Source organism: Chelonia mydas, chromosome 8 (assembly GCF_015237465.2).
Source record: "Chelonia mydas isolate rCheMyd1 chromosome 8, rCheMyd1.pri.v2, whole genome shotgun sequence".
NCBI lineage: Eukaryota > Metazoa > Chordata > Testudines > Cheloniidae > Chelonia > Chelonia mydas.
This window is the reverse complement of record NC_057854.1, coordinates 33,004,811-33,268,636: the sequence shown is the minus strand read 5'-3', so window position 1 is coordinate 33,268,636 and position 263,826 is coordinate 33,004,811. Positions and strand designations below refer to the sequence as shown.

The 263,826-nt window shown below is 42.4% G+C and overlaps 1 protein-coding gene and 1 long non-coding RNA gene across 8 annotated transcripts; both read left to right on the top strand.

Moving 5' to 3' along the window:
* Positions 1–26,942: 26,942 nt before the first annotated feature.
* FBXW11 (F-box and WD repeat domain containing 11) lies at positions 26,943–149,425 on the top strand. Of its 6 annotated transcripts, XM_037905987.2 has the most exons (15): positions 27,042–27,183; positions 37,219–37,298; positions 47,536–47,637; positions 87,372–87,434; positions 90,104–90,329; positions 112,605–112,791; positions 114,275–114,365; positions 129,795–129,932; positions 130,572–130,690; positions 131,733–131,982; positions 133,240–133,358; positions 134,064–134,174; positions 135,213–135,291; positions 136,880–137,068; positions 146,887–149,425. In XM_037905987.2, the coding sequence occupies exons 3-14, from the start codon at positions 47,587–47,589 to the stop codon at positions 137,039–137,041; spliced, it is 1,596 nt and encodes a 531-aa protein (XP_037761915.1). In that variant the 5' UTR covers positions 27,042–27,183; positions 37,219–37,298; positions 47,536–47,586; the 3' UTR covers positions 137,042–137,068; positions 146,887–149,425. The 6 variants fall into 6 exon arrangements, with proteins under 6 accessions (XP_037761916.1, XP_037761912.1, XP_037761915.1 ...); XM_037905984.2 differs by lacking the exon at positions 37,219–37,298 and having other exon boundaries at positions 27,026–27,183; XM_037905989.2 differs by lacking the exon at positions 47,536–47,637.
* A 70,618-nt stretch (positions 149,426–220,043) lies between these two features.
* Positions 220,044–250,700, top strand: LOC122461376. Of its 2 annotated transcripts, XR_006283223.1 has the most exons (5): positions 220,044–220,125; positions 229,028–229,189; positions 248,136–248,169; positions 249,596–249,645; positions 249,898–250,700. It is a non-coding gene; the product is annotated as an uncharacterized LOC122461376 (long non-coding RNA). The 2 variants fall into 2 exon arrangements; XR_006283222.1 differs by lacking the exon at positions 220,044–220,125 and having other exon boundaries at positions 227,508–229,189.
* The last annotated feature ends 13,126 nt before the right edge of the window (positions 250,701–263,826 follow it).

Genomic DNA, 263,826 nt, shown 5'->3' with positions numbered 1-263,826 from the left:
ACAGGTTTGGTTACACACTTGTTTGAAACCCAGCAGAGGAGGGTTTTCATACCCAACCCTATGCCAAAGCAGGTCTGCCCCTTGGGCCAGCAGTAATCAACCTATTGCAGTGCCAGTCTCTACTGCCTTTATTTCACTCAGAAGCTGTGTCTTGCCCTGTACAAGAACAGGTGCCAGAAGAGAAATTGGGAATATTAAGAGGGAGACATAAGGGGCAAAGCTCTGAGTCTGACCTGCTTTGGGGCAGCCTCATTCCGGGATGAAGTTCAGTCCAGTCCATCTCTGAAACTATCTCCTGCTGGGAAACTGTCTAGGACAGAGGTGGGCAAACTACAGCCCACAGGCTGCATCTGGCCCATCAGACCTTTTAATCCAGCTCTCAAGCTCCAGCTGGGGAGCAAGATCGGGGGCTTGCCTCGCGTTGTATGTGCCATGGCTCCGTGCAGCTCCCGGAAGCAGTGGCATGTGTCCCCTCTGGCTCCTACACATCAAGGCAGCTAGGGGGATCCACATGCTGCCCCCACCCCAAGCGTCGGTTCTGGAGCTCCCATTGGCTGGGAACTGCAGCCAATGAGAGCTGCAGAGCGGCACCTGCGGATGAGGAAGCATGCAGAGCTGCCTGGCTGTACCTCTGCATAGGAGCCAGAGTGGGGACATGCCGCTGCTTCCGGGAGCCGCTTGAGGTAAGCGCTGCCCAGAGTCTGCACCCTGACCTTCTCCTGCCCTTCTTTGGGTCCCAGCCTGGAGTTCCCTCCTGCACCCCACCCCACCCCACCCCTGTCCCAGCCCAGAGCCCCCTCCCACACCTCAACCGCCCAATTTTAAGAGCATTAATGACTTGCCATGCAATCTCCATACCCAGATGTGATCCTTGGCCTGGAAAGTTTACCCACCCCTGGTCTAGGAGCTAGATGGCAGAGGTGGAATGGAGCAGCACTGTACTGAGCAGAGGCAGCTGGGAGCGCAGGTAGAAGGGTAAGATTAAGCAGCCTGAGGGAGGAGAAGAGAACATTTCTTCGTGGCTGAGACAGCTGGCAGGCCTCTGTCTAGCCAAGGGCATTGTTGTTCCCCCTCCAGTCCCAGCCTGTGTTGAGTTTTCCCGTGTTTGTGAGGCTGCGTGAGTTGCATGCAGCTGCCATAAAGCAATCTCCCTTTGACATTCCTGATCCCCACCCAATGGCAATTCTCCAGCCTGAATACCAGCCAACTTCAATATTTTCTCCTCAAAATACTGAGTAGGTAAGTAGGGCAACGCTGCCCGGTTAGGTCCGGTATCCTCTGCTAGCTGAGCAGAGGGGAACTCCCGCAAGTCATCCAGGTGGAGTCCTGGACAGAGACTCCCCTTTGCGGCAGCTGGGAAATACTGTCATAAGAGTCAACGCCTCAGGAAGCTGCGCAGGCGAATACCAGCTGCTGTATGCTCCTCTGCTAATCACTTTCTGGCCGCACACAGGAGACCGAGTGCTCCAGCTCCTGCCTGATACCAGTCGTCCTCTCCTGTGTGCGAACGCCCTGCTGCTGGTTTGACCTGGTTGTCCGATTAAGTGGGAGGTGAGGCGCAATGGCTGGGAATGCAGGGCAGCACCTACTCTACATAAGAGTCTCAACCCATCCCAGCAGCAGTCCTCTTTGACCCAGATTCGTGCTCCATAAACACCCTTGGAACACCCAGTTTCCCCCATGCCTTTTGCATGGAAACTTCAGTGTTCTTGGGCTTTTGCTCCTGTTAATTGTATTTCTGAGATATCCACAACGTCACAGAGGGGGGGCCGTGAAATGACTTATGGACCTGCAGCCGTAGAATGCTGCTCTGCAGATTTCATAGGTGAGAGAGAGAGTGTGTATTTCTAAGTCACAGAACTGAGTGGCTGCTATGCGCCACTCATCCTCCCAGCGTGGCTTTGTTCTTGTCTGAGTTACAAAGTCTTCAGTAAATCCACGTGCAATCACACTGGAAACAATGCGTGGGGGAGACCCAGGTGGGAGACTGCATGATCCTGCGCCGCAGTGAGGGGCATCTACAGCAAAACAAAATGGTGGTGAGAAGGGATGTTCCCCCTCCCCCACCTTGTGGTTGCACCTCCTGTGATACACAATCTGTGGCAACCGAATGTCACAGTGCTGGGCCTGATGTAGACAGCTCTCCTTGGCCCAAGCCTAATCCTGAAACTAGGGTCTCTGACCTCCATCCCCTGGGAGCAGATGGCATGTGGGAGCCGTGCTGCTGGCTTCACTTCCCCCTAACACAGCTTAATCGTAAAATATCAGGGTTGGCAGGGCCCTCAGGAGGTCAGCAAGTCCAACCCCCAATGTGGAATGTTAATGTGGAATCTCCCTGCATTTCACAGGAATCACTTCCTCTGTCTTGATTCAGGCCCCTAGAATGAAACTGAACTCGCGCTGGCCCTTGAAAATGTGTTCTGGTCATCACATGCCTTCCGCGGGTGTAATGATCTGACCAGCTGAGGGGTCTTGTGAGCACCAAGGAAAGCAGAGATTCTGAATCACAATTCAGTATGTTATCAGCAGTAATTACTTGTACTGCAGGAGCAGCCAGAGGCCCCTATTTTGCAAGGTACAGTACAAAGCCAGATGAAAATATGGTTGGGCCCCAGAAGAGCTTAACTGTTTGCGTTGTCCTTTATCAAATCAGTCTGCTCCTTGTTAGTCAACTTCTGGATTTTCATGTTAGCTCAGATTGTTGCCAGTGCATTTATATTGTAAGTTAATGTGGGATCCATTGGATTTAAGCATTATGCAGAACTGCCAGCATGCTTTGGTCACTGGACAATGCTTGAAATACCCTGAAGGGCACCGGAGAGGGTACTTTTTTTTAGGGACATTCAGAGCTAAAATGTTCCCTGCAATACACTGGAACAGGATATTGAAATGCCTGATTTTATTTTCTACATTCTCTTTTCACGGCCGGTGTTCCTGTTAAACCAATCCCTTTAAAGCTCCACCTCCCTTTTCCATGTCCCCTGCTCATTGATGAGCTGGGAGTAGGTGGTGTTCAATGGGGTTTGGCCTGAGGCTCGGTTTTTAAATGATCTAGAGCAGTTTAGTGAACCTGCACATGAGCGTATACATGCTAAGCAAAGCAATGGGCAGAAGCAATAACCTGGCTGGCCTGCTCTCTAATCCCTTCTGGGACCATGGGGTAAAGGGAAAGGCAGATTCCATCCTCTCTGTTGCTAAAGCCTCTTCTGGTCAGGGACATGAATGACTGGATCTCAGATATAGACAAAGTAGCAATTTACGTATCAGCCAAGCCTTACCATCCCAGCTCCCCCCTGCCACAGGCCTTGGCATCCTCTCAATCCACTCTGTTCTTGCTGCCCCCGACTGAACAGCACGTCCTCATGACACTCAGGGGCTCAGTTAAGTCCAGAACTGCTGGAGGGAGCTTCTGTTGGGTTGGTTGTTAAATAGAAATATAAGTTTTATCTCTACTTTGTTGGTAAGACTCTCTGGATAACAGCTGAACTGGCGGGGTTGTGCCGGCAGAGCTGCCATGCAATGAAACCTCTCTAATACAGAGACCTTAATTTGTCATGAGACTATTTAAAACTTTTGGTCTGATTCCCATTTACACTAAGGCCCCTTTACACCACGGCAGCAGTGTTGAGGGGCCTAGGGTAACTGAGAATCAAGCCCTTTGTCTTTGGTTTGGCTAGCCCTGACTGACTCAAATGCCTGATAAATTGTTCTCCTTTGGCCCTGCAAGGGAGGCTGTAGGCCAGGGGTGGGCAAACTTTTTGGCCTGAGGGCCACATCCAAAACTGTATGGAGGGCCGGGTCGGGAAGGTTGTGCCTCCCCAAAAAAGCCTGGCCTCCGCCCCCTCCCACTTCCCACCCTCTGACTGCCCCCCTCAGAACCTCCAACCCATCCAGACCTCCCTGCTCCTTGTCCCCTGACTGCCCCATCCCCCCCTGCCCCTAGCTGCCCCCCTGGAGCCCCATCCCCTATCCAACCCCCCCTGCTCCCTGTCCCCTGACTGCCCCACCCCCTGTCCACACCCCTGCCCTCTGACAGGCCCCCAGGACTCCCACACCTATCCAACCATCCCTGTACCCCCCAGAACCTCCACCCTATCCAACTGCTCCCTGTCCCCTGACTGCCCCCCAGTACCTCCTGCCATTATCCAACCCCACCCCCTTACCATGCTGCTCAGAGCACCAGGACTGGCAGCCGTGCTGCCTGGCCAGAGCCAGCCATGTTGCCACGCAGTCTAAAGCAGTGGGGCAGGCCGATAGCTCTTGCAGCCACGCTGTCCGGCAGGAGCTCACAGCCCAGCCACCCAGAGCACTGGTGGCACAGAGAGCTGCGGCTGCAGGAGATGGGGGACAGCAGGGGAAGGACCGGGGGCTGGGCTAGCCTCCGCGGCCGGGAGCTCAAGGATCAGGCAGGATGGGCTGCAGTTTGCCCACCTCTGCTGTAGGCTCTGCCACACAAGTAGTGTTGAAGAAATTGCATTTGGGCAAGTCAGTCTCTAATTTAGGAGGCTCTTAGGTTCCTTATTAGGGTGACCAGATAGCAAGGGCGAAAAATCAGGACAAGAAGTGGGGGGTAATTGGTGCCTATAGAAAACAAAGCTGCGAATATCGGGACTGTCCCTATAAAATTGGGACAGCTGGTCACCCTATTCTTTACTGACAGTTTAAACTGACATTTGACTGACTTGAATTCAGTTTTTTGAAAAGAGTAAATAATTGTGAAGTGGGATGAGTGCATGGAGTGAGGGTTTTGTCTTCAGTTGTTGTGTACCTGTTTTTAATATAGTGCTGAGGGTTTGGACATGATTTGTTGTTTTATCATTCAATTTCTTGATGTCTGTGGTTTGTGATTTGAGAGTTGGATGTTGTTGAAGCTCCATTGGGCAACTACAGAGCAGGGGTATTATGACCAAAGACCAATCAAAAGGTGGGAACAAGGAGACGGGTAAGCATCCAGTGCAGCCAGCTCTCTGCAAACCACACCAGCAAGTGCTTGGCAGAGCCCCAGTTGGACATGGGCTACAGTTTGGAAGCTTATAGTAGGGTGTGAGCTGATCACTTGCCAGGCTCAAGAAGCTGTTTCCCCACAATGTAGATAATTGCCCCCATTGACTAGCTGTAATGTGGGTTAATGCTGGTTTTACAATCCCCTGAAACAACAGATGCTGGAAACAGGAGCACCGCCTAGACGACCGGACCTGGTGTGGTAAGTCCAAGGATCCTATGTAAATAATAACCATGACATAAAAACAGATTTGTTTCTAGACTGAATGGTTCCAATTAGCTGCTCTCATAGAGGAAGTGCCTCTCTCTTTTCGCACAAGTAGGCAATTTTTGAGCACTTAATTTGTTTTGCTGCATTCCCAAGGGCTGCTAAATTGGTCCTGGTCTCTTCACTGAGATGTAACATTAGTAGATATGACTTTGATAGATTTTGATGGATTAAGCCACTTTGGAAAGGCTCCATGAAAAGCAGCATCCAGGATACAATTAAACAAAGGGATATAGAGGTGGATGGGGCCAAAGACACGGTTCTAAAAACAAGGTGTTTCAATGTGTGGACACCCACAAGAAAAGTGTCTCCTTTCCAGGAAGCAGGTGTCTGTCCCACAAAGCTCTTTTGTTGCTCTGTAGCAGTGGTTCTCAAAGCTGGTCCACCGCTTGTTCAGGGAAAGCCCCTGGCGGGCCAGAGTGGTTTGTTTACCTGCCGCGTCAGCAGGTTCGGCCGATCGTGGTTCCCACTGCCTGCGGTTCGCCGCTCCAGGCCAATGGGGGCTGCGGGAAGTGGCGCGGGCCAAGGGACATGCTGGCCACCCTTCCCGCAGCCCCCATTGGCCTGGACCAGCGAACCGCAGGCAGTGGGAGCCGCGATCGGCCGAACCTGCTGACGCGGCAGGTAAACAAACCAGTCTGGCCCGCCAGGGGCTTTCCCTGAACAAGCGGCGGACCGGCTTTGAGAACCACTGCTCTATAGCACTCAAGGTTTGCAAATGTTGCAAGATACAAGCCGAACAGGGCAGGGGCAGCTTCGCTGAAATCAGTCAAAAGAATTGGGCCTGCTGTCTCCAAGCCAATTTGGCCCACAGCCTTGTGTTACTATTATAAATGATGGGACCCCCTTGCTGGCCAGCCAGTGCCTGGGATTTTTCAGACCTCTGATGTTCTTTGCTTTTGCTAACTCTTCTTGTGTGCAGCTTTCAGACTGCCGGGATTCCTGCTTTGCTGGTGAGGAGACGAGTCCCTCACTTGGTGGAATGAATGGTCACTAATAGGGGTGTTCTTGCTCTTTAGATGGTCTCACTGGGGCCCCTTTGAGCTGCTCCTGTGGTGTAACTGGGCCCCGTAACTAGTTTGTCAGAAGAGGGAGGGAGTGGCTCGGGAGCACGCTGCAGTGTGGCTCTTCTTGGCTTGCTCAACAGCCCCAAGCTGGAGCAATTATGAGTAGGGTTGCCAACCCTCCAGGATTGTCCTGGAATCTCCAGGGATTAAAGATTAATCTTTAATTAAAGATGGTCATATGATGAAATCTCCAGGAATTTGTCCAACCAAAGTTGGCAGCCCTAACTATGAGCAGCCCTGACTCATACATTCACAGCTCCTGACTCGTGCTGATATCATATAATTGTATATTCTTCCAGTGTATTTTAAGCCTGAATCTCTGCCTGGACTAGGTGGTAATGACCAGTCCTTCTGCAATGAGGATAAGTTAAGCTTTGTGAAATCCTGCTCAGTTGATGCTTCCCCAGGTGAGCAGAACCAGTCACAGCAGCTCCTGCAAAATCTCCGTTTCCTTTGAGTTTCTGCCATTTCCAGCTGCAAATTTAAAAAAATAAAAATAAAAAAATGGAGTACAACGAATGCAGCAGGTGCTGCGGTTATGCGGCTCAGCCTATAGGGGGAGTTTCACTGTCTCCACTCCCCAGCAGCAGGGAGGTGCATCTGCCATTACTTTAGCTGCATCCTCCTGGCTCCATGAACCTTAGACTGACCTAAGGGGCTGGACTCCTCTGCACTCCCCTCCCTTGGGCCAGGCCTCTTTCCTGCCCCCAGCCAGATGAAGGTAAACCCCAGAAAGCTGCTGCTTTGCCATGCTACAGCCTGCATGCCCAGCTCCAGCATTGCCCACTCAGGCACAGGGAAAGGAAGAAAAGAGATCCCCGCAACTCCCGTGGCCCCCTCCTGAAGCAAGAAAGGCTAGAGCAGCAGAGCCCTGGGCTTCTCCACAGCAACTGCGGCTGCAGTGCTGCCTGGGGCTTCGATGGAACACAGAGGCGCTTGGCACAGGGGAAGAGACGAGGCCTGGCTGGGGAAAAGGAGGCAGCTGCGAAGAGCTGCTGCTGGTCAGAGAGGAGAGCAGAGGAATTTGGTGGGGGGTGACTGGTGACTCAGTTAGGGTCTGGCTGAGCCAGGGGATTGAGTAGAGTGTGCATGGCAATGGGGTGTGTGTGTGTGTGTTATACAGGGTCAGATTTAGCTGTGCCCTCTCCCTTTAAGGATTGAAGGTCTGAGGGGGCCAAAATGGGCAGCTCTGGTTGCAGCAGCAGAATTGGGTGTGCTCCAAGGGTACGTCTACCCTGCAATTAGACACCCGCAGCTGGTGCGTGCCAGCTGACGGGCTCATGGGGCTCAGGCCAAGGGGCTGTTTAATTGTGGTGTAGACATCCGGGCTCGCCTTGGGGCCTGGGCTCTAGGACCCTGTGAGATGGGAGGGTCCCAGAGGTCTCCCAAGCATTATATTGCAATTAAACAGCTCCTTAGCTGGAGCCTGAGTCAGCTGGCGTGGGCCAGCCGCGGGTGTCTAATTGCAGGGTAGATGTACCCTGAAAGACCTGAGAAGCAATGGGGCTTATGCAATCTAGGTGTGTTTTCATACTAAGTTAAATAAAACTACAAATTTCAAACTGCCCCTGGTCTGGGAGTGTAAAGTGCATTTTAACTTCTATTGAATTGTGTGCATGTGTGTGCACATGCTTGTGAGAAAGTCAATGTCTGGATGTGCGTGCAGTGTGTGTGGGGGCCAGTTGTGTGTCTTGATGTTTGGAATGGGCTAGCAGATTTTTGCCCTGGCTGGTACATTTTCTTGCCAATTTTGCAAGACTATACATACAAATAAAATATAAACATTGGATGCTGATAAGGTGACCAGATGTCCCGATATTAGTCTTATATATGTCAACTATACTTCCGCCACCCCTCCCCCTGAAATAAAGTGTCTAGATTTTTCACACTTGCTATCTGGTCACCCTATATGCCGAAGTTGATCTTCGGTGACGAGCAAAAGTTGGGTTTTTACTTGAGGCTGGCTGTTAAAAGTCAAACACGTGTACAGGAATCCTTGGGGATACTTTAAAATAGCTGCTGAAGATTATTTCCTATTGTAGCTGATTGTTACTGCAGATTTTACTTTTATATAAGCATCCTCTGGCGATGTGGCACACAGAATTCACTTGGCTGGAAGGGAGGTAATTTGGGGGGGCGCTAGCCAGGTTGGTTTGGGGTCTCTTCAAGGTCAGGGATCTGCAAGACAATTTAGCAATTGCCAGTTGCGTTCCTTGCTCCCCAAGTATTTTTTGTGCTTCCTTCAAATGTTCAGCTAAAACACGGTTTCCAGCAGGTGCTCGCTTTTTAGATTTGGTTTTCCTCCCAAGCCCGCCCTTGGACAAATGGCATTTCCCAAGCAGACCGAGAGGGGATCATTCATCTGAGTTGGAATTGGTCAGCAGCTGCCTCTAGATCGCCTCTTTTTTTTTTTAACGTACACAGCAGCATTTTTTTTTTTTTAATTCCAGAAGTTCAACAAGCTGCGCTGTTCGTTCACTTCCAAAACCAGGATGTATAGCACTAGATGACGTCTCCGTGCTGCTCTTGCCCTTTGTTTTTATCTCATTTCGAGGAGGAACAAGCCCCCGCTGCATCTGTTTTGAAAGTGTTGGCCACAATTTATTTTACAAGCAGTTCTTTCATTATTCATTTTAACAATTGTATATTTATGCCTTTTGTGATCTTCTGCCTGGGGATTTAACCATCTCAAGAACCAGCCCAACAGGTGAACTATCCAGTTTCTCAGCAACTCAAGAAAAACTAAAGGTCATACATTTCCATGGCTTACATGCCAGTAAGCTTACTACAAAGCCTGCCTCAGTTCTGTGCATGAGTTAAAACCCGTGACGAGATGTGGATGCTATAACAATAGTCCCACACAAGACAGGCAGTGGTATAAAAGCGGTCTCTGTGTAGAACGGTGTTGCCCAAACTCCCAAAAGCTGAGCTGCCCTTCAGGAAGATGAAACCAAGAGCACTCTGCTTCAGCCTGCCACGTGTTGGTAAAGGCCCTGTCTTAAATAAGCAGTCACTTACAGCAGATTGTGTCCATCTTCCTAATTCATCAATTATAAAGCCAGAAGTGACCACTGTTGTCATAAATATAAAGGGAAGGGATTAAGAAGCTCTGATACAGTACTATTAAATCTTCTTACCTGTAAAGGGTTAAGAAGCTCAGGTAACCTGGCTGGCACCTGACCAAAATGACCAATAAGGGGACAAGATACTTTCAAATCTGGGGGTGGGGGAAGGCTTTGTCTGTCTGTGTGATGCCTCAGCTGGAGACAGATCAAGAAAGCAAGCAAGCAATCCAGCTCCTATAGAGTTAGTAAGTAATCTAACTAGAAAATGCATTAGATTTTCTTTTGTTTTTTGGCTTGTGAAATTCACTGTGCTGTGTATTTTTTTTGGTATCTTTTTGTAACTTAAGGTTTTGCCTAGAGGGATTCTCTATGTTTTGAATCTGACTGCTTGTGAGATTATCTTCCATTCTAATCTTAGAGTGTTTCTTTTATCTTTTTTTGTTCTTCTAATAAAGTTCTGTTTTTTAAGAATCTGATTGGGTTTTAGGGTCCTAAAAACCCAAGCCTGGTCTGTGCTCATCTTGTTTATTCTCAAGCCTCCCCAGGAAAGGGGGTGTAAGGCTTGGGGGGATATTTTGGGGGAATAGGAACTCCAAGTGGTCCTTTACCTGATTCTTTGTTAAATCACTTGGTGGTGGCAGCGTACCCTCCAAGGGCAAAGAGTTTGTGCCTTAGGGAAGTTTTACCCTAAGCTGGTGGAAATAAGCTTAGGGGGTCTTTCATGCGAGTCCCCACATCTGTACCCTAGAGTTCAGAGTCGGGAGGGAACCCTGACAACTGTGATCACTTAGTCTGACCTGCCCCTATATGGCCCAGACAGCTGTGGTACCCACTTCTAACACGGATGTCCACTTGTCCACTAATCTCCCATCCCCCTGCTTCTGAACTTATTGTCCCAATGCAGGGGCCATCTATGCCACCCAAACATAGGAATGCTCCACCGCAAATCATGGCTTCTCAAAGAACTAGGCTGCTCCGAGCAGGTGCAAACTGTACTATTACACAGCAGGACACAATCTACACGCAGCACCTATATCCATAAATGGTCTACGTTCATGGCATGCTGTTCTGCCAGGCAATCCGCTCCTACTTCCGCACCTCTTCCAGTCATACTGGACTACCTTCTGGAGCTCAAACAATCTGGGCTCTCCTTCAGCTCCATAAAGGTACATCCGGCAGCAATCACAGCATTTCACCAGAAGATCGGTGACACCACTATCTTCGCCCACCCTATCACAAAAAGATTCCTCAAAGGCATCCAGACCTTGTACCCAGACATCAGACCACCCACTCAACCATGGGACCTCCACTTGGTCCTCACATGTTTGACACAAAAGCCATCTGAACTACTAGCATCCTGCTGTCAACTACACCTATCTATGAAAGCTGCATTCTTAGTGGCAATTACATCTGCCAGATGTGTAGGAGAACTTGGAACTCTCATGGCTGACCCACCCTACACTATCTTTTTTAAGGCTAAAGTCATGCTCCAAACGCATCCCAAATTTCTCCCAAAGGTACATTCATCCTTCCACCTTAATGAACCTATCCATCTACCAAACGTCTTTCCTAAACTGCATGCAAACTCTTTTGAAACAGCAATGCACACACTTGATGTGCACAGAGCAGTGTCATTTTATTTGGATAGGACTAGGCCATTCAGGGCTTCACCTAAACTTTTTATCTCAATCGCAGAGAGATCTAAGGGCAAATCGATATCCACCCAGAGAATATCCAACTGAATATCAGACTGCATTTGTTTATGCTACCAACTAAAGAAGATACATCCTCCAACTTCTATTAAGGCACACTCTACCTGTTCTGTGTCAACGTCTGTTGCATTCCTATGTAACATTCCCCTCATAGACATCTACCAGGCTGCCACCTGGGCTTTGGAGCACCCCTTTCCCAAACACTGCATCCTTCCTCAGGGACCCTTGACTAACATTCGAATGGCCAGAGCTGTGCTGTCCACAGCTTTCTCACCAGATCTGAAGTCCCTATCATCCTAGAGATACTACTTTTCAGTCACCTGGAGTGGAGCACCCACAGGGACATCTCTCTCTCGAAAAGGAGGTTACTTACCTGTCCACTAACCACCCTCCTCCCCTCTACTTCAGAGTTTGGAGTGGTCTCCATTGTAGAGAACGAGCTGAGGAGTCACGGCCGCGCACGCACTGTTAAGGCACCAGCAGCACACGAGGCAGGCACTGCACGTGCACAGCCCATGTGGGTACTGCTGTACAAATCTCCGAGCAAAGGCGCAGGGACGCCCCAGCACCTGGAGTGGAGCATCCTCAGGGACACTCCTCTCAAAGAACGTCAGTTACTGCACAGGTGAGTAACCTCCTCTTCTACTTCCATCTCTACTACTGACTTGCTGTGTTGACTTGGGAAAGTTATTTAACCACTCTGTGCCTCAGAGTTTCCATCTGCACAAGGTTAAGGCTCATCTCCGTCTCAGGGTATTGTGAGGCTTAATTGTTTGTTCAGCACTTTCACATCCTTGGGTGAAAACTGCTATGGAAGGGCCAAGTATTATTATTCTCTGAGGGCATTGCAGGCTCCTAGGCTGGGAGTTGTAGTGAGAAGCCATGGATTGTGGTGCCTTCCGTATGCCCATGACATCCATGCCTGTCTTATCTGAACCAGATGTGCTCTACATGGGGCTACACCTTAAGACTTCAGAGACTTGGACTAACATGGCTGCTTGCTTGTGAAGTGTGGCATCTCCATGAACACTGTCTGCCAGTTGATTTCGTGGTGAAGTTCTGTTTGAGTCTTAAATGCTTTGTGTCCTATCTACTTGGGAGGTCCCCTCTCCCTCTGTTTGATATTGGCCTCAGCAGAGGTTCCTCTAACAGGGAGGTGGCTGCTGCTAGGTATTTTCTACATAGATCCCAGGACTTTGGAACTCATTTTTAGCTTAGTTCCAAATAAACCTGAAACTCTTGCTGTTCAGGACGCACTGCAAAGCCCATCTGTTTCCTCCGGCTTTTGAGGAAAAGGGAGAGGACTTGGTGTTGAGATGTAGAGGGAGAAGAGCGTTAATTGTTTCCTATATTGTGTGGTTTAGCTGATTAGCTCAGTGGGTCGGGGTTGAGGCTTTTTACATTTTTATGCCCTTTGGGCCAGATTTTCAAGGACATCTAGGTGCCTAAAGATGCAGATAGGCATCTTAGGTGCTTTTGAGTGTGATACTCAAAAGCACCTAAGCAGGTTAGGCGCTTTACTCCCATTGACATCTATGGGACTCGGACACTTCTCTAAATCTCACTAGGTGCCTTGCTTCATCTTCAGGCACCTAAATCCCTCTATAAATCTGACCCTTTTGTGACTATATATTTTCTAAATTGTGCAAATGCCTAGAGCTCTGAGAAATAAATGAAAATGGGAAACACTCAGACAAGAGCTTGTTTAACATTAAGGGCTAAATTCATTCCTGGCATGACTCCATTAAAATCCATACAGTTGCACTGGGGTGAATTGGGTTTAATGTATTTCCTCAATTGTTTGGATATCGTGATGTCTCTTTTTTGTAACTCGCCCAGCTTCATCATATGTTGAAATGCCCTCTGTCTCTTCCATGCTGTTCTTTACCTTCCTACTTGGCCACATAAGCCTCTAGTCCCTTGTTAGGTTTTTGTTTTATTTGACTGGGTTGGATTTTGATTTCGTCTTCCCCAGCTGGATCATAAACACTTCTCTTTTCTGCACTTCATGTTTCTCGCAGGCATGAAATTCCATCCAATTTTCTCTAGCTCACTTTGCATTCCTTAAACATCTGCTTTCTTTAAGACCAATGTGTGTGACTGACCATTCTGCAGACCCTCCTTTACATTTCAATCTTGATATGATCTGATCCTTGCTGATCTTCAGCTTCTGCCTTGTTTATTATACCTGGCTCATCTCCATTTAGTGAACCAAATTCAGAGGCGATGTGTAAGGTGATGTTTCTGAAACTCACCAGGGCTGTGTCTACGCTTACGGGGGCATGTAGAGTACAGGCACTACACATGTAACTACATGCTACAGTGAAAGGCAGGCTGTGTCCACACTGGTAGCTGCATACGGCAGTGACACCCACCAGTGAAAGGCTCCAGCACCAGTGAAAGGCTTCGGCAGCCCCCTTTGCTGTCATGAAGAAAGGCTGTGGCAATAGGGAGGCAGCAAGATGCCACATTGCTATTTTTTAGCAGTATAGATATGGGAGGCACCGCTTGGGAGTGTAGAGAGCCATGTAGGGCATTACACTCCCAGCTAGAAGTGCAGTCATACCCAGTGTAACAAAGATTCTCTGTTGTGACAGTTTGGTGCAGCAGAGGGGTGTGTGTGTGTGGGGGGGGCATTAGCCAGTTACAGCTACCTGACATTCTGGCCATTTCTGCACCAGCCTCAGCAACATTTGGAGCAGCATGGGGGCTGCTCTAAATTCTTTTAACTGGCAATGATCCTCCACAACCATCCTCCAGCTGGGAAACACAATGCTGTGGCCGCAGCTCCACTTCATCCCCTATGTCGGGACCAAAAGGAGGGCTAAGTAGCATAGGAGCTGACTACCAGCTCTACACCTGCTGGGAACTCCCGGTTCCTACCCCACCCTAGGGAAATCCTGAACGGGGGAGATAGAAACAGTCTCTGACTCTTTCCATCTCCAAAGTAACACAAAGGGGACAGAGCAGGGCAGAGAATGTGGCCCAATCTGTTAATTAGGAGATCAGTACCTCTCCAGTTCAAGTGCAGATCATGTAATCCAAACAGGCACTGAGCACTGAATCCATTCCAGTGATCTGGGAATCCAAACCCCTCCTCCCTACCCCAGCCAGTACAGTATTTAATCTCCTCCTTCATAATACAGGTTATTATGGAAATTAAAGAAATGCTATAAATATGTAAAAGTACACCCAAGTCTGCTAAAAGAGCTGGCATTCATTTCCAAAGTTTCCGTCTGTTTGAAGGCGAAACCTGTGGTTGCATGCCAAAAGGGGCAGTGGCGATCTTACATCTCAAACTGCCTTGGATTTATTTTACTCCGTGGGCATTGGAAAAAGACTTGATGCAATCCAGCTTGCATTTGTTGCCACAGAAGAGATGTTTGATAGTCTTGGTTGAACACTGCCGGTGTCTGAGAGCAAGCATGTGAGCAAATCCAGGGCAATAATCCATTGCAAAGTTTAATAGATGAAAATAATAACCTGAAAAAAATAGCTCAGACAAAGGAAAAAAAATACGCTGGTGGTTTTTCTTTCTCTTACCAAGATCCACAGGTGGTTTAATCCATCATTCTCCTGGTGCTCTAACTAAAGACTTCACATGCTAAATTGCATTTGTTTTTCTTGTGTCCTTTTTCACCTGTCATCTGAGCTACTCCCATGAACTGTTACTGTTTTGCTTTGTAAGGTGGATATGCCTAGTGGGGGGAAAATTGGCATATATTCTTCCAATCCATCAGTGGAGTCTCTCTCAAGAGGTGGGTCACATAAACATCTTATTACATCTGGCAAGATGTCTTGTCCACCAGCTACACAGATGTTAAGTGGTAGCATGTGGAGTTGGAGGGATGAATTGCCAGTGCTGCAATATGAAGGATTTAGTACCATTCAACATTTTGACGTTCATTGGCTTCACTGGCCAGCTGAAGATTGGCCTGTTTGCACAGCAAGACCATACAAACTGCACTAGAGGAACAGTGTTTTGAGGAGGGGCCTGCTCATTTTTGGCAACAGTAAGACATACAAATCCACATACTCAGGGTCATTTAATTTCTAGCTTCCAACAAATCTTTCCCAGACCCTTTCCAGGTATGTCATGCCCAAATCTTGGTCAAATGAGCAAAGCAAGGGTAAAAGGACTTTGTGTCCAGGACCTACACAGGGGCTGGGGAGATACTCCTTTCTCCTAACATGCAGGCAGAATCCTGAGTGAGGTAGCATCATCTACATGCTGACTACACACATAATTAGGACCCTACCAAACTCATGGTCTGTTTTGGTCAATTTCAGTTATAGGATTTTTAAAATAGTCAATTTCACCGGTTGAGATATTTACATTTGAAATGTAATGGTGTGGGGGTCCTGACCCAAAAGGGAGTCATGGGATTGCCACCCTTACTTTTGCCCTGCCTGGGGACTGTAGCGGCTGCTGGCCTGGCGCCCAGCTCTGAAGCCAGCGATGCAGCCAGCAGCAGCAAAGAAGTGAGGGTTGCAGGGTAGGGGAGGGGTCATCAATTTTGGGGGAGGGGCAGGGCTGGCCTTATGCCTAGGTGACCACCCAGGGCCCCATGATCAGGAGTGCTGTGGTTCCTTCCCCCACTCCCCCTCCAGCCAACCAAAGGCCCCTTTAACTCACAAGCACTGGGGCCAGACCTGGGCATGGGCAGAGCTGGGCGCATCCCAGCCAGGGTCTTCTACCATGTGCCGGGCAACAGCTGCTAGTCCCAGCGGGGCTGGGGAACGATGGGATTTCCTCTTACCCTGCATGGCCGCTCCTGTGTTGAGTCATACCTAACTCCAGGAACCTCCCCCAGGTGCAGGAAGCTCTACGGGTGCACTGCCTTCTGAAGTAGGTCTGACCCAGCTACAGCAGTGGCCCCTGCAGGGGAAGAGGAAGTCCCATCCCGGCCAAGACTAGCAGCTGGAGCCCAGCGCACGGTACAAGCTCCCCTTCCCTACAAAAGCCAGATTTCATAGTCTGTGACGTGTTTTTCTCAGCTGTAAATTGTGTAGATCTCTACACATAATGTGACCAGTGGATTCCACACAGTCATAAACTCATTGGCTATATCCTTGCATTTTCCCTACTTCCCAAATCCCCCTATGCATTTGTTGAGAGACCCCACCGTGGCCTGCAAGGGGGACGTTATACTCATGTATGCTCTCTTGATGGCTGGAGCTACCTCACAGAGCACAACGGCACTGGTTCCACTTATCCAGGCCTTCTGCGACCCTTATTCAAGCTGAAGCAGCAAGCACTTTATCACAAAAGAGCTTTTGTTTTGCACATTTCACCAACACACTCCTCTCCACTCCAGAAATCCTGGCTCTGTGCTGTAAATTCTTCTGTGTGGAGATTCCTTGTCAGAGAGGGATTAGTTAACCTGCAGGAGTTCCATTAGACATCAGATAATGTGACACAGTTGGAACTAACAAGCACTGTTGCTTTGGCTATTGTGTGCATTATCCTGTCTTTTATATAATTTCAGTTCTGTCTTGTAAAGATAAGAAAAATGTCAAACAACTGGTCACGATTCATTTTCTGCCAGGCTTGTGCTTTGCAGATTTATCCAAGTAAAGTCCAGTGTTCTTTTGATTCCTCCTCACTCGCAGTAATCTGTCTCCTAATCTAGTTACCTTATGTCATATGAGATCTGTATGAGGAACAGTTGTTTATCCCTTAGTGTCTGGCTGGAGTTACTGTGTCTATTATTAGGCACTAGTAAGAAGTTATTAAAAATCTGTTCATTTTTTCAGTGCTTTAAAAATCCATCAGCACCCCCATCACATTTCAGATAAAATATATTTTCCCCTAAGGTGGAAATAAACATTTTGATCCTCAGAATGCACTTGTCTCTGCCATTATAACAACATTTATGATATCATCCTTTCACCAGCTATATGTTTAAACAATTATTTTTCTAAACAGGCTCATTTGCTACGTAGCTGCCCTTGTATTCTAGTGTGGTAACTTGTTACTGCCCATTTTGTGACCTCTGATCCTTATCCAATCAGCAATGCATGCAATACAAATAGCATGGGCAGAATTCAGTGTTTATTTTTGTATAATTTTGAGTGATAATATCTATATTTTAACTATTTTTTTCTGATTTTTATCAATTTAAATTTTCACAGTGGGGGAAATTCTGAGGGTAGAGTGAATCAATAATTATTTCATGGCAGGCGACATTGAGATTCAAAAAGATCAGGTTTATACCTGTGAAAATACAAATTCTCAACATCACGTGAAAATATACAAAGTAAATATCCTTAAATCAAACTCTAAGTTCTCAAGCCACATTTTTCTTTCTTTGCCTATCTGTAAATTTTTATTTTTATTGATGGAAATATTTTTTCATTGGTTTGCGTGTGTACAGTCATCAATGTTTATTGCTATTTACCAATAAAGATCTAATCCTTCCAAGCCGAAATACAAATCATAGGGCCTGTATTTTAGAGGGTGAAATAATTAGGCTGGGATTTTCAAAGGAACCAAAGGAAGTTACATATCAGCCAGTGCCCACTGAATTAAGCCTAACTGCATTTCTATTCTCTGTAAAAGAGTTTTAGATCCTTCTGGAATCCTAAATTTCCTGCACCAAGAAAGCTACTTAAAATTCCATGGACAAACTATTTAGTATCAGAGTCCACATACACTGATGAGGATTAATATGACAAAACAGAGGTGAATTGGCAGATAAAGTAGCTGTGTCACTTAGGAATGACAAGTCCCCGTTCTCTAGCCATGAGTTCCATTCTCTCCCAAGTACCTGCATGGAGTTTCACCATCATTTTGGTCACTTTGCCACACTATGTAGAGGGAGGTAAAACCATAGAAATATGTGGTGGGCCATGCACTGGCCAAAAATAGCTAAGCCGGGTGCTCACCATTTCGCACAACTGTCTTTCACCCATTTAATACAATCTGCATAGTCCTTTGACTGGCCTGGTGGTGGAGAGTGATGGAGGCAAGGCCTGTGTTGAGGGAGGAGACTCCTAGCCACTAGTATGCTGTGCCCAGGACAAGTCCAGTAAAAGTTATGCAAAGTTGACAGGGCTTTGAAACTGCATTTCCTTCCTTAAACGGTTTGCGATTTCAGTCAATGGCAGTATGATTAGTAGGCCAGACTAGCTATTGTGGGGAGATGAACATAGTGAGTCCTTCTGTGTGGTTAGCTGGGGATCCCTTGCTTTCACTAGTTTTGCTGGTCCCCCCAACACACACTGCTTGCCCTGTTTCTGATTGTCCTCTCTGCATGTCTTTGTGTATGAGAGAAACACAAGGCCTTTATACTTATGCAGGGAGAAGGCACAAATGATGATGATGGATAACTGAGCTGGTTGAAAAATTTCTGCTGCATCAGTTTTCCTCAAAAAATGATGATTTGACAAAATCAGTGTTTTGTGGGAACATATTGATTTTGTCCAAATTTTTGACAGTTACCTTAACATTTTGTTTCGATAACGTCAAAGCACTGTGTTGTGACAATAGTGTTTCAACTTTACTCTGATACAGTCACAACACAGCTCTTTGACTTTCTTTGTGAATGCCCCACAGCTTTGGAATTCGCTTCCAACTTGGTTTGAAATAGCTCAAATCTGATGACCTTCAGGGTACATTGCTAGGCTCATCTCTTTTCCCAGGCAGTTGAAAATAGGAGTGGGTGTGTGAATGTGTGTGTGAGATTATAATTTTAAGGGTGGGAATTGTTTGAAGGAAGGGGATTTTTTTGCGGCATTTAGGATGAATTTTTGTTGTGCATGGCTAGGTACTTTTAGTAGCATTTTTATGCATCTAAATAAATAAAATAAATTGCTCTTGGAACCTCCTGTGGACTTGAAGCAGGCACTTACATTACATCACTAAGGAAAAGAGTCTGCACATGCTATTTTCACTTGTTCATACTCTAACCATTTTTAAAGAAACATTAATATAGTAAAGCACATATTCCTCACTGAGGATTCTGCACTGGCCAAGAGTTAGATCAAATCTCTTTAGGGGTGTTAGTCAAACAAAACTAGGAGGGTATAAAAGCATCTGAAAAGAACTGTTGACCAAAAACCGCTTTCCCCCCACACCAATAACTCAAAGAACATGGAACAGTTTTTGTTTAGCCTTTTTTCACACACACCACAGCACCAAAAACGACTTTCAGAATTAAAGAGAAATATAAAAAAATTCAGGCCCAAAGATAATTGTTAGGAAAGTACTTAGAATGAAAGTTACTAAGTCAGTTGTCATTGCCATGGCTACAGTGTCATTAATGGTACACTGTTATAGCAGATTGCTATTTGTGACTTTTTTGCCCCTAATTTCCAATGCTTACAGCTGCACTGTGTCCCTGCTGCATCATCAGATCTGAACCTGTGTGACCTTGGTAACCCAAAGCACCTGAGATTTAATCACCACTGCTTTGTCTCCAGACTTATTAACATACTGTCCCTCCAACCGCCTTTTCTCAGCCAAAGTCTGCAGATGCTTGAGCTGAATCTGTCACTCTGCATCACCATGATGGAGCTGGTAGAGGATGATCCTGGCTCTTTGCTAGCAGGCTGGGTGCCTGGAAATGGAATGCAGACACTAAAGAGTTTGGCAAATGTTTGAAAAAGCAGCTCACTGCTAAGAATGCAGATTGCAGTTATTTCGATGGAGCTGTCTGGGACACCATCCTGTGGTCAAGCAATTTAATCGTTCCTTGTAAGTGTGGTTTGTGTAAGGGCACTGCACCTCCTCTTTTCTGAGCTGTTGTGTTCGTCCCATTGTCTGTCTGTCTGCAACTAACCTAGATTGAAAGTTTCTCAGGGCAAGGATCAGCCATTGGCTTTTAGAAGCTGAGTACTCTCAGTACTCAGTCAATAATAATATTGTAACAAATCTTTGGCCACCTAGATCTTTATAGTTGACCCTATGCTGCATACCAGGGTCACTCAGAACTTAAGAGCAGCAATGGGAATAGAATTTAGATACACCTGCTCCGAAAGTACAGGCTGCTACCACTTGAGCTAAAGGAGAATCTCCATTGGATGTTAGCAATATAAGGTCTAAGACACATATTTAAGCATGCCTCATTTCATACAATAGAGGGCACTGGTACACACACAACAATCAATGCATTATGTACTGCCCTAATCGGACAGTTGGTCTTCAAGAACAGGCATTGCACAGGAGTTCAGTTCTCAATTCTAACATAAGTGTAATAAATTCTTGTAATCTAGGATTCTGACAACCATGGCAACTTGGAATTTCATGGCAAGAGCAGGGATCTAATTCAGAATTTCCTCCTCCAAAAGCACAGGTTTCTACCATTTGAACTAAGGAGCAATCTATCAGCTTTTAGCAGTATAAAGTTTGACAGAAGCGAGCATTTCTAACTCCATCCAGTAGAAGGCAGTGCTGCACATACATACTAGCCTGTATGTTACTATATGTAAAACTTGGGCTTTACACTGTAAGTTGTTCAGTTTATGGGGAATCATCTTTCAAATCTATATTTGGTTGTGGTAGCAAGAACTGTTTTATTTAAACGAGACAAGTTTTAGGGGTTTTTTTTGTTTTTGTTTTTGTTTTGACTTCTGAATTACAGAGTGAATTGAAATGGAAAGCATTATTACTAAGGAAGCAATAAGGATGACAATGAAAAGGTTAAAAGAATGTTGGGAATTTAAACATGAACCCCAGTTATGTTTGGTTAAAATAAAAAATAATTATGGTAAAATAGTTATGGTAAAATAATAGTTATGGTAAAAATAAACTTTTATTAAAACCTCATATCAATAGATTTCTAGGTCCAGGTTCAAAACTCTGTATAGAAATGACAGATATCTCAATCACTTTCACTGCAGCCCTGTGGAGGAAATTCATCCCTCGGCAGAGGCCAGCAAAACATCTAAGTTAAGGCTGATTTTGAGGGCTTTAGTGGTATTTATGTGATCCATAGTGTGGTGAGAAATTTTGCCTCAGTTGCCTGAAATGCAATGGTAAATTCCACTTCCTAGGGAGAATGAGTGAGCATACTCCATAGAAATACATTGGAGCCCATAGGAATACATAGCGGTCATCCATAGGTCAGTTAAGAGAGAGGAATATATTGTAGTCCATAGAAATACATGAGGCTTCCAGACAGGAAGTAGCTAGGATTCATCTAAAGGTCAGCTAAGAAAACTCCCATAGGAATGAATAGGGATGATAGGATTGCATCATTTCTGGGTGATGCAATCAAGGCATAGGATAACATCACTTCCTGTGGAGGATGACTCATCCCAATCTCATAGAGATACATTGTAGCCCCATAGAAGTCTATGGAGTGGGCTGAGCTACGGAAAGCTGAAAGCTGATTGGCTGAGCTTGGGAGAGCAAATCGTATAGAAGGACGACAGCCAGCAGGCTAAAGTTCTGTAGGGAATGGACCGGCAAGAGAGTGGAACGCTGCCAGACACCTGTAAGAAGATGCCTATATAGAAGAAGCTAGCTAAGAAGAAACATTGGAACTCTGCAAAGAAGGAGCTGCCTGCAAAGTAGCACCTGCCCACCTAAGGTTCCAGGGTTGTCCCTGGCAATGGCTGCTTCTGCCACCTGGCTAGCAGAGGCCACTGCAGCAGCTATCACAGCCACCCAACAGGCTCCTGCTGTTTCTGCCTGAGGAGCCACTTCTACCTCAGGAGCAGGAAGCCTCATCAGACTGCAGCCGTTGCAGGAGATTGCTACTGGCGCCCCCTAAACATCGCACTCAAAACATAGACTGAGCAGAAGGACCTCTAAGACAGTTCAGAGGGATTGTTAAAAAAGCCCTTGTAAGTCCAATCTTTTTTATTTACCATCCTAGCATGTATGGGTTTCGCTTTTAAATAAAGCTGGGTGCCTGTGGTCTGAGATCTCTCCCTACTCATTTAGTAACTGCCAGGCCAGTGCTTACTGGATGTTTAGTTTTACATGTTTACTATTGAACGTTAGTTAATATATTGTTATATGTTTAATTGCTATATTGTTATAAGGTATAGTGTATTAATTGAATGATTATATTGTTATATGCAGTAGAGATAATTGAAAATGTAGTGTTGTCATTTGCTGTGCTGCTTCATTCCTTTAATTGTAACTCTATTATCTCTGTCTCTACTCTTTTACTGTACCCACTCACTTCTAAATAAATATTTTTGTTTTCGAAGAATTTACTGCTTGTTTACCTATTCTTGATCAGAGGGCTGTATCCATGTCCTTTCAAGGGAAAGTTAGCCAACTGCGGCTTTTCCTGGAAATTCCTTTAGGCGGGCTACAACCTTAATTACCAGAATAGATTAATTAAAAATAAAAGATTTTGAATTAAAAGCAGCATTTGTATACAAACCTCATTGGCTTAATATAATTGAATAGAAATCTTCCGGTAACAATAGACCCTGTGCTAGGCCTCTGCACGCACATGAATTTCACCCACTGTTGGTGGGATGCCAATAATGATTATACTGCAATGGGTATGAAAATGATGCTAGCAACAAGTTTGCAATCATGGTGAAAAAACTTATCCTAAGTTTCTGAGTGGATTTCTAATGCAAGCCCATATGGGACATCTGGAAACCTACTACTTGCAAGGGTAACACATTTTATGCAGACTGGCTCCATCCTGAGGACTAAACTCAATGATCACTCGCCCTGTAGAACCAGGACCATGCAAAACTCAAATGCATACACAGGGGATGAATATAAAAATACTCACAGAATGGGACATACCTATACACTCTCACAGAATGGCCATGGGACATACCTACCATAGATTTAGGGGACAGTTTCTTTCACAGTGTGGATGTATAAGGTAGACTGAGTTAACTATTCATAGCTTTTAGCCCTTCATTCCTGACTCATAAATATTTCTGTATACCTTTAATTGATTGTCACTGGTAAAAGGTTGCAAAGCTCAGCCAGTAGCAACTACAGTGTAGTAGTATTTTTTCTTACTTATATATTCTGTCACTGCTTTTTCTCTCACCATGGGCTTTAGTTGTTTTACATGGTAAAAAATCAATAAAAAGAATATATATGTCAATGAAAACAATTGCCTTTAAACAAACAAATATTACAATTAAGAAACTGAAAGTGAAACTCACTATAAACAAGAAGTGAAATTGATTTTTTAAGGGGTATAAATGACAAATAACATCCCATTACCCTATGTACAGATGGAGCTAGCAGTAACCTCAATTTCTTAATCTCATATCTTAATACTTTCCAGCTGTACTGGTGTGTGCTTAAGTCTTTAAGGAATCTGGACGTAAAGCTCCGTTGTATTCTTTCAACTGTCATTTTGGATAGAAGAGAAAACATTCAACTGTACCATTAAGATGAATATCAGTCAAAACCCTTACCTGAAAGTTAGGGTTGCTAGAAAGATAGTGCAAGAGTTACAAAAAAGAAATGCCAGGAGTGTTACAATTAATAAACCGTACGTTGTGAAAAGGTATGGAAATGGTAATTGAATTCAGCAACTAAGGATAATGGGCACTAATTCTCAGTTACACTAAGGCAGCTTTTCATCCCTCTGGCAGTGGAAAGGGGGCAGAAATGGCATCTAAAACCACTCCTTTGTTTAGGGGCTTCCCTGGCTGGCATAAAGCTGCTCTCAGACCGCAATAATGGGGGCTTATAGTCATCTTTGTGTTCTCCACTGCTGCCCCAAATGCAGAAAAAGGGAAATTGGGACTCAGGCCAAACATACCACAATTCTGAATTAAATACTAGAATATTAAACTGTGTGAAATTATAAATGTGACAGGATCCTCCTGGGATGCACCCTAGGACTGTGGGACTGCTGTGCCCTCTGAACTCTCTCCAGCCTGGGCTGTCTCTCACAATGCCTTACTAGTGACCAGCAGCAACTCCTCCAGGTGCTGTTATCACTCAGCACAACCACATGTGGAGACCCCACACCCAACTAGATTGCATGAATGCTCCCAGAGCCACTCATGAATCACACAGAGATGGATTTTAAAAGATGGATTTTAAGTGATATTAAGTAGTAGGCAAAAAGTGAGACTTGGTTACCAAAATAAAATAAAATAAAACCATACAGTCTAAACTCTCAACCCTATTAGACTGGGCAACATCTAGATAAAGCAGTTTTTCTCCCCCCACTGGATATTGCAGTTCACAGTATACTGATTTCACCTTTGAAATCTGTGCCAGTCCCCTCCATTGGAGTCTCAAGTCTTCAGCATCCTTGTTGCTTACAGTGTAGGTGGGTGAAGGAGAAAGGCCAAACATGGGGTCCCTGTGGTCTCTTTTGTGCTTGGAGAATGCAAGTCCAGGAATGTCTGGGGGCATTGCTGAGTCTCCAGGAAAAGTTGAGCAATTCCCCTGATGTGGCCTCATGCAGGTGAGTCATTGAATTGTAGCTCACTTGCTGGACAATGGCTATTGACACCCCACCTGGGTATTGGTTACTCTCCTTGTTGTTGTCTCTGGGAACTTAATATCTGGCAGATTCCCCAACTTACAGTATGTTTTAGCGACAACCATACAACACATTCACATAACTTCATATGCATTGATGATATACATATATGGATAGAGAAATGACTTTCAGCAGGTCATAACCTTTTCCTTGGTACCTTACAAGGCATGCTTTATATGTTAGATCACGATTATATAAAAATGAGGAATATGGGGGTTACAGGGGGCTCCCCCAACGTATAGAATGTCACAATAAGGGCCTTATATCTTTGAATGACCTGGATGATCTTTTCTCTGTTCATTTTATCCAACTGCCAAAAAAGGGGCTAAGCTTGGGAGAACCAAGGTAGTTAGTGCAGAGCAGGATACTGGAGGGACTTGGGACAACCTGGGGCAGGAAGGAGAGTGGAAGGCAGCCAGATGGGGTGGTGGTTGGAGGGGGTGGGAGAGCTTTAAGGCATTGAGTAGGAGGCAAATGAGAGCAGCCTCATCCATTTTATTTCCCATTATACCCCTTCAATCTATTCCCCTCTGAGACTCTGCTTCCCTCATTCTTTTCCCCCTTCAGTAGAGGTTAAAGTAAGGGGGGCAGTGGAGGGAGCATAGATCCCTCTCTCCTCGATGCCTGGTGCTGCTGAAAGTCTAAGGAGAGTTCTTGCTCCTGTTTCAACCTACTTTAACCACTGCCCCTTTTTAAGCACTTTTCCTGTTCTGTTCCTACCCCTTAAGTTCCTATTTCTCTTTAGCTTCTGCCCCTACAATGGTGTCCCCTTCTGGCAAGGGTTGGAGTGGCAGTTGGATGTTGCCAACTCCTTTCTATATACTTGTTGGCAGATCCATACTAGCCGGGCACCAATACTAGGAGCACTGAGAGCGATGGAGAGGTGCTACAATAGCCCTGACACTCAGGAGGAGTCAGTAAATTGCAATCCTGCTCAGTTCCTGAAGCCCTGCTGGGTGCATGAAAGACACTGCACTTGAAACTGGAGTGAGCACACAGGGACTATAACATCAAACCTTATGTAATAATTTGAATGTTCTCAAATGGAAGAGCATACAACTACACTAATACAGGAATTTCAGGTCCCACCCAGAAACTGTTCAGGCCCAAGTTTGAGAAAGTCTGATGTAATTTTCACTTAATCTGCCTATGACCCCCTTGAGGCTATATTCAGCTGAGAAAAGCCAGAGCACAACAGTGCTCTGGACCAACCCGGTTCCTGCTCCCTATGCCAGGTGGCTGCATGGAGGTAGTTTCTGAAAGGATCAAAGTGAGGGAGATCTACTGCGTTTAAGTTGGTGTCAAGGAGATTTGAGGCATCAGAAAATAGGCCTATGTGAGGATAAAATACTATTATTTCTTATTACTTATATAGTAATGTAGAATTGTATATTGCTTTTTAACACAGTTAAAGATATAGATCCTGCTATTCAGAGGTATTGAGCACTTCAACTGCTAGCCAGGTGCCAAGGTCCAAAATGCTTGCAAAATAGACTGATTTGAGTACCATGTGACGAGGTGATACACGTAGGGAGGGCAAGAGTAATGGAACTGATTCTATGACAGTGCAATCATGTGGCAAGCTAACAAGTTTTAGGGAGCTTGATATTAGGGTTGCCAACAGGCCCTTATGACAAGGGACATCCCTTATTTTTTCATCTCTGTACAAGAAGATCCGGAGTTGCTGAGTGTTGCAAAAAGCAGCAAGAAATGAAAATATAGGTGAGTACTGCTTATTATTAATACTAATACTATCAGGAGAAGTTAAGAGAAGCTAAGAAAACAGTCCCTTATTTTTAAAATATGTTTGCAACCTTACTTGGTATGGCCACAAGTTGCTAACCCTGACCCAGAAACAGTCAGGGATCCTGCAGCACCTAATAGCCTTGTCCTGGGGGGTCTCTGTTCCACACGCCATGTTATGGAGTGCCCTGCAGCTGTCTCTCACCCAGGTGCTGGGTAGGCGGGTTTGTCTGTGTGACAGACCTGCCCAGGGGATTGAGAACGCAAAGGGGGCATTTCTGGTGTGTCTCAGGGAAGCATGCACAGGTGGGTGAGAGGTGCCCTCAGGCCCCAAGCATATCCCCTGTCACCCCCACTCAGGCTAGGGAGTGCCCTGCAGGCCTGGCAGCCTGGACGGAGTGAAGGCACGTGAGGCTGTGACCCCACCCCATTCTCCACAATAGCCTCTGGCCCAACTTTCAAAAGACTCCAACTCCCAGCATGCACTACGACGGCCTCCTGGCCCAGCTTCCCCGGATTGCCTCTGGGCCCGATACCTGCTGGGCATTGTAGTCCTTTCCTCGCTGTGTGGGGAAGGGGCCGCGGAGCTTGCCGGGAGTTGTAGGCTCTGTGGGCGTTCCGGTTCGAGGGGTAGGGGGCGTTGGTGCGGCGCTTCCTGTTCCGGGAACGCGGCGCGGGTACGCCGCGGCGGCTACAGCGTGCGTCCGTCCGTCCGTCCGGCGGGCGGGGGGAGGGAGCAGCTGGCGGTGCGGCGGCGGCGGCCCGAGGAGCCAGTGGGGTTTCGGTTCCGCGCTGCGGGAGGCAGGCGCGGGGGGGGGAGGGGACGAGGAGCCGCCCGTCGCTATGGAGCCCGACTCAGTGATTGAGGACAAGACTATCGAGCTGATGGTGAGTGACCCCCCCTTCCTCCCCCCGAGCGCCTGCTCACCGGAACAGCCCCCCCCCCCCGGGGGCTGTCGCCGCTTCCCCAGGTTCTCCTGTAGGCCGGGGCTCCCCTTCGTCCCGCCGGCAGCAGAGCGGCGGGGCGGAGAGGGCCTGTAGGTTCCGCGCTGAGCCAGGAGTAGGCCCCGCCGTGGGGGGAGCGGGCCTAGGCCTTGGGAGCTGGGGGCGCTGGGACTAAAGCCCGCCGCGGGGGGGCTCCCTCCTACCCGCCTCGAGCGAAGGTGACATTTGAATTCGCCCGGGCCTTGTGGAAGGTGCGAGATTGGGATCATCCCTCTGCTCCCCCCCCCCCCCCCCAATGGCGGCTTGGTGAGCAGGGCTGGGCTTTGAGAGCCCCCTGCCTTTCCTAAGGTCAACAAACGGGCCTCCCGCACCCTTCCTGGCATCCCACTCTAGTCCCACTCCTGTCCTCTGGCCCCCACATTCCCCCCACTCCCATTCATTGTTCCCCAGAATAACCTCGTCTTGTCAGTCAACAAATAAGCCACTCCCCTCCCAAAAATATAGACACCCCCCCCAACCAGGCTCTCAAAGCCTTCGTTATGAGAGCTATTGAAAAGGGCCTGTGATTGGTTTTATTTTTTTAGGATTTGACAAGTAGTTTAAAAGATTTACTGAATTCTACAAATAATTGCTGATCTGCATGGATTTTGTGGGCATATGTTAAAAAAATGCTAACTAAATGTTTTTTTAAACAAGATGACATTCAGAATTTAGTCATTGTCCTTTTTTGTTCGTGGAGATCCTCCTGAGATGCAGCATCTTGTTTTTTAACTTTCTCTTGAGTGTAGATTATAATGAAACAGTCTTTGCTACCCGGTATTTTTGAATCACTTGGTTAAATTGATTACCAAGTATGTAAAGGGGTTTGTCTTAGAATGTAAAGAATTTATACCTTAGCATTCAGGTCTGTTTCAACCAAATATATTTATAATTAATACTGTATTTTTACAGTGATTAGTTTATATAAAATCTTTTTGGAGTTATTTTTACTCCTTAAGTCTGAAGTTTTTAGTTTGTTTGAATAGAGATTTTTTTTATTTCAGTGAGCAAGCATTTACTGAGTTAATTTATATTTTACAGTAGCAGCAGTAAACCTTTTGTGAATTGTTCAATGCAGTAAATAATTCTCCAAACTGTGTAACTTAACAAAACCTGGGTACTACATTTGATGTACCACAAGACTAAATGTTAATGCCGATAAATTTAGGTTGCCAGAAAGTTGGCTGTGGGGAAGATGGAGGGAGATTTTTTTTTTATAGAAATAGTAAGAGCAGTCACAAAACATTAGAGGAATTACAATAAGTTCATTTTAGGGGGGGAAAATGTGTTTTTAAATTACTGGCTGGGGAAGATTAGAATGAGTGATCAAGATTAATATTTTCTGTGTACAAGTTTGCCTGCACTAAACATTACCTATTAATTAGACATTTAAATGTGATGGTGCATAGCTGTCTTGTTCTGTTTTTGTACATTGCCTAGCACAATGGGGTCTTGTCCATGACTGGGGCTCCTAGGCGCTACACTTGATAATTGCCTTGTTCTGTTCATTCCATCTGAAGCATCTGCACTGTCCACTTTTGGAAGACAGGATGCTGGACTAGAAGGACTATTGGTCTGAGCCAGTATGGCTAATCTTCTTTCAGAGATACAAATAATGTAGATAATAAGATCTCTCGTGCATGCTTTGACTGACCATTGGAATTGTGCTAGGTGCTGTATAGGCATAAGATGACACAAATTGGCATTTTTTAGGCACTTCCACATGCTGTTAGTAATCTAGTTGGAGCAAACTGCCTGGTTTGGGAAGCCTGTGAACTCCCTTTATAAAATTTCACAACATGGCTGAGCATTGTTATATCTTGTTCTTTTTACTAAGTAGCAGAAATTCAGGAGCTCTGAAAGTCATTTTACTGTCATGTTTTCTGCATTTCATTAACTCATTGTTGCTGATCATGGAGGTCTGTAGCTAAATAGCTGTTCTTAATGAACTTCCTTGATCCTTACTGATTTAGTGGTGCCACATTTTAATGTTGATGACATCAGAATTGCCTTCATGTTAATGGCTTGTAATGTTACAAACAATAGCTGGTGCTACCAGTCAAGGCATCAGTTGGAGGAAAAATCTAGTTGTTCAGGAATGAGTTTTATGTAGATACAAGTAACAAACAGCATTGCATATAAAATATGCAAGCTGAATTCTAGTGCCCATTTTATGTCATATAATGGGTGGTTACTCATGGTGGTTGTGTGCTAAAATTTAACGGGTCTTTAAGCCAAGTAGGTAGAGTTCTTTTACTTAGCTTTCTTGGCGGTCTTTTGACTTCCTCATCTGCATTTTAATAATTTCTGTTTTTGCTGTGTTGCTAACAGAAGCAAATAAAATTTTTGAATGATTTAATTGTGGCAAACCTAGTTATGATGACTTCTGGGAAATGGGGGGGGAAAAGCAATGATGGGATTTTTAAAAAATACTTTAAAGAACAAAAATCAAAGCTTCTTTGTGTTATGCAATAGGAATCCAATAAAATGTACAGATACTTTGGCTAATGTATGTATAGACTTGCAGTGCTCGTAAAGAGTGAATGTGTGGGGCTAAAAGCCAGAGCTGCTGTTTTCTATAAAATTAATAAAAATAAAGTTTAACAAGATGAAGAGAAAAATTATTATATAGAAAACAGTTTGTAAATATGGCTGTATTTTTACACTTACTTTCAATGCAAATAAAGGCAGTATTAAAACATACTTTTGTTCCTGAGCTAAAAATTATACTGAATCTACACAGTCTCATAAACATTTTTTTCACAACTTGATAATGTCTTGCCTTGTTTCTCAAAAGAGATATTAGACTTAGGAACCTGTGGAAAACCGGGAACTGTAAAGTAAGCACAAATGGAAAGCACTATGTAGAAAAAGAAGAATAGCCAAGGCCATTTGAATAGAATATGCAAGCTTTTTTTTTTGTCAACTGTTCTTAATGTTAGCCAGCATCTCTAAAATGGAGACCATTTTAAAACACAAGCTTTATTTCAGCACTTTTGCATTTTAGAATGTTTCTTGTAAGTGAAATAAGATACAAGCATTAAGATTATAAAGGCAAGCTTTTTTGTGCCTCCCTGTTTGGTATAGCAATTAGCATTCTGGTTACTGCATCAAAGGCTGGGAATGAATATGTGTTTGATTATATGTGTGACTTTTTTTTTTTTTTTTTTTTGCAAATGTCTGGTGAGTGTTCTCAGTAGCAACTGGAATGTAATTCTGAGTGAATTCAGGGATAAACAAAAGATAATGTATCAATATTTTAATAGCACGAGAGTTTCAGAACATGATGTTCTAGCTTTCAGTTGTTCCTTAGCTTGATTGCATTTATTAAAAAAAAATCTGAACACTAGTGTGACGATGGTTCTGTTTGTAAAGCTAAGTGTGAAATATTTTAAGGTTTCTAAGTTGCATCTGTTATGCTCCAAATAAGCTTTAGTGAGTGTGCTGCCTATGCTCATTTATTTAAACATTCTATAGGGCAGCTTGTATTTTAGATAATATTTTACTGTTGCAAATCTTTCCACCTTGACTTTTTAACTTTACTAGTACTTAACCTCTGGTGAAGATGGTTGATCATCTGGCAATGTTACTTTGGGGCTTTTATGTGGTAGTAGTAGCTAAGGTTGAATAGCCTCTTTTGCAGGCATGGAGTACGTTGCTTGGAGAACATACTCTGGAAATATGAAACCTGGAAGTCTAACTTGTTTCTAGACTCTAGCAGATGTGCCATCTGGACTATGAAAATTAATCTGACACAATTGCTATGACTATAATATCAAATATCATAGTAAAGTAGTAGTTACCCAGTTTTGGTGAAATGCATTGTATAGACTGGACAAATCACTAGAAAATACACAGTGAGGAAGTAAGCAGCACAGATAATTGACTAGAGTGGTCCAAAAGGCTTTTTTTCTATCCCTAACTTTCCATGAGCACATAAAAATAACACTTTTGAATTACACTTTGTAAAGTTAGATAAACTTAACCTTCCTGCCGCTCTCAGGAAATCAGATTATTTTCTGCACTTAATCCTAAGAAGATATGAAAACGAGCAAAATTTTCACCCATCCGTTTTGATAAGTGGTATTTTTGGCTCCAAGTTCTGAATGGAATTTAAACTCTGAATATAATGTAACATTCAGTTTCATTATCCTTTCAGTAAAATCCATTCTGTGGTATTTAACACTACTAGAAATATATATTTATCAAAGATGATTGATGACAACTTGTGTATTTTGTTTTCTGTTTAAAAGTGTCCTTTCCATTCTGCTACACTGTTTGTTTTATCACCATGTTTTTTAATTGGTAGCAGAAAATTTATTGGCGACTTGTGATTTCCAAGGAGGCACTAGAGGGGAAAATATTGTATATCTAATATAAAACAAAATACATATTTGTAAGATTAATGGTGCACCATAAGATCTGGTTACAGGTGGAAACACAAATTCTTATTCTCAGGCCTTAGGTGTCTTGGTGGATCCATAAGACTTGTTTATCAAGGTAGGCAGCCAAGCATGTTCAAAGATTTTTCAAGTGCTGATCTTGCTGTCTTCAGTATTTCTACAACACTCTTGGTGTGCATGTCACTTTACAAACACAGATCCCTGCCCTGAAGAGCTTACAGTCTAAATTTAACATAATAATGGAGTGGGAGGGTTATAGAAGGACAAGGACTTGAAGTAAGATTAATTTAAGATTTGAAAAGCACCTGTTTATACCCTTCTTAAACATGTGTTTTGAAAATGCATCTATGAAACGCATACTCCTTAACAAATTACTTTTATTGCCTGGAGCTTCTGCCCATCTAATACAAACAGCCCAGCATTTAAGTGCCTCAGTGTAAATAATAAGTGAACTACAATTGAAGCGCCTGCCAAAAACTCTTCTCCTGCTCCTGGAAAAGCCATGCAATGTGTGCTGAAGGTCTTCAATCCAGAAGGCAATTGAATTCCAGAATCAAGTGTTTCACATGAGCACACCTCATCAGCAGCTTCTTCCCAACCAGGTGGGTGCTAGCTTAAGCTACCTGGATGATCACATTTGGAGGAGGTAGCTGTGACCCAAACAATGTAGGACTTAAAAAATAAAAACCCTTCAAGATTCCACTTGGAAGCTAATCTGCAACTCCGGCAGCTCTCAGAGCAGCACTGTAATGTACTGTCTGTATAAAACACTGCTAAGCAAGTGGGCAGTTGCATTCTTCACCAGCTTAAGTTTCTAAATGGTTTTAAGGTGCAGTCCAGTGGCACGGGCCGAGGGATGTGCAGGCTGCTGCTTCCCGCAGCCCCCATTGGCCTGGAGCGGCGAACCGCGGCCAGTGGGAGCTGCGATCGGCCGAACCTGTGGACACGGCAGGTAAACAAACTGGCCCCGCCTGTCAGGGGGCTTCCCCGGCGGGCCACGTGCCAAAGGTTGCCAATCCCTGATCTAAAATATTGGTTGTAGACCTGATGGACACCACCACAGTGTTGGTAGAACTATGGAGTTACATGCCAATGCAGTCGTATGATCATCTTGCACTTGTATTATCTGAAAATTTCAGTTGGACCTCTCCTGTTTCTAAAACTGATTGGAAGTGCATGGTATATCCCTGGGTACCTTGCATATTTCACAGACAATGTTGATTGTATCAGCATCCTTAAGCAGGATTATTCTAAGCATTACTGCAGACTTGAACTTCTGGTATTCATTGCATGATCTTTCCTGGTTACTTCAGTGCAGGTTGTACCATGGATGGGGCTTGTGGATATGTTTTGAAGGTTGAATGCAGTACCCTGTTTTCTTTCCTCCTTTCCTTCCCTGTCCTCTGAAACACTCTTGCTACCTGATGTGTCAATGCGGCATTTGTTCTTTGATGCATATTGTTTACTGCAGTAATGTTATCGACTTCAGAAGTCACTGTTGCACTGGCATCTTGACCTTTTAATCTTAGACCTTTTTCCTACAGTGGTACATTTCTTACTGCTTTTAAGCATTGTGTCATGGTGTGCAAAGTGAAACTGCTATTGCTTCTTACTTTGCAGCTCAGAGGTTCTAAATGAAGTAGATAGTATAGTAAGGATGCCAACAGGAAAGGAAAAGATTGGGGAGAATAAGGAAGCATAGAGGTAAGGGAGTGCTGCTCTAACATGATTTTTTTTCAAAGAAGGGAGTGAGGAAACAAATGGAAAGAGAGAAGTAGGAATATATACGGAGTAATTTTAAATGAGTGTTTATTAACATACTTCATTATGTTCCTGCTTTTTCCTATAGTGACATTCTTTTATACTGATGTTACTATCTATGTTTTATTGTTATATTCTCTAAGTTCTCAGTGTGACATTTGCAGCCGAGTATTGTTAGTGGCTCATTACTTGTAGAAAATATCTACTTCTCTGAACTTTTCAAATTTGAATGGAGAAAAGATTGTGTCAGTGGGCACGACCATACATTTCCACTTCGTTCTTTCTCTGATTGGGGGGACACACTTTCCATATGCACCCATGTTAGCATTAAGGACATTTTATTAAACTATGGTAGATCATAAACATTTTGCAAGCCTGTGGCATAACAAAATCCTTCCTCCCAATTTGTGATCTCCCTGATGTGACTACTCTGGTTAACCTGCTTTGCTATACTGTACAGCCTATCATGTTCCATGTAGTGTTTTCCACAAGTTATCTCCCAGTGTTTTAGTAGTAGATGACCAATACCTTCTGGTGCTAAAATACTTGAATGCATGTCATACTTAAAAATTGGTTTGAGAAAGGAGTAACTTCATAAAAATCAAGTAAATTTGCTTCCAGTAAAAAGAAGCTGGGGAAATCAAAGACACCTGTTTATTCACACACAGCTATAGCCCTGGCAGTAGTAATCCAAGCTTTTCCACCCAGTTGCACTTGTGCTTTAACCTTCATCATTAGGGGTTAGAAGGTATTTCAGCTACCAAGGCCCATTTTTTACAAATAAGGGTGAAAATTGTCGTGGTCTTTTTGATGTAGGCACCTGTTCACTAGGAACTGAGAACAAGGGTCTTTTTATATAAGCTGCTAAATTGCTGTTAAGGATCAATTTTAAGAAACTGATTTTTTTTTTTTTTTTTGAATCAGTGACCTAGAGGTGAAAGGCTCATGATATTGTGTCAATTCTGTGAGCCATACAGCTGCATCAGTAATTCTAGTTTTGATAAATTCTGTCCTTGAATATTAAATTCTAATCTCTATGGATCTTTACAACTTGTATGTCATTTGTGGATGTACACTTTTCTGCGGTGACGGCTGAAATGACTTCATTTTATTAACAACTTACTGAGCTTTTAAAAACATGTAGTAATGCCAATTGAACATAACATTTTTAGTCTGTGGCAGCAATTCGTACAACATGTTAATTTTAATCTTCAAGCTTTGTGTATGGCAAAAAGTTTGTTTGGTTCATTGAGAGTTGATTAGAATTGTTAAACAAGAAGATTTCTTTGCCCAGACAACCAAAATTAACAAGGAAAATTTGACATTCAAGTTGGGTCTCTATGAAGCAGGTTTTCACTTGCAAAGTAATTGAGACCTACGCTGCAACATATTTACACAGAACTTTTTGGAGATGCTTTCATGGTGACTTGGTCATTCCTTCTCATGACCTTCTGACTCTATTGTTGCTTGGAGAAATGGTTCATTTAGGTATTTCGGGTGGTTTTCTTTCTACCTGAGAAGCTATGTTGTGCTCTTCATGTTTGAGAGTCATATGCCTAGATATCTTGTGGCTTGCTTAGTTGTGATGTACATGGCAACTAATGAGGTCCTTTTGAAATCATAGATTGGACGTAATGTCAAACTCTCAAGTCCATTTGTCATCTTGAAGTGTTATTTTGCAGCAGACTTATTGATATGTCTGCAGTATGTAACAAATGAACACAAAGGTGCAGAAGATCCTTTCTCCGGTTGGTTCTAGGCAGTATCAGATTTGATAAATTAGTGGTACACACAACTAATGTGAATGATGGCAGTTTTTCTCCCATCTTTCTCTAAAGTCCCTTTGTTTTGATGTATGTGGCACTTCCTGAGGAGATACTAGAACAATGAATGCACTGGTGTGTGGGAGGGGTTGATGAGGAAAGCAGAAATATTGGAACATATGGCCCTTCTTTGGCCCTGACAGTATCTTCCCAAGTTCTGGAAAAAGTTTTCTTTTCCTAATGTGGGGATACATAGATACTCTAAAAAAAAAATTATCTTTGAAGCTTTACTTTTTTGAGCAATATCTGGACCAAGGGAGTTCAGTCTCTTTAGGGTACAGATCCACAGTCAGTGGTGCAAGAGGCTCAATAAGATCTGCAGAATTCATCTTCTAGTGGTTGTTCTTGAAGGCTTCCTCTAATATAAAAAGAAAAGGAGTACTTGTGGCACCTTAGAGACTAACGTGCCACAAGTACTCCTTTTCTTTTTGCGAATACAGACTAACATGGCTGCTACTCTGAATCCTCTAATACAGTGGTTCTCGCACTTTTGTGTGTGTGTGGACCACTTGAAAATTGCTGAGGGTCTCGGCGGACCACTTAGTGATCTTTCCAAATGTTTGTACTGTTAGCTAACTATTATAAAGTGCTTTGGATAAAAGCACATTATATATAAAAAAAACCGCTTAATAATTAACTTTTTTTTTGTTCTACAAATAAAAGCACACAACTCATATTTTAATATCAGTAGTCTTACCTTTCTAATGTGATGTGCCCTCTCTCCCCTGCTGTGGCAGCCACTGAGCTGGGGCTGGGAAAGAGGGCGGTCTCTCTCCCGCCACAGAGATGAGGCTGGGAAGGAGGGCCATCTCTCCCTAGCAGCCGCAGCCCTGGAGCTGGGGAAAGTCGCCTCTTTCTCTGCACATCCCAAATTCCCCCCACGCCTTTTCTAACCCCACTGCCCCCTCCCACCTACCCCCTATTTCCCCCCCAAGGCCAGCACCTCACCTTACATGTGTGTCTTCTCCAGGGTCCAGGCACCTAATTAGTGGAGCTACGCCTGCACAGCTCCACTAATTAGGTGGGTGGCCCTTCATTCTCTCGTGTGTGACTGCCCAGGTGTGCACCTCAGAGGGAAGTACCTGAATGGAGCTCACGGACCACTGAGCTTCACAGACCACAGTTTGAAAACCTCTTCTCTAATAGGTTTGCCACTTAAACCCACTTTATAACCTGAATATACACCTAAAGGTAGCATATGAACTGCCTTTGATTTTAGGCTTTGTCATTTGATTTTGGCAGTATAAAGGACAAATTTTTCTAATAATTATCTTGATTAAGAGAATTGTTTATCTTACCGTACAGTCTTCTATGACTAGTTTTTCAGAAAGACAGTGATACTACAAATACACTGAACTCTGGCATGATTCAGATAAGAGAAGCTGTTAAGGTTACCTGTTTCTAGGGGCACTCAGGAAAAATTGAATTTGTTTTGGGACTCAGAAAAAGGCCAAGAATCATTATAGTAAAATGGTTCAAAACGTGTGTGGAGGCAGTTTAGTAGAAAAACATTTTGAGAGAGAACCAGCATCATGGGTTAATAAGCGATGTCTGTTTTGGAAACCTGTAAATTAACCTTCTATTAATTAATGAAACATATTCCCTGGGTGTAAATGGTAGTTGAGGCTTTAGCACATGCTTCATTCTCTGAGTTATAGTTTGTTCTCATCCCTCTTAATCTTGGTAAAGAGATTTTTTTGACCTAAAAGCACTTGTTCTGGATTGGTTGATTCAGGGCATGGGAAAGAGCAATTTCTTCTCTGTAAATTAGTTTCTTTGTCTTAGATCCACCAATCCGGTGACCCCTCTAAATTTAGTTGCTACTGGAGTCATGGTAAGCTGTATAGGTTGCCTTGTCTTTCTAACAGCATTAGGAGTACGTAATTGGGATTTCGTTCAAGAAAGAAGTAGGTACACCAAGCTGAAGATGATTGGCTGCTCTCTTTTGACAGACAAGTCTGAGAAGGAAACCCCATTCGAATCCCCATTCATTCTGGATTGGTGGATCTGGAGCTCAGAAACAAAGTTTCAGGTAAGAAATTACCCTGTACTATATCTTACTGCTTCTGCTTAGTTGCATTTGTCTGAAAGTTCAACACTTTGCTTTTTCTGCATTATCTCCCTGAAAATATTAGAGGATGAAAAAAATGTTAGCTATTTACCGTGTGTGTTTTAGTTTAAAAACAATAAATACGTTTGGTATATACATGTATAACTTTTTAGCAAGTTACTTTTACTCATGGATACATTTTTAGAACAGACTACAATCCATAAACTTTGTATCTCCTGGTGAAATAGAAAACCATATTTAGGCATGCATGGATGTTCAAAGTAGGTAGTATACATGATAACAGCTGGAGTAAAAAAATACTCTGGCTTTTTTGGAGGGGCTAAAAAAGTTAAGACTTTCAGGGCCATTTTTGTTAGGCTCAGCAATGTAACAATTAAGGCTTATCTAGCCTATGATTTTTTTTAACCATGTACTATCATGTTCTCTACAATTTACAAGTGTTAATTTATACAAGGAAAAAATGTTTTTCTTTGTCTGCAATACAGTTTCTAATTGTGCATGTATTGACGAGCTAAAACACAATTAGAAATTCTAGTGTAGATAGCATTTGTTGTATGACATTTTTAAACTCTTAATAAAAGTTACATTTAGAATGTAGTTAGTTTATAAAACGCAAATGAGTCAGTTTGAATGATTGGCTTTCATGAGCAATTTTTGTTGATTTTACAGTAGATTGGTATAAACAAATTGCTTTTGCTCAGTTGTAGTTTGTGACCTACAATAGATTTCTCTCTCAGAGAGAGATTGAAATATCTCTAAAATACTACAGTGTTACTTTTTTTTTAAACAGCCCTCAAAGGTATTGTGTGTAGGGAGGTGGGAATCTATTTTAAGTACACAGGAGATTGCTGGACAGAAAAAGGGTACTTGTTTTAAGTTAGCAGAGGGCTATCTAGGCCTTTTACTTGTGCTGCCATCCAGCTTTACTCTCACTTAAATTACTTTATAGACTTCTCTTGACAAGGTATTCCATATATTTCCAGTGCTCTTCATCCTCTGTCCTCTCATTAGTGTATAATTCCTAATGGTAGTAACACTAAACTCAGCGTGTTGAGGACAACACGCCCCTTGTTAGCTTTTCAGGAGTCTCCCATTTCCTGTATTTTTAGATTTACATCTGATTTAACCTTAACTACCATCCAAGTTTGATACTTCTGGGGCATCTCTGTATGTTCTCTTCTGAAGAGAATCATTACTTGTATTTAAAACAGTTCTTAAGTTAATCAGTTTTTAATATAGAAGTAACTTTTGTGGTTAGGTGTTGTGCTCTTGTGTGACGTTTCTTGTTTTGCTGAATTATACACTCATTTCCTTGGTCTGTAGTCTTTTATTTATATATGAAAAATTGTAGTGAGGTTTAACAGATTAAAATATAAATTAATGATTTTCCTTACTGGAGTCTGCAGCTTTTGGGTTTCATTTTATTTTGGCTGACTTGGATCTTATTTGGTTAGGATGAGGGAAGTCCTGGGTATGTTTCTTTCTGTTGTATCATCAATTTCTGAACTATGGAGGACAAATTGAAACTTTCAGGCTAACCTGAATTTAAGAAATATTTGCTGCTGTTTGAAATTGGAGAAGATCATATGTTGTGGATTTTTTGGGTCCTATGTACGTCTGTGGCTGAACCTAATTCTGGAATTACAGTGGGAAATATTTCAGAGTAGCAGCCGTGTTAGTCTGTATCCGCGAAAAGAAAAGGAGTACTTGTGGCACCTTAGAGACTAACCAATTTATTTGAGCATAAGCTTTCATGAGCTACAGCTCACTTCATCGGATGCTTATGCTGAAATAAATTTGTTAGTCTCTAAGGTGCCACAAGTACTCCTTTTCTTTTTAGTGGGGAATATGCTACTGATGGCATATTTGGTAGTTATCTGTTCTTTTTTTAAAACCATGAAAATTCAGCAGTGAACCTGATGTGGTTTTTGAAAAATGAAGAAATCAAAATAGAGAAACTACATTTCTGGTTGCCTTATGCAAACCATTTAAAATAAAAATTTAAAAATTGAATCAGAAAATGAGCTACTCTTGCAAATCAGGAATACTTTAGTCACTTGAATTTATGGGATTTTAATACACATTTATTTGTATGAAATTATATTCAATTTTTGAAAGATAAAAAAGGACTATTCATATTGAAGTGAGTGGCACTACTTGCTTTGTAAAGTTAACCACATATACAGGTGTTGAGGGTTCAGGGCCTAAGTTTTTTGTCCAGTATTTAAATCTTTAAAAATAAGTGTTTATAAAACACAACACCACCAGTGGAAATGCTTTCACAACTTTTTAAAATTACAATGTGTTTAAACTTTTTTCTGCAATATTTGAAACCTGAAAGTGAAACCCTACTTTATAATGTGCTAAACTTAGGCTTTAATTTGACCAATTTTGCAAATGTTAAATGCACTCTACCTTGTCTGCAAGACTGTTAGAACATGTTAGTTATCAAATCTTAGCACACCTTTAAATCCTAACATAGACAAGCCCATTGATGAGAGATCCTGAGCCTGCTCTTTAACTCTACCATAACTTTTAAGACCATTTTCACACACAATTTTCTAATTGCCTAACTGCTATGCAGTAAGCCGTTGCTAGGTCATCTGACAACTCCACACTTCCACTTTCCACCTTTCATCTTATCTTCAGATCTGATACACTGTTAGGATGATCTGCTACTGTTTCCAGACAGGTAGGTGACACTACTCTTTCTGGTGTGAGAGAGAGTAAGGTACTGCTGTTCATTTTGTCCTTCCAAAAAGACTATTTTAATGTAACACAACTGATTTGCCAGTCTAGAAGGGAACATAACTTTTTTGAATTTTCAGAACACTATTAGAGTTGGGGGTGCACGTGTGTGAGGGAAAGTAAGTTTAATTTAGATGTAATATATGTTGGAAAATACAGCTTTGTCTCAAGATTCAGTTAATACCACTTAGTGACATTGATGTAATTGTATTAGTGTTTTCTCTGGTAGTCCTCTTGGGTCTTTATGAAAACAAGATATTGCATCTCATGAGTCTTTTCCTGATGAACAAATTAAAATGGAGTAAGATTTTTTTTACGCTCAAGGAAAAGCACTTAAATCTCTTCCCCCACTGAAATTATATTCCTTTTGTAGCAAATATGTACTTTGGTCTTCAGGAACAAAGTGGGACTGCAGTTTTGATCACCCGTCTGTGAATTCGTATTGTCCTTTGTTGAAGAACTGTTTGGTAATAGGGAGAACTTGTCTAATAGATCAAATTACTTTCTACTTATAGCTTACTTTAAACTAACTTATTAATGTTTTTGTAAGAATCTTCACAAAGTTCAAGGAAATTATACACAGATCTTGAATGACAATTGGAAAGCTGTATCACTGAGTTGATTTTTGAATGCTTGTCATTTGGTTTAACTGGGCTATTATCTGATGGATGAGAGACTCAGTGATCAGTTTCTTAAATCTTTTTAGCACTTTAAACAATAAAGAAATGACAAACTTTCACAAAGTCTTTAAGATGAATTTGGTTGATTGCAACAGAGTAGGTATGCGCTGACTTCTGAGAAACTCAGTCTTAAAGTATTTTAGTTAATCTCAAGTACTAAAATGGCAAAGTAAATTGACTCTGTTGTACAAAGAGAGTTTTCTTGACTTGTGAATAAAATGAGATGGTAACTAAGTGCCCTTCCTGAGTTGAACTAGAACTTTGATTTCATAACCACTGTTCCCTCTAAGCTGTGCGCATGTGGACGTGCACACAGATCCTAAACCCAGTGCAGAAGGCGAAATGCCGCGTGCACAAAAATTTGCACAGAAGAAATTTTTTCCGCACATGGCCTGTCAAAAATTAGAGGGAACATTGTTCATAACATGCATTTGGTACCTCACATGTTTTTGGAAATATTGCCTGAATACCATGTTTACTACAATCGATTTAGAATGTAGACACTTAGGACTGGATACACCAGTTGCATTTTGTTTAGGAGTAGGTGGTAATTTGATGCCACTATTCCAAAAAATACTTTCTGGGGACTATGTGCTTACATTGCATGTGCACATGTGGCTTTGATATTAAAGGGGGAAGAGGTACTGTTGGTCTGACATAAATTGTCATGGATTTTAGAACATTTTAATAGAAATAGGTTGCACAAGACATCCTGAACTTTGTGTATTTCAGTGCACAGCATAAAAAAATGCATCATTATCAAGCCAAGCTGCTACTTGTGAAAACACAGTTTATAAGCCTACTTTTCTAATAGAATTTGCACTCTCCCACCACATGCAAATCTTCAAAATACTTCTCAATACCTATTAGTTCTGCTTATGACTATATTGGGTGAGTCATGTAAGTAAGGTAAAAATGCGAGATAAGGTCTGTGTGATGCCTCAGCTAGCTGAAGGGGATTGACTGCAGCTGGTGACTACTCCCTGCTGGGTATAAAATACTGAAGGCCCTTGAATAGCATTATCACTTTACAGTTTGTTCTGTGATTTATTCTGCTTTTTTGAGAGGGGGTGGAGAGGGGTCTAAACCTAAATTAAAATGCGACTTGTGATCATGGAATTTCTTTCAGAAATGGCCATGTCTTGTTTTCATTCACTAGGACGAAGCTTTCTTTTTAGTGTTCTTTGTTAAGAGGACTAGGTGTAGACTACCAGTGAAGATGTCTTCTCTCTATCCCAGACCTAGAACAGTATTTTAAGTAGCAGCCGTTAACCCATGAGTCTTAATTTTCCAGCGTTGAGTGCTAATGCACATATATGCATTAAAGATTAGCCGAGGCAGCTCCAGTTCCACTAGTGTTGAGGTTAAACCAAAGCAAATTAAACCTCACCAAGTTACAGAAGACTGTGATAACATGCATCTCTTTTGCATCCACAAATCAAGGGAAAGCGAAGGCTTAACTTTTTCCTACTGTAGCTTAATGTTGCAAATATGGATCTCTCTATGGGGAAATCCAGAATACTAACTATTGATTGACTAATTCATTGGCACAAGAGAGTGGGCTAGGGATGGCATTTCAGACTCTGGTTTTAAATGTGACTCTTAACATAACTGAATGGACTTTTGGTTTAATTTTCTTAAACTGTAAATGAAATTGACAGCTCTAGAATGTGGATAGATTATGTATAGACTGTTCATGTACCTATAGCTTAAAAAACCCAAACCTCTAAAAATGAGGTAGTGTGCTTTACCTACTATTTAAACCTCATTTGATTTGTTGTGTCTTTATCTTTGTCATTCTAAAATACCAAAAGATCATGTCCATATTGGACTAAGTCAGCAAATTCTCATTTTTAAAGACAGAGCTGTTCTTTTTGGCATAGAAACAAATGTCCAAAACCTTAAATATTTTTCTGCACTCCGGTACCTTGAGAGCTTAATTGATTAAAGTGTGTGTACTTTAAAAGAATCATCCCCAGGTTGGGACCTTCAATGCCAAGTTTATAATACTTATAAAATCTTAAACAAAAAGGAATTATAATAAAAATGTTGATACCCTTAACTATAGCAGTGTAATGTTACCACAGTTGGATACAGAATGAGTATTGGTTCCACTTTGGGGGACACTTTTTTTAATATAGCATTTTCCTTGAGCTATCCCTGGGGGATGTTAATCAACAGTCTGATAGTTACGAATGATTGTAAAAGTTTCAGAAACATTTTGATCTTCCACTTCTAGATGAATTTTAATTTTTGATTTTTGAATCCAAAGGTTTCTTGACTTGGAGAGTTCTTTAATAAAAATAGCTGAAATCAAAATAGTAACACTGTTTGCATATAACTGCTCTAGAACTGTTGGTGCCCTAAACAACAAAGCTAACAAGGGAAGCAGTTTTCATCCTCCCCCTTAAGGACGCCACAGACAAATTCTGGTATATATGGAATGAGAGAAAATTTCCACATCATGAATCCTCACCTGAGAAGTCCTAACTCCCCACCTTTCAAGACATCACAAGATGTTCCAATCCTATTGTTTGCTGTGATGGGTCGTAGGGCAGCAAACACTTCTACAGGTAGCCTAATTTTATATTAAAAAAAATTAAATATTAAGATCTTAAAGTGCCCCTTCTGGTGTCAGACAGCCAAATTAGTTGGTTATTGTTTATAGGAGGTTAACTGATTTTAGTCAGAGTGAACTGAATGTAGATCATTTTAGGAACATGGGACTTCTGAAAGATCAGAACAATGGGTGAGCAATGTATTTTTCTGTCTGATACTGATCTATATCTGATGCTTGAAGAATAATATTGAGGAAAAGGGAACAATCTTTAAGCCCTATTACCCCCAAATAAAATAATTCACCTGGAAAATTGTGTGACACTGTACTTAGAAGTGTGTGACTTCCAGACCAACCACCACACACAAAGGTAATCATTTTATGCCTGGAAGCATGAGATTTGATTAGCCTTATCTTAGCCTACTTAACTCCAAATGTTGGTCATCACATGAATTTCACTTATAAATGCATTTACAATTTGATTGTGACCATCTGTCAGTGAATTATGCAGAGGACCTATACGCTGTCAAGTACTGACTTGAATATTACATTTTTCAGCCATTAACTCTGAGTGACTTCCAAGCATAAAAGTGTCTGACCAATTTGTGGCATTGCTTTGTAATAAATTATTCTATGAAAACCTATCAAACTGTTCTCCTTTCAGTCTAGTATCCCTAGTTTTTTCAATCTCTTCTCTTGTAAGTCTTGTCATACTTTTAACCCATTTTGTTGCTCTCTCTGGAGCTTTGGAATTGCTGTGCTAGTAGCTAGGAGTATGAAACTGTTTTCTGCAGTAAGAAACCTGAGTTGACTCAGCTGTGGAAATTTTCCCCCACACTCTGGCCAATGCTCCTGTTTTAAAGTGCTGTACCCGTCCTATTGTGTTTAGTGTGTCTCATGTAGAGATGGCTCATTGCTGCAGATTTTGGGGTGCATTTAACTGTTAGGTGTTTTTAATAAATACAGAGCTGTATTATCTGGGCACCAAATAGAAAATTAATAGTTGGCATTAAGTACGTCTAAGATGAACTCTGCTCCTGACCCCAGAAAGAAATGTTTACTTTCCTTTTTTCCTGTGGTGGACAAATCTGACATGGTCTGAGATAAAGCCACCAAATTCACTTTTACTGTCCGTTATGCATCTTCCTCTTCAGTCCTCCCTTTCTCCATCTCGGTTTGAGATCATCAGTTTTAGATCATCACAGTTTTAGATCATCATCTAAGGTCCTGTTGGGCTAAAATGTGGAAACTACCAGCTTAGATCCAAATTCTTACTAGAAAGGAAAAGGTAAAACAACTTCATGTTCATTACATTGACTGTGATAGGTCTTCTGTGCCTCCAGTTGTAGGTAGTGGGTCGTTACACCAGATCAAAAAAACAACACTTTTTTGTTCTTTGTACTGAAGTGCATAAATATTTCACTTGTATTTTCCTGTTTTATTGTGAAATCTTATGTGCGCTATTTGAAGCTGTCTCATGTTTAGTAAAGCATAATAGTGATATAGCTAAGAGTCTTTGTTTTTCCTTTATAAATCCGTTTATTCTGGAGTTTGGAAGAAAAGGTTCCCATGTGGCTTAAACTTGGCATGAAAATAAACAATGTTTCTGCCGAATGGTTTAACTAACTTGAAAGTTTATGAATTGCATATGGCTCTCCAAAACTTCATAGTCTTTCAGTCATTTAATTAGAGCATTTTGCAAACACAAATGTAGTAAATGATCTAGAAACTGGACTGACTTTCTTTAAATTAATTGAGACTAAAGTGACCAAAATATTTTAAAACTTTGTACTATACCTGAAATGTTTATGAACTTGCTTCAATCACTAACATACAGTGACATGCTTCATGACATTGAAGTATATATGGGTATATATGCCAAAAATCAGTTTTCGAATTAAATTTTTTCCCTCATATAGGCTCAGATATATAAACCACTAAATATACCCACACTGTGATTAAAAAACCTATGGCACTGAGTCTCAGGGCTCAGATCAGCTAACTCAGGTTCATGGGGTTTGCCCTGAGGGACTATAAAATTGCAGTGTAGATTCTCAGGCTCTGAGACTCCCAAGAGTGGAGAGGGCCTGAGCTCCAGACCGAACCTGAATGTCTACATTGCACTTACATAGTCCCGCAGCCTGAGCCAGCTGACATGGGCCAGCTGCGGTTGTGGGCAGTTCACCAAGCTACCTGAGAATTTTTTGAGAAGCCACTAAACCACAGAGTGGAGTTTCAGGTGAGCTGCAAACTTTGTGTTAAGTTTAATACCCTACATCTTTATTAGAATGAATGTTTAGATTTAAAGATTGCACATTTTTATTCTAAATTATTTTTGAAAATTTTAACTCACTTGCCAATATTTTCTGAGATTAGGATTTTGAGCTTCCCCTACTATAGCCAATGAATCGCTTAAAACAGTTTGGGAAGTGAAGCTTTAGGTGGGGGTACATCAGCTACTGTGGGGCAAAGATAGGCTTCTAGACTTGAAATTTGGTAGGTAAGTAAGTGAAAATCACTTTTTTTTTCTTTTCAAATTTTAAATATGAACTTTCCAAAAACTAATACAAGTTTATATGATTATGCTTGAGTATTGGAGGCAAAATTATTTTACCTTCTTTGGAGTGGTAACATTTGTAGTTTTACATCTGTAAATTAGATGTATGCATCTACTCAGTCATATCTTTTCAGGCACAGCTCAAACACATTCAGGCTCACAGAGTAGAAGAGAAAATTTGAATAAGTTCTGAGGTTGGCCATAAAAATCATTGTATTTTTGGCCTTTATAGTTTTTATTTTTTAGCACAGTGTAACGAATTTTAATTTTGAACTGAAAAACATAAGGGAACTTATAAGAAAATATGGTTTTAACCTCTCTCGCTCTGGGTACCCCTTCTAAATATTGGCACAATAACTGCTTTTCAAAGGTTTTCATCTGTGGCCTCATAATGGGCTGCTTTAACTTCGATGTCCAAACTAATTTGGCAAGTTTTTAAATGAATGTGACTTGGTGTTTATAACAAAAGCTAAATAGGGCACCTGTGAATGTGAAAAGCCATTGAAAATTAGGACTGTGCCAATCGTAGAGTTGGGTTTACCTGCTGCTCAGTAGTGAATAACTGAATCCTTTTGATTACTTTTTCTGTATCTTAAGTGTACTGGTAAATCCTGAAAATTAACTCTCTGAAATATGGCATAATGAGATTCCAAAGTTTTGTGTGACTTCCACATCACGTTGCCCCAGTTTGCAAGTAAAAACTCTTTTCTAACCACCAGTGCCAACAACTTGGAATCTGGTAGTTGAGCTCGTTCTTTCTGCCTTGTCATTACCAGTAATCTTCCCTCACTTATGCCTATGGTGGAATACTATTTTTTCTCAGTAACTCATTCAATGAGTAGCAGCACATGTATAACTGAGAGCAGAATTTTGCCCTGCAGTTTATACTTTTGTTTAAAAAAAAAAAAAAATTTGAGGAAGAATAAAATTCAGCTCTTTTCTTGGGCTTCTTTTTATTAGAAAATGCGGTCAAATTAGACAATGACCTTGAGTGGTTGTATTTGCTAACATGAAGTTTAAAGGAGACTTTGCAGTCCAGTCTAAACAGGGGCAAGTCGTGTTTGACATAATCAATGGGTGGACCTAAAGTCTGACTTAAGTCTTGTGTAATACCATGTTAGTTTAATCCAGTGCCTCAGGTTTGTATTCTGATGACTCCACCTTTTCTATTGAAGACAAGCCCATAGTTCTGTGTCCTAGGACAACGCAAAATTTAAAAAGAATTCATAAAAATTTATACTAAATCAAGTATGACTGAGTACACACATGAAGCAGATTGATTAAGAAGGTGCCACTTTTATGTAGTCACTTTTCTGACCATAACAATGCTCGAATGCAAGATTCTGAACTAATTCAAGAGCAGAATATGTTGAAAATGAATTGACAATTCTGGTACTGTGTTTTGTAGGCTATAATATTCGAGTAGGTGCTAGGAGCGAGCAGTTGTGTAAATCAACTCGTTAGGCTTTATGTGACAGAAGAATAACATATTTTAAAAGAATCTTCCGTAGTTGTTTTGCTGTTGGCCCCTAATCGTTGATTAACATATAAGTAAACAAATACGTATCCACTTTAACATACTAATGAGTTGCCTGCATTAAGTGATTTGTGGCATCTAACTGCTTCTTCTCTTCCTTCCTTTTTGTCACCCTGCAGTGTTCTGTGCCAAGGTCTTTGTGGCTAGGCTGCTCCAACCTGGTAGAGAGCATGTGCGCACTGAGATGCCTGCAGAGCATGCCCAGTGTCAGATGTCTCCAGGTGCCTTTCTTCTTTCTTGTTGTAAATGTGTTATGCGTATACTGTGAACGTTGTTAAACTCTCTCGGGGCTCTGTTTAATCAAATTAAGTCTGCTAAACGTTTTTTGTGCATCCTTCTCTGAAATCTTCTACCTAACTTTTTGTAGGAATCATTAAGAGAGCTCTGTGTGAACTTGATTATTTTTTCAGTGGGGGGTGGTGAGCTTTTGTATTTGTTGCTTGAAGTTGTGATACAAATAGTATAGTTGTGCATGTTGCCTGTTACATTTTGCTTTTTCATTTTTGGTTTAAAAACTTGTTTTAATGAGCTTTGCCAATTATTTTAAAAACTACTTGCAATGTCCTAAATGGCCTATAATACAATTTTTGATTTTTCATATAGAGGAAGAGATTTTTATTAGTGTGGTCCTGGTTATATCATTGTTACCATCATTGTGCATGTTTGAATACAGAACAGTTTTGTTAGCAGACAGTCTTAGAGCTGTTTTGACTTATTTATTTATATAGTTCTTGATTTAAAAAAAGATAATATGGTAAAGATGGGAGCTCCTATAAATGCAAGACCAATAAATCTTAAATTCCTTTGCTCTTCATTTGTAGTAAATTGTGTAAATCAATCCTGCCTAATTTATAGGCAGTGACTGGATGGGGAGGGGGGGAGAATTTCTCTTTACGATTGTTTGGGCAGAGCAAGTTTACAAAATAGCAAATTAAAAAAAAAGTAGTTTGTGTATTTGGTATGAGTGAAATGTTTTGAATCCACAAGAAACATAACTTTGAAAAGAAATACAGAGCATATGTAGTAATTTCTATGATATTTTCTTAAGTACTATACACTAATTCATAAAATGTTTAATAGCGCAAATATATACTGTCAGTATCTCTCCTCTATCTGTATTGTTAAAATATTAAACAAGAGCAGAGTTCAGTGGTGCAACCTGTTTCATGTGCACAGGAATTTAAGAACAGAAGGAATTGCTTTTGTGAATAGAAGTCCTAGCAGTTCAGATTCTGTTTGAATTTAAGTGAACACCCTTCAGTGAAATAAATCTTTCTGAAAATGACCTCTTATTTCAAGAAACCATCTTTTTTTAGTTCTGGTAGATTTGAGGTTCTCATTTTAAAGTTTCAGAATGCTTCTATCTCAATACAAATGTAAACAATAATAGGAAAACTCAAGTATTACTTTTTCAGAAGACTTGTGTTTGAAAGCATTGCTAATAAACCAAATGTAAAAGTAAGAGAATTTTCTTCCCTGCTATGTGTCTAGGGTTGGATAGCATAATCCAAGATGGATTAACATTGTAAAATCTAACCATAGGTTGACTGAAATGGAAATTCCAGTCCGTAGTGTTACAGTGCTTGCGTTATTGTATTCATGATTTGGGTTTAATACAAGCCAGTCTCCACCTTATCCCATACCCATGACACATCCTGAAGTAGGAGGAAATATTTTTTGTACTGTTAACAGCAGGGGTTCTCAGTTTTTCCATGTGGGACTCCAAAATCAGCTGCAGGTTTTTGTCATGACCATAGTCCTTTAGTTACACCCACAATCCATTGTGGCTGTGAAGTATTGTGGAATTTGGTTCACAGAAAGAAATCATGGTTAGTTTTTTGAAGGGGCTGGTAGGCAATGGTGAGGGAGATGAAATCTGCTGGGTGGTATAAAGTAGTGGTGGGTTCGGTGGCCTAGTACTGTTGTTTTAAGGCTTGTTAGAAGGTGGTAGTGAATAGGTTTAGGAAGTGGTTGACTGCTGTGAGCAGTGGGGCTGAGGCAGCTGCCTGTGTACCACCTTTAAATAGTATTCCTCATAGTTGGTAGAGCTGCTCCTCTTCCCTTAGTTCACCAGCTTCTGAGAGGCCTTTGATATCACAACCCTCAGCCACTCTCGTGACCCACTTTGAGAAGTTTGGGTTTCAGAATGGGAAGGTTGTCTAAAGCAACACTTACCCTACTGGACTCTTTAAGATATCAGTTTGCTGGGCTGCAGATCTCAAGAAGAAACTATTGCAGGATCCCCACATGGTGCGGAAGTAAACTTTCAGAAATACAGCCCAACCTAGCTGATAAGTTCAAATTCCATGTTATTTCACACAGGGTTTATACCCATTCACTCGTAGCAGACTTAAGGTTCAGATACTGCGAGGCATCCTTTACCATTGAATCTCAAATAGCTTCAAAACTATCACAAACTCTTTTGTAATCAGCTCTTCAGACACTTCAGTCATTAGTCAGTATGTTCAAAAAATCAACTTAGCCAAGTGGTGTTCCCCATAATTTAATTTTTATTAAAACAATTCACAATATTAATACAAGAATACATATGAGATGTCCAGTGGATATCATTACTAGAAAATATACAAAAGAGATACAAAATCAGAGCTATTACTAGATAACCTTTCATAGTGTCATCTGACATCTAGATGGTATGGTGCTCTATAAATTCCATAGATAGAAATTTAGACTAGAGGAGAATGTATATTAGCTTGTGTGCAGTATATTCATTGTATTGGACACTCACTTTGGCCATGTTTCTTTTTATGCTATAGTTTACCATTAAAGGAGCACGTTAAGAAATATACTATATATTGATTGCCACATTGGAATCTGGAAATCTGTGCGATATCATTGATGTGACATGTTATAATTATGCAAGATACTAGCTAGTGAATCTGTGATGTCTGGACATACATCATGAAACCCTTAAACATTTTCTCAATTTGTGATACTTAGTATTTGTGAGCTCTCATCTGAGTTTGTTTTAATTTTAGCTGCCATGTCAAATAGTCATTACATGTAACTGCAGTGAAATGTTAGTGTCAGAGCACAACATGCACAGGGTGTAGTATCCGTTAGTCTTAGCAGATGGCACTAATAAGATCCAATAATGTCTGAATGTTCAGATTCCATCTCCACTGATGAGATTATTGTGAAGTTGGCCAGAGTGGGTTCAGTATTGTATGCAGGGATAGAAATGGTTTTTACAGTGTCTGATTCCTGTTTCAACTCTGGAGATCTACTCTGTAGAAATTCCTCCCTGGCATTAGTCCTGTATGTTGCAACTTCTGAGCTTGAGCATTCTCTCGGTATCTTTCTGTTTTGGATAAACTCTTTTGACAGATTGTGTAGAAAGTGTGTGGTATAATTTAGTGGGAGCTGTAAATGGCAAAAGATTTGGAAGGGTCCTGTTTAAGGATCACTGACCATTCATATTTGACCCAAAACATAAATTTCTGGAAAAGCCAGCTTTTACAAAATCACGACAAGTGGTATGCATCCAAAAAAAAAAAAAAAAAAGACATTTGTTTTTAAGGAAGTAATTTCCCTCTGATGTCTGCAACCCAAATACTGCCACACTGGGAATCTGAAAGTGAAACTGACTTTTTCTTCATTCTTATGATAGCAGACACATTGATTGTCCTTCACTTTTTCTAGGCTAGATGTCTGAGTTGTTTTAAAAATCAGTGTTCAGGTAAAAAGAATTAGAGTATATACACTAGCTGTGCTTCATGTTCCCACAGGACAAAAGTAGGGCAGTGACTAATGCAGTTTCAGAAGGAGAATTAAAAGTTACACAGGTAACTCCTATTTGCATTATGTGCACAAAAACCTCCTGCACAGATGAGAGAATAGACCAGAATGAGGAAGAAGTGAATACTCAGTGGCTTGTGAGTGAAGAATGACTTCAGTGAGCCCTCGTTGAATCTTTGACCTTTTCAAATTGTGTAATGCTTCAAGAGTAAAGTATGATGAGCTTAAAAGATGAATCCTGAGATTAGATTTACTCTGACTTAGTTTGCATAACGAGAAATGTCATTAGCATTCATAAAATTAACCAAACCCTCTTCAAACCCAGCCATAGGATTTGACCAAAAGTCCTCTGAAGCCAGGGAACTGGATATTATTCTCCAAATGAGAGCTGACCATTGTTCATCTATTTGCTATGCTTCTTTCATGCAAGCAAATTTATTGTTTTTCATTGCTGTGGCATGCTAGTCAGGCATCTTCAGTCTCTTGTGGATTTTCCAAGTTGACTCAATCAGTGTATATGGAAAAAAAATATTTTTTGCCAACATGCATTATTTTGCATTTCTGCAAGCTGAATTCTGTACCATGCTACTCTATTGCTCAATACATTTAAAATCATCTGGAGATTCTCAGTCACATTTACTAAGTGAAATATTGTCATCTGGCGCTTATTATTAAGATGGGTATATTAGAAATGCCTTATGTAAGTACTTGCTTGTTCGTTATAAATATTGGGGCCCCATTTTCTTGGCCACTTTACAAGCTTAAAATAGACTGTCCGTGCACCCAAATGTTTACCATCTAGAGGTGTTATCCTGGAATTAAATCCACACAGGTGGACCCTTGCACCTGTGCAAAAAAAACATGGATTTCAGTTGTTTCTCTGGCATGGATCTGATTGCAGTATCCAGGACCTAAATGAGAGATCAGTAAACTTAACCTACTTGTGTTGAGCCACTAGTTCTGTTTCTGGTTTTATAACATAGTAGTTAATGTAAGAACATCCAGAATTTTGGGAGTTTATCTTAGTCTTGAAATTTTTACCTGATGCCTCCCAGACAGGGAGAGAAAAAGCTGATGCCATGCTTCTCCAAAGCCATGCTCCTGCATTGTAAAGGGTAAAATATTGTGTACTGTATTTAATTGTAACTCAGTTTTCTGTTTCATTATTTTAAAATAATCTGACTTTACAAGGGCTATTACAACAGCAGCAAGACATCACAAATATTCAAATTTCAAGAAATATATTTGTAGATTAGCAAGAGCTCGTCAAATAACACAAAAAGTACTTAACTATTCAATCAGTATTCCTTCCCACTCCTGTGCTCACTGTGCAGCCACACACAAGGTTTGGAAACTTAAACAGATGTTTCAGAGGGCTAAACTTACTAGCCATGAACAGATAAAGAATCCAAGGAGGGCCAGTGCCCATGTGAAAAGCCGGCTTGCCTCTCCAATATCCCAGAAAGGGGAGGGTGGTAGGATCTTCTCTGGGGACTCGGTGTGGATCCTGCTCAGGTGCTCCAACTTTTATATCAGCCTCCAGTGTCTCCAGTATTTTATCCCTTCCAACAGGGGATCTTCAGTACAGTACCCCTCTCCATACCTTAATTTTTGGGTTTTCCCCCCTGACAGTGGGTTAATTCTTCCTCACCATTAATTGCCTCACAATCTGGGACTCATTACCATGGGATGTTGTGATGGTCAAAATTATAGTTGGGTTCAAAAAAGAACTATAGTTCATGGAGGATAGGTCTATCAATGGCATATAGTGTATTTTGTAAAGCAAATGAAAACTTAATAGTGTGAAGATTCAGCACCATCACTCTTAAAAACAAAGTAGAGAGAGTCCGCTTTTTTGTTAAACAACAAAGTGAAATTTAGTATTCACTTGCCTAAGCTCCCTTTTGGTATTCTTTCATAACAAAAATAGCTTCCCAAAATAGTAATGTGGTATTTGGGTCTATTATTCAAACACCAAATGTCAGTACAAATAATGGAACTTTTCATATATTAACAAATATTCTTTCAGTTAAAAATGAAATACTGAGCCTTTCATTTGTGGCTGACAAAGTTGTATGAACATTAACTCTCACAACATACCTTTGAGCTAGAGATGTTATCAAACCAATTTTAGGCAGACCAGCTGAGGCACAGAGAGGTTACGTGGCTTGCCTAAAGATACACAGTGAGTTAGTGGTAGGTGGGGAACAGAAACCAGTCCTCTTGACTCAGTCCCTTACTGTGTCATTAGACAGGCTGCTTCCCTACAAACCCTCCCTCCATGCTTAATATCACAACTTAGAAAGTGGTAATTGGTGGTCTGTCACAGCTCAGTTTGTGCGCCTTTTCCAAAGTGTTATTTTAGTGGTTGTGCAGTTTTAAGAAATAGGTTTCTCTGAACATCCAGACAACTGAAGGAAAACTTATCATGAAACTGCCAGAGGCAGTTTCATGATTAGATATTGAATTAGGACATAAAGTTCAGTCCATGTCATCACTCAGTATTACATATCCTGGCATCATCTTCTGATCCTAGTTGATAAAGAACCAGTCTTGTAGCAGTAACAAACCAAATCTAAAAAAAAAACTTATTCAGGTGGATTGAATATGTGGTTAGAAGCCAAGCACTAGTGAGTAGTAATTTTGACTCTGCTAATGATTTCCTCCGTGGCCTCGAGCAGATCATAAAATATTTGTTTTTCATTCTGATAGGTAAGAATTATCATTCATTTTACACATCTTTAGGGGTTTGTGAGAATTAATATTGAAATGCTAATTATCATTGTTTAATATTGATAGCAAGAAGATGTAATCAAATCTGACTAGAATGTTCAAATATAAATCTTAATTAGAAGGCCAAAAACTAAACCAAAGCTGCATGACCCTCCTAAAGTTGATGTAGCTGTTGCCTCGGTAGAGGCAGTTATTTCTTCAAAAGGCAGATTATTAGATTTTGTGACAATAGCGCCTGTCTTGCATCTACCTGCTTTCCATCTGAGCATAGATGGAAAGTATTTAAACACCTACCTATCAGTAAGAATCAGACCTGAAGGCACTGCTGCTTTAGATTTTTTTTTTTTTTTAGCTGCTGCTTCTGTATCCAACTTATTCCTAGACTCTGTTTCATTTCCAGACCAAGAGCAGTTAATGAAGCAGCCAGAAGACAGCTCTGAGATTAGGACGTGATAGGCATGCATCCAGGTAGAATATCTGTGGTTTTGTTTTGTTTTGTTTTTTTAAATAGGCTGAGGATAGGATTACCAGGGAACTCCTTGACAAAGTAGTATTTTAAGGTGGCAGATGAAGGTCTGTCACATTTTCCAGGCAACGGGAGAATTTAGATCTTACAGAAGTAAGCAGCCCTTCTAAGCTACGTTTTAAAATTCCACAGATCATAGGTGCTGTTCCTGAGGACAGTAGACCAGGACAGGTGGCAGACCCAGCTTCAACAGATGACCATTTTGCAACAAGAACAGTGGGTAATGCCCTCCATCTTTTAGAGGACTTGGGGCCTTTCTGGAACAGATTCTTCTGGTATTCAGAAACTGTGCCTTCACCTTTTTGGTAAGATGGGAGATGTACAGCCTTTGCTGGCCATTTCCCATAAAATTTCAAAGATCTACAAAACAAACATGTTCCGTTTCCCATCTTCCCAGATAAATACTTCCAAATGGGTTTAAATTCATCAGCCTTGAAAAGGGAATGCTACCAAGAGACCTATTCATCTTTCTTTTGGTTCCCAGGCAGTCTGGCAGAATTGAGCAGTTGTGGTCCTGAAGTCAGTGAACAAATATTGCAGGAAACTAAAATTTAGAATGGAGAGACTGAAGTTCTGGAATGCATGCTGTCTCTCAAGACATATATCTAACACCTCTCAATATAAGGGAAATTATCAGAGGGGTAGCCGTGTTAGTCTGTACCCCCAAAAACAACGAGGAGTCCGGTGGCACCTTAAAGACTAACAGATTTATTTTGGCATAAGCTTTCATGGGTAAAAAACCCACTTCTTCAGATGCATGGAGTGAAAATTACAGATGCAAGCATAAATATACTGACACATGAAGAGAAGGGAGTTACCTTACAAGTGGAGAACCAGTGTTGACAGGGCCAATTCAATCAGGGTGGATGTGGTCCGCTCCCAATAATTGATGAGGTGTATAGACAACGTTAGCATAGATCAAAGTCCACAGATGATCTTTACTATAGTGGGCAGTAGAAATCTTTACAGACACCTCTTCACATTCACAAAGCAAGATTTGATTTGACCTGCAGTTATTTCCTGAGATCTTCGAAGGACCTTTTCAAGTCAGGACTTTTAACTCTAATCTGGTCACACCTGGCCTGCACGTTTGAATGGGGAGCTCATTTGTCTTAATTTATGCTGCAGGGCTGCTGGCTTTAGCAAGAGGCGTCCTGGAATATAGATCACTGGAGCTTGGGGCCATCTGTCTGGCATTCACTAAAAGATCACTTGAAACATCACCATCTTTTGGTGATAATGGGCAATCCTTCCTTATGGCCTTTGAATGAATGAGGGCATCAAATCCTCTTGTCCGCACAAGAAAGCAGTTTTCCTGCTCAAATGAGCTAAAAGATTTTTCTTACACATGGAAGAAAAGCTCAGTTCTATAGATGATTAAGTAGGCAGGAGGTAGAACCACTAAGCCTTCCCTAGTGACATTTTAAATTGCTAACCTAGGAATTCTGAGCTCCCAGTTATGCACCTGTTCACATCCAAGCAGTCCATCATGATTCACAGGTTCTACTCCATGAACAAGAGGTAGTAGCTCCGTATATCCTCTCACAGTGCTGGCCCAATAGCAGTGCTTTATGCTTTATTTCATTTGCTGTCCTGTCCAGAACAGTGTGGAAAAAGTTAAGGTCTTGGTGATTATAGTGGTTATACTGGGCTTGGATTTCAGATATATTGCCCTTCCAGCCAATCTTTGAAACGCTGCTTTTGACGGTCTTCCACAAGGAAGCAGAGACTACTGTTATAGTAGCTGTCAGTCCATTAGGTGAAATAAGGAGCAAATTAGTGTATATAGGCTACAGTTTTCTCAGAAGTTGTAACTGATTTTAATCACAGGTCTTCCTATGAGAACCATTTTATGATTGTAGTTGTTAAACTGTAGGAACAGCATGTGGAATTAGATGATACATGCGTCTTTAGTATGTTTTCTAGTGCTTTGCCCAATAGTGCATCCACCATTTCTCTTGAGAGAGTGTTCAACAGTCTAATATCTCACTATAAGGATATCTATTTATGTTCAGTTGAAATTCAGAATTTCTTCTAGTTTCTCCCTTGTTCTGACTTAAATCTTCCTTCTTGGAGTATACACCCTTCAAATAAATTGGCTCTATCCCAATCCCATAATAATTGTTTAGCCAAGATCTAAGTAGTTCTCTTAATCTTTCTGCCTCTGTTCTTTTTAGTCCTTTGTTTTGAACTCCATCTAATTTGTCTGCCTTAGTTCTGGATATCTCTGTCCCAGAAAGAATGTAATGAAGATGCAGTATCACCAGAGTTGTGTATAGAGACTATTTACTTCCATGCCCTGTGACATGCCTTTGTTTATATGGCCCCAAATTGCTTTGGCCTATTTTTGGATAGATCAGGTTGCAAAATCATGTCTAATTAGTCCAGAGTTTCCCAGTCCTTCAGCATTATTACTTCCCAGTTCTCTTACTCCCAGCTGTACTTGTCTGTTGATTCTCCCCCCCTCCCCCCCCATCAAAATCTGGATTTTCTTACCTTATTCTGAGCAGAATCTCCTTTTTTGGGGGGGGGGGGGGTACCTGTATTTCTGATCTCAGTAGGCCTCTGTTGTCCTCATGCTTTTAATACAGATTTCATTAACATGCATTCAATCTTTTAAATTGTTGCTGAAGATGTTAAATAAGTTTGGATCTCTCAATGATCTCTGATAAAATACTAGACAACTCCCCTGGATTTGGTATATTGCCATTTACTACTGTTCTCTGTTTACGGACCTTCAGTCAGTTTACAGTTCATGAGTATATTTGTGCCAGTCAACTCCAAACTAATTTTGCATGTAAGATTTAATGAGCTAATATCAAATGCTTTATGAAAATCTAAAAATATGCTAGGAGTCTGGTGGCACCTTAAAGACTAACAGATTTATTTGGGCATAAGCTCTTGTGGCCAGTCCTTGCTTACAGACAGCCCCTCAACCTGAAGCAAATACTCACCAGCAACTACACACCACACCACAGAAACACTAACCCAGGAACCAATCCCTGTAGCAAACCTCGTTGTCTACTCTGTCCCTGTATCTACTCTAGTGACACCATCAGAGCACCCAACCACATCAGCAACACCATCAGAGGCTCATTCACCTGCACGTCTACTAATGTTATATATGCCATCATGTGCCAGTAATGCCCCGCTGCCATGTACATTGGCCAAACCGGACAGTCCCTACGTAAAAGAATAAATGGACACAAATCGGACATCAGGAATGATAATTTACAAACACCAGTAGGAGAACACTTCAATCTTCCTGGACATTCTATACCAGATTTAAAAGTAGCTATACTTCAACAAAAAAAACTTCAGAAACAGACTTCAATGAGAAACAGCAGAACTAAAATTCATTTGCAAATTTAACACCATTAATTTGGGCTTGAATAGGGACTGGCTGGCTCATTATAAAAGCAGCTTTGCCTCTCCTGGAATTGATACCTCCTCATCTATTATTGGGCGAGGACTACATCCACCCTGATTGAATTGGCCCTGACAACACTGGTTCTCCACTTGTGAGGTAACTTCCTTCTCTCCATGTGTCAGTAAATAATGCCTGCATCTGTAATTGTCACTCCATGTGTCTGAAGAAGTGGTTTTTTACCCGCGAAGGCTTATGCCCAAATAAATCTGTTAGTCTTTAAGGTGCCACCGGACTCCTTGTTGTTTTGGGGGATACAGACTAACACGGCTACCCCCTGCTACTTAGAAATATGCTGTATCTTTGGCAATCACTTGTCTAATTACTTTGGAATTTTCAAAAGCAGTCAAGTTTGAAGTTTAAGAATATCTGTGTATATTATTTATCCAGAAACTCTATTTATAATATACACAGTGCTGACTCCATTTTCTTGTAGTTGGACAATTCACTTTTCGTGATTTTGTGTGTGTGTGGAGGAGTTGGAAAAACTACAAGTGACTAAACATCAGATTATTCTAAGGCTAGGGTTTCTGTAATAGAATATATGTTGTAATTTTGCATCTTCTGACACCAGCTTTTTTTACTATAAAAATGTTGAAGTAGTCTAATTGCAGCCCTTGCAATTTTCAGTTACTTTTGCAACCTCTTGGGCGGGGTGGGGTGGGGTGGGAGGGAAAGTACTTCTTGATGTGTCGTGTAATTGTCTCTTGAGCCTAATCTGTTACTGTGTGTTTATACTCATTTAATAAACAAACGTATAATGTAGGATTAACAAGCTCATACTCTTCCTTTGCCCTTGGTTTCAGACAGTAGATCGTACTAAGTGCTGTCAAAGCACTTCCTTCAGTGATTCTTTAAACATTTTGTGATTCTTTTCACTTAGGACTTTAATTAAATAAATCTGTTTATTTTTAAGTAGAGGAGAGTGGTTATTTGCTCTACTTGTCTTACCATGTACCTAGTGTGTCCTCCTGCCCTAGCATCTTACTGTGAACTAAAGCATCCTCGTCAGTATATTTCCTGACCAAAAGAGCAGAGATGCTGTTCTGTGACTTTTGTTTTAAAGTTAGGAAGCCTTTTGTATTAACACTTGTATAAATTTTATATCTCAGTGTTCTCCCCAATGCTCGTTAAGTTTACAAATATCCTTACTGGGACAGTGGCCAAATTTTGACCATTTGAGGGGACTGTGTCAGTAACTCGTTAGGCAGCTGAAAATCCCACCTAATTTGTAACAAATGGAGCAGATTGCATTCATCACCCTCTATGGTATGCAGATGGAGCAGGTAGAGACAGCACACTGGGATATAAGATGTGGCTAGGTTGCTCATATATAAATATGAGCATTTCCAGATCATGTGTAGTCTTCACTGTACAGCCATTTTACAGGTGGTAGTAATTACAATTGCCTTTGTTAGGGGGTGGGGTTTTGGTTGCCTGGCAAACTGCTAATTTGTAAATTTCTGGACAAAGTCTACCTATGTCACCTGATGTAAGTAGTTGTAAATTTATGAAGAGTAACACTTGCACAGGCAGAACCAAGGGCCTTTCAGTGGATCTTCATCCTGCTTGCAGCTTTGAGAGCCAAACCAGTCCTGGCAAGGACTTAGCTGTCTCCCTCTAAACAGCCTTCCAGTTTGCGCTGCCTTTGCAGCTGTTAGTGTGCAGACATAGACCTCTTTGCTGCCTTTGAATTCTTTAAAATTTTTAGTAAATTCATTTACCAATTCAGTAGCTGTTTTGTCATATATTTGCGTGTAGGGCTGTTTTGTGTAGAATTGTGTGCCTAGGGCAAGACTGTTTCTTTGACTCCCTACTGAGAAACTTCACTGAACTTCTCCTTTTTGCACCAGCCATTTTTCAATGTTCCAGGCCAAACAGAAGAATAAAAATAAACCAAAGATCTGCTCCAGCTTATCCCCTTTCATAGAATGAGGTTCTGTCCATTTTCTTGCTACTAAGACCCAGGGCTTTTACCTTCTCTCAGCCTGGAAAGGGCATGCCACTGAATCTGAAGAAGGAAGCCTCTACAGAAAAATGTACCCCAGTTACTTTCACAAGCACAGATCAGTGATCCATGGGTATTTCTTCAAAAGCAACACAAACTACCATAACCAGTTCCGCTCCCATTGATTGCAGCTCCAGCTGATCGGTGTCCTCAGTTCCAGCAAAAACCTATCCCATCCCCCAAAAGAAGAAGAAATTACAAAGCAAAACTAGCCCAATAGACTTAACAGCTAGTGGGGAAGAGGCCTTTCAGGCCTGTCAACTCTCAACCAGTAGTGTGCCAGTCACTGTATTGCTTAGGATCCTCTCAGCCAGACACTCAAATTCACACCCTCCCCAGCCTGAATCAAGATTTACTGGAAGAAGGAGGTTCTTACCATCTGGTCTAGCCTCATATTCAGTGGTGGTATCATGAGATTTTCTCTCCTAGGTAAAGCGCCTTGTTTTTGAGATCCTCCCCAGTAATCCAGAGGCATCTTTTTCTCTGGTGTATGAAGAAGTCAGATCACCAGAGATTTAAAGGACCACCCACCTAAATCTTTTGACTCCATTGAGGAAAAATTAGTATATTTTGCATTTCTCTTCCTTTATAAATCCAGAAAAAGAATCTTCAGGCACCCCAAAATAGCAGAAATAATTACAGGGCCAGTTGCCAGAGAAAACTGGTATAATGCTGTTTCAACTGGCATTCCACAGTGTGACTGGGATAACTAAAACTGAGGCATTAGCCAAAGGGGAGAGTGCAATTTATAAAATCCGAAGTAGGTTATCATTGTCCTTTTGGGGCCTTCTTGTGACAAACTGCTGTGCAGGTCACAGAAAGGAAAACCAAAAGTAAAAGCACTAGGAAAAATGTGCATACTTATCCTGAGAGGAAGTACAACTCTGTCATGAGAGAAGGAAGAAATGCAGAACAGACTGTTTGCAGGTGTATTTTTAGACTGCTCTGCCCGGGAGGGTTATTGCTGGTCTGTCACTTCCACAGGAGAAATGAAGAAGGAGCAGGAAGATAAGGCAGTGAAACAATGAAAGAAGAAATTTCCTTAGGATTTGAAATTGGACTCATACATTACCCTGCATACACACTGGCCGATGTCTTACCAAAAGAACCCATGACAGAAGGATGGAATGCTCATTTGGGAGAAGGTAGGAAGCAGCCTTGATGGCCCTACAAGCATTAATAGTGTCAGCTTGCTTTTCTGGGGCCATTCGTGGATGGACAGATGCTCTTTTGGAAGCCCTACATTGTAAAGCTAAGAAAACTCAAAGGACTTAAAAGGTAGTCTGTTCCAAAGTTTCTCTCAACTCACTGGATACACTGCAGTTCTTGCCATGTAGAGCTATCCTGTATGAGTGATTTAAGATCCTGGGAAGGAGGCAACTGCACTCAACTCCGAGCTGTATCAAGTGTATTAAAGCGGAGAGGTCTTTGGGGAGCTGCTTTACTAACTGGTGGTAAAATCCTTTAAGTTCAGAGATCTTTCTCAACCTAATAGAATATAACAGAGACAACTGAACAAACGTTTGTCGAAACCAATCAGCCAAGTATGGTAAAACTGATACAGCAGAGGAAGGTTGCTCCAGATGTGAATTTTCTGGACAGAGTACTTGCATGACTAAACAGTCTGACTCCCAAAGTTTTCACTACAAAGTGGGAGAACAACCTGTTCCTCATGGAAAAGAAATGGCTTCTCACCACATCAGGCAAGTGAGTTTTAGAAACTATCCGAAAAGATTTAATAGAATTGGTCAGGATCCTTAACATAAATTCGTTCCTGTCTCCAGCCTAAAAAAATAAAACCTCACAGAAGTGATCAGATGTGCATCAGCTTCCTTCACACCACCTTCAGATTCTTCATCGATGAGTTTCCTCAGCACAAGATAGGCTGTAGTCTGTATCACGTCCTGTTTTAGTGCCCTAGTGATCAGTAGAGCAGTTCATTACCTCACATTTCTGAACAAGCATGTCCCAAAACCTTGAAATCCAAGATGGAAACACTCCAGACTATCCTCGTGGCCATTGGATAGGAATCTATAGTTTCTGTGCATGCCCATCTTAGCTTCCATGGATTTCTGCCATATGCCTTCAGGAAAAAGCATTTCAGGGCAGGGCTGTATCTTTTGGGTTATTTCTTATCCCAAAATGTCTATATAAAAGACCTCACTGCCCTAGCGGTCTTCCTAAGAAGTGTTTAGATGTTAAACCTCCCCTGGCTGAGGAAAGGGAAAGTGTGTAAATGGGGATATGATCCACACTTTGGAAAATAGTTGCTTTCTAATAAAAGCCAACTCAGACCCTTGCAATTATCCACCTGGAAGCCTGGACAGACATGATCATTCAGTCTTAATGCAAGCACATATGTTTCTCGGTGCAAGAGAGGCCGTGATCTGCATCTCATCCTGTTTCTAGTGACTGTCTAGGAATTCTCCATTGGGCCAGCTTGTATCTTCCTGGCCTTTACAGGCGCTCCTTCTATTACCATCCCAGTGTATGCTTCCTTAGTCCATAGCAAGGATTAAAATTCCTGCAGAGGTAACTAGATCCCTCTGCTAGTTGACATGATTTGGCCAGTCACTGTGATATCAAAGTCTGGAGGGCTGGGGAGCTTGTTTTTTTTTTATGGGGCAGGGCAAGGGACATGCCTCCGTGAAAGAGGAAAAAGATGATATTGTACACTGTTAATAAAATCCCATTGTAGAACGTGTTGAAGAATTTTTAATTTTCAATAGATATTCGGGAGGAGTGGAAATGATTGAGTTTCTACATGTATATCCTTTCTTCAGTTACTTTGAAAGCAATACATTCCATTACTGTTTGATGCTGTCATGATAGGCATCTTAGAAATACTTTGTATAAATTCATGTTTTTTCCTTTTGATTTCTTAAGTGTTTTTCTAGCTGTAAGTTTGCAAGTTTTGGAAAAACATGTTAATGCAGTTAGACCTACTTCTAAAAATAATAGAAGAACATGTCTGCCGAGAAATGCCCTTTAAAGAATTCCTTATCTAGTCAGGTGCTTGTAGAGGAGGAAACAGTGAGTAAAAATTAAGTCAATAAGGGGGAAAAAAACATTTCTACTCTTTAAAATCAAGGCCTTTGTATTTAGTTAATAAATAAGGAGATAATTTAACAAGTGTCTGTAGGGAATATGAATGTGTTGAGGGGAAAAAATTATGTTTTGCACTTGGGTTAGGCTACTGAACACACAGATTTATTAATGATGACTAATACGTAAAGTTTAAAGAAATGGACCTGATCTTCCCTACTTTTGACATGGCTGTGGAATCTTTAATTGTAGGATTGTGTCATGGTAGTGGGATTAAAGTTGGAGGTTAATGCATTTATATAGATCATCTAGAATTAGTGTACTAATTGACAACTTTAGAATATCAGAACACTATGTGGGGTGGCCTAGGGGCCCTGTTTTTAAACTGAAATTTTAGTTGGACAGAAAAGTTAAATTCTAAATATTGCTTGTATCAAAGAAAATTAAGGTTTAATTATTTTTAAGTGGTTTCCTTTGAGAATATTTCATGGAACTCATTGCAGAAAATATTTGTTACTGAATAACAGTGGATTTATTTTCTCTGGTTTTATAAGATGTTCAGCAGCTATTGCTTAAAGGCCTCTTCTAGTTGAAGAACAAAACTAGTGAGACAATGAGCCAAATCCAAATAGCTTGTCATTTGTGTATGACTGTGGTAATTGCATGCGCAGTTGTGCACAAAACTGGGAAAATCATACCCTCTGTCTCCAGCATATAACAATCTGTTGAAGAGATGAGTAACAACAGGAGTGAAAAATGCATAAAATCCCAGAAGGATATTTCTGTAACATCACCAGAATCCAAAGAACCATGCAGGACATTAAGCTCAAGTGAATGCATCAAAAATTCGGTCTGATATTTGAACACAGTTTCTCCATACCTTTGTCATGGCTGTAAAAGTGCCATAGAGACGACAAAGCCATGTCCCACAGAACTTTTCCAAACTGAAAATCACTCTGTAAACCCAAGCTGCATATATTCAGTCCCAGAGCACAGCACCATTTACTGAAAGGAATAACCCTATTTCACAGAAGATCATCCCACAGATCAGGAATGATCTCCTGGTCCATCAAGAATAAGTTAAGAGCAGGACTGTCAATCCTTCCAAGAAGCTGCTCTGTTCACAAACGTAGCAGTTGTAGAAACAATGACACAATTGGGACAGCCACCTGTTACTTCTGGCCCTGTCATCCCTGGATGGTAAGAGTATAGATAATACCTGGAACTCCTAACAGGTAGTCAGTACATCCTATGAAAGTTGCCATTCACTCTTAAATATACAGTCCAGCCATTCAACATGAGACTTTTGCATACCAGCCTGCAGTCACTACTCTCCCTTTTCTAAGTTAGTTAATGAAGAAGCTGGCAAAAATGCTCGATTGCAACCTATTAGCAGCTGTTATTTTGGATCTCTGTCAGACTCCAGATCAGGACATGGCACAGACAGCAGTTGTTGATCTAAATAACATCCTCCTGTTCATAGACAAGAGAACTGTATCCCTCTTCATCTTGTTGGACCTCTGTGGCATTTGATTCCATTGTGTCCAAAAAGCTCTCTGATAAACATAAGCTCCTTGAAATGATTCAGACTGAACCCAGAGATAGGCTAACTGTTCATCGACCTCCAGAGCCTCTCAGTGCTTACTTTTACCCGTATAATTCAACATCTTTCTGAAACTGATGGGAGACTTGGTGAGCTGACTAGGGCTGAAGAGCCTGCAGTATGTGGGCCCCCTTCATCTAGTTTGTATTAAATCTAGAGAGTCCAGTTACCCAGCTTTAAAACCTAGCAAAAATCTTCACTTGAGTGAAGAAAAACCAGCTAAAGCTGAACCCAAGGAAGATTGAAAAAAGGGCTCTGAAGAACTAGGAGCCTCTGTAACATCGCCCACTGTTGGCATCTGTCCTTAAATTGTCAGTCCACGGCTTTAAAGTCCTTTAGGAATTTTCTGTGTTTTTGGATGCCCAACTAGCCATGACTACAAAAGTATACTTACATTGGTGACTGGCCAGACTGCTGTGGCTGAGAGGAATATCAAGGACGGGTACAACTCAATGAGTGAGCTGTCAAATCTATAATAGACTAACATAAAAAGGCATAACACTGAAAGAATATTTGCTCTAACCTTATTACAAGAATCCAAAGAACCATGCTGGACATGAAGCTTAAGTCTAAACATGTCTTTAGAGAAAAATGGGATTTATAGGAGACATGGCCCTATTTTTGGAACAGCCAACTGTTTCTAGTTTTTTTATTGTGCATTATTCATATTTCACTCTTGATACTGTTGCATCTTTATATAGACTTTCCTGTCCGCTTCTATTCCCACACTTGTTTACTCCTAACAAAAGAAATTTTTAAAATGAACAAATTAAAATGAGGGCTAGCAAAAAGGATTTGCATTCTGGAATTTGGTGGATTGTATTGGTTTCTCCAGTTTCCACAGTACATCCCAAAGGTTGGATAAAGTAATTATAGATTCTTATCTCTTTACATTACCAATTTAAACTTCCAGTCACTGGGAGGAGGGGGAAGGAACAAGAACAAATATCAGCGGATGCAATTTTGCTTCATAGGGAGACGGAGAGGGATTGTGGAGGAAAGGAGTGCAAATATCTGAGCCTGAAAACTGGGAAGAACAATTGGGGTGTCTGTAAAGAAAACAGTCTTGAATATATAGTTAAAACTGTCGCTGCTTTGACTTTTCAATCCAGGAGTATACAGTGAAATTTTGACACTGCATACATGTGGTAGTTTTGATGTGACTGTGAATCACTTAAATTATCTTTGTTCACCTGCTTTTTTTCAGAATGCAGTGTATGTACTTGTCACTCAATTCATTTTCTTAGTTATATGCTTGTACTCCTCTTTTATTTGTATTTTTCTCCCCTACAGCACCATTTTGTTCATGGGCATAATAAAAAAAACTGCTTCAGAGATCCTGGTTTTTTGTAAGTTTTATAAAATGGAAGAATATGATCAAAAGTATTTTGATAGTAGGTATACAGAAATTAAGAGAATCATAAATTGGGAAAAGAACTGTTTAATAATCTGGAATAAATTATATATATGTATATATTTTTACTTTGGTGAATTTTGTGCCTGTTTAATTGGGGAATTTATAGCACCACCTTAATACAGGCAACCACTGTTCAATCTTCCTTATACAGCATTCCTAAGCACACACATGTTCTATCCTGGGCCATTCTTGATTGTGTGTTTTCTGCCAGTTGGGAGACTGGTGGTTTTGTGGACAAGTGGGGTTTAAAATGAGATCACTAAGCTCATTTTCACATATAAAGCTGAACCAGGGATTCAGCCTACATCCCTCAAGAGGACCTTGGAAACGCTGCTCACATCTTCAGCTAAGGCCCATTAGCTTGCAAATATATTTACCCCTGATCCTGACCAATATATTTCCTAAATTCGAGGACTTAGTTACTTGCCTTTCTGCCTCCAAGAGAGTATTAGGAGGATGTTGAACTGCACTCTGCTTCAACAGATTTATGTATTGCGTAGGAGGGACTGCCTGTTCTTTCTGCCTCCTTGGTTTAGATATGCCTTAGTATGGAAGTTCTAATAGAATTTAGACTTAAAATATGGAGGACTTTTGAAAAGCAAAATAATCTCTAATAGATGCATCTGAAGAAGTGGTTTTTTACCCACGAAAGCTTATGCCCAAATAAATCTGTTAGTCTTTAAGATGCCACTGGACTCCTTGTTGTTTCTCTGTAATAGAGTATATCTATAAATCCATGTGAACCTCCTCCAAAGGTTGATGTTACTTTTGTCACCTTTAATTTAAAAGCTGATTATACTTATTGGTTGTTTACCAATAATCTAGTACTTCCCCATCAGATTTCTACTCTGCTCTTTGTTTGTTTATAGGGAAATTAAAAGGTTGCTGAAAACTGTTAAACACACTTCCTTTTGCTATTCAGAAAGCATTTATTATAAAATACTAGTTTTAAAAACTTACGTTTAATTTTTAAATCCTTTTTTGACAGATAAATCTTACTCTCATCCTACAGAATGCATTTTAATTTCAAGCCAATATTTTAAATAGGTGTATATAAACGGGCCTGAAACTAGGAGGAGGAAAAGTGTGCTTATGGAAAGGCGGCATAATTGGCAATCCACAACTCAAGTCCCATTTACTACACTAGTTTGAATTCATCCTTTATGCAGCTGATGGATTTAAAGTCTTTCCTGAAACTAAATTGCCACATGCATCTAATGGAAAGATTGTTTTCCGCTATAGTGCTTTGCTTAATACTTAAAAGGCCTGTATTTTCTGTTTCTAAAGTTTATTGGAAATTATATGGAAAAATTAATTAGGTGAACCACAGGGAGCCAGGTTATCAGATTTGTTTCACACAGGAGAACTGGGAATGGTATGTTGAATTCAATAAAAATAATTCAGGGAACTAAATCTTGAAATAACTTTGATTTTTGTAAATTGCCATGTCCTATCCTCTCCCCTTCTGAAATGTAGTTGGGTGATGTGTGAAGGTAGAAAATCATTTCATAACTAAATATTCCATTAATCTTCGATACCATTGGTATTTACTCTCAATTGTGAAGCTAATGCTTTGCTTTAAAACATTTTATTTTATGTGGAGTATGATACATTTTTCCATTCTAGGCAACAATGGAGTATTATTATTATTATTTATTATTAAGTTGTACATCCTTTTACGGAAACCTTTCTAGATAATTTTATGGTGTCCATATATCTAAGGAATTTAATTCCAGAGAGAGCTTGACTGTCAATCATTAGACAATAGTAGCAAAGCTTTCACAGGGTGAGTTTATGATTAAATGTCTTGTTTGGATAGCTGATTAGAAAATAATCTTTATCTTTTCTTGGAAGTATGCATGTCGTGTGTGTGACAGGCTTTAGTCACATAAGAAACGATGGGTGTCTATGAATTTGATAACAGAGAATTATTGCTTAGAGTTGTGCTGGAGAGAAACTGCTGTGGTAGCTGCTGATGCGAAGCAAATGTGACCTGCTGAGATTCTGGTGCAGTATTGTTAGTGAGTATCATAGGCTGGCCATTTACATCTGGATGCCATTAGTATTTAAGAGTTTTCTGTGTTGAGTCAACTCTTTTTTAACCTTCAGTTTGAGCTGGGCAGCAGGCACTATGAAAAATGTTAGAACTAAGCTTAAAAAAATTGATCTTAGGTGTCTGGTAGATTTTAAAATTTTCCCTTTGGGAATAAGGTGATTCTGCATGAGACTGTAATGCTTTGTTTTGAGAGGTAGGGATGGAAAAATATATTTTAAAAGGTAAATTTGTGGTCACATGTGGGCAGTATACCAAAGTGTATGTAGTCTACAAGTTTTGCAGGTCTTCATGGTTCAGTAATCAATTGTGCAGGGATGACTCAACTGCTACAGTTATATAGTACAGTACTGATTGTCCTTGTGCAAGATAACACCATATTAATGTGATAGAAACAAGCAGTTTGAGCCCTGATCTCTCTACTCCAGCCACTCTGAATATCACGTGTGTTAAACCACAGTTCTTGAATATCTGAAATACCGTTATGTATTGAATGTGTTAGGCTTGATCCTGCAGTTCTTACTCAGACATATCTCTTTTGGGAAGTAATTAGGAGATCATTTTTAATCTGATAAGGGACAGTGTCAACTTGAACTCTGATTTTTTTTTTTTAATGAAAAAATAATTTCAGGAACTATACCTGCTTTTGGAACCAGCTGCTGTGGTTTTAATACCCATGTTTCCCTATCTTTTTAAATGCTCTCTCTCCCCCTCGTTACTGAGTGAAAAATGCTAGCAAGCTAGAAACTAACTGAATATGTAGGGAAACTGACTATATAAAGTGCTGTAAAAAGCGCAATGTTAAACAAAATTCTCTAATGTTAAAGTAATCATAGAATTGTAGAAATGTGGGACTGGAAAGGACCTCGATTGGTCATCTTGTCCAGTCTCCGTCTTAACACTTGAAACAATAGTAAACAAAAATTTTCTTTCAAGTTGATCTTGCCCCTGTTTAAAGCCATTTACCTACTCTATTACTCTAGTCCAGGGGTCGGCAACCTTCGGCACGCGGCCCATCAGCAGTAAAGTGCATCTTATTAAAAATGTTACTTTACAGGTTAGCATGTTTTTTAGCTTTTAAAATTCATACTCCAAAATCTAGAGGTTACTTCTGTTGTGGCTTTAAGTGGGACACAGAGAGTGAGGTATCTGTAATCTTTTGTGTGAAAGTTTCCAGTCCAGAAATGGAATGAACACCGTTACTGAGAATTTCTTAGTTTAAGTGAACGCAGCAATAGAGGTTCATGACTAGCCTATGGATACATCTTTAAAAATCAAGTAAAACAAAACAAACACAGTTGCGCCCTTTTTACCACCGTAAATTTCTGCACTAATCATCTAAGGGGATCTCTTGCTCCAGTATATCTGAAACTAACTGGGGGCAATATTTGAAAGCTTTCCACTCAGATTTTTAAAGCACTAAATTTACCTGTTGCTTAGTACAGTACCTTAAACTTACACGTGGCAAGAAATGATCAAGTATGTTTTAAAAGGTTTTTAATAAATTATATTTGGCATTTTTTGAGTCTATTGCTGGCAGCAACAATTCTTCTAAAAAGGGACAATGGTGAAAAAATGCAGTGACCTGTTTACAGGACTTCTGAAATGGACAGTGAGGCATCAGGCTTACTAAATATTGAATCAGATCTGCAAATTCAAATGTTTACAGAAAATACGAATATTAAATTGTTAGTGACATATGGCAAGAGCTGGTATTCTAGAAACAAAGTTAAAACATACAGTGCTAATTACCAGACATCAAATCACAGTGAAATTAAACAGATAACTTGTTAACATTTAAAAATGTGTAAAATACCTGCCCGCATCCCTTTGACTTTGGGTATGTTAGGATGAAGAGAGGGCTTGCAGATACCAGACTCAGCTGAGCTCAGTTCAGAAAGATAAATGACTTTTTCAAAGCAGAGACACATAATGGCCAATATTTTGAAGTCCCTGTTGATTCTGAGTCAATGTATGGGTGCCCAACTTTTGAGACTCCCTAAAAAGGTCTAATTTTTGGAGGGTGACTTCCCAGCAGAACTTCCTGAAAAGCAGGACCTGTTAAGATGTCTCAAGTTGGGCACCCCAAATCACTAATCATTTCTGAAAATCTTAAGCAGTGTTGTCAGATTTTAAACAACTTCATTAGCATTGATAGTTAAGACCAGAAGGGACTGTTATGATCATTTAGTTTGACCTGCATCACATGGACTGTAGAACGATCACCTAATATGTCGTGCACTGAGCCCACAGCTTGTGGTTGAATTAGAGCCATGGTTTTCAGTCTGTGGTCTGGGGGGCCGTGGACTATGACTAAGATTTCCAAAGGGGTCTGCACTTCTGTGATGGGTTCCATGTGGAACTGGGGTACCACTGAGCCCCCCCTTGACCCACCAGCCTGGGCTCCCTTTCCACTGTACTGCTGTGACCAGCCTGCCAAGCCCTTTTCCAGGCTCCAGCCTGCACTTTCAACAGCACACATTCAGGTAGGGATATACCCAGCTGCAGTTACATGCAGATGCTGTGATCAGCTCTGCATGGGGAGGCTCCAGCTAAGGAACTTCCCAGCTACTCAGGCACATCCCCGTCTTCAGAGTGTAAACCCAAAATTATACTGTCTTGCTCTGCACAGGGAACTGTACAGCGTAAGCTCATGAAATTTGCCTCCTCCCTCAATGTGGGGGGAGAGAGAGAGATAACTTTCTGCGCTGAGTTATGATTTCCACCCACACTGGTTTTCTTCATCATCATCATGTTCCTATTACGCCTCTGGCATTTAGGGCAGTGACGAAGCTCCTACACTCCTCTCTTTCTAGCAAGTCTTTCAGTGGTTCCCCCGCTGTGCCCCAGGTTTTTCAGCTCGGCTTCCACAGCTCTTCGCCATGTTTTTGGGTGGGCTCGTTTTCGCTTGCCTTCAGGTGTCCATCTTATTGCTACTATGGTGATGGAATCAATTTCCATCCAAAGCACATGACCGATCCATCTCCTGCGCCTCCTGGCAATGATGGTACTCAGATTCTCTTGGCTGCACTGTGTCAATAGATCTTGGTTGAGATTGTTCTGTGCCAAAAGATACGGAGGATTTTTCTGAGGTAGGTTGTATGGAATGAAGACAGTTCGGACATGTCATACTTTCTCATTCCCCAGTATTCTGCACTATAAAGTAGTGTTGAAAGTATGCAGCTCTGATAAATCTTGAGTTTGGTTTTGGTGTTGTATTTGGATGATTTCCAGACTGTATTTAAGCTCCTGAAGGTGTTCCTGGCTTTATTGATTTTGTTCAGGATGTCCTGGCTTGTTCCACGGTCCTGGCTGATAGTGCTGCCCAAGTATGTTTCTACATTGGTGAGAACATAATCCTCTATCCGTACTGGTGATGGTGAGGCAATATTAAAGGTCATATCATCTGTCTTATTGCAGTTGATTTTCAGACCAATTTGCTGGCTGAATGCATTGAGTCGAGTTGTTTTTCTTGTATATGGTGTTGGGTATGTGATAGGAGAGCGACATCATCTGTGAAGTCCAGGTCTTCAAGGGATGAGAAGAGTGTCCATTTAATACCTCTTGGCATGTCTTCTATTGTACGCCACATTACACAGTCGATGGCAATGTTGAAGAGGATTGTAGACATGACACACCCCTGACGTACTCCTGTTTTGACTTCAAAACTGTGCTCGCTGTGGTCCATACTGCATGTAAAGTTGAAATAGAAGCTTTTGATGTTGATTATATGGAAAGGAATTCCATGCACCATAGGCTGGTCCAGTGAATGCTGTCAAAAGCCTTCTCAAAGCCTATGAAATTTATGTAGAGTTGCCGTTGCCATTCTAAGCACTGTTCTGTTATGTTTCGTAGAGTGAAGACTTCGTTTGCATCCACGCCCTTTCTGAGAACCAGTTTGCTCTTTTCTGAGAATGCTATCAACTGCCTCTGCTATATGCTGGACTATGATCTTACACAATACTTTGCTTGGCACAGATAAAAGTGTGATACCACACCAGTTAATACAATCACTGAAAGTTCCTTTCTTTGGTATCTCTCACTGTAACCCCATTGGTCCACTCATCTGGCACTTTTTCCCTTTCCTAGACTGATGTAAATAGGGGGGCCAGGATAGATACTGCTAATTTAGGATTTAGCTTGAACAATTCTGCATTCAAGTTATCCTTGCAGGAGCATTCCCATTTTTAAAGGATTTGATGGCTTGAATGATGTCTTCCTTAGTTGGGGTTTCAATGTTGATATCGAGATCATCTTCTGCCTCCTGGATGTTTGCTTTCTTTTTAGGTGGCTCCCTGTTCAGCAATTCTTTGAAATGCTCTGTCTAGCACATTTCTTGTTTTTTCGGTTGTTAGTAGGTGTCCTTGTGTGTTCCTCATGAGTTTTGTTGGCGTCTGCCTTTTACCACTGATAAGCTGCGTCATTTTGTAGATGGTTCCTTATTCACCACGAGCAGTTGCATTCTCTGCTTGTGTTGCCAGATTATCAATATAATGCTGTTTGTCCGCTCTCACAAGGCATTTGACCTCCCAGTGTGCCTTGCGATACTGCTCGTGGTATTTGTCTTTTAGCTTCTGGGATTTTGTGTCCAAAACTTTTTTCTTCAGGGCTTATCTGGTTTCTGTGGTGTTCCATGTGCTGGGTGTAATCGGCTCCTTCCTTCTCTTCTGCCTGTAGCCTAGACAACCTTCACTGCTCTGTTTATAAATTGCTGTTACTTTGTCCCACTTCTTGTTGATCTCCTCATCTGCATTCCCCTCCTCTTCATCAAGGTCTGCAAGTGCTTGAAACCTGTTCTTTAACTGCAGAACCGAAGGCTTTCTGTACTACAAGGGACTTTAGCTTGTCAATATCATAATGTCTATGTCCCTTGTTTGGTGGACTCATACTTCTCAGTTTTAGCTTGATGGAGGCTGTCACAAGGTGTTGGTCGCTGCCAACATCTGCACCTCTTCTCACTTTTACATCTGTCAGTGAGCGTTGCCATTTGTCATTGATCATGATATGGTCAATCTGGTTCTTATCTCTGCCATTTGGAGAACACCATGTCAGCTTTGTGAATTTCATGATGTTCAAATAGGGTTCCACCAATGACTGGGTCATTGTTGTTACAGAAATCAACAAGCCTTTCTCTGTTTTCATTCATAGTGCCACACCTGTGTCTTCCCATTGCTCTGTTGTTTGTGTTGTGCTTACCGACCTTGGCATTCAGGTCTCACATGACGATAGGTTGTGGCGTGGTACTCTCTCTAACTTGGCCTGTAGCGCAGGGTAGAATTTGTCCTTTACATCTTCATCACTATCATTTGTCGGAGCATAACACTGAATCAGGGTGATATTCTGTTTCCCTTTCAGTCAGGCTCTATAAGTCTGCTGTTGATGGATTTCCATTCAAGCAGGGATTGCTCCGCTCCCTTCTTCAAAAGGATGGCAACATCCTGCTAGTGTTGTCCATCATCCCGTCCAGAAAACAGCAACTCGGGGACTGTTTGTAGCCTCCTCAGGAAGCCTTTCTCTCTCCTCCGCTCCTCCCCCCTTCCCGGCCCGGGAGATAAGCTTCTTCTAAGGCCTATTGTTTTGTCTAGACGGAGTGCATTCTGCCTAGTGGGTGTTCCCTATGTGTAAACACAATTGTAATAGATACATAGACAATATTCTTAACTTCAGATGCAAAAATGATACATGCATACAAGTATGATAATCATATTCAGTAAATCATAACCTTTTCAATATCTCACATGACCTATCTTGCATAAAATACATAATCATGTCATCATAATATCATTATGAAGAATATGGGGTGCAGTGTCACAACCTCCATTTGAAATATTTTAGGGGTGGTCCACAAATGAAAAAGGGTTGAAAACCAACCACTGAACTAGAGACTTGCTTTCAGAAAGACATCCAGTTCTGATTTAAAATGTCATGTGACAGAGAATCTATCCCATACCTTGGTAAGCTGTTTCAGTGGCCAATTATTCTGTAAAAAACATAAAATAAGATTAAAATTGTGCCTTATTTTCAGTTTGTTTTTCTAGCTTTCACTTCCAGCCATTGGATCTTGTCCTTGTGTGTTAGATTAAAGAGCCCTGTAGTGTCACACATCTTCTCCTTTGTGGTATGAAAGACAAATTGCTAGTCTGAAGTATAACTTTTCTATAGCCTGCCTTTGGGACAAATTGTATGGTTGCTGAAAGTTAAGGAGCTGATAACTATACTGAAATAGAATAGATTGCGAACCAGTGCTACGGGATGGCATTCACTCCTGAGGAAATTCTTTGCAAAACATTAAAAATTCTGCGCCAAAAAACTAAAAACTCTGCACACAATATTTTAAAATTCCGCAAATTGTATTTGTCAACGAATAAATGTGGAGGCTCCAGCATGGAGAGGGAGGGAGGGATAGCTCAGTGGTTTGAGTATTGGCCTGCTAAACTCAGGGTTGTGAGTTCAATCCTTGTAGGGGGCCATTGAGGGATCTGGGGCAAAAATTGGGGATTGGTCCTGCTTTGAGCAGGGGGTTGGACTAGATAGCCTCCTGGGGTCCCTTCCAACCCTGATATTCTATGGCAGTGGGGAGCACAAGCTACTGGCTGCCCGGTGGTGGGAGATCACCCTGCAGTCACCCCTCTGTGTCAGTCGTCCCCCTCCCCCGGGACACACTCAGCAGTGAGGCGGCACCTGATCCTGACACGGCGCAAGGGCCAGGCTTTCCCCAGAAACACCCAGGGCCCTGCCCCTCTGCACCAGGCACACCAAGTGTGGGCAGGCAGGCTCAGCCCAGCAGAATCCAAATGTGGGGGGGATCCAGGTGTGGGATGAGAGGGTTCTATGTGCGGACAGCTCAGTGGGGAGCCATGTGTGGGAGGGATCTGGATGCACAGAGGCTTGTTGAGGGGTTCCAGGTGCAGGGGCAATGGGACTCTGCAGGGGAGTCCAGGTGAAGGTGGCTGGGGCTCAGTGGGGGAGTCTGGGTGTGGGGGGCTCAGGCTGCTGGGGCAGTGGGCTGTGGTGGGGTGGGTGGCTCAGTGCAGCTGATTGAGCCTCAGTGGGGTGGGAGTTTGGGTGTGGGAGGGTTCATTGGGGTGGTCCAGGTGCAGCGAGGGTGGAGCTCGTCAGAGTGGGGGTTTGTGTGTGGATGTGGGGGGGGGCAGACCTTGGTGGGTGGGTCCGAGTGCGGGGGGTGGGGCTTGGCAGGGGTGTCTGTGTGAAGGGGGGGGTCTCCAGATGTAGGGGTAAAGCTCAGTGGAGTGGACGTTCGGGTGCAGGGGGCTTGGTGGAGAGGGTTATGGGGGAGAGGGGGAGGAAGGAAAGCTCGGCAACGTGGATTCCAGATGTGCGGGATTAGGTGGAGGGGGGAGCATCTCACTGCATGGTGATCCTTTTCCCTGCAGCTGAGGAGCGATGATGGGGAGGGCACGGAGCTTCCTGCAGCTGCGGGAGGTTTCTGGGCGTGGATGTGACCTGATCCTGGCTGCTCCTTTTAGGGGAAGAGCAAGTCCTGTCCTCCCCTAGCCCAGCCAGGACTAATAGCTGAGCCTGGCGCAGAGTTGGAGCCACCGGTGGGGGCGTCCCCCACTCCCCTGCAGTGATTTACCTCTCTGCTGGCTGCTCTGGGTCCCTGAAAAGATGCCCACGCTGCTGGGGAGAGTCATTTTTCTGCGGGGAAGTAAAGAAATCTGTGGGGGATGTGAGTTCTGCGCGCACACAGTGGCACAGAATTCCCCCACGAGTATAAACTTCTCGCATTCTTGCTGCTCATATCTTCCTCTATCACCCAGTATAACTTTAAAAAGAATGATTTTTCAGCTCTCCCACTTCCTAATTTGGTTTCATTAGCCCTGATAGAGAGAGGTTTAAAATAACTTTGATTTGGTGATGAGTTGGCAGGGTGGGGTGGGTGGTGAGGAGGGGAGAGAAAAGGGAAAAAGTGGAGGGAAAGATTTTAAAATATAATGTAAACTATAAGGACTGATTGTAGCACTGAGACTAAATATTGCTATGCAGCATTAGAGTGAGAGAGAAGAGGTGTGGGAAGAGGGGCCATTCCTCAGAGGGTTGGGAGATATAGGGGCAAGGGAGAAAGAGCTCAGCCTGTATTTCAGTACAACTTGATAATGATCTTTAACTCTGACTGTATCCTTTATTTAGCCCAGGACTTGGAACTCAACTGTGAGAGAAAAACTAACCAATTAAACAAGAAATTCAAAAATTTGATCCAGTGAAACCATCTTGATGATCACTTTAGATAAGCTATTACCAGCAGGAGAGTGGGGTGGGAGGAGGTATTGTTTCATGGTGTCTGTGTATATAATAATGTCTTCTGCAATTTCCACAGTATGCATCCGATGAAGTGAGCTGTAGCTCACGAAAGCTCATGCTCAAATAAATTGGTTAGTCTCTAAGGTGCCACAAGTACTCCTTTTCTTTTTGTGAATACAGACTAACACGGCTGTTACTCTGAAACCTGAATGAAACCAGTGTAAACCCCTAATGCACACTTAAAGCCATTTAGCATTTGCTTGTCTCAGTTTAGGATAAATTGGCAACTAACTTAAGTGGAAGATATTAACCAGGGTGGATAGAAATCAATGATTTTAAAAAAAAAATCTGATTATTTTGATCAGATTTTTTTGATAAAATGTTTTTTGGGGAAAAAACCCACCTACAGATAGTTTTAATTAAGATAAATTATAGCTCAAAGATATCTCATCATGGAATAGGGATTATAAATTCTAATTCTGTAGTATGAGACAATATATTCATGTAATGTTTAAGAAAAGTTTTGTAAAGGAGTTCCAATAGTTCATGGATTAGGGACCCAATCTTATTGGGTTCCAGGGTCTTCTGTATAGATTATTTAGGTTAATCTTTTTATCTACCCAATGGGATTCAGTACTCAGTGAAGAAGATACCATCAGAGATGCTTAGTTTTGCAGTTCTCAAACTGTGGATTTGTGTCTCCAGAGATAACATGCTTGTTAACAGCAAAAATGTTTTAAATAAATGATACATAGAGGTGAGAAATAACAGACCTCCACCCTATTGTCCCTCTGCAAATTTGTGTACATCTCTCTCTCAAAGTTCAATGTATAGAAGATTGTTGGGGGGTGGAATAGATCTGGACAAGGAGAAGAAGTCTGGAGATAAATGTGAGAAGGGAGGGACAGGCAGTAGAAACAAAAGTGAAACTATTTGAGCAGCATATTCCAGAAGTCTTGAGGTCTTTGAGTGTAGCCTTCATTGATTTGAGATCTACCATACCATTCTCTCACTAGAAGGAAAAACCTATAATGGCAGCAGGCCCTAAAAGAGACCCAGTTTGGGAATATTTTAATGAAGTTCCCCTACCTGTGAAGAATATGTATGAAGGTTTAACAACCAACAAGAATGCACTTTTGTGTCAAAATCCATGATTAAATTGAGTCTTCCTGATTATTGATTTAAATCAAATCCACCCTGATATTAACCCAATGAAGCTTAGTACTTTTGTCTTCAAAGTGTCCTATAAACAGTAACTACAAACAAATGAATGGATAGAAGCAAAATTTTAAAAACAATTGTCATTGACTTATTTTACACCGTATATTTTCCCCTTCTCAACGAGGGAGTCTTATCTTAGTCTTTACTGTCCAAAAAGGGTGGGGTTTTTTTACAACAAGATAAGTAACCCGTGTTAATTATCGCTCTGAAAAAAAGTAGTGGAGAGACAGGCTCAGGGAGTTTTTACTGCTGCATGGCCTAGGAGAGGTCAGCACCCCACTTCCGCCCCCCGCATTTGACCTAACCAAGCTATGTTGCTGTAAAAACTGTCTGCCCCTCATCTCCTCTAGGATTTTACAGCAAGATAGCTAGTGTGCATTAGTTATTTTGCTTTAAAAACACCTTTTTTGGCATTGAAGATATAGCCTTACTTCATTACTGATTATTGCTAATTGGATAATTCCTTGTCTTTTTCCCCCCTCCAGCTGTAACTAAGATAGAATCTCTGCCCACTTCTTTCCACTGTAGCCTGCCATTAAATGCAGGAGTAAAATTCTTTCTGCCAAGACAGCAAGTGAATCACTTCATTGATTGGTATAAACAAATACTGGCAGATCTCCATTCGTGCCAATAGTTACCTATTTCTAACCTTGAGGTTGGAACTACTGCAATAGTAGAATTTCTCTGCAAGGTGGCATCTGTGGACTTTGAACATAAGAACGGCCATACTGTGTTAGACCAAAGGTCCATCGAGCCCGGTATCCTGTCTGCCGACAGTGGTCAATGCCAGGTGCCCTAAAGGGAGTGAACCTAACAGGTAATGATCAAGTGATCTCTCTCATGCCATCCAGCTCCACCCTCTGAGAAACAGAGGCTAGGGACACCATTCCTTACCCATCCTGGCTAATAGCCATTAATGGACTTAACCTCCATGAATTTATCTAGTTCTTTTTTAAACCCTGTTATAGTCCTAGCTTTCACAACCTCCTCAGGCAAGGAGTTGCACAGGTTGACACAGTGCTGTGTGAAGAACTTCCTTTTATTTGTGTTAAACCTGCTGCCCATTAATTTCATTTGGTGGCCCCTAGTTCTTAAATTATGGGAACAAGTAAATAACTTTTCCTTATTCACTTTCTCCATACCTCTCATGATTTTATATACCTCTAACCTATCCCCCCTTAGTCTCCTCTTTTCCAAGCTGAAAAGTCCTAGCCTCTTTAATCTCTCCTCATATGGGACCTGTTCCAAATCCCTAATCATTTTAGTTGCCTTCCTCTGAACCTTTTCTAATGCCAGTATATCTTTTCTGAGATGAGGAGACCACATCTGTATGCAGTATTCAAGATGTGGGCATACCATGGATGTATATAAGGGCAATAAGATATTCTCCGTCTTATTCTCTATCCCTTTTTTAATGATTCCTAACATCCTGTTTGCTTTTTTGACTGCTGCTGCACATTGCGTGGATGTCTTCAGAGAACTATCCATGATGACTCCAAGATCTCTTTCCTGATTAGTTGTAGCAAAATTAGCCCCCATCATATTGTATGTATAGTTGGGCTTATTTTTTCCGTTATGCCTTACTTCACATTTATCCACATTAAATTTCATTTTCCATTTTGTTGCCCAGTCACTTAGTTTTGTGAGATCTTTTTGAAGTTCTTTACGGTCTGCTTTGGTCTTAACCCATTTACTCTAGCCCATCCACAGCAAAAAGAAAAGGAGGACTTGTGGCACCTTAGAGACTAACAAATTTATTTGAGCATAAGCTTAAGGAAATATAGTAACAAAAAATATGGCATTTCCTCTTCCCTTGTTTTCATACACTTGAATTAAGACCAGTGCTTCAGTGATCTAAACAAATGTATAGGGCCTTTTGGGCCTATTTTCCTGTGCCTGAGGGAGTTCATTTCTGTGATCTTAGATGAGTTGGGGTTACTCACCAAACACTCCTAAAGAGCTTGATTTTTTTTTTTTTAACTGAAAGGAAAAGACCATACTAAATCAGCAAGTGAATTTATAAAGGCAAAACATCTTGTAGAAATAAACTTTTCACGTGGCATAGGTATTTAGTGTCTTCTAAATAAATATTTGAATCAGCCTACTGTTGGTGGTTTGCACAACTGTCAGTCCACTAGGCTATTTGAACAGGTTCTCCTATACTTAAAGCAACAGCAGAAGCTATGAGTATGCAGAACTGTAGTGATGGGCTCTGCATCTCTGGCTTGAAAAAAATATTTTGCCCTTGTGTTCTTTCCTAGAAAAAGCCAACATTAAAGTTGCCAAGTCAAGCGCTCAGAAGTTAGGAAATGCCAGAAGAAAGGTGACCTTTGAAGTAAGGTGGGATAATCCCCATTTTACAGATGGAGACCTGAGGCACAGAGGCTAAGGTTAAATTAGAACCTGTGAAATGTTTTATTGATAACTTTTCCAGCATCTTACAGAAGTGCTGTGGCACAAGCAGGGTTACAATCTAGTTCTCAGAGTAGCATTTAACTGCCTTAACCAGAAGACTATCCTTTCTTTTCCAGCATTCCCCCGTTCTTTTCACATTACACCTTCTAACTTCTGCAGCAAATGACACAGGATTCCTACAGGCAACAGTCCAATACAGTACACAGTCCCGTGTCCGTCCTTTGTACTAACATTGCAATCTTACTGCTCTTTTAACACAATGGTTTAAATGTAATTTCTTCGTTTTCAAAAAACAAAGTAAATTGAAAAAAAAAACCACATTCCCATTTTCTGGAACCATATTGACTCTCATATAGTTCACACCTTGTTCTGATCTTTAAATTGACAACCCAGACCTCGGGCCAGTGGAGTTACTGGTAGCAGTAACAGTTCTTTTCCACTATGGGGACCAGCCACTGGGGGAGATGGGACATTTTGCTAGTGGGATTTACAGCTCTTTGTGGACAACAGAGGAACGGTAAGACTAAAGCTTTAGAACCTTTTGCTCCTTCTAGCCCCAGATGTCACTGCTTTTATCTCTCCCAAATTACCTCTTGTCCCCACACACATGGCACCTTCCACCCTCCCTCCCTGCCCATCCCTTTGCGCTTGAGTCAGGCTGCTTCCTTCTTCCATGCTTCCTGAGTCTAGTGAGTCCACTTTCTGCCTGGTCAGGCCTGGTGCTGCAGCAGCCCCTGGCGGACAGGAGGTTCAACTGAAGGGAAAATTGTGTTCAGTCCACGTAGCTCAGGGATAGAGCATGCTCAGTCACGACCTGAGGAGGAATCATATGCAATCCAGTTGGCATGTAGAGGCTGAGTGGGGATGGAGCATGCTCAGTGCAGATGGAATCTTTGGTGCCTGTATGCCTCTGCTGATCATGTTAAAAACTGCAATTTTTCAGGGTCTCATAATGGCTAAATTTCAGAGGATTTTCATGACTGCAGAAAGCATGTCTAGGACACCAGGGTGGCCCCCTGCGAAATTTCAGATCCGTGCTCTAAAGCATGGAGGTGTTAGAGCTACTCAGTTTAAACTGTTGTGAGTGTTTTTTAACAGGGACAAATCATCTTCTTTCGTAACCTCATGCTAGGAAATAGCTGAACCTTTTTTTATGAGACTTTCCATAAAACTTCAGACAAAGACACCTGACATAAAAATCTTTTTAGCCAGAACAATTATTTTGGCAAAATTACAAACAATTGAAAACAGGATTTTGTGATGGAAAGTATTAGGCAACCTTAAATTTAGGCATTGCTATCAGCAAAATCTGTAATTACATACACGAAGCTAGGTTAAGAGTGTTTAAGATTGCAAAGTCACACACAGTAGTTAGGAAATGCCAAAATTATGTTTTGGGATACCTTTTTTCTGTCCCCTTGTGTATGTTATCATAGTCTTTAATTACATGATTGCATTCTAGGTTTTTTTCTGCAGGTCCCCCGTCTCTATCTGTGCATGGGATGGATGGTGCTTAAGAAATACGGTGACTGTACAATATTTCTTATCTATTTTATTCCTTGTGTGACACCATGCACTCTTTATTGTACACCGTCGAAGAAGCCTTGCAACATACACAATGATTAATTTCCTCATGAGCTTTTCTGTGGTGCTCCTCTCTGGAGTATCTGAATGCTGATCCTTGTTTTAGGGATAGGGACAGTTGAGTTCCAGCACTTCTGAAAATCAGATCCCAGGTATGTCAAGTTCAGTGCACAGAAAATGAAGAAACAGTGGCCACCTGAGAAAATGTTGATTTGTGTGTCTTGCTTAGCATCACATAAGAAGTCTGACAGAGTAAGGATCATTTCTGGATGGCATCTGACTGCCTTAATCACAAGACTATCTTTTCTATTCTTGTAGTCTCCTTCCCAATTCTCTTCTCTCCTTCCAACTTCCAGACCGTTTGAGGCTGGTGTCCTATGGACATTAGCCAGGTTCGCCCCACAAACCTGATTCATTTGCTGAGCACATGCAGCTTATGTAATGAATGAGGCAGGGAACTGGTGGGGGAAAAAAAAACCAAATAACACATTATTTTCATAATGCATACATACAAACGAGCTGAATTAAGGTTTCATGACCGACCTTAATTCTGATATTTCTGAACTTCCAGGTATGAAACTTGCTAAGTGTCTTAAAAAGGAAAAGGCATAAATTTGATTATGTTCAGCTGCTATACACATCATGTGTCAGCATGATTTGAAATAAAACAGTGGATCGCCTATGCGTGAGCAGCCCTATTTTACAGGCAACAAAGCTGGTGATGGGGAGAGAGAGCAGTTTGTTTGAGAGGCAGTGTGGATAGGTGAGTTGGACTTGGGTCTGTCATATTGGAGATTTGGGTTCTAGTTCTGTCTTGCATAACTTCTCAGTGGGGTATGAGGCCTTCCTCAAAAAGGATTGTGAGGGTTCAGAATTATTAGTTCTAATCAAAAGAAGTGAGACTAGAACTCATGGTCGTCTGGTTTTCAGTGCAGGCAAAAGAAGACTTTGAGGGGTGTAGCAACATTAGGATCTGTTTTGTCTGTGTCCTGCATGCGGTGAGTGGTATCTGAAATGCTGAAGTGAGGTACACCAGCAGTGCTATAGAATGTGGGTGTGGCATGTTGCCCAAAATGGCACTTCCTTTACCCCAGGTGTATCCTTCTGTACATTTCAGAGTTCTGGGGGTGGTGGAGCTCTTCAAAAATGTCACAAGTATGTCTGTAATATAAAGTGTCAGGAATCCTTAATACAGGGGTTTCTGCCATCCCTCTTACAATAAAGTGGACTAATACTAACCACGTGGTTAGATGAACAGAAAAAGCAATGGTTAAACATAATCAAGATTTTGGAACACTTTCATTTCTAATTATTTTTAAAAAATTAGTCTTAGTGTGTTAATCTCGGGGAAAACAGGTTGGAAATCTATATGCAACTTTGACATATGTTGTACAATATACACTAGAATAATAGTATTTTCTTATGTAATTGGTACTTACGTTATGCCTACTCATATAATTACTTTTGTCATCAACAATTACTGATTATGGTTGGGAAGATTTATATACGCAGGGCATATAAAAGAAAATGGAAGATGTTCTGAAATCCTGATTACGTTTAATGATTGCTTTTCCTGTTAATTTATGCAACATGGTTACTATTAGTCCAGTTGATTGTAAGGGGGATGGCAGAAACCCCCTGTATTAAGATTTCCTAACACATTGTTACAGACATTCTTGTGAAGTTTTTCCAAATGTACCCGGGAAGTGAATTGGCTTTAAAATTTTGGCATGTTCAAAAAGTTCTATATTTAACTAAAATTCAGTTTTATGCTATACTAGGTTTATAATATAATTCATTACTGTGCTTTTCATCTGCATTGGTTTTTCTTTGTTTCCCCTTTTTCTGTTTTATTCCCCTTTTTTCTCTCTCGTCTATAAACAACTCCAGTTGGTTAACTTTGTAATTTTATGGCATCCTCTTGTAGTTGTACCAAGCGCACTCAGTTGCATGTTTCAGGGCATAAATTAATTGATGCATGGGGCTAATAATGACTCTTGTATCCACCTATACTCAAAACATTGTTCAGTTGGTTACATGATTATGGGGATTTCAGCAGTTTGTGAAGCACCTGCTATTCCCACAGTTGGAATTTCTGGCTTGATGGGCAATGGTCTAACCCACTTGTACAAAATTCTTGCCACTTATCTAGGAGTTGTAGATTTTATTGATAACCTAAATAGAATTAATAAAAACTTATCAACTTTGTGGGAAGGGATGTATGTAAAATATTCATGGTAAATTTTATAGAATTTGTCACAATTTTCTAAAGCATGTTCATTTCAATATGTTTCCCGTGTCCTTTTTTCTCATTATTTATGTTCCTCCTCTTCCTTTCCATACAATATTCTGTGGAGTTCCCACACCCATGAGACATCAAAGTTTTGCCTTCCAGCTCAATAACTCTTCCATGTCACCTGTCTCTGTTGTTCATTTGTACAGTTTGATCCTTATTGCTTAGCTGTGTGGAGCTCAGAACCTAAACAGTCAAAATGTGCCCTAGGATACTTGCATGCTGTTGCAGTTTCTGCATTAGGGGCCTAGGGATCCATCTAAGGGTCTCAAGGCTCCACAAAGTTTCTGTAAGCATTGAAGACCATAGGAATTAAAGGGATAGATTGGAAAACTAGGAGTCAGAACAGGGCAAGGAAGATCAGGATTATGAGAGAGGATGTAAGTATATGCTTTAACTCCCTATTGTGGCAATTCCACACGGATTCTAGTAATTTAACTAAAAGATTCATAGACAATATTATGCATATATTAATACTGGGATAGTCTCTAGATTCCAGAGGAACTCAGTTGTATCGTTACCACTGCCTATTAGTCCAATTAGTTAACACATTCCAATAGCAGACTTCTATGGATATAACGTATTAGCCAGTGCATTCTAAACCTCTATCCTAATAAACCAGGCACTGTTTATTTTTAACACATGCTAGCTGATTGAGTTGAATCCTAGAAATTTCCATGTAATCAGCTATCATATATTAAAATATACTCTCCCTGGGCTCTACTAAAGTTTATTATTACATGTTAGCTAACATTCCCATAACATAGCATTGAAGTGGGGAAAGGCTAAATGTTAGCCAAGTGCAAATACAAAGCCAGGGAGAGAAACACAACTTTATATTTCTTTGATTGTATTACAAACTAATTGTTTTGAAGATGGCAGTGTCCTTGAAAAGGATCTGCAAATTAAATACATCATTTACAGCGTGCTCCACACTATACAAGAGACAGGTGTCAAGACAGTCTCTGCTCTGGGGAGTGTACAGTCGAAAATTTATTATAACTATAATTTTTTTATTTCTTGAATAAATGGGGCTGTGGAGTTACTGGTTCATTTTATGGAAGACAAGGTGTAAGTGAGCAGAACAACCTTTTAGTCACTGCTCATTTTTCTTGGTGGTAAGGGGAGTGAGGAAAAATGACCTCTGAGCCATTTGTGTTGAGATGGGGAGGGAGCAAGAAGCAGGGAAGTAGTAGGAGTCGAGTCCAGGTGGGATGGCAGCTCAAATTGAATTATTTGGGGAAACAAGACGGATTCAAATATGCTGGACTTTTTGAGGGGAGTGGCAACATTTTATCTTTCACCTGGGCTGGTCTGCTGAATACACCAACCCCAAGTCATCAGATTAAAAGAGCATTCAATCTACTTTTCATTTCAGTTGTTTGTGGTCCGTTACCAGTGAGTTTTTTTTATACTATGCTAGCATGTAAAACTAACCGTTCTTTTTTTACATTTATATTTCACCTTTAAAGGGAGATGATCTATACTCTTCTTTTAACAGATGCAGCTAATTTATTCCTTTGTTAGTAGTTCTTAGGCATTTGCACCTGTACTTCCTGCAAAATTTCCACTTCATGAATATTTTTGGCTTTGTGTTATCCTTGACAACTCACTGGGCTTTTGTTAGTCTTCCAGTATCACTTATTGGTATGGATGGCAGAGTACCAGTAATTATTGTCAATTAATTTGTGCTCCTTCTGGATGGTTGTGCAGTAGCAAATAGAATCATGCATAAAAAGAGGTGTTTACATCGGTGACAGTACTGCTGCATTTAAAAACCAGAGAACACAATCCCAAAGAGATGATAATTTTAAAACATGAGGCAAAGGTGTGTAGCTTTTTCAGGTGTAATTGTGCGTAACATATGTATGTCACCTCGAAGTGTATGAAAATTTTAAACAAATATAAATAGTACTGCCTTTGTCTATATTTGGACTCCTTCTCCTCCACTTTTTGCTGTATTTGTCTCTGCTGCTTACATCATAAGCAGATGAGTTTGCTTTTTTTCTTCCAGGCATATTCCTCTTGCTGGCAATTCACAATGTAATTCTTCAAAAGTGGGATACGCCATTTCTCTGTAACAGGAAGCCAGGCAGGAGGGACTCAAATAAGTTTGAGGGAAGCTTACAGTTAAAAGGGGGGTCAGTGAGTGTAGCTTTATGGGTGATGCTGTTTTATTTTTCTAGTAAGCTTCCTCCTTTGGTGTTGAAATAAAGCTGCATTCTGTGATTCGCTATTATCACACGACAAAAACTGTGTGGAGGAAGAGGGAAGGGTGGTAAATGTGTTCAGAACATAGCTAGTACCCAGGAAGGGGGGGTGGCTCCTAAGCAGTTGTGTGTACAGTTTCTATCAGAGAGAGTTCATAATGGAAGAAGACCCCCTCCCCCCCCGGCCAAAAAAAAGAAAGGCAGGGAAGCAGGATAAAATATACACTTGGAAGTAGGTATAAAACTCATCTTAATTCCACGTTTTTCCCCAGAACAAGTGATATATAAAGGAGAAGGGAAGAGAGATAACATCAAAATATACACATCTGTAGAAATATGTATAGTTTTCATTTTTAAAAAAATACACAGCTTTCCCTGACAGCCCCTTTACCAATCCGTTATCGACTGGCCAATTTCTTGTAGGTATGAGTGATGGAGGGGAGTAGAGGGAATGGGTGTGTAGGGTGAGTCCAGTGAATAGTGATTGCAGAGGTATGAGGGGAAGCAGTGAGTAAGTTGGGATTCATGAGTGTGATTTGTGGAGAGAATGCATGACTGTTTCAGTTTTAGTGGCAGAATCGAGTGAGTGAATGTGGGCAGGTAGTGGAGAAAAGAAGATATGAACTGAGGGAAAAGGAAAATTTGAGGGGAGGATGGATGTTGAGGGAGGCGGACGTCAGGTTTTCCATTTAAAAAAAAAAAGGGAAGAAAACAGGAGAAAGTGGAGAAAGGTAAAGAGGGAGAAGAGAAGTTTGAAGTGAGATACATACTGGTAAAGATGGAAGGGAAAAAGATATTAGAATTCTTGAAAGGAAAATAGAAGTAAAGGGAAATGGCAGCTGCCAAATCTCTTGGGACATTAAAAACTGTAAATGGCAATCGGCTACAAAATAGTCTGTAGAGAACAATCTTGCACTCCTGATAGGTCTTTTATGTCCAATATATGATCGTATTACATGAGTGAGAGGGTGTACTGACTGGATTTTTTTCACCCTAGACGTATGTATTTTGACTTCACATCAGAAGCTGCTTGTTTAATCACTTCAGCAATTTTCCTGATCACCTGATGGAGTTTAATTCTAATTCATAAATGGACTTATTCCCCATTGAGATAATTAAAAAGGATAGATGAGAGCCTGTTGATGGAAACTGAAGAGAGGTCAGAAGTGGAATTATCTTTACTGTAAATGGAATCCGTGAACATACTCTAGTTCTTTGGAAATCTTAACATTTATGGTTTCTAGATTTTATGTGACTAGAAATCTCTTGTAATGTTTGATAGGAAAATAAGGTTTTATCTTTTTTAGATGTGCTTTTCAAAAAGTTTGCACAGGCATGGAATTGCCACAAAATTTAAACACATGCAGAGGAAAATTCAAATAATATTTCTGTTTTTTCCTAGAACACATCAGTAATGGAGGATCAGAATGAAGATGAATCTCCAAAGAAAAATACCCTATGGCAGGTATGACTGAGGTTCCCAAGGGAAGGCAGTAAATGATATATAGATAGTTGGCATTATTTTCAATATGTCTGCCTTTGAGAAAGCTTACTCCTGCTAGTTGAATGTCCCTCTTATACATAGTAGACTTGATGCCATCGTATATTTAGCTCAGAGTGGAGTCCTCAGGTAGAAGATGACAGTGATGGACAATTTATACATGACTTGTTCTTTCCAGATTTTTAAAACTTTCTTCACTCTACCTTGAAATGAGATAATTTCAGCATCAAAACACACGTTTCAGTACAGATTCATAAAATAGAGAGAGACAGTGCAATGGCCATAAATGGAAGGAAAAAGGTCTAGCATTGTCCTACCACTGCAGGAAAACTGACTGTGGTGAAATAGGCATAACAGATATTGTTCTCTAGAGGAAGGTGTGTGTATTCCAAGCTTGCTGCCTTTATGCTCTGAAACACAGTACCAGGAAACCTCTGGATTTAATTTGATCAATTATTGCCAGATAGTAATCGGTCATCTTCTCCTGAGAAGTTCAGCCTGCTATATGGAATGCGGCTTTGACTAGAGTTGACTCTAAAACAGTCACATGGTCTCGGCCTGAGAGACCAGCAATCCATAAATCTATGGATTTATTTCCCAGTAAAATAAACAGTCAAAATTGCCTGTCCATAAAACCTTGTCCTTTTAAAAAAAAACAGATTATAGGGCAACTTCTCCTTGTGTGCTGATGTTTTTATATTTAAACAGTCATCTCCCTACCTATGAACTTTACTCCCTATACAAGAGGAATAATCCAAAGGATGGTGTGGTGTGTGTGTAACTATTGTCATGTATAAAGAAGAGGTAGATGAATAAAATGTAGAATGTCAGTGACAAATGCTTTTTGAGATATCACTGCTCAAACGGTAACCTTTCAGACCTTGTCACACACCACATGTGCAGAACGTTATGCTTTTTTTTCTGTGAAAAAGTAAAGGGAAGAGGAAGACTGTGATATGTGTGGCTGCTTGGTTACATGCTCCTCTTCAATTCTATTCTCTTTATTTTCCCTTTCTGGGTGGTGGTTGTAGCCATGTTTGTATCAAATCTTCCCTGAAAACAGTTGAGGTTACAAGCAATCCCTTACTTGTTTAGTTCTGTCCTCCCTTATATTTACTACCCGTGCAATTTTAGGGTCTTGCAAATTTGAGGTTTGCTCAACTTGTACACCAGAGAAACACCCAGCAAAGAAAGGCATGAAACAACCACTCTGCTGGTTTAAGTGGTATTTATCCTTTAGTTTCAAGAGGCTTTTGAAAACTTAAGGAATCCTATAGCAAACTGAAATTAGCAGTATCACTGCTTTTCCTACAAACTCTGCAGACATACCCTGAAATGCTCTGTGGATCAATTTGCACATCTAAGGGTATGTCTACACAGTTGGCATTGAAGCGCAGCTGTGGCAGTGCTTTAATGTGGCTGTGTAGTCGCGGCTCCAGCTCTCCCAGCACTGTAATAAAACCACCTCGGTGAGGGGACTAGCTACCAATGCTGGGAGCATGGCTTCCAGCACTGTAGCACTATCTACACTGCCACTTTACAGCACTGGAACTTGCATCGCTAAGGGGGGGTTTTTTCACACCCCTGAGCAAAGAAAGTTTCAGTGTTGTAAGTAGCAGTGTAGATAAGGCCTAAGTGTCTGCATATAGCATAGTGGATTAATGCGTAACACTTTTAAATCTGGAAGCTCTAGTTTCACATTTTCAGGGTACTAGTGAAGCTTAGCCTGCTGTCAATATACTATAGATCTTAGTGGAGCTGTCCTGTTTCTTGCTATCACTCTTTCTGCCTAAACTGCACGATGTCTTGTCATCCTATAATAGTGCTTATTATGTGATTCAAACACTAGGTGGTGGTGTATGCACAGTGATGGTTAGAAATTCTTACCAAATATTGAGAATGTTTGGTACCAAAAAGTATCATGGAAGTAGGCAGTATGGCCTTGAACTTTCTTCTATTCTTGAGTGAAAAATTTAACATCTGTATTGTATAGTGGTGTGGCATCCATGGCAATATCTGTTATGGCACCCAACTGGAAAATTAAAAACCAAGGTCCCATTTAATGGTCTTAGGTGTTGGCATTTGCACACACTCAGGTGGCAGGAATGGACTGTCATAAGGAAAGGATATATAATTTACAAATTCCTTTCAGTTTTAAATGATGGGGCAAGAAATGGGCGGTGCAATTTTTAATTTCTAATTATTATCGGCACTTCATATCTTTTTCCTGATTTGTGTTGTATAATTACATCCATTGAAACCAGTGGAAGTTGTGGAAGGAATACAGCAGTAGAAAGTTGTGGTGTGGATAGGAGAGCCTTTCCCCTATGTTGAATGAGCACTTCAGTGTTTCTTTAAATAATTGTAAATGGGAAGAGATTTTTAGTTTTTCAGTGTAATTGATAATTTATAATTATATAAGAAAAAAACAATTTCAGTAATCTCATCTATGAAAGCAGAATGTCCAAGTTAATCTTTTTGCATAAATGGCTTTTATTATAGACTTTAAAATTTCATTCTGTTCAGATGCACTTCCTTGCATTCTCAGCCCCTTTTTCAGAGTTCAGATTACTCTTACCTGACTATACATGCTGATATATAAGTATTAACTTTTATATCTTTTTTAAAAATAGATAAGTAATGGAACTTCATCCGTGATAGTCTCAAGGAAACGACCATCGGAAGGAAACTACGAAAAGGAAAAAGACTTGTGTATTAAATATTTTGACCAGTGGTCTGAATCAGATCAGGTTGAATTTGTGGAACACCTTATTTCACGAATGTGTCACTATCAGCATGGACATATTAACTCTTATTTGAAGCCCATGTTACAACGGGACTTCATCACTGCTTTACCAGGTAACAAATGTATCTATAAGAATTGGGAGATAAGTGTGTATTTTGCTATAGATAAATGTAGATTATAAATCGTGTACATTTTTCTGGACAGACACCATATTTTTATTTTTGCCTGTTGAGTAAATACATACGAGAATAACTTGTCAGCCATTTCTGTGATTAATTGAACTGGCCACTGGATGCCAGTATTGTTCCACATAAATACAGTTTAACTAGTATGTTTTAAAGAACAGTCTGTGTTTTACTTGGATCTGAATTGTTGTAAAAGTTGCTTTTCAAATGCAAACTTTATCCTAGATTTCTTTTCCATAGCAAACCCTTTAAAGTAGAAAATACCATTAGCCTGCATGGCTTTGATTTGTGAAGCCTATACTGCATTTTTTGTTTTGTCCTAGGTTTCTCAGATATTTTTTAAAAGTGAACTTAAATCTGTCTACTTTGATAAACTAGTCTAGACATTTGGGCTTTCTTGCTACTGACTCTTAATCAAAAAGGTTAATTGTAAAATTTTTATACAGTTCAAGTTTGGTTCCTTTCCTCAGTATCTTGTATGTTAACAGACTGTTCATACCCATGCATACTCTATGCAAGTCCACAAAGAGGATGGAGCCTTATTGTTCCAGGTGCATATAATCCCTGTAGCTTTAGACTTTTTTTGTGCTTGGCAGGCAACTTATATTTCAGTCTCCTGAGCAGGAGCAACAAGGAGTTGGTTCCCTGGATTTTGTTCTGATTTCTGATAGTGAGAGGCAGCTACCTTTTAATTAAAAAAAAAAAAAAAAAAAAAAGAGAGCGAATTCAGCATGTGGTGTTTTATGATGATTAAAAAAAGTAGATACAATAGAATCACTGCAGGATATGTTGGATATGAGAGAAACCAGTTGTCTTTTAGGAATTCAAGAAACCACCTGATGGAGGGGTCCATAATAGTTGATGTAGTTTAACCAGTAACTAATGAAACATTGAGACATTATCCAGAACCTGGTCTACACAGCCATTGGAAAAGCCTGCTAATTTAAATCCAGGCAGTCATGATGAAAGTGACGCAAGTCAGTCAGAGAAATTTGCTTCAAATGCTCTGTTAGTATAACATTAGGAGCTGCTCTACCTAACAGCTGTCAGCTTTCTTTCTTTGTAATCTTGCGCCTCTCCTAGCCTTTCACGTTCTCCTGTTTTCCTGTATTTGTATGTTCTCTCTCCCTTGTTTGCTTTGACTATCTCTTGTTCTGTCCTCTGCACTGAGCAGTCATAGAAACAAGAGCTAGAATACCAGATTGTTACGCACATCATTGTACTTACTATTTGTAGGATGACACCACCACAACATACCATGATTTCTGATGTTTGAATCAAACAGGCTTGAGCTACTGAGAAACTCTGATAGTGACAGGCAGCTGATTGAATTGATGGAGTGCTGAAAGGGCAAATCTGTCAGAGCTGGATGACTATAAGAACGCAAGCAGCGCTATTCTTGTTTTCCTTCTGTCTATCCTTTTCCCAACTAAAATTGTAACTGCTTCCCTCTAGGCATGCAGAATATTGTTAAGACCTCAGCACCTCTGGGAAACCTGAAAACCTAGTAAGGGACACCATAGAAACTGAGAGGAGAGGAGAAGAGAAAAGACGCTAGGAGCCAATGATGTATTATGAGATGGAATCTAGTTTTGATTATAAACATTCATGTTGGTATTTTACTTAGTTACATATACATAATTCACGTACTTCAAATCTTCATATAAAGGTTCACGCCCGAAGTGGTGGTGTTTTATGACAGTAGTGGCTAACAGTGCCATTTGAGATTGGTGCCTCATTGTACATACACAACAGTAAGAAACAGTCCCTATCCTAAATCATTTGCAGTCTTGAGACAAGACAAACAAAGGGATGAAAAAGCAGGTATTATGCCCATTTTACAAATGGGGAGCAAAGTAGTGAAACCAACCAGGTACACATCCGTTTCACACTGCTGTTGCCTGCATTTTTTTCCACGGGGCAGAGAGAATTTTCTACTTGTCCCAGAGGTGCCAGCTCATATTTAAAGTGGACACCATTCCAACAGGCAAGGTGGGGGTCTGGGCTTCAGCAGTTGCGGACAAAGTGGGAGCGAAGAAAAAAGGGAAATTAAAAAACTGGACAAGAAAAAAATACAGAAGGAAAAAAGGTAGAATATGAAGGGAAGGGGGAAAGATGAGATCAATATTATGAGATTTTAGCTTTATACAAGATTTTTCAATCTGATTTAATTTTGGGTTGCTTCTTTCTAGTGAATTTCCTAGCTTTTTCTGCGGAAATGACACCACTCGGCTTTTAGATACTGTAGATCTCCTGCCCCAGTATCCTTTTTTTAAAGTGGGTATCTGCTTTATATTTTCCTTGGAGATATTTAAAAAGTGTGCAACTTAAAAATCAGGCCTGCCTGGTCAAGGCATTTATGCAGAGTGGTCTTCAGTTAAGAAAGTGGATTTTTGAACACAAGTTTGAGTTTGCAGCTGCTTTACTTTGAACTTCAGTGTGAAATCTAGATACCTGTTACCTGGATTTGTAATGATCCAGATCACTTATTCATATAACAGTCATATAAGTCCTCTTATTTACATATACACATTTATATTTATTGTATATATTATATTAAATACATTAAAATATGTCCTTCAATGTTTGACTTTCTATTTCTCATTTTCCCCATCCTTTCCAAAAATGCCATAACAATGCTTATATTTTCTGGTCAGTTGCAGCCAAAGTTATCCTGTCAGTTAGTTTGTTGGATTGTATTAAGACGATTTAAAATGTTTGCTGCCAAGGCTTTTACTATCCATAAAACAATGTACGTAAAAAAAATCTTCCTATCAGGCAAATATTGACCTTGTGAACATGAAAATTAATGTACATTTTGAATTCAGACTTCTGTTGGAAAATGCATGACATTTTCAGAAAATAAAGGTGGCAGTTACATTTAGAAATGTTAATAAAATGCTAACTTCAAGTCCTGTTCGTTTTAAGATAACATTCCTCTAAGGAGTTCAGTGTTTCCACACACACAGTGATCAGCTTTGCATAGTTGCTCTTTTTTTCAAAAAATGATTGTTGATGTTTCTGACAGCTGTAATGCAGACGTGATGTTGAATGAAGCAGCTTTATGGTATAAATTGCGCTTGTCCTAGGTTTTAGCTTTTTTTAGTGTGATTGGAGAAAATCTCATTGTTTTACGTATTCATTTTTAGATACAGCATAAACAGTGAAAGCTTCATTGGGAAAAAACAGGGTTGTTTTCCTTCTTGACCTTGAATTTGGCCTTCCTTTCATCCTGTCAAATCATTTTTGTATATTGCATTTACTATAAGCTTCTTATACAAAGTTTGTTTTGTCATGCACAGGAAAACTCTATCTTTTAAATCTAGCAAGCTTTCCTTTTTGAAAGTATATCAGAATATATATTGGGGAATACTAGAAGAAGTGTTTTTATACTAAATATATATGGCGGGGGGGGGGGGCGGGGCGGGATCTACACTTAAAGAAATCTAATGGAGGTGGCATAGATGATAGAGAATACCCATCCCAGATATATTGACACAAATGTTGGAATCCTCTAGCTTTGTAAAAGGCAGGTTTGACAAAATCCACACCATTGGTTATTATAGATATTTAGGCACCATACCTAAATACCTTTAAAAAACTGGTCCGAAATTTTTAGGACTGTTTTAACTTTGTCATGTAGAATTGTATTCTCTATATGTAAAGGGTTTTTACTAGCCAATTGAAGACAGGTTTCAGAGTAGCAGCCGTGTTAAATTAGTAGCAGCTAATTAAAGTGTCTAAAAAAAAAAAAAAAAAATTCATGACTTAAACTCAGTTTATTTTACTGTTATGTATTGTGAAAATGCCTAGCATTGTGATGTTTGTTTTACCCAGCTCTTCTGGAGATATTTTAAAAATTGTGTACTAGGTGTATAGGGTATTTGTCTTGGATCTGTGCAAACATCCTTTTTTATTGTCATATCACTGTGTGAAGGTTCTTATCCAATCATTCATTCAGAACAACTTGCCATTTTAAAATTGGTTAGTTTTTGCTTATTAGAGCCCCAGTCCTGCAGATTTCAATGTGTGAGCAGATCCCTACATCCACAAAGATTCCTACTGAGTTTTGTGGAACACATGGAGCACAAGCCTTCATTTTATGCATTGTAACTTGCAGGATCAGGGCGTATATGCGAATTAGTCTTTGTATGTTAAAATATAGATTCTTCTTGATGCAGTGTTCCAGCTGTAACATTTTACATTGCTATTCCTTATGCTTTATAGTTAGAGGTAAGGATGTCGGCTTAGAGAGCTGCAATTATGTGCCGTGCCTGAACCTGTGGTATGTGAAAGCTATTGATTCAAACCATTTTAACACTTTCTGCAAGATATAAACTGTACGGCATTGTTCACTGTTAGGGCATATATTGTATGATGTTTCTTTTTCTTTTAGACACATTTTATTTTTATCCTCATTCTTGGAGACAGATTAATTCCGTAAGAATTTAAGGTTAATTCCTTTATTTCTGTAATTATTTTAAAATAGGAAGTTGTTATACTGAATACTTGTCATTTAAGACATTAAAGTCTTTAACTTTTTGCAATTTGTAGTAGATTAACAATCAGAAATAACAAATACAAAATATTTGTTTTTATCTTGTTTAATTTATCCAAACAAGTCAAACTAAGTGCAAACCTCTTTGAAACTTTTAGTCTTTCTAATCACTTACATAATCGAAGTTAATCAGATCAATTGCAAACATTGCCATTTTGGTTTCAGTTGTACAGGAAATAGATTAAAAATGGCAGAATTGCATAAGGGATTTAGAGAAATTACTTGAAATTTATTACAGTTTGTCTTGTGCCTCGATACCAGAGTACAAGGAGTGAATGGCTTGAAATAAGTATTAAAATTATTCTGGATCTGTGATGTGCATGTTCAATCTTCAGAACGTAGTTTGCAGTGCACAGCATCTTTTGTGAACCTTTGATCTCTGAGAAGAGCTGTAGCAAAAGGCTCACTGAAAATTAAGCATATCAAAAAGGGCAAGTGTGCACCCTTGTCTCATCCATGTTTGCAAGGGAAGGTTTTCTTGCACTAGGGTTGGATTAAAATGAATATATTTAACAAAATTAGAGCCTAAGATGGAACTGACGGTTCATCTTGAGTGAATGGCCTGCTTTATAGAAACATTCTTTGCATCCAGAAAAACTGTTGCTGCTGTGGAGAGATGAGAATAAGCTAAACAAAGATGCGCAATAATTTAACATCTGTGCCAGATGCTTTTGGGCTCTGATTTAATCATTTGAAAAACATATCTATACTAGAACACTTACCAGACATATTATAAATAAGCTGTGGGACCCTTAGGGTAAGGAACATTTGGTTAATCATGTTACATATGGATACATTTTCAGAGTCCGCCAAAGGGTTTTTACCTCTTACTTGTCACTCCATATTTGTTTTCTATAAAGATACCCATCATAACCTATCCCAGCTCTTGGATGTGATCAAGTTAGAAATTCTCCAGGTTCAAAATTCTAAAGCTGTTGGCTCAAGGAGACGTCTTGCATCAGTCCAGCAATAGAATGTAGAAATGCATTGTGCTCCAACTGCCATTAGAAATCACTAGGCATATACATTTAGCTGGAAAAGAGAAGACAGAGGGGATAAAACAGTTTTCAAGTACATAAAAGATTGTTACAAGGAGGAGGGAGAAAAATTGTTCTTCCTAACCTCTGAGGATAGAACAAAAAGCAATGGGCTTAAGTTGCGGCAAGGGAGGTTTAGGTTGAATGTTAGGAAAAACTTCCCAACTGTCAGGATGGTTAATCACTGGAACAAACTGCCTAGGGAGGTTGTGGAATCTCCGTCATTGAAGATTTTTAAGAGCAGGTTAGACAAACACCTGTCAGGGATGGTCTAGAAAATACTTAGTCCTACCACTAGTGCAGGGGACTGGACTAGAAGACCTCTAGAGGTCCCTTCCAGTCCTCTGATTCTATAATTTCAGTTGGCTGTTTGAAATCTGAGCCATGCTGCAGGTACAGTTGGACCTTGTTGCTCATATATCACTATATCCATTATATTTAATAGGCAAATGCCAAAATGGTAGACTTCTCCCCACTTCAGTTTTTACGAAGTCCCGTTAAAAATCCTACAGCTGCTAACTGCAGAGGCTACCTAAACCTGTGATCAGTCTCAATTTTTTATCTGCAACTTTTTTTCCTCCCTTTTCTGCTCAGGTATTCTTCAACTGAAACACTGTATAAGCCCTTACAGTTCAGTATAACTTTTTTGTGATGTTGGTAGGGTTAACAAAACGCTTATTGTAAAAACTAAGTTTTAGTAATCTGGAACTGAATGTTATTAAATGGGAAGTAGGTGCCAATTGCGAAAAGTAGAACTGGTAGGAAAGCTCAAACTCTCTCAAGAGGTGTTGACTGTTTGGTTACCATGGGCTGTGAGCAGGTCTCAGTAGCTCCTTAGCTCAGGGGTGGGCAAACTTTTTCGCCCAAGGGCCACATCTCGGTATGGAAATTGTATGGCGGGCCAGGAATGATCACGAATTTGGGGGTTGGGGTGCAGGAAGAGGTGTGGGCTCTGGGCTGGGACCAAGGAGTTCAGAGGGCAGGAGGGGTATCAGGGCTGGGGCAGGAGGGGGTCAGGGGTGCAGGCTCCAGGCGGTGCTTACCTCAAGGAGCTCCTTAGCTCCGGGGGCGGCGCTTGGGGTGTGTGTGTGTGTGGGGGGGGGGGGGCAGCTGGCTGCTTCCATGCATAGGAACCGGAGTGGGGGCATGCTGCTGCTGCTTCCAGGAGCCACACAGAGCAAGGCAAGCTCCGGATCCTGCTCCCCGGCTGGAGCTCAAGTGCTGGATTCGAACTTCTGGAGGGCCAGATGCAGTCCCCGAGCTATAGTTTGCCCATCCCTGCCTTAGCTGCTTCCTCACTGAGCAAGACTGGAAAGATAGAAAATAATACTGAAGAAACTAAAGCAATTTTTGAGTTTTTAAACAAATACAGTGTGTCCTAATGTGGATTACTTTCCACAAATCACCCTTTAATATTTTAATGGGCAAAAGCATGGAAGGGATTGCAGGCCATGGTGTTATACCAATAAGTTAAAAACCAGCAGGATCTTATTAAAGAGGAAAAGGCAAAATACCACATTTATTGTGCATACAGAAAGAATCATAGTAAGCAGTTAGTTATAGCTATAACATTCCATTCAATCTCATATTTATTCACACATTCATTCACACACACACACACACACACACACACACACACAGGTTCTGCAAGGTTCTTATCATAGTTACCAGCTTTAGAGTTGCTCATGCCAAGCCACTGGCCAGGTGACCTGGACGTGAGGAGGGAGCAGGGCCTTGTCAGATGCTCATCTGATGCTCCTGGAAGTTGATTTGCAGAATCAGACCCCAAAGTTCTCACTTTCTAGAGTCCATTTTTATAGGAATTTCTTCCTATGCCAGTCTATGGGAATTGCTTCATCATGCTGTTGCTGAATCAGTCAGCAGATAACACATTCCTGACGGCTCCGTGCTGCTAAATGTTATCTTGTTCTTTGGTTCTCCCATTCTTGAGGCTGTTGGGTGGATTCCAGTCTGCCCTCTGGGGGTCCTCTGGTTATTTCCACTTGACGCCTCCTTTAGCCGATGGACACTGGATTCTTAGGCTGGCACCTCCCTGATCATTCAGTTATTATCCACACCAAGCATCCATCCACATACATCCTCTATCTCTATTTTAATCACAATTGTTAATACAACAAAAGGGTGGGGAGTCTCTGGGTGCTGGTTCTGTTGTTACAGAGTATTGCTTTGAGTCTCTCTCTGTGTGAATTGCTTTGAGAACAGACTCTGTCTTAGAATGTAGTAATGCAATTAGCAGCTTGCAAGTTTCACACATAGAGGGAGAGAAACAGTACCAAAAACCAAGAGACCTCTTAATTAGTAATACCCTGGAATTTAAACTATGGGGAATCAAACTCATTTGTGATTTTAATACAGAACTTCTTTAATATGATCCAACAATGGCCTGCACTGTTTAATTAAAATGTCTGTAATTCTTCAAACTCTCAGTTGTGATTTATAAAAGATAATTCACCCTGAATGGATAGAGATGAAAAGATGTGTGAGGAAGTGAATGGCTGGAGTTGGAGGAATGAGAGGTTGAAAGTGGCAATTTGAAACTGCCCCCTGACCCTAAGGAGCCAACCTGCATTGTGGCCATTTCAATCTCTTAATTGGGAGCTGCTCAGTATTCCGAATTTAACTCACTTTCTTATCTATAAATTGACTACTGGTTGACAAACTGCTACTGAAAGATCAGTAGGGGTCAGATAGGGGCTCAGATAGTTCACAGAACTTACTTTGAAGGAGTGGAGGGAGAATGCTAGCAAAAATAACGTTCAGATTGGTAGAGTATTTAACTTTTTCCCTATTTTCTCATTTCACGAGGAGGTATCCATAGAGGAAGGAGATATTGCAAAACTCCCATGAAACTACTTTTTACGTTGTATAAATGAGCCATATTGTCACATGGGTGACACACTACAGGTTCTCCTGCAGTGGCAAGAAACACCTCTATCCACTGGGGAGGGAGGCTCATAAGCATTTGCTTCATTACTTCAAGTTGTAAGAGTCGAGACTAAGCAGAGCAGAAGACAAGGATTCTGCATTCTCATTAATTTCCTGCTGATCAAGGTGCATGTGTAGCCATATTTGATCACACAGAACTGGGGAACTTTTCTACATTCCGGCCTGGAATTGCGCTCTCTATTGTCATGGCTTCTGAGAGACTAAAAGCTGATAAGCTTGTTTCTGAGAAGATGTCTTGAGTTCTTGCTGCACAGGAGCCGATAAGAAGAATGTACACATTTGAGTGGAAAGGAATAGATAACTTTACTTGCCCCGAATAAACTGCTTGATTACATTCCTCACCCCTTATCCTGTTAGATTCCTTCACTCAGTGAGGTAATATGTTTTATTCGATCAACTTTTGTTGGTGAGAGAGAGAGAGAAGCTTTGGAGCCACACAGAGCTCTTCTTCAGGACTCTGTCAGAAGTTGGTCCAATAAAAGATACTACCTCACCCATCGTGTGTGTCTCATATCCTGAGAGTGACACTGCTACAACTACACTGAGTCCTTCACTGCATGTCCTCCCTTATCTTTGCATGAATATATCAAAGTTTAGTTAATTAAAAAAAAAAAATCTAAACAAACCCATCTGTAATGGGATGATGGAATCATTATGAAGTTTATAGAATCAACATTTTGGCCGTTGTGCTTGTGAACTCAGTTTTTGGACATGAAAGATCATTTTTCCAGGTGATAGTGACAAACTTTCAGTGAGTTTCAGGCTCCAACTTTATGCTAAGCTGTTGAGTGCTATGAACACCACTTCAGGTGGCATTAGTTCCTGCTGATATTTTCTCATGCTTGCATGTCTGTCCTAACTACGGCAACAATCTAATCTGTTTTCATCCAGGGAGTGTAAATAAATTTCATCCACTCTGGTGTAAAATAAATTTACTACAATTATACTTCAGCTCCCTCCCACACAAATCTTTATTTTTACAAACCATGGTACGTACGCTTTGTTTACACTTCATACTGCTTGTAGTTTCTCATTGATGATGCGTGTGGTTTTATAGAGAAATCATTAGAACTTTGTCATTTGTTGAGTGTCTTTAGAGAAAAGACAATTACTTGTAATTGTTCTGCTTAAAATACACATCCAAAAAGATTATCCATCTCCCACCCACCTTTCTGTAGAACTGAAGTTTTGTTTTGTAGTTGCGTTGTTGTGAAGAGGCTAGTGCTTCATACCCCCTGCTGGATGCAGAGTGGCTTTTTAGTACTTTGAGGTGGTCTTAAATTTCATTGTATGCAGGTGCACAGAATGATCTGTATGAGATATATCTTCAGAGTACAATTACAAAGTATACCTTTTGTCTCTTGAAAGATCTGCATTATGTCCAACAGGATCATGCAGTTAAACTAGATATTGCTAGTTTACTTTCTGGATCTTAACTAAACTGTGTTAAGCCTTGATGAATTTCTCTGTAAAGAGTGATTAGGCAGGGAGATTGATATGTGGTGCTGCTGTTGCAGTGATGAAAATTTAGAAATATCAGGAAAACATGTAGTTATGTAGTGCATGAATAACTCTCATATAAAAGTTCCAGGCAGTTTGCTCTGAGCTGTTATAAATTAATCCCATATTTGGCTAAAACTATGTAAAAAGATACTCTTAAAAACTACCTGTTTTTGAAAATAACTTGTCTGAAAGAATTAAGCTCCCTTTTTCAGACTTCAAAGGAAGAAGTTTAAGTAGTCTTTGCTTGGTACTGTCCATTCTGAATTTTACACCTGTGCGAATGCTAGGAAAATGGAAAATGTTTGCGGTCTCTGGCTTCCTTTCTCTTCAGTGGAAAAAGTGATAATTATGGTATGCTTTTCAAAAAGCAGTGGTAGAATGTTTAGTCTACAGGGTTTGTTCTTACAGGGTTAGGTTGTGGTTAGTAAGTACTGTTATTAAAGGAAAAATGGTATATCATTCAAACTAAAGGCAAATCTTTACTACTTCACAAAGGAGATAGGATATTGCCAGAGACTGTCAAATCAGTTTTGTTGCAAATACCATGTTACTTGCCTTTTACAGTTTTCAGGCTGATTAAAAAAGGCTTCTGATTCTTCTAAATATGCTGACCATGTTTCTTTTAGTATGTCAAATATTATTTGTACTGAAAAGACATTAATTCATAATAAAAGGTAATTACATTGTAAGAGTAACTGATTTCACCTTTGTGCCTTAATTAATAAAGGTTAAATGAAAGTTAAATGAATTTTACAATACTTTGCATGTTCTTATGCAAATCATGGATTTTTTTAGTCAGCATGCAACTTCGACCTTTGTAATAATATCTTATGTTGCCTTTGCCTAGAAAAATAAGGTCCCTTCTGCAGCTGTTTTGTATGTAAAAAAAGTTGTACACTGTATTGAGCAAGTAAAATCCTGCCAAAGTTCTTTGAAATTTGTTTCTAAAATAACAAAAATCTGTGCAGTCTCATGATCTAAGCTACTGTTTCATATCCAGCTTTAGTCAGTTGCATGGAATTGACATCCCGCATTTGGGTTTCATTTTCATGCAGAGTGATATTTACACATTGAGCTTTGAAATCTCTGTGGATTTTAATTGTTTTAATTTATTATTGAAATTAAACCAAACCTTCATCTGGTACCTATAATCACCAGCAGCTGTACCTTTTCACTGTTCTATATAAAACTACCAGAACATTCTGTGTGGGGGGGGGGGGGGGTGATGTTTTGTTTCTCTGAAAAGTATACTAATAAATGCTAGACAAGCTTATTAAGGAAAATGTTTAGTTTATGGTCTCTTTCAGTTCCAAGTGCGTGTTTTTTTAAATCTGTAAACAGACATGAAGTGTAAAATGTGTATTTGTAGCCTTTTGATGGTATTCTGGATCTGAACTACATATGTTTTTTAAAATATGAGTTGAATGAGAGATTCCTGCTTGCTGTCAGAGGTACTAATAATGGGCCTGTCGTAGTAGCTAGGCTTTGGATATGTTACTGCTGAATTCATTTGGATAAAGTACACATGTTCACATTTTTAGTTTGATTTGATATAACTAAATGTGGACATTACATTTATGAAAAAAGAAAAGGAGTACTTATGGCACCTTAGAGACTAACAAATTTATTTGAGCATAAGCTTTCGTGAGCTACAGCTGAATGCATTTCCACTGAGTGCATCTGATGAAGTGAGCTGTAGCTCACGAAAGCTTATGCTCAAATAAATTTGTTAGGCTCTAAGGTGCCACAAGTACTCCTTTTCTTTTTGCGAATACAGACTAACACGGCTGCTACTCTGAAACCTAACATTACATTTATGATGTGAATTACCTGTAAAAAAAAAAAAATTGAAGAATCAAGGCATACTGGGCAAAATATTTCTGGGTAATTACACTCTACAGGTGGCTTTCCAGAGTGGAAACTTGATGTATGTCGATAACACCAAAGAAATACTGCAGTTCTTTCCCCCTTCTTAAAAAGGAGCATTTTTTCTTAATATGAGTTAATTGAGTTTCGTTGTGTGCAGAGTGACAGTTAAATCAGGAAACTCTTATTTGTATCTAGTTTTAATTTCATAGTGGATCCATAGGACACACCACTATGTTTGATTGGTATTGGTCTATTAATACGCACCTCAAGTGTGTTGCAGCTGTGTGCTTTCAGTCACCTGAGATGTGGATTAATGGACCGTGAAACGTGCATCACTGTCTTAATTCTGCAATTGGAAAGATGGTAGCTGGTTGGATCTAACTTCCATTCTAACATCTTATTTTAACTTCTTTAACTTTGGGTTGAAAAATAGTTTTGACCTAATTAGTACCACAACTACTCGGAAAGCAAAAGAGAATTCTTGTCAAGTCTGAATAAAATTAACCAACTATGTTTTCAAGTACAAGTTAGTAATTTTTTTTTACAGAGTTGTCTAACATTTGTATCTTAGCTCCAAAATAACTTGTTGCCCCTTCAAACTTTTTGTATAGTCAAATTTCATGAAAACTCATGCTGTCTAAAGTTATGATTGGACTAAAATGTTAGAAATGTATGGATAGTTTGGATTCTGCTTCTATTGAGATAAATAGTTTTTTGCCTCTGACTTCAGTGGTAGTAGGATTGCATGCTGCATGCAAGAGCATCTTCCCCTGAGCGTTCATTTTGCAGTACAGGAAACATTGTGGGCTTGGGGAGACATCACTGCAACGGTTCACAATCAATTCATGTATGGAAAGTTCTCTCTAAACTATAATGGCTAGAAACTTCATTGTTTAAAATGAAACTTAGATGTTGCAGAAGATGACACCAACTTGGTAGTGCACCCATGCCCAGGTTGCAGCCAGAGATTCCATCAAAAGGCTGGTTGTTGGTTTTTCTTTGTAGTTCAAAATTTAAAATATCAGGCTGTCTGATTTTTAGGGTTTATATTTCTTTGACAAGTGGAGTGTGTTGAAACTTTTGAATAATTTAAACATTTTTGAGATTAAGACTTAAAATTTCAGGAAGGAGACATTTTTTATGAAGCTTATAACGATTTTTTGTTCTTTTTCTACTGAAATATCATTGCTCTACCAAATTTGAAACTTTAGGTAGCTTTGGACACTGACTTGTACAAGTGACAAATTTCAAAGGTTCATATTTTTTTATCCCCATTATTTGAAAACTAGGCATGAGTTTTCATCGTTCAGGTTGACATATTAAAAATGAAGAGAGATGGATGTTGAGATGGAAAGATGGTTTCCTTACTACTGTTAGTTCCATCAGCTCACTTCGCTCTGATTTAATAATCTAATGATCTAGTCAACACACTTAATTTTTTTTAAAAGTCTTGCTTTCACAAGATGATGCAATTAGAAGAAATTGCAAAACCAAAAGCATTGTTTTAAAAAGTTTAAATTGCTAAATATAGTATAAATATGACATCACTTAAAAACCCCAAGTGATTAAAAGAAAAATGTCTAAGGACCTCACAAATGTCTACCTACATAATGAACATAAATGTGTATTCTAATAAAGTACAAGGAAATGCATATTTCATCACTACATAACAAACTTCCTTATGATCAAAATGCTGTTCCATCTTAAACCTGAAAATTTAAACCCAACTCTCTTGTCTGAAAGCATATGCTTTCGCACCCCCATTCTCTGAGAGTCTAAACTTCTGACTGTTAGAAACTGGTACTGGATGATGAGATGGATCACTCAATAAATTGTCCTGTTCTGTTCATTCCCTCTGAAGCATCTGGCACTAGCTACTGCTGGAAGACAGGATACTGGGCCAGATGACCATTGGTCTGGCCCAGTATGGCCATTCTTATATATAAATTACATATGCGTGTACTACATATATGAGATTCGGATATAACTAATTTTAATGTACATCAACAGTTTTTAATACACTTTATATAGTTTTCTCAGATGAGTTTTTATACTTGATTATGTGAGCAGTGTAAAATCTATGAGGCTTTCGGTTTTTATATGCTTTGAGTTTTTGAGTGATAAGTCCACTGTTGTCATTTAACAGCCTTAACTGATTTTGAAAACCAAGCTGTTTTTTCCTTTTGGAAAAAGGCTCTCTGAATTTGTTCAAGCTCAGTTTTACAATGTTTGTGCCATTGAGAAAATAACAAAAGTGGCACTGGCCCCTTCACCATGGAAGGGGCTTCAAAATTAAATCATACTTCCATTATTGTTTTCATGTACAAGACAGCATAAGCACATTTGACTAGTAATAAAACATTTTCACATTTGATGAGCTCATGCTATTAAAATGTAATTTATTTCAGTAGCTAAAACAGTTAACTATAGCTCTACAGAACATAAAATAACTAAGGCAAATATTCCAGTTTATTTTAGTGAGCATAATCATTTTGTTTATTACCAGGAGATGGCAGTAACAGATAAATGTATAAGATTTAGCTTTTATGCTAACTTAATATGAACTTTCGTAATATATTTGCCCTGTCACTTTTTTCCATTTGGAATTATTTCTCTACGTTTGACATTTTGAAGGAAGATACATTTCATGCCATGTTTGAAAGACTGGCACTTGATTACATTGCTCAAAAATGTAAAGTAAATCAATGTCTGAAGTGTGTCTGCTCTCACCTTTCTTCAGGTATATGGTTGAATAATTGCTGGATAAACTTCAATTATGCATGTTTGTTTAAGGTTAATCATAAAGTTACTAACACCCCTGCATCCCAAAGAGAAAAATGCAGTGTTCAAATGGAACCTATGTAAACCTTTACCTTTTTGTGTTAACTTACAAAGTATTGCCTTTTTTCTTAACATTTTCTCTCCTGATTGAATGTTTATCTGTTCCTGCTTGCATGTAGATTTGGTTAGAAACTCCCCCGACCGTAAGAGTTGAAGTCAAGATAAATGGTGTTCTGCGGGGCAAAAACGTAATTTTAAAAATGTGCCTGTTTTACCACCAACCCAGTAGTGTCCCCTGTAACTTATTTCAATCTCTTGTTCTTACCTGGTAATCATTCATCACCTGGACTATACATCCTACACATGTTTAGCAGCCTTGCATGATTTTCTATTCGCTCACCTGTTAGTAATTGCTCTCATGGGTGAGTGCAGTACCATTGCTGTGTGATTGAGAATGAGGGTTGTAATGGTGAAGGGAGCATTTAGCTTTTGTGGTAAACTTCATTAACCAGGGTTTGGAAAGTCCACTTGTCAGTGACAAGTAGGAAACTTTCTCAGGCATCAACTTTTGCAGAATCTAAGCTTTCATTTTAAAAAAAGTGCTTGTTCTTGTGGTTGTGAAGATAACCTTCCAATGTGAACCTAGCGTAACTGATGCATTATTTTTTTCCTGAGTCTGCAGACAGCTCCAGTGCCTCTGTTCTTTTGCAAGCTGCAGATGATAGAAAGTACCCTTACATTAGAAGGGAAAGATAACATTTCTGTAGTTTACACTGGGAGATAACTGGAGTTTTGGAGGTACGGATTGACAAATTCAGAATTTTCAGATCTGCTGATTCTGTAAAAAGCTAATTATGTGGGCACCAGAATCATTTAGCTCATTTTAAAAATGACTTCTAGAGGCTAGATGGTCCAGCAGTTTAATGTACTTTTGCATTATTATAACTTAAGTTTAGTTCCTTCAGAACACTAGGTTATGTATGCACTTTCTGATCTATTACAACAAATGTTTTGTAGATTTCAGTTTTTACAGTTAATCCCAAAGTTTTGTATTTAGTGTTGTCGCAGGGTGTGATACAACTAAATTATCAGCCAAACAGAGCTATATCACCTTTTAATTGTCTGTGGATTCATTGCTTACCTAACAATTTATCTAAATACCATCACTGTTAGGCGTGTTAACATCTTTACCCTGTATTTTTGTAGAATTACAGGGGTAGAGAAAACTAAGCACGTAGTTTGGAGAGGCAGGTCAGTGAGTGGGACCTGGAGCAAGGGCTGTATAGAGGCTTTTGAGATGAAAACAATACAGTGGAATGGGAGCCTGGGAACCTTTTTGTTTATCCAGTAACCCCTATGTTACAGTATCGGGGTAAAAGGATTAATCGCCATCTCCAGCACTCCATTCACTTTGGAAGTTATTAATGCTAATGTGTAAAGTATTTTATTTTTCCTTTGTCTAATGTTGTTGTGCTTGTCCTGTGTGTTGGGGATGGTTAGTATCCTGCATTGAGAATATGGCATTGCATTAATTTATTAGACACTAGATGTAGTTGTTCTGTATAAGTACTCTTAAGGCTATTGATCTGAGCTTGTTAAAAAGTCGACTTAAGCCACAGTGTTTAACTAGCAGTTTTCTACTGAAATCTCAAAAATACATTACAGCTGTATTAAATGTCTCCCTTCTAAGGTACGGGTATATTTCCCCTTTCCTCCTGCACCTCCCACAGCATCAAATGAAAATGATCAAGTCAGTACAGCTTTATTGCCTTCCTTATTTTTAGCCTGTGAAGGTGTTCTTACTGTTTGCTACAAATTACTACATTTGATTTCACTATATCAAATCAGTTATTTAAAAATAACTTTTAAAATGACCACTTCATGATTGAATTTTTTCAAAAAGTTAATGAAATAAGAGCACAATCAAATGAGAGAATGGTCTTTTGGCAAAATTGTCCTAAAGAAAAGCAGGATTTAGAAAATTAGAATTGCAGTATGTATTAGAATTAGTGGGACAGGTGCAGGTTGGAAGAACAAGTTTACCATAATGATCATGCTATAGAGAACATCTCAAATGTCTGCTTAAATATGCTGACATAGCTGGTGATATTGGTGCAGTCCTGATAACTGTTGAGTGAAGATCCATAATCAGAAAGGGAATTGCCATTTTGGAGGCAATGAAAGTTGGGAACCTCCTACTGAAAAAGGCTTGCTTGTTTGAACTTGGTGATATAGGAAAGATAGGACGAATACTAAAAGGCCAGTATGGTTGCCTCAGGAATTCTTTAATGATTTGAAAATCAAAAAGGAATCCTACAAAAAGTTGAAAGGTGGATGAATTGCTGAGGAGGAGTACAAAGAATAGCACAAGCATATAGTGACAAAATCAGGCTACAGCACAAAATGAGTTACACCTAGCAAGGGACATAAAAGGTTATTTAAATACATAAGGAGCAAGAGAAAGATGAAGGCAAGTGTAGGTCCTCTACTTAGCAGGGAAGGAGAGCTAATAACTGATGACATGAAGATGGCTAAGATGTTTAATGCCTCTCTTGCATCAGTCTTCACTAAAAAGGTTACCAGACACTGAATACAATTAATATTAACAACCAGGGGGAAGAATTGAAAACCAAAATAGTTAAAGACAAGGTTAAAGAATATTTAGATAAGTTACATATATTCAAATCAGCAGGGTACTTAAGGAACTAGCTGAAGCAGTCTCGGAAGTGTTAGCAATTATTTTATGTAGGGCAAATATAGTACCTATTTTAAAGGAGAACAAAGACGAACCAGGGAATTACATACTGGTCAACCTAACTTCAATACCTGGAAAGATATTGGGACAAATTATTAAACAATCAGTTTGTAAGCGCCTAGAGGTTAACAGGATTATAAGGAATAGCCAGCATGGATTTCTTCTTGACAAATCCATGCCAAACCAACCTAATTGCCTTCTTTGACAGGGTTACTGACCTAGTGGATGACACCACCTCTCCCCACCCCCCCCCGAGCGATATAAGTTACATCAACTTAAGGGGTAGTGTAGACAAGCCCTTTGTAAATTAAGAGGCAAATCAGAATTAGTTATCCTACTCCAGTCATTTGAATGACGTTTTTAAATACAAGACAATTATAATGGCTCATGGTTCATTGTCTTGAGCCTGTCATCATAAAGCAAATATTGAATGATTTACACTAGTAGCAATATTTATAAGAAATCTCTACAGCTAAACCAAACGCAAAAGCAGTCCATGTTCTTAAGACGAAGTTAAACTCAAATGTTTCAGTAAGATTAATTGGACCAAAAATAAATGCAATGTTGAGGAATTTGATAGTTTGAGAACCAGTTGAGAAACCTTAGCATCCTCTCTCCAAGGATATGGGTAACTATCCACAGGATGTCACCAGAGAATTATTTTGCCTTAGCTACTGTATCATAAATCCCAGAACTGGGTAACCCTCTTTATCTTGGCTTTATAAAGGCAGTATAATATTACAATTTAAATACCTCTAACTACAGAGAGAGAACAGATACTACTCCAGCATCATCTCTTCAGAGATAATTCATAAGCTTGCACCAGTGCTCCTGCTGGCAAAAGTGGTACTTCATTAGCAAGGTTATGATTTTGTCAGTTATTTTTAGTAAATGGACAGGTTACAGGCAGTAAACAAAAGTTAATGGAAGCCGTCGACCTCTCCTTGACTTTTACTAAAAATAACTGTCGGGGTGGCCCTGACCGAGAGCCCAAGCACCGGGGTGGGGGATGGGGGGAGAGAATGACACATGACTGACAGTTCCTGCTGCTGCTCCGGGGAGGACAGCTCCAACTCCAGCCCTGGCTGCTTGGAGGGACAGCTCTGGCAATTGGGGAAAAGGGGAAGAATAGCTCTGGGCCCAGGCCCGGGGGGGAGCACACACAATACAGCTCTGGCATCAGCCCACAGCTGCAGGGGAGAGGGGAGCCCCAGCCGCAGCCAGTCCGGCGGGGGATGAAGCCAAAGAATTCACTGAGATCCATTAAAGTCACAGAATCGATGACTAAATCATATCCTTTACCATCAAATTCTGACAAACCTAAACTTCCTGGGCCAAAGAGAGACTTTAGCAATGCCATTTTTGTGACAATGGAGTCAAAAGAGACTCACAAGTAAAGCAAAGTTATACCAAATGAGAGCCCATTGGCAGAGCTCCCTTCTTTGGCTGCAAGAGATGCCAGAAGTCATATCAAGAAAATATGTTTAGCTCTGTATTTCTCAGTCTGTTCCCTAGAGTTCCAAGTTTCCAGATCAGTTACTCAAATATTGGCTTGACCAAGGAAGTTAATGCATTTATTCAGCGATTGAGAGAAGACGTTCTTCCAGGTGGTCGTTGTTTTCTAATTACACTTGCTGCTGTCATGCACTCTGCAGCAGATGTAATTATATTCTGAGAACATTAATTTCTAGTTTGAAAGCTCTGATTACTGGAAGAGGCATATTGCAATGGCTGCATTTTTAGACTGTTGTTTGCTTGGACACACCTTGTAGATCAACTACATTCTCTTGCCAAAGTCCAAACACACAAATGTCCAGAATCTAGCTCACCTACTCAGACAGATGCAGGTCATTGTTCTGTACCATGTTCCCTCATAACAGAACCCATCAGATAAGGTAATCTTTATTCAACAGCTGGACTACAGTGTTAAACTTTTAGGTGTTTTGGGTAATGTCAGTGATGCATACAACTCCACTGAAGTCAGTGGAGATGTACCCAATGGTTTTCTAATATATCAGTGTATTTGATTATTTATATGGGGTGCTGCAGGCATTCCCTTATGCATCTTATCTTTAGTCTAGATACTAATTTCTATCAAGAGTACTAGCTAGTAAGCAGATTGAGCTCATTTACAGCTGAACAAAGGTAGAAACAATTTAGATAGCAGGTCAGGGATATATATTCAGATTAGTCTTTAAAAGAATTAGGATCCTACTTTCAGAAGAATATACCCACTTAAGCATCATTGGTGGGTTGGTGAAAAGGCCTACTGAGAGAGGTCCAGCACTCGTCCACTGGGAAATCACTATTGGATCCATTACTCATTTCAAAGAGTCTGGATTTCTGCCATATTAAAAATAGCACTAGTCAGAGAATTCCAATATAGATACCTTAGATTTAGCAGATAGTATGTCAAATTGTAGCAGATAGTATATGTCAAGGATTTCTTTGCCAAGTGTAAAAGCTTCTGGGTGACAATTTCTTTCACTTGCTACTGTACCTCTTGATGGCCTCGTTTAAACTTAGCAGTGCTGAAGAGCAAAGAAAATAGTCTTAATTTAAGAAGAGATCTATTTAAGAATGTTTTTATAGAGTCCTTCACTGAACTGCATATTAATTAGGCAAGCTTTGTGGAAATTAGTGAAAGGTGAAGGGAAGAGAGGAAATGGCAGAAGAAATGGCTATTGAGCAGTTTTAAATGATATCCATGCAATCCAGAATCAATAACAAAGCACTTTCTGAAGATGATCATGCAGATTTTGCAACTACCAAGTCAAATTAGGTTTATCCAAATTCTTCTATATAAATTATAGAATCACAGAAATGTAGGGCTGGAAGGGACGGACAAAGGTCAAGTCGAGCCTCCTTAGCTTCTGAAGTAAGTTCAGGAGTGGTCATGCAGCATGTTCTCAGGTTGTGGTAACGTCTTAATGGAAGAGATGTGTTTAACCTTGACATTAGAAAGTGTTCTTACAAGGGGAGCTCTCTTGTGAGAACCCCTGTTCTCACAAGGGGTTCGAACAAGAAATTTTTTGGTGGCCTTAGAGTGCAGCCACCAACTCTTGGGGGTGGCCGCTCTGACAATTTTTCCTAAAATACTTATTTTACTTTGGGAAAAACAAATAAATATGCACATGTCGAAATCATTGTAATTTATGTAGGGTTTTTTCAGACTCAATAATAAAAATAATGTACAGTTGTCTCTATTCTTTATGGACCTAAACAGAATAGAAACAAAATAAGGTGCTTTGCACATTTTTCTCTTTGTTGTTGTTTCTTTGTTTTTTTTGGTTGCTGTTTTCTTTTTAGACTTGCTAGCTAGCAAGTCTGCTCCTGTGAAAACTGATATTTGTATGGTTTCAGAGTAACAGCCGTGTTAGTCTGTATTCGCAAAAAGAAAAGGAGTACTTGTGGCACCTTAGAGACTAACCAATTTATTTGATCATGAGCTTTCGTGAGCTACAGCTCACTTCATCGGATGCATACTGTGGAAAATTTGTATGTTTGTTAATATTGCTTTTCACAGTAGACTTACTCAGCCCTGGCAAGCCAGGGGATAAATGAAGCTCTGAATAGAGAGGGGAGTAATGAGGCAGTGGGGGCTATGGGTGATGGGGGGGTTTGAGCCTGGGGCCAGATCCCAAAGCCCCACAACTGGGGGATGGAGCCTGAAGCTCCGCTGCTGGAACCCAAAGCCCCATGGTCAGATCCTGCAGCCCAACGCCCTAGGGCTGAAGCCAGAAGCCTGAGCCCCACTGCTCCTGGGAAAGGGGGGAACTCACACTGGCTGTCTGCTTCTCTGGTATCTGTGGCTCCAGAGGCAGGCAGGGCCAAACCCCTACTGGTGGCCCCTGGGAAGGGGTGAATGCTTTGCCGCTCCCCACTCCTCCCTAATCACTGCCCAGGAGGTTGTAGCCACAAGAAAAACCCCCTGGTGGCTGCGGTGACCAAAGTTGAGAAATGCTGCTCTACAGCATCCTTTCCAATACCTCTCCTGACCATCTCACAAGGATATGTCTGCATTTGCTCAAGAGGAATCTGATCATATATTGTGTTTACTTACTCTACATTGCCAGGGTAGGAGTTAATCATAAAAAGGAAGAATGGTAAGGGAAGAGAAATATGAAATGTTTCATTTGTGTTGTCATTTAGCAAACTATAATATTCTGAAAGTGTTTTCAGGATTCCTGCCCCACATCCGTGGTGGAATTAACATGGAGCAGAAAAGGCCCATGATTTGAAGTCTAGGAGCTGCAGAATAATTGTTTTGCTATTAATGCACTGTGCTGATTTACTCGCATAGCCCAGCTTTCATAGAGTGGAATTCTGGTGTGCAAAAGATGTTAGAAATAGAGGATAAAGAATTATTAACTTGTTCAAAATGTTGCTTCTTGTATCAATTTGAATTCAGTGCTTCCTTACTAGTAGTTGTATTTTCTTATCTAACTCCTAAGCTTGATTTTCAGTGCAGTTGGAGTGTTTTTCTCTGGTTATTAGAACTTCATTTTCAAGTTTGATTTGTTAGATCATAATGCCACTTTATTTTCTTGTGCAGTGTTAGGTAATTTATCCATAATGATACAGCACTAAGCCTTTCTATAAAACAAATATTTGTGTTAATACTGCTCTAGTGCCTTAAGTAGAACCATGTTATCTTTTTCCTGACTGTACACACAAGCTGAGATCATTTAGTGGTTTACTGTCAAGACTGACATTTTGATTTTTTTTTGTAGAGCAAGGCTTAGATCACATAGCAGAAAATATCCTTTCTTATCTTGATGCCAGATCGCTCTGTGCAGCAGAGCTGGTGTGTAAGGAATGGCAGAGAGTCATCTCTGAGGGAATGCTATGGAAAAAATTGATTGAGAGAATGGTGCGCACTGATCCACTGTGGAAAGGGCTCTCTGAAAGAAGGGGTTGGTAAGTACCACTGCAATATGTAAACTAATTCACCCAGCTTTGTAGGCTATTCATAACAAGTGTCCCTAATCCAGTGTTCTGCCAAAAGGTAAATTTATGGTATTGTTACTCCTCTGAAATCTTCTATGGAAAAGTGTGGGGGTGAGGGGTGGTTAGGAAGGGAGGGGGTCATACATTGTATTAAAAATCTGTACTTATTTAATTTGCTCCCTTTTTGGTCAGATATCTTGCTCCATTTCCTACCCACTCCAGTGCTTTTCGCTTTTTGAGTTCTTATGGTAAATTTTACTCTGCAAAGTTTCACTGTAGCAGTTTTTTGCATATTTATCCATATTACCTCTGAACTGTAATGTGCAACACTGAGTACAGAAAGCTACTCAATATGCTTGTTAGGTACTTTGTCAAGTGAAATTGACTCAATTCAGACTGCTGAATTGGAATTAATTTGCAAACTGGATACAATTAACTTAGGCTTGAATAAAGACAGGGAATGAATGTGTCATTACACAAAAAGAAAAGGAGTACTTGTGACACCTTAGAGACTAACCAATTTATTTGTCTCTAAGGTGCCACAAGTACTCCTTTTCTTTTTGTGAATACAGACTAACAGGGCTGCTACTCTGAAACCTGTCATTACACAAAGTAAAACTACTTCCCCCATCATCCCCCCCCCCCTCCCCCCCCCCCCCCCCTCCACTCCACCCCACCACCACCCACTGTTCCTCAGACATTCTTGTCAACTGCTGGAAATGGCCCACCTTGATTATCATTACAAAAGGTTTTTTCTCTCTCCTGCTGGTAATAGCTCACCTTACCTGATCACTCTCATTACAGTGTGTGTGGTAACACCCATTGTTTCATGTTCTCTCTCTATATAAAATCTCCCCACTGTATTTTCCACTGCATTTCATCCAATGAAGTGAGCTGTAGCTCACGAAAGCTTTTGCTCAAATAAATTGGTTAGTCTCTAAGGTGCCACAAGTACTCCTTTTCTGAAACATTTCCTTCTTGGTAATACTTTGTTTCAGATTTGGGATAACTGGGTTTTCCCATCTTTTGCAAGTCTCTGAAAGTAGAGGGGGAGGTCCCTCAGTGTGTTTTTCCTCTCTAGCATCTTGCTTTAATGCGCTCTGTAATAGCATGACAATGAAACTGCTGACTCTGACTCAAGACCTGGCAAAGGTGGGAAACCCAGATATCTAAAAAAGCCTGTCAAAATAGCAAATCCCTATTTACTGAACACAATGAAAGAAAATGATTTCCTTTTTTGAACCTCAAATATTTTAAAATACAGTTGTTATTGAGGTGTATAGCCCTTTAGACATTGTCTTTTGTGTGGGTTAAGTGACTTTAAGGTATCAAAAGTATTGTTTGAGAATGTATATGCTAAGTTGTAGCTTAGTGCAGTTATCCATCGTGCAGGGATTTTTGGTTTAACATGTCATACTGGAAAATAACTTTTTTTTTGTTTGTTCTTTGTTAGGGATCAGTACCTGTTTAAAAACAGACCCACAGATGGCCCTCCAAATTCATTTTACAGGTCATTATACCCAAAGATAATACAGGATATAGAGGTATGTTTTCTAACACAACTTTTTAAAGCTAGTACATTTTCCTGATAGTTTTACTCTGATATATATTCCTGAACGGTATGGTTTTTAAATATAATGTTATGTAATTGATTACACTATTTCTAGTACTAATTCTCATTTGCCAGGAAAATGCAGTAAACGTGCAGTAATTTATTGGATAGAGTAAATACAATATTAAGGTAACTTGTTAATGTCAACATTAGAAGCATGTTTCTTTTTCTGAAAGATTTTGGGACTTTTCAGAAATGAATTATGAAGTCTGACTTAATGGAATTATAATATTTAATAGTCTCGTTCACCCCCAGACAATCACATGCATACTGTAAAACCAGATTTTCTATATAATTTGATTATCCTAACTTTTTTAAAAGTCCAGATTTAAACTTCTAATATTAAACATTCAAATACCAAGATCTATTTAATATTTTCATTTCTGCCCTTAATTTTAAGAGACTCAAGATAACAAATATAGCTTTTCTTACAAGGAGTGCAGAATTTTGTCGTCTTTCTTGAATGACTGTAGTAAGAGTCTACAATATGGTTATAACAAAATGCGTTTTAGGCATAAAGATGAGGCAGAAATGACTTTCTTTTGTTTGACAATGTGATATTTTGCTTACCTTGTAAAAGAGCTTCAAAGTTATGGCTCATTTACTTTTCAGCATATGTTTTTGACAGATTAAGGTCATCTTGGTGTTCACATACTAGAAGAAAAGCTTAGTCTTATCCAGTTAGCTATGTATCTGCCATAAAAATGTGTTACTTAGACCAAAAACTGTAATGCATTTATTTCAGCCAGGTGATGGACATAAAAGTTATTGGTCCAAAATTCATTAGTGAAGAAACATGTGTTTGTTGGTTAAGGCAGATGTGAACTAATGGAATCATTCTGTTATGGCAAATGTGACCTTGTGTAGCTGGCACTTCATGAACAAAATTACTCAAAACTCCAACCGGTCTGTAAAATTTAGCTGCCCCACAAATCAACTGTAACCCTCATTTTCAAATATATATTTTAATAAGCTACTGTTAACAATTCAAATGATTTTTTTCAAGTATAAATCTGAACATAAAATTAAAGCCTCAGCAAAACAAAATGAGCCACAATATTAGTACTTGTTGGTTGTGCACCATACACCTTTACATGTGGTGAGAGAGCTTGTTTTATCCTTTTCTTTTTTGCATACAAGTTCTTTCAGCATGGTTGAAGTTGATTTCCTGAAATAAGATTCTTCTGGTATTGGTTAACCCTTGCTTTGCTGTGATTGGCACCTGGCTTAGGCAGCAGGCTTCCCTCCATTGCTTCAATTTTATTTCTTGCTGGAGCCCCTTTCTCCAGTAGTAAGAGCCAGATCCTGTTCCCATTCAAGTAAGTAGGAAAAATATCAGGATTTGGGCCTAAAAATTCTGTAAGTGATTATTCGAGTGGAGCCATCTTAAGATTTGGGGTCATGTACAGATTCTTAGTTGGAAGAAGTGAGAGTAGATCTTATGCCAGTACTCTAAGCAGTAAAACACCCTGAAATATGTTGGGGGTGTAGATAGAGGTAAACACTGAGATCACATTTGAAAGTGGGCTGTTTGTTGAGCGCTCTTCCAAGGAGGAAGCGAAAAGAGTTCCTCAAAAAAGATTGGTATCTTCAAAGGAAGGAACCTTTTGAATAGGTCACTCTGATGACCCCATTGCAGCCACCAGATAAGGAGGAAAACACCCTACAGCCTGTGTGTGCTAGTTCCCCCCCCTTAGTAAAGAAAAAACAAGAAAAGCAGTGTGAAAATACAAAGTGGTTGAGGCTGTCTTAAACGATGTAGTAATTAGGCTGCTTTATATTCGAGTTTTTGACATTCACTCTTCCTATGTTGATCCTAGTGACATCTATAAATGGAGCATTTTTGTCGGAATGCCTTTGATAGTGGAAGTGTTCTGGAGCATTACATGCAGGATGTGCAGCAAGGGATCTCAGGCCATACACCTTTAAATACTTGTGGCGAGATGACTTGTCATATCCTCCTAACCTTCTCTTTATTACTTGCATCCTTTGTGCATCTTTGTTACTGGCCAGAGTTAGAGATATGAAAGTTTTGAAATTGATTACCCTAACTGAAAGGAAATGAACGGCCATAAAAGCGCCCCCCCCCGCCCCCAAGCCAAAACCCCAAAACCTCCCCTGACATCTATGATTTAAAAAATAAAAATAATAAAAAAAAAATCCAACCTTGCATGTTTTCAGTGATCTTACAAAGTGAGGGGGCGATATCAGTGAAATCTCTAAGTCGGATAGAGACATTTTCTTGTAACTGTACAAGTTTTAGAGAAAATTAAACTTAAGATTGTAAATTCAAAACAATAACTTAAAAACCCACCTTAATAGACCCACTGTACTTAATTTTTTATTTATTTTTTTGTCATGGAAATTTTTGAGAGTTTACATCTTCAGAACAAAAAAAACCCCCCAACACAACAAGCAAAGATACCAGGTGTTTCAAAATCTGGAAATGTAGACTCAAAGTTTTCTATTGAACTGTAACTCTTCTCCCATAACTGCCATTCAAAATACATCTGGTCCTGGCCTGTCACATCTTTCATTAAATGAGGTTCCTCTGGAATCTGTGTAGTACTTGTAAAATGTACAGGGATAAGGTGGCTGTCTGTGACTGAGGCTTCTGTTGGAACAAGGATAGGTGAAAGTGATATGTGGTATGTAATGTGTTTCTCCTGTAGTCTCTTAATTATACTGAGTAGTTGGTTGGGTGTGGCACATTGTGTTGGGGGGCATATGTGTATGGTAATTGGGCAACTGTTGGTGTAGCTGGTATGTCAGTGGGCAGAGAAATGGAGGAGAATCTGGCTTTGAAGGTGGTATTTCTGTAGTCGGCAACTGGTGCTTACGTTTATACACTGAATCTGGAATATTACCTTACCCTGTAGAAGGTATGGATTGTCTCATGAACACACATGAAATGAGGTGAGCATACAGGATCAGAGTTAAGGTGGTTTAGAGAACCGTAAGTCTTTCATTTCTATACTTTCATAACATTTTGATGTTTTGCAGGTATCCTTAACTTAAAATGTCCTGGCCTTCTAATGCTTGGTATATGTAAAATAAAATATTCTATCAAGTCTTTTCCCCAAGTTACTGATACAAACTTAGAGCCATAATTCCATTTTAACATTGTCTTTTCTCTGGGACTTCCTAGGGCTTTGAAGAGGTGGTTTGATCAGTCAAGGGCTTTTTAAGTTAGCAGACAAAGATATGACAAGATCCAATGTCTGGAATCTGAAGCTGGACAGAGTCAGACTTAGTAATAAGGCATACATTTTTAACTGTCAAGGCAATTAACCATTGAAACAGCTTTCTTAGGGATTTTGTGGCTTCTCCACCTCCTGAAATCTTTAAATCAAGATTAGAGGTCTCTCTAAAAGAGACGCTCTATCTCAATCACAAGTTACGGGCTTGATGTAGGAATCACTGGGTGGAATACTAAGTCATAATATTTATTCAGGATGTCAGACTAGGTCAATGGTCCCCAGCGCGGTGCCCGTGGGTGCCATGGCGCCCGTCGGGGCATTTATGTGCACCCGCCATCAGGGCTGGCACCAAGGAATGAAGAGAAGAGGAGAGGAGCGCTTCCGACGGAGAAGCCACCGCCGAAATGGCGCCGAGGAGCGCTTCTGGCGGAGAAGCATCACCACCAAAATGCTGCTGACAAGCGTCGCTGCCCGCCACACTCTTCTGAAGGCATGAATGTGCTCTTGGCCACAGAAAGGTTGGGGACCACTGGACTAGATGGTCATAACTATCCTTTCTGGCCTTAAGATCTGTACATTTATAAAACACTAGTCTGTACTCTTTACTGGCTGTCAGCGACATCAGGTGAATTCAAGGGGATGGCTACCACCCACCAAGCCCCACATGGGTGTTGGCCACATCAGACACTCACTCTTACTTAACATGCCATCTTTATTTGTCCAGGAAACTTAAGCTAACTACTGAAAGGGAGCCAGGTCTTTCAGTTACAGGCTCTCACTCTGGAATTCTTGTCCATATTCAGGAAACAGACATGCCTTTGTCCAGACTTCTAAAGATATGAAGTCTCTCTTGTAAAGCAAACTCTCACTTCCAGAATCCCAAGCATTCAGCTTATACCAGCAAAATTTTCCTAGTCTTGATCCTGCAAAGTTGCTGATTTGGAGGGGAGAATGAAGACGGGTTGAGGAGTTGTGCAACTTGGGACTTGTTCTCAATGCTCAAATGTTTCTTTTCAATCTAAGCCCTGGGAAATGTTCCCATGTTCCAGATGTTTCCATCCTGGATTAGGGTCAATGCTGTTAGTACCCTGAATTTCTTGAGCTAGTAGTCAAGGGTCGGATAATTTTTTCTCTTTTAAGGTCCCATCATTTCTAATTCTTCCAATAAATGTCTCTGTAAGATATGATTAATAAAGGGCTCGCTCCCTGTGGACTCTCAGAACAAGTTGTTCACACAGTCCTTCAATTGGAAAGTCTGCAACAGAAAAAGCCAGCTACAGCACTTGGACCCCTTTTCTTTGGGTATTGCTGACAAAAGGGAGGAGGTAGAGGGACAGGGCTTGATGTAATTTCATCACCTCCATTCTTGAGTTCTTCAAAAGATCATGCAGAAAACTGCTGTAGAAATACCAGACTTCATCTTAGGGGCCATTCAGGGTCTGAAGGATTTTCTATCCTTGCTGATTTTTAAAAGTAGTGTTGCTCTCTTACTTCAAACCTTGTTCTATAATATCTACCTGTAATATCATCCTTTGTAAGCTTTGTGATCCCTACCTTTCCGCAGGAAAAAAAATTTGTTTGTGTGGAGATCATCTGAGTTGGTCCAGTTAACCCTGTACTTGGAAACAGTCCACAAATATTGTGATGCAGATAAACTGTTTTAAATGTACTACAGTAATAGGCAAATTGCCAAATAGTAGGGTAAGTTTTATTGTTTTGATACCACAACTCCAAATCCCTGGACCTCTTCCGTATGATCTATGAAGCTGGACCAATTTATCCCTTTAGAATTAGCACAGATATAATCTATTCCTCATGATCTGTCAAGAAGATTATTTGTACATGTTCTTCATATCCTGAAATACATGGGAAGGTCCTTCATCTTGCTTCTGTGGAGACTAGTCTACTTAATTATGATGAGACTATCAAATGAGATTTCCCTCAAAGAATTTAGGGAAGAATGTGGCCAGGCCATCAAATAGACTCCATGTGTTCTTCCAAAAGTTAAGGGAGTTCATATTTTTAAAAATACAAGCTAGCTTTTAAAATCTTGGACATAAGACGCAAAACATGAAGAGGAAAGAGGCTCTCCAGTGAAGTAATTACTAAGGTTAGGTGGGGAAAGATCTTTACTGTTTTTTGCCAAAGCTCTACTGTGTAATTTCAAAGGAAATACATTTTTGTAATAACATTTACAGTATTGGAGTGAGATGATTGAAAATTTGTTGAGAAAACTGGCCAGCTGTATACATCCAAGTTATCGTCCTTTTGAGTGCTTATCGTTAGTAGCAGGTTTTTTAAAGGGTAGTTAAGTTTCCTTAAATTAATCTATTGACAAATAGGGGGATGCTTGAGTGTGTTTTTAGGCATGTAGGATGTGCTCAGACTACAGCAAGGTGGCCAAATAAGTGTCTAGTTCAGTATATTTCTAACTTTATATTTTTCATGGTATCACACAGTCACTTATTAAATAGTGATGTTAATCTCAAATGGAAACCAAAATGTGTAATATAGCCTTTGCTGGATAACTGTGTACTGTCAGCTGTTCTGTTTATTATTGATGCATATATCATTGCAGTAACTCACACTTGTCCTCCCCATTTTCCTTGCCCTTGGGTTGTCAGGTGTTGGGTTTTTAAAAAAAAATCTCCCCTGGAGAGCTGGAAGGGATTGAATTACCGTATATACTCGTTCATAAGCCGAATATTTTTGGTAAAAAAAGTGACGCATCAAAGAGCGGGGGTCAGCTTATAAACAGGTCTACACCAAAATTTGATTATTTTAAACTCTATGAAATCATTGAATTGAATATCTAATACATTGTCTTTTTGTTTACCTGGAGCGTCTGCAGGCATGGAGCACCTCAGTTCCCTGTGGCCGTGGTTCGCTGTTCCCAGCCAATGGGAGCTACGGGAAGTGGTGCCACTTCCTGCAGCTCCCATTGGCTGGGAATGGCAAACCGCAGCCACTGGGAGCTGAGGGGCTCCGTGCCTGCGAACGTTCCAGGTAAACAAAATGTCCCAACCTGCCAGCGGCTTACCCTGATGGGCTGGGAGCCAAAGTTTGCCAACCCCTGAAATATAGGGTCGGCTTATGAAAGGGTCATACAGTTTTACTATTTTTACCTATTCATCTTGGAGGGTCGGCTTATAAATCAAAGGGCTAATGAACAAGTATATATGGTATGTTGCTCAGGTATCACGTTACCAATAAATAAATAAATCAGCTATCGAACTTCTCTCCCTGTTGTCAAGACAGCATGACTTCTTATGTCAAGGTGGCATGTTGATTTAATTTCCATATATTTGAGTTCTTAAATACAAGGTTTCTAGAATCCTTGCTGGGAAATACTTACCTTGATATCTGCTTCTTCAAAAAGGTAATTTGTGGTCTTTTCAGTTTGCAGTCCTTACCAGGGACAGTATTGCATGATTTGAGCAGCTGTCTTTATTTGGATGTAATTTAAATTATTTAAAAGTTTTTAAACTGATAGCCAAGCAAAGTGAAATCTGCATTGCCTCTGCTATCTGTTCAGTGATGTAAACAACAGACCAACAAAAGGTAGATTCGTAGAAATGTAGGACTGGAAGGGACCTCAGTAGGTCACTAGTCCAGTACCCTGCACTGAGGCACGACTAAGTATTACCTAGACCAGGGGTGGGCAAATTTTTTGGCGCGAGAGCCACATCGGGGTTGCGAAACGGTATGGAGGGCTGGGTGGGGAAGGCTGTGCCTCCCCAAACAGCCTGGCCTCCGCCCCCTCTCACTTCCATTTCCCGCCCCCTGACTGCCCCCCTCAGAATCCCCGACCCATCCAACCCCCCCGCTCCTTGTCCCCTGACCGCCCCCTCCTGGGACCCCCCCACCTCTAACCATTCTCCCCCAGGACCCCACACCCCCAGCCCCTGCAAGGTCCCCTGGAACTCCCATGCCTATCCAACCCCCTCTTCTCCCTGTCACTGACTGCCCCCCCCCCCAGGACCCCTCCGCCCCATCCAACCGTCCCCTTACTGCCCACCGGGGCCTCCTGCCCCTTATCCAACCCCCCACCCCTTTACCTGTACCCTTATCCTTACCATGCTGCTCAGAGCAGCAGGACAGGCTTATTTGAAATCCTGGGAGGTGGGCGGGCACAAGCCATGCTGCGGGGGAGGGTGGGCAGTGGGGGCGGGGCCGGGAATGAGCCTCCCTGGCTAGGAGCTCAGGGGCTAGGCAGGACGGTCCCGTGGGCCGTTGTTTGCCCATCCCTGACAGGGGTTTGGCTAACCTGTTCTTAAACCTCCCATGACAGAGATTCCACAGCCTCCCAAGATAATTTATTCTGGAGCTTAATTACCTTTACAGTTAGGAAGTTTTTCCTAATGTCTTACCTAAATCTTCCTTACTGCAATTAAAGTACGTTATTTCTTGTCTTGTCCTCAGTGGTTAGGGAGAACAATTTATCACTCTTCTTTATAACAGCCTTTTACATACTTGAAGACTGCTGTCTTTTCGAGACTACATTCAGTTTTTCTGTCTTTCCTCATAAGTCATGTTTTCTCGACCTTTAATCATTTTTGTTACTCTTCTCTGACCTTTGTCCAGTTTGTCCACATCTTTCCAGAAGTGTGGTGACAAGAACTGGACACAGTACTGCAGTGGAGGCCTTCTTAGTGCAAAGTAGAGTGGAAGAATTACTTCTTGTGTCTTGCTTACAACACTGCTGCTAATACGCCCCAGAATGATGATCACTGTGGTGTGGTGTGTTTTTTGTTTGTTTGTTTTTGTTTTGGCAACAGTATTACAGACTCATCTTTAGTTTGTGATCCACTAGAACCCCCAGATCCTTTCTACAGTCCTGGGCAGTTATTTCCCATTTTGTGTTTGTGCAGTTGATTATTCCTTCCTAAGTGTAGTACTTTGCATTTGTCTGTATTGAATTTTGTTCTGTTTATTTCAGACCATTTCTCCATTTTGTCTGATCATTTTTAATTTTAATCCTACCCTCCAAAGTGCTTGCAACCCCTCCCAGCTTGGTATCTATCTGCAGACTTTACAAGTGTACTCTCTATGCAATTATCTAAATCATTTATGAAGATATTGTATAGAACCAGACCCCGGACAGATCTCTGTGGGAGCCCACTCAATATGCCCTTCCAGAATGATTGTGATGGGGGACTTCAACTACACAGATATCTATTGGGAAAATAATACAGCAGGGCACATAACCACCAAGTCCTGTGTTTTGAATGGTTTTGTTAGTTGTTTAAAAAAAAAAGCTTCATACCTCTCTTCATCCTGGTTAGGTGGTCTATATTAGACGCCTACCATGACATCACCCTTTTTTACCCCTTGTATCCAGAGACTTTCACAAGGTCTGCCTCCCACTTCTTTCTCAACCTCAGTGCAGGTGTATACATCTTTGATATTTCTAGCACTCTTTTGCTTTCCAGAGGCTGGGGGTAGGTCTACTCACCAATACATTGCTGGTGTTCTGCAGTCCCCCCATATTACTATCTCTCTCTGGCTAACAGGCTGTAACCCTCTATCTTGTAGTTTTGTAGTAATTTTTTCAAGCCTTCAGATAACAGGTTTAATATTTAGGTCTTAAATTCTGCAGAATTTAATGACTTTGGTCCTGATACTCACAAGGTAAAGCTTTTCCACTGTTCTAGTGAGTTGATTAGTGAATTTTTCAGACTCCCTTACCTTTTGCCATGTTTTGTCCTCTTCTGATCTTTGAATATGTAATGTAAGCATGATTTACCCAAAATTGAACCAGGGGCATGTCCTACTCAGATCTAGCTTGGCTTTCAGCATTATCTCCCTAATTTCTAGCCTTGCTTTATTGCAGACAGTTCTTGAAAGCATATCTTGTTTATCCTGACCAAGATGGTTATTAAAGCAAGACAGGAAGCCTTTGATTCGCTCACAGTGAATGTTTTCTGGTACATTTTCAGCAAAGGCGACCTTTTTATGTCTTTATTAAAACTTTAAAAAAACTTATTCTGAACCTAGATGTATGATGCATCTAGATAAGGGCATAAGCACGGAATAATAGAAATTCATTTTAGGGAATGTTACTAAGACACTTAAAGAAGTTTTTTATCAAGCTAGTTGTTTCGAGCTCTTGTAAAAGTCATCAGCCTACCTAGCTGATTTCATACTGTTTTTTATTTTTAATTTAATCTTATGTTCTACAGATTTACCTATTGAACCTTTATACCAGTGGAGATGTATTTCTTCAATTTATTTTACTGAAGGAGGCTATTGTGATAAAACAACTTTGCATTACTCACAAGGACAAATTGGTTGCAGTCATTTTTCTAAGCTAATCCTTCCCTTTCCTCCTTGACAGTCTCACTTGTATTTTCACTTAATGGTTTACCCATGATAAAGTGTGAACGTCCTTGGTGAGTAGACCCTAAGCCATCAATTTCTACAGAATATAAGCTTATGTTTAAAAGTTAAACAAATTCTCTTGTGCTTGTGAAGAGAACTTCATGAATGTGACCTGATGCATGCATTTAATGAGGCTGCAGGCAGGGCCATCCGTACGAGGGTGTGGGGCCTGGGACATAGGTGCAGAGTTTTTATCTGGCAAGGAGTGCTCCCCCTGGCTCTGCACAGGCCCCACTTTCACTGCACCCCTTCCTCCAAGACCCCTCCCCCTTCCCGGCCCTGCCCCACCTTCACTCAGCCTCTTCCCCACTCCAGTTCTGCCCCTTCCCCGAGCATGCTGCGCCCTCACTCCTCTCCCCTCCCCCTAGCGTCTTAAGATGCGGTGAAACAGCTGGTCGATGGTAGGCGCTGGGAGGGAGGGAAGGAGAGGTGCTGATCTTCGGCGCTCGCTGGAGGGAAGGGGAAGTTGGTAGGGGGGCTCCTCACCTGTCCACCTCCTCACGAAGCACGAGCCCCCCAAAGCATGGGGCCTGGGGCAGTCACCCTGATTTGCCGTACCCCAGGGATGGCTCTGGCTGCAGGCATACAGCTCCAGTGACATAGCTGCTGCTTCTACCTTTCCTAAGCAGTAGCTGAGTGAAAGTGACAACTCTGCTCATTTTCTCTTCTGCTCTTCAGAATCCTGGGGGCAGTGATGCAGCAAGAATTATATAAATTTAACTCTGCAGTTACGCAGAAAATGCTACAGGAGAGGGAGACACCAAATGTACTCACAGGAGTACGATCCAAAAAATTGAGGCTGGGGTAGAGTAGTGGAAAGATTCCCAGCAGCCACGAGGTTCTTACGGCGCTAAGGCTTGGGGAACAGAGAGGACCCAGGGAATTATGGAGCACTCAGTCTAACTTCAATACCTGGAAAGATACTGGAACAAATTACTCGTCAGTTTGTAAGCACCTAGAAGATAATAGGATAATACGCAAATGCCAGCATGGATTTATCAAGATACAAATCATGCCAAACCAATCTAATTTCCATCTTTGAGAGGGTTACTGGCCTAGTAGATGGGAGGGGAAGCTGTAAATTTGATGTAGCTTTTTTTGTAAGGCTTTTGACACGGTCCCACTTGACATTCAGATAAGCAAACTTGGGAAATGTGGTCTAGATGAAATTACTATAAGATAGGGTACATTACTTGTTGAAAGACTATATTCAGAGTAATGATCAATGGTTTGCTGTCAAACTGGAAGGATGTATGTAGTGGTGTCTTGCAGGGATCTGTCCTGGGTCGAGTACTGGTCAATATTTGCATTAATGACTTGGCTAATGGAGTGGAGAGTATGCTTATAAAATTTGCAGGTGATGCCATGGTGGGAGGAGGGGTCACAAGCACTTTGGAGGACAGGATTAGAATTCAAAAGGACCGTGACAAATTGGAGAGTTGGTCTGAAATCAACAAGATGAAAATCAATAAAGACAAGTGGAAAGTGAAGGAAAATCAAATGCAAAATGTGGAATAACTAGCTAGGCAATAATACTGCTGAAAAGGAGTTATAGTGGATTATAAATTGAATATGAGCCAACAATGTGATGCAGTTGCCCCCCCCCCAAAAAAAAAAAGGCTAATTCATTCTGGGGTGGTTTAGCAAGAGTGTTGTATGTAAGACATGGGAGGTAATTGTCCCACTCTGCTTGGCACTGGTGAAGCCTTAGCTGGAGTACTGTGTCCAGGCCTAGGCGTGACACTTTAGGAAAGATGTGGACAAATTGGAGAGAGTTCAGAGAAGAGCTACAAATATGATAAAAGGTTTAGAAAACCTGAGCTGTGAGGAAGGGTTTAAAAAAGCAACTGGGCATGTTCAGTCTTCAAAAAAGAAGTTGTGGTCCAGGGGATCTGTTAGGTCTTCAAATATGTTAGGGGCTGTTACAAAGAGACAACGATCAGTTGTTCTGCATGTCCACTGAAGGTAGGACAAGAATTAATGGGCTTAATTTGCAGCAAAGGAGAATTAGGTTAGATATTAGGAAAAACTTTCTAACTGTAAGGATAGTTAAGTGCTGGAATAGACCTCCAAGGGAAATTGTGGAATCCCTGTCATTGGAGGTTTTTAAGAACACCTGGCAAACACCTGTCAGGGGTGGTTTTAGGGATACTTGGTCCTGCCTCAGAGTAGGGGTGGGATGAAGGGGTTTTCAGCTGCCATTGACACAAAAGGTTGTAATATTCTAGGAGGAAAATCCCTACAACTGTTACTAATGTTTTAGCAAGTAAACTGAAGGAACTTAAAATGGTTTCCCCAGGGAAGCGTGGAAATGGTACTGCCCCATGCCCTTCACCAGTGGCTGACTCCTATCTGTGCTGCAGGAGATACAAATTCACTGCTGCCTGTGAGGGTGAACCAAGTGCACTTCTTACTATAACACATATGAAGGTCAAAATATAATTAAGTCAAATATGTGTGTTAAACAAACAGTAACTTAGCAGGTGAATAATCTATATTTTTAACACATCCCATGAATAATATAAATATTGTGATGCTTAACCAGGAAAAAGAACACTTCTGAATCTGAAGCCTTTGCCTACAGTCAGGCGTTGCTTAAAGAACTAACAAGGCTCTACCATCCCTGTCTATCCTGGGCTGCTCTTTGCATATTCTCTATGTTAAAGCCCATTAGTTTTCTCTCTCTCTGTACTGTTCGACAGATGGATTCTTTCAGACATCCCTTTTTTCATGTTCTTCTATATGACCAGTCATACACCTGCCATCAGAGATGTTCTGGCTTCTTTCCTAGCATATCCCAGATATTTCCATCTTCCTTTCTGGGTAACTTTTGGAGATAACTTTTCTAGGAAACAAAACCAAATCAACTTTTGATTTATTCTTTTTCATGATTAAAATGAATGATTCCAACTTACCTTGATTTAAATTATCTGCTCTGGTTGGATGAGATTCTCCTCTAGTTTATTATCCTGTGAGGGTACAGTGTATTTGATAGCTACTTTCAGCTACCGATTCTCCTGTTTTTGACTTTGGTTATAGAAGTGTGTGAAACTGTGGGTATTTCCCAGCATTTAAGTTTGTCTGGCTTGTAGTTCTGGGAACTGAGTTTAGAGGAGGTTTTATTTATAATTTGAAGCTTTATTGAGGGGATGTATATAAAAATTACAGGTAACAAGAGGCAGAGGTTTTGTAATTTGTGTGTGAAGAAACCTTGGATTTCTGTAGCATTAATTCCGTAACGTTTGTCGTAGTACATAAAATGTAATAACGCCTTCCATCCAAATACCTACCCACTTTGCATACACAGAATTTATTTTAAAATATCTGCTTAAGGAGGTTGCAGGTGAAATCTTTGTCAGCTTCACCTTTGAGTAACCGAAATTTCATATAGCAAGAAGCTTTTATGTGGTTGCAAGTACTGTATTTAACATGCTCCTTTGTAGCGGGTGTTCCAAGTTGCCCACCCACTCAGCTGTATTTGTCATCTAAAATGTTATTTCTCTATACTCACATCTGTTTCCACTCTATTGCCAATTGTAATGCTGCTGTATATTCTCTGTGTATCGTGGCTACTTTCCCAGTATATTGAAAATTTATGCCGTGTAAGGGGATTTTACAGGTTCTCAAAAACATGAAATATTTTCCCACAGTAGCCACACCACATAATGTCTAAATGAAATGACATCGACTCTCAGAATTAAAATATACACCTGCACATGACTTACTGCTTCATATTGCTCAGACAAATGTATAAATAATATTTCAGTTTCCTTCATTTGTAGCCAATATTTACATATGGTAACCTTATTAAGTAGCTTCCAGTGCTGAAATTTTGAGTATTGAACTAAATAGGAACAGTGACTGACTTAAAATGAATGTCTTTTTTTCTGTTTCCCAGAACATTAAATGATATTGCCCTGCAGTGGGCAGGTGATACTACCTTTTAAAATAAACAAACATAGCTAAATACTGTAAACCAAAAATTAAATGGCTATCTCTTCCCCCTGCAAAAAAACCCCAAACCAAACAAACCTAAACAAATATTGTAATGCGCAATATGATCTCTGCCAGGCACGCTACAATAGAGTCCCAGGGCTAAATCTGGCATGGTGGTCAAAAATTCAATACATACAAGCAGAGCATAATTATTTAATGCTCAATGTACAAGTTGCTGACCTACAGTTTGAAAATGAAAACTGGCTTCCTGCCTTAATTTTTTTGTAAATTTCACCAAAGGGCAAGGAAAAAAGTGGATGATTTGAAAGCATAGCTTGCTGTTTTGCTTACCACCATCTCATCTTGTGTAAGCCAACTGTACCCTTCTGGCACTTCAGGAAGAGTGTTGGTGGGGTAAATAGGTATGTGGTCTCCCTAGAATGCCTTATGAGCTACCATTGGACAGCAGCTTTTTTTTTTTAATTGGGAAATCAAATTTGTCTTGATTTGTCCTTGAAAAATCAGTGTTCTGTTCTTGGATGGTTTTGCAGGCTTTTGGGGGGGAAACCAGAAGGAGGGACAAAACATAGTTCAGAACTCTGATTCAGAGATGAGGTGCTTTAGTAGGAGTGCCCTGATAGGTTAGAGGGGGGAGCGGAGATTATAAATTGAGCATAGCATCAAGATATCGATAAGTAAGATCTCCAGAACAAATCTTCAGTTCGTCAGCCGCTCGATTCCCATTCACCTGTTTTTTCTCTTTCAAACATTGCAATCTGTCATATGACTTATCTGTTTTTCTGTGTGTTAACAAAGAATGAGAAATATCCCAATGTATCTAGGGATTCCATATGTTCTGTGATTTTGTTTTTGTTCCACTGCACTGATTCTTTTATGATTACTATTATAAATCTTCTAACCAGGATTCCTGATTTCTTTGAAATGGCTCAGCATGTCTCCTCTTGCCAACGTAAAGTTGATTAAAAGATAGAACGTAAATCTGCTTTTAATGTTAAATTGATTACAGCCTATTTGTTAAAATATACTAGATTTGAATTTTCTATTTCCCCAGCAAAGTGTACACCACAAAATCAAAGTGAGAGGCTGAATTACTTCATATTTAAAAGCGAATTTTAGGAAGAACACATAGTGGATAACATCTGATAAAGAATTTAAAGGCAATTTCCCAATAGTTAATTTTCATTTTTTATAACAGTCCATATTTCATGTTTTCATTTTATTTTTTTCTTGGTTTTCATCAGGGTTTAAAATGAGATATATAACAAAAACATTTCCCAAAGTTGGTTCCTAAGAAAAATAGCATCAGTTACTATATTTTGCTATTTGACACATTAGCTGAAGTTTTCAAAACAGATGTGACCTCCATTTTGGACTTTAAACAAATTTGTATTGTTGTTCACCCTCCCAAATGAGCCTGAGTGTAGTGTGATGTCCCTGAATTATAAAAACAGAGGCTTTGTAACCTATATCAGATGATGGGATTGATTAAACGAGCAAACTGAATTTTTCCCATTATAGAAAGATATCTAAGTCAAGCATTAGAGATCCTGGTGCAAGATTGGTGGGTGTAACAATGAGGAAAAGTTATAGCTTTGTCTTGACAAAATGCAAAAGTCATAATTCTAATTAGTCCTATTTTACGTATTTGCTATTGGAAATTGAAAGTACATTTTCCCAAAAGAACCAAATATGTCAGGGTTCATGGAGGAATTTTACTCCAGGTGAAAATCCCAATCATATTTTTGTCCAAGAAATCATGTTTTTAACAAACATACACAGCTTTATTCATCACTTGGTATAAATAGTTTCCCTCCTCTTTCTAGACTATAGAATCTAACTGGCGATGTGGACGACACAACTTGCAAAGAATTCAGTGCCGCTCTGAAAATAGCAAAGGTGTCTACTGTTTACAGTATGATGATGAAAAGATCATCAGTGGCCTAAGGGATAACTCCATTAAGGTAATATATTTCCTTCCTCTTTATTTAGAGAGATGAGCCACTGCCTCTGTCTTGGCTTTAGACTTGGAAAGGAGGCTGTCAGGTGCTGCTTGTTTCCTTGGGGCCCATCTCTCCTGTCTTTTTGTGGGACAGTGTTTGTGCAGCACTTTCTGAGGATGGCATGTTTTGCATGCTCTCGCAGGGGAAGCTGGTAACATATCGCTGCTTGTGTTTTGTCTCATGAATGGTGTGGATTGCCAGTCATGGCAATTTTGACCAGATTGAAGATCAACACCTTCTATGAAATCAGGTTTACTGTAAACAGATGGCTTGTGCCCCGTTGCTTGGCTGCATCCTATGGTTTTGTTAATGGTTTGGATTATTGCTAATTTCTGCTCTTTCCCTATGAAACAAAATGTTTCCTTATGAACGACAAACTTCTGTCTCATGGCTGGCAGTTTCATAGATCTGTCCAGCATGTGCTTGTCTCCTTGGCAAGGCAGGAGAACGTAAAAACAGAAATGAAGGCTCAAGGCCCACACCTGGAAATTGCAGGAGAATGTGCATGCTGGATTGCTCATTGATTCTCTTTGCCACCACTGGTCCTCTCTTCACAATAGTGAAAGCCAAAATTTCGACCCATATCTTTGTTTTTGACAGATTTGGGATAAAACAAGCTTGGAATGTTTGAAAATATTAACAGGGCACACTGGGTCCGTTCTCTGCCTGCAGTATGACGAGAGAGTCATTGTAACTGGATCTTCGGACTCTACAGTGAGGTGAGCTTCAAGTATTAGCATAACGAACTCAAGTCTGGGGCAGGAGCACTCAAAACAAATTATCCACTGCGACTACTAAAGTGTAAGGACCACTCCACAAAACAAATATAGTACTGTGCCTTTAAAGGCTAGGCACATGATAAAACTTAAGACCGTATGCGATATTTTCTAGCATCCCCAAGCTTTAGAGTTGCATACTTGTAGGATTTGAATTTCAAAAGTTTTGAAAGACTATAAACCCTCATGATTCAGAGCAGAAGCCGACATCTGACTGGGATAGGAAGAAACTTTGATGTTAGGTGGGTTATTTCATGATTGCCCAATTTAGGGTTTCTTGCATCTTCCTCTGAAACATCTGACCACCACTGATGATAGGATACTGATCTTGGATCATTGGCCGTTCCTGTATTCTTAGGTTTAAAGTTTTATGTGATTTTAATGCTTAATAAAGGGGCTGTAGTGACAGCCCTGGAAACGGCAATGCTTGCCCCAGATACAGCACAGTCAAAGTCATTGCAGGTTTCTTTGGCGTGTTCTGTGTTGCCTTGGCCTGGAGGAGACTTCATTTGCCATGTCCAATCAGTTCTTAATCTCTGAGAGAGCCATTTATGGTCTCTTTTGTGGTGTGGATGCCATTGCACTAAGACTTGAGGGGAGATTACCGTATCTTCGTTTCACATGAACTAGTGGACAGCCATGGGATGGCAGTAACTTCCAGTTGCTACTGACCTGGGCTTGAACTGGCATCTTTCATATAGGTGAAAGATTTGTATCTCATTACCAGTCCTCTGTGTAATCCATTGTCAGCCTTTGCTTGATTTGTGGCCTTTATACATAAGCCTCTTTGTCTGTTAAAATGACTTCTGGAGGCAAGCCATGAGACTTAGCAACTTTGGGCAGCCAGAGATAAAATGGTTGAGGAGGGCTGTCCTCAGACTAGCAGACCACTCTTCATTGCGAACATTTCCTGTTTGTAATGTGTGTAGTCATGTCAGTTAATTCAGGATAAATTTCATTTTTCTCCCCCCCCATCCCCCACCAGAGTTTGGGATGTAAACACAGGCGAAGTTCTGAACACACTGATTCATCACAACGAGGCAGTGCTTCATCTGCGTTTCAGTAATGGCTTAATGGTGACATGTTCAAAGGACAGGTCCATTGCTGTTTGGGATATGGCATCACCTACTGATATCACCTTGCGTCGTGTGTTGGTTGGCCATCGTGCTGCTGTTAATGTTGTAGACTTTGATGACAAGTATATTGTCTCTGCATCAGGTGACAGGACCATTAAAGTAAGTTAGAAGAAAGAGCCCTGCTCTGTTTACTCAGGAAACTGCAAATCAAAATGAATGATGTGTGCCTAAAAGTTTTAAAAATTCCACTTCAAAAAAACAGAATTGTTGAATGTGTGCTTAAAATCCAGTTCCCAAATGTGTATGTGAGCAGTTCTGTGGCTATTTCTTCATCATTCATCTATCACTTCCTGTTAGATGTTAAAGCCTTTATGCAAATAACTTGACTTGTAACATTTTTTGTGGCTTCTGTCATAAAGTTATAAAAAACTTAAATTCTACTCACGATTAGGTCTTGAAATTGGCTAGAAAATTAAACATGGTACTTTTCTGTGCTTTTTTTCCAAATGATTTGTGTTTTCTATAAATTGGCAATCCTGTTCTAGACATGAAATTTATAGGCAGCCACCTTTCCCCACCATACCTTCTCCGCAACTAAACCAAATTTTGCCATGTTTGAGGGATTAAAATGCTGTGTTTGAAGACCGCCAGATCATCGTAGTTACCCCAAACTTACTATACAACAAAGATGTTTCCATCCTTCCCTCCCTAGAACCACAACTGATTTAAACTGTGCCAAGAGCTTTTTGTGGCAAAGTTATGTCTGACACCTGCCAAAGGTACTGTATTCTTATGGAAAATGACCCATTAGACCCTTTACAACTTCTTAAAAAAAATGCACAAGGATTCTAAACAATTCATTTAACATTGATCCTTGTCTTTCCACCCCCAAACGCTCTTCTCTCAGCCTCAAGTCAAGTGTGTCTGGTCTTGTCTTCAATAAGTGGTAGATTGTTGGCCATGTCAATGGTAAAAAATAGGTTAATGATATTCAGACTAGTCTTTTGTGTCGAAGCCGGTTATTTTGTGATCTGATTACTAACCAGCCAACATTTAAATTCAATCAGAATTCTAAACTTACTTGAGCAATGCTTACTAGCTTTACAAAAAGTTTAAATGTTTTTAATATTTTAAATTTATGATGATTTAATCAATTTGAACAGATTTATGTATTATAGCAGTGTTGGGAGGACCCAGCTGGGTTTGGAGCCCCATTGTGACTCACATTGTACAAATACAAAATACACCATGGTCCTAGCCACGGAAGAGCTTACAGTCTAAGCTTTCATTCAGCTTTCCCCTCGAAGTACTTCTTCAGAGTCCTGATTTTTTTTAATGAAGTTTGAATATAATTTCTGTTTAACTTATAAAACCTCAAGCTCTCTCAAAATTAAATGTTTTTAATTTTCTCCACAGGTCTGGAGTACAAGCACATGTGAGTTTGTTCGTACTCTAAATGGGCACAAGCGTGGCATTGCATGCCTTCAGTACAGGGATCGACTAGTTGTGAGTGGATCGTCAGACAACACCATTAGGTGTGTGGAAGACAGTTGCTAACAGCATATTGGAGAGAATGTGCATTTGCAAATGTAAAAAAGGATTTTTTTCTAGGTCTCTTGAACCTGCCGTAGGGTTTAATAGCACAGTAATCTTTTAGCTTTTGATATGTCTTGTCAGCATTAGAACAGGCCCTCCTCAGCAATGGTTGAACAGGTAATATATAACACATACTCAAGCAAGTGCAGCTCACAAACTGGGCTTATGTCAGCATCTAAAAATGTAATTTACAAATCTTAATACAGTCTATTGAACTGAAGATCATTGGAGAAATTGGGGGTCCAATTAAAGCACCAGGTTATTTCAGTTACTACATATACCTCTGATACACATGGCTTTATGTGCAGAATAAAATGGGAGATGGATTCAGCAATAAAATTCATTTATATTGAAATAGTCACAAGCTTCCAGCCTTTACTTTTAAAATGCATTTAATTTCGAAAATGATCGATACAATTCCGTGGGGCAGACTGACTAGGAATGTGTCTGAGTTGCAGTGTACTCCCTTCTGGAGACTGTGTACAGGGGCCTCAGATGTACTTTTTTGCAATGTAGTATGGTTTTAGTTTTCAGAGAACCAATAAAGATTATATTAAAATGGAAATTGCAGTATGAGTAAGTGGATTGGAGAGCTAGTGTCACACAAGAGTTTCTCAAAGATCCATTTCTTCTGTTTTCTTAAGGTTATGGGATATTGAATGTGGTGCCTGTTTAAGAGTACTAGAAGGCCATGAAGAACTGGTTCGATGCATCAGATTTGATAACAAGAGAATTGTTAGTGGAGCCTATGACGGGTACGTGCTTCAAACATGCTTTGAGAAAGTTATTCATGTATCTCCTGGTAAAGCATACTTCTGAAAGTTCTCATCTCTAACACACATAATGAGGATTCTCTTTTGATTTGCATCCTGCTGTCTAAGTGATCTGGTTATGACAGATCTACATGTAACCTGGGTGTCGCCCACTTCCTGTAGATTTCAATAATGCAGACTACCTATATCCTGAATGTAGCCTTTGAATATTATGTATTCTGTTTTATTCTGCAGCTCCTTCCAGTAACTTGTTTTAGGGCTCTTTAACTCTGTTCATAGGGGTAGGTAGGTAGCTCTAGGTCCCTGCAGAATTAAGTATTCTACTAATCAAGTTTATATGGCTTTGCTGTACAGCACAGGCTGGTTAGAATGGGCAAATAGCTTGTCTTAAGTAGTGTCTGTTGTGAATAGACATTTCACTTCACTTGGTTTCCTCCCCATAGACATCACTCCTTGGGAAACTCCCTACTTCCCAACAGGTCTGTCCGCCTTTTTACTAGACAGACAGACACACACACACACACACACACACACACTTTTGAAATTGCAGCAGCACAGTCCAGCAGAGAGGCGAGAGGCTGTAATATTTCTGTTCTCTGATAGGAGCCTTAAAGTTAGTGGTGTGGGGCTGCTATGAGAGCATCAGGGAGCCACCTGTAAAGGAAAATGGCCTAACATTGAGTGAATTCAAGGAAACTGTACAGGGACATGGATTATCCCATTGCTTTTATTCTCCTTGTTAGCTTGTCACCTCTGGTATTGGGCTGAATTGTAGTTCAAGTGAACAGCATAGGTCTGTTGAAGGCAAGTCAGGAACTCCTTTCAACTTGAATTGGTTATTTTGATTCTACCCTTCTCCTGGGATCTGTAATCCTAAATAGATTCCCAGAGGCTGTTCTCCCTGCATTTCATCGGCAGTATGCTAGAGTTTGAGGTCTTCTCAGTTATAAGTTCATATGCAAAATATTCCTCAGATGCAGAAATGAATAATCCTGTTTATGCTCTTGTTTCATTTTATAGCAAAATTAAAGTTTGGGACTTGCAAGCTGCTCTTGACCCTCGTGCCCCAGCTAGCACACTATGCTTGCGTACATTGGTGGTATGTAAACATTGATACATTTGGGGTTTTGCACAATTATACTGTTTTACATTTGGCAAAAGTGAACATTTTAATGTTAAATTTTATTGCAAATGCATCGAGTGTCTTGGAGTAGATAAGAAATTTAGCACATTCTGCAACTTCTGCTCTGTTCCCAAAGCTGGGAACAAATGAAGAGGATTGGGCATGCTGCATTGTGCACTGAATTCTTGTTGACTCTGAGCATAGAAGAAAAATTGAGCTGTTAAGCTCTTCTGGCTTGGTATTCTCAAATGGTCTAAAAATGTAATCAATATGACATTGCATCCAAATCATTCTGGTTCCTGGGGTGGTATTTTAATATCATATAAATATTGTGCCACTGGCTTTAAATAAATGGACTTCTATTAAATGGAAACAATTTGGAATACTATCAGCCTTCCTTAGCCCTTTCTCCTAATTGTAAAAATGAAAGAATAGATGCAGGAAGGGAGGGGATCTTGTGGTGAGATTACCATAGGAACTCTAATCATTTCAAAGACTACTACCATATTTTAAGTGGCTACCTTAGATTTTTTTTTTAATTTAATAAAGGCTTTGATTTATGGCAATAATAGGGAAATGGGTAGCTTATTGTATTGGTCATTGAATATACAGGGCATTTCATCTCCAGATTCAAAGCTTGAACCTTGTCTGAGTCAGTAGTGAGCAGAAGTCATTGCTTACATGGTATCTATTTGATGGCTTATGTGAAATGATCTTGGCTTTTCCACTTCCTGCAGAAGAGCCCGCAGCACAAAAACTGTAATTGGCTCCCTTATCAGCAATCTTGGCATAGAGATCAAGTATGGAATGGGCAAGGGGACTCCACTGACTTCTTATTCTTTGAGTATAATTCAATTACTGTATGTATTCACTTCAGACTCTGGTCACTGGGTTATCAGTATGGCACCTTTGGCCAGTCCTTCAAACAGTTTTAAAAAGGTACAATGCCATCACTTACTATGGTGGATCAGCAGGGCCAAGCACAGATCTTTGCAGGGTCCTGTTTACTAGTGCAGAGTCCTGGTGCCATTTTGGTATTGCTGTTTCTGCGAAGAGTTCCTGGAGGGGCCACTTTTAAAATTCTTTCTCAAGAGCGCATATTGAAACACTGCCTACTTTTACAAATAATTGGGCCTGGAATGGCTTAGGAAGTGGCTTATGGGGACTGCACAATACTTTAAGTAGCAGCACTGTTTAACATACAAAATCTTTTTGTGCAGCAGATAAACCCTGACACCTTGTCAGCACTAGCCAGTCGTTTTTTGTTTAAGTGGCTTACTCTCAGTTGGCAGTCTGTCCAGCTTACTTGTAGTTCTTTCAGCCTTTCTCTCTCCGGTTCTCAACTTCATAGTAAAATTCATGACCTACGCAAACTTTATATTGAAGCCACTGTATTTGCTGCAATATTTAAGTAGCAGTAATTCTTCTCAGACCTGTGTATGAACCTTAACCAGCAAGTCAAAACTTTCATCTCCAATTGTGTGTCCAAATGAGTGTTTGAGTATGAAATTAGTGAAAGATGATCCATCTCCTGGCTTACTAACTGAACTCTTACTGTTTATAGGAACATTCAGGACGTGTGTTTAGACTCCAGTTTGATGAATTTCAGATCATTAGTAGTTCCCACGATGACACAATTCTGATTTGGGATTTCTTAAATGTGCAACCCAGTGCCCAGAACGAGACACGCTCTCCATCCAGAACATACACTTACATCTCCAGATAACAGTCTGCACTTTACTAGCCTCATAAGGTAAACTCTTTTATATTTAATGTCTCCTGTACTTGTGTATTCACTGTCATTTGCCTGGTGCTGGTCAGAGTAATTTATATATCAGCTGTCACTGAGTTCTCTCAATGTATCCGCTGTTGATGCTGCTGCTGTTTGGATCAGGAAGCCTTTGTGTTGTTTCACGCTTTAAGCATCAAAGCCTGATACCACATCATAGTATCTAATTCATCTTCTACATCTTCACTGCTGTTCCTCCTGCCTCTAATCAGGTAGTTGATGTACTAATCGCTATATTTTTGCAACACATTTACAACTAGGTTGTTTAAAAAGATATTCAGTTGTCATAAATCTCAAACTGAGAATCTGGCTGGATTTGATTTAAATCACTGGGCTTGTTTACATTACCCGCAGGATTGATGGGCAGTGATCGATCCAGCGGGGGTCGATTTATCACGTCTAGTCTAGACACGATAAATTGACTGTCGAGCGCTCTCCCGTCGACTCCGGTACTCCACCAGGGTGAGAGGCGCAGGCGGAGTCAACGGGGGAGCGTCAGCTGTCAACTGACCGCAGTGAAGACCCCGCGGTAAGTAGATCTAAGTACGTCAACTTCAGCTACATTATTCACGTAGCTGAAGTTGTGTAACTTAGGCTTTGTCTACACTACCCATGGGATCGGCGGGTAGTGATCGATCTATCAGGGATCGATTTATCGTGTCTAGTGTAGACGGGATAAATCGATCCCCAGTCGCTCCGCCGTCGACTCCTGTACTCCACCGCGGCAAGAGGTGGAAGCGGAGTCGACAGGGGAGTGGTGGCAGTCTACCCCGCACCATGAGGACGTGAGGTAAGTCGACCTAAGATACGTCGACTTCAGCTATTCTATTCTCATAGCTGAAGTTGCATATCTTAGGTTGACCCCCAAACCCCCCCCCCCCCCCCCCCCGTGTAGACCAGGCCTTAGATCGATTTCTCTCTCTCTCTCTCTCTCTTCTTCCCCCCCTCCCTCCAAGTGAAGACCAGACCACTAGTCAGGAAGACTCGATTTAATCATGGATTTCTACATAAAAGTGCATTCTTGTTGGTTGTTATAACCTTAATATATTTTCTTCACAACTCAGAGATAGATGTAGGTTTCATTTTTTAGAAGGTACACACTATAAATTTTTTAAGTGATTTATTTTGAAAACTTCAGATTAGTTTTACAGCTATATCAGAAAATGATATTTCATTTACCAAAGGTAATTGAAGCATATATTTATGAAGCCATTGGGAGATGAACTATCTCTAATTCAACAGGTTAATCATTAATATTTGGAGGATTTTCTTGCCATGCTGTATTAGGAGGAGAACATCACCAGACAGACATTTAAATTGTTTTATTTAACTAAAACAACATCATTATGTATTCTAGATTTTTTTTCTTCAACAGCAAACATATATTTTAACAAAACAAGCATATGAATTTTTGAATTTACTTAAACATTCAAGTTTTTTAAAATCAGGTTTGTTTCTGTTAAAATTGTTTTGAACTAAAATAGTTAAATGAAATTAAAAAAAAAAAACCACAAAAATTAAATCGACTATGTCAGCCAGGACAACATGAGAAACTTAATATATTGGCTTCTGCAGCTAACTCAGTCGTCTTCACCTTCATTTTCCTGTTTGTTCATAATCTGGAAAAGGAAAACAAGCTTTCCTGCTTTTTCAGGTCCCAAACGATTTCTCAATTTGGAATGAATTAGTCCAAAGAAAGAAAACATTCTTTCTACACCAGCAGAAGAAGCTACTGCTCTTAAAACTGAGATTATCACTGCAACAGTCTCTGAATCCAAGTGCCTAAGTGACTTCCACCAGTTCACTGGTGTGACTTTCTTTACAACATCATCAGGAAACATATATTTCTTGAATGGTTCACCCTTAGCTCTGAAGTTTATTATAGTTGGCATTATGGAGGGATGATCTCTGGATGTCCATGTCATAGCCAGCTCTTCTTCAGCAGTTAAGCTTTGACCCTGGTACAGCGTATTGAGAATATTTGCAAGAAAACGAGCTGGAGATAAGTGCTTGTCTCATTCTTTTTTTTTAAATGCTTGTAATTTAACTCTGTCATTGCATATTTCTCTTTTTAAGATCTCACTCAGTTCTTTCCAAATTTCAACAGCATCAACAATAAAACAGCGATTTCCCTGCATTTTGTTCAAGGCTACAGAAATAGGCTTTGGGGTACTCAGCATGTGTTCAACATTTTTCTTAAGCCGAATGTCAAGAACTTTGCCTGTGATAGTACCATCTATTTTTTCCACAATTTTGTTCACAAACTGTCATCAGATTAGGCCAGTTCTTGATCTAGTGCTCAAAACAGTCCACTACTGAGTTCCATCGCACGTCTTGTGGGAGAGTTAGCTTGGTTCCTGCCACTTTTTTTCAGAGCAGCTGCTGCAAAGTGGCTGTTACGGAAGTATTTTGCAATTTCAACATTAGCCTTTGTTTCTGGAACACTGAAGTCTGAAGGAGGTGCATCAAATGAGCACTACAACTGTATGTTGTTAGCTTGGGACTCTCTTCACTCTCTTCTAAATAATTTCTTTTCATCTTGGATACATTTGCAGCATTGTCTGTTACCAAGCTGCGTACTAGACGTTTGAATTTTTTTTCACTGTTTGTTATAGCTTTTTCTGCTACTTCTTGTAAGTATTCTGCTATGTGTGCATTTCCTGATGTAAGGAAGACATTCCCTTCTTCTTTTGTCACACAAGCACATACAACAGGATCATTGTGGACATTTCTCCACCCATCAAGACTCAGGTTAACAATTTTACCATCTAGACCTTTTGCACACTGCACAATTTCTTTTTCATACACTTTATCCAGCAATTGCCTGCGACATCTGCTCTGTTGGGTGGACTGTATCCTGATCTTAATGACTGAACCATGATAATGAAGCATGGGTTCTCAATCATACGAAAAGGAGAGTTTGTTGCATAAACAAACTGGGCAATTTTTTCATCAGTTACTTCTTTTTGTAATCTGCTGGTTCTTATTACAAACTTATCTGTGGTTGTTTCTGGATGATGGAGATTTGTTTTCCTTTTTGCTACAGGTGATATACTGTGGCTGTGTGACATACATGATGTGACTGACACACTATAGAAAGTAATGGTGATCTTGAAGGTGGATAGTCTTCAGAATCCTGTATGTTGAGGATGGATTCTCCTAAACATAATAAGTCAATGCAGTTATTTAATTATTATTACCATACTGCTCATTTAGTATTACTCATTGCATTCACTGACACTTGGTACTACTTTAAAGGTGAAATTGTAAAAGGAAGAAGATCTGCCTATTTCAGCTCTTTATTTATCACAACTGCATCTAAAATGATAGTACCGGAGAGTAACAACTATATTTTTTCTTCAAACATGAGAATTTGAGAATAATCCAGAAGGAAGATAGGCAGTCCTTAAGAAAGCAGTATGTAATCAAAAAAGTTTACAAACCTGAAGATCCTGCATGTTCAGACATGCTCTTTTCATCACCTTCAACGCAGCTTCCTCCTGAGAAGGAACACTTCTGATGTTGTTTCATTCAGGCAACCAGGCCTTGCATTTCTTTCTTGCACTGTTTGTGTTTTGCATGCATGCCTGTCTTACCCAGCGGTAGAGGAACTTCATTAAACTATTCCCAAACTGGGTCTCTTTTATGGCCTGCTGCCATTATAGGTTTTCCTTTCTATTGAGAGAATGGTATGGGAGTTTTCAAATCAGTGAAGCCTACACTCAAAGACCTCAAGACTTCTGGAATATGCTGCTCATCAAACAGTTTCACTTTTGTTTCTGCTGCCTGTCCCTCCCTTCTCACATTTATCTCTGGACTTCTTCTCCTTGTCCAGATCTATTCCGCCCCCAGCAATCTTGTATTAGTTGAACTTTTTGAAACTTTGCACTTTTAGAGAGAGGTAAGGAATTGACTCTGTGTACACAAATTTGCAGAGGAACAATAGAGTGGAGGTCTGTTATTTCTCACCTCTGTACGTTATTTATTTATTTTATTTATTTAAAAACATTTTTGCTGTTAACAAGCATGTTATCTCTGGAGACACAAATCCACAGTTTGAGAACTGCAGTGTTATCTTCTAGACTGAGCACTGAGTCCCATTGGGTAGATAGAAAGATTAACCTAAATAATCTATACAGAAGTCCCTGGAACCCCATAAGATTGAGTCCCTAATCCATGAACTATTGGAACTCACTTACAAAACTTTTCTTAAACATTACATGAATATATTGTCTCATACTATAGAATTAGAATTTATTATCCCTATTCCATGTTGAGACATTATAGCTCAAAGGTATATCTTAATTAAAACTATCTTTAGATAGGTTTTTTCCTTTAAAAAGCATTTTATCATAAATCCAATTTAAATTAAAAAAATGTATTTAATTTTTTTTAAAAAAAATCAATAATTTTTATCCACCTTGCTGAGAGTGATGTTAAACCAAAGGTTCTAAACTGTCACACAGTTTAAAAGTTTCTACAATTTAAAAATAACCTATGTTTTTACCATTAATTTTAACGACTGTCCATCAGAATTTTTATTAGGTACTTTTGGCAAGTATGCTGTGCCTCCTACCTGCACATTTTCTGGTTAGAAATCGGAGGATTCTTTCAGAGCCTAAAGCTTATCACGTAGTGTGTGTGAGGAACCTCAGATCCAGTAACTAGACCGATAGCACTGGGAGTTGGGACTTTCAGAAGTTCTCAGAGCTGTCCTGATGTTGCTGTGAGTTTAACCCTTTATTTCAATGGAGAGCAGTGTAAGGCCAACATGAAGCACTTTTCAATATTCCAGCCTCAGGTTCTTTCCTGGGCTGTTCTGCTGACTCTGTGTGAATTTGGGCATGTCACATAATGCCACTTTCTACGTTAGTAGTATGGAGATGAGAGATTTTTTGCAGAGCAGATCTGCCCTTTGTCAGAGAACATAAAGTGACCTGTACGCCAAGATTTTCTTTTACCTTCTTTGCGTGCTGTGAGCCTTAATGATCTATAGCACTTTAAAATGCTTCATGTGGAAACTGTTATATAATGGAGGCATGCTTGTAAATTACAGTAACATTGAAAAAAGTATTCTTGCACATAACAGGCCACAACTTTCTATGAACTTTTAGAGTTCAATTACATTGTGCTCCTCATTGAGGCTTTTATCTTTCTGTTTCTGGGACTAGCCAGCACTGCCCATCAGTCTCCAGTAAACTGAGATGTATGCCATTTTGACTAATATTCATCGTAAATGACAATTCCCTGTGATAACCACAAGTAATAAAAAAATGTTTTCAAAAGGATAAAATACATCATGTTAGGAAGAGTTTGAAGCCATCAGAAGAGACTCACATGAAGTTTGACTGTTTCCATTTCTCTGCAATAGTCAATATATATTTAGTTGTCTAAGTATATTGGGTAAAAACTCTGCTGTAGATCCATTTGCTAGACCAGTGGAGTATTTTTCTTATGTCATTCATGTGGTTGCCAACAGTTGCACTTCATACTACAGACACCCCCCCAACTTATGCAATCGTTCCGTTCCGGAAAGCCTTGCGTAACTCGAATTTTGCGTAAGTTGGAAACGTATACCTGTACATTGCGGAAATATTTCCGCAACTTGAAAAAGCTATTTCTGGCTTACGGAACTTTTTCCGTCAGTGCGAATTTGTGTAAGTCGGGTCTTGCATAACCCGGGGAGCGTCTGTATATATAGCAGTGAATGTTGAGACTTGGAAACAGAGGTTGCCTTACCAGGTCAGACCCGAAGCCCATACAGTCCAATATCCTGTCTCTGACAGTGGCCAGTACCAGATGCTTTAGAGGAAGATCAGACACCTCACAGAGTACAGTTATGGAGTAAGCTTGCCCATAGGGCAATTTTTTTTCTTACCAGAGGTGATTAGTAGTAGTGTGGCTTATGCCCCGAAATCATGAGGTTTTATCTCTTTTAAAAAGTGTTTTCCTATCAAATGTAGCTGGGTAGTTTCGTCCATATAAATGAGAGAGACAAGGTAGGTGAGGTAATATCTTTCATTGGAGCAGCTCCTGTTGATGAGAGAGACAAGCTTTCGAGCTACACAACGGAAGTTGGTCCAATAAAAAAAATATTACCTCACCCACCTTGCTTCTCTAATATCCTGGGACCAACACGACTACAACAACACTGCATTCCATATGAATGTTTCTTCCTGCTTTAAGTCTTGGTAAGCTCATGGCCTTGATATTTTGTAACCATGAGTTCCACAAGTTATTTCATTGTTTGCAGAAGACCTTTGATATTTTCTAGGGAGTAGTCGTCTTATTAGTGAAATGTCTTTTTTCTTTGCCTCATGAAATTCCATTTTGTGTTTGTTGAGATGTAAATCATTATAAATTGCAGTTCTTCCCACTTGCATGCCTCAGGAAAATGTTGGCAGCCTATTAAACTAATAACAGATCTCATGAACATTCCAAAGAGAGAGAGGCTGGTTTCTTCCATCCACCTGAACCCAGTGACCCATTTCCCTTCCTCTGGGGGTACCAGATTGGTCTGGAGTGCCCTCAACCCCTTGAGTGGAGAAGGACAGAAAGAGGGCCGGGGTAGGCTGGGCTTCCTCAACACCCAGGAGCCAGCAGTCCATCCCCTATAGAATAACAGCCGTCTCCTGCTTCCTGTTACAGACCTGTAGCTCAAGGGGTAGCAGTGTGTGCTGCAATGCTGAAGGCTCAGTGTTCAAGCTCCATTGACAATGCATGGCTATTAATTGTTTACCCTTTTCCTTAAAAAAAGAAAACAAAAAACCTCAAAGAAATGAGCAAATTTTTTTTAAAAAAGGTTAGAAAATTAGGTTGCAAATCAGTCACTCGAATTAAGAAATGTCAGTTTTATGGTTGCCCACACAATCTTTAATTATGCGGTCTCTAAATGGGAGTGCCTAATTTAGCTTTCCTACACCATTCATTAATTTGAGTACATCTATCTTCTGTTAACTTCCACTCTAAATAATATTAATCATCTAAACACTGTAATAAGAAGAAGTTAAGTGTTGGCTAAAGGAAACTGTAGAAGTACATGAACAAGCTTTGAGAAATTAAGAATTGTGCTGCAAGACAGCTAAAGGTTAGCATGCATAAAACATGCATAAAACTCCCTTATTGGCCGTTTATACTCTCCTTAAAGGAGAAGACCAGAGGCCTGAAAAAAGACCAGAGGTCTGTCTGCTAAATTCATTTTGTGTACCAGGTCGGCAACAAGCTTAAAAGGAATGTCAGCCTGGCCAGGAGAATGGGCAGTTTCAGAGCCCCTATTAGCTAGTTCCTTCAGCACTGCCCACCTGTGGCTTACAGTGTTTGAAAATTCATATTTGTTTGAATTGTTGCAGTATTACTGCAGTGCCTTCAGTGATGGTGTTGGCCTACCTAAAGTTGCCACTGGTTGTGCTTCTAAGGATGTGATCAGACTCCTGTTAAAATGGATAAAAACTACCATTGGCTTTAATGGGAGTTGGATCAAGCCTAAAGGAATTGCATTCGCCATAAACAGGGCAACTTTCATATTACAGGTTTCATGGGTCAGTATTTGGGAGACAGCAAATGCTAACCATGTGCTTTACACCCTCCCCAAACAATTTCCTTTTTTCTGATTGATTGAAGCCTTTAGAACAATCCACCTGGTGGGAAAACCACACTTTCTTAGTGACAAAATAAAACAATCCACCAGCTGACATGTACCAATTACATATTTTCCCCACAACAAGGTATAGATAGTTTTGAATGGATTAAAGGTTGTGCTGAAATATGATTGGGAGGGTTATATTACCTTCCAATCATGGAAGCACTATCATATTTTTCATGCCAGTCAGAAGTATAAATACATCGGCATCTAAAAGTCCAGTATAGTTTATTTCAATCCACTCCTATGCATTTTACTCCATTTGGTCAGCAGTGCACCAGTCTCATGACTTATTTTCACTCTTTCTCTTGCCCCCTCACTTGCAAACTCACTTTGATTATGGTAAGATTTGTTGGTGCAAAATGAAATGTTTTTGGCACTGTTAGCAACTTCCCTGCAGATTCCATACATTTAACACAGTTTGGAGCAGTTTATATGTCTGACTTGTCCCATTACACAGAGAACTGAAAACATGCAAAGCTGCATATCCTTGTAGTTGACTAGTCTTGGTAGTTATGTAATTGTTTCTTGGAAACCACACAGTGTCATTTTCCTGAATTTTTTCATAATCAGAAATCAAAAACAAATCTACATAAAGTATATCACTGTAAAATATCCAGTATTTTGTTATATTTAATGGAACAATTGTATATGCTCCCAAACACTGTACGTCTCTGCGTTCTCAAAAGAAGCTTTGTACCCATTTTTACAAGTCTCCGAATGTGTATGCCTCTTCAAAGTGAATCATTTTTGACAGCACTGGCAGGGGGTTATAAGAAAGTTTTATTGCCTTCTGTTGAATTCCTTTTGTTTATTGTAACATGATAAAAATTGTTACCATATGATAGTCTAATATTCTTATATTTAAGCACTGGGGGGGAAAAAGATGTTTTAAACTTTCAGCTATGAAAGTCTCATGAATAGAGCAGTTCATCAAAGTCTGCAGCATGTTTTTTGGGAATGGAAAGTGAAATTTAACCTTAGATTTAATTATTTTAAGCTTAATTACAGTAAGAATTTTCAGTTTGGAAAAGCTATTTAATCAAACAGTGTAATCATATAACTGTGTGAAAAGGTAGCTCTTGTGGAAATATTCTAATTATCTGATTTGTGGGCTCATTTCTCAAGATCATTAAGTCTCATTTTCATGTATAAATATAACAAGTAACTGAACTTAATAGTCCTATTAAAATAGAATAAAGGATAGTTTACATGGTTAGATTGATTTTAAAAAAAAAGTGAATGGTTTCACAAGCCAATTTTCCCAATGCAACTATTTAGACCTATGATTAAAAATTCAATCCAACCAGATATAACCTATGTATATTTGTAATGAAAATGGATAATATTTAGGTTACTTCTGTATAGTGTTGTGTGGTGTGGAGAAGAGGAGGGTTGTTTCCTGAGGTGTGTTAAGAGTAGGTTGAAATTCCATAAGGTAAGTTTCAACCTTGAACGAGGCCTGTTGTGCCAACTACTACACTTCCTCCTCCTCCCCTGCCAGTCTGTCCCTAAAGACCTAGCAAAGACTTTTGTTTTATATCACATGTAAGGAAAAGGTCAGTTTAATTCAAAGTTGCTATGTTTATCGGGCTGAATTTTCAAAAGCTTAAAAGGGTGCAAATCCCAATCTGTTTACAAATCTGATTTAAAGTATGGTCCAAGTTCCACAATCAGTAGAATTAAAATGATGCCCTATAGTGGTGGTATTGTCACCTCTTGAGCCTCTAAGGGTATGTCTGCTCTGCAATTAGAAACCTGTGTCTGGCCCATGCCAGCTGACTCTGGCTTGCAGGGCTCAGGCTAAGGGTCTCTTTAATTGCGATGTAGGCGCTTGAGACCCTGATCAGTGGGCCAAATGTGGGTGTCTAATTGCAGTGTAGACGTACCCTGTACTGATTGCATCATTCTAAAGGAACGCTGGTCCCTTTAGCACTTTTGTTCTAAGGAGTCTGTGCTATACTGATCGGCATATTTAGACACTTGATTTCAGCAGGCTAATGCCTTCATGTGCGCTCAGAGTGCCTAGGGGTGTTGTTCTGTGGTGGATACCAAATAGCTTCTGACATATGTCTACAAATAATAGATTATATTTGGCCTGATTATAGTTTCCATTGTTTCAGCTTGTCTTTATCTTTTTCAGGGTTCCACAATCTTGAACTACTGGATATCTGGCTACTACATGCCTGAAGATGTTGATTCACAGCTAAAGTCAGAATTGGTTATAGATGCTGTGTAGATGCAAAACAGCACAATTCTGAATCTCTCTTAATCTTTCCTGCTCCCCTTCAATCCCCAGTGGTCTCCTCTAAGGAATTTACTGCAAATTCACTGACTTCAAGTAGATGAAAATCAGAAGCCTGCCCTTCACTGCAGTGAAAAATCCAAAGCTTCATGTGTAAATTGTCCATATAAACTGAACTATGATGGCTTGTTTTCCAGAAATAAATCAGAAGTCAAGAAAGGACTTGGCCTAATTTATATTGCTTTGCACTTTTGTCTGACTTTAAAGAAAAATATTCTCCAGTGAAATTTGGGTGCCAAACACATACCCAGAATGTACAGAGTTTTGCTTTCAAAGTCACCATGCTCCTTTCGACTTCCTGACAAATTCAGAGCCTGTTTTGTTTGATAGGGGTGTACGTTGGACTATTAGAAATATTTCTGAATCTATCAGTAATATTTTTGGATTACAGTTTACTTGTTTCTGCACCAATAATTTCTTTTAATTTAAACATTACCTGTAAATCAGGCTAGATTATCTAAACTAGTTGTATCGCACCGTCTTTTTTTTCTTTTAACTGTGCCCTGTAATACAACCGTCCTACCCTTCCTAATGTTTGGTACCGTAAAATCTTCCCATGTGTGCTTGCCTCAGAATTTCAAATACTGTATAAGCATGTAGATACAATGTACGAAACAGTTTAACCTCCAGGTGCTAGAAGTCAGGATCTCCTGACACTACACACTAATACAAAATGTGTTAGCACTTGGCAGCAGGACATTCTAACTACTGGCACTGAAGGGATTAATATGAATTACCTAGAAATATTTCTCTGCAAAAGGAAGTTTTCAGTATTCATTAGGATTTTTTTTAATGGGAAATACATATTTTAAAATGTAATTTCTAAACTTTTTAAAAATTAAAAAAAAGTTTAATTTATGTTCTGTATCTTATATTTTGTGCCGCAGTATTTACAAAACATCTTCTTTTTTTTTTTAAATTGGTAGATTGCCACACATGCCTACAGATGTCCTTCCATAGCATTAGTTTGGCTGCTCAATGGAAAAAATGCCATCAGCTAAAGTTAAATTTATTTAAATATGTAACTTGTAACAATTGAGGTGGGGTAGAGGCCCCTTCAAGGAAGTACTATGATGACCAGACTTAAAGTTGAATTTAAGATCACTTACCCATAGCTGTTACACTATGACCTGGTTGTGATGCCATGGTCAATATTTCTCTTCGTTAGCATGTCCTTATTAGGAAATGTCTTAGTAGTTCCTTCTTACTTTGTCATGGTTCTCCTGTCTCTAATTTATACAGTCACATTTATTTAATCATATTTTTCTTTGTGAAAGCAAGACCCTGATAAATGCCATCTTTATAGTGTTGTCCTATTAAGTTGCCATGTATGACTACAGTTTTCAGTAGTTTTCTTTAATGCTTAGTTTGAAAATGCACTAAAACCAAGAGTGTGTAAGATATACCTATTGTCCTGGGGGAGAAATATGTTGTCTCCGCTATGTAGCCAGTCATTTCTCTATCATTTGTTGTGTATTTCGTTTTCTGTTGGCAGCACTTTTGGTTTCATATTTTCCCTTTTTTGGTTAAGGGGAGTTAAAGAATGTCGGTAACACTTTAGATGACCAGTGATTTAATACTAAACTTCCAGTGCAACAGCTATGGTTAGATGTCATCCACCTTTGTCAGGCAAATTCAGAGTGAAGTGCACATCAGATGTTACTCAAATGTTAGAAAAGTGCAACTTACAGTTAGTCATCTATTCCATTGAGAGAGAGCTGTTGAGATCAGTGTTTGTTAGGAAATTCCCTTTAACTTGTTACTACAAAGATATTTATTTCTTTGAGATCATCAAACCTCATGAAGTACAGAAGATATCATGTTTTGATAAGCATCTGTAAGATCACCTTTTGGTAAGCTTGACAGTAGTTTGTGAAAGTGGCTTACTTTACCCTTTTCATCTAATAGCTTTAATATTAAACTGTTTTTAAAAAAGACATCAGTTGCAGCCCTGAAGAAAAAGCTATTTGTTTATGAAGAATGGAGTCCTTTTTTATGCATGTGTAAGATTAAATTCATGTTTTTCCTTGGGAGATAATGGTATTTGAACATGCAGTCTCACCTTCTTTGATTGTGCTTTGTGTAACATAGCAGTGGACTTTGTGATTGGCACCCAAGGAACTTGGCTCCTGGGACTCCTGGCTGCACTCTGGACTTTGTTTTGCTAACCATAATTGAGCAATTGTACATTACTGCTATATTAATGTTTCAAAGCACTGGGATAGTCTAATTCTAACTTGTAATTATGTTTGCCAATGACCCGTTTGGAAAGTTTGTGTATGAACAGCTGATTGAAACTGTTAAATTGTACAGATATTGTTCATGATCTAAAGCTTTGTACCGTGGAATGTGCTTAATAAAAAAAAATTGAACTTCATTTGTCCAATAAATTGCTAAGTAACATCATCTAACCCAATGTCAGTATTATGCATTAGTTAATCCAAGCTTAATGCACAGTTCCTTCAAATGCTAATTCAAAGCTAATGCTCTTAATACAATTTTCCCATACTTTATTGTATTATGTTATAAAAACTTTTCTAGCACTTCAGTGCTTCTAACCAATAATATAATGATGTGTAGTAATTCAGTGCTGGCTTGCGAGTGGTGTGACACATAAGACCGAAGGCCAAATACTTTAGAATTTGAAACATGCATATGGGGTGGGGGGCACAACTGCATGGCCTGGAACGTGTTAAAACTTTTCTAAAATGTTTGTCTTAATTCCTTTGAGTTGTTTACTAGCTACAGATCAGCGTCTGACCGAGCTCAACGTGTTTATTCCTTGCCCAGACTGTTTCACAAGCAGTGCTTCAAGTGTGCTCATGATCAGAAAAGTGACTCAACATATCTGCTTTAGTAAGATTCTGCTCTGCCTCATGCATTGACAGAATTGTCAACTGAGTTCTGATGGGTTCTCCAAGCAGTTGGTGATCCGTGGTGACAATCAGGGACTCTAGTCTGTACCACATTCTACTAGAGCTGTGACATCAGTAGAGAGAGGAGTTTGCTTGCTTCCAATTCACAATGTCCAATTGTGGTGGCACTGTGACCAAAAACAACACAAAAGCCTTGTCCTGCTGTGAACCTTGTAAATTGGCTATGCGGTTTGGTGTGAGTGAGAAGGTGTGGGGAGAGAAGAGACACCTGGAAGAAATTATATACAAAGTTGTGGAAAGTTGGAAATTTAACCTGTATGGCTGGTCAATATTGGGTGTTAGTTAATTCATCACTGACAGAGGTATCTGTGCAGTTGGCATAATACTGTACAAGCTTCCTACCTATACTTGCACTCGGTACTGGGGATCACTTTTCTGCGGGTGATGCCATTTTTTGGGTAAGACTGAAAAGGAGAAGCGATAACCTCAGTGGTTGTTAAAGGTACCATGAACCTTTTCCTAAAACTAGTGTCCTGGCTAGATCCCAGTTTCGCTAATTACATACCATCTCCCTAAATTTCCCCCTGTAACTTCAGTTGGGTAACTTTATTCTTCATGTCCCATCCTGGTGACTGTTGGATAATGCTGTTTAAAATAACTTGACTTTCACTCTGAATACTTATGTGTTTCAATGAAAGGGAAGTGATCCCTATGTATATAATTTTGAATATGTTTTTAGCTCATTTTAGATTAGAGGTTCTAAGTAAAAGGTTACAAAACACTAATTTTTCTAAATCAGTCTGAAAGGCTCAATGAGTCACTTTACCTGACTAAGCCTTTTAAGCATGTGAGATTTCTTGTTTTGTTTTTAAAAAATCCTAGAATGTAAGACTTTCTAGGTCTAGATGCACTCAGACTAAACTTCTTCAAAAAATTTTATATCCGGTTCTTACTAGGGTGGCCTTTGATTTTCTCAGCAGTCAGCACTATTTGTGATACAAAATAACATCAGATAATTCTGCCTTGTTCCCAGTGGAATTTTGTACTAAATGAGTCAAGACATACTCTTTGCTTGGCACACTCACACCCTCGTATGATCTCAGGATTCCTCTTGACTCCTTTTTCTTACCATAATTGAGAGTGATATGTTGTGCTGTGCATGATGCAGCAATAGTGGCCCAAAATATCAGGCTCAAAGCACAGGGCATCCTGCAGCCAAAAATTAGGAACATCTGGAAATGGGGGGAAAGGAGACTGAATATAATCCAGTTTCAAGGTCTGAAATAGCCTTGTCTTTTCAAACACACACTTCATAGTAGACGTGGACTCAATTCTTCCCCCTCCACTTCTTCCCCACTTCTTCCTTTGTCAAATTTCAGTGTTACTGAGCACTGTGTATAATTGCCCCTTGATAACCTCTGGAAAAAAACAAGTCTCAAATGTTGATCTGTTTTCATAACTAGATCATTGTTAGATCCATCTGTTCATTGCTGGAAGGTTTTTTCAGAGCTCCTGATTAGTCCAATGTAAGAAACACCATGTTCCACAGGGGAAAAGAAGGGTTTACTGTGAGAGTTCTGGGATGATGGTGTGGGTTTAATCTTGAAAACAAGGTCCCATCTGCTGTGTGTACATATTAAAGATCTGATGCCTGAAGACCAAGGGGCTTTCCCTGATCTCCTTGACCAACATTTTCTTTTCTACCTTGAGTGTGCTGTGCATTAATTTATCTGCTGATTAGCAGACAGGCACCCTGGAGTTGGCTGCATTCAGAAGCAGTGTATGTACATAGTTTGTAAAGCATTTAGAGATGAAAGGTGCTGTGTATATATGAATTATATTACAATTGTATTGCGACCCAAGAGATTTTTGAAACTTGCAGGGAAAAACATAGTGCCCTCAGTGTCTAGTCCAGGGGTCGGCAACCTTTCAAAAGTGGTGTGCCGAGTCTTCATTTATTCACTTTAATTTAAGGTTTCGCGTGCCAGTAATACATTTTAATGTTTTTAGAAGGTCTCTTTCTATAAGTCTTTAATATATAACTAAATTATTGTATGTAAAGTAAATAAGATTTTTAAAACGTTTAAGAAGCTTCATTTAAAAATAACTTAAAATGCAGAGCCCCCACAGACAGGTGGCCAGGACCCCGCCAGTGTGAGTGCCACTGAAAATCCGCTCGTTGCCGCCTTTGGCACGTGTGCCATACGTTGCCTACCCCGGTCTACTGTAATGGGGTTGTGAATTAGAACTGTAGGCTTCCAATTATTATCTCAAACAAAGAATATTTGGCATTGGTGACCGATGCTCCAATTGTTCATTTCAGTTTAATTCCCATAAATCTCATTTCAAGTCACCACAAACTGAGGTTGGCTACTGTACAAGTGTAATTTTGAGCTAAATAATAGTGCACATCCCAGCAAGGTGCTAGGAAAAGGATCTTTACTAAGCTAGATTTATTTCAATTTGAGAGATTTTGATGAACCTCTCTTACTCTGGCAATGCAGATTTAAATAGGTCAGGGGTCTCAGTGACTGATTAGTGTTTTTTTTTTTAAGGGTATAAATGTAGTGCCCAGAATGTTGTCCATTTCCCAGGGAAGCTCGATTGGGACCAAAGACAAAGGAAAAGATCCATCACATTTGGAGGTCACTTATAGTGCTTATTTTCATGTGGGAGAGGAGCTGGGGATCCAGTGAGATGTTCAGGGCAAGTTGTGTATGAATATTTATTATAAAGTGGGAAGGGGTAAATTCTTCAGTGCCTGCCTGATAGTCCTTCCTGCTCATTAACATGGCCCTGACCCTAACCCATCAGTTTGATCTGTGCTAAAACAGCATCAAGTCTTTATATAGAATTTGATCAATGTATTTAATGTGACCCCCCTTTCTTATCAGAACTAAATAAACTAAAACCAGCACTCAAGCTACATCTGCATGTGGGATTTTGGGAGACGATACATTTCAGAGGGGGAACCCACAGCCAGGGCTGCCTCCTCAAACTCTTCTAGGTCTAATAAATTGATCTAGTGTTGCATATGTACATGGAAGATCTCACATGTTCGTATAAATTCATAAATTTTGAGGCCAGAAAAGACCAGTGAGATCACATACCTGCATCCCATAGGCCACGGATTCACTGAGTAATCACCCAGTAATTTTGCCCATAACTTCTGTTTGAGCTGTATTTTTCTTCAAGTGCTTGCACAAGTCAATCCCATTCTAGGGGGGGGTGTATGTGTGTGCCCACATGCACAGTTGTTGGAGGCATTTGCCTTAGCGGTATCTGTAGGGTCAGCTGTGGTGCCTCCTTGAATGCTGCACTCATGCGTCAGTATGTTAGGCGCCGCCGACCCTACGCCTTCTCAGATCCTTCTTACCGCACACGATGGTTGGTTGGAGCACCTTGTCTTGCAGATCGCAAGAGCATTAGCGGTTCCTTACAGGCTTTATCTTCTTTGTATATAGTTTGTAGGTACTTAGCCAGCCATTAAGTTAAGTGTTAGGTTAGTTAGTAGTTGTGAATCCCGACTGGGACTTGTCCTGGAGCGGGGCATGCCCTGCTCTCCCAGCTTCAAACCATGCTTGACATCAGTAACCCCCATGACAGCTGCTTGAAGTGTTTGGGGGGAATCCCATAGAAAGGACAAGTGTCGAATCTAAAAGCTTTCGACCTAGAATCCAAAAGGAGCAGGATATCTGCTTGAGGGCCCGCCTCATGGAGGCTGTGCTTTGTCCTCCATGGGAGCTCTCCCACTTGGACCCCATGCCGAGCACTTCAGCTTCGGTGTGGAGTGCACCACTGGCACCAGGCTCTACCCCATACTGTTCCCCCTCACCGGTGTCTAAGAAGCAGCAAAAGAAGAGGAGCTCCCTGGCACCAGAAGGAAAAAGGGCTTTGGGCAAAGGACTGATGTCAGGCCACGTGCCTGCCCCAGAGCTTCACGGGGGTACTGCTGAGGTCAGACCCTCACCTGCCCCAGCCTGACCAGGGATCCGACTCCAGGGAGCGGCAGGGTTCCCCGGTCTCTCCCAGGGCCCTCATTGCGTGAAGCGGCCCTGGCAGCTAAAGAACAAGTAGGCCAACCGGCACCACAGGCGCTGCACCAGGCAGCAGACTTGGCTAAGACCCTAGCATCTAAGGACAAGCTGATCATGCGCCTTCTCATCTCGTCATGAGTGGTCCCTCCATCTGGAAGTGGTCAGCTTCATCATCCACAAGTGGGGAACTCCCCAAGTGGACCTGTTTGCGTCCAGACAGAACAGGAAATGCCACTTTTTTTGCTCAATTCGGGGGATCGACAGAGGCTCTCTGTCAGACACTTTTCTGCTCCCATGGTCGGGGGCTCTGTTTTATGCCTTCCCTCCAGTACTATTAATTCAGAGTCCTCATGAAGATCAAGCAGGACAGGGAGAAGGTGATCCTCATAGCACCGGCTTGGCTGCACCAGCACTGGTTTGGCACAGTGCTGGACTTCTCGGTGGCTGTGCCATTACAGCTCCAGCTGCGGCCGGACCTGCTGTTCCAAAACCATGGCAGCCTTCTGCATCTGAACCTGGCAATTCTGCACCTGATGGACTGGCTGCTGCATGGTTGAATGAGCAGGAGCAGCAGTGCTCGCCTGATGTCGAACAGGTTCTGTTGGGCAGCAGAAAGCCCTCCACCAGAGTGATCTACCTGGCCAAATGGAAGCGCTTTGCCTGCTGGACCTTGGATAAAGGCATTTGGCCTGAGCGGGCCTCGCTGCAGTTAATCCTGGTCTCTGAGAGTAGGGTGCTCACCTCAGAACTACACTGTGTACGGTCTTTTACAAAGACAAGGTCAAGCTGCGGCCGCACCCAACTTTTCTGCCCAATGTGGTCTCTCAGTTTCATACAAGTCAGGACATTTTCTTACCTTTCTTTTCCCCAAAGCCACATAAGTCAGAGGAGGTGCGTAGGCTGCATTCCCTAGATGTCAGGAGGGCACTAGCCTTCTACATTGAAAGGATCAAGCCATTCCGCAAGTCGACACACTTGTTTGTCGCGGTGGCCGACAGGATGAAAGGTCATCCGGTGTTCGCTCAAATAATTTTTTCTTGGATCACCACCTGCATTTTCTTCTGCTATGATCAGACGAAGCGATTGTCCCTACTTGATCAGGGTGCAGGCCTCTAAGGCAGCTTTTCTGGCCCAAGTGCCTATCCAGGACATTTGTAGAGTGGCCACCTGGTCATCTGTCCACACTTTTACATCCCATTATGCACTTACCCAGCAGGAACAATGCTGGTTTCAGTAGGGCAATATTACAAGCCACTAAACTGTGAACTCTGAGACCACCTCTGTTGATACTGCTTGTGAGTCACCTAGAATGGAATTTACATGAGCAAGCACTCGAAGAAAAAACGATTACCTACCTTTCATAACTGTTGTTCTTTGGGATGTGCTGCTCATGTCCATTCCATTACCTGCCCTCTGACCCCTCTGTTGGAGTTGCCAGCAAGAAGGAACTGAGAAGGCATAGGGTTGATGGCTTCTAATATACCAATATATGAGCACAGCATTTAAGAGCATTCCCTAGATGTCAGGAGGGCACTAGCCTTCTACATTGAAAGGATCAAGCCATTCCGCAAGTCGACACACTTGTTTGTCGCGGTGGCCGACAGGATGAAAGGTCATCCGGTGTTCGCTCAAATAATTTTTTCTTGGATCACCACCTGCATTTTCTTCTGCTATGATCAGACGAAGCGATTGTCCCTACTTGATCAGGGTGCAGGCCTCTAAGGCAGCTTTTCTGGCCCAAGTGCCTATCCAGGACATTTGTAGAGTGGCCACCTGGTCATCTGTCCACACTTTTACATCCCATTATGCACTTACCCAGCAGGAACAATGCTGGTTTCAGTAGGGCAATATTACAAGCCACTAAACTGTGAACTCTGAGACCACCTCTGTTGATACTGCTTGTGAGTCACCTAGAATGGAATTTACATGAGCAAGCACTCGAAGAAAAAACGATTACCTACCTTTCATAACTGTTGTTCTTTGGGATGTGCTGCTCATGTCCATTCCATTACCTGCCCTCTGACCCCTCTGTTGGAGTTGCCAGCAAGAAGGAACTGAGAAGGCATAGGGTTGATGGCTTCTAATATACCAATATATGAGCACAGCATTTAAGAGGGCGCCACAGCCGACCCTACGGATACCGCTAAGGCAAAAGTCTCCGACAGCTGTGCACGTGGGCATGCACACACCTAGAATGGAATGGATGTGAGCAACACATCTCAAAGTAGAAGAGTTACAAAAGGTAGGTAGCTGGGCTTTTTTACAAGCACATCTGTCTTGATTTAAACATTTCAAGTGATGGAGAATTCACTAGCTTCCTTGCATCATATGTGTCTTCTAGGAAGTCCCGCTGAACAGATGGTAGCACTGGGGTGGATTGTTTCTAGAATTCTATAGTATAGACATGGCCCTGCAAATAAACAAGGTTTTGCAGAGAATTAGGGTCTACATTTTATATGCAGCAGCAAATTGGCTTCTGAACCAGCATTGATTCTCTGTCATGCCGCGTAAGAAACTGCTTTGTTGAGTCTCTCATATTTAATTAGAATCCTCCTTATACCCTAAAATAGGTGCTTCTCAACCTTTTCCATACCAGCCCCTCTCCTCCCCCCACATATGCTTGTTTGACAATAAGGGAAGGGCAAGGCACTTGAGACTCCCTCCCCTAGAACCATGATGGTGCTGCAGGTCTTGCTTTATTGGAGCTCTGTTTGTCTTGTGAAGGTGACACATGGAGGCATAGAATATGGAATGAGAGCTGCTTGCTCAGAGTCCTTATGCTAACATGTCTTGGATATTTTGGCACTGAGAGTGTGCTGAGAAATAACCAAAAATAAAGAAGTGTAACTAGTGTGTTGGAAAGGCAGAGTGAGGGTAGGAACATCTGCTTAGGCACTAATGTGTGTGTCCACATAAGTTATTCAAAGCAAAATGCGGCTGCATAAGCATGTGCAATAGCTAGAAAAACAGCCACTCTCCAAAGAGGTTGGTCGTGTAGATGGTCAGATTAAATCACACACCATTTTGGTTTGGTTGGTCACCCTCTCCAAACCAGAGCTCTATCAATGGGTTTAACTCTAGGAATGGGTCCTAATTAGATCTAATTATGTGTGGTTTAACTATCATTCTCAGTCAGTGGGATGTCTAGAATCCTGTTCTACATGGTGGGGTAGTGTATTAGGTTGTTGGAGATGGGTATGAGCTGAAGAATCAGTGGGGCACTTAAGGACACTGATGTATAATGTAGCAAGAGCAGGAGTTTTCCAAACTTTTTGCTGGCATGACCCCATTTTAATTAAATCTTTTCTGTCAGGACCCAAGACAGCATGGAGGACTCCATTTTGAATAGGTCACACCAAATGGAGGACAAAATGGTGTCCTCTGCACAGTGTGATCCTATACGTATGGTGCGTGCAAGGTCACACTGTGTGGAGGAAGCCATTTTGTAGAGCAAAATGGCATCCTCCATGCATCGTGATCTTGAACAAGGTCATGCTGTGTGGAGCAAAATGGCACACTCCACACTAGGGATTGCCGTGACCCCATCTGCTGGTGGTGCAACCTCATTTGGGTTTGTGACCCACAGTTTGGGAACTACTGAGCTAGAGCATCTCCTTGTCTTGGCAGGTGCAGAACAGAGCACTTTTGTTCTTCGTCTTCACTGCGTTATCTCCCCCACATCACTACCGCAGTGTATTTTTCTTCATAAATCTCCCTTTCTGCTTCACTGCCTTTAAATGTTTTTCCACTGAGCACAACCATGCTGCTCCTCTCCAATTCTGTCCTGCCTTTTCTTTCACCGTTAAAAAAAAACCTTTTCCAATATCAGTCACGTCAGCATGGCGGTTATCTCAGCTAGGTGCAATGTCAGTCCGAGCAGTGCTGCATGGACTACATTGACAATGGAGTCATGAGGGTGCTCTGGACATTTCAGCTGAAGGTGTCATCTGATATCTTTCCCAGGGCACCAGATCCATACCCTTCTGCCCAAATCTGGCTCACTACAGACTAGGGGCATGAAATAGATGTAAGAGAGCACTGCAGAAATGCAAAGAGAGGAAAAGGAATATAATTCTCTTTGTTGCCAGCACTCGCAAAGTGTGAAGGGAAGGAATTGATTTGAGACTTCATTGTTGGAGGAATTGCAAATTGTTTTGCTGAAGCATTCAATGTTGAGGGAGTGGGGATGAAGGCACACTCAACAAACTCTACTGCTACTTGCTATATGGAAAGAGGCCACATCTTGGTGGACAACTGAGACAAACTGGACCATTTTCCAGTACTGTGCTTGGCACCATGAGGTAACAAGAATATAACCAGTTAGAAACAATCCTTTTCACCTCATGCATGTAGTTGTCTACTGCCTACTGGTGATTGTACTAATATTGTGTTGGCAGATGTGGCAAAAGTAGCAAATCCATTCTCACCATTTCTGGCTACCCAGGCCCACCCTTATTTCTGGACAATCTCTAGAGAGAGTTCAGAAAAGGGTGGTTGGGACCCTGACAGCATTCCAGTGTAAAAGAGCAGGGGCTTACTGGTATGTGGTCATGGGTTTCAGGCCTTACCAGTTGAGTGTATCCCAGGGGTTCTCAGACTTTTGTACTGGTGACCCCTTTCACACAGCTAGCCTGTGAGCGTGACCCCCCTTATACATTAAAAACACTTTTTTTATATATTTAACACCATTATAAATGCTAGAGGCAAAGCGGGGTTTGGGGTGGAGGCTGACAGCTCGCGTCCCCCCCATGTAATAACCTCACGACCTCATGAGGGGTCCCGACCCCTAGTTTGAGAACCCCTGGTGTATCCCAACTCTCTAATGCCATAATGTGTTCTAAAAGGTGCCATGTAATATATTAATAAAAAGCTCATATCCTACTGATCATTCATACGATTGTGTGGTATATGTACAGTGCAAATTCAAATTACAAATATATTGAAAGTTAGGTTCTTAGTGTGTCTGCCAGACAGGGCTAAAATTAACCCACTCTAGACAAAGGAATGTGATTCTGCCACCTTGAAGGTATTTCCAAGGTATATTTAGAGACAATGGGAATATATTTTCATAGAAGGTGAATAGGATCATCAAGCCAACCAGGGGACGATATTGCAGGAAACAGATCAGTTTGCATTTTAGCAAATACCTGCAGGGGAAGAAGCTAGCATGAGATTTCCTTCATGGGGAGACTCCATGTGGCCTTCCTCACAGCTTGAATGAACTTTCTTTGGGGGATAACCTTCAGAAGAATCCATTTCAATGGTTCACTGGACTATAAAGAGAGGGGCAAAAAGCCCCAAAATATCTCTCACATAAGAAAACAAATCTAGCACTTTTGACTTTGTGGCAGATCCTGACCAGAGCATCAGCCATCTTGCTCGGAGGTAGATTGGTAAGGAAACTGCTTTGAACCAAGGCTGTAGCTTGTTTTGTTAAGTCTTAGCCACCAGAAAGCATTTTTCACTTTTATTTACTTGTAACCATTTCAAAATCTATCCCTTATACTTGAACTCACTTAAAATTCTACCTTCTTTTGTTTGTTTTACTTTTAATCTATACCAAGCCAGTGCTGTGTTTGACTTAGTGATTTTTAACTCCAGTTAAAGTGGTAACCTGGGCATTTTATCTCTTCAGAAGTGCGATTGATGATAGACTATTTAAGTTTCTTACAAAGCGTTGGAAGCAACCACATGGTTGCTGAGCTTGTAGCAAAGGCAAAAAAGCCACATATGATCGCAGATGTGAATTTTACCAGTATGCAAAGGAATTGAGAGTAACATTAGGTGTATGTGGAAGCAAAGAAATTGAAAAAGTTCCCCTTTCAGATAACATAAGTCGGCTAATCGATGACATGTCAAGTGATGGTGCACAGAGAAAAATTAAAATCAAGCAGAAAATTTGCATTGCAGCTTGATGAATCAACAGATACCAGTGGCCAGGCTCAACTCTTGGCTAATGACAGGTACATTGATGGAGACAGTTTCAAAGACAATTTTTGTTTTGCAAAGAACTGCCAGGTCCTATGACTGGAGAGGAAATTTTCAGTGTGACAACAGCCTACCTTGAGGAAGGAGAACTTCACTGTTTGCATTGATGGGGCAGCCTCCACAACTGGCTACGTGACGGGGTTTATAAGCAAGGTCAGTGTACAAAACCCAGATGTGTTGGTGACCCACTGTTTGCTGCACCGTGAAGCTCTCATTGCCAAAACACTGCCAGAAAAACTGTCTTTAGTGTTAGATGGAGCAGTAAAGATGTTTGATGGAACTTTATAAAATCGTGGCCCTTTAAAATCAAGCCTTTTCTCCTTTCTGTGTAAGGAAACGGAGCACCAGAGTTTACTTTTGCACAGTGAAGTATGCTGGCTTTCCCATGGAAAAGTTCTCTCATGCTTGTATGAGCTGAGAGAGGAGATCAAAATGTTCTTAACTTTGGAGAAATCGTGTACATAGACTTGATCGCTGATATGACATGGTGAGGAAAGCTTGCTTACCTTGCTGACATATTCTGCTACATCAGTGAAATGAACAGGAAAATGCAAGATAGAAATGTGCATGTTCTCACCCGCACAGATAAACTGCACGGGTTTAGGTCTAAATTACCTTTCTGATGTGAAAAAGTAGCAAAAGGAACAATAGAAATGGTCCCCTTGGCAAATGCAGCAGATCCTGCTAGCAGTATTTTGGTCAAAATAATTTCTGAGAACTTAAAATTCAGTTTATATTTTCCTTCAATTAATATAGATTTCAACTGGGTCTGGGATCCTTGGAGTTTCTCTGCAATGCAAAGCGTTAAGAAGTTGCAATAACTGCTCCAGGCCAGCTTGCTGAATTAAGGATGGACCACACTTTGAAAATAAAGCTTTGATGATACGCTGTTGGACTCTTTTGGGTTGAAGGTGGCAGACAAATATCCTGTAATCTCTGACCATGCTTCCTCCATTCTGTTGCTCCTTTCAACAACACTCCTGTGCGAGTTAAATTTTTTCAAGCCTGACTTACATCAAGAACAAACCGTGTCTGAGGAAGGTGGAATGAGAGCTCAGAGTGGCGCTGTCAGCATTTCTTCCCAGGATTAAATGACTCTGAACATCAAGACAAGCTCAGATGTTTCATTGCAGGGTTTTTTGTTTGTTTGTTAATTTTTTTAATATACGTTGTAGTCCTTCATCACAGCCTGTGAGTGACAGTGTGCAGCGCTGCTCTGTTCATCGAATTCAGGGCAGCATTTCGGAGTTCCGTTCTGTGTCAGATAGTGCTAGGCTTGGATCCCTGATGTGGAGTTTGGCATCTGATGTGGCTCACTTCCAAAGCCATACAAAAGAAGTGGTGCCTCAAAGAGGAAAAGATAATACCATAAGTCTTGATACATAATAATATTGTTAGTTGATGTTTCTTGATTGGTACAACTTAAGACACCCAGGGCTAAAGGGCAGGTGGTGACACAACCCCATGATCATCTGGATTGCACCCCAGAATGTGACAGAGGTTACAAAGCTTTTCTGGTTTCTAGTGCATAGGCCATTGTGTTAATACTTATTTAATGTGTGTCAGCCATGCAAGTACCATTCTCGCTACGTGTAAGCAGACAGTACCCAAAGGTTCTACCTGCTTCTTAGCTCTTCTGACCTTCCTCTCCCTAGCAGGCCTTGCTAGCCAGATGTGCTATTTGAGAAGAGAAATTTACAGCTAACCATTTCCCATTTAGATGGGTTAACCCTTTGCTGACTTGTCTCTTTTCCTGGATATCCCATTTATATTTAACTGAACTGCACTTCCCAACTATACAGACAAAAATCACATGGACATTGGTGGGAGTTCAGCTGGAGTAAATACTGCAAGATTTGGCCATAACTTGATGGTTTTTTTCATTCATCCTTTCTTCTTTGTTCATATCAGATACCCTTGAATAGAAAAATTGTTTAGGCATCAATCTATTCTTTATCTGGCTTTCACCATACATTCATACCAAACCAGCATATCAGAGGCAAATACCATACTGTAAAAATAACAACTGTTCCCTAATCCAATTGAAGTAGATCAGATACAGCAAACTGGCTTCAGAAGCAGTTGCCATCTTTCATGAACAAACACTGCTTAAAGTCAAAAAGCACATCTCAGTCATTTCATGAACTATATTAAGGAAGCATCTGGAACAACCTATTTGTCTTTTCCTCCCTAAATTGCATAGAAAAGCGTGCAAACAAGCTTACAGGGAACATTACAGAATCTTCCTGTGCTGAAAGGATCTACGGGACTTTCCTTTTATCTGTCAACCTATCCCCCTTTGTAAACAGAGATCAGTCCTTTTACTCCTAGCTCTGGAAATGCTGTGACGAGAGGAAAATGTATAGGGTCAGACTGAGAGCAAATTTCCTTCAGTAACTTGCAAATGTGAACTCCCTTAACTCCTGTACACAGAGTGTAAAAGTTTTGGAATGTGTTAGTAATAAGAGAATATCTAGGCAGGGGTTGTAGTCTGGTTTTTATCAATCATTACTCTGAGTTCATTTGCTCCTACACAGTTCTGCCTCCTGGCTGGCAGGTTGTGACTATCGTGGGAGGCTGTGATCACAGTGAGTGAGGCAGTCCCTTGGGTGACTTGGGCAAAACCCATGGAGAGCTTGGCAGATGAGGACTGAAACCTGGACTCTGACCCAGTATTCCACAGGAAGCCAGTGAAGAGAGCAGAATACTGGGGTGATGTGGTCTTGGCATGCTGTCCTACTCAGCAAGCCAACTGCTGGGTTCTGAACCAACTGGAGATTGTTTTTCAAAGGTTTAATTCCTAGGTACAGTGTATTAGTGATGGAGCCTGGAGATCGTGAATGGGCAGATCACTATGACCAAGTCTGACTGTAGCAGGAGGGGTGCTTTCTCCTGGTCTGGCATAAGGACACTTCTGGGGACAATGCCTATCTGTTTATCCAGAAACCATGAATGCTGCAGGTGCAAATGGCCTTGATGCAGGTAGCAGGTTCTTCAAAGTGCTTTCCTCTTTCCCTGCCAGCATGTGCTCTGGATTCCAGTTCAGCCAGCTGCCCTTCATTCGTACTGCAAACAGGAGGACAATGACACCCATAGACAATGACAGGTTTGGAAGAAAGCAGTGCAGATTTGCGGCGCTAAGTGTGAAACTCAAGCTGCTGTGTCCAGGCTGCTCTATGCTCTTTCTCTGTATGTTGCTCTTTGTGTATTTGTCAGGATAGCTTTATCTCATCCCTGTTGCAATTGGTTCACGTTAGGGGGCAAATGCTGTTTGACTTCACCTCAGTTGTTTCTGTTGGGCTCCAATCTTCTGGATCCCTTGTTCAGGCACTAAGTAGTTGAAACACGGCAATCGGAATGCTAAGAGTGGGCCAGGAGTAGAGAGGACACTGGCATACATGGTCTTCCCCCTTATGCCAATCAGGTAAGAAACCCCAGAGTCAAGTGTTTCCTCTTTTGGCCTGAGCAGCTAGCCACATAGTTGGAGGGGTGGGGGGGTGGTGTATGTGGTTCCAGTTGGGAGGAGAAATTGGTGAGGAAGGAAGGTGTACCTTTGATGCAGTTTTATTAACAAAACATTTACTAAGTCCTGTTTCCCTGAACACAGGAAGCATCAAACAGGAGAGTTTCCTTGCTCACCTTTCCAAGCCTCTTTCACACACAGGCCTGGTCTACACTAGAAAATTAGGTCAGTTTAACTATGTTGGCCGTTGTTAAGAGGACCTAAGTCCCCATGTAGATAGCGTTAGGTTGACGGACAAATTCCTCCATAGACTTATCTATCATCTCTTGGGGAGATGAATTACCTATGCTGTTGGGAGAAACCTCTTCCATTGGTGTGGGTAGTGTCCACACTGAAGTGCTACAGCAGCATCGGCATAGCTGTGCTGCCACAGCATTTTAAGTGTAGGCAAGCCCATAGTTAAAGTTCCTAACTGTGCCTTTGTTTTGGGCAGTGACCTGCACATTTTGGTTTGGATTGGAGACCACAATTATTCCTTAAAGGAGCTCAACTGTTTCTAGCACATTAAACTACCCACCAGCTTCTCTGAGGTGTATCCCAACCTCTAACAATAGTATGTGCTTCAGAACCAAAATGGTACATAGTGAGCTGCTTGACGAAGGGTGACTCTTGTGGGTTCATGAGAAGTAATGCATGGTGTTGTGTCTGTCAAAATGGTCTCTCTACTATCACATGTTCCTCCCTTTAAGATTGTTGTGTTACTAGGCTGGATGTCAGTGCTGAAGAAGAAGCGGCCCAGACAACAGATTCTTGGAGGAGAAGATTGCAGTATGGCATTGTTTGGACACAAGGTATTCTCACTTTGGGCACAAGGAACATTTATGAGAAACAGCCAAGCAGTATATTTAAACCAGGGTAAGTGTGTTCACACTGACAAACGCATTCCATTACTACATGGGGTGAGGAAACCGACTTAGTTTGGTACCTCATAAAAGAACCTCCTGGTACAGGGGCGTGGGAGAGGAGAAGAGTAGGGCTCTTCCAGAACTAGGTGCTTCACAGCTGCACATTAGAATTAAAACACAATTTATAAAATGTCCCAAAGGTGAGGCAAAGGAGGGCTCTGCTGTGGTATTTGCAGAAACTGGAGGCACATCTCTTCATTAGCCACTAGTCTTGCAATGAGCATATTAGTGGAGATGCCATGGTGACTGTATGATGTCAAAGCATAGTCCTGGGCAGGATGGTCTCTCTCTAATCCTCTTGACAATCACGCCCATGATGTGTGTTCAGAGGCATCACTGGGATTTTCAAAAATAAATGAAGGGGTGGCTCCGAAGCTGAATAAAGTTAAGGTAAGAGCGAGACTTCCTGGGGAACTGCAGTGTAGGGCCTGAGAATGGGGGATGCAGTGTCCTTTAGCTCTAGATTTGAGTTTGCTACTGCACTCTGTTTATTGAAATCAAGAGTGGTCAATACCATTTGGAGGCTGCGTGGTGATATAACCCACATGTTATCATGCAGCATTGAATTTGTTTTTAAGCCGAAAGAAAAGGAGAGAAGCAGTAGGGAGGAGACATGGAATATAGTTGAATCTTCTATTACCCAGCACACATGCAGGTAGAGAGGAGGGTGAGGCAACATAGTAAGAAGGGCCCAGAGACTTCTAGAAGGAGGGTTGTGGAGATGTTGCAAGATAGGTTGTGTATGTTGCAAGATATGCTGAGTACCTTTCCTCAAGCTACACAGAAAGTTTCCATTAAATGCAAGCAGTCCTGCAGGTTCTACACATTCACTATGTGAGAGCTGAGCCAATCAAAGCTCCAGAGCGGGAGGTGTATAAAGAAGCTGGCAACAGATCTGTACATTCAGCAGCTGATTGACAAGGACCAAGAGACCTGTGCTGTAAAGGCTGCATTCCCAATCCCTGAACCACTTTGGATACAAGCTGAGGAGACAGTCAGATATGAGCCAAGGGACTGGAATTGTGACTGGCTGAAGGGATTTTTGGCCTGTTGACTTGCTGAGGTACTTGGAGGGGAAGTAAGAGGCTGTAATTCTTCTTTGAGTGATTGCTCATGTGTATTCCACAATAGGTGTTCGTGCTCACCACATGCACCGGTGCCGGAAGTTTTTCCCCTAGCAGTACCTGTAGGGGAGTGCCCCTAGCAACCCCTGGAGTGGTGCCTCCATGACGTGGTATAAGGGGCTTTACGCACTTCCCCCACCCTCTGTTCCTTCTTGCCACAAGTGAAGGTGCGTTGGAACTACTCTGCTCCAGCCTTGCTGTAGCTCGTCCCCAGAACTGCTTGTTCGTTCATTGTTGGTACCTATAGTTAGTTAGTTGTTTAGTTAGTTTATTTTTGCGAGAGTGCCTGGGCCGGGGCATGCCCCGTGCCTCGGGTTTTAAGTCGTGTGACACTTGTAGGCTTGTAGACTTGTAGACACTTGCCAGTGAGTGATCTGCACGCGGACCGTTTATGCTGTTTGGGGGAAACCCATCTCAGCAAGATTTGTAAGTCATTTAAGCCTTGGCCCAAGAGAGAAAGGGACATTAGGTTCCGGGCTATTCTGATGGAGTCAGCGTTGACCCTGGCTCCGGCACGCCGCTCTGAGTCGGCAGCAGGCACCACGGTGTCAGTGCGCAGTGACCCTTCGGTGCCGTCGACTAGTTGGCACCACTCCCTGTCCACAGGACACACCAAGAAGGCTAGGAAGAGGCCTTCTTTGCCGCAGCATCGAAGTAAACCTGGGACAGAGGCTAGACCCATGTCAGGCAGCCCTCGATACCCACTGGCCTCTTGGCCTCCAACTCAAGTTGAGTGGAGTAGCCTGGCCCATTTGGAGCAGGCCTCCCCAGATGTCCGGATGCCCTCAATGCCGGAGGCCTTGCAGGCAGCCAGGGATGTTATGTCCATGCCGGTACCAGGAGCACTGCTGAGGTTGGCCCCACGCTCCAGAGGCAAGCCACCGCTGGGATTTCCACAGTTGCCCACGGCTCGGTACCAGTCTCGGTTGAGAGAACATTCCCAACACTGTTCGCCACCCAGCGACAGTTCAGGGCAAAGTCCACGAGGATCGCCCTCGACATCCACCGTGCTGTCTGGTTGGGTTCCTCTCGATCAGGACTCTCGGCACCACTCTGCCTCGAGGAGCGAACACTGGTGGGACTGAGGCGGATGACACCTAAGGTCCTCGCCTAGGAGGGGCTATCACAGCTGGTCCTGGCATGAACATCGACGACATTCCCATTCGTCGTCCCGCTCCAGGGCCTTGCCTCTGCAGCCCTGGGCGTCGATCGCTGGTCCGCCCGCCAGAGCTGATCACGGAGCAGCTGTTACCGATGGTACCGGTGCCGTCGCTTCTCCTGGTGCAGGGGACAGCGGCAGGTCGTATGTCAGCCCGGCCTCACTTCATAGTCATCCGTTGATGGCCTGGGCTCCGCCGGTACCACAGGTGGATCACCTTGTGCATCTGTACCTGTAATGACATGGTGGGACTCCCTCCGTCACCAATTATGAAGGCACACTCGACTAGGGTGCAGGCCTTGTCAGCTGCCTTTTTGGCCCATGTCCCCATTTGGCCCATATACCCATTCAGGACATCTGATTCTCCAGCAGGTGCCGTGGCACCAGGCCCTGTGGCCGGCCCAATGGTACCAGTGGGCGCCGTGGCCCCTGATGCAGACCCGGTGGGGGCTCGCTCAGTTGCTGGAGCCTTGGAAGGACGATCGGCCTCCCTCTCCAGACCTCTGAGGAAGAAGTCAGTGGGACGTACAGCCTTGGCCTTGCCAGGTCTCATCAGGGATCCACCCTCAATAAAGCTTCCCTTCCCCAATCAGTTGTGTGCTTTCCTCCCGGAGTGGTCGTGTCTGACCTCGGACTGATGGGTCCTCAACACCATCTCCTGGGGCTATACCCTCCAGTTTACTTCCTCCCTGCCCAACCACCCCTGTCCCTCCTGGGGGACCCCTCGCACGAAGCTCTGCTTGAGCAGGAGGTGGGGTGGCTCCTGGGCCTAGGAGTGGTGGAAGTGGTACCGGGGGAGTTCAAAGGCAAGGGGTACTACTCCTGCTATTTTCTTATCCCAAAGACAAAAGGGAGGCTCAGGACCATCTTGGACCTGTGACGCCTGAACCAGTACATGGTGAAGTTCAAGTTCCGCATGGTCTCCCTATCCTTCATCATTCCCTCACTGGATCCCGGGGACTGGTATGCCGCCCTCGATTTGCAGGATGCCTACTTCCACATTCATATATTTGAAAGGCACAGACTCTTTCTCCGTTTCACAGTAGGGCAAGAACACTACCAATTTACAGTCCTCCTGTTTGGTCTGTCCACTGCCCCCAGGGTATTCACGAAATGTATGTCGGTGGTGGTGGCCTACCTCAGACGCCGGGGGGGTCTAGATCTTCCCTTATCTGGACGACTGGTTGGTCAAGGGCAGCTCCCGGTCACAGGTGCGGGATCACGTGGCACTCCTTCTGTCCACATGCACCACTTTGGGCATGTTGGTAAACAACACCAAGTCCACGTCAGTCCCAGTACAACACATAGAGTTTATCAGGGCTGGATGCCTCGTCGGCCAGGGCCTCCCTACCACATGTTTGAGACCTTGAAGGGGCTCATCGAGGGGGTCACGAGGTTTCCGGTGACAACAGCCAGAGTGTGCCTCCAGTTCTTGGGTCACATATCGGCATGCAGGTATGTGGTCCGTCATGCCAGACTCCGGATGAGGCCCGTCCAGCTCTGGTTGGCCTCGGAATTCTCCCAGGAAAGGGACAGGATGGACAAAGTCCTCACAATGCCCAAGCCAGTGATCACCTCCCTAAGGTGGTGGTCCTCCCCGAGAAATATGCTCCAAGGGGTCCCATTCAGGGGCAGAGCACCGTCGCTGGAACTGGTCCAACACATCCGACCTGGGATGGGGGACCCATGTGGGGAATGTTCGGACCCAAGGTCTGTGGTCAGCCCAGGATCTGACCCTCCACATAAACGTCAAGGAACTCAGGGCGGTACAGCTGGCGTGCATGGCCTTCCGCTCACACCTGAAGGGCCGGGTGGTCAGGGTCCTCATGGACAACACGGCCTTGATGTTCTACATCAACAGGCAAGGCAGAGCCAGATCCTCTGACCTCTGCTGCGAAGCCCGCAGGCTGTGGGACTTTTGTATAGCCCACGACATCTGCCTACAAGCCTTCCATCTGTTGGGTGCCCAGAACGCGCGGGCGGATTGCTTAAGCAGGGACTTCTCCTCTCAGGACGAGTCGTCTCTCCACCTAGAGGTTGCCCTGCCGTGGTCACTGCCGTCCCACCTGGACTTGCTCTCCCAGGACCTGGGCCGCCTCCTCCACCCAACCTAGTGGCTCTCCACCTCATGGCATGGCTGCTCAATGGTTAGGTAGGGTGGAAAGGATGTGCTCAGAAGGGGTTCAGCATGTCGTCCCAGAAAGCAGGAGGCCCTCCACATGCCAAGCATACTTGGCAAAGTGGTCTCATTTTTCCAGATGGGCGGACGAGTAGGGAGTTTCCCCAGTGGCCACCCCAATCCATCTTATTCTGGACTACCTCCTTCACCTTAGAGCCCAGGACCTGGCACCCTCATCAGTCAAGGTGCACCTGGCAGCCATATTGGCCTTCCATCTGCTGGTGCAAGACCAAACGGTATTCTCCCATGCTATGACCGGCCAATTCCTTAAGGGGTTGGATCATCTCTTCCCATATGTTAGGCCCCCAGTCCAGCAATGGGACCTAAACCTGGTATTGGCCCGACTCACAGGGCCCCTGTTTGAGTCGCTAGCCATGTGCTCCTGGTCAGCGCTCTCGTGGAAGGTGGCCTTCCTGGTTGTGATCACATCGGCTAGGCGGGTCTCGGAACTCGGGGCCCTGACCTCCAAGCCCCTGTACACGGTGTTTCATAAAGATAAGGTCCAGCTCCCCTCACACCCTTCATTCCTCCCGAAAGTGGTCTCTGCCTATCACATGGGTCAGGACATTTTTCTGCCGGTCCTCTGCCCCAAGCCCCACGTGTCCAGTGAGGAGCACCACCACCACACGCTGGATGTGAGAGAGGCTCTGGCTTTTCACCTGGAGCAGACTAAACTGTTCAGGAAGTCCTCGCAGCTGTTCATTGCCTCGGCCAAACACATGAAAGGTCGGCCGATCTCCACTCAGCGGCTCTCCAACTGGATCACCTCATACATCTGTACCTGTTATGACCTGGCGGGACTCCCTCCATCACCAATTATGAGGGCACACTCGACTAGGGCGCAGGCCTTGTCAGCTGCCTTTTTGGTCCACGTTCCTATTCAGGACATTTGGAAGGCTGCCACATGGTCTTCAGTTCACACACTCATCTCGCATTATGCGATCGTCTCCCAGACCAGGGAGTATGCTGGGTTTGTCAGAGCCGTACTCCATCCCGAGAGTTTGTGAACTCCTACCCACCTCCAACAGATATAGCTTGGAATCACCTATTGTGGAATACACATGAGCAATTGCTCGAAGAAGAAAAGACAGTTACTCAAGGAGCTTGGCTTGTTTAGCCTAACTAAAAGAAGGTTGAGGGGAGTTATGATCGCTCTCTCTAAATATATCAGAGGGATAAATACCGGAGAGGGAGAGGAATTATTTAAGCTCAGTACCAATGTGGACACAAGAACAAATGGATATAAACTGGCCACCAGGAAGTTTAGACTTGAAATTAGACGAAGGTTTCTAACCATCAAAGGAGTGAAGTTTTGGAATAGCCTTCCAAGGGAAGCAGTGGGGGCAAAAGATCTATCTGGCTTTAAGATTAAACTCTATAAGTTTATGGAGGAGATGGTATAATGGGATAACATGATTTTGGTAATTAATTGATCTTTAAATATTCATGGTAAATAGGCCTAATGGTCTGTGATGGGATGTTAGATGGGGTGGGATCTGAGTTACCCAGGAAAGAATTTTCTGTAGTATCTGGCTGGTGAATCTTGCCCATATGCTCAGGGTTTAGCTGGTCGCCATATTTGGGGTCGGGAAGGAATTTTCCTCCAGGGCAGATTGGAAGAGGCCCTGGAGGTTTTTCGCCTTCCTCTGTAGCATGGGGCATGGGTCACTTGCTGGAGGATTCTCTGCTTCTTGAAGTCTTTAAACCATGATTTGAGGACTTCAATAGCTCAGACATAGGTGAGGTTTTTCGCAGGAGTGGGTGGGTGAGATTCTGTGGCCTGCGTTGTGTGAGAGATTTTGTGGCCAGACTAGATCATCATAATGGTCCCTTCTGACCTTAGCATCTAGGAAACTGGTGTTCTTCAATATGTTGCTCATGTTTATTCCACATTCCGCCCTCCTTACCCTCTGTCGGAGTTGTCTGGGAAGAAGGAACTGAGGGTGGGGGGAGCATGCAGCGCCCCTTATACTGTGCCATGGAGGTGCCACTCCAGGGGTCACCAGGAACGCTCCCCTACGGGTACTGCTAGGGGAAAAACTTCTGGCACCAGTGCACGTGGCGAGCACGCATACCTATTGTGGAATAGACATAAGCAACACATCTCAAAGAACACCAGTTATGGAAAAGGTAACTGTCTTTTCTCCTCAGGCTCTAGAGAACCCCAGTCATCTCCACTCATCTCCAAGTTCCTCATCAATGCACACACATTCCACATGGCCTTTGAACACTTGTCTTCCCCATCATGGTACTGTTCCAAACCCATCAGGACATGTCCCTCACCAGGCAAGTCGACTGCTTGCTGCTGCTGTAACTTGTAACCCTTTCTGCCATGCGCCCCCTTGATTGTTCGCCTTTCTTCATCATATAGTATCTTAACTTAGCTTTTGTCTCACAAATATTTGGCAAAAACAATTATTGCTCTGAAACAATTCATACTGGAGAGTGTGTGACTTGCCATTTTATTTGCCTGTTTTAAAATGTTTCTGACATCCAATTAGGGAACAGATGCAATACCAGGTGAGTTAGGTGATGGCTCGCAGTGTGTCAAAGCAAACAATTTGTGAAGAGACCCATGTTCTGAAAACTATTCTTCTAAATCCCTGGCAGCTACCTACAAGTAGTCAATGTGACTGAAGAAAAGCAGGATCAGTTTATGAAGAAATTGCAAGCCCCCAAAAGAACTTAATCTATAACAAATAATACTGGAAATGAAGAGTTCAATTGTCTCCAGTCTCAGTGGTAAGGGTGAGCAACTAGAGACACAACCATTCCAGTTCTCGGGGGTGCAAAGGATGGGTATTAACATGAATTTTGTGGCTTGCTTGCTGTGGGTGGAAGAGGACAATGTAGGAATTGTTGGAAGTTTTGCTGTTGCCATGCTGGTCCCAGGATATGAAAGAGACAAGGTGGGTGAGTGAAGATCTTCTACTGCACCAAGTTCTGTAGGTGGAAGGTACAAAGTTTTGAGCTTTGTAGAGCTCTTCAGGTCTGGGAAGGAAGCACAGTGTAGGTATTGACTGGTACCCTACTGGGGACTCTTGACAACAGGGCAAGGCAAATGGCTTTGTCTGATACAGGCAGGAGTGCTAAGGGGAAGGAGTGACAATTGGACAGGCATATTCTCATAAATCCACACTCTTTAGGAGCTCACCCTGAAGCATGGCTAAGTGGCTGACATAATGACACTATTCTGAAAAAGGGGCCAGATTCCAAACAGGAAATTACAGGCCAGTTAGTTTTAGAAGAGATGTGGAGAAAGCTTTAGAAACTATTTCAGGGATCTAATGGAAAACACCCGGGGAAGTGCAGCTTGGCTGAGAAAAGCTACCGTAGCTCCAGAACAGGAATGCTCTCGTCCCTACTTTGCTGGAGGGTATTGCAGCAAGTTCATACACAATGACTGGACATAAAGGCTACTGCCTGTTTGTCACAGCAGGTGGGGAATTTTCTGTCAATTTTTTTCAATGGAAAATGCAGTTTTCACAATATCAAAATGTTCTGCAGGAAAATTTCAGTTTTGCCAAAAAATTAGACTGATAAAAATCAAAATGGAATATTTGCTTTCGACTGTGATTCCTCTGCTGTCTCATGCCCCATTCTCCTCTATGACTGGGACTCCCTGCTTGGACTACATCTCCCATGATGCACCACAGTCTCCTTTCTGGGAGTCGTGACCACAGTGCATTTTGGGAGAAGTAGTCTGGCTGAGGAGCCTCACTCATAAGAAAATGAGGGCTTGAGGCAATTGAACTACACCTCCCATGGGGCTTTGTGGCAGCTCAAGGGGACGCAGATTAATGTTGAACTAAGCCAAAATGAAATGGAATCAATTTTTTTCAGAGCTTAGGTTTCTGCAGAAGAGTTCAATATTTCAACTATATTTCAACTTTGTCCCAGTTGGGGACAAAAAAAGTCAAAATATTGGAATTTCCTGAGTGACAGGAATTTTGCCAGGCTCTACTATTCATCCTATCCAGGATCTCTTCGACAGCACTTGCAAGCACTTCCTCCAGCACCTCTGCATGCTCAATGATTCACTCATTCCCAATCCATCAGATCCCTTTAAACAATAAACCATAAAATTTTTAAACAATAAAAATACTGTACGAGCAAAAATCCTAAAAACATCCTGTATTCTGAACCAAATGTGACTCTTTGTCTCCCTCTATTGGCTAGAGTACTTAGAGATTTTTAAATCTGCTACAGCCTTGAAAGTAAGGAGTCTGGGTGTTTAGCTCAAGCAGTAGAAGTTAATGCTTTTTAGATCTATCAGTCACAGGTTCAACTTGCCAAAATCAATGTCCTATGCAACATCAACATAAGAATGGCCATACTGGATCAGACCAAACATCCATCTAGCCCCGTATCCTGTCTTCAGACAGTGGCCAATGCCAGGTGTCCCAGAGGGAATGAACAGAACAGGTAATCATCAAGTGATCCATCCCCTGTAGCCCATTACCAGCTTCTGGCAAAGAGAGGCTAGGGCACCATCACTGCCCATCCTGCTCAATAGCCATTGATTAATCTAGTTCTTTTTCAGGGTGGATTTGATTTAAATCATGATTTAAATCACTCATCAGGAAGACTCGATTTAATTATGGATTTCTACATAAAAATACATTCTTGTTGGTTGTTATAACCTTAATATATATTCTTCACAACTCAGAGATATGTTTCATTTTTAGAAGGTACACACTATACATTTTTAAAGTGATTTATTTTGAAAACTTTTCAGATTAGTTTTACAGCTATATCAGAAAATGAATGATTGGTTATTTCATTTACCAAAGGTAATTGAAGAAGATAGTTCACCTCCCAATGACTTAATAAATATCTCCAATTCAAAAGGTTAATAATTAATATATGGAGGATTTTCTTGCCATGCTGTATTAGGAGGTGAGCATCACCAGACAGACATTTAAATTGTTTTATTTAACTAAAACAAAGACGTTATGTATTCTGGATTTTTTTCTTCAACAGCAAACATATAATATTTTAGCAAAACAAGCATATGAATTTTTAAATTTAGTTAAACATTCAAGTTTTTTAAAATCAGATTTGTTTTTGTTAAAATTGTTTTGAACTAAAATAGTTAAATGAAATTTAAAAAACAAAACAAAAATTAAATAGACTATGTCAGCCAGGTCAACATGAGAAACTTAATATATTGGCTTCTGCAGCTAACTCAGTCGTCTTCACCTTCATTTTCCTTTGTTCGTTCATAATCTGGAAAAGAAAAACAAGCTTTCCTGCTTTTTCAGGTCCCAAACAATTTCTCAGTTTGGAATGAATTAGTTCAAAGGAAGAAAATATTCTTTCTACACCTACAAAAGAAGCTAATGCTGTTCAAAGTGAGATTATTGCTTCAACAGTCTCTGAATCCAAGTGCTTAAGTGACTTCCACCAGTTCACTGGTGTGACTTTCTTTACAACATCATCAGCAAACATATATTTCTTGAATGGTTCACCCTTAGCTCTGAAGTTTATTATAGTTGGCATTATGGAGGGATGATCGCTGGATGTCCATGTCACAGCCAGCTCTTCTTCAGCAGTTAAGCTTTGACTCTGGTACAGAGTATTGAGAATATTTGCAAGAAAACGAGCTGGAGATAAGTGCTTGTCTCATTCTTTTTTTTTTTTAAATGCTTGTAATTTAACTCTGTCATTGCATATTTCTCTTTTTAGGATCTCACTCAGTTCCTTCCAGATTTCAACAGCATCAGCAATAAAACAGCGATTTCCCTGCATTTTGTTCAAGGCTACAGAAATAGGCTTCGGGGTACTCAGCATGTGTTCAACATTTTTCTTAAGCCGAATGTCAAGAACTTTGCCTGTGACAGTGCCATCTATTTTTTCACGATTTTGTTCACAAACTGTCATCAGATTAAGCCAGTTCTTGATCTAGTGCTCAAAACAGTCCACTACTGAGTTCCATCGCACGTCTTGTGGGAGAGTTAGCTTGGTTCCTGCCACTTTTTTTCAGAGCAGCTGCTGCAAAGTGGCTGTTACGGAAGTATTTTGCAATTTCAACATTAGCCTTTGTTTCTGGAACACTGAAGTCTGAAGGAGGTGCATCAAATGAGTACTACAACTGTATGTTATTAGCTTGGGACTCTTCTAAATAATTTCTTTTCATCTTGGATACATTTGCAGCATTGTCTGTGACCAAGCTGCATACTAGACGCTTGAATTTTTTTCACTGTTTGTTATAGCTTTTTCTGCTACTTCTTGTAAGTATTCTGCTGTGTGTGCATTTCCTGATGGATCAATTGTTTCTGTAAGGAAGACATTCCCTTCTTCTGTTGTCACACAAGCGCACACAACAGGATCACTGTGGACATTGCTCCACCCATGAAGACTCAGGTTAACAATTTTACCCTCTAGACCTTTTGCACACTGCTCAGTTTCTTTTTCATACACTTTACCCACCAATTGCCTGCGACATCTGCTCTGTTGGGTGGACCGGGGCAGCGAGTTATATACACTCGTGGTGCCCGGGATCCGGCAATACTTAGTGCCCGGGGGCCCGGCTCCACCAATGTTTGGGGCCGGGTCTCTCCTCCAGCTCTGTCTGCTGCCCCCCCGCACTTCCCCCGAATGTCCCCCGGCCCCAGAGCCTGCAGCTCACGCTGACTCTGCTCTGCCGGCTCCCCGAATCAACTGCTGCTGCAGAGTCCTAGTGCCCCCCATTCACTAATGGCAGGGCAGGCTACCCTTACCCTGCCCTTCCGCCCCAGCCCTGAGCCTCTCCAACACCCCAAACCCCTCAACCCCAGCCCTGAGCCCCCATCCCCCGCACCCTAATCCTCTGCCCCAGCCCTGAGCCCCCTCCCACACCCCAAACCTCTCATCCTAAGCCCCACAGCCCTCACCCCTGCACCCTCTCCTATCCCCAAACTCCCTCCCCGAGCCTGCACGTCCTCCCCCTTCCCACACACCCCCTCCTGCCCCCAAACTCCCTCCCAAAGCCTGCACCCCTCATCTCCTCCTGCACCCCCACCCCCTGCCCCAGCCCAGAGCCTGCACCCAGCACACAAACTCCATCCCAGAGCCTGCATCCCAGACCCCTTCCCCCACCCAAACTCCCTCCCAGAGCCTTAGGCAGGTGTGGGACGGAGTTTGGGGAGGACGGGTTCTGGACACCATCAAAATTTCTACAAACCTGCCACCCCTGGGGTGGACTGTATCCTGGTCTTAATGACTGAACCATGTTAACGAAGCATGGGTTCTCAATCATACTGAAAGGAGAGTTTGTTGCATAAACAAACTGGGCAATTTTTTCATCAGTTACCTCTTTTTGTAATCTGCTGGTTCTTATCACAAACTTATCTATGGTTGTTTCTGGATGATGGAGATTTGTTTTCCTTTTTGCTAAAGGTGATATGTACTGTGGCTATGTGACATACACGATGTGACTGACACACTATAGAAAATGATGGTGATCTTGAAGGTGGATAGTCTTCAGAATCCTGTATGTTGAGGATGGATTCTCCTAAACAAAATAAGTCAATGCAGTTGTTTAATACTAAATGAGGAGTATGGTAATAATACTCATTGCATTCACTAACACTCGGTACTACTTTAAAGGTGAAATTGTAAAAGGAAGAAGATCTGCCTATTTCAGCTCTTTATTTATCACAACTGCATCTAAAATGATAGTACCGGAGAGTAAAAACTATATTTTTTCTTCAAACATGAGAATTTGAGAATAATCCAGAAAGAAGATAGGCAGCCCTTAAGAAAGCAGTATGTAATCAAAAAGTTTACAAACCTGAAGATCCTGCATGTTCAGACATGCTCTTTTCATCACCTTCAACGCAGCTTCCTCCTGAGAAGGAACACTTCTTCTGATGTTGTTTCATTCAGGCAACCAGGCCTTGCATTTCTTTCTTGCACCGTTTGTGTTTTGCATGCATGCCTGTCTTACCCACCGGTAGAGGAACTTCATTAAACTATTCCCAAACTGGATCTCTTTTATGACCTGCTGCCATTATAGGTTTTCCTTTCTATTGAGAGAATGGTATGGGAGATCTCAAATCAATGAAGCCTACACTCAGAAAGACCTCAAGACTTCTGGAATATGCTGCTCAAACAGTTTCACTTTTGTTTCTGCTGCCTGTCCCTCCCTTCTCACATTTATCTCCGGACTTCTTCTCCTTGTCCAGATCTATTCCCCCCCCAGCAATCTTGTATTAGTTGAACTTTTTGAAACTTTGCACTTTTAGAGAGAGGTAAGGAATTGACTCTGTGTACACAAATTTGCAGAGGAACAATAGAGTGGAGGTCTGTTATTTCTCACCTCTGTACGTTATTTATTTATTTTATTTATTTAAAAACATTTTTGCTGTTAACGAGCATGTTATCTCTGGAGACACAAATCCACAGTTTGAGAACTGCAGTGTTTTCTTCTAGACTGAGCACTGAGTCCCATTGGGTAGATAGAAAGATTAACATAAATAATCTATACAGAAGCCCCTGGAATCCCAGAAGATTGGGTCCCTAATCCATGAGCTATTGGAACTCCTTTACAAAACTTTTCTTAAACATTATATGAATATATTGTCTCATACTGTAGAATTAGAATTTATAATCCCTATTCCATGATGAGACATCTTTGAGCTATAATTTCTTAATTAAAACTACCTTTAGATAGGTTTCTCCTCAAAAAACATTTTATCAAAAAAATCCGGTGTAAATCAAAAAATCAATTTTTAATTTTTTCCCCCCCAAAATCATTGATTTTTACCCACCCTGTTCTTTTTTGAACCCTGTTATAGTCTTGGCCTTCACAACATCCTCTGTCAAGGAGCACAGGTTGACTGTGCATTCTGTGAAGAAATACTTCCTTTTGTTTGTTTTAAACCTGCTGCCTATTAATTTCATTTTGTGACCTCCTAGTTCTTGTGTTCTGAGAAGGAGTAAATAACACATCCTTATTTACTTTCTCCACACCCGTCATGATTTTACAGACCTCTATCAGATCCCCCCTTAGTCGTCTCTTTTCCACGCTGAAAAGTCCCAGTCTTTTTAATCTTTCCTCATACGGCAGCTGTTCCATACCCCCAATAATTTTTGTTGCCCTTTTCTGAATCTCTTCCAATTCCAATATATCTTTTTAAAGATGGGCTGACCACATCTGCACAGTATTCAAGATGTGGGCGTACCATGGATTTATATAGCGGCAATATGGTATTCTCTGTCTTATTATCTATCCCTTTCTTGATAATTCCCAACATTCTGTTGACTTTTTTGACTGCTGCTGCACAGTGAATGGATGTTTTCATAGAACTATTCACAATGACTCCAAGATCTCTCTTGAGTGGTAACAGCTAATTTAGACCCCATTGTTTTATATGTATACTTGGGATTATGTTTTCCAGTGTGCCTTACTCTGCTTTGTATTAACTTTTCAGTTCACATTTAAAGGGCTTCTTTAAGTGAGAGTTCAGGTTCTTGGTGCCAAGAATTCAGACATATGGCCACTGGAAGAGCAATAATCAGTAATTTTGAAGGAGAAATGAAAGCGATGTGTATAATTGGAAGCTTATCCTTGGTGCTCATCTTAGGGTCCCATCCATAGCAATGACTGCAAGAATTGGCTGACCTTGCCAATGTGGGGAAGAAGACAGAGAGAATGTAGAAGGTTTTCCCTTCCAGACTTGGAGAGCAAGCTGTAAAACATGTTCCCACTACTTGTTTATAGATTCTTCTAGTAGGTGGTGAAGTTCCTTAGCTCCAGCATGTTCATGTGAAATGTATCAATCTATTAATAATTTCCCTTTTATACAGCAGTGCAAACAAGGTGGCTTGCCTGCCAAGCTCCATAAACTATCTTCTGATCCCTTGCAGTAGCCAGTATGGTAAATCTGCCCACTAACTGGGTGGCCTTTTATCTTCAGACAGGTTTCAGATGGAAGTTTCTTAGTGGAAACAGCTTTTCTTGTCTGAACTCTTAGAAGAATTGCAGTTTCATCTTTTTCTTGGCAAAGTGTAGCGCAAATAAAATGAGACGTCTGTATCTCTTGTGTCTATTTTTTCCAGAGTTTTAGTTTTTAATTTTTTTTGAGAAAGCTTGGGGTATTTATTTTAATTTGTGGGAACATAGTGCTCACAATAAAAGTGAATTCCTTCTATAATTATTCTGTTGAGACAGGAGCTGGAACTACTCATTATGGTGGAATTGAATGTAAACACGCTCTCTCCTGCTTTTGCGATTTGATAATGAACGAAGCTTTCTCAGTTGAAAGAACTGGATAGGAAGAGCAAAGGGCCAAAGTGGGATCTGGTGGGGCCAAATCTGAGTGCCTCATCACAGTGGGGTGCTTTAGATTTCATAGATATCTATTAAAGCCAAGAGGGATCATTGCAATCATCTAGTCTGACCTGCATATCACAGCTCATGGAATTTCACTCAGTGAGTCCTACATTCAGCCCAACAACTTGTGCTTCAGTTAGCTTGTCTCTAGCTTGCATCGCTTGCTCCTGTTTCAAACCATGGGGAATGTGTAGGGTCTCAAATGCGGGTGGCTGGTGGTTTCCTATTGCTCTCCAAGGCAAGAAGTGGCTGATTTAATTTGGGAGTCCTTGAACCCCTCATTCATGCCAGTTCATCAGATGCTACAAAGGGGAATATTCTTGAGGGCTGCCTGCCTTTAAAAAGTTATAGAAATTCAGTCCCACTTCCAAATGAGTGAGTTGGGATTTAAAAGAAGTGGGAAAGAAGCCATTGTGAGCATTGTGCGAGCAGCGTACTGTCTTTGAGAAATGTTGTCATTGTTACTTTTGTGATACACTTTCTTTCTGGGGGAGCTGTGGCAAGCAGCAGGGGAGTTTTTCTGCCTTAATCTCTCTAGCTGGAGTCAAATATGGTAAAAAGTTGAAATCTCAGCGATTTCTATAATCAGCATTGTCCAATGGAATAAAGTTCTGTTGGAAACATTTTGACCAGCTTTCTTGAATAGATTCAGTCAATTCACGGAAGTTCACAGCCTGGCTCTCCAAGGTGTTAAGTATATATTCTCTCCTCCTTCCATTCATGTTCAAGCAGGAATTAATTCAGGCCTGTGCTATCCAGGAGGTCAGGTGAGATGATCACAGTGGACTCTTTTGGCCTTATAATCGGTGTACACAGAGGTACACGTGTCTTGGTTTTCTCTTTGCTAACTAGCTAACATTGGCAAGTAGGCTCTCCCCTTACTACTGGGAGCAATGAATATGGCGGTGATATTTATTTACAGAGGCCTCTGAAAAATTTTGGAGGTTGACCACTGCCCGTTGATCATTTTCCTAATGTAATGTCACCACTGTAAAAACACTCTATCCCTGGGGGTGGGGGAATCCAGTTTAAAACGCAGGATCTTGTTGTGCGTAGGGTTCTGATATCAGTGTAATGAATGCACTAGTCAGTGGATGTGCTAGATGACCTAGCATGTCTTTCCTGTCTCTAAGTATGGTGAGTCTCTGATTAGTTTGGCATGTGTGCGTGTGCATTTCATCCTGCAGACTGATTGTCTGTACTTCAGCAGTTCTTTAGACTTGGGATGGGGAAAACCGATTGAGGGGAGGGGTTGGGATTGCTGGAAATGTGCACTATTGATCCCAGATCCCTCTGGATTGGTTTGGCCAGTTCTATTCAAACACATTCTAACCACCTCTCCCCGACGTGCACACACCCGTGGTTCTTCTCGGCATGCACTCCAGGCCAGGACACACACCCTTGCTGCAGCGTAGAGCAAACACCATGATAATTAAGAAGTGAAGGGAAAAGTCCAAACCACCAGGATTTGGCCTGAACTGCAAACATTTCTCTCTTGAATGGGAATGCACTGAGTCAGGAGTTAGGAAGCAAGATCCAGGGAACTGGTCAGGATGCTGTTGCCATTCTGCCTTCTGTTCTGTGGACAGAAAAACTTCTATTGTTTTTGTTTGTGGAGCCTCGATACTATGGTGATGGTCTCATGCTTAGCTGGATAGGTAAGCTTCTGAACATTGAGTGCTGGGCTGATTCAGGTACATCAAAGCAGGTCACCTATATTTGTTAATCCTTGCAGCCCGGCTGCTTGTTGCTTCTGCCCCTTGAGTGTAACATGCATCGATAGACACTCACCCATAAGTGACTTTCCCCACCATTTGCATCCCCTCTGAATTTGGTCCAGGGCAACTGGCCCAAGGAGCTGATGATCAAAAATCAGAGCAAAAACAAAATGAAGGGAGCAATGGGTCATGAGAATGAGATGGAATCTGGTGAGCACAACCGAGGTATGAAGAAGCGGGAGTGCAGTTCTCCGTGGTGAGTGTGTGGTAAGCGTTTGCTTTGCAGAAATGCCTTTTTCATCAGCAGCTGGCCCAGGGACTGCACGTTTCCTGTCCCAGGCAGAACTGACCCAGGGGGACCCTCAAGTTTTCTAATTCTAAGTGTGACTTGCCCAGAGCTCTTCCTGGGGGTGAAGGTGACTGACTACCATGAAGAAGTTCCAGATGGTTCCACAGACCAACTTCTGTCTGTCTAAAACTGTCCTGCTTGCAGGGCCCCATCACCCCAATCTGAGCTACAGAGGGTGATGTAAGCACATTGCTGTGGTGCTCTGCTTACTGCATTGACTCCCTAGCCAATGCTGTCTCCAATGTAAAGGGCTGATCTGGACTTCACGGCCCACAATGGACTGTGTCTCAGCCATGGGCGGTGGGTGAACCATGGGCTTAGGGAGGCTAGCCCTGGTCTGTCCGGGGCCCCACTCCTCTCACTCCCCTTCCCCCACCAGACCCACCCCAACCTGCGTAGGGCAGGTGGACAGGCAGCATGGCCCCCAGCCCGACCTCTGGAGCAGCAGGGAGGCAGGCAGCTGAGCGTGGCAGGCGGGTGGGCAGCACAGTCCCCCATCCACCCTGGAGCGCTGGGTGGCTGGAGAGTCCCTGGCTGCAGGCTGGCCCCCACTAGCCCCAGCCCAGGGCAAGGGTTACCAGAGCCCTCCCAAAAGTGTGTGGAGAGGCAACTGAGGTGGAGGTAAAAGCAGCCCCTGCCCTTTCACCTGCCCAGGGCTGGTGGAGGGACCCAGACTCCCCATAGCTGCCTGCTTAGCTCTCTCCCACCTGGCTCTGGCTGCGGGGGGCAGAGCAGCAGCCCAGCCATGATAAGAGCCAGGTGGGCAGCTGTGGGCAGCCACGGTGCACCCTCTACTTGCCTGTGGTGCAGGGGGCCCGAGCAGCCTGTGTCCCCGCCCGACCGGACTATGGCTCCCTGGGTCCCTCGGTTCGGGCACCACTGGCCTGGGGCCCCGACCACATGGGAAGGAAGAGCTGCAGCAGAGCGCAGTGGGAAGCAGGCGAGGGTCTGGGGGTGGATTGTGGGCTGGGCCACGCAGGCAGTTTAGGTAGGCTCAGCCTTCCCCTGACTTTGATACCCGCCGCCCATGGTCTCAGCTCTCAGTGACAGCTTCTCTTTCCACGAACATGGTCAGCCATGGCAGCTGTGTTCATTAAAGATGCTGGAGCTAACTGTGTCTGAGGTGAGGTTCACCAGCTCAGGGGGACTGCACTGTCTTGCCATCTGGGCCATGGCTGTGGAACCCCATTGCAGTAGAGTCACTGGGACAAGCTCTATGATCAGCAAGATGCAAGGACCTGTTTCTTTACATCAGCTCTTTCCCTGTAACTGCCTTAGCCCCCAATAATGTGGCTTCTCTACGTGAGGGAAGGGTGGAGAACAATCTTCCCAACTCCACGGTTGCTTTAGTGAACATGTAGGCACTTGGAGAACACTCAAGGGGGTGAGAGAGACTTCCACAGAGGAGCGGAGCACCTAGCCATGCTGTACAAATGTAGACAAGCTGGGGGAAATAAGTTGGTTGAACTCTTTTTGAACCTTTCCATTAGGCCCAGGTTGAATTTGTGATCTGGGAGAAGGTTTGGTGCTGGGGGTGAGAAGTTGCTTTATTTTCTCTGAACTGGATCTCCAGTCTCTAGAGCCTGTTGTGAACTGGGATTTGGGCAGTCATGTCTAGTGGTAGGAGTCAGGAAGCCAGTAACTGGAGCCAAGGGGTTGGAGCCAGAGTCAGGAATCCAGTAGGGCAGGAGCAGCGCTGGAGCGAGGCTGGGAACAAGGCAGGCACTGGAGCAATCGCAGCTGTAGGAGTGCGCACTGAGCAGCCAGAGCTCGGTGCTGGTTGTTGAGCTTAAGGGCAGGCTTGCTGACTTCCTTGGCCAGTCAGGAGGAGTGGTCAATCTGGCTGCCCTGCTGTGGCTCGGCCATGCTCATAGGCTTCCTGGAGACTGGGCAGGCACAGCTGCAAGTCCTCATTCCTGACAGAGCCCGTCCAAATCGTACATTCGGTATCATAGTTTTTCTGTGTATCGCTAAGAAAACTAACTCAGTGGAGATCCCTCCTGGTTTCAGCTGCACCATCCTGAGCCTGTGTTGGCTGGAGAATCCATGCAGGGTGACGGCAATGTAGAAAGAGAGAATTCATATCTACTCTGCTTGCATCACTGCAGACTCCTTCTCTCAGTTTAGACTTCCCCTGTGTTATAAAAAATAAATCAATCTGCCTCTGCAGACGAGCCAAGAGGTGCAGCTGTCTGTGCGATCACATATGGTCATCCCAAGCCAGGCTGCTGCCAGCCCAGCTCCTTGGGGAGGTGTCATTGGCACATGCAATAGCTGGCTGGGGGTGATGACGCTTTTGTGGCCGGTGCTGGGCAGAAGCAGGCTAGACAGAGACCACAGACTTGAACCCAAATAGGCAATGTCCTTTCGCCTATTTAGTGTGGGACATAGTGGAGCCCATCAGTGTGCGCCATGGGGAAATGGCGGATAACAGGATGGGTAAAGAGAATTCTGAATCTTGCTGCAAACTAGCTCTTCATTAGTCCATGGTGTCGAGCTGATTTCAGACTGGTTTTACCCTGACCAATCTCTACTTAGGCTACTCTGAGATCAGAAGCAGGCCTTGAATTTTTCAATGGCCTTTTTCTCGACTGGAGCAATTATTTGATCCTTTATACGAAATAACATCACAGAGAATTCCCCGCCCGTATGCCTTTCCCTGACCTGAATGGGTAAGGGTGAGCAGCCTGTGTGCTGATGCCATTAGTGAAGAGAAAGCGGTGACTGTGATGTGTGAACACATGACACTGGGAGCTGAACTGAGAATTCAGCTGCTTCCTTCGAACAGGCCATCTGGGCTCATTGTACCCATCCTAAATATTTGTTTTGTCAGACAAACAGCACCGTATGCACGTTCTGATTTTCCAGTCTGCTGCTCACAAGAATGTATAGCACATGCTATTTTAGATTGGTTGCATGTGTGCACAAATGTACATGTGCATTGAATTGGAGTTACAAATAGTGAGATGTCAGATCATGACTAGTTACAGCAAATAACGCCTCCTTGGGCCCCATTCTGCGCCTCTGAGGAGCTTGCCTTGACATTAAGGAGAATTCTGCACAAAAAGGTGTTGTGGGATCAGATCCATGATATAAAAGAAATACCAGCAATTGGCTGTAGGGCTTGAATGGCCGTGGCTCCGCTGATGCACAGCTGAGAAAGCTGTGCCTTAATGTAATGATTATTCATCCTATTGGACAGCAGCTGTAGACTGGCATATCGGGGAGGGGATGAGGTGAGAACCCATGCTCTTCTGTGCAACAACTGATCCCTGCCTCAAGGACTGGACAAATATTCTAAGAGAAAGTTCTAAACTAGATCAGCTGAAGTTCTAAGAGGTGAAGATCTGTTGAAGTGACCCAGGTGTGTTCTGAGCACGGTCATTGTAGAAGCCATTTTCACTCTGTCAGTCTTAGGGATCCCACCCCTGACAAACAGTGCTTTCCTCCCGAATCACATTTCAGGACCCACAATCCTTCCTTCACACGTTTTCCCAGACAGCAGCTTTCCAGATCATCTTAATGATTCCTGCTGCAATAACAAACAGGCAGCCCTGAGAATAACTTCACACTTAATGGCTTGTGCCAAGAATCTCGCCCCTCGGTTCTTCTTTGGGTGTTTTCCCTCCAGTCCATCTGCACAAACAGAAGTGGGCCAGCTTTGCACCTCAGGAATGAGGAGATAAAAAGGCAATCATTTATTTTTCCACCAAAGTTAGAAGCATTTTATAGAATTTGCTAAAGTTTTTGTTTCAGGAAATTTCATCATGTCTCCAGGAAAAAAAAAAGAAAAAGGTTTAATTAGCCTCAGATTTTCTAACTCCCTTTTCATTTTTGTAATATGAGGAGGGTGAGGTCATCTGAAGGTCACTGCAGTTAGTGTTGCTTTAGTGCACCTCTGTGCATACCTAGTTTCTGCAACAGTTTTTCCTTTAAAAACAGGCCTTGGCCTGCTGTTGTAACAACCAGTTTCTTTGGCAAGCCGTGCACATTCCTCTAGCATATGGAAATATTTTTTTAAACACGTACCAGCGTATGCTTCTTATAGGTGAAACTCTCCATCAGAAATGAAACAAATGCTTCCAGAGTAGTTTAGTGTTATATAAAATCCCTCCATCTTTTAACGGAAGGCTGCCATTTCCTACTAGATAGATTTGAGTTGTAGTTAATGTCAAATAAAATGCTGCTGGTTATCCAATTAATAAATTGTTCTGCTTGGGTCAAATCTAATTTTCCCCGCTCCCAAGACTTCCGGCTGGCTTTTACTTGATTTTTTCACAGCATCCATTGACAAATAGAAGATGCTTTCTTTCAAGCTTGGATTAGCTTGATCTTCTGGTTTAATATGAGCAAAACCCCAGGTGCCAAACTGTATTAAAAATAATGCAACAAGCATTGTGCCAGGTGCTGTACAAACCCACACAGATGGTTCCTAGTCTAAACAGCTTATGATCTAAACAGACAAGACAGAAAACATTTGAGAGAAAGGAGCCACGGCGCAGAGAAATTAAGTGACTTGTCCTTGGTCTCACTGGGACTATCCCATGGCAGAGCCAGGAATGACGCCCAGATCTCCTGAGTCCCAGTCTAGTGCATTAACCCCAAGGCCACCCATCTTCCTTACACTAATAATCTTTCCTTTATGCTGATCATTTTAGGGCAGCAGGACAAGGCGAGTCAATCACTGGCTGAAGTCAGTGCATCTTTTGCGTTGGCAAATTCTGCATGAGATGAGCTGAATAAAAGTTTGTGAGAAGAGCTGTGTCATTCTAACAGGCATCTAGACATTGTTAATGACAGATTAATGCCCTCAGTAGGATAACAAGGTTACCTGCATATTTCAGTCTGAGATGGGGAAGAACTTGATTGAAATACAGTGATGGTTTTGTGTCGTCTTAGTACAGATGATATGCTATTTGTAGTGTCTGTTTGTGTGTATGTCTGTGGGTGAGAGTGAGCAAGCACTCTGATATCAAGAAGTGCTAGGGTTTGTAGACTTACAACCTCGAGACCAAAGCCAGAGATGGGAGATTGGGCAGGTAACGTGGCCAAGGAGAGATTGAGACAGAGAGGCACCTCTGTATTCCAGATTTTGGATTAAGAACAGTGCAAGCAAGCTTGAAGACTCTGTAAGAAACCATACAAGGGGTCTCATTAAAAATAAACAACAATGTGGAAAAGCTGCCTGGTGCTGGGAGAGCTAGCACCATACTATGGAAAATAGAAATGGAGGGATGGCCGGGACCTGAAGAGGTCATTTAGTCCATCCTCCTGTGCTGAGCCAGGATTAAGTATACTAAGCGATACTATGTAGCAACCTGCCAGTGGATCAGAATTAGACGCTGCTGATGTGGATGCTGGCTCAACCATAGAGTAATACCCCTGTCCTGGGTGGACCTTACTGACAGATGATGACTGATACTGAGGTTATACGTTGCCAGCACTTGCACAGTTTGCCATGCCAATATGTGCTTATTGAATTAGACTGAAATTGTATTTCTAAGAGACCTGAGATCTCTCAGAATGTTCCCTTCTAATCAGCCTCATCAAACCAGCCTCATCAAACCAAGCTGGTCTCTGCACATGTATTAATACAAGATCAGGGTTGAAATTTTAATTGCACAAACACCAAGATATTAAATCATGGCTCCCACAGCGGCTACAGCTTGTGCCCCTTGTATATGTAGAGTGTTTGCATTTATCGTGTATGGTAATGAATGTTCTACACTCTACATGCAGCATGTCTGAAGTGCTGCTGTTGTGGGACTTTGACTTTGGGCCACCTGAGCTATGATGTTGTATTAAGTTAGTCAATCAATCTTCCTGCAAGCCCATCTGGATGCTCAAATGCAAGAGGAAAGTGCATCTGGAGAGATTTTGAACTGGAAAAGAGTCTCATGTTCTCCAATATATGGAGTGAAAGGGATTTTATTCAAATTTTAAAAAACCTCATCTTCAGACAGATACTAAATCTAGCCTTTTTCAATCCTAAAAGTGACATGGAATATCATGACTGGATTCAATTCACCTTATACTGTATGGAGGTTAGGATTTAAAATGTGGTTGTGTTCTAAAAAGTGATGACGCAAAAAGGCACCTTCTTACTTAGCAAACCTGCCCGTGTGTGTATGTGCACGCACATGTGTATGCGTTCATAGCCAGACTGGCCCTCTGTGTGTGTACATGTGTGCGTGAATTCACAGTCAGACCTTCCCTCTGTGCATGTGCACTCACATTTACAATCAGACCTCTCCTATATGTGTACATTCACAGTCAGAACTGTCCTCTGTGGGTATTCACATTCACAGTCAGATCTGCTCGGGGCATGTGTGTATGTGCCAGTGCATTCACAATCGAACCTGCACACTCTTGCTGGATGTATTCAGACAGACTTGTCACTTTAGTGACAGAAATCCCATTTCCTCTTCTTTTTAGTCCTGGTAGCCCTGCAGAGCCAGTGCATTTAAGACTGAGGCCTGAATTCATCCCTGTGTGGGGACTGAGAGGGACACCATGCACCTCTTCTGTCCTGAAGTCACTGGGGCCAGCTTGGCTCCCAGCACTGCTCAGAGCCTCTCTGAGAGCTACCGTAGCATGGGCCCTGGTGGCAATGACCCCTCCTCCCTCCCCAGAATGCTTCCTGCTCGGACAGGCAGAACCAGTTTTATGTATGGGCTGGGGATATTCCCAGAGGGAGCTTTATGACACTGATGAGGTGTAGGCCCGTGCTCAATTTCTCCCTAAAGAGAGGCAGATTCTGTTCCATTTCATACAGCAAAAGAATTGTTCACTACATTCCAATCACCCACACCTGGGCAAGTCCACTGCAGGCAACAGAACTGCACAGGCATCCCTGAGGGCACAACGTGAAGGCAATGGGGTTGCACAGGCATCCCTAGGGGCATAACATAAAGGCAATGGGGTTGCACAGGCATCTTTGGAGGTACAATGTGGAGGCAATGGGGGTTGCACATGTATCCCTAAGGGCACAATGTGAAGGCAATGGCGTTGCACAGGCATCCCTAAGGGCACAACGTGAAGGCAATGGGGTTGCACAGGCATCCTTGGAGGCACAATGTGGAGGCAACGGGGTTGCACATGTATCCCTGAGGGCACAACGTGATGGCAATGGGGTTGCACAGGCATCCCTGTGGGCCTAATTTGGCCTGTGGAACCTGTATGATATTTGATGCATGGAAGAGCCCTGTTTCACTGCCTGAGCTCACCTTGAGGCTGTTGGTTTGGCAGTTAGAAAAGAAACTTTTATTGCAAATTGAGCCCGTTTTACCTGTAAAAACCCAGACAAACAATATCCAGGGCCCCACACCATGCCATTTTTTTACAGACTCACTTTTTGGAGCCGGATGCAGGAATTGCTGGGAGTGTGGGAAGAGCCATATTTTGGGCTAGCAGGACATTGCTACATTGGTGATGGTGTTGTCCCCAACTTAGCTGCAATGTTGTGGGGCTGCATTATCCAATGACAGTCCTCCAGGGGGAGACAGCACATAATTGTCCTGGGACAACAGCAATTGGGAGGTATCCTTGTGTAAGTAACCTGACTCCCCACCCCCGAGCTGAAGTGTCAGGAAGGGAATAGGTGCTGTGGTCTGCACTGGTGACATTACTGTTGGCAGATTCAGGAGCATTTCCTGCATCCTTTATATGGCTGTGGGGAACAGTTCCCTAAAGTCGCTCGCTGGGGTCCTTTCTGACGACTCTTGCAAGGCCCTCTAATTCCCCCTGGTGGTGTCCTCTGTCACAGACGCAGAATCTGCCCTTTCCTCGCTCCTCCTCATAGCATGAACGCTGCTCTGTGCTCAGGTCCCTCTCTTGCCTCCACATCTCTGCTGCTGCCAAGATAATCTTCCTCTCATGCAAGGCTGGCTGTCCCCTCTCCTTCCTTGGCTTTCTGTTCAGGCTTCCCCTCACAGCACTGCCTAGTGCAGTCTCAGCTGGCAACTCTTTCCCCTCCTGCTGCCCACTCCCCAAGCAATCTTCTCATGTGGTGGGACCAACGTGCCCTGAGGGGGTATAGCCTGTGGCCCAGGTGCCGCTTGTACCCCTCCAAGGCAGCAGTCTTGAGAGGTATATTGGCATGTGATTATGAACTGGAAATGTGCCCTGAGTGTGCCCTGTGCTTTTCACCCTGAGTTGTCAGAGTTGGGCTCTCCCTGCGGAGCAGAGATCAAGGGCCGCTTCCCCTGCAGCAGCATCAGCCCCCTGTGAGCCAGGGCTCGGAGCCGCTCCCCAGGGCCATCCCCAGCTATTTTGGTGCCCTACGCAGCCTCCCAGGCCTCCATGGAGGGTGAGGGGGCGGGCTGGCCCCAGGCCTCCATTGGGGGCTGGCCACTTCCTGCGGGAAGTGGAGTGAGCTGGCCCCAGCCTGCTCTGCTCCCCTGACTCCCAGCCGCGCCGGTGGGAGCCAGGGGAGCGGAGCAGGCTGGGGCTGGGGCGCTCCGCTTACCATGCGGTGAGTGCAGGGTCGAGCCTGGCTGCAATCTTCCGGGGGCGGGGGCAGTACGCAGCAGTGCAGGGCACCAGGAAATTTGGTGCCCTGCGCAGCTGCATGGTTTGTGTACGGGTGAGGACTGTGCTGCAGCTTCCCCGCAGGGCAGGGGGGAAGAGCAGCTCTGGAGTCTTGGGAAGAGCGGACTTAGAATCATAGAATATCGGGTTGGAAGGGACCTCAGGAGGTCATCTAGTCCAACCCCCTGCTCAAAGCAGGACCAATCCCCAGTTTTTGTCCCAGATCCCAAATGGCCCCCTCAAGGATTGAACTCACAACCCTGGGTTTAGCAGGCCAATGCTCAAACCACTGAGCTATACCTCCTCCCCGACTTGGAGTGTGACTGGCTCTTCCTGAGCTTAGGGAGTGTCTAGCAGCAGAAGGCTCCCCTCCCTCACAGCCACCCAGAGCAGCCCAAAAGGGGATGCTAAGAACCAATAGCCAGCACCTTGATTCCCTGCTCCAGCCAGCATCCCTCTCTCCCCTGCTAGGGATAGCTTTCTCCAGCCGTTCTCCCAGCTGCTCCTGAATGGGGCTGGCAGGGGCTGGCACCTGAGGGGGACTCCCCCACTCCAGGCAGCAGGGGACTTTTTTGCATTAATGTGTTTGACCTGCACTCATCAACCATAGAAGCAAAAATACCTCTTCTGTGGTATCTTCCCAAGATACGTCTCCCACCCCTGCCTCTCCTGCCCCTTGGTCAGCCCCACGCACAACCCCGCCCCTCACTCTCCCCAGGAATAGCCTGGCACAACAGGCCTGGCACTGCTCAGTGGCTCGGCAGCCAACCCGATGGTCTATTACATGCCAGTGAGTGCTCCCCCCAGTTCCCAAGCTTTGCTCCTCGCTGGGATGCCAGGTCCTTGGAGTATTGTGGAAGGGTGTGAGAACCGCGGGCATTGCTCTGAAGTGACTGGTTGACTCATAGCAACTCTTAGCCAGATGGAGTGTCTCCTGGACATGATACCTTTGTGGGTGAGTGAAATGGGAGATGACACTGGAAACCCCACAGTGAAGTGCCTGCATAATACGAAGGTTAGTGCATGGCCCTTGGGCTCCCCAGCGAGGTCAAGAGCCTGTTTTCTGAGCTCAAAGAGTAGCTTCCCTAGCTCAGGTGATGGGGGCTGGTGCTGAGGAGCCCTGGGAGGCTGTGTCATCTCCTCAATGAGCAGGAAAAAAACAAGGGTCACAACAGGAATATTTGCCAGCTAGAAAAGCAGGGGAAAGCAGCAGGCAGTTGCCAAATGGGTACTTTGAATTTGGCAGACACAAGCAGTGGCAGCTTTAAAGGGCTGATTCTCAGAGAAGCAGGCTGGGGAAAGGCCTGAGAAAGCAGAGCTCTCCACCGGGCACTTCCACTTGTGAGCCAGGAATTGTAAAGGAAGGCGATTGGCATGGAAAGGGCTGAGTTCCTGAGTTTTTGAGGCCAGGCATGTGGTTAGCCAGCATGCCAGCCTGGAGCCCGATGTCTGAAGTAGCTGTTCTTTATACAGAATGTTTTCATAAGGGATTCTGAGAGGTGGTTTTGGCTTCTGTTGTTTGCTGCGTTTAAGGTACAGTGCTGCAGCCCCATCGTGGATCTGTCCCCCATCCCACCAGAGATCCTTTGTTAATGTAGAGATACAGCCAGAGGTTCATTACGCTTGGGTTCAGAGAAAGGTCTCCTTTTTGCTGTCATTGTGCTTATTGCTCTGTAAAACAATATCCCTCTGGCATGGTACCACTGGCCGGTGCTTGCAGCATGGAATGGCTCGAGAACACTGAACTGGGCAGAAAGGCAGAAATGTCCAACCATGCTCCAATACGATCACGTTTCATGGAGCATGGTAAGGCAATAAACTTCCAGGAGGGCTCTCTTGACAAGGATTGGAAAGAAAATTGGAACAAAGGAAGAACAAATCAGGTTCATGGCAAGGACTAGGTGGAGCATGGATTAGCTTTCCCTTCGAAATCATTGTCAAGGGCAAAGAAGTGTGTAGTTTTCCCCCCACGTACAAGGTCTAGTTCATCTCTGCGGATGCAAATTACAACAGGCTTGGCATTAAGAGTGTGGGTAAGAGAAGCACTAAGGAACATTGGATGCTGCTTCTAAAGAATTCAAACTGCTTGGGTGTGCAAAATGGGAAATTGCATAACAGCATCCACATGCACAACCCTCCCAATACCACTTCTTGGCCAGCTTTTTCTATATTTCTCCTTGTACTAAATTATTTTAGTTGATGATGTGGAAAGTACCACTCTGGGAGGATGCAGGAGACAAGTATTCAGGAGCAATCATTCAAAATCTGGGCCAATGTCTCCAGACTTTAAGCATGTGAAAAATGTGACTCAGGTGAGTAGTCCCACTGGGTTAATTGCATCAACTCAGCAGGGTGTTTGCAGGTTCAAGCCTTGTCCAGGCTTGTGCCTCTTTTGTACATTCACAGGGAGTAAATGAGTGTGAATTTTACTTGTGCCAGAATACACCCCTGTATTCACACCCTACACACGATTGTAATAATCCTTGTACAAAGTATGCCTTGTAAAGTATCATCTAAAAACTCAAATTTGCTGGTCAATGTTGTCCTGATAAAATGTGTGGCAACATTGCATGCGAAGTTTTAAGTTCCCTCTGTATGATGTTATTAACAAATGTTCCAAACCCCACAGCCCTGCCCAGGCAGAAGGTGGCAAAAAGGTCTGTCCCTAAATGAAGAAATATGTGCTTGCCTTAATTGGCATTTAAGCAGTAAACAGCGTCAGCAAGTAGGAAGGGAAACAAAGATAGCACAGACAGGTGAGAGAAAACCAGCAGGGAACATTCTTCCACACAGATTCTTAGTCTCCTAGTGCCCAGCTGGAAATGTTTTTCCAGAGGTGGAGTGAAACTAAAAATGAGGGACAAACACCCCAAGGCATCCCCTCCCCCACTCCCTGACCATCGCATTCACTGCACCTAAAGAGGCAAAGGACGTATTTGTTGGGCTCTGGTGGTGGGGTCCTGACCTGAGAATTTGGTCAGTAATCGGCTGGAGAATGTGGTGAGAAACTGCTTGAATGTATTATAGTTTGTTAGGCATTAGTAAACATTATATCTTTATTTTTCTTGTAACCATTTCTGACTTTTATACCTCATTGCTTGTACTCGCTTAAAATCTATCTCTTCATAGTTAGTAAACTTGTTTTGCTCATTTATGTAATCCAGTGTGTTTAAATTGAAGTGTCTGAATAATTATTTAAGGTAATAAACAGCATATTATTCCCTTAAAGGAATAATGGACTTAATATATTTGTACTGTCTAGGAGAGGGCTGGGCAGTACAGGACATACATTTCAGGGGGAAAACCTGAGACTGGGGGTGTGTTGGGGACACCCTGCAGTACAACCCAGGCTGGTGAGAGTCAGGGTGTAGCTGGCAGGCTGCAGTTACACACAGACACTCAGGGTGTGGCTTGGATGCTGGAAGGCTATTTGTGAGCAGCCCAGGTGGGAGTTACTTTAGGAAGGCATTGTTTACCAAGGTTGCAGGGCAGAGGTGACACAGCCCCCAACTGGTCTCGACTGTACCCTGGTATGTCACTAATACTCATGGTGAGCAAATGTTAACCTAGCATGCTTGAGAACTTGCAGCAGAGATGGTGTATTTCATATGAGATGGGGCATTGGTTAACATGGCTGGTGGACAGAATGCCACACAAAGCCATTGAATGAGACCAGCAAAGATCTGGCTGCACCATTCCCAGCTAGGCCCCACATGTCTGCAGAATGACTTTGTATGAATGAAATGAGGAAAATGAATTTAAACTGTGTATATAGCCAGTAAACCTTACAGTAGCCCCATTTCTCCAGCAATGATGCCTCTGGAAAGCAGCAGAGAGGCGTGGCTCAGTGCTGATAAATCTTTAATTTCTTACCTCTGCCTGTTTCACCTAGTGTCTGGCCTTTGTTACTCTGGAAGTTTGTGCCAGTCCCACTCTCCTTTCTGCATCTGTCCCCCTGACTGCTTGGGCTCCCTTGTCTTCCCTTGCGTGATTGGCCTGTTGCATATGAATGGAAGTCTTTTACTGAGTCTTGCTTTGTCAGAGTGTTTCTTTGGTGTAAAATGAACTGTGATCAAATTTCGAGGTGTGGTGAGTGTTCTGACCTGGATGCCATATGTCCATGAAAAAGGCGAATGCAGTCCTAGGATGTATCAGGCGAGGTATTTGCAGTAGAAACAGGGAAGTGTTAGTACCTTTATACAAGGCACTGGTGAGAATATCTCATCTGGAATATCGTATGCAATTCTGGTCTCCAATGTTTAAGAAAGAGGAATTCAAACTGGAACAGGTACAGAGAAGGGCTACTAGGCTAGGGTGATCAGAGGAATGGAAAACCTACTTTATGAAAGGAGACTCAAAGAGCTTGACGTATTTAGCCTAACCAAATGAAGGCTGAGGGGAGATATGATTGCTCGCTATAAATACATCAGAGGGAGAAATACTAGGGAGGGAGAGGATTTATTTCAGTTAAGCACCAATGTGGACACAGGAACAAATGGATATAAACTGGCCATCAACAAGTTTAAGCTTGAAATTAGATGAACCATCAGAGTAGTGAAATTCTGGAACAGCCTTTCAAGGGGCAAAAAACCTAACTGGCTTCAAGATTGAGCTTGATAAGTTTATGGAGGGGAAGGTATGATGGAACTGCCTGCGATAGCATGTAGCTGATCTGCAACTGCTAGCAACAAATATCTGAGTTACTACAGAGAATTCATTCCCAGTATTTGCCTGGTGGGTCTTGGCCACATGCTCAGGGTCCAACTGATGGTCATATTTGGGGTTGGGAATGAATTTCTCACCGGGTCAGATTGGCAGAGCCCCTGGTTTGTTTGTTTTGTTTTTGCCTTCCTCTGCAGCCTGGGGCACGGGTCACTTGCAGGTTTGAACTACTGTAAATGGCAATTTCTCTGTAACTTGAAGTTGTTAAATCATGATTTGAGAACGTCAGTAGATCAGCCAAAGGTTACAGGAGTGGGTGGGTGAGGTTCTGTGGCCTGCGATGTGCAGGAGATCAGACTAGATGATCACAATGTTCCCTTCTGGCCTTACAGTCTGAGTCATCCCTGAGGCTTAGTGTTCTGAGCCCGATGACCCAAGTGAAGTAATTCCCTGTGAGTCCTAAGGGTTCAGCTAGCCCACAAGCAAGGGTCTAACCAGGTGACCCCACGGCAGGTATATGAGCTCCTAATGAACACAGCCACTCCAGTCTGCTCAATGTCACTATCTGGTTGCGGATATGCCCAGCTGCCTGGCAGTTCTGACAGACTGTCCCTGCTGCTCCAGCCATGGCAGGTCACCTGGCTGTCCTGACAGCAGGTGATACTAGAAATGGTGGGGTAGTAAACACAATGATGGAGAAGAACTGGAGGTGATGGGGAAGGTATCCCTCCTGTCATGAGAGTTGTACACTTTTCAGTTATGAGAGGCAGTACGGTCTAGCAGATTTGGACACTGGGCTGAGAGTCAGGAGTGTCCAGTTTGGCGATCAATCTGCTGTGTGACCATAGGCAAGTCAATTGTCTATGCCACAATTGGGTCCTGATCCTGACTGGAGACTCTACGTGCTACCATAATACAAATAATATGGGCAGTGTTGCAGCTATTATTCCAGGGTTAAATTCTCTCTCACGCGCACAGACACACGGCATATATATATCTGCTGGCAAGCTGAAAAATACAAAATGAAATGCCATTGTATAGGATCTGTTTACAGCTATATGTGTGCTGGTGCTGATCCATCAGCAGTTCAGGCCATGTGCTGCTTGGGGTGAACTGGGAGGGAGGCCCAGTTAGAAAGCAAGTTAGCAGAACATCAATTTCTGACTGTTGTTCTTGGACAGGATCTCTTTTGCCCTCACAGTTTCATTTTTCTCTTGCATCTTATGCCCACGGAGAGACAATGCTGGGTCCAAAGCCAGTTTGTCATTTTCGAGTGGTGAGGGCCAGGTTTTCAACAGAGCTCAGCTCCCATCTAGGAACCAAAATAAGTGGCTGAATTTTCAAAAGAGCTCTACATGCCGGGTTCTGCTGGGTGCTTTTGACAATCTGGCCTAATTGTGGATGCCGAGTACTTGGAACCCGCCCAATAGTGTAGATTCCAAAGAACTTATCTAAATGTCTGCTGGTGGCTTGTGGGTCCACTAGCTCCAAAGAGACAAACAGTTGTCTTGTGAATGTCTGTTGTTAGTTATCTATATATTTCAATACATCCACACCATGTTCTTCTAGATTTAAGATTCTAATTTTTGCTGTGAGTGGAGCTGGCTAAAGTGTTTGAAATTGTAATACAGCATTTATTTGACAAATTTAGACCTTTTTACTGTTAGTTGGTTTCCTGCAAACACTCCAATTTGTGTGAATGTGTTGTTCGGAATTATCTGAATATTCCAGGTGAAGCTGTTTCAGCCTATGGGCTGTGGATGAACGGTTTGCTTTGATTAGCTTTTGACTATTTGCTGTTGGTCATTCAGAGTGTGCTATTAATGACTTAAGATGGGTGGTATTTTTTTTTTCTATATGACTGGATAACTGAAACAGCAGTGAAATCAGTGACACAGCTCGCTGTGTGAAGACTTCCAGTAGGAATGTTAGTGAAAACACACATTCATGTGAGACTTGGTGGGAGTTTTACTTCTTCCACCACCATCTCCACAGTTTGGAAGCTCCTGCACCCATGAGTGCATTTTAAATTTATTCCACATGAAACGTTCCAGTGCAGAAATTGATTGGGCCAGGCTCTTTCTTAGCCAGTGCACTGAAGGAGACAGGACTCCAAATGAGATTTCCCTTTAAAGATGCTAGTCTGCCAGCCCAGACCCATTTTGGGAACTAAGGGGTAACCAATCAGCTAGAAAAATTTCATTGCTACCACATTAGGCACATATCTAGTGGTCTTGACAAGGGTGGATGTAGACATGGGAAGTTGTGCAGGTTTTCTGTATCATGTAATGTTTAAACATTATCGGGCATCCAATTTGAAAAAATCATAAAATCACAAAAAGGGCCATAACTCATAGAAGTATAGTTCAACTCTGACCAACATTGTCAGGAAGCTTCTAAATACAATTGATAATGCATCTATGTACTTAAAATAGTACAGTTTGGGAAATATTTAGCCCCAGGTGATAGATATGCATTTTCCCCATCCTTTTTTTGCCTTTGGATCAAGCAAAAGAGCATAGTCACACAACAATGTGAGCTTGTTTGTATCATGTAACACGGGGTGGGGAAACTACGGGCCTCATCTGGCCCATCAGCCGATTTAATTTGGCCCTCGAGCTCCCGCTGGTGAGCGGGTTTGGGGGCTCTCTGTGTGCGTGTGCTGCAACTCCGCACAGCTCCTGGAAGCAGCCGCATGTCTCCCCTCCGGCTCCTACGTGTAGGGGCACCCAGAGGGCTCCACATACAGTCCCCGCCCCAAGCGCCGCCCCTGCAGCTCCCATTGGGCAGGAACTGGTCGTAGGAGCCAGAAGGGGGACGTGCCACTGCTTCCAGGAGCTACTTGAGGTAAGCACCACCCAGAGCCTGCACCCCTGAGCCCCTCCCGCACCCCAATCCTCTGCCTCAGCCCAGAGCCCCCTCCCGTCCTCTGAACCCCTCGATCCCAGCTCGGAGCACCATCCTGCACCCCAAACCCCTCATCCCAGCCCCACGCCAGAGCCTGCACCCCCAGCCGGAGCCCTCACACACCCCCTCTCCCCTGTGTCCCAATTCCCTGCCCCAGCCTGGAGCCCCCCCACACTCTGAACCCCTCGGTCCCAGCCTGGAGCACCCTCCTGCACCCCAAACTCCTCATCCCCAGCTCCACCCCAGAGCCCTCACCACCCCCGCACTCCAATTCTTGCCCCAGCCCGGAGCGCCGTCCCTCACCCTGAACTCCTAATGTCTGGCCCCACTCCAGAGCCTGCACCCCCAGCCAGAACCCTCACCCCCTCCACCCCAACCCCAATTTCGTGATCATTCATGGCCCGCCATACAATTTCCATACCCAGATGTGGCCCTCGATCCAAAAAGTTTGCCCACCCCTGATGTAACACATCAGAATATTTGTCATTATTTGTACAATGGACTGATTTGGAAACTTTCTCTGTCTGCAATTTTTATGAAGTTATACTGGTAGTAAGACCATTACTCCCCAATTATAGAACATCTTTTTGATGCTGTTTGGCTGGAGACATAAGTTTAAAGCACACATGGTACAACCATAATTATCATCTTACTATCACTGAGAACTGTGACAATACATGTAAGCTGCTTATACAACAGTAATAACTCTTAGCAGAAGGACCATAGAATGTCTCGTATGAATATATCATGTGCATTACAAATTATAACCACATACTCTTATGTAACCTCCTACATATAATTGAGCTACTGAGTGTCTCATGCAGCAACCCCTTCAAGCTATATTTACTCACAAAAATAGACACAGTAATTTGCAGATGATTGAAACATTTCTCCTCCCCCTCTGAACCTGTGACTGACGCATTCAATGCTCTGTTGTCACACTGCCACAGCTGCAGGCATCAGCGCTCATACCAAATCTTCCCTATGGCATTTGCATCTCCTTGTTGCCTAGGCATTCTCACAGCCATGCTGCACAAAGGTGAGGATGGTTTCTGGAGTAGTGGCAGCACCATCATGGGAGGCCCAAGCTGTCCCATGCTACTATCAGCCAACCGTTGTTGACAAGGGACATTTGAAGATGCTGAATTGTTGCATGATTCCATATGTACAACTGAGGATTTGCATGTTTCAGATGCTCCCCGAAGGAGTCCGTCGTTGGTGGCAGTTTCTCACTGTTTTCTTTTTAGAAAACAACTTGTAGCACACATTATCCATGGTTTCTTACAACAGTACAATAAAAATACCAGGCTGCCTCTGTCCCTTCCTCTATCTGAGATGCATTGCTTCGAAGACCTTTCAAACCGTCTGTGAGCTGGGGATTCTCAGCTTTTGTCTTCATCCATCTCTTTTTTTCCCATGCCACTGAAAGCTGAAGTAGAGTCACATCCACTGACCGCATGAATGTTTGGCAGAATGAGACACTTCGTTCCCAGCTCCATAGCTACTCTGTGCATGGGAATGAATCTCTTCTCTTTTGGCCAGTGCCAAGTTTTGAAATAGAATTAATCTATTTCCAAGAATAGAGCAATATCTTGGGCACAAAGATGTAACATCTGAGTCCAAGCTCCACATTAATACCCTGTTTACTCCAAGCGTTTGCTCTGAATGAGCAACATGCATGACTCTGCTGCCTCATTATCTGCCTCGAGGTCTGGTACTGAAGAATGTTTGCCAGGCACTACCTTCACTGCTCGTGCAATGTTGTTAAACCCTCCATCCAGGTATACTTCATGACCAGGTGATAATGTCAGTTTACACTTCACAATCCAGACACTTGGGAGAAAGTTGGCAATGTTTGATTTATTCTTTGAAGCTGATCTTGTCTTTAAGTTTTCCTTTGGTAATGGAGTGGGGTTCTGAACTCCTTGTGTTCGGATATTCCCCCTGTAGGCTCTCTCAGCAGATTTGATTGATTCTTCATTTGCATAATTGTCACCACCAACAGGTATATTTTGTCATTTTAGTCCAAGGCTAATGTTCAGCAGCTGATCAGACAGCGCCCCCAAAGTTTTGCACTTGACAGTTTCAGTGCACGCCATCTGCAGATGCATTGTGAGGTCACTAATGTTGGCTCGTCAGATGCTGGTAACTCAACAGTTGACAGATTTTTTTCTCCAGCTAAGACAGCATGTTGCTCTTTTGGGTCTGTCTTAGAGATCCATCCAAGTTGAAGAGGGAAAGTGGACAGGTGCCAGCTCATATTTCATCAAACTCTGGTTATCAACATCTGGACTGGACAATAATTGTCAGCTTGTTGAATATCTCATGACCAATAGTTACAGCTTGTGCTGTCTGCTGCTTCTTTTGTTCAACTGTTTTGTTGCGATTACCAAATGATTTGAGATTAAGCCTTTTTATAGGATCAAATATTTGCAACCTACTGCTTCATTTCTTATGTGCTATTCTCTCTGATCATGCACAAACTTTCTGCAATTTCAGGTGGGGGCCCCAATAGACATTGCAATGTTCACAAGTGGCTGTCTTGTTGTCTGGGCTCGTTCTAGGTTCAATGCTCAGAGGATTTGCTATTCTTTCAGTCACAACTTTTATAATATCTTGGACAGCAGTTTCCTCTGCAGCCTTCCACATTGTGGTAGCTTCTTTGCAGAGATCTGTTGAAGGGTGCATCCCATATATTTGTTTTGTCATTGCTGTTACAGCTGCCTTAAAATGTGCAGTCAGGTAATGTTTGGTCAGAGCCTTATCTTTTGTAAAAAGATGCTGATGCTTCCCACAGTCCTTGTTGAGAAATTGCTCAATGGCCATCTCATGCCAGACGCCACTGGCGGGTCTGGCAGTCCAGTGTACTGCTTCCTGACTACCAACTAGGGCATGATATATATCTGACTTCTCCAAGAAGTCTGGCTTCTGCTACATTTATGCAATCTCATCTAGCATAATTCACATGACCACATTGGAACATGGTACAAACAAGCTCATACTGTTTGTACCAGACTTTTGCCAATCTCAGTCAAAATCAGACTTTCTTTAAATTATGGACGGTTTTGTGATTTTTATGATTTTTTTCAAATTGGATGCCCGATAACGTTTAAACAATACATAATACAGAAAAACAGCACCACTTCCCACACCTACAGCCACCCTTGTGATGACCACCAGCTATGTGCCTAACATGGTAGCAATGACGTTTTTCTAGCTGGTGGGTAACCCTAACTCATTAGTAAGACCCCTTTTCAAATCTGGTTGGTAGATTATGCCGACTCAACAAAAAGTTGTGCATAGTGATCTTTTGCATGTGAAATGTATGGCCAGGTATTCATCCTTGGGCTCAATGTGTGTTGAGGTGCTGCGTAGTAAGAATGTCTGCCTCCCCTTAAGCAACAGCAGTAGGAGCTATTCGGAGTGATGGATGAAGAGACCGGAGGAGCTGACTTTATGTTAGCCCTTTAGATCGCCATGTCTCTGGAACGCTTCAAGGGCTAGCTGGCTGGCATTTGTGCTCTGTGTTCTCTCTCCAGCATTTTCAGTCTGTCTTTTCATCTATTGTGGATGGGCTTCTGCAAACTGACCTCACTCTGCTACCATTAAAAGTCAATGGGAAACTTCAGTAGGAGGAGCAGAGTTAGGTCAACACTGAGCACTTTTGCAAACCTTCCCCTAGATGTACCATCACAGCTTCCACTGCTGTCTTTGGGATTCTATTCCACAGATAACCACCTTCTGCTATCTGGGCTTTGCTCCTTCAGCTCCCACGCTCCTCTCCGCACCAGCTCACACCCTTCTTGTTTTTAAACCTATCACCCCAAAAAATGTTGTGAGCAGCTTTGTTCTTTGTCTCCCATCACACCATATCTATTCCAACCATAGCCCGTTTAACTCTGTTCTTGTATTAAACACAGGCCTGACTTTCCTGTCCCCACTTCAAAACCATAGGCCAAGTTTGCCTACTGATCTTTGGAGCCTCAGTTTTTCTGGTTGCCCAACCTGAGACACACTAGAAGGGGCCTGATTTCCAGAAGGTGTCCATCGCCTGCCCTGAGAAAACCAGGCCCCTTTATGGCATCTCAAGCTGGGCGCTCCCAAAAGGACACACCTGAAATCACTAGTCATTTTGCAAGTCTTGTCTATAATATTAGATGCCCTTTATTGTCGTATTATGTGCATCATAGTGGTGCCTGGAGGCCCCAACTCAGATCAGGTTTCCATTGTGCTAGGTGCTGTACAGACAGAGTGAGAAACAGTCCCTGCCCCAAACAGCTGACATTCTAATAAACAAGACAGGCAACAGACAGGAGAGGCTCATAGAGGTGGGGTGATGTACCCACTGTCACTTACTTGTCCTTTTCAGTCATTCAGTTTCATACAGGTTTAGGCATTTTTTAAATAGACACCAGATTTTTTTTTAACACAGAAGAAGTAACAGGAACACATTTTATTGCATGGTTTTTGATGGTGTGTCTGGTTTCTTTTACTCTCCGCTTTTTAACACGCTGTCTCAGTAACACATTGTCTTGACTTCTGAGTGGTCAGCAAGGGTTTGGATTCTTGGACTGGGCTATTTCCTTGACAGGAGAGACAGGAGTGGAGACAGACCCTTTGTTCCTCGTCTATTTTATTGACAAGTTATTTACACCCTCCAACAGGCGTTTTTGTTGGCAAAGCTGCAGCAAATAACAGGTGCAGAACTATTTTCAGAACTCCAGCAAGAGCAGCTTTGTGTCGCAGCACCTCCAGCCAAGAGCAGGGTGTTTTCTGTCCAAAGTGTCCCAAGACTCTGAGAGTCTTAAATCTTCTCCAAACACATTCAAGCCCCATGGTATGAACACATGCTTGGCTTGTAACTCAGAAATCATTCCCCTCCCATGCTTTTGGCCACCTGGCTCTGGTGTTGAGTAAGTGGGTTGATCCCCTCATTTAGTTAATGCCAGCCCATCTGGGGTTGTCTTGCTAACACAGAGTGGGCTGTTTTAGCTTATCATGCCTGAATGGAATTCCTGCCATTTGGACAACTCAGGCTTGATTTGGCCCCTGCATTGTGCAGTCATTTACACCATGCAAAGACAGTGCATGGTGGGTATAAAACATGACTATATATGATGCAAGGCAGTGGAGAATCCTATGCATTTAAATATTCCACTCAGGCCTTATGGGAAGGGGATGTTCAAAGAATCGTAGACTCATCATAGAAAATTAGGGTTGGAAGAGACCTCAGCAGGTCATCTAGTCTAATTCCCTGCTCAAAGCAGGACCAACCCCAACTAAATCATCCCAGCCAGGGCTTTGTCAAGCTAGGCCTTAAAAACCTCTAAGGATGGAGATTCCACCACCTGCCTAGGTAACCCATTCCAGTGCTTCACCACCCTCCTCATGAAATAGTTTTTCCTAATATCCAACCTAGGCCTCCCCCACTGCAGCTTGAGACCATTACTCCTTCTGTCATCTGCCACCACTGAGAATAGCCTAACTCCATCCTCTTTGGAACCCCCCTTCAGGTAGTTGAAGGCTCTTGTCAAATCCCCCCTCACTCTTCTTTTCTGCAGACTAAATAACCCCAGTTCCCTCAGCCTCTCCTCATAAGTGATGTGCCCCAGCCCCCTAATCATTTTCGTTGCCCTCCGCTGGACTCTCTCCAATTTATCCATATTCTTTCTGTAGCGGGGGACACAAAACTTGATGCAATACTCCAGATGTGGCCTCACCAGTGCCGAATAGAGGGGAATAATCACTTCCCTCGATCTGCTGACAATGCTGCTACTAATGCAGCTCAATATACCGTTAGCCTTCTCAGCAACAAAGGCACGCTGTTGACTCATATCCAGCTTCTTGGCCACTGCAATCCTTAGGTCCTTTTCTGCAGAACTGCCACTTAGCCAGTCGGTCCCCAGCCTGAAGCAGTGCATGGGATTCTTCTGTCCTAAGTGCAGGACTCTGCACTTGTCCTTGTTGAATCTCATCAGATTTCTTTTGGCCCAATCCTCCAATTTGTCTAGGTCACTCTGGACTCTATCCCTACCCTCCAGCATATCTACCTCTCCCCCCAGCTTAGTGTCATCCATGAACTTTCTGAGGGTGCAATCCATCCCATCATCCAGATCATTAATGAAGATGTTGAACAAAACCAGCCCCAGGACCAACCCTTGGGGCACTCCGCTAGATACTGGCTGCCAACTAGACATCGAGCTGTTGATCGCTACCTGTTGAGCCCGACGATCTAGCCAGCTCCCTATCCACCTTATAGTCCATTCATCCAATTCATACTTTTTTAACTTGTTGGCAAGAATACCGTGGGAGACCATATCAAAAGCTTTGCTAAAGTCAAGGTATATCACGTCCACTGCTTTTCTCATATCCACAGAGCCAGTTATCTCATCATAGAAGGCAATCAGGTTGGTCAGGCATGACTTGCCCTTGGTGAATCCATGTTAACTGTTCCTGATCACCTTCCTCTCCTCCAAATGTTTCAAAATGGATTCCTTGAGGACCTTCTCCATGATTTTTCCAAGGACTGAGGCGAGGCTTGACTGTTCTGTAGTTCCCCGGATTCTTATTCTTACCTTTTTTAAAGATGGGCACTATCTTTTACAATCGTCTAGAACCTCCCCCGATCACCACGAGTTTTCAAAGATAATGGCCAATGGCTCTGCAATTCACATCAGCCAACTCCCTCAGCACCCTTGGATGGATTAGATCTGGACCCAGGGACTTGTGCATGTCCAGCTTTTCTAAATAGTTCTTAACCTGTTCTTTCACCACTGGGGGCTGCTCACCTCCTCCCCATACTGTGCTGCCCAGTGCAGCAGTCTGGGAGCTGAACTTGTCTGTGAAGACTGAGGCAAAAAAAGCACTGAGTACTTCAGCTTTTTCCACATCCTCTGTCACTAGGTTGCCTCCCCCATTCAGTAAGGGTCCCACACTTTCCCTGACCACCTTCTTGTTGCTAACATACCTGTAGAAACCCTTCTTGTTACCATTCACATCCCTTGCTAGCTGCAACTCCAATTGAGCTTTGGCCTTCCTGATTATATCCCTGCATACTTGAGCAATATTTTTATAGGCCTCCCTAGTCATCTGACCAAGTTTCCACTTCCTGTAAACTTCCTTTTTGTGTTTAAAATTACCAAAGATTTCACTGTTAATCCAAGTTGGTCGCCTACCATATTTGCTCTTCTTTCTGCACATTGGGATGGATTGTTCCTGACCCCTCAATAAGGCTTCTTTAAAATAAAGTCAGCTCTCCTGGACTCCTTTCCCCCTCATATTAGCCTCCCAGGGCATCCTGCCCATCAGTTCCCTGAGGGAGTCAAAGTCTGCTTTTCTGAAGTCCAGGGTCTGTATTCTGCTGCTCTCCTTTCTTCCTTTTGTCAGGATCCTGAACATGACCATCTCATGATCACTGCTGCTCAGGTTGCCACCTACTTCTACTTCCCCTACCAATTCTTCCCTGTTTGTGAGCAGCAGGTCAAGAGGAGTATGGCCCCTAGTTTTTTCCTCCAGCACTTGCATCAGGAAGCCGTCCCTAGCACTCTCCAAAAACTTCCTGGATTGTCTGTGCACTGCTGTATTGCTCTCCCAGCAGATGTCAGGGTGATTGAAGTCTCCCATGAGAACCTGGGCCTGTGATCTGGCAACTTCTGTAGGTTGTCCGAAGAAAGCCTTGTCTACCTCATCCTCCTGGTCTGGTGGTCTGTAGAAGACACCCACCATGACATCCCCCTTGTTGCTCTCACCTCTAAGCTTAACCCAAAGACTCTGAACAGGTTTCTTCAGTTTCATACTGGAGTTCTGAGCAATCATACTGCTCTCTTACATACAGTGCAACTCCTCCACCTTTTCTCCCCCGCCAGTCCTTCCTCAACAGTTTATACCCATCAATGACAGTGCTCCAGTCATGTCAGTTACCCCACCAAGTCTCTGTTGTTCCAATCACATTACAGTTCCTTGACTGTTCCAATTCTTTCTGCTTGTTTCCCAGGCTGCTTGCATTCGTGTACAGGCACCTAAGATAACTAGCCAATTGACCTACTTTTTCAGTATGCATCAGGATGTCACCCCTGTTGCACCCTCCTCCTTGTGTTTCCTCCTAGTATCCCACTTCCCCACTTACTAAAGGAGACTGAAGAAGCTAGGTTCCCAAATCCCACTAGTTTTCAATGTGGTTTAGGTGCCTAATTCCATTAGGCCTTTGGAAAATCCTGGGCTGGGTCCGTATCCCAACCCTTTTTAACACTGGGAGCCCAATTTTTGGTTGCCCTATGGCCCTGTTGCATCAGCTGGCTGCCACAAAGGGATCACAGAGCCCACAGAACCCCACTGTCTGGGGAATACCCCTGGCACATGGAGCCAATACACCGGGTGCACAGCTGGCTCCGCCATCTCTGGCTCCCTCTGTGGGAGCTCTGCTAACAAGGGGGTACTATCAGGCAGGACAGAGTGAGCAGGGGGCAGGCTGAAGGTGGGAGCCTGCATGGCTGGTGTAGCCCAGTGTCCTGGTGATTCTGTATCCCTGCAGTGACCCAGAGGGCCCTGCATTGGCCCCCACAGTCCACGAATAGGAGAAGCTTCTGTTCTATCCCAACACGGCTCCAGCAGACAACTGGATCTGTCTGAGAAGGTCTCCCTTTGCAACCCAGATACTTAGTTCCTATTTCTACCACTGTTGTCACAATTCCCCCCTCCCCAGCTTTGTCCTTAATATTGGGCAACTATTTGTACTGTCTTCTAGAGCTGGTTGAATCATTTTCCCTTAGAAAAAACTTTGGCCAAATTTTTTCAAACTGAATATTTTTGACTTTTGGTCAAAATTTACCATTTTATGATGAAAAATTTCAAAGTGAATGACTTCCATTTTTTTCAGACTGTTTCAAAAATGTGGTGGTCCATTTCTGTGGGTAATAAAACCTCTCCCCCTTTTTTTCCCCTAGTGGAAAAAAATTAAGTGAGAGGTTTTTTTCCTCCTCCAGTAAAACAAATCTTTTTTTTTTTTAATTTGATTTGAAACTTTTCTTAGAAGAAAAGAGAAATTTAACGGATAAGTTCAATCAAAACAAAAAATGTTAATGTCTGTTGATTTTTAACAATTGAAATATCCCTTACCTTTTTGCAACCAGTTCTACTCTTGTCCTTTAGGATTTTGCCTTGGGTACTTCCATTCCTGTCATCAGATCCTTCTGAATGTTGTCAATAAAGCAAGTCTAGCTATGGGAGTTGGGTTTCTTCATTAGCTTATGCTTCCTCTGCTAGCTTGGCTGCAGAGCTGCAGAATAAAATCTCCTTGAGTTACACACAGTGTGGTTTTTTTTTTTTTTTTGAGTTTGCTCATTGCACAAAATAAGGAATTCAGTGATATTTTTAGTTTAAATGATAGAAAAATAACTAGTTTGATTAAATGGTAACACTGTTTTTGCCAACTGATGAACTCTGAGGGCTTCTCTAGATACAATGTTTTGATGCCCTAGTTGCTTCTGTTTCTCAAATTTGGGCCAGAAGACAATCTGGTCTAGAGCAAAATATTAAATCATGACTGCACACTTCAGGTCAGGTACAAAAAATAGAACTGGGAAGACCAAATCTGGTACTCAAGGGAACAGGCCCAATCCCCTTGTCTAATTTGAATGATTTGTGAGGAGCAAAGCTCCTTACATAGGGGATTGCACAAGTTTTACATGCAATTACCTTTTACTGCCTATACAAACTGCTGGAGCATTAACCCAAGTTTTGCCACGTAACATTCCAGATGCACGTTCCCTTTGAAAAGGCCCAGAATTCAGGCACTTATTTATAGCTGAGTGAAAAACAATGCCTCCATATAGAAGTCAAAGGTCATCGTGATTGGTGAGGACAGCACTTTTAGAGCCTACTTCTCAGCAGGCTATAGGACTGTGGAGAGGCCGTAGGGATGTTGAAATGTTTTTCTTTTTCAGACTTGGCAATAAATTCCTTGACATCCCATTATAAATTTACGAGTAGGTTCAGATTGACACGTCATTTTAATCCCAAAAGCCAGGTGGGGAGGGAGCATAGCTCTATTCTTTACAGTTCACCTGCTTGCAACCCCATGGATAAGTGAATGGGCCTTCGACTTTACTTACATATACAGGTTGGGATCTTCAAAAGAGCCTATGGGAGTTAGGCATCTGCCTCTGGTAAAATTCCAATGGGATTTAGGGTGCCTACCTTTGAAAATCAAGCTGCAATCTTTATTGTTCGTGACAGGTTGGTTTGCCTCTATGGGGGAAAGGGCTACAGAAGCCTAAACAAGGGAATGAAAATGACTGGGAGGCAACATCTGACTGTAAATGATGGCTATGCACAAAGGGGAGATTTCAGGAAAGGTGGGAGTGGAGTCTTGACATCAGTGTGGTATCTACATTAGACTTTCTTTGCCAAAAATTTCCCACTATTGCTACCACTGTTTCAGTCCCACCAGTAGGTGCACTAGTGTAGACAGGGTGCTAGGCAGCCAAAAGGGGTTTAAGTACCTTATCATTTAACCTTGCTCAGAGCAGGCCTAGCAATATGGCTGCCAGTGGCAGGTCTACACTAGCGTTGCCAGTGGTGGAGCTGATCCTGTGGTGGAAGGTTATGGTCAAAAAACCCTACTGTTGATAAGGCCCAGGATGGAAGCTTTTTTGATAACTTCTTCAGTACGAACTTGTTGCGCTTCTTCTGATCATTAGAACTGCCTGGCTTCCTATTCCCACTAACTATGGTTTGGATCTTAGGGCTTTTGAGTCATATTTATCTTCAGGAATCCAACGTATAGACTCCACTAGTTCCATCTCGTGGAGAATGAGTTTTTCCACCTCCTCCTCTGAAAACTATGGGCCCCAAACCTTACAGCACTGAGTGCTTTCAACTCCTATTGACTTCATTTAGCGTTGGGGTGTTCCATATCTCCTCAGATTAAGCTCCTGTTGCCCCATTATGTGCACTGCCTTCATGTATTTGTCGGCAGCTGTGGCATCACAAAAGGAGCAGCAGGCTTAGTGAGGTTCTGAGTTAGGTCTCAAGTATGCAAGGCTGTGAAAAACCTTAGTTACAGTGTTAAAGCAGCTGATACAGCATCTCATGAAATTTGCACCTCAAGTATTGGGTGCAAAGTGCCATGTGATCTTTAATGACCAATTAGCAGTCAAGACCTTGAATTGATGCTTCATGACCACACGTGACAGACAGCTCCAGCTGGTATTAACACTGGTATTAACTCACTGAGAAGAAAAAGTACCATCCACTGAATAGTCATCCCCATTGCCTGGGCTTAGCATGGAGTTCTCCCTACCAAACACTGACCTCACCACAGCTTGAGGTGATCTGGCTGCAGACTGAACACATTATCTCTCCCATGGAAAACTAAATACTAAAATTGATACAAAAAAGAAAACATTCATAACCCATCCTCTGGACCTGTTTGTATAAACTTTACAGGACATTTCACTTCATGTAAACTAAACAGACAAATAAATGGAGAGGGTGAGAGGTTTCTGTATGGTAGCTGGATACATACCAAAGTCACATGCCTAGCCTGTTCTCTGGTTTCTTTTTCCCATTGAACTGCAAAATCAACACATGCAAATATGTTTATGGGAGCAGGTCAGAAAAACAGCTGGTTGGTCAGATAAAAGAGGCGTGTTTGGGTCAGGGAAGCTGAGCATTTAACGGGACTGCATGTATTTAGACAGGGAGAAGCTAGAGCATGTTTGAAAATGCAGGTGTATAAAAATCACCGTTGGGTTTGATGGAATATCTGAAGTCTCTCCCAGGCAATGGCTTTGATGTGCCACTTTTCAGCATGTACAGTATGTTGCCTTGTGTGAAGGAACAGTGTGTAATTCCTGGAGATGATGTCTGACTGTGATAGCTGGTCCTGGAAAGGACTCTGCCTGGTGTATGTTCAGGAAAATTGGGTTAATGAGAGTTAAGGACCTAATTTGCGCTTTTGTTCCTCCTGACTGTAGGCACTTAATAAAGTAGGATCCAAGTGGCAAAGGTTGGCTCTGGATCTGAGCTTCACCAGGTATTGGGGACACTCAGCCATGGGTTTTAATTTGATATCCACTCTGGTGCTTGAGTCAAACGTGGAGTCTGACTGTTCAGCTCCTTACCCTGCCATTTGTGAAAGAAGGCTGCAGCTTGACTACATACATGGGGGAAAAAGTCTCAATTCTTAGGTCTGGATTTCAAGACTGATCATCATTTGGAAAGTCACCAAAAAAAAAAAAAAAATCTAACAAGCCTGGGCGTTTGCGGGGAGGTGCGGTGCACTTGGCAATATCTCATGCGAACAGCAGACTCAAAGCAAATATTAAGTTAGATGCCTCCCAGTAATGTTTTCCTCTTGAGTCTTGGCACTGCTGCCCAAGGGAAAAGTAAATCCCTCCACAGTAAAACAGACACACCTACAGAGCCAAGACTAGAACCCTGGTCCTACAGCTGCATAACACAGACTTTTCCTTAAGCTAAAGGGAGATCGCCATTGGCTCTGGAAAGATCCTTCTGGTCTTTCTAAGCAGCAAGCAGCCAACACAGGGCAGCGTTCTTACCAAAACATAAATTTGCTGCTGCTGCTCCTCCTCCTGCTGAAGTATGTGGCTAAAACCTCCCATTAAACACCAATGGAGAAAAGGTCCATAACTAGAAGCAAAACAATTCTTTCATAGCTTTGTTTAATTACTACCTGTTTTCTTTGAACAGGGCTGGCAATTTAACTACATGGAAAGTCTGAACAAGTGACCAACTGTTTTTGAGCCAGAGGGACAAAAAGAACATTAGATCTGCGTTCACGTTTCAAATCAGAGCCATTTTTAATGACCTGTCACTGCAGAGCCAGTTGACCAATTTTCTTCAGACTTTACAGACACAGTCTCCTTGGCCTTCAGAGGAAATCTGACAATTTTTGGGCCCAACTAATTTTCTAAGCCAAAGACACTGAAAGGAAGGAAGGGGAAGCTAAAACCAGGGCTTTATAATGGAAATAGGATGTAATCTTAATGCCACTCCATAATAAACAAAAATATGTTAAGCTACATATTTAAAAAAACAACTCCCACACCAGGAATATAAAATATTACACTTGAGAAAAATGGCTACTCAAATATTGCTGCAGGAACCTTAACTTATTTGTTTCTTGACTCTTCCAATTTCACTTGGGCTGCCTGAATGCTGCATTTAGCATAGGGTCAAAATTTGAGGGCTTTGCTTCTCCCTTGCCTAAATTTAAGCATGTTTGTGTGGGCTGGAGCAGGGCCTCAATAAGGACTTCAGCCTTTGTTCTGTTAGTATTTAAGACATGGTCCCACTCCCGCTTTCAATGGGAGCTGGATCACGGCCATGGTATTTAGGCTGCAGGGTGTAAATTGCTTTGGGGGGCATGGTGCTGTAGAAAAATGAGAACGTTACTTCTCCTTGTTTTTGTTTGAGGTGAGGGTTCTTGCTAGCACGTGCTAATGCAGTGTTTCCCAAATGGTGGGTCCCTACACACCAGCGGGTCATGGTTGCGGGGCCTTAGGCAAACATACATTTTTTCCTAGCTTGGTGTGGAGGGGAGGGAGGGTGGGAGAGTATGCCTCCATCCTCACTCACCTGGCAGCTCCTGTCCTGTGTGGCTGCCCCGGCTCTCCACTTTAAGCATTGTGACCTGGTGCACGGGGTCACAGTGCCACTCACGTTTGGCCCTGCCACCCTGAGTCATGAGGGCCAAAGAACATGGCCACGGTCAAGGGAGGAGCTGCTGTGGGTGGGCTCATGCTCCTCTCCCTCCACCCAGGACCTTGCCTCTGCACTGAGCTGGGTTCGTATGCCAGGGTAAAGGGTGCAAATATGTAATGATGGGTTATGGGGGGGGGGGGGGGGGGGGAGGGGGAAGGAGAAAATGCACTTGGTGGGCTGCCTTAATAAAAAATTTAGGCACCAGAGTGCTAATACACATTCCTGCTGAGATGCTCTAAAATGGACCAAGGAAGGGACCGGGCTGCGTTTCACTTTGCTTGCTATAAACGGGGACTTAAGGAAAACTACAGCTTGTCATAGAATCATCGCCCCCTAGGGCTAGAAGGGACCACAGTGGTCACCTATTCTAACTCCCTGCCAAGATGCAGGATTTATCATCAGAAAATTCTAATGACAAATACTGATGGATTCAAAGGAGCTGATCCAATTTCCATTAAAGCGAATGGACTTTCAACAATGGGATAATGGGCATTGGAGCAGTCCCCAAATGCCCAGAGAGTCATATTTCCCACCCCTTTGCCATGTACATTGGCCAAACCAGACAGTCTCTACGTAAAAGGATAAATGGACACAAATCAGACATCAGGAACGGTAACATTCAAAAGCCAGTAGGAGAACACTTCAACCTCCCTGGACACTCAATAACAGATTTAAAAGTAGCCATTCTGCAACAAAAAAACTTCAAAAACAGACTTCAAAGAGATATTGCAGAGCTACAATTCATTTGCAAACTTAACACCATCAATTTGGGCTTGAATAGGGACTGGGAGTGGCTGGCTCACTACAAAACCAATTTTCCCTCTTTTGGTATTGACACCACCTCATCAGTTATTGGGAGTGGACCACATCCACCCTGACTGAATTGGCCTTCACTTGTAAGGTAACTCCCTTCTCTTCATGTGCCAATATATATTTATGCCTGTATCTGTAATTTTCACTCCATGCATCTGAAGAAGTCGGTTTTTTAACCCACAAAAGCTTATGCCCAAATAAATCTGTTAGTCTTTAAGATGCCACCAGATTCCTCATTGTTTTTGTGGATACAGACTAACACGGCTACCCCTCTGATACTTATTTCCCACTTACCCATTCATTTAGCTAACTACTAACCACTAGATGTCACTGCTACGCCACAGAACAAAAGTTAAAATAATATTTATCTGGCAGTAAATATCCTGACTCATAAGGAAGCTGGGCTATAAAAGTTGTGGATCATTTGGATTGCTTCCAGTTTAAAAAACATTTTTCTTTTTTTTACTGAAAATATTGGATTCAAATTCAAAACAGTCATTTAACAAATAACCTGGCCTTTTATTTTAGACAGGAAAAAATACTTTGAAGTTTTATTCCAAGTACAGAAACACAGTCTGCAGCCCTGTGAACCGAAATGATGGGAAAAGAATCCGATCCAAAGTGCTACAATGTTAGAGAGGAGCCATGACTAACTAGAGGACTGGGGACAGTCAGGAAGACCCAGGTTCTGTTGATCACCCCAGAATATGAGACAAAAGGCTGGTGTGGAAGAATACTATTTTTAATATCATACATTTATATGGAGACTTTCATCTCAGAGGTTTCCAAATGACAGTATATAGCTAAGTAGAGATTCAAGAATTGCTTCAGTGGTAGGTGAAGTGCGCCCACCTCTGGGGTGGACCACTGCAGCTGTTCAACAGTGCACAGCTGTTACGTGATTAAGAATACCTGTTTCAAATTCAAAATACTGTGGGAACATTTTTAAGGCAGGTACAATGTACTTTAAATTGGCCAGCTCTGAAATTGTCCAGGTCACTGGAGCGAACTCCAATTCTCTTGCAACTTGCTAGGGCAGCTCTAAAGACCTTTGCCCAGTTGGAAAGAGAGAAATTCCAGCAGCACTTTTTTTTTAACCTCTCCTAGGAAGCCAGCTCGGAATGGACTCAGGTACCAGCTAGAGAGTCTTGAACACTACCTTAATGAGGCCCCTTAAGCTTTCCCTGGAGGGTTCTCATGCAAGTACCAACCAGGCCTGACTCTGGTATTGCTACAGACCATGGCTGGTCCAAAATCCTCATTGTAGGGGGTGCAATAAATACGTGGAATGCCCCATTTTTAGGGAAGGGCTTAAATAACAAGAAAGCACAATAAAGACCCCCCCCTGAGGGATGGTGCAGAAGTGTGATAATTTTCCATCCTTGCAAAGAGGTTTGGGAGGCACTTCATAGGGATGGGTAATACAGGAAACACAAGCTCCTTCAAGATGAGGGTGGGGGTGGGATGGCAGGGAAGGAAACTTTCCCTTCTAGGGGACCAGCTGACTCTTGGCTAAGTGGGGGATCTGTGCACCTGCATGTGCAGCAGGTACATTGTCACTGTATTCTACTGTACATGTAAACTCATGCCTGTGTGGGATGGGAAATACTGCAGCATATTAGGGGCTCAACAGTTCTGACTGGTTGGGGCCCCAGTTTGAGCCACCCTAGAGTACATCTTCACTGCAGCGTTAACTCGGGTGATTGGCACTTGGGTCTCAGCATACAGATTAGCCTAGCTCAGGGTGAGCTGCTATGCTGCAAAGCCACACTGGAGTGTGTCCACTTGACTGCACCCGTGCTGGCACTGCATTCGCTCTTGCTCCCTGTTGGGCATTTGGGCATGTTCTGCCACCTGCGCTGCTCTGGGCAACAGCCAGGTGCAACCAGGGCTAGTGTCAAAGGGGACAAAGTTCTCCCACAATTCACTGGGAAAACATCATAGAGCAGCTTGGCCACTGCAGTTCTAAGAACTTGTGGCCTATCCCATGGTTTTGTTCATTCCAGTGAGTTATGATTCTTTCTCAGTGCACTGTGGGAGAACTTGTCCATCCTTTTTGGCACACTGGGAAAGTTGTGGGAAGGCACTGGAGCACACTCAATGCTTGAGTAGATTAGCTTGTGTCCTCATTGCAAAGTAGGAAGGTAGCTAGCCTGAGTAAAAGCAGAACCTGGGCTTTAGCCTATAGCCCAGTATGGGCCAGGTAGATGGAAGGCCTCGTGGTTTTTATGTATGGACAGGACCTGGGTTGGGGGCAACATGTGAATAAGAGCTCAAGTTAACTCTGCAGTGAAGACAAGGCCTTAATGCTGCATTCTAACTCAGAGGTGGCTGCATTTCAGTGCTAATTGAAGTGATGTGTGTCTAAATATATCGTTTGGAAAGCACTTTGGGATGAAAGGTGCTCTGTCATGGTAAGACATTAGTAAAAATGAAATATGTAACCCAGCACAAACAGTATCCAAGCCAATTCCCACATTGTAAATAACATGGGAGGGAAGCTCACCAGACAGTGAAATGACCCCACAGCCTGCTCAGGTACTGCCTTGTAGGTTCTAGCTCAAGGTGAGACTCCAGCCAAGGAGAGAATGAGACAGAGAAACAAGGGAAGGGCAAGAATAACTCAGTTCTCTGGCTCGACTTACTGACAAAAGCATGAAAGCCGCAGCCCTTAGTATAAATTACGACCTTTCAACTAGTCTAGAATCATAATAAGAAGGAAGGAATCAGATGAGTAAAGCAAGAAGGGAAAAGCAAACACTGTGAGTCATGGCAGAGAGAGGTTAGTTCCCTAGAAGTCGTCTCACCACATTAGATAGCACAGCTCAGTGACTGAGTGTCTAGAGAATAAATCAAATGGGGTTTTTTGTTGATAAAACACATTTTCTCCACAGCAGTTGGATTTAATATTTCCTGGATCCATTGTATTCTAGACTTGGAGTGAGGATGCTTTTCCAGGACTGCATTAGGGATGGCTCAGCTACCAAAAGAGGCAAATGTGTCTCCTAGGACCTTTGGCAATAGGCTGTTCTGGCAGATTATTTGCTCTCTGCCTAGTCCCTGGGTTTGCTCCCATTTTGCACCACCCCCATCTCCCCATTTGCTCTCCTCTCCTCTGTGTGCTCCTGCCCTTGCTCTGTCACTTACAGGCCTCTCAGCTCTTGTGGAATGTGGCAGTTCTGGGCTGTCCCAGGCTAAGTGTAGCAGCAGCCAGTGGCCGGTGCTCACAGCTCCTCCCTTACCGGCAACAGAGTGGGTGTGACTTGTGCATGGAGACATGGATGCATACAGATGGGAGCATGCACCACAGGCTCTGGTCCTAGCTAGGTACTGGGGGCTGCTCCCAGGGAAGCGTGGATGGTGGAACGCTGTCCAAACGCAAAACAGGAGCAAGAATTGGTTCCAAAGAGTGAGGTGCTGCATATGGTTGAGAGCTCTGACCCCATCAACTGAAGAACAGGGCTAATACTGCATGGTGATTCCTGTGTCCATGTAGATGATTATTCTTCTACATTAACAAAGGTTTCACTGGTTCCTTTCCCCAAATGTAGCTCCCAAAATAAGTTCCCCATTTTCTCGAACATGGTTTTGTGTACAAAGATCCCCAGCTGGTGTAAATTGACATACCGTCATTCATTTAAATGGAGCTATGCCAGTTTATATCAGCCAAGAATCTGGGCCCATATCTTGTCCAGGGTTCATGAAAGAAACCATCTGAAGTTTCTAGACTAATCCATATTGGAAATATGGCATCACCAAAATGCTTTCCCCAAAGTAAATTAGCATACAGGTATCTCTTTCCCTACAACCTTGTTGGTGGCATGGGCCTTTTGCCATAGCCACCAAACCTTTCACCCAATAGTACCATCAGGAGGATGGCAGAAGCTAAGCCATCTAAGTATAGATCTCCCTCCAGGTAGATAAAATCTTAAATATGAAGCAGCGGTTGAGATCAGGGTGCCTGAGCCCAGATGAGCTAATGACAGCTGTTATCATTCTTCCAAATAGAGTAGCACCAGGTTCTATTATTACCTGCTCTGATTTTGCCAGCAGTCATCTTACGTGGCTGTGGCAGAAAATGAACCCAGCCGCTGGGAGCAAAAGCCAGCTTTTCACTGGGACAATGTATTTTTTTCAAGCTGAAATACGATCAGTCTTAAACCCTCTAAAACTTCGCTTGACTTGGAAAAGTAATTGGCTCCCAAATGATGTCAGCAAAATCAAAGTGGCTTCTTTGTATGTTGCAGGTTGATCATAGTGGCTGCTGCTGGGACATATATCAGATTCTTGCAGAGTCCTAAAGCCAATATTGTCATGACTTGTTAAAATATGTGTAAGCCCTGTGGCCTGAAGCCCTAGAGAGTAGGAAGCTAGCAATTATCACCTCTTGGGGACATGAGAGAAGAGTGGCCCAGAGCTGCTTGAGAATTCCAGATGGACAGGGGCATCATGAGGGGAGAGCTCTGCTGCTAATGACTGACTGGGTCAGGCCTCATTTGCATTTCAGTTACATGGCAGTTTGGGGCATTTTGGTTAAAATACAGTCAAATTGTGAGTTTGGAGGCAATCAAATGCCATTATCTCTGTTTGGAAATGAAAGGACAAGAGAGCTACCCCAAATGTGCCTGGGGTGAGACTTCACCCTGACCATCAGCATGGTTGGGCCCAGTTGGGTAATGGTGGCTGGACAAAGCATGAGTTGATTAGAAAGTGAAGAGAGAGGCTTCTATCTTCTGCTGGGAGTGCTTGTGGGGTGGCAAGGATTCTGTTAGGAGTCCTATATACCCCTAATTTTTCTCTCAAGACTCACCACAGAGGCAGCTTCAAGAGAATGGAGGGCTTTGAGGCAGTGGGCTATGCTGAGTTAGCTGGAAGGTGGCAGATATTGCTGAGGCAGGTGAGGGTGCTGAGGCGATGTAATGAAGCTGCAGAAAGCAGCAGCCTATCCAGTAATCAAAGCTGAAATCACTCAGCTGGGTCAGGCAGTACTTCCCTTAGGAGCTGGAGACAGATCTGCATGACTACTTGAACTCCATCAATACTTGTGTTAGAGAAGCCCTAAGGCAAAACTGGAATGTCTTGAAGTGTGATCACTGTATTGTGAGAACATTCTTTGTCATAGTATTTTGGTCATTTCTGTTCCCGTAGTGCCTGGAGCTCAGAAATGCAGTGGTTGCACAAAATTATATATTAATAATAAAAAAGTTCACAAAACCTTTTCAGGCCTTAAACATAAGCAGGTTCATTTTGGTTCAGTTCTTCCTGTTTCCAAGCCATTTTGCCAGACTCTCCAATCATACTGAGCATTGGATTAAAAATGATAACAGTTCCCAGGTACTTTCGTTGTCTGTGAACTCTGTTTCACCTGAGGAGGAGGCACACACAGTTGAATTCATTCAAGTGCCTACAGTACATTGGGAGTTGTGCCACACGACTTGCAAACCTCCTGTTCTGTGACATTCTTAGAGGCCTACTCTGAAGGCAGACAGGAAAGTGAGAGTTCACTGAGAAACAACAAATGCTCATCAGTGCACAGGGATGCAGGATACCAGGCTGAATTCCTGACATATTAGCATTAGAGCTGAAGGCAACTGCCAATGGCTCTCTGGCCAGGCCAGACCAAACAAAAAGTTCCTCTTGAAAGTTAAAATTAGAAATCAGATATTACCCAGTTGGACGTCCAATAGTAGCAGTTGTTCATACTCACTCTAAATCCCACTAACAGATTTAAGACCAGCTTTTTTGTGGGGCGCAGTGCAACTAAATAACCCTAGTATTACTTGTCACATCTCGTTCGCACTAATGGGGTTTCTACAGCGGTGCACAGTGCAAAGTGTGCATCTATGAAACTACAGTGCCATTTGTTGCACCTTGTAAATCCCCTGGGCCTAATTCTTACTTACATTAAGACCTTTACCTAGCTTTGGCAGTACAATGAGGCCTTCAAGGGGGTGGCTCCTTTATCCTGCCAGATTGGTAGCAAAAGGGTCTTTGTGTCAATGAAAATCAGGCCCTCCGACTGTAGAAGTCAGCAGCCAATCCATGACAGGAGGGAGAGAAACAGAGGGCTTTTTCATGGAGACTTGACTTTTGTTTTTGTTTTCCAGTCCCAACCTTGTTGCCAGAATTTTTTTTTCTTTATGTCATGCCCCCCAGTCGGCCAACGCCATGGATTGAACTGGGGACCTTCAGAGGTGAAAGCAAGTCTCTACAACTTCAGCTAAAAAGCCAGGCTCTGAAGCTGGGGCTGTAACAAACTCCTGTCCTCTGTGGATCGATCACAGAGCAGGACCTGTAACACACATGGAACAGTGAGTTACCCGTACTCCAAGAGCAAACTATGCACTTCCAATGTGCAAACGACTTTCAGTATGGCTCAAGAAAAAGCAACTGCAAAAAAGAACAGGTCCTCCCCACAGAGCTCTGTTTTTACAAACCTGCTTACACTTCACGTGGCTCTGGAGCACTGAAAAGAACAGATCATTCTGTCATTTGAACCTGTCCTGGCTGGAGTCCTGTGCAGCTGCAGATCTGAGAGCAATGTGGGTGTTTATAAAGTAGGGCAAGCTGATTTGTAAACTTAGTTGCATAGTTTTGGTTTGTTTGTTTTTTCTCCCCATTTTCTTTGCATACTAAAAACCCAGAAATGTTGTTCCCATTGACAGACCTGGGTGCGTAGGGGATTGTGCCATCTGCCCATTGTGATAATTGCTCTCTCATATAAGAGCTGGCATGTTTGTGTGTGCAGGCATGCTCACCATCTCCTTAGTGGGTCAGACGTTCAGATCAAAAAGGTTTATTATGCACAGACTCTCCAATGTGTTTGAGGTTTACCCATCACCGCGTGATACTTCCCAAGAGCATACGCGCTCATTAAAAAGTAACCAGACTGGTTCCTGACTGCGCTTGGGTTTTTTTGGAAGGCTGCATTCAGAATCAGTGGGAGTGTGCTCTTGGAAATTACTATGCAGAGATGGGAAAACCTCAAACATTTTGGAGGTTCAGATTGGAAACCTCTTTGGTTTGGAAATCGCTCAAAAGCTTGTCAGAAGCTGGTTAGAGGTCTGGGTGGGGTTTACATCTGGGGAAACATTGCAGAACTGGGGATTGGTTGCTATTAGTACGATTCAATATTTTCATTAATGACAGATAACGGAGTGGAGAGTGCACTTAAAAATTTGCAGATGACACTAAGCTGGGAGGAGTTGCAAGAATTTTGTAGGACAGGATGAGAATTCAAAACAACCTTGATAAATTAGAGAATTGGTCTAAAATCAACAAGATGAAATTCAACAGAAAAATGCAAAGTACTTTGCTTAGGAAGGAAAAATCAAATGCACAACTACAAAATGGGGAATAACTAGGTAGGCAGTAGCACTGCTGAAAAGGATCTGGGGGTTATAATGGATCACAAATTGAATTTGAATCAACAATGTGATGCAGCTGGGAAAAAGGCAAACATCAGTCTGGGGTGTATTAAGAGGAGTGTTGTATGCAAGACACAGGATGAAATTGTCCTGCTTCACTCTACAATAACGAGGCCTCAGCTGGAGTATTGTGTCCAGCTTTGGGATCTGCACTTTAGGAAAGATATGGGCAGACTGGTGGGAGTCCAGAGGAGAGGAACAAAAAATGATCAAAAGTTTAGAAAACCTGACCTATGAGGAAAGGTTAAAAAAATGGGGCCTGTTTAGTCTTGAGAAAAGAAGACTGAGGGAGAACGTGATAACAGTCTTCAAATATGATAAGGGCTGTTATAAAGAGGATGGCGATCAATTGTTCTCCATGTCCACTGAGGACAGGACAAGAAGTAATGGGCTTGCTCTACAGCAAGGGAGATTTAGGATAGATATTAGAAAATGTTTCCTAATTTGAAGGGGAGTTAAGCTCTGGCAAAGGCTTCCAAAGGAGGTTGTGGGATCCCTGTTACTGGAGGTTTTTAAGAATAGGGTAGACGAACACCTGTCAGGGCTGGTCTGGGTTTCCTTGGTGTGACAGAGCTGTAGCACCCTGATCACTGACATTACTGCAGCACAGGTATGGCTGCAGACTCAGCGGGGAGCAATTAACCATTTTCTGTTGGAGGATTGGGAACACCTGGGTGTTAATTGCTGGGCTAATGAACGGATTAGGGGTAGTTGGGAACATATAATGGGGAGGAACAGGAAGCTCAGGGAGGAGAGCTCAGAGAGTGAGCTGTGTAGAAGGGTCCTCCTGCAGAATGCCTGTGTTATGTGCAGCATGCTGGAGAACTGAAGAATAATGGTACATGTGGTGAAAGGGAAACAGCCTGGATGTGTTTGTGACCGAGGGACCATGGAATTAGGCTAGGCAGCAAGGCACTCTGGGTAGCTGAAGAAGTACCCTGTGACACATGGTCTGGCCTCAGTGCAGGGGGCTGAACCTGACCTTTTGAGGTCCCTTCCAACCTTACATTTCCATGATTCCATGGTTGTTTAGCCTGACAAAGGGAAGAGTGAGAGGGGGTGTAAGTGAGGTGCTTAAGATTAAGAAAGATGCCATGAATGAAATTGGAACAAACGAAATTCTTCATCACAGACTCTGCAGTCAGTCTGTAGAAGTTGTGTTTTCAGGAGATAATAGGTAGGAGCAATATAGGAGAAAAGGCACTGAACTAGGACACCTGGTATGTGCCCTTAGTCTAGTCTCTCTTATGCCTCTGTTTCCCCTTTGTCTGCCTTGTCTATTTAGATTGTAAGCTTTTCAGGATAGAGCCTTACTATGTGTTTGTACAGCACCTAGTGCAACAAGGCCCTGATATTGGTCCAGCCTCTAGATACTACCACAATACAAATATTAATAATCCTAACACAGAAAAGGGTGTGCATTCATCAGTTCCCCCCCACACCCTTGGATGTGCCAAGGGTCTGCACAAACACCCTGAAGTAGCATCATCCCTCTGAAATCCCATTTTGTTTTTTACATAATGTATAATTAACTTGTGGAACTCAGTGCCCCAGGATATTACTGAGGTAAATAAGTTAGATGAGTAAGTTCCAGAAAAAAAATTAGCTGCTATGTAAATGAGAATTTAATGTTGTGAAAATCATTGAAAAAATTAAATTTCTCTCAAGCTTTTTGTTTTTGAAAAAAGGCCATTTTCCAACAACATCAAAAAATCCTTCTGGCTGGAAAAATTGCAGCCATCTTTATGGTGTCATTAGATACAATATGGCACTATATAAGTTTTCCTCTGATGTATCCAGCATTGGTCAAGTCAGAGACAAATCAGTTGGGCTCAGATCTTCAAAGGCTAACTCCCACTGATAGATGTTAAGGACTTTTGAGAATCTGGACCTTGGATTCTACTGGTCATCGGTGAAAGAAGACAATAGAAGGACACAGGAATGGTCCTACAAGAACAGTCTTATGATCTAATGTTTATTCTCTTTACTCCCCATGCCCCCTTCCTCCTGCCTCTACAAAAATTCCTCATGGCTCATGTTGAGCTTTGTGGATCCTGTGCAATTGCACAAAGTATGTAATGATCGGTACCTGACTGGATGCAGTCCTGTGCATTGCTCAAATGCTTTGATTCAGTGTTCTCTCTTCTGAGTCTGGTGTAACATTCATCCTATTTTAGAAGGATAGGTTTTCACCCACTTGGCTCATCTATACAGATTTTGCCATTGCTGCCAATTGTTTTTCCTTCCTTCAGGGTACAAAATTCTAGATCAATAACAGTGATACTTTTGCGCTTCTATAGGGTTTTTCATTTACGAATCTCAAGGTGGAGAAGAGTCATCTGGCTTCCAGATGGGGCGCTGGCTCATGGAGAGGTTAAGTGCCTTGCCTAAGGGCACAGAAAGCTAATAGCAGACCGCACAAACCTCTTAATCCTACTCCACTGCTGTAGCCATGAAACCATGCTGCCCTTCTTAGCTGCAAGTGGTCTTTTCCTTCATTTCTCTTTGGGGGGTTGTACAGTGGGTGCCATTATTAATGGCTAGAAAGAGAACTGCCAAGCCTGTTTTTCTCTGCCAGTCTCCAGCTGTTTGCAGTGGTTACACAGCTATTTGTGGTCGTCAGTGGGCCTTTACTGGCACGTAACCAAGGAGGTGTGTTTATACATCTCCTCAGATGCTTGGCCAAAGACGACATCTACTCGGTAGTTGGTTTGCTTGAGGGTTTTTGACCTTTTGACCTGTACATTCCCTTCTGGTGTGCGGGTTGGCCTTGCTTCTAGGAGCCTCTGGCTGGTTAACCTGTACTACAGTTGTCCTGTTCATCCTTAATGAGAATATAATGATGATATTTTGCACTATTCATTTTCCCAGTGCTTTATAAACAATACCATTTTCAATTAAACCTTCCCAGACAGCCCTCATCTGAGGTTGGGCAGTATCATTATCCCCAGTTCACCTTTGTCACCTTTGTCCGGCTTGTCCTCCATGAATGCAAGTCGATGCTACACCATTCTATTTTGTTGCGAGCACGTTCTTTCTATCTGTGGCCAAAGAGTTTTGGCATGGGATCGGACCAGCGTGTTTTCGGTCTGCCCAGTAGTTGCTTGTGGTCTCTGGAGATCCAGTCACTGATGCGGGTTGTCCACCTATTGTCTTGCCTGTGGACTACATGACCCGCCCATCTTCGCTTTGCATCATACGTTGCCTGCACTACATCGGTCACTTCTGTGCGCTTTCTGAACTCCTCATTCGGTATATGATCACAGAACGATATCTTACACGTTCGCCTTTCCATTGCTCTCTGGGTGACAGCAAATTTTTCTTCCTCTGCTTTCGTAGTTGACCAGCTTTCCACTCCATATATCATTGCTGGAAGAAGAGTGGAGTTAAACAGTTCTGTTTATCCCCAATTACAGATGGGGAAAGAGAGAGACAGACAGAGGTGAGTGACTGGGCTGATACCACAGACGGAGTCCTTGCCAGAGCTAGAATTAGAACGCTGGAGGTCCTGACTCCCAGTCCAGTGCTCTGCCCACTAGCTTTCATTATCTGCTTTAGAACTCCAGGCTGCTCTCAGGGCAAATGGTCATGCTCTGGGGCTGAAGGTTGGAGAACCGGATTGGAAACTGTGGAGATGGGAAATGTCCATGTTACATAGGCGTATTCATCTCAGCAATTTGTCATGTTTGCTGTACTGTTGTAAGCTAGTGGACTACTAAATATTTTGCTTCTGGGTGGATTTTACTTTCAACATGTGTCTTACTGATCAGAGAATTCTCTATCTGTGTGGTTTATGATCGTCTTCTCATTTTTGAGGGTCAAAAGTGTTCAATACAAAATGTGAAGATAATCATAAAAAACTCAGAGAAATAACCCTATCTAAATGCCTCTGAGGAAATGGATTTTAAAAACCACTCTGTGACTCTGCAGCATAAGCACCTAGAGTGCTGTGAAAATTCAGTGATGCTCTGAGTTATCATGTCCTCTACCGTTGTCCTAAACTGATCAAGTCAGACTGTGACAAAATGGTTACAAAGACTTAATTCAAACGATGATAATCATGAGGCAACCTTAACCCCGGAGCCTGTAAGGACAGCTCCCTAACGTAGAGGGCTGGAGAATGGAAGCTGTTTGCTTTGCTGTTGGTCCCTCTTTCGCTGTCTGATCCCAGGGGCTTTCTTAATAGATAGCAAAAGAAGTGCGTTAGTATAATTAGATTAACCTGCTGCAACAACTGTTTGCTAGGAGTAAATATTGATATTCTGGCAGTGGTCCAGTTTGCGTTGGCGTCCCAGCTGGGGTTTTCGCCAGATGCTAGGAACCCAGGTTCACTTCCCTACCCCACCGCAGACTTCTTGTGTGACCATGGATGAGCCACTTAGGGCCAGCTATTTAAATATATTTAGATGCCTAAAGGTGCAGATAGGTATGTGGGAGGATTTTCAGAAGTGCCTGGGTGCCGAATTCCCATCTGAAATCAAAGTGAGTTAGGTGCCTATGTGCTTTTATACCCGCCCCACTACCCTCCCAGCACCATCTTTATCTTCAGCTGCCTGAAGGCTGTGACAAATCTGGCCCTTAGGCTCTCAGCCTCAGCTCCCCATCTGTATAGTGTGGGTAACATCACTGCCCTGCCTCATGGGGGTGCTGTGGGGATAAAGACACTACAGAATGGGAGGTACTCAGATACTCCAGTGATGGGGGCTTGGTAAGTACCCTAGATTGTGCTGGGTGCTGTACAAACATAGGAACAAAGACAATCCCAGTTGTGGAGGTATTGGCTCCCACGGGAGCTTTCTCCTCCTCGATGACTCCATCCCACAGACATGGTTCTTCCTGCCTTACTGTATTCACATCTGCAGCAATACTGTGATCTGCTTACACAGACAGCAGCCAGGCTTTAAACTTTGTGAAGGTCCCATGCTCTCCTTAGCATCCGTACGTGGATGGAGCCTGCATCTGTTGCAGTGGGGGGGGGGGGGGGTTCTGCCTTGGCTGTGTGCTCCCACCTTGCCCCAGCAATGGAAGTCCAGTTCAGTGGAGATGGCAAGGCACCTGTAAGGGATCCCCTGGAATCTCCCAACACACAGCAGAGCATCATGCAGCCTGAGTGGGAATCATTTTAGCTCCCATTTTGAAGGGCTTGGGGGGAAGCCATGGCACCTACAGAAAGGAGCCTGCATCTGCATGTGTTCCCCTTGCTTCACATAACCTATCTGGATCTAAGAAAGTGTTTTTTCCCTAGTGGGCAAAACCATTCTCTTAACTCTGTCCTGAGATGGGAGAAATCAGAGGAAATGCCATACCCTGAAAGACATGGAGTTTCCTTTCCTCTGTGTGGATTATTCTCACAGGGGGGAGAATGGGGCCCAGCTCTAAGGCACTGCTGAAAAGGAGTTGATCTATGGAAGTCAAGAGAGGACGTGTCTCTGCCACACGAGATTAAACCCCACCTTAGCGCCTTAAAGTCCCACAGAGCAGGGCTTCAGAACTTCACTGATAGAAAAATGCAGAAGCACTCAGCTGACTTGAAGCCAAAGTAGCAAGAACAGCTTCACAAATCCATAAGGGGTGGAATAATGCTGAACACGCAATCAGGATGAAGGCAGCTTCTGGTACCTCTCGAAAAGCAGGTATGGGCTAGGAAGGGCTAACCTAAAGCAGTTGTGATTAACATAATTGACCACTGGATGTCATGATTTCTCTACAGAAAAGCAGCAGGAACTCTCTTATTTGGCAGTAAAATTGGATTTCTTTTTAAAACATAAAGAGCCTCACATATGGCTTTCCAGGTGTTTGGCACCTTTTCCATTTGGCTAAAGCAAGCTCTGGAAGCAGATGCTGCTGCTTGTTTTCTTAAGGTGGGGAAGGCTTACAGTCCAGAGATGAATATGGCCTAACCTGAAGTCTAGGGTCACTGGGCCAGATCTGCAACTGATGGAAAGTGGTGTTAATGAAGTGATGCTCATTTACACCACCTGGGAATCTAATCCATGTGGCTGCTTCTTTCCACTGCCATTTGCATATAGCCAATACCCTCTTCTTTTCCCCTTTCTAGGATACCTTTCTCCTCATCTCCATATCCCACCTCCATTCTCTTTCAATGCATTCATTTCCCTTGTTCTTCCCAATTTAGCCCTGCTATGCTCTGCCTCTCCATCCCAATTCCTCTCTCTATTTGCTTCTCTTTGGTTTGGATTTGATTCATGATGAGCTCTGCTAAGCTGGAAAGATGATTTCAGGGAGACATGGTTGACTGGAAAAGGAAACTAGTCATATAAACTCAGCCCTGGTCATGAATCTTTGTCCATTCAACCCAGCATCCTGTCCATGTTCCTAGTTGTTCTCAGTTTGCTCTTCCTCCCATTCCAGTCCCTATTTTTTTATCCCAGGGCACATGTCCAGGGTCAGTATACCCCACAGGAGAACTGGAACACAGAAGAATCAAAGGTGTTGCCTAACAGCTGTCTAGTGCCAAACAGACTGTATGGAATTTCAGTCTGGTTATCTGTTATCAGCAGAGAACAGCAATTCAGGGGACAATTATACTGGGCTCTCAGTAGTGATTCCTTCCTTACACCCTGTCCCCACCCTGCTGGCAATTTCTTTGACCCCTCCCCTGCTAAATCACACACTAAATACTAGTTCCACCCTCAGCAATTTGTGCTTAGCAGCTAATCACGGTCTTTGCTTTGGTCTTTCGGTTTAATTTTGTTTCCTACAAACACAAGTTTAGTTAAGCTAATTAATACATTCTATATAGCTTTAGATGACAATTTAAAACATCCAAACATAAAAATCTAGGAACTTTAACAATTAACTAGATTTATAATCACAAATGATTACTAACTGACAGCAAAAAATAATCCCAGTCAAATAATGAATTAGCTCAGCCCACCAATAAATCAAAGCAGCCATACAGCCCACTCCAGGAAGAGGCTGGGGGTTGGGCATCACACCACCTTGTTAGAAGGCAGCCATCATGCTGAAGCTTTGGGCTAAATGAGGGAGCAATTAAAAGGTGCTTTGTTTAGTGATAGCTGAAATGATGGAAAACCATCACCTAAGGACTAGGAAGCATGAAAGCCTGGGCAGTGGGTGGGCTGTGTGGCCCAAGGGATGGTCTGATAACAGATGCAGAGACAGGGGATTGATTTGATTGCAGCTATGTGTACATGAGACTCCATCAATTTCTCCTAACAGAAACAACCTGGAAGACCCCCAAATATTAGCTAAAGGGATGATAATAGTGTCAGTTGGGTATATTTTGTGGACCTGAGGGACTGATCATAGGTTATCTCACAGATTCCTTGCCTCGTCCTACCTCATCCTTTTCAGCTCAGCTGGAACTTTGTTACACAAATTAAACTAAAGACCCACTCTTCTGATTGGGGACAGAGGGAGGAGAAAGAACCTCCTTAGCCAACTCAGTGACAATTTCTCTTTTCAAACAACTGCATTGCAGGCCTTCAATAGGCAGGAATACAATGGCATTTGTGATTGCATTGTGTAGCCTCTTTCTGCCCAGCTGTGTCCCCAAAATGTTTTACAGAGCTAGTAGAGACAAGGCAGGGGAGGGAATGTCTTTTATTGGACCAACTTCTGTTGGTGAGAGAGACAAGCTTTCGAGGGACACAGAATTCTTCCTCAGGTCTGGGACCAACCCGGCTACAACACCACTGCATACAACCATGGAGGCTACAGAGCTAAGTTATACACTAGGAAAGCACGTTAGCTGCACCATAGGCAATGAATGCTTTCAGTGGGAGGTGAAAACAGATGGAGCCATAGCCAGGTGGAAGGCAGGCTTGTGCAGCTACTGCAGCGAGATCATGTGAAGGGGCTGCTGATACTTTAGAGAGATGCTCATCCAAAGGCCCCAGATACAGTCATCATTTATAGTGCCACAGATGGGGATGGAGATGGGGCTTCACACCTCTTACTTCACCTAGGGACCTGGAACGGACAGAGGAGAGACCCTGGCTAGATGAAAGGAGGGAGTAGGGAGACACTGTGAGGATCCCAGGTCCATGGGTCCCCAGGCAGCCTTCACATCCTGGCCACCATCTGGCAGCTTGTTAGTAACTGGTGGGCTCAGTGGCTGATGGAACCCTGATTCCACCAGAGGCACTGCCCAGGGGAGCCCTGATTGGAGGAGCACATGGCCCCACAGATTGGTCCAGCTGCACTATGTAAGCCAGAAGGAGGCACAGGAAGTTGTCTGTGCAACTGGGTGAATTCCTGGCTGGCTGCTATATTGCACTCTGCTTTCTCACCTGACTCCTGAACCCTGCTTTCCAGACGTTCCTGATCCCTGCTGCCCTTGGGCTCTGACCCTTGGCTCGACTCCTGACTCTAATTTTGGCTCTCCCCCTCGGCTTGGGTTACTGACTCCTGCTTTGACTGCCCCAGCCCTGGTTATGACAGACAGGCTCTGTGAGACAGTCTAGATCTGAGAGCGAGTGAAGAGAATCCACAAAGGAACAGGGAGTTGCTGCAGTTTCTGAGGGAAGGGACAATGTGGCTGTGCTAATGGGAACCCTTGAAAATCTGAGCAGTACTATGCTCTTGGCTTGGGAATTTCAGGGTGTCAGGATAGATCTGGCTCTGACTGAGGACATGGCTTCCTTTTTGCAATGAAGCTCTCGTGTTCTGTTCCTAGTTTCCCTTCCAGAAGAAAAGACCTGGTGTCTCCCTCTCATCTCCTCTATATAATCCCCAAACTAAAATAGGTAAAATAGATTCAAACTGCTGGTCTGCTCTAAAAAGAAAGTGCCTAAAGCCCAGTGATTATCCAGCAGAGCTGCTCCTTGTGTCCAGGGTCAGATTTGCTTAATTCAGTGGCAAATCTGAGCATTTTATACTTGTTACATTGTAGAGCCAGCATAGCCACGGGAGAGTGAGCTGGGTTCTAGTTGTGTTTCCCAGGTCTATTAAGAATGAAAAACCAGGAATGGATATGGGGTCAGGCAGAGTGGGGCAATGCCCCTGCATCCATCTGGGGAACCTGGCAACATACTTCCTGTGGTTACATGATCACTTGATGGAGTGGTTAGGGCATGCTTGATGCCTAAGATGAAGATCTGAAATCTCCAGCTACCTGGATGGGAAAAATTCAGCATGTCTTCCTGATGATCGCCCCACTGGCAAAGGATCAAAGGAGTCTGAGCATGTGATGCAGCCTGGCATAAATGATTGGCAGGAGTTAGAGGCTACAATCATCTGTGCCAGGGATTTGAAGATAATCTGCATGTCAGACCTGCTGGGACAGCTGCTGTCATGGATGCAGCCTGTTTGGCTGTTCATGACAGTGTTTCAAACAATGATTTGGTTTTTTTTTTTTTTAATAGTTTTATTCTGGGATTCTTGCTGAATAAGCAAAATAAGGGCAAACCCAGAAAATGATTGAAATTGCTTCACCCAGTTGAAATCACTGATGAAAGACGTTCTAAAATGGAAACAGAAGGAGCTGGACAGTTACTCCTGGAATGACGGTTTCAGATGCAGTCTAGCCAGAATGTACAGTAGGAGCCTAGCTTATTGAGACCACTAAGTGAGTGAATAATTGAACTGAAAGGAGGTTCTGTACTACAAAGGTTTTCAACAGCTACTGCTAGTCATTTGGGGTGCTGTGATTGCCCCTTCTCTGACCAAACTCAGTTACTTCACGTCTATCTTGTCCTCTCTCGTTTATTTATTTTTCTCCAGCTGTTCTCTCATCACATGCTTTGCTCTTGTAGGGCAAGGACTGTCTTTTTATTTCCCCTGTACACCATCTAACACAACTGGGCCCTGATCACTGTGATAGCCCCTAGAGGCTCCAGTCAGAGCAAATAATGAATAAGAACACTGAACAAGGAAGATGGAGAATTGGAAAAATGGGCTCGAGAATAGGAAGCAAGGTAAGCCTCAATTCTGCAAACACACACATGCTTAAGTTTACTCACATGAATATCCCCATTGACATCAAAAGGACAACTCCCATGTGTCAAGTTACATGTGTGAAAGATTATGCAGGATTGGGGCCTCCTTTTCCCAGTTCTTTTGTCAAATCAATAATTTAGCATCTATTGAGTCTGCAGTGTCCCAAATTGCTTTAAAATCACACTACAACACAAAAGTTGAAATGCAAGAAGATTTTGAGATTGGCTTGTATAAGCGGCAGTTTTAAGGTCAGCAGTAGGAAAATGATGAAACATGAATTACTTTACACTTGGTCAGAATAATGTACTTGTTATAAGGGTGGCCCAAGATTTAGAATATCCATAATTATTCTCTTCCTTGCTTTTACGTGCTTGTGCACTTAAGTGGTAGATAATTAATTATGTGGCATGGAAGGCAGTGTGGCCTAAAGGATAGCACGCTGCACTGGGACTCAGGAGACCTGGGTAAACTCTGATCATGTTTTCAAGCTTTTTTTTTTTTTTCAAATGAGGGCTAGAAGCCTCCTTTTTGTTTTTAACGAAAGCTGAGAGTCTCTCGTGATCACAGGACTCCAGGAGCTGAAGGTTAAATAAAAAACACCAAATATCATTAGATTTGTGATAAAGTTGTGAGAACTGAGTTCATAGAAGATGATCATTTGTTTGAAAGTCACTGTACAAATTAAGCTCATCCCCAGCTAAAGCCTCCATGATGTCACTCAGTTCTAACTTTGTGCTGACCCCAAGATGGGAGGGGTTGCAAGCACTTTGGAGGACAGGAATAGAATTCAAATTGACCTTGAGAAAGTAGAGAAGTGATCTGAAATCAACAAGACAAAACAAAATAAAGGCAAGTACTAGAGTTAGGAAGGAAAAATCAAATACACAACTACAAAATGGGCTATAACTGGCAAGGGGGTGGGGTAGTACTGCTGAAAAGGATTTGGGGATTATAGTGGATCACAAACTGAATATGAGTCAACAATGTGATGCTGTTGTGAAAAAGGCTAATACCAGTCGGGGTGTATTAACAGGAGTGTCGTTGTCCTACTCTGCTTGGTACTGATGAGGCCTCAGCTGGAGTACAGTGTCCAGTTCTGGGTGCCATGCTTCAGGAAAGATGTGGACAAATCAATAATTTTTGTTGCTTTCCTCTTGACTATCTCCAAAGAAAAGGTTAATAAAACTGAGCATGTTTAGTCCTGAGAAAAGAAGACTGAGGGGGGCCCTGATAAGTCTTCAAATATGTTCAGTGCTGTTGTAACAAGGACTGTGATCAATGATTCTTCATGTCCACTGAATGCAAGATGAGAAGTTATGGGCTTAATCTGTAGCAAAGGAGATTTAGGTTAGATATTAGGAAAAAATTCCTATCTATAAGGGTGGTTAATCTCTGGAATAGGCTTCCAAGGGAGGCTGCGGAATCCCCATTTGGAGGCTTTTAAGACATTAGATGAATACTTATCAGGAATGGTCTAGATATACATGGTCCTGCTTCAAGAAGGGGGGTTGGACTAGATGGCTTCTCGAGGGCCCTTCAAGCCTTACATTTCTGATTCTCTATAAAGCAGCAGGCTTTTGTCAGGCTTCTTTGAACAGGTAACCTGGCCAAACCTTGTCCCCTTATGCTAAATCTTTTGATTTTTCTACCTTTAACAAACCAAATCCCAGCATCAAAATATTTGACTAAAAATGTGGTGACTGGCTCTACCACACACAATGTATTATGGAAAGAGAGGCCAAAACTAACCAACTATTCCAAAACATCCACTTAGGCACAACTTAAAGTAACCTCAAATATTCTAAACAGTAAACTTGACTGTGCCGGCTACAGAGTTTAAATATGGGCTTTGACAGTGAACAAAAAGGGCAGTAATTCATGTTCCTTAAAACAGGGATGAATAAAAACCGCATGTCCCTTCTGGTTTCTGTGAAAATGGGGTTTAAGAAGTACCATGTGATGTGCATAGATTAGGTAATAATACATCTAACTACCCAATTCACATGCAAAATAACCATATGTTACTTATATTATGGCACAACCCTAAATGTCCCAATATGGATTAGGCACCAAGGGCTAGGTCCTGTACAAACACAAAGATAGACCTGTTTCAGGCCCTGAAGAGTACAGTTTATGGCCCTGATTCTTCAAACATGTGCCCGTGTACTGTGTTTGATGCTCTGTGACTTCAGTGGGACTGCTCACGGCACGTGAAGTTAAGAATAATGTGTCTGCAGGCTTCGGGCCTAGGACCATTGTGTGCTCACAAAGAGCTGGGTCTGCAAATTTTGCACTTCAGAGGAGGCGATCTGAAATGTTGACCCAGTGCCTGTCCAGTCACGTCATTCCTTTTCCTCACTAGCCGCTTCCTCAAACAATAATTTACTTCCAAGCCCTCCTTTGGGAGGTAGTTGTTCTAAGTGCTGTCAGTGGAAAACCCAAGAAGGCAGTAGCAGCTGTGAACTTTCAGACATGCTTGAGGTAAGAGAAGCATTTTTCCCTTACTATGTTGTGGTTTCGTCATTCTTCTTTAGTCTTGTCATCCAGTGGGAGCCTTGTTCATGGGTTGGAGCTTATAGCTTCACTTCAGCATTTAATGTCCCACAAAAAACATTTAGGGACTCATTTAGTCCTTGCTGTGAACATTATCCCCTTCCACCAGAAACTGCAGGAGGTCTTTCTCTGCAGTTTTGCCTGCCAGTAAACACTGTTGGGCTAGATTTTCAAAAGGTTGCATCCAGAACTGCCACACATATCAGCACTTTGCGTCAACAATTTTAGTTTCATGACACTGCTTTATGGTAAGATTATACTGTTGGTTGGTGTCATGGTATATTGCTTGATTGTTAAACTGCTTTCTGGGTCTTCTACTAGAAGGATAACAACTGAAATCTGGTCCCTCACCAGAGCCATTTTCACACTGTCTTAGACTGAAATAGGAAGCTGATTCTTTGATTTGCTCCCCCCAAAAAGCAGAGAACTTGCACTGCACATTTGTACCCAACTTGGGTGGGGATGCACTCCATCTGTTTCCAGGATCCCGTCAGAGTTGGGGCCCCTGGGTACTTCCCTGAGAACATCCTAGCTGGCATGACCAGCAGCTCTGATGTAACCTAAACTATGAAAGAGGCTTCACAAAAAGAACCTCAAACCCAGGGTAATCAATGTTCCACTAAGCAGTGTTCCCTAACTGGCTTCTCTAGCAGCCTCTGATGATGAATCCATGAACAATTAGTGGCTTGGTAATTAGATATTAATTTATGAATGGATTTGGTTGATTCAACCAGGTTTTTCTGCATGTACCATCTACATACAGAGTTTCAGTATTACATGAGGGAGGGTAGGGGGAAATAACTGGCTCCTCCTGTGTTTCAATCTCATTTACACAGCAGTGGAGGAAGGGAATGACTACATCTAGGAACAACAATGCAAAGAAAACTGGTCAGAGAAGTCCCTTAGGCCTCTGTCTACATGCAGTTTTTGCACTGATTTAAGTATTGTTTCATGGGTGCAACACCTTGTATGGATGCAGTTAGAGCAGTATAAATATGTTAAAACTGATCTAGCTGATTCAGGTAAACTTACTGAACCCAAGTGTTGACCAGCCCTTAGGGCGCAGTCCTGCAAGGGTGGACAAGCCGTCTGCTCCAGTCCAGCAGAGCACTTGAAAATGTGCTTAACGCTGAACACAAATAGTTCCACTGACTTAGCAGGACCCCTTGCTTGCTAAAGCACTGTGTTGGATGAGGCCAGAGTGCCCAGCACTTTGCAGGACTGAGCCCCAATACAGCTTTTATTTACTTGTTTGTAGAAAGCTGCAGTGTCCAAGCTGCTCTAGTGTCATTTACACAGTGTGAAGTGAGTGCAAAATGGGTGTAAATGCTATTAAATCAGAACAGTACTGTTTTCAATCACTTTGAGTTGATTACAGTCTATAAGAAGCTACTTTGGGAAAAATATTTGATAATGGGCTCTTCAGTCTAGTAGACAAAGGTGTAACACAATCCAATGGCAGCAAGCTGAAGCTACAAAAATTCAGACTGCAAATGTGTAAATTTTTCATTGTGAGAGTAATTAATCATTGGAATAATTTACCAAGGGTTGTGGTGGGTTCTGGCAATTTTTTAAATCAAGATTCGATGTGTATTAAAAGATCTGGCCCAAAGGAGTTATACCAGTGTAAATCTGGTGGGAGCGAGTAGAGGGCTGTTCACATTTTGCTGTTCAATTTGTTTGTTCCCCTGCTCTGGCTGTTCTTGCTAAGGTTCAGCAGACAGATGCTGTAACTTCTTTAACAATCCCACTGAGTGTGATGCTAACAAAAGTGTGGTAAAAGGACAGAAAGCTCCTCCTATACATTGCCATTCCAACATGCTGAATTAATGGCTTTCTGGCTTAGCACATTGGCGTTGAAGGTGATTTACCTTCTGAGCAAATAGGTTTGGCTGCTCGGGCAGGTGTTGCTCTTCTTCTCTTTGTGGTCTGCTTACCTGCCGGGTGTGGTGGTGCATGCCTGTAATCCCAGCTACTTGGGAAGCTGAGACTGGCGAATCGCTTGAGCTCAGGAGTTCTAGGCTTCAGTGTGCTATGCAGATCGGGTGTCCACGCTACGTTTGACATCAATATGGTGATCCCTGGAAGCTTGGGGTCACCAGGTTGCCTAAGGAGGGGTGAACTGGTTCAGGTCAGAAAGGGAGCAAGTCAGAACTCCTCTGTGAGGGGAAAATATTCATCTATGTATCTGACACAATAAAGCAAGCTTCGAAATGATGTATGGATTGGACACACAGAATATCAGGGTTGGAAGGGACCTCAGGAAGTCATCTAGTCCAATCCCCTGCTCAAAGCAGGACCAATCCCCAATTTTTGCCCCAGATCATGGGTTCTCATGGAATCACGTGATTCTAAGAGCCGGGGCTTTAAGGAAATTCGCAAATATCATGAGAGTTGGCAACACTGTTTTGCTAGATATCAGAGGGGTAGCCCTGTTAGTCTGTATCCAATGGACACAAATCAGACATCAGGAATGGTAACATACAAAAGCCTGTAGGAGAACACTTCAATCTCCCTAGATACTCAATAACAGATTTAAAAGTAGCCATCCTTCAACAAAAAAAACTTCAAAAACAGACTTCAAAGAGAAACTGTAGAGCTACAATTCATTTACAAATTTAACACCATTAATTTGGGCTTGAATAGGGACTGGGAGTGGCTGTCTCACTACAAAAGTAATTTTGCCTCTCTTGGTATTGACACCACCTCATCAATTATTGGGAGTGGACCACATCCACCCTGACTTAATTGGCCACATCTTGCAAAGTGAAATATACTGGGGCATAATACGTGCATGTGGGCAGTGATGCAGTTACTTCCAATTGATCATCCATTGACCACATCTTTCAGTCCTCAGCTCTGCCTCTGAGCTGCTGTGTGGCCTTAGTAAAATCAGCTTCACCTCTTAGTTCTTGTCTGTAAAATGGAGATGATGATATCGCCAAGGAGATTAGTTAGTGTGCGCTATAAAATTAGTTTGAATATGGGAAGCTCTAAACAAATGCTGAGGATTATTATTAAATAGTTTCCAAAACAAGGGGAAGGTCACTGGTTAGGTTGAAGGTACAGGGCTGAAAGCCACGAAGTTTGGGTTCTGTTTCTAGCATTTGAGTCAGCATTAGAGTCTGAATGTGCAAAGCAGTATTCTCCAGACAGCGCATCTCTCCTCTCCCTGTAAGGGTATGTCTGCACTGCATTGTGAGCCTGCACCTGTGGACTCGGTGTCTCCAAGTCCACACTTGAGTGTTCACACTGCATTGTAAACCTGGGCTTACAATTGCTAGACTCAGGTATCTCAATCACGCTGATGCACCCATACTGGATGACGCAGACCCGAAGCAGAAAGTCTGGGGGCGTATCCACAGATTCCTAGCACTCTTGCCAGCTATAATTGCTCCAAGGCTTGGTTCCAGAGAATGTCCCTGTCATAAAAATAAAGGGAAGGGTAAACACCTTTAAAATCCCTCCTGGCCAGAGGAAAAACCCTTTCGCCTGTAAAGGGTTAAGAAGCTAGGATAACCTCGCTGGCACCTGACCAAAATGACCAATGAGGAGACAAGATACTTTCAAAGCTGGAGGGGGGGAGAAACAAAAGCTGTGTGTGTGTGTGTGAGATGCTTTTGCCGGGAACAGAAAGGAGTGGAGTCTTAGAACTTAGTAAGCAATCTAGCTAGGTATGCGTTAGATTCTGTTTGTTTAAATGGCTGAGAAAATAAGCTGTGCTGAATGGAATGGATATTCCTGTTTTTGTGTCTTTCTGTAACTTAAGGTTTTGCCTAGAGGGATTCTCTATGTTTTGAATCTAAGTACTCTGTAAGGTATTTACCATCCTGATTTTACCAAGGTGATTCTTTTACTTTTTCTTCTATTAAAATTCTTCTTTTAAGAACCCGATTGCTTTTTCATTGTTCTTAAGATCCAAGGGTTTGGGTCTGTGTTCACCTATGCAAATTGGTGAGGATTTTTATCAAGCCTTCCCCAGGAAAGGGGGTGTAGGGTTTGGGGAGGATTTTGGGGGGAAAGACGTTTCCAGGCGGGCTCTTTCCCAGTTATATATCTGTTAGACGCTCGGTGGTGGCAGCAATAAAGTCCAAGGGAAAAAGGAAAATAGTTTTTACCTTGGGGAAGTTTTAACCGAAGCTGGTAAAAATAAGTTTAGGAGGTTTTCATGCAGGTCCCCACATCTGTACCCTAGAGTTCAGAGTGGGGAAGGAACCTTGACAGTCCCTAAGGTCACATCTACGGTAGATGAAGAGACGTGTTCCTCTCCCAGTACTTCAGGGAGCCTCTCAGCCAGAGGAGGAAGTGAATCAGACAATGGTTGGAATGAGGATCTCTTAATGCAAGATGCAACATTAGTTTTAATCTCAGGCATGATAGTATTCAGAGTGGAATGCTGATGAACATCATGGTAGCTGTCTTGGTTTCAGCCGAGCTATGCTGATTTACGTCCGCTAAGGATCTGGCTGTCTGTATGCTGTGAGTGAAAAAGCCCTCATTAGCTCTGGATAATTAAAATCATGAATAACTTGATTCTCCCTTCCCCTGCCATCTGTGCAGACATTTACCAGTGCACATCAGAATGCAGCATTTTGCACTCACTTTGCCCTGGTGCCCTTTGAACAAATTGCAGGGCAAGGGAGAACTGGGCTCTAAACTGTTGAAGGTCAGAACAGGCGGAGTTAATCTTCTGCAAATACCTTTAACTCTGCCACCACTCTGTCAGAAATATTTCAACTACCTAACTGTCTGATGGGATTATTAGCAATTAATTATGAACTACACATAGCAATATGAGGCCAATTCTCTTGACGCTTACTTTGGCATGGACCAGGAGTGTCTCCATCAAACTCAATTGACTTACCCTGGTATGAAACCAATATGAGTAGGGTCATGTCATGACTTGCCCTGCTGATTTATGGTGGATAAGGTACTTTGGGATTGGACACTTCAGTGGCTATGGTGATAGCCATGCTGCGTGTTGTTGTTATCGCACAGCACACACAATTGTGATCGCTGACTCACAGGACAGCTACAAACAGAAGGTCCCTGCCCTGTAGACTGTGGATTTTAAGGCCCGAAGGACCCACTAGGATCATCTAGTCTGACCTGCTATGTAACACAGGTCATAAAACCTCCTGCTGTGGGAGAGCACAGGAGGGGGATTGATTCTCTCCTGCCATCTAAGACCTTGGATGAAATTTTCAAAAACACCTGTAAGACTTAGGAGGCTAAGTCCCGTTGTCTTTCAGTGAGATTTAGGCTCCTAAGTATCTACGTTACTTTTTAAAATGGGACTAAGTCGCTTAGAGGCTTTGGAAAATTTGACTCCTTGCCTACATGCAAAGTTGCCCCAATTTAACTGAAGGTGTCGTTTTTAAGCAGATTTACTTAAGCTAGAGAAATCCTTGCTGTGAACACTCACAAATCAGTTTCAACCTGGTGTCACAGTTTCAGGCTTAACTGCACCTTTGATCGCCCTCCTGGCCTTCCTTGAAGGCACCCACTGAAGCTTTCAGGCTTCCTAGCTGTCACCTTTCTTGGGCAGAGACCCATGTCTCTCTGCCTCCAGACTCGGGGTTTAGACTAACAGTCTTTCTGCACCTCACTGTGATTTCCCCAGCAGGTCTGACTGGGGTCCAGCACCTTTTGGGCACCCTTTCTCTAAGGGCTACAACAGTGCATACTAGTTACCAGCCAGCCTTCACAAAGCCAAATGCACTTATTCCTAGGGCAAAACTACTACGGGGAAAACAAAAAAACAGTACATCAATGCACATACATTCTAAAATCTTATCCGGACTCACCGCCAACTCCACCAGAGGGCTCTGATAGGTGTCAATCTTTCAAACCCCTCAGCTAGGTTTGCTCTCCTAGTTAGCAGGTCATGTCAGGTTTCGGATCAAGAACTGGAGCCTTTTGGCACAGTGCAGCCATTTCTTTATACAGTTAAGGCCTTTGATCTCTGGAGTCCCATAGCAGGTGAGCACTAGTCAATGGTCCTCTTGGGGATCTTCAAAAGGCTTTTTGCATAAATGGTGATGGAGAATTTGCATTTATCACATGCTAGTGATTCCAGATTCTGCAGAATTGGGCAAGGAACACACACATACACATCACCTGCGTTGATGCAAAGGACTGTGAATATTCCGAAGCTCATGCGGTCTGGCCCATCTTAATATTTGGAGGTTTTCATGGTTTAGACAAAAAATACTATATGGTCCCCAAAAGTTCTGCATGTGTTTGCAATAGCTGTCACACCTGGCTTATACTGATTTGGCCTAATATGATTGTTTGTTGAGTTAAGCTGAATCAGTACAAACCAGGTTTAAAACAAACTGTGTCCACGCGGGGAGTTGCACATATTTAACTATATTTCTAAATTGATTGAAAGTGAAACCAGTGAACTTTGAATACAGACAAGGCCCAAGTGAACATTATTGAGCCTAGAGAGTCTTCTCTAGAATAACATCCAATCTAGAATTACAGACTCCAAGTGATGGAGACTCCAGCATGTCACTGGGAAAGCTACTTCATTAGTTAATTATAGATTCATAGATATTTAGGTCAGAAGGGATCATTATGATCATCTAGTCTGACCTCCTGCACAACGCAGGACACAGAATTTCACCCACCACTCCTGCGAAAAACCTCTCACCTATGTCTGAGCTATTGAAGTCCTCAAATCGTGGTTTAAAGACTTAAAGGACCAGAGAATCCTCCAGGAAGTGACCCGTGCCCCATGCTACAGAGGAAAGCGAACAACCTCCAGGGCCTCTTCCAATCTGCCCTGGAGGAAAATTCCTTCCCGACCCCGAATATGGCGATCAGCTAAACCCTGAGCATATGGGCAAGATTCACCAGCCAGATACTACAGAAAATTCTTTCCTGGGTAACTCAGATCCCACCCCATCTAATATCCCATCACAGGCCATTGGGCCTATTTACCATGAATATTTAATTACCAAAACCATGTTATCCCATCATACCCTCTCTTCCATAAACTTATCGAGTTTAATCTTAAAGCCAGATTATGTGCAGGGTTAAAATTTTAAGTCTTAATTCTGATTTGTATATTTCTATCTTTGACTTTGAGCCATTGGATCTTCTTATGCTTGTGTTTGCTTTAGCAAAAAGGCCCCTACTTTCAGATGTCTGTTCCCTATTTAAGAGATTACTTGATCACAGTCTACTCTTTTCTTTGATAAGCAAAATAAATTGAGCCCGTAAGTCTCTCATCGTCAGGCATGTTTTTGAGGCTTTGTATCTCTTTTGCAGACATGACTGACGTGTCGGACATAACACAGAAAAAGAAAATCAAACAGGATGGAAGAAGGGCACCACAGACCTTAAATTAAATATTTGTAGAATAGAAAGGCTGAAGATGGAATTGGCCTTGGAGGGGAATAGTGTTGTGGTTCAAACACTGAAAGGAGACTCAGGGGATCTGAGTTCAACTTCCATCCTGGGCGCCTTAGGTACATTATCTACTAAAAATGGACTGGGCAGGAATGAAATGACTCTACTGCACACAATAGGTCTGCCACATGTGGACACATTGAGCTTCATGATGATCAGGACAGACAAGGGATGGGGGATTGAGACTGTAAGCTTTTTGAGGCAAAGACTGTTCCTTACTATGTGTGTGTACAGCCCCTAGCAAAATGGGGCCCTGACCTTGACTGCAAGGCACTACAAACCAGAAATAATAATGTTTTTTGTTTGGATAGTGCCCATGCTATGCCAGGCTCTTTACAGATAAAGCAGGGGGAGACAAGTCCCTGCCCTGGAGAGCCTGCAGTGTGAATATCACAAAGTACAGATGGAGGAGAAGGAAGTGTAGCAGTAAGGACAGTGATAAAGGACTGTGGTTCCAATGGGCCTTGTCATTTTCACCATTTAAAAGCTCTTTTGTGTGTGCATGTGGTTGGTGGGGTCTGACCTACCTCAGAAGGGTCAGTAAGATACAGAAAATCATGAAAAAGAACAGGAGTACTTGTGGCACCTTAGAGACTAACAAATTTATTTGAGCATAAGCTTTCATGGGCTACAGCCCACTTCATCGGATGCATAGAATGGAACATATAGTAAGAAGATATTTATACATACAGAGAACATGAAAAGGTGGAAGTATCCATACCCAACTGTAAGAGGCTAATTAGTTAAGAAGAGCTATTATCAGCAGGGGAAAAAAAACTTTTGAAGTGATAATCAAGATGGCCCACTTCGGACCGTTGACATGAAGGTATGAGGATACTTAACATGGGGAAATAGATTCAATTAGTGTAATGACCGAGCCATTTCCAGTCTCTGTTCAAACCTAAGTTAATGGTATCTAGTTTGCATATTAATTCAAGTTCAGCAGCTTCTTGTTGGAGTCTGTTTTGAAGCAGTGTGGCCTACTGGACAGGGTTCTGGATTAGAAGTTGGGAGACCTGGGGTCTGAGTTTCCTTTACATTAAGGGGGCTCTAGCAAGGTGGTATAAAGGGACTTTAGTATAAGTAATAGACCCTGTGTTCAATTCTTGGCTCCAGCTGCTGACCTGCTGCGTGACCCTGGGCAAATCGGTTCCCCTCCGATGCTGTGTCTATTCTCTGTTTAGATTGTGAGCTCTGCAGGGCAGTGTTGTCTCTCACTGTGTCTGTATGACACGCAACGCAGTGGGGCCTGTGTATTGGCTAGGGCCAGTAGTTGCTACTGCAATATGACTAATAATAATAAACAGACAATTTCCAATCTGCAGAGAGGAGGAGGTAAGTGTGGTTTTTACGTGAATGGGAGGGCGGGAGGAGTGAAGATGTGGCTTTTTGACTAGTGGGGAATTGGGGTGAAGGAAGCTGGGTCTGTGGCTAAGGTACTGGACCAGGAGATGTGGATTCAGCTCCCAAATCGGCCACAGACTCCTTGTGTGACATTAGTCATGTCACTCCTTCCTCTGAGCCTTTGTTCCCCTTCTATAAAACAAGACTAAGATGCGGGTGTTGGGCAGATAAATCTGTTAATGTTTGTGAGGTGCTCAGACACTAGGATGATAGAAGCACCATATAAGTAGCTAGAGAGAAAAATGTTTGGTCTGTAGGAACAGGGTAAGAAAAGCAGTTGGCTTCTGAGGGTCTGTGATCAGATATGTGGCCCATATGGCTCACCTCTCTACAAATGTTATGATGTAGAGAACAGGACAGTTTAGCTGGAGCATATGGTACACTCATATTGGAAATGTATTATTGTTAGGTCAAGCATTTTCAAAGCAATCATGACAGTAGTATCTGAGGGCCCTATAATATTAGGGATGTTGTTTGCCCGTAGAACATGGAACCTCCCTCCTGCTGCCTTTTAAGCTACTTTGTCACAGTGCTGAAGTTCCAGGAGGAATTTCCACCTCATATAGAATCATAGAAATGTAAGGCTGGACTTGAGAAGTCATCAAGTCCAGACCCATGCTCTAAGGCAGGACCAAGTAATTTAGACCATCTCTGACAAGTGTTTGTCCAACCTGTTCTTAAAAATCTCCAGTGATGGGTGTGACAAAGTGGGAATGTTCTTAATGTTTTCTCTGAATACTGTGTGGGTGCCACAGTTTCCCCTATGCATTTCTTAAGTATTCAGATGGTGGGATAAGGGTGTGTGATTGTTGCAGAGCCTTAGAGGGCCAGTGTGAGGCAGTCTGCACAGAGAATGGCAGACACCCTGTCTCCTGGCCACTGATGGTCTGGGCCCCTCCTCTGCAAGTGCCAACTGAAAGTGTTGGAGAACAAAGAGATCAGGTGACCACCTGGCCCGGGAAAGAGACAAAGGCCAGAGGAGGGGATGGAGAGTTTCAGTTTAGAGCTGGCTGGGGAAATGGAGGGAGGCCCAGAACTGGGTTCTGGGCTCCCTAACCCCCCCATGATGGACCTGACTGAGGGGTCCTGTTCTCTGTACCTACAAGCTCTGTTTTAGACCGTGTTCCTGTTGTCTAATAAACCTTCTGTTTTAATGGCTGGCTGAGAGTCACGTCTGACTGGAGAGTTGGGGTGCAGGGCCCTTTGGCTTCCCCAGGAGCCCCGCCTGTGCAGATTCGCTGTGGGAAGCGCCCGGTGTGAAAAAGGGGTGCTGAATACTCCGAGGTCAGGCCCAGGAAGGTTGAAGCTGTGTCAGCTTCTTGCCTTGGAGACAGTACGCTCACAGAGAGGAGGCATGCTCCCCCAGAGTCCTGACTGGCTTCGTAGGGAGTAGTTCCAGAGCATCACCCGATGACTGTGATGGGGATTCCACAACCTCATTTGAAAGCCTGTTCCACAATTTAACTACCTTTATAGTTAGAAAGTTTTTCCTAATATCTAACCGAAATCTCCCTTGCTATAGATTAAGCCCATTACTTCTTGCCCTACCTTCAGGGCATGTGGAGAACAATTGATCACCATTCTTTTTATAACCGCCCTTAACATATTTGAAGACTGTTAGCAGGTGCCCCCCTGTCATCTTTTCTCAGTTTTTTTTTAACCTTTCCTCCTAGGTCAGATTTTCTAAACCTTTTATCACTTTTGTTGCTCTCCTTTGAACTTTCTCCAGTTTGTCCACATCTTTCCTAAAGTGTGGCACCCAGAACTGGATACAGGACTCTAGCTGAGGCCTCACCAGTGCCGAGTAGAGCAGGACAATTACCACCTGTGTCTTACATATGACACTCCTGTTAATATACCCCAGAATGATACTAGCCTTTTTTACAAGTTCATCACATTGTTGGTTCATATTCAATTGGTGATCCATTATAGCCCCCAAATCTTTTTCAGCAGTATTATTGCCTAGCCAGTTATTCCCCATTTTCTATTTGTGCACTTGATTTTTCTTTTCCAACTGAACTATGCATTTGTCTTTATTGAATTTCATCTTGGTTTCAGACCAATTTTCCAATTTGTCAAGGTCCTTTTGAATTCTAGTCCTGTCCTGCAAAGTGCCTGCAAACCTCCCAGTTTGGTGTCATCTGCAAATTTTGTAAGCATACTCTCTATTATCCAAGTCATTAATTTTCTTCTTAGTGTATGTGTAACATGCCTCAGGTGGCATGTGATTAGAATTCATCACCAAATTTGGTCCACCGATTGGACCATTAGCTTCCATGGCCTGTGCTGGGTACTGAGGGGGAGTTCAATGTGAACGCTGATCCATGTCATTCATGAAAATATAGAATAGTACTGGACCCAGGAGTGACTGTGAGATCCCACTAGATACTTTCTCCTAATTTGACAGTGAGCTAATGATAACTGCTTTTTGAGTATAGCCTTTCAACCTGTTGTACACCCACCTTATTGTAATTTCATTTAGACCACATTTCCCTAGTTTGCTTTTGGGACTGTCATGTGAGATTGTATCAAAAGCGTTACTAAAATCAAGCTATATCACATGTACTATCCTCCCTCCCTCCCCCATCCACTAGATCAGTAACGCTGTCAAACAAGGCAGTTTTTGACAAATCCATGCTGGCTATTCCTATAACCCTATTATCCTGTAGGTGCTTACAAATCGATTGTTTAATAATTTTGTTCCAGTATCTTCCAGGTATTGAAGTTAGGCTGACTAGTGTGTAACTTCTCAGATCCTCTATATCTATATGACACAGCCCAAAGGAGGTTGCATTGCAGCAGAGCTGTGAAGCACTTAGGGGTTCTTCTGGATTGTAAGTACCATAGGAGTATACAAGAGGGATCTATCTTATCTTATCTATCTAAAGACCTCTAGCAGAATGTCACCTGTGCTGGAGCAAATCAAGTTGGGCAGCTACTGCAGTGAGGCTCTCTACAAAGTGTTGAGACACAAGAGTCACATGTCCTGGAATCTGTCCTAGAGCTTCTACACCATCAGCCTCCTTATTGGCAAATTTGGGCCCCTTTCCCCTCATATGATCCAAGCCCTTCATTAGGGTGACCAGATGTCATGGCTGACTGGGATTGTTCTAGTTTTGAGACAGAGGGACAGGCCTTAAAACAAGGGATTGAGAAGGGGACAATGGGTCAGAATGGCAAAGTGCCCTGGAAATATTGTCACCTTACTAATGACGGAGGCATTTCTTTAACACGGAGGGCCAAATTGAGGTCAAAGGAATCAAAGCAAGGATGAATTTGGCCCTGTTTCTTGCCACCCAGAACAGCTGACTCGAGGTGCAATCCTGTTTGACTCTGTTATCACTGTATTGAAGAAGGATGGAGATGGAGTCTTGGGTGAGGGGAGATGGTTTTAGCTATGATTTAAATGGGTCTAAAACAAGTCATGACCAAATAAATAATGAAAGGAATGTGGGTTTGTAGCCATCCTGGCACGTCCTCAGATTTACATCTCCCAAAGCACAAATGCCGAGATACAAAATGAATAATGTGTTTTACTGATGCCACTCTGTCTAATGCATGCTCAGTAGGGGTTTCATCCCTTTTCCTTATTTGTATTTCCTCACCCTACTAATGGTGGGGTGCCCTTCTCCCATAGGTAACTAATCTGTTTACCTCAAGATTCATTAGCACATATGTCCATTAGTTACCATGGCATTCTAGTGGTCATACATCCGCTGATGTTTCTAACTTAAAATATCCCAGGCTGGTCTAAACTAGCATCCTGTGGTTACCAGCATTCTATCGTTACAGCGTTATATCTTGTTATAACTTCTGATCTAGGGTGTTGGACAGAGGTGAAAGTAAGCTGGTACGCCCCGGTTTGGCATACCGCAAAGAGCAAGTGCACTGTACTGGGGCAGCCCGACTTCCCCAGGGGGCAATTTAAAGGAACTGGGGCTCCTAGCAGTGGCTGGAGCCCCAGGCCCTTTAAATTGCCTCCAGAGCCCCGCTGCTGGAGCGCTCGGGTAGCAGCTGCAGGGCTCTGGCAGCTATGTAAAGGGCCTGGGGCTCCCCTGCTTCTACTGCCCCCGCCCTTTAAATAGCCGCCGGAGCCCCACCGCTGCTAGTTCAGGGCTCTGGGGGCTATTAAAAGGACCAGGGTGGTAGAAGCAGAGGAGCTGCAGGCTCTTTAAATAGCCCCCAGAGCCCTGGGGTAGCGGGGGCTCCAGCAGCTATTTAAAGGGCCAGGGCTCCAGCTGCCTCTGCTGCCCCGGTCCTTTAAATAGCCGCTGGAGCCCCACCACTTCCCCAGGGCTCCGGCGGCTATTTAAAGGACTGGGGCAGTAGAAGCAGGGGAGCTGCAGGCCCTTTAAATAGCCCCCAGAGCCCTGGGATAGCGGGGGCTCCAGTGGCTATTTGAAGGGCCAGGGCTCCAGCTGCCTCTGCTGCCCCGGTCCTTTAAATAGCCGCTGGAGCCCCACCGCTTCCCCAGGGCTCCGGCAGCTAATTAAAAGACCGGGTCAGTAGAAGCAGGGGAGCCCCGGGACCTTTAAATAGCCCCCAGAGCCCTGGGCTGCTGCTGCTACCCCGGTGGGGGAGGGGAGAAGGAGGAGTGGGGGTCACTTACCTTACAGCGTGGGCTGGGCCTGGCTCTGACCCCCTTCCGCCCTAGGCCCCGCCCCTTCCGCGTGCCAGAGCTGGCCCCAGCGTACCGGTAAGTCACTCGACTTACTTGCACCCCTGGTGTTGGAACAGTTTTTGTAGTGGGGGTGCAGATGATGGAAACCATGTATTTAGTGTTTGTTGTTACTACTTCAAGCCTGGGGGCGTGGCAGCACACCCAGCAACCCTGGTTCCAGCACCACAGCGTAGTTAACTCTTTTTGCTGAGTTTTTTTGCGTCTTTTGCCTTGTTTAGCTAAGCTACTGTTTCACAGGTCTGAGGCCTCTAGGCTTTACTATGCCTATGCCTTACCTAGCAAATACCTATAGGCTACTTTTGAAAATCTTGGCCGAATGTCTTAACGTGAAGTAGGTTAATATAGCATTCAAATGAGTGAATTTCCTTGCTATCACCTTTGGGACAGGGCTAATGAATGGTTTCAAGGCAGGACAAGCACATTGCGTATGGGTTTTACTTGGTGTAACAGGGTGGCTGTTCAGTTAGCAGCCCCCCTGCCACCTGTGCTGGGTGTTGGAGTTAAGAAGAGCTGTTCCCTGCAGAACGGTGGCCAGAATTCTCTGGCTGAGGCGGAAAGTTGATGGATTGCTCTGATGTGAGGTGAGAAGCTAGACTTGAGCTATGAACTGGCTGAGGGGCTGTGGCCTGCCAGAAGCCTTTGGTAGGAGAATAGCTAGTGAGACAGGCTAGTGCTGCTGGGAGCACGCCTGTAAGGAGGAGCTGAAGGCTGAGCTTAGCAAGGCCAAAGACTCTTTTGTATTGATGTTGTGTTGGGCGTGGACTAAGAGACTCTGTTACCCTGGAAGGGGATGAACTCTTTAAAGTAGCGTGTCTGGAGGGAGTAGGAGTAGGCTGAAGATTGTAGTGGGGAAACTGAGGCAGTAGTGCCACAGCTCTGAGTCTTATTGTGATGGGGTGCTCTGGTAGAGTAAGTTGTGTATGCTTGGGTTGTAAACCATCTTCTACAGTGTTTTCAGGTTGTGGACAGGTCACCATGGTTTCCACAATGCCACCTTGTAATGGACTAGGATAGTCTGGGGCAGCGCACTGCAAAGACAGATGACAGTCATTCTTCCTGTCAGAAAGGAGCACACCACAAAATTCTCTTTAGTGCATGGCCTTTCAGCATATTCCAAAATGGTGGACTCTGGCTGACATTTCTGCCTGGAGGAAAGAGCTGTGTTCCCTCTAATTGAATGAAATGTTTTCTCTTTAAGGATGTAAAGATCTACAGTGGCTGCAGGGAGGGAGGGCGAGGGTTTCCCTCCTCTGCTGAGGGGGTGGTAACAACGCTCTCCGCACCCTGCCTCTCCATACTTTCCATTTCCCTGCCCCATGGATTGGGAGAATAAAAGACATGAGGAGACGTACTACACTCTGAAGACCCAGAGAGGTCGCCAGGCGCAGGACCGGCTCTAGGCACCAGCAAAGGAAGACATGCTTGGGGCATTCTGGCCATCCTTCTTTTTCTTTTTTTCGCTTGGGCAGTTGCACTCTCGGAGCTTGGGGCAGCAAAAAAAAAGAGCCGGCCCTGATCAGGCCCAAGAAACAATGAGCACTGGGAAGAAGCCATAAAGGCCCTGAAGATGGAAATGATAAATAGCGCTTGTTGGTGAGGCCAGAGCAGCTGCTTAGGGGTAAGGTATGTATAAGCAGAGGGACCCTGGGTAGAAAGAATGTAATATTGAGCTATTCAGAGTTAAGTAGTGTTATCCCCTAGAAAAACTCTCCCATGATTGACTGACTGAGTGATGGAGCCAACTCCCCCGGAAAAATTTTGACAAAAGTGTGTCATTTTTGTCAAAACTCTCATCAGAATTTTTTTCCCAATCAAAACTGGATTTGTTTCAGTTTTTGGCAACTAAAAATTTTGGCCCCAAACTCTTGAAATTCAAAAACATTTTGACTGAAAAAACTGGCCCAAAATGATGAAAAACTGACAAAATGTCAATGTTCAGGTTTTAGGTTTTACAATGCGAAACCAAATTTTTTGGAGGAAAGCAGATACTTTCTGCAAAAATATTTGTTTAATTGAAAACTAAATTATTTGTTGAAAATAACGGATGGAAAACTGTGGACCTTCCCTAGTTATGAGTTTAGTTAAATTGGATGAGATTGGTACCCTTTGGTATTTGAATTCTTCTGGAGACTTTCATCAGGGAAAATTAAACAAAATCACTGAATGAATAATTAAGAGCATTGTTTCCGAGTTAGCCCTGTTTATGTGGAAACCAGATGTAGTGCTGGTGGTCATTAAGACTTATTTAAGGCACAGAATGGAGACTTGTATTTCACTGTGATAAAGCAGGATATCATACGCAAAAAGAGCAATACAATTGGTTATTGTGGATTGTGATGCCTTGAATCTCTCGTGGGAATTGTAAGTAGTTCAATAGATAGGACAAATGGATGAGGTGACAGAGGACACCCTTGCATTGTGCCGCTTTATAAGGACAAAATCTCTAATTAGGAATTGTTCAGGAAAAGGAATGTTCATGTAGAATTCTAGAACAGTTTGCTGGAAATTTTACATTGATGTTCACTTTTAATTAAGTGTACTCTCAAAATTGCTCTAATAAATAATTGTGTGTGCAAATTGCAGACCCCAAAAGTAAGGCTAATTGTGTTTTTCTTTTAAATCAGTTCCTTTTCCCATACAAGGCAATTTTCCTCTGAAAAGTAGCTTTGGCATCTGGTGGAACTATGTTGATTGTCTCTCAAGGCTAGATTTTTAACGCTATCTGGTGTCTAAAGATGCATATAGGTGCCTCTAATGTCCATCTATATCTTTATGTGCCTAAATACCTTTAAAAATCTGGATCTCAGTAACTCCTAATAAGTAATTTTTTAGTTTCCGAGTAAAAATATGTTTTTTCTAACCACCAGCTCTGCAAACTCAAACTGGAATCTGACAGTCCAGGTAGGTTCTTTCTGGATTGTGCATAATTTCTAGTAACAGATTCTGCAACCCAAATTCTTCCATTATTTATATCTATGCAGCTGCAAATGGACCAGCTAACAATTCTGATGATGTGCGAGCCAGAATCGAATCCAGCTCATTCTGGCATAGCTATCTTAGTACTCCAGAGTCAAAACTTATTTTTCTAACTGGAGTTTGATTCTGAACATACGCACAGGGAGCAGATGTGCTGAGTAAGACAAGAAGTCATTTTTATAGAATCCCTTTTTAGGCCTTATGGCAATTTAATATTTTTTTCTCTCCTTTAATTGCCTAAGTTGAGAACAGTGCCAGTTTTAACTTGGGATTTCTTGGCTTTTATCAATTCAGGTTCATATAACATTTAAATGTGGTTTTCATAGTTAATATTTCCTATACAAAATAATAATAAAAAATACTAGCATAGGTATATTTAAATTCTAGTAGTAACCTTCCTTCTAAAAGGATACTAAGGTGCTTTAATGAGCCTCACTTTAACTATAAAGGACAGTAGTTTATTTTAAAAGAACAATTTCCTATTTCTTTTCTTTTATACTCAAGGCATTTTTTTCAGACACTACATACTGTGTCTTTGAAATACTCTCCTAACACTGCATGTTTAGCTCTCTGCAGCAGTGAGGTTGCCAATAACTCCTCCTGAGGTTTGGAAAACTCTGCAAACTTTCCTGGTGGAAATTTTATCCTGAATTTTGAGTGTTTCCCAATATACCTCTCCTTTCTCTCGGATTCTAGATCTCTTCTAAATCATAGTATTCTGGAAATTTTGCACAAAGCTTTTTGACAAGGGCTAGGAAATGTAAATTATGGGACCATCAAAGGGGTGTATTTTCAATTTTTGCTTGTGGAGTGGCACTAGAAGGGTGGAACAACTTAGATGTTGTTTAATACTCCAGCAGTGAAAAAGGCAAGGTGTCAAGGTCAGTGCAAGAAGCACAGTCAGCAAGGTAGTGGATTGGGACTGATGATTAGTATTGGGCAAAACTTTTCAGCCAAAACTCTTTTTGGTGAAAAATGCAGGTGTGGCAAAATCAAAACATTTTGTGAATTTGTGTCAGTTTTGCCGAGCCGAATTGTTTATTTAGAGAAAAGAAAAAACAAAACAAAATTCTGAAAGTTTTGACATCAGGAAGGTTTGTTTAAAAAAATAAATTTTTTTTTTTAACTTGGAAATGACTTTTCATTATGAAATTTTCTGTAATTTTTTTTTTGGGGGGGAGGAAACATTAAACATTGGTGAAATTGAAATGAAACATTTAGTCCGACCCCAAACTACATCTTTTTTTGACTTTTTTGATTTGCTGAAAATTCCCAAAATTGTGTTTTGGGTTTGATCTGAAATAAATTTTTTGGAATTGCCAGAAAACTGAAAAATGTGTTATTCACACAGCTCTGCTCTAAGGACAAGGGTTCTGCCACTGACTCCCCATATGACCTGAGGTAAGTCGCTCTTGTTTCCCCTCCAACCCTTTATTTGTCCTGTCTGTTTAGTTGGCTATCTCCCTTTGGGGCCGTTACTGTGTGTTTGTACATCACCTGGCATAATGAGAGCGTAATCTCAACGGGTGTCCTACCTTAATAGAAATAATAAAGAGTCCTATTCTGCTGCTCTTACTTTTATTTAGTACCTTACTCCCACTGACATCAATGACACTAATACAGAGTTGCCTCCTCTTGTCATTTTGGCCCCAGTGCAGGCAATCTGGTCATGAAGGCAAAAAACTCCAGCCATCGTATTGTCAGCTCTTCTACAGAGGGAAACCGCCTCAAGAGATCAGCCCCCTCAACAGATGAAAAATGATGAGACGGACCTTGAAAAATCATGATTGGCTCCCAAATCATAAAACTTTAAAAAAAAAAATATTTTTTTTTCCAGTCTGTCTTTTGATTTTTGAACTCCCCTTGCCTATCCTGTGTGTGTGTGTGTGTGTGTGTGTAAGACCATTTTGGTCCCTTTCCAGCAACTAATCCTGTCTCCACCCAGTCCTCCCATCAGTTCAGCCCTACAACACTCAGTTCAGCTCCCCTCAGTTCTGCCTCCCCAGCCTCATCTCTGCTCCTCCTGGGTACTTCAGCCCCCTCTCCCAGGCCTGAGGGGGCACAGCAGTGTCTCTTCTCCCCGTTCCCAGGCTGGGCATGAGGCAGGGAAGTTGAAGGGGCTGTTTGCCTCCCTCTGCCCCTTTCCCGGTTGGTTGCTGCCACGGCAGGGGTAGGAGTAATCGTGCTATTCCGTCCCTGTTTCTCACAGGAGGGGAGGAGGGAAGAGGGATTGGAGCTAGGCTGGGCTCTTTTCTCCTCTCCTGTGAGAATGGCGAGCAGCTGAGACACACCCTGGAGCTTCTTGCATCCTCACGAGAGGAGCTCCAGCACCCTCTGAAATCCTGCCATTTGTGAAAAATTACAGGAGTTGGCAGTATTGTCATTGTCTGTCTGTCATCTCTCTGTTTGTCTCTCTGACTCACACTCACATTGGGGGTTTCCAGGGGGAGTTCAAAAATCAGAAGATGGACCAAAAACATCATTTTACTCTCTCTTTTTTTTTAAAAAAAACAAAAACAAAAACCCTCCTGATTTTTAGGGGTCTGACTCATGACTTTTGCGAATGGCAAATACTGGTAAGACACCCATTTAAATTTATTTCATCATGGTAGCAATATCTTCAAAGTAACCCATCAGGGTCATTAACCATAATTCCTATCCATCCTTCATTGATTAGAGCTTTTCCAGGACATTCATCAACATATGGCAAATTTCCCCTGAAATCCATGTCAATATTTTCCTGTTGTGGAAAAAATGAGGCTGTCTGGATGAATTATAGCAATCTGGAATGTCCATTTTGCTTTGTGAGGGCCTTTTTGATTGTAAAACTGTTCCGTGCCTTCACCTTGGTTTGGTAGTCTCCATATTGAGCTGAAACACATAGGAAAAATACTTGGCAGAGGGTTCAGAGTGAAGGTTCATTACTTCTGTTCAAATGGAAGAACCCTTCGACAAAGAACTGGCTGCTACCCAGGGAGATCCCCTCTTCCAGGTGGGCTGCTAACCAAGCAACAGATCACCTGATTGGGACTTTGGTCACTTGACAGGGGTTTGGGGCTGACCAGGGTTGTCACCTGACAGAATGGACTGGAAGTTATAAAAGGACAAGGTCTGCTCTGAGTAGCTTTCTCTCTGACCAGAACAGGAAGAGAATATTGAGCCAGAGGAGTGAGGTCCAGGAGAGGAGGTGCAGCAAAATTATAGTGTCCCTGAACAGACATTGACAGAATGCTCAAGAATGGAGAGGAAATTGAGGCAGAGATTTGTGTGTAGATTTTGTTGTTTTCCCATAGATCTGTATATCTCTTGTGCTACCTATGAGTAAAGTGAGATTGGTCTAGAAATCCCTCTGCAAGGTTGGCATATTGCTGGCTTCAACTATCACATGCCCCTGAAGGGCTAAACTGTAAACCAGTAGTAGAGCTCTGGGGAGAACATAGGGTCAGACCAGTGGTCCATCTAGCCCAGTATTCTGCCTTCTCACAGTGGCCAATTCCAGATGTGTCAGAGGGATTGAACAGGGCAATTATGGAGTAATCTGTCCCCTGTCGTCCAGTCCCAAAAAGCTTCTGGCAGTTGAAGATTTAGGGACACCCAGAGCATGGGGTGTGTGTGTGTGTGTGTGTGTGTGTGTGTGTGTTTGTTAAGCTACTGGGGAGTCTTGGGGGTGTGTGTTCAGCACTGGCTTTGGAGGCCTAGGGCAGCTGGACTGTGGGGGTCCCTCTTTTTGGAGAGGGTACTAGACAGAGTCTATGCCAGGGAGTGATCCTAGAGGCCAAAGAAAGAGTCAGTGCATGGAGCCTACCCAGGCCTGGGGGATTTAAAGACATATGGACCCAGCATGTGGTCCAAACATTGCAGGCCACTGAGTAGTCCAGCAAGGGGAAGCTCCATGTAAGCTCTGACAACTGTCTTGACTCTTGACCCTTTTTAAAATTAATGCTGTTAAATTGGTCACTTTCCAGGCTTTGGAGAGACTGGAGTCTAGTGGAATTAATCAAATCGGTATTTGAAAGTTCACCAGTCTGTGCTTCCTTCCTTTAATAAATGTTTGTGTGAGAAAGTTATCCAGGCCTGATGCTGTCTACTGTAAATGCTTCTAATTCTGTAACATCACTTATTCTGTTATCTGTCCAGAGCTGCTCCTCTGGTGGTTGAAGTAGATACTACTGTTTTTTATGTATGATTCAGTTTGTATTCTGGTAGCACTTAGTGGCCCCTCCAAGGATGGGAGTCCCATTGCTCTAGGCACTGCATGCACACATAGTAAGAGATGGTGCCTGCCCCAAAGAGCTTACAGTCCTAAATCAGAATTTCTGAAATGGGAAGGAATTTGCATGGTACCAGCTGAGGAGGAGGGGGAGCTGTAGGAGAGTGCTTACCCAAGCCAAGGAGAAGAGGGGGAGTTGTGTTCCCCTGGCATCCCTTTATTTTAATGCTGGACTTCTCTTTCATTTCTGGAAACTGATCCCTGATTTGTTACTGGATCCATTATCTGGTGCTATTCCCTTGTTCCTGGATGCTAATGCTCCTTTAGCTTGGTGGGGTTTACGCAGTTCTGCGGTGTGCATATCTGTGCAGAAGCCCTTATTGCTGGGTAATGCTTGTCTTATTTCAAGTAGTTAAGCCCAGAATAGCCTCCAACCTTGTTTTCTTCAGTTTGTGTAGCACACAGAACTGTGACCTCCTTGGCTTTTTGGTCTGTTGCTTTCTCACACACTACCTGGCTCTTTGACTGCTACAACCACTTGCTCTTTTTCTCAAAAACATATCCTGGTCTCCCTTCCCACCCGGCTTGAGGGTCAGGGTATCTGCAGCCAAGGAACAGCTTTTCTGCTTTCTGTCTCTATTTAAATCAAATTGTTTCTATTGGGTCAGTAAAATCTCCTTCCCCCCCCCCCCACTTTTCTGCTGACACAATGTTCTCCCTTCCCCCTGTTGTCACTCCTCCTTCTCCTTTGTTTCCTTCATCCATTCTCTAGCTCAGTACTCTAGTAATTTAATCTCCAAGTCAATGTCTTGCTTTAATCAAGTCTCTGTGGTGCCAGTTATATCACACACTTCTCCCCAAACACATGTGCTTCTAATTCAGCAGTTTTGTTACATACCAGCTCCTAGTATTTCAGTGGAACACATTCAGGGCCCAGTCCTTCCTTGCCTGGCACAGAGAGGGGGCGAAGCAGGATTCTTCCCCTTCCATTCTTCCCTCTGGAGGTGCATCCTCTGCTACCAGGATCCTGCTGGCTGCTACGGAATGCTGGCCAGAAGGATCTCGGGTGGGCTCAAGGGACAAACACAGGATTGCACTTTGTTGCCGCCCTGACTGCGGGAAGTGTGTGCTCTCAGCTAGTGCTTCTCATTGACAGGGCCGTACGTGCTGCCTAGTTTGGGTGCAGAACTTATCTACATGACACAGCATGAGCCCATGGGGCTGGTGCATTAGCAAGGCTCCATTCCTACCGTTCTCAAGTGCTATGGAGAGATTGTGCACTGGGCGCAAAAGTCTTCCTCTGGTCTCCTCCCTACACTTCCTTTGCTTACTAGTACAGCACTAAGCAACACTGTATCCTTAGGGTATGTCTACACAGCAAAGAAAAACCCATGGCTGGCCTGGTTTTTCTTTGCTGTGTAAACATATGGGTAGTCTTTCATTCTTTCTTTTCCTTGCTTTGCTCATTGCTGGAAGCACCGACTCTTGTCTTTCCCCCCCTCTCCTTGCCCATGTGACTGTGGACAGCAGCAGCTTATCAGTCAACTACCTCATGGCCATTTCCCCTGTACTAACTGATTTTACCAAAAGAAGGATTCCCATTGTCTAAAGTCAATTCCCTGGCCTACTGTTTACCCCTGAGATACCACTCATGGGACCTGGCGAGCTCAAATACCACAGGCTCATCACCTGAACCTCCCTCTGGAGAGCAAATGCCAAATTTTCATCTTGGTTCCATCAGTACCACTGCCATTGACTTCAAAGTAGCTGCCGTGAAGTAGCTGAGAAGACACTAGTGCCCAGTAGGGTTGCCAGCTTTCTACTTGCACAAAACTGAATACCCTAGCCCTGCCCCTTCCCTGAGGCCCTGCCCCCCGCTCACGACATTCCCCCTCCCTCGGTGGTTCACTCTCCCCCACCGTCATTCACTTTCACTGGGCAGGGGGTTGGGGTGCAGGGGGTGTGAGAGCTCCAGCTGGGGATGAGGAGTTTGGGGTGCAGGAGGGGGCTCTGGGTGTGGTGGTTGGAGCGCGGGGTTGGGGCTTACCTCAGGTGGTTCCCAGTCAGCAGCACAGTGGGGCTAAGGCAATTTAGTACCTACCTGTCCTGGCTCTGCACTGCAACCCGGAAGAGGCCAGCGGGTCTGTCTCCGAGGCGGGGGGGCAGGAGGCTCTACGGACGGCTCTCACTCGCAGGCACAGCCCCCGCAGCTCCCATTGGCTGTGGTTCCTGGCCAATGGGAGTGCAGAGCCAGTGCTCGGGACGGGGGCAGTGCGTGGAGTTCCCTGGCCTTCCTGCCTAGGAGATGACCTGCTGGCTGCTTCTGGGGTGCAGTGTGGAGCCAGGACAGGTAGGGACTAGCCTGCCTTAGCCCCGCAGCACCGTCACCAAACTTTTAATGGCCCGGTAGGCCGTGCTGACTGGAGCCACCAGGGTCCCTTTTCGACCGTGCATTTTGGTCAAAAACCAGATGCCTGGCAACCCTAGTGCCCAGAGACCAGGAATTGAACTCATTGTACCACAAGGCAGTCCCAGACAGGATTATAAAGTCCAGAAAACACATTTGATACAAACCACAGACACCTGGGATTCTTATCCCACTTAACTGGGCAGTATTACACATCTGTATAGCTGGTAGCATTACTAAACTCTGATCTTAGTTCATACCTATCTTTTCTTTCTCTCTAACAATAATGTAATAATCTGTGATTTAATTACAAAGGGAGTTCATTGCCCATTTATTTAATTCTTGCTGTAGTATTTGCTGTTCTGCTAACATTCCAGAACTTTTCTTTCAACGGAAGTGAGCAGAGATGTTGCCATTTTGTATTTCTGTGATGTGTACAGTTGCAGAGTATTTATGAATGAAGGTGTGGTGCACTTCCAGGAGTAAGAAGTACATGTATCACTGATGCCAGGCCTCACCCCAAACCATCAATGCCCCATACAGCACCTGTATTGCAGCGTACATACAGCCAAGTGTGCTATTCTTCTCTTTAATGCCAACCACCTTCACCCTTCTTCACAATTAGAGCACAATGCTGCAAGATGTTGAGCACTTTCTTTGAAATACCTTCCCATTGAAATCAGTTGGAGTTAGGGATGCTCAGCCTGTCACAGGAGGCACTCGGCACCTTTCAGGATTGGACCCTGATCTATTTGTTTTATAACAACTGGCTGTTATAAACCCAGAGGCCATTGATTCAGAGGAACTCTTATGAATTTGCTTACATGTGCATTAATTCTGTTATAAAAAGGTATATTCATGCATTTGGTTCTGGACTAATTTCTTCTGAATGAAAAGAATACGCAGGGGTAGCAAACAATGCTGGTTAATATGCAGCCACATTACAATTTGGAAACCAGAGACTAATTGCTGGCATGTCTAAAAGTTTGATAACGTGCAATTGAGGTAATAACAGGCTTATCTTTGTGTTTGAAAGCCAATGCCATGTTTCATTTACAGTTTTGTACAAACAAGCAAAATTATTTTGTGCCTGGTGAGCGGGTGTAATTGTTGGCAGATGTGAATTTTAGATTAGCATTGCCAAATTACTCACCATTCTCAGGGTTCCCCTGAAACCACGTTAGCACACAGGCCTCTCTAGTTCAGGGCCAGGAGAGTGAAAGTTGCACTGTTAATAATGGGAACTGACAACGCGGGCAGAGAAATCGCCTCTTTAAAAAGGCTATGGTCCGTAATACCCTTCGTGCCTCACACAACTGGCAAGCATCCTTGCAATTCCTTGTGAAAAGATGCAGCTTTGACAGTTTCCCTTATGACTTGATCTCCCAGATGTGAGGCTGGTTTAGCATAGATGCCATGCTGGTGTTTTTAATAGCTCTGGATTACTGTTAAATTTACAGTCTGTCAGTCTGCTGTCCCACAACCTTATTTTTTATGTAATGTTGCATCTCATAATATTAGACACATGACGGCACTAAAACCCCACTGAGAGTTTCCATCAAGCACAACATCAAAAATGATCAGACACAGCTTGACTTAGTTCAGATGGCTTTGTATCCCTCCCACAACCATATGCAAATAATACCAGTGAGAAAAGCTTAAGGGGCACCATTACCCCATGCACCTGTGAACCAGAATTGGTTATTCGTATTATGGTTGCCTGAACCTGATGGGATAGAATTAGAACCAACCTCTTGCCAAAATGTAACCCAAACACTTTATGCAAGTCTGAACTGTTCTGGTTTTTTCTCATTATTGTTCATTTTCATGAGTCTCTACGCTTCCCAGCATAGGACAGGAACAGAATGAGGAGGGCCAAAATAGTTTAATAGATATTAAGGTAAAAAAGGGCTTTTTGGATAATTTAGATACCACGAGAGAAGCTGTTCTTTGTATTTACAGCCCTACTGGACATCGGATCTCATAAGGTTTGCAGCTCATTTTTGCAGACTCATAACTGCAGCTTTCCTCAGTCTGTTACCTTATCTGTCCGTGTGCTTCTTTCAGGTCAGATCTGGATTGGACCCTATAATTACATGCCTCAGTATATCCATGCTTCCCACTTTGAGAGCAATACATTGACCTAAAATATATGCAGATGTTGGGATTCCCTCCAAGACCTTTTCCACTCACCTTATCCAGAACACTTTGTCCAATTCTGGGAGAACACTTCATTTAGTTCTCTGGGATCCAAAACCTCAGTTTGACTCCGGCTCATCATTCATGTTATTTTATTAACATGTAACAGCTCTGTGCTCTCACTAGCCAGGCCCAGATGCAGAAGGTTTAGGTACAGGATGATACATAATTTCAAATCATATCACACACTGCGCAGTTGATTTACATTTTTCCTAGCTACTGCTATCTCAGCTTCTTGAATCTAATTGGTTTGGACATTGCATGGATCAGGTAAGGACCAATCTCTTATGTCCTCACCTTATCTACATTTCAAGCTAGTCAGTTCAAAGTGTTTCAGCTTATCTCGTTAGCCTGTCATGCCCTTGTTTTCAGTTTAATCTTGCACTCAAATCAAGCTGTATGCAAGTTTACTCATGCCCGCCACGTTCTATGCATACAGCAGGTTTCTTTAATAAAAGCAAGACTAGTTGCGCTTATGTGACCCAGTTTTCATGGGTGAGTTAAAACAGATGCACGTGTAAACAAAAACTGATATATTTGCATATACAAGCTGGGTACCTGCCTATAGGCACACATTTAGCATGTGCGCATTGGAAATGGGCCCAAACCATAATGCCAGACCTAAACACCCTTGAGTTTAGCGGAGAATAGAATCTAGCTCTCATTTGTATAAGAGGTAGAACCAATGCCCTATATCAGAATGGCTGTGAATTTGAGGATCATTTAGGACCGGCTCTGAACTTTGTTAGTGTGGTTCTTCTCTAGCATAGATATGTGGTTTTGGGAGTATGACAGTTGCAGGCTTATTTCTGAGGGAGCATCTGTTTGTTTCTTTGGAAACTTGGTCTTTCGGGACTCCAAAAATTGCCCAAAGAAATAGATTCTTGTAATTTTAAATGGAAAATAACTGATTTTTCTTTTGCAAATTAGTTAACCCCCATCCCCTCCCCCCATGTGTTCTGTTGAGTATTAGGCTGAGATCCTGAATGCCAAGGTCTGGAACACATTTTTATGGCTGAGTTCTAAATTCCAGGAAATATTTGACATGCTTCTAACTGCAGTGGCTCTCGTTGGTGGGCACCACTACACTGAAGCACTAGTCAGACACAATGTGAAACTCGCTGCTCTAAAAAAGTTCTTCTTCCAAGCTCTCTGTCATGGGGACATTTGACTCCAAAGCACAGACCGTCAGCATACGTTTTTTGGAAATGAAATGTGACTCTCAGTCCTTGAGACAGCTTTGGCTTTTTTCACAGTTGATAGTTGTTTCACAGCTTTATTACATCACCTCCATTTGTGCCCCAAGATTGATGTAGGAAATTTTGTGTAAATACATTCAGTCAACAAGTCATTGTGTCACCGTGAGCTCTTAAAGATGTTCAGTGCAATGTAGCATAATTGGCAAAGCCATTACGGAACAAACTTCCATGATTTATAAGTTACAAACATGAAGTCTTTAGGAAAGTTGGTGAAATACTTTATGGGTCACCTTTATTTTTCCTACCCTAGATGCCTTGACTCACATGTTTCCTTTATGTCAGTCTGTCCATATTCTAGGTATTATTGGAGTGGAATAAAGAAGTCACTGTACATTTGGCTAACGAGCAATATTGGATGTGGTTTTTGGTTTTTTGCCTCAAAGGAGGCAAATTGAAGAAGCACTGGGCAAAACAAAATATCAACATTTCATTAGAGCAAATGGTGGCATAAACTTCACTGGAAAGAGTGCGTTTAATCAACTGACCTTTTAAACGTCAAGGGCCAAATCCTTAGTTTTTACTCCCCCTTTATTCAGACCAATTCCCTTGAAGCCAACTAGAGTTCATGAGGAGTTTGCCTGAGTAAGAACTTCAGGATTTGACTCTAAGTCTACTGCATAAAGAGTCAAGATTTATTATTTGTATTACAGGAGAGGCTAGAAGTTCACCAAGCTCAGGGCCCCACTGTGCTAAACATAATAAAAACACATAGTATGAGACTTTGTCCTGAAGAGCATACAATCTAAATAGAAAAGAGTAGGGAAAGGAAGTATCCCCTTATCCCGCACGGGCATATTTCATGATTTAGCCAAGGTCACACAGGAAGTTTATACTAGATACCGGAACTGAATCCAGTTCTCCTGAATCCCAGCCAGTACCAGGAAGGCATCCTTCCTTTCTATCCATGCTTTGAGATTCTTGGAGTGAATGTACACTATAATTGCAAAGTATTTTTATTATGTACATTTCACTACGGTTAATGATTTAACTAAATGAGGCTCAAACCCCTAAAAGAATATAACATTAAGACAGCCTACCATTTCATCCTGTGTTCCGTAAAGGTTTTTCCTTTCAGTCCTGTCCCTCTGTTCTACTTCTGAAATCCTGCAAATCATTTTTAAAATTGTAATTAGTGAAAACTGGGGAGGGAAGGATGGACGGGGGAGTGTGTCTTGTTCTGAAAGTTGTAAAGGAAATAGCCCGTGCAAAATTTTCTTCCACTGGATTGTTTTACTTGCACAAGGGACACAATAAAACTCGAAACCAATATAAATAACGAGAGATGTAGCACTAGGATAGAGGGTAGTAATAAATAATAGCAAACCCCCTGAATCACATTATAGAATAGCTCTTGTCCTTCATGTTTCTTTGTAATGCTGACTGCATTGTTTGGAAAGAACTTAGATCTTAAGAACGTCTTTCCAGATAGTTATGCTATATTTCATGACTGCACAAATGTTTGAGTGTGTAACATACTACCTATTGAAGAGGGATCTTATTGGAAAGTTATGAAACCATAGCATTGTAATTAATGGACTCCATGACCATTTGAGGCCAATGGAGCATACGCATTGCAGCAGCCTATTGAGAAAGCTAGAGATGTTGAAACATCTGCTATTTCACACATCCTAGTAAAAACTGTTCTGTGTGCTCAGGATCCAGGTGGTGACCTGGCTTATTATGAATTCATTTTGCTGTTGATTAAGGGGCCAGTTAAATTATAGTAGTAATAATCATGTTGAAGTAGAAGGCACTGAAGAATGCAAAATAAAAACACCAAAACTTGGGCTGGCCAAAATACGCCAAATGTCAAGTTTTCAAAGAAATGTTTTGTTGAAACTTTGAATCTGGGGGGGAGAAGGGGGAGGGGGGAGAGAACTGTTCATTTTTGGCCAGCTCTAGAGCTGGTTGTAATTTTCCAAGTTTTGAAATTTCAGTGATTTTTTCCAGAGGGGCTGAGTACTGCAGTTCCTATTGGAGTAAACTGAAAGTCGGGCCCTTAATCTCTCAGCTTCCCCATCTGTAACATATGGATAGTGCTTCCCCGCTGCACAGTGAGCTGCGAGGTGGAATGAATGAAGGTTTATAAAGTGCATTGAGACTGTAACTTTACAGCACCTTCCATCTGTGCATCTAAGTATTTATCAAACGTATTTCAACAGCAGACTTGCTCCTCTGCAGCCCTGAGCAAGTGTCGGGGGTGGGGTGGGAAAGCTGATTCTATATCAGTTTTCTGCCTCTCCCAGTACTGGGGTGGCCCAGGGCTGAATATCAGTGCAGCTATGCTAATTGACTGGAGCTGAAGATCTGACCCACTGTCCACCGGAGTTCTTGCTCCTGCAGAATGAGAAGCTCAAGGAATGTCCTACAGTAGTAAATGAGAGAGGAAAGCTGCATTAGACACTGCCATTAAAGCCCAGAGCAACAACTGATTTTTTTTTCTGGATGCATATCTGAGGGAGGGGGTGAGATACCATTCATCAGCACCACGTGTGACATGGATCCTCACCAACCCTACAATAAAACTGACCAGCCCAAATACCGGACAGAAAAGCTTGGCCTCCTCTGCTTAGGAAATATGTTTGCTGTGACTGCGGTTTATTGTGTTGTCCAGTATCCTTTTGTTTACATGTGCTCCCCTTGTCTGTCTGCATCCACCTGTTGTCTATAGTCTTATACTTCGTTTTTAAAGGCTGTGGAGCAAGGGCCATCTCTCTGTGATGTGTATGTTTTGGGGTGGGGAAGGGTATGGCCTCTGGGTGCTACTGTAATACAAACAATAATAAAAATGATTTGGACTATAGTGAGACAAAAATAGGTCCCCTGTGTGGCGGCTGAATCCCGGCAATAATGCTTTCTGAATGGGTGGCTGTCTTGCAAATGGCTGTGAAAGAAACATTCCTGAGGCAGGCAGTGGAGGCTGCTTTGCTCTAATGGAGCTGGACATGGCTGTCTAGTTGCATACCAAGGGCTGGATTAAGACCTTTAGAGGCCCTAAGCACTGAAAAGATTATGGTGCCCCCCCCATATGTAATTCAAAATAAAAACAATACTATACTGTAAAATAAAATTTTATTTTTTGAAATGACACAAAACTTACATGTATGCTGAAATTAAAATAGCTTCTTTCTAGATTTTCTGATTGCAAAATTCTGGATAAGTTCATCGAAGGTGACTCAACGAAGCATGTCCGCTTCCATACACAATAGGGAAAGTGAATCAAGTCTGTCCTGACACATTGTTGTTCTCTGAGGGTTTTTCATTCTTTTCAGCTGAGAAAAAGAGCGTTCTCCGGAGCAGTTAGTAATCATCAATATTAGAAAAATACGTAGTGTGATCTCTACATTTGGAAATACACATTGTATTCTGTCTTTCAGTATTGTGTCATGAAGTTCAATGTGATTCAGTTTCATTTTTCCTGTTTCATTAAACTTTGCTTGCATATAACAGTGAAACTGCCGTACTTCTCCACAGAGATTCATGTTCAAGTCAACAGGGTGTAAATCAACTAGCTTTTGGGAACCTTGTGAATATTGTTCATCAGATAAGTCCATATCATTTAGAAAAGAAAATCTACTTGATACTACTTTGTACACTTCACCTCTCCTCTTCAAATGAGCTTCAAGTGTATCAATTATAGTGTAGTAAGTAGATACACGAAATTTGTCTCTAGGATTCAATGCTGTTTCTGTTGCACTGCTATCATTTGCTTGTTTTTTCCTGATTCACTTGCGGGACTGGGCTTCTTTGTAGTTCGTATCAGGCAAGATATCTTTTGATATGTCTTCAAATCTTTCAAAATCATTCCTCAAAGTGTGTAAGTGGTCTACTAATGATTGACAGAGGTCTGCACATGTTTTCAAATCCAGTTCTTTTTCTTGGAGAGCTTCACTTGCATGGTAAAAGTATTGTAAAATTTCATTCCACATGGCCAACATCAATACAAACTCTAGTTCTTGCATCTTGTTTGCAATGTTTTCTGCCTCTCGTATAGTTTCTCCCTTTTGTGATTGGTCTTCAGCTATACTTTCTAATGCATCCACAATCTTTGAGTAGGACTCCAGAATTGCACTTGTTGACACTGCATGTGCCTCCCAGCGAGTATTAGAAAGAGATTTCAACGCATGATCATTGCCCAAATATGTTTTAAGAACTGCCCATCAGTGTGTTGAGGCAGAGAAAAATGGATAAAGTAACTGGACTGTTGAGAAGAAACTTACTGCCACCGGACAACAATCAACAGCACTGCGGCCAACAAGATTGAGAGAGTGTACAGCACATGGTACGAATATGGCATATTTGTTCTGTTCTAAAAGCGTCTTCTGTATTCCTTGATAACGCCCTGACATGTCGGTAGCGTTGTCATAAGATTGACCACTGCACTTTGAGAAATCTATTTTGCAAACTTGGCACAGATAATGCAGTACTTGATTTGCCATTTCTTCACCAGTGTGGCTTTTCAAATTGAGGAATGTTATAAATCGTTCAACTGGATTTCCATCTGTGGGAGACACACATCTTAGTACAATACTCAATTGATCAATATGTGAAAGATCAGGTGTAGAGTCAACAGATAAACTGAAGTACCCAGCAGTACTTATTTCATCCACAATAGCTGAATGAACTTTGTCACTTATTAGACCAATGAGTTCATCACATATTGTCTTGGATAAGTATGATGAGTTACCTTTGCCAGCATTCCCATATTTTGAGATATGGCGGACCCACTGTTGGCAAATTCAGTCTTTAACATTCTTGCTGTAAATGATGACTACTTCGATGCTTTTTTTTTTTTTTGAAATATCAATTTTTTAAAAAAAAAATCTTTTTTTTTTTGGTGCCCCCTGTTTTGCTGGTGCCCTAAGCATGTGCTTAGTCTGTCTATTGGGTAATCCAGCCTTGTCCATACCCATCCACTCATAGCAATCTGAAAGGCAGTTAGACATCCTGTAGGACATGATTCTATTGGTAACAGCATTGCCCTGCAAATTGGTATCAAATGAAAAAGAGGGAAGGGCCGGGGCAGGAGGGGGTCCTTTGGGAAAGTAAAAGAATAGATGTAACCAGTTTTGTCCCTTTCATTTACTTTTAGGAGCGGCATTGTGGTCTAGTGCAGGGGTTTTCAAACTTCATTGCACCGCGACTCCATCTGACAGCAAAAATTACTACATGACCCCAGGATGGGGGACCAAAGCCTGAGTGCACCCGAGCCCCACCACCCTGGGCAGGGGAACCAAAACCCAAGCCTCGCCACCAGGTCTGAAGCCCTCGGGCTTTGGCCCTGGGCGGTGGGGCTTTGGCTTTGGACCTGGGCAGTTGGGCTTGGGCTTTGGCTTTTACTCTGGGCAATGGGGCTCAGGCTTTGGGTCCCATCAAATCTAACGCCAGCCCTGGTGACCCCATTACAATGGGGTCATGACCCACTTTGGGGTCCCAACCCACAGTTTGAGAACCGCTGGTCTAGTGGATAGGGCACTAAAGTGGAACTCTGCAGTGTCAGGTTCTAT

Bases quoted from the DNA above. Each gene is read 5' to 3' on its own strand.
- FBXW11 (XM_037905984.2), top strand. From the start codon at position 27,139: ATGGAGCCCGACTCAGTGATTGAGGACAAGACTATCGAGCTGATG. The intron at 47,638-87,371 runs GTGCCTTTCTTC...GTTTTTTCCTAG, and splicing joins CCAGTGTCAGATGTCTCCAG to AACACATCAGTAATGGAGGA. The intron at 112,792-114,274 runs GTAAGTACCACT...GTTCTTTGTTAG, and splicing joins CTCTCTGAAAGAAGGGGTTG to GGATCAGTACCTGTTTAAAA.